General features: G+C 45.5%; 2 protein-coding genes across 10 annotated transcripts; both read right to left on the bottom strand.

Annotated features, from left to right (window-relative positions):
* Positions 1–411: 411 nt before the first annotated feature.
* st8sia5 (ST8 alpha-N-acetyl-neuraminide alpha-2,8-sialyltransferase 5) lies at positions 412–157,751 on the bottom strand. 2 transcript variants are annotated; one of them, XM_073064038.1, is made up of 7 exons: positions 157,009–157,751; positions 94,664–94,756; positions 78,227–78,313; positions 73,433–73,577; positions 33,736–33,848; positions 21,948–22,040; positions 412–4,700 (listed from the first exon to the last, which is right to left on the bottom strand). In XM_073064038.1, exons 1-7 carry the CDS (start codon positions 157,131–157,133, stop codon positions 4,238–4,240), a joined length of 1,119 nt encoding a protein of 372 aa, XP_072920139.1. In that variant the 5' UTR covers positions 157,134–157,751; the 3' UTR covers positions 412–4,237. The 2 variants fall into 2 exon arrangements, with proteins under 2 accessions (XP_072920139.1, XP_072920140.1); XM_073064039.1 differs by lacking the exon at positions 21,948–22,040.
* A 33,104-nt stretch (positions 157,752–190,855) lies between these two features.
* pias2 (protein inhibitor of activated STAT, 2) lies at positions 190,856–284,774 on the bottom strand. 8 transcript variants are annotated; one of them, XM_073064027.1, is made up of 15 exons: positions 284,666–284,707; positions 280,638–280,719; positions 257,803–258,274; positions 249,029–249,113; positions 244,529–244,579; positions 239,489–239,579; positions 230,812–230,946; positions 227,736–227,841; positions 225,040–225,113; positions 222,866–223,026; positions 217,193–217,332; positions 210,045–210,225; positions 206,330–206,466; positions 201,325–201,362; positions 194,603–198,891 (listed from the first exon to the last, which is right to left on the bottom strand). In XM_073064027.1, exons 3-15 carry the CDS (start codon positions 258,269–258,271, stop codon positions 198,694–198,696), a joined length of 1,866 nt encoding a protein of 621 aa, XP_072920128.1. In that variant the 5' UTR covers positions 258,272–258,274; positions 280,638–280,719; positions 284,666–284,707; the 3' UTR covers positions 194,603–198,693. The 8 variants fall into 8 exon arrangements, with proteins under 8 accessions (XP_072920129.1, XP_072920133.1, XP_072920130.1 ...); XM_073064028.1 differs by lacking the exons at positions 194,603–198,891; positions 280,638–280,719 and adding an exon at positions 190,856–191,008 and having other exon boundaries at positions 284,666–284,774; XM_073064026.1 differs by lacking the exon at positions 280,638–280,719 and having other exon boundaries at positions 210,045–210,222; positions 284,666–284,774.
* Positions 284,775–288,358: the final 3,584 nt, after the last annotated feature.

Consider the following 288,358-nt stretch of genomic DNA (forward strand, 5'->3'; position numbering starts at 1 on the left):
TGTGTGCTGGGGCAGCAGGCTGAGGGTAGCAGACACCAACAGAATCAACAAACTCATTCGTAAGGCCAGTGATGTAGTGGGGGTGGAACTGGACTCTTTGACGGTGGTGTCTGAAAGGAGGATGCTGTCCAAGTTGCATGCCATCTTGGACAATGACTCCCATCCACTCCATAATGTACTGGTTAGACACAGGAGTACATTCAGCCAGAGACTCATTCCACCGAGATGTAACACTTATATGAAGTCATTCCTGCCTGTGGCCATCAAACTTTACAACTCCTCCCTAGGAGTGTCAGACACCCTGAGTCAATAGGCTTGTCCTGGACTTATTTTCACTTGGCATGATTAACTTATTATTATTTAATTATTTATGGTTTTATATTGCTATATTTCTTCACTATTCTTGGTTGGTGTGGCTGTAATGAAACCCAATTTCCCTCGGGATCAATAAAGTATGTCTGTCTGTCTTCATACATTGACTGTTTGTTCATTTCCACAGATGCTGCCTGATTTGCTGAGTTCCTCCAGCATTTTGTATGTGCTGCTCTGGATATCCAGCATCTGGAGAATCTCTTGTCCTTACACACAGTGGAGGGAATTGAACCTCAGTCAGTGAATATTAGCTCTGTAAGGCAATGCACTAAACACAACACTGTTAGCCCATGCTCATGAAACAGCAGAGAGGACCTGGAACTTTAAATATGCTGGAGGCAGAATGGAAGCAGATTTAATATCTGTATAAACGTATGAATTGCTGTAAATCCATGGTTATGTCTAAAGAGCTGATTAACCAAAATACAGTAGATTCTGGTTAATTGGGCCATTGGTTAATTGGGGCAGCCACTTATTTGGGACAAATCTTAAAGAATAAAAACTAATGGAGAAAAGAGCCAGGATTCCTCTTAATTGGGACAGGAGACTGTTCCTGAACAATGGGAACTTGTGTGGCCGTTAGACATTACACCATGCTTAGAGCAAACTGTTTTTGAATAGCAGCCATTGTATGTGCTAAAAGCAGTGATTTATATCACTGATATTTTGCGAGAACTAAGCAGCAAGACAATTCAGAACTGTTTTGCTCACTGTGGTTTCAAGCACTCCAAGATCTGGGCCTCGACACCCCCTCGTGCGTGATCCTGGAATTCCTCACTTACAGACCCGTCAGTTCGTATTGGCAAAAACATCTCCTCCACAATCTCCATCAGTACAAGAGCACAGCAGGGTTGTGTACTTACTCCCTGCTCTACTGGCTTTACACCTAAGTGGCTAAGTACAGCTCCAAGGCCCTATACAAGTTTGCTGATGACACCACTGTTGTGGACTGTATCAAAGGGGGTGATGAATCAGCGTACAGGAGGGAAATGGAAAACTTGGCTGAGTGGTATAATAACAACAACCTCTCCCTCAATGTCAATAAGACAAAGGAACTGACAGACTTCAGGAGAGGGAAACCAGAGGTCAATGAGCCAGTAATCATCGCAGGATCAGAAATGGAGAGGGTGGGTAACTTTAAATTTCTGGGTATCATTGTCTCAGAAGACCTGTTTTGGACCCATCATATAAATATTATTGTGAAGAAAGCACAACAGTGCCTCTTCCTCCTCAGGAGTCTGCAGAGGTTTGGCGTGTCATTGAAAACTTTGGCAAATTTCTATAGATCTGTGCTGGAAAGTGTGCTGACTGGCTGCATTACAGCCTGCTATAGGAGCACCAATGCCTTTGAGCGGAAAATCCTACAGAATGTAGTGGATTCAGCTCAGTACTCATGGGTAAAAACCCTCTCAACCATTGAGCACATCTATATGAAACATTACTGTAGAAGAGCAGCATCCATCATCAAAGATCCTCACTACACAGTCCATGCTCTTTTCTCACTGCTGCCATCAAGTAGAAGGCATTGGTATCTCAGGACTCGCAACATCAGGTTCAAGAACAGTTACTACCCCTCAACCATCAGGCTGTTGAACAAAAGGAAATACTACATTCACTTAAGGACTCTGTTACATTGTTATTTCATGCTCATTATTTATTGCTATTTATGTATATCTGCATTTGAATCAGAATCAGGTTTATTATAACCGGGATGTGTCGTGAAATTTGTTAACTTAGCAGCAGCAGTTCAATGTAATACATAATATAGAAGAAAAAAGTAAAAGTTAATCAATTAGAGTGTACGTATATTGAATAGATTAAAAATCATGCAAAAACAGAAGTAATATATATTAAAAAAGTGAGGTAGTATTCATGGGTTCAATGTCCATTTAGGAATCAGATGGTAGAGGGGAAGAAGCTGTTCCTGAATCGCTGAGTGTGTGCCTTTAGGCTTCTGTACCTCCTACCTGATGGTAACAGTGAGAAAAGGGCATGCCCTGGGTGCTGGAGGTCCTTAATAATGGACGCTGCCTTTTTGAGACACTGCTCCCTGGAGATGTCCTGGGTACTTTGTAGGCTAGTACCCAAGATGGAGCTGACTAGATTTACAACCCTCTGCAGCTTCTTTCCGTCCTGTGGAGTAGCCCCTCCATACCAGACAGTGATGCAGCCTGTCAGAATGCTCTCCATGGTACATCTATAGAAGTTTTTGAGTGTATTTGTTGACGTACCAAACCTCTTCAAGTCCTAATGAAGTATAGTTGCTGTCTTGCCTTCTTTATAACTATATCGATATGTTGGGACCAGGTTAGATCCTCATAGATCTTGACATCCAGGAACTTGAAACTGCTCACTCTCTCCACTTCTGATCCCTCTATCAGGATTGGTATGTGTTCCTTCGTCTTACCCTTCCTGAAGTCCACAGCCAGTTCTTTCATCTTATTGATGTGAGTGCAAGGTTGTTGCTGTAACACCACTCAACTAGTTGATATATCTCACTCCTGTCCTCTCATCTCCATCTGAGATTCTACCAACAATGGTTGTATCATCAGCAAATTTATAGATGGTATTTGAGCTATGCCTAGCCACACAATTTGCTTACAGTTTACAGTTACTGTTCTATAGATTTGCTATATATACCTGCAGAAAAATAGTCGCAGGATTGTATGTGATGACATGTATGTACTCTGATTATAAATTTTACTTTGAACTCTGTAACTTTTTAACTAGTTCCATGAAACTTTGGCTAATTGAGGCAGCTGCTTAATCAAAATGTACTGGTCACAATGTGTCCCCCATTACCCAGAATGCCTTTCCAGCCAGCGTGGACAGACTGAGCTGATTGGTCCTCTTCTGAAAAGTAAATTTGATTCAATGATTCACTTTGGCTTTGGGGATTGAGAGTTGGTGCCTGGCATAAGGGTTAGTGTTACTCTCTACACTTGGGTAGAAACTGATCTCAGTGTTTAATAAACATGGGCGGCATAATAGTGTAGTCGTGGTTAGTGTAACACTTCAGCCAGCTGTAAGTTTAAGGTTCAATTCCTGACACTGTCTGAAAGAAGTTTGTACATCCTCTCTGTGACCACGTGGGTTTCCTCCAGGTGCTCCAGTTTCCTACCACAGTCTGAAGACATACGGGTTACATTTGTAGATACAGCACTGGACAGGTTCTTCAGGCCCATGAGCCACGCTGTCCAACAACCCTTAGCCTAATCTAACTGTGTGAGGAAATGGGACAGCTGGAGGAAACCCATGCATTCCACAGGGACAGCGTACAAACTCCTTACAGAGGATGCCGGAATTGAACTCTGAACTCTAGAACGCCCTGAGCTGTAACAGCAGTGGGCTAACTGCTACACTACCATGGCGCGGTTTAGGGGTAGTAAATCGTGGGCATGTTACGTTGGTGCCAGAAGAGTGGCACCTTTGCGGGCTGCCCCCAGCACAATCCTCACTGATTTGATTTGAAAAAAAATGGTGTTTCACTGTTTGTTTTGATGTACATCTTACAAATAAAGCTAATCTTTAAACAAAAATCATCATAACCAGAAAATCAACAGCTTAGAAGGTTCCACATTGAACTGGTTAAAGAATCAAACAGCTGGAAATACCACTGACAAGGACAACAACTTTCCATAAAACCTCGTGTTAACCCTTTGACCAACGATTATTAAAAGGTCAAAGTTTTATTGAAGACATCTTTGTATTTCTTATCACAGTGATAGCATTACTAGGCTAATTATTGCATACTTATCTACCCATTGAGATGAAAGGGTGGCCCTTTCAATGAATATTTCAATGAGTATTGCATTTATCTATCTAATCAGAATTTCTAGGTGTGTCTGTTTCCATAGTACAAACATCAGCTACAAATCCCTGTGTGGACCTGTAGAATCCCCTTACTGTGCATGTGCAGAAAGTTGAAGATTTCAGAAGTCATCTTATGGAAGCCTGGCCGAGGTTTGACATTGTCGTAGTAATGGTGGGTGATGTAAAACCCAGAGGGGTCCATGGGAAATGCCCAGAAGCCATACAGGTGGACCTCCTCACACAACTCCATCGCAGCAGTGACCAGCATAAGACCACTGCTGAGGCGCTTGGCTCTCAGCCCATATCTCATCCAGAAACGGGAAACATTCTCAAGATAGCGGGGATGGAAATAGAACATGGACTGCTGGGACTCAAAGTCATCCAGAACATACTTGACTCTGAATGAAACGTCCGTGTTACGGGTGTTGTAGAAAGCTGGCATGACTACAGATGCATTTTCATAGGCTTGTAGGACTTCATAAAATGGCCGCCTCCACTTTTCCAGCTTTTGAAATCTAAAAGCAAAAACATTTTCACAACAAAGCTCAACAAGGGAAATTTCTCTTTCAATTTTTGTCCCCATTATTACTTTTCCATTTCCCAAAGTCATTAATCTGTAAATTGGTTCATTAGTGTCACATGTACAGTGAAAAAGTACCACGGAAGCGAAACAGTTAGCGTGACGCTATAGCAGCTCAGACTGTCAGAGTTCAGCGCTCAATTCCAATGTCACCTGTAAGGAGTCTGTATGTCCTCCGTGTGGAATACGGTGTAACAGCTACAGAGAAAGTGCAGTGCAAGTAGACCATAAGACACAGGAGCAGAATTAGGCCATTTGGCCCTTTGACAAGGTTCCATACAATAGGCTTATTCAGAAAGTCAGAAGGCATGGGATCCAGGGAAGTTTGGCCAAGTGGATTCAGAATTGGTTTGCCTGCAGATAGCAGAGGGTCGTGGTGGAGGGAGTACATTCGGATTGGAGGGTTGTGACTCGTGGTGTCCCATAAGGATCGGTTCTGGGACCTCTACTTTTCATGATTTTTATTAACGACCTGGATGAGGGGGTAGAAGGGTGGGTTGGCAAGTTTGCATTCGACACAAAGTTTGGAGGTGCTGTGGATAGTGTAGAGGATTGTCGAAGATTGCAGAGAGACATTGATAGGATGCAGAAGTGGGCTGAGAAGTGGCAGATGGAGTTCAACCCAGAGAAATGTGAGGTGGTACACTTTGGAAGAACAAACTCCAAGGTAGAGTACAAAGTAAATGGCAGGATACTTGGTAATGTGGAGGAGCAGAGGGATCTGGGGGTACATGTTCACAGATCCCTGAAAGTTGCCTTACAGGTAGATAGGGCAGTTAAGAAAACTTATGGGGTGTTAGCTTTCATAAGTCGAGGGATAGAGTTTAAGAATCGTGAGGTAATGATGCAGCTCTATAAAACTCTGGTTTGGCCACACTTGGAGTACTGTGTCCAGTTCTGGTTGCCTCACTATTAGGAAGGATGTGGAAGCATTAGAAAGGGTACAGAGGAGATTTACCAGGATGCTGCCTGGTTTAGAGAGTATAGATTATGATCAGAGATTAAGGGAGCTAGGGCTTTGCTCTTTGGAGAGAAGGAAGATGAGAGGAGACAAGATAGAGGTATACAAGATATTAAGAGGAATACATAGAGTGGACAGCCAGCGCCTCTTTCCCAGGGCACCACTGCTCAATACAAGAGGACATGGCTTTAAGGTAAGGGGTGGGAAATTCAAGAGGGATATTAGAGGAAGGTTTTTTACTCAGAGAGTGGTTGGTGCGTGGAATGCACTGCCTGAGTCAGTGGTGGAGGCAGATACACTAGTGAAGTTTAAGAGACTACTAGACAGGTATATGGAGGAATTTAAGGTGGGGGGTTATATGGGAGGCAGGTTTTAAGGGTTGGCACAACATTGTGGGCCGAAGGACCTGTACTGTGCTGTACTAGTCTATGTTCTATATGTTCTATGAGTCTGCTCTACATTCCATAGAACCATGGAACACTACAGCACAGTACAGGCCCTTCAGCCCTCCATGTTGTGCCAACCCATATAATCCTTAAAAAAAGGTACTAAACCCACAATCATGGATAATCCTTTTTCCCCTCCTCAGCCCCACTCCCCAGCCTTCTCTCTATAACCTTTGATGCCATGTCCCATCAAGAACCTATCAATCTCTGCCTTAAATATACCCAATCTCTACCTTAAATATGCCTCCTCAGCTGCCTGTGGTAATGAATTCCACCAATTCACCAGCCTTTGGCTAAAGAAATTTCTCCGCATTTCTGTTTTTAAATGGATGGCCCTCTATCCTGAAGCTGCCCCTCTTGTCCTAGACTCTCCCACCATGGGAGACATCCTTTCCGCATCTACTCTGTCTAGGCCTTACAACATTTGAAAGGTTTCAATGAGATCACCCCTCACCCTTCTGAATTCCAGTGAGTACAGACTAAGAGCAATCAAGCATTCCTCGTACAACAACCCTTTCATCCCAGAATCATCCTTGTGACCTTCCTCTGCACCCTCTGCAATGCCAGCACATCTTTTCTTAGATGAGGCGCACAAAACTTTTACAATACTCAAGGTGAGGCCTCACCAGTGCCTTAACAGCCTTAGCATTACATCCCTGCTCTTGTATTTTAAACCTCTTGAAATAAATGCTAACATTGCATTTGCCTTCCTCATCACCGACTCAACCTGCAAATTAACTTTTACGGTGTTCTGCACAAGGACTCCCAAGTCCCTTTACATCTCAGATTTTTGGATCTTCTCCCCATTTAGAAAATAGTCTGCACATTTATTTCTACCACCAAAGTGAATAACCATGCCATTTTCCAACATTGTATTTCATTTGCCACTTTCTTGCCCATTCTCCTAATCTGTCTGAGTCCTTCTGCATCCTATCTGTTTCATCAACACTACCTACCTCTCCACCAATCTTCATATCATCTGCAAACTTGGCAACAAAGCCATCTATTCCATCATCTAAATCATTGATATACAGCAGAAAAAGAAGTGGTCCCAACACCAACCATTGCAGAGCATCACTCGTCACTGGCAGCCAACCAGAAAAGGATCCTTTTATTCCCACTCGCTGCCTCAACTAATCAGTCAAAGCTCTAACCATGTTAGTAACTTTTCTGTAATACCATGGGCTCTTAACTTGGTAAGCAGCCTCCTGTGTGGCACCTTGACAAAGGCCTTCTGAAAGTCCAAATTTACAACATCCACTGCATCCCCTTTATCTGTCCTACTTGTAATCTCCTCAAAGAATTCCAACAGGTTCGTCAGACAGGATTTTCCCTTATGGAAACCATTCTGACTTTGTACTACCTTGTCCTGTGTCACCAAGTACTCCATCACCTCATCATTAACAGTTGAGTCTAACATCTTCCCAACCACTGAGGTCAGGCTAACTGGTCTATAATTTACTTCCTACTGCCTTCCTCCTTTCTTAAAGAATAGAGTGACATTTGCAATTTTCCAGTCCTCTGGCACCATCCCAGAATCTAATGATTTTTGAAAGATAATCACTAATGCCCCCACAATCTCTACTAATTACCTCTTTCAGAACCCTAGGGTGCAGTTCATCTGATCCAGGTGACTTATGTACCTTTAGGTCTTTCAGCTTTTTGAGCACCTTCTCCCTTGTAATAGTAACTGTACTCACATCTCTCCCCTCACACACTACAACACCTGGCACACTGCTAGTGTCTTCCACAGTGAAGACTGATGCCAAATGCTCATTTAGTTCATCAACCATTTCCTTGTCCCCTGTTATTTCTCCTGCCTCATTTTCTCCTGGTCCTATATCTACTCTCATCTCTCTTTAATTTTTGCATACTTGGTAAAGTTTTTACTGTCTACTTTGATATTGTTTGCTAGATTGCTTTCATATTTCATCCTTTCACTCCTAATGATTCTTTTAGTTGCTCTCTGAAGGTTTTTAAAAGCTTCCCAATCCTCTATTTTCCTGCTAATTTTTGCTTTGTTGTATGCTCTCTCTTTTGCTTTTACAATAGCTTTGACTTCCGTTGTCAGCCACTGTTGTACTATTTTACCATTTGAGTATTTCTTTGTTTTTGGAGTACATCTATCCTGCACCTTCCTCATTTTTCCCAGAAATGCACACCACTGCTGCTCTGCTGACATCCCTGCCAGCAGCTTCTTCCAACTTACTTTGGCTAAATCCTCTCTCATACCACTGTAATTTCCTTTACTCCACTGAAATACCGTTATATCACACTACTTTCTCCCTATCAAACTTCAAGTTGAACTCAATCATATTGTGTTTACTGGCTCCTAAGGGCTCTTTTACCTTTAGCTCCCTAATCACCTCTGGTTCATTACATAACACCCAATCCAGTATAGCTGATCCCCAAATAGGCTCAACGACAAACTGCTCTAAAAAGCCATCTTGTAGGCATTCAACAAACTCACTCTCTTGGGATCCATTTCCAACCGGATCTTCCCAATCAACCTGCATGTTAAAATCTCCCATGACTACCATAACATTGCCCATTTAACACACCTTTCCATTTCCTGTTGCAATCTGTAGTCCACCTCCCAGCTACTGTTGGGAGGCCTGTATATAACTGTCGTCAACGTTCTTTTACCCTTGCAGTTTCTTAACTCAACCCACAAGGATTCAACATCTTCCAAGCCTATGTCACATCTTTCCACTGATTTGATGTCATTCTGTACCAGCAGAGCCACGCCTCCCCCCGGCTACCTTCCTATCCCTCCGATACAACGTGTAACCTTGGACATTCAGCTCCCAACTACAACCATCCTTCAGCCACGATTCAGTGATGGTCACAACATCATACCTGATGATCTGTAATAATGCAACAAGATCATCCACCTTATTTCTTATACTCCATTGTTACAAACCCATAGGTTTTGTTTGCTGTGGACTGTCACTTTAAGAGAGTGCCCGATTGAGGCGAGACTAACAGTGACATCAGCCGGCAGCTTTCTCAGCTCACTTCTGGTTTTTACAGACAGACAGAGTCAGAGAGACAGAGACAGAGAGAGACAGAGACAGAGAGAGAGAGAGAGAGAGAGAGAGAGAGAGAGAGACAGAGTCAGAGAGAGACAGAAACAGTCAGAGAGAGAGACAGACAGAGACAGAGTCAGAGAGAGAGACAGAAACAGAGACAGAGAGAGACAGAGAGAGAGAGAGAGAGAGAGAGAGAGAGAGAGAGAGAGAGAGAGAGAGAGAGAGAGAGACAGAGTCAGAGAGAGAGACAGAAACAGTCAGTTGGAACGAGAGAAACCTCAAGCAGAGCGGCCTGTGGAAAGAGGCCAGTGAGTGAGTGGGCCAGTGAAGGAGTGGAGATTTGAGGCTTTGACTCGAGAGATTCTGGCAGTTTTGGCAGTTGGACTGTGCGATCAAGTCAATCAAGATTTGAATAGCTCAGCAGAAAGCCGTTGATTAGACAATCAAGATTTGAATAGCTCAGACTCAGCAGAAAGCAGCTGATTGGGCAATCGAGGTCAGGTGACCAAACAGTTTGAAAAGATCAAACAAATAAATAGAGGGTTACCTCAAGCGGAGCGGCCTGTGGAAAGCGGCCAGTAAGTGAGTGCGCCAGTGAAGAAGTGGAGATTTGAGGCTTTGACTCAAGAGGCTTCGACGAGAAGAGGCGGCAGACGAGCTTCACTCCAAGTGAGGTAAGGCCGGGTAAGTTCCTTTCAAAGGAGAAAGTTTCAAAAGTTGAGGCAAGTATTGGGTAGGTCATGGCAGATGAGATCGGCCCCGTGGTTTGTTCATCCTGCAGTATGTGGGAAATCAGGGATACTTCCAGTGTCCCTGACGACTACGTGTGCAGGAAGTGTGTCCAGCTGCAGCTTCTGGCAAACCACATTGAGCGTCTGGAGCTGCGATTGGATTCAGTCTGGAGCATCCGCAATACTGAGAAAGTTGTGAATAGCACGTTCAGTGAGTTGGCCACACAGCAGGTAAAGGCTACACAGGCAGAAAGGGAAGGGGTGGCCACTAGACAGTGTAACAGTAGGCAGGTAGTGCAGGGGTCCCCTGAGGTCATCTCCCTCCTAAACAGATATACTGTTTTGGATACTGTTGGGGGAGATGTCTCATCGGGGAAGGCAGCAGCAGCTGAGTTCATGGCACCATGGGTGGCTCTGTGGCACAGGAGGGAAGGAAAAGGAGTGGGAGAGCTACAGTGATAGGGGATTCGATTGTAAGGGGAATAGATAGGTGGTTCTGCGGCCGCAAACGAGACTCCAGGATGATATGTTGCCTCCCTGGTGCAAGGGTCAAGGATGTCTCTGAGCGGCTGCAGGACATTCTGGAATGGGAGGGTGAACAGCTAGTGGTCGTGGTGCACATAGGTACCAACGATATAGGTAAAAAACGGGATGAGGTCCTACAAGGTGAATTTAGGGAGTTAAGAGATATACTAAAAAGTAGGACCACAAAGGTAATAATCTCTGGATTACTACCAGTGCCATGTGCTAGTCAGAGTAAAAATAGGAGGCTATTTCAGATGAATGCGTGGCTTGAAAAATGGTGCAAGGGGGAGGGATTCAAATTTCTGGGGCATTGGAACCAGTTCTGGGGGAGGTGGGACTGGTATAAACAGAACGGTCTGCACCTGGGCTGGACTGGAACCAATGTCCTAGGGGGAGCGTTTGCTACTGCTGTTCAGGAGGCTTTAAACTAATGTGGCAGGGGGATGGGAACAAGTGCAGAGAGACAGAGGGGTGTAAAATGAGGGTAGAAGCAAAAAGTAGTAAAGTGAAAAGTAAGTGGCAGGCAGGCAAATCCAGGGCAAAAAACAAAAAGAGCCACTTTTCAACATAATTGTATAAGGGCTAAGAGTGTTGTAAAAACAAGCCTGAAGGCTTTGTGTATCAATGCGAGGAGCATTCATAACAAGGTGGATGAATTGAATGTGCAGATAGTTACTAATGAATATGATATAGTTTGGATCACAGAGACATGGCTCCAGGGTGACCAAGGATGGGAGCTCAACATCCAGGGATATTCAATATTCAGGAGGGATAGACAGGAAAGAAAAGAAGGTGGGGTAGCATTGCTGGTTAGAGAGGAGATTAATGCAATAGAAAGGAAGGACATTAGCCTGGAGGATGTGGAATCAATATGGGTAGAGCTGCATAACACTAAGGAGCAGAAAACACTGGTGGGAGGGTGAAGACATGGCAGACCAATTGAATAACTACTTTGGTTCTGTCTTCACTAAGGAGGACGTAAATAATCTTCCGGAAATGGTAAGGGACTGAGGGTCTAGTAAGATGGAGGAACTGAGGGAAATACATGTTAGTAGGGAAGTGGTGTTAGGTAAATTGAAGGGATTAACGGCAGATTAATTCCCAGGGCCAGATGGTCTGCATCCCAGAGTGCTTAAGGAAGTAGCCCAAGAAATATTGGATGCATTAGTGATAATTTTTCAAAACTCCTTAGATTCTGGATCAGTTCCTGAGGATTGGAGGGTGGCGAATGTAACCCCACTTTTTAAAAAAGGAGGGAGAGAGAAACCGGGGAATTATAGACCGGTTAGTCTGACATCAGTGGTGGGGAAAATGCTAGAGTCGGTTATCAAAGATGTGATAACAGCACATTTGGAAAGAGGTGAAATCATTGGACAAAGTCAGCATGGATTTGTGAAAGGAAAATCATGTCTGACGAATCTTATAGAATTTTTTTGAAGATGTAACTAGTAGAGTGGATAGGGGAGAGCCAGTGGATGTGGTATATTTAGATTTTCAAAAGGCTTTTGACAAGGTCCCACACAGGAGATTAGTGTGCAAACTTAAAGCACACGGTATTGGGGGTATGGTATTGATGTGGATGGAGAATTGGTTGGCAGACAGGAAGCAAAGAGTGGGAGTAAGCAGGACCTTTTCAGAATGGCAGGCAGTGACTAGTGGGGTACCGCAAGGCTCAGTGCTGGGACCCCAGTTGTTTACAATATATATTAATGATTTAGATGAGGGAATTAAATGCAGCATCTCCAAGTTTGCGGATGACACGAAGCTGGGCGGCGGTGTTAGCTGTGAGGAGGATGCTAAGAGGATGCAGGGTGACTTGGATAGGTTAGGTGAGTGGGCAAATTCATGGCAGATGCAATTTAATGTGGATAAATGTGAGGTTATCCACTTTGGTTGCAAGAACAGGAAAGCAGATTATTATCTGAACGGTGGCCGATTAGGAAAAGGGGAGATGCAACGAGACCTGGGTGTCATTGTACACCAGTCATTGAAGGTGGGCATGTAGGTACAGCAGGCAGTGAAAAAGGCAAATGGTATGTTGGCATTCATAGCAAAAGGATTTGAGTACAGGAGCAGGGAGGTTCTACTGCAGTTATGCAAGGCCTTGGTGAGACCGCACCTAGAATATTGTGTGCAGTTTTGGTCCCCTAATCTGAGGAAAGACATTCTTGCCATAGAGGGAGTACAGAGAAGGTTCACCAGATTGATTCCTGGGATGGCAGGACTTTCATATGAAGAAAGACTGGATCGATTAGGCTTATACTCACTGGAATTTAGAAGATTGAGGGGGGATCTTATTGAAACGTATAAAATTCTAAAGGGATTGGACAGGCTCGATGCAGGAAGATTGTTTCCGATGTTGGGGAAGTCCAGAACGAGGGGTCACAGTTTAAGGATAAAGGGGAAGCCTTTTAGGACCGAGATGAGGAAAAACTTCACACAGAGAGTGGTGAATCTGTGGAATTCTCTGCCACAGGAAACAGTTGAGGCCGGTTCATTGGCTATATTTAAGAGGAAGTTAGATATGCCCCTTGTGGCAAAATGGATCAGGGGGTATGGAGAGAAAGCAAGTACAGGGTTCTGAGTTGGATGATCAGCCATGATCATACTGAATGGCGGTGCAGGCTCGAAGGGCCGAATGGCCAACTCCTGCACCTATTTTCTATGTTTCTATGAGAGACAGAACAGCTACTCTTGTAGTCTGAGTAAGACTTGGATTTAAGAACTGCCAGGGCAAAGTTTGCTCCAGAATGTGTGTCCGTCACTTCACATAATCCAAAGGAGGGGATTTAGGAATGTCCTGTGGGGCCACTCGAAGTTAACCCTTGCCTGGGTATGTTATGTGGTAATCACTGGAAGACGACATTCCTTTGACAGGTCACTTTGGTGATATATCTGAGTGACTTTGGATTGATTCAACGGACAAGATCTTCGATGACGGTTTTCGTTTACCTGTGGAATTCAACATAATTGCCATCTCTCTACATTTACCTTGGATTACAAATATCTCTCTCCCATCATTTATTCCGTGGATGACTGAACTTTCCTACTTTACCATCTCAAGACTCTAAGCTTTGTTTGCCCAGGCTCGATAGTTTGGGAGTTATATATGCATACATTTATACACATTACACCGTTATCTTTTGTTTATCTTGGTTGTTACTATATTATAAGTAGATACTAATAAAGACAGTGGTTTTAACATCAAAACCAGACTCCAGTGTGAAATCTATTGTTGCTGGTTTGTTTCTAAAAGGTTACAGATTCGTAACACCATGCATTGAGATATAACACTTTGAGTTCTGTATTTGCTACCCTTTTTGATTCTGAAACCCTAATGCACTGATACTCACCCTGCTGGCTGCAATTTTGTCCTAATACCTGCCTGCCCTTCCTGACAGTCTGACTGCACGCTATCTTTACCTTTTTACCATCTGCCCTATCCTGGGTCTCTTCATTCTGCTTTCCAGCCTCCCCACCAAATTAGTTTAACCACTGCCCAACAGCTCGAACAAACCTGCCCACCAGAATATTGGGCCCCCTCGGGTTCAGGTGCAGCCTGACCCTTTTGAAGAAAGGGTCATCCCAGTGATCCAAGAACCTGAAGCCTTGCCCCCTACACAAGCTTGTCAGCCACACCTTAATTTGCCAAATCATCCTGTTTCTACCCTCACTAGCGCCCAGGGATCAATAAGGTGCAAAATCATAATGAGGTTAATTGTGAAGTTAAGAGTCCACCTTATCATAATAGGGAACCACTTAGTTACTCAGCCATGCACAGTCCCAAGCCGAGCTGTGAAAGGAGGAGGATTGGGCATCGGGCTAGCAACCTCATCCGGTAAAAACCCAGACTACAGAAACTCCAAAGTCCTCCTCCCTGGGAGAGAGGGGTACATCGAGAAGACAGGTTGCACCTGGTGACAACTTGAAAGGCTGGCCCAGGACTGTGGCCTCTGGTGAGAGATGTCAGTGGCCAATGGTCCGGTATGTGAGATGGCCTTGAGTACAGAAGAGAATACCATTCAATAGTCTTAAATTAGCGGGATAGAAACTCCTTCAGCTGGATGACACACACTTTCAGCCTTTTGTAGTTTCTGCCTGTTGGGAAAGGGGAGAAGAGAAAACGTTTGGGAGGGGGGTGTTTATGACAATACTGCCCGATGGGAGAGGGGAGAATGTCTGGGGTGGGTGGGGGTGTTTATGACTATACTGCCCGATGGGAGAGGGTAGAATGTCTGGGTTGGGGGTGTTTATGACAATACTGCCCGATGGGAGAGGGGAGAATGTCTGGGTTGGGGGTGTTTATGACAATACTGCCCGATGGGAGAGGGGAGAATGTGTGGGGTGGGTGGGGGTGTTTATGACTATACTGCCCGATGGGAGAGGGGAGAATGTGTGGGGTGGGTGGGGGTGTTTATGACTATACTGCCCGATGGGAGAGGGGAGAATGTCTGGGTTGGGGGTGTTTATGATTATACTGCCCGATGGGAGAGGGGAGAATGTCTGGGGTGGGGGTGTTTATGACTATACTGCCCGATGAGAAGGGGGAGAATGTCTGGGGTGGGGGTGTTTATGACTATACTGCCCGATGAGAAGGGGGAGAATGTCTGGGTTGGGGGTGTTTATGACTATACTGCCCGATGGGAGAGGGGAGAATGTGTGGGGTGGGTGGGGGTGTTTATGACTATACTGCCCGATGGGAGAGGGGAGAATGTGTGGGGTGGGTGGGGGTGTTTATGACTATACTGCCCGATGGGAGAGGGGAGAATGTGTGGGGTGGGGGTGTTTATGACTATACTGCCCGATGAGAAGGGGGAGAATGTCTGGGTTGGGGGTGTTTATGACTATACTGCCCGATGGGAGAGGGGAGAATGTGTGGGGTGGGTGGGGGTGTTTATGACTATACTGCCCGATGGGAGAGGGGAGAATGTCTGGGTTGGGGGTGTTTATGATTATACTGCCCGATGGGAGAGGGGAGAATGTCTGGGGTGGGGGTGTTTATGACTATACTGCCCGATGAGAAGGGGGAGAATGTCTGGGGTGGGGGTGTTTATGACTATACTGCCCGATGAGAAGGGGGAGAATGTCTGGGTTGGGGGTGTTTATGACAATACTGCCCGATGGGAGGGGGGAGAATGTCTGGGGTGGGTGGGGGTGTTTATGACTATACTGCCCGATGGGAGAGGGGAGAATGTGTGGGGTGGGGGTGTTTATGACTATACTGCCCGATGAGAAGGGGGAGAATGTCTGGGTTGGGGGTGTTTATGACTATACTGCCCGATGGGAGAGGGGAGAATGTGTGGGGTGGGTGGGGGTGTTTATGACTATACTGCCCGATGGGAGAGGGGGAGAATGTCTGGGTTGGGGGTGTTTATGATTATACTGCCCGATGGGAGAGGGGAGAATGTCTGGGGTGGGTGGGGGTGTTTATGACTATACTGCCCGATGAGAAGGGGGAGAATGTCTGGGGTGGGGGTGTTTATGACTATACTGCCCGATGAGAAGGGGGAGAATGTCTGGGGTGGGGGTGTTTATGACTATACTGCCCGATGAGAAGGGGGAGAATGTCTGGGTTGGGGGTGTTTATGACAATACTGCCCGATGGGAGAGGGGAGAATGTGTGGGGTGGGTGGGGGTGTTTATGACTATACTGCCCGATGGGAGGGGGGAGAATGTCTGGGTTGGGGGTGTTTATGACTATACTGCCCGATGTGAGAGGGGTGAATGTGTGGGGTGGGTGGGGGTGTTTATGACTATACTGCCCGATGTGAGAGGGGTGAATGTGTGGGGTGGGTGGGGGTGTTTATGACTATACTGCCCGATGTGAGAGGGGTGAATGTGTGGGGTGGGTGGGGGTGTTTATGACTATACTGCCCGATGTGAGAGGGGTGAATGTGTGGGGTGGGTGGGGGTGTTTATGACTATACTGCCCGATGTGAGAGGGGTGAATGTGTGGGGTGGGTGGGGGTGTTTATGACTATACTGCCCGATGTGAGAGGGGTGAATGTGTGGGGTGGGTGGGGGTGTTTATGACTATACTGCCCGATGTGAGAGGGGTGAATGTGTGGGGTGGGTGGGGGTGTTTATGACTATACTGCCCGATGTGAGAGGGGTGAATGTGTGGGGTGGGTGGGGGTGTTTATGACTATACTGCCCGATGTGAGAGGGGTGAATGTGTGGGGTGGGTGGGGGTGTTTATGACTATACTGCCCGATGTGAGAGGGGTGAATGTGTGGGGTGGGTGGGGGTGTTTATGACTATACTGCCCGATGAGAAGGGGGAGAATGTCTGGGTTGGGGGTGTTTATGACAATACTGCCCGATGGGAGAGGGGAGAATGTGTGGGGTGGGTGGGGGTGTTTATGACTATACTGCCCGATGGGAGAGGGGAGAATGTGTGGGGTGGGTGGGGGTGTTTATGACTATACTGCCCGATGGGAGAGGGGAGAATGTCTGGGTTGGGGGTGTTTATGATTATACTGCCCGATGGGAGAGGGGAGAATGTCTGGGGTGGGGGTGTTTATGACTATACTGCCCGATGGGAGAGGGGATAATGTCTGGGGTGGGGGTGTTTATGACTATACTGCCCGATGGGAGAGGGGAGAATGTCTGGGTTGGGGGTGTTTATGACTATACTGCCCGTTGGGAGGGGGGAGAATGTCTGGGGTGGGTGGGGGTGTTTATGATTATACTGCCCGATGGGAGAGGGTAGAATGTCTGGGGTGGGGGTGTTTATGACTATACTGCCCGATGGGAGAGGGGATAATGTCTGGGGTGGGGGTGTTTATGACTATACTGCCCGATGGGAGAGGGGAGAATGTCTGGGTTGGGGGTGTTTATGACTATACTGCCCGATGGGAGAGGGGAGAATGTCTGGGTTGGGGGTGTTTATGACTATACTGCCCATTGGGAGAGGGGATAATGTCTGGGTTGGGGGTGTTTATGACTATACTGCCCGATGGGAGAGGGGAGAATGTGTGGGGTGGGTGGGGGTGTTTATGACTATACTGCCCGATGGGAGAGGGGAGAATGTCTGGGTTGGGGGTGTTTATGACTATACTGCCTGATGGGAGAGGGGAGAATGTGTGGGGTGGGTGGGGGTGTTTATGATTATACTGCCCGATGGGAGAGGGGAGAATGTCTGGGTTGGGGGTGTTTATGACTATACTGCCCATTGGGAGAGGGGAGAATGTCTGGGTGGGGGTGTTTATGACTATACTGCCCGATGGGAGAGGGGAGAATGTCTGGGGTGGGTGGGGGTGTTTATGACTATACTGCCCGATGGGAGAGGGGAGAATGTGTGGGGTGGGTGGGGGTGTTTATGACTATACTCCCCGATGGGAGAGGGGATAATGTCTGGGGTGGGTGGGGGGTGTTTATGACTATACTGCCCGTTGGGAGGGGGGAGAATGTCTGGGGTGGGTGGGGGTGTTTATGACTATACTGCCCGATGGGAGAGGGGAGAATGTCTGGGGTGGGTGGGGGTGTTTATGACTATACTGCCCAATGAGAGAGGGGAGAATGTGTGGGGTGGGGGTGTTTATGACTATACTGCCCGATGGGAGGGGGGAGAATGTCTGGGGTGGGTGGGGGTGTTTATGACTATACTGCCCGATGGGAGAGGGGAGAATGTCTGGGGTGGGTGGGGGTGTTTATGACTATACTGCCCGATGAGAAGGGGGAGAATGTCTGGGTTGGGGGTGTTTATGACTATACTGCCCGATGGGAGAGGGGAGAATGTGTGGGGTGGGGGTGTTTATGACTATACTGCCCGATGGGAGGGGGGAGAATGTCTGGGGTGGGTGGGGGTGTTTATGACTATACTGCCCGATGGGAGGGGGGAGAATGTCTGGGGTGGGGGTGTTTATGACTATACTGCCCGATGGGAGAGGGGAGAATGTCTGGGTTGGGGGTGTTTATGACTATACTGCCCGATGGGAGAGGGGAGAATGTCTGGGTTGGGGGTGTTTATGACTATACTGCCCGATGGGAGAGGGGAGAATGTGTGGGGTGGGTGGGGGTGTTTATGACTATACTGCCCGATGGGAGAGGGGAGAATGTCTGGGGTGGGTGGGGGTGTTTATGACTATACTGCCCGATGAGAAGGGGGAGAATGTCTGGGTTGGGGGTGTTTATGACTATACTCCCCGATGGGAGAGGGGAGAATGTCTGGGGTGGGTGGGGGTGTTTATGACTATACTGCCCGATGAGAAGGGGGAGAATGTCTGGGGTGGGGGTGTTTATGACTATACTCCCCGATGGGAGAGGGGAGAATGTCTGGGGTGGGTGGGGGTGTTTATGACTATACTGCCCGATGAGAAGGGGGAGAATGTCTGGGTTGGGGGTGTTTATGACTATACTGCCCGATGGGAGAGGGGGAGAATGTCTGGGGTGGGGGTGTTTATGACTATACTGCCCGATGGGAGAAGGGAGAATGTCTGCGGTGGGGGTGTTTATGACTATACTGCCCGATGTGAGAGGGGAGAATGTCTGGGGTGGGGGTGTTTATGACTATACTGCCCATTGGGAGAGGGGATAATGTCTGGGGTGGGTGGGGGTGTTTATGACTATACTGCCCATTGGGAGAGGGGATAATGTCTGGGGTGGGTGGGGGTGTTTATGACTATACTGCCCGATGAGAAGGGGGAGAATGTCTGGGTGGGGGTGTTTATGACTATACTGCCCGATGAGAAGGGGGAGAATGTCTGGGTTGGGGGTGTTTATGACTATACTGCCCATTGGGAGAGGGGATAATGTCTGGGGTGGGGGTGTTTATGACTATACTGCCCATTGGGAGAGGGGATAATGTCTGGGGTGGGGGTGTTTATGACTATACTGCCCATTGGGAGAGGGGATAATGTCTGGGGTGGGTGGGGGTGTTTATGACTATACTGCCCGATGAGAAGGGGGAGAATGTCTGGGTGGGGGTGTTTATGACTATACTGCCCGATGAGAAGGGGGAGAATGTCTGGGTTGGGGGTGTTTATGACTATACTGCCCGATGTGAGAGGGGTGAATGTGTGGGGTGGTTGGGGGTGTTTATGACTATACTGCCCAATGAGAGAGGGGAGAATGTGTGGGGTGGGGGTGTTTATGACTATACTGCCCGATGGGAGGGGGGAGAATGTCTGGGGTGGGTGGGGGTGTTTATGACTATACTGCCCGATGGGAGAGGGGAGAATGTCTGGGGTGGGTGGGGGTGTTTATGACTATACTGCCCGATGAGAAGGGGGAGAATGTCTGGGTTGGGGGTGTTTATGACTATACTGCCCGATGGGAGAGGGGAGAATGTGTGGGGTGGGTGGGGGTGTTTATGACTATACTGCCCGATGGGAGAGGGGAGAATGTGTGGGGTGGGGGTGTTTATGACTATACTGCCCGATGGGAGAGGGGAGAATGTCTGGGGTGGGTGGGGGTGTTTATGACTATACTGCCCGATGGGAGGGGGGAGAATGTCTGGGGTGGGGGTGTTTATGACTATACTGCCCGATGGGAGAGGGGAGAATGTCTGGGTTGGGGGTGTTTATGACTATACTGCCCGATGGGAGAGGGGAGAATGTCTGGGTTGGGGGTGTTTATGACTATACTGCCCGATGGGAGAGGGGAGAATGTGTGGGGTGGGGGTGTTTATGACTATACTGCCCGATGGGAGAGGGGAGAATGTGTGGGGTGGGTGGGGGTGTTTATGACTATACTGCCCGATGAGAAGGGGGAGAATGTCTGGGTTGGGGGTGTTTATGACTATACTCCCCGATGGGAGAGGGGAGAATGTCTGGGGTGGGTGGGGGTGTTTATGACTATACTGCCCGATGAGAAGGGGGAGAATGTCTGGGTTGGGGGTGTTTATGACTATACTCCCCGATGGGAGAGGGGAGAATGTCTGGGGTGGGTGGGGGTGTTTATGACTATACTGCCCGATGAGAAGGGGGAGAATGTCTGGGTTGGGGGTGTTTATGACTATACTGCCCGATGGGAGAGGGGAGAATGTCTGGGGTGGGTGGGGGTGTTTATGACTATACTGCCCATTGGGAGAGGGGATAATGTCTGGGTTGGGGGTGTTTATGACTATACTGCCCGATGTGAGAGGGGAGAATGTGTGGGGTGGGTGGGGGTGTTTATGACTATACTGCCCGATGGGAGAAGGGAGAATGTCTGGGGTGGGGGTGTTTATGACTATACTGCCCGATGTGAGAGGGGTGAATGTGTGGGGTGGGTGGGGGTGTTTATGACTATACTGCCCGATGGGAGAGGGGAGAATGTCTGGGGTGGGGGTGTTTATGACTATACTGCCCGATGGGAGAGGGGAGAATGTCTGGGGTGGGGGTGTTTATGACTATACTGCCCATTGGGAGAGGGGATAATGTCTGGGGTGGGTGGGGGTGTTTATGACTATACTGCCCGATGAGAAGGGGGAGAATGTCTGGGTTGGGGGTGTTTATGACTATACTGCCCGATGTGAGAGGGGTGAATGTGTGGGGTGGGTGGGGGTGTTTATGACTATACTGCCCGATGGGAGAAGGGAGAATGTCTGGGTTGGGGGTGTTTATGACTATACTGCCCGATGTGAGAGGGGTGAATGTGTGGGGTGGGTGGGGGTGTTTATGACTATACTGCCCGATGGGAGAGGGGAGAATGTCTGGGGTGGGGGTGTTTATGACTATACTGCCCGATGGGAGAGGGGAGAATGTCTGGGGTGGGTGGGGGTGTTTATGACTATACTGCCCGATGGGAGAGGGGAGAATGTCTGGGTTGTGGGTGTTTATGACTATACTGCCCGATGGGAGAGGGGAGAATGTGTGGGGTGGGGGTGTTTATGACTATACTGCCCATTGGGAGAGGGGAGAATGTGTGGGGTGGGTGGGGGTGTTTATGACTATACTGCCCGATGGGAGAGGGGAGAATGTCTGGGTTGGGGGTGTTTATGACTATACTGCCCATTGGGAGAGGGGATAATGTCTGGGGTGGGGGTGTTTATGACTATACTGCCTGATGGGAGAGGGGAGAAGGGAGAATGTCTGGGGTATCTGAGGTTTCAGGGTGGGTGGGATTTGGTTACACTGGCTGTTTTACTGAGTCAGTGATACAGCCAGAACATACATTCAACATCAGTAACCCACATCCAGCATGCCTACATCCTGCAACAACAGCAACAGTTAAGAGAACTGGAACGGATCCAGCAACAACCTGTGTTGCCAGAGTGGATCAGTGAGTCATACTCCCGGAACCATTGTTCCTCATCTCCGATGTTATCAGATCCTCTCTCCATTAAGACTAATGGTGAAAGTTCCCGGATAACGTCTCCATCATCCTCGGCTTCCACAGGCTACACCAGTACGGGAGCAGTGTGGGACAGTACCCCCAGTCCATTCTCGCTCCAGTACACTTTCCCAGGATACTGCAGGTGAAACAGGCTTGTACAATCATGTGACCCTGAATGAATGTGATCACGAAGCACTCAAGCTGGGATAGAGTGAGTGAACCTACTCACCTCTCAGTCACAATGCTTGGATTTATTGTCACAATATCTGTCTTCAGTCCAACGTCCGTGCTGTACTTCTCCGAGATCGGTGGCAAGTTACACCTGACACAGAATCCAACAATGAGACAGACCACAAGACACAGGAGAAGAGTTCGGCCATTCAGCTTATCGAGTCATGGCTGATTTATTATCGCTCTCAACCCCATTTTCCTGCCTTCTCCACATAATCTTTGATGCCCTAACTGATCCAGAGCCTTAAATATACCAGAGATTCACTACCCTCTGGATAAGGAAATTCCTCATCATCCTTGTTCTAGAGGAACATCCTTGAATTCTGATACTGTGTCCTCTGGTCCCAGACTCACCCACGGCAGGAAACATCTTCTCCACATCCACTCTATCAAGACTTTTCCATATTTGATAGGTTTCAATGAGATCCTCCCTCCCCCTCATTCTTCTCAACTCCAGTACAAATCTAGTTAGACCAGAAGACATGGGAACACGTAGGCCATTCAGCCCATCGAGTCTGCTCCACCATTCATCATGACTAACCCCAATCCCACTCACCCCCATACACCTGTCTTCTCACCATATCCTTTGATGCCCTGACTGATTAGGAAATGATCAACTTCCACTTTAAATATACCCATGGATGGTCTCCACTGCAGTCAGTGGCAGAGAATTCCACAGAATCACCACTCTCTGGCTAAAAAAATTTCCTCCTTACCTCTCACTGCTACGGGCAGAAGTTCCCACTTGCTTCAAAAAGGCAGCAATTATACCAGCGCCTTAATGACTATCATTAGGTAGCACTCACATCGACAGTGATGAAATGCTTTGTGAGGTTGGTCATGACTAGACTGAACTCCTGCCTCAGAAAGGACCTGGACCGATTGCAATTTGCCTATTGTCACAATAGGTCAACGGCAGACGCAATCTCAATGGCTCTTCACATGGCTTTAGACCACCTGGACAAAACAAACACCTACGTCAGGATGCTGTTCATCAACTATAGCTTAGCATTTAATACCATCATTCCCACAATCCTGATTGATAAGTTACAGAACCTGGGCCTCTGTACCTCCCTCTGCAATTGGATCCTTGACTTCCTAACCGGAAGACCACAGTCTGTGCAGATTGGAGATAACATATCCTCCTCGCTGGCGATCTACACTGGCAAATCTCAGGGGTGTGTGCTTAGCCCACTACTCTACCCTCTATATACACGACTGTGTGGCTAGGCATAGCTCAAATGCCATCTATAAATTTGCTGATGATAAAACCATTGTTGGTAGAATCTCAGGTGGTGATGAGAAGGCGAACGGGAGTGAAATATACCAACTAGTGGAGTGGTGTCACAGCAACAACCTAGCACTCAACATCAGTAAGATGAAAGAGCTGATTGTGGACTTCAGGAAGGGTAAGACAAAGGAGCACATACCAATCCTCATAGAGGGATCAGAAGTGGAGAGAGTGAGCAGTTTCAAGTTCCTGGGTGTCAAGATCTCTGAGGACCTAACTTGGTCCCAACATATCGATGCAGTTATAAAGGCAAGACATTGACTATACTTCATTAGGAGTTTGAAGAGATTTGGTATGTCAACAAATACACTCAAAAACTTCTAAAGATGTACCGTGGAGGGCATTCTGACAGGCTGCATCACTGTCTGATATGGAGGGGCTACTGCATGGGACCAAAAGAAGCTGCAGAAGGTTGTAAATCTAGTCAGCTCCAGCTTGGGTACTAGCCTACAAAGTACCCAGGACGTCTTCAGCGAGCAGTGTCTCAGAAAGGCAGCGTCCATTATTAAGGACCTCCAGCACCCAGGACATGCCCTTTTCTCACTGTTACCATCAGGTAGGAGGTACAGAAGCCTGAAGGCACACACTCAGCAATTCAGGAACAGCTTCTTCCTCTCCGCCATCCGATTCCTAAATGGACATTGAAACCTTGGACACTATCTCACTTTTTAAATCTATATTATTTCTGTTTTTTGTACAATTTTTAGATAATTTAATATACATATACTGTAATTGATTTACTTATATACTTACTATTATTTTATTTTTTTCTTTCTTCTATATTATGCATTGCATTGAACTGCAGCTGCTAAGTTAACAAATTTTATGACACATGTCGGTGATAATAAACCTGATTCTGATTCTGTTTTAAAAGGTCACCCCTCAATTTTGAGGCTGTGCCCCCTAGTTAGGATAACCTCAGCATAGGAAACATCCTCTCCCCCTCCTACCTTATGTAGTCCTTTCAACATTCGGTATGTTTCAATGAGATCCCCAGGCATTCTTCTAAATTCGAGTGAGTACAGGCCCAAAGCTGCTAAACACTCCTCATATGTTAACCCCATCATTCCTGGAATCATCCTTGTGAACCTGTTCTGGACTCTCTCCATTGACAACACATCCTTTCTGAGATATGGGGCCCAAAACTGTCGACAGTACTCCAAGTCAGGCCTGACTAGTATCTTAGCAAGATTCCGCATTACCTCCCCTTGAAAGAAATGCCAACATTGCATTTGCCTTCTTTACCATAGACTCAACCTGAAAATTAACCTTCTGGGAGTCTTGCACAAGGATTCCAAAGTCCCTCTGCACCTCTGATGTTCTAACCTTCTCCCCATTTAGATAACAATCCACACTATTGTTCCTTTCAGCAAAATGCATTATCATACATTTTCCAACATTATATTCCATCTGCCACGTTTTGACCAATCTTCCAATTTGTCTAAGTCCTGCTACAATCGCACTACCCACCCCTGCACCTATCATTGTATCATCCAAAGACTTTGCCATAAAGCCATCAATTCCATTATCCAAATCACTGACAAACAATCTGAAAAGTAGCGATCCCAATACTGACCCCTGAGGAATGACTCATGACCAATGCATCTGTTATCTTGTCAGCAACCTCTCTCAGGACTCTGGGATGTAGTCCATCTGGCCCAGTGACATATCCACCTTAACGCCCTTCAGTTTGCCTCGCACGTTTTCCTTTGTAATAACAATGGTACTCACTCCAGCTCCCTGACACTCACACACCAGTGGCACACAGTGAAGTACCCATTAGGTTCATCTGCCATTTCATTGTTCCCCATTACTAACTCACCTGCATCATTTTCCAGTGGTCCAATATGAACTCTCACCTCTCTTGTACTCTTTATACAACTGAAAAAAACTTTTAGTGTTTTGCTTTGTATTATTGGCTACTTTGTCCTCATATTTAATCTTTTCTCTTCTTATAACTTTTTAAGTTGCCTTTGGTTGGATTTTAAAAGCTTCCCAATCATCCAACTTCCCACTCACTTTTGTTACCTTATATGCTCGTTCCTTGACTTTGATACAGTCCTCAACTTCCCTTGTCAGTCACTGTTACCCACCCCTGTCATTTGAGAACCTCTTCCTCTGTGGGACATATCTATCCTGCACCTTGTGAAATATTCCCTGAAAACTTCAGCCACCTCTGCTCTGCCATCATCCCCACCAGTATCCCCCTCCAATCCACCTGGACAGGCTCCTCCCTCATGCCTCTGTAATTCCCTTTATTCCATTGTGATACTGATACATGTGAGTTATGCTTCTCCCTCTCAAACTGCAGTATGAATTCAATCACATTATGATCACTGCCTCCTAAGGGTTCCTTTACGTTAAGCTCCCTAACAAGATCTGAGTCTTTACACCACACCCAATCTATGATAGCCTTTTCTCTGGTAGGCTTGAGCACAAACTGTTCTAACCTGAGAAGTCTTGAAAGTGTGAATGGGAAGTAGAATCATAATCTAAACCTCAGCATGCTGATGATGTGAGAATGTCTTTCATCTCGACTGAAATAAGCAGATCATAAGAACATAAGACATAGCAGCAGACTCCAGTGATTCGGCCCATTGTGTCTGCTCCACCATTTCATCATGGCTGATTTATTTCCCCTCCCAACCCCATTCTCCTGCCTTCTCCCTGTTGACAGCCTGACTGATCACCAACCTATCAAACTCCGCTTTGGAGTGCTGAGTAAAGAGGTGTGTAAAGTACTAGAGCAGTATCCATGTCAGGACCACAGGATCAAAAAACGGTCACATTCCCCACGTTCAAGTTTAATTATCATTCAGCCATACATGAATGAGTACCCACGAATACAGCCGAATGAAAGAGTGTTTCATAGAACATAGAATAGTACAGCACATTACAGGCCCTTCAGCCCACAATGTTGTGCCGACCCTCAAACCCTGCCTCCCATATAACCCCCCACCTTAAATTCCTCCGTATTTCTCCAGGACTAAGGTGCAAAACACAAGGCATATACAGTGCCTATAAAAAGTATTCACCCCCCCCCCCCCCGGGAAGTTTTCATGTTTTATTGTTCTACAACATTGAATCACAGTGGATTTAGTTTGGCTTTATTTTTACACTGATAAACAGAAAATGCTCCCTCTCCAAGGACAGACAGGCATGAACATATCATATAACCATATAACCGTATAACAATTACAGCACGGAAACAGGCCATCTCGGCCCTTCTAGTCCGTGCCGAACGCTTACTCTCACCTAGTCTCACCTACCTGCACTCAGCCCATAACCCTCCATTCCTTTCCTGTCCATATACCTATCTAATTTTTTTTTTAATGACAAAATCGAACTTGCCTCTACCACTTCTACTGGAAGCTCGTTCCACACAGCTACCACTCTCTGAGTAAAGAAGTTCCCCCTCGTGTTACCCCTAAACATTTGCCTCTTAACTCTCAACTCATGTCCTCTTGTTTGAATCTCCCCTACCCTCAATGGAAAAAGTCTATCCACGTCAACTCTATCTATCCCCTCATAATTTTAAATACCTCGATCAAGTCCCCCCTCAACCTTCTATGCTCCAAAGAATAAAGGCCTAACTTGTTCAACCTTTCTCTGTAACTTAGGTGCTGAAACCCAGGTAACATACTAGTAAATCTTCTCTGTACTCTCTCTATTTTGTTGACATCTTTCCTATAATTCAGTGACCAGAACTGTACACAATACTCCAAATTTGGCCTCACCAATGCCTTGTACAATTTTAACATTACATCCCAACTCCTATACTCAATGCTCTGATTTATAAAGGCCAGCATACCAAAAGCTTTCTTCACCACCCCATCCACATGAGATTCCACCTTCAGGGAACTATATACCATTATCCCTAGATCACTCTACTGCATTCTTCAATGCCCTACCATTTACCATGTATGTCCTATTTTGATTATTCCTACCAAAATGTAGCACCTCACACTTATCAGCATTAAACTCCATCTGCCATCTTTCAGCCCACTCTTCTAACTGGCCTAAATCTCTCCGCAAGCTTTGAAAACCTGCTTCATTATCCACAACACCACCTATCTTAGTATTATTTGTATCATTACTTAGTATCATTACTAATTTACCACCCCATTTCTCCTCAGAAGAGGGGCAGGCAGTCGGCCCTGGCACAGCCCTCGACTTTCCGCCACCCAGACCTGTGAATGGCCATCTGGTCCAGGCCTAGGAGCAAGCCCAACAGTAAAATCCTGCACTTTGGTGGAAGAAATAAACAGGCAGACTATTACTTAGATGGGGAGAGAATCAAAATGCAGAGATGCGAAGGGACTTGGGAGTCCTTGTGCAGGATACCCTAAAGGTTAACCTCCAGATTGAGTCAGTGGTGAAGAAGGTGAATGCAATGTTGGCATTCATTTCTAGAGGTATAGAATATAAGAGCAGGGATGTGATGTTGAGGCTCTATAAGGCACTCGTGAGATCACATTTGGAGTATTGTGTGCAGTTTTGGACTCTTTATTTTAGAAAGGATACACTGACATTGGAGAAGGTTCAGAGAAGATTCACAAGAATGATTCCAGGGATGAACGGGTTACTGTATCAGGAATGTCTGGCAGCTCTTGGGCTGTATTCCCTGGAGTTCAGAAGAATGAGGGGGGATCTCATAGAAACATTCTGAATGTTAAAAGGCCTGAACAGATTAGATATGGCAAAGTTAATTCCCATTGTAGGGGATTCTAGGACAAGAGGGCACAACTTCACGATTGAAGGACGTCCATTTGGAACAGAGATGCAGAGAAATTACTTTAGTCAGAGGGTGGTAAATCTGTGGAATTTGTTGCCACAAGCGGCTGTGGAGGCCAAGTCGTTGGGTGATTTAAGGCAGAGATAGATAGGTTCCTGATTAGCCAGGAAATCAAAGGGTATGGGGTGAAGGCAGGGGAGTGTGGATGACTGGAAGAATTGGCTCAGCCCATGACTGAATGGCAGAACAGACTTGATGGGCCGAATGGCCTATTTCTGCTCCTATATCTGATGGTCTTAGGCTGACCCGCCCCTTTCCGTACTGGGGGCCCGTATACGAGGATCAAGGGGTTGAACCTGAACGACAGCCCCTTCAGACACTCTGACAGGGGCCGCGACCTCTCACTCCTCCCGTTCACAGGATGAACAGGTGGACGGGGTATCAGTGAACCTGCCGATGCAACACCTTCCACCCCAGGTCCCTGATGTACGGGGAAAGGGCACTGCCCTCCTCGGCTGCCAGCTGGTAAACCAGGCCGCCATGGCGAGTGAGAGACGTGCGGGAGCAGACCGTACAGGAAACACTTGGGAGCGTCACAAAAGGGTACGATGAACATCCCCACGAGACAGCTCCAGTTGAGTGGGACCCTCTCCCGCGTGGTATCCTGAGGCCTGGTCCGACAAGCACTTCCCGCCCAGCAGTCGGTGGTGCAGGCAGAACCCCTTGACACCCACCATGATAGGGTGGGGACCAGTCCCCCGGCAGCCAGAGTGTCTTCCCCCACCTGCGTGGGAGCACCTGTCTGGATGAAAGCAGAGCTCGTTCCTTCAACAGCTCTCGGTAACAGCGAGGCAGTCCCTCAGATGGCACAGCTCAGGCTGTCTACTGGAAGCCACGTGCCCTCCTGCAGGCAGTGCCCGTGGTGGAGAAAGTGAGTCAGCAGTGCATTGGTTGCTGTACAGGTGTCTCTGCAGGGTCTGAGGCAGAGAGCCACCAGCTGGGTGCCCACACACCAGTGACTGACCACCCTCTGTGATTGGAAGACTCGGAACCACAGAAGAGACCCAATGCTTCCCATTGCCCCAGTGGAAGTCCACCAGGCTCTTCTGGGCCCTGATGACAAAAGAACTGGGTGGGACTAACGTAATCAGCCGGTACAAGATCATCGAGGCGACCAGCCCTTCCCTGGGATGAGATCGCATGAAGGAGGCCTGACCAGCATCCTAGTCGAGCAGAGATCTTTGTCTCCAATTCCTGCCTGTTTGCCATCCAGGCCTGCTCTGTCAAGCACGGGTAGATCCCCAAGTAGAGAAGGTGGGTGGCGCTCCACACCAAGGGTCTCAGTCCCTCCGGTAGGAAGTCCTCCTGCCACTGACCCACCAAGAGACCCACACACTTTTCCCAGTTGACCCTTGCAGAGGACACAGCCGAGAAGATCTGCTGGGAGTCTTGCATTCTTTGCAAGTCAACTGGGTTGGTGACCATGATGAGGACGTCACATCATCTGTGTAAGCCAAAAGGATGACCTCCATGTTTGGTTCGTGTAGAACCAAGCCTGTTAACCTCTTATGGAGAAGGCACAGGAATGGCTCCAGTCAGAGTCTAAACCTCACTCCAATTGAGAATTTGTGGCTCTCAAACGCTTGACATTTAAAAGTTACTTGTGAAAAATTACGAATTAGAAGTGAAGTGAGTAGACACCAAGAAGATGTGGACAGGCCGGTGAACGGGCAGTTAGGCTGCCGAAATTTTACAGAGGAAGGCAATGTCTTCAATATCAGTAAAAATGAGATATCAGTGATTACAGATTCGCTTTATTTATCACATGTACATTGAAATGGACAGTGAATAATTCATTTCTGTCAAACAAAATCAGCGAGGATTGTGCTGGGCAGCCCACAAGTGTTGTCACATTTCTGGCACCAACGTAGCATGGTCACAACTCTCTAACCCTAACCCTACGTCTTTGAAATGTGTCGGAAACCGGAGCACCCGAAGGAAACCCACACGGTCACAGGAAGAGCGTACAAACTCCTTACAGGGAGTGGCAGGAATTGAACCCCCAACTAGAGATTGCTGATGCTGTGAAGTATTATACTAACCGTGATGGCAATATGTTCTGTTTGTCTCACCCATTCTGCTCATGGACTCCTATCAGGGAGGAGACACATAATATCCACACAGAGGCCACCAGGCTCAAAAATAGTTACTTCCCCCAAGCAGAAAAACTCCTCCACCCATTAACCCACCCATCCAGTACTTCATCATTTCTTGTCAGAGTTATTTTATGTACAGACACTCCTGTGCCTAGTGTCACTTTATGGACATACAATCAATGTAAGTAAGCTATCTTATGTATTTATATTTATTCTACTTTTTTAGGAGCAGAATTAGGCCATTTGGCCCATTGAATCTGCTCCACCATTCAATCATGGATGATCCTTTTTTACCCCTCCTCAGCCCCACTCCCCAGCCTTCTCTCCGTAACCTTTGATGCTATGTTCCATCAAGAACTTATCAATCTCTGCCTTAAATACACCCAACAACTTGGCCTCCACAGCTGCCTGTAGTAACAAATTCCACAAATTGACAGCCCTCTGGCTAAAGAAATTCTTCTGCATCTCTGTTTTGAAAGGACACCTTCCATTCTGAGGCTGTGCCCTCTTGTCTTGCACTCCCCAACCATAGGAAACAACCTTTCCACATCTACTCTGTCTACGTCTTTCAGCATTCGAAAGGTTTCAATGAGATCCCCCACATCCTTCTAAATTCCAGTGAGTACAGACCCAGAGCCATCAAACGTTCCTCGTATGATAACCCTTTCATTCCCAGAATCATCCTTGTGACCCTCCTCTGCACTCTCTGCAATGCCATCACATCTTTTCTAAGATGAGGAGCACAAAACTTTCACAATACTCAAGGTGAGGCCTCAATGTGCTTTTTTTTGTGCTGCATCAGATCCAGAGGAACAATTTCTCCTTTATACTGAAAATCTTGAACCTTGAGTAATCTAATGGAGACACTTGTAAATGGGAAACATCCAGAGAACTTCAATTCAGTGGAAAGAACACTGCTGTGTATTCTGTTTCAGAGACCTGGCTCTCCCTGCCACCCCCGACTGTGCCATCCGACCAGAGGGATTTTCGATCCATCGGATGGACCGCACGGCGTCTTCGGGCAAGACGAAGGGAGGTGGTGTCTGCCTACTGATCAACACTGCGTGGTGCTCAGACACAGTGTCACTGACAAGCTCCTGCAGTCCAGACCTCGAACATCTGTCGGTGAAGTGTCGTCCTTATTATCTGCCATGGGAATTCACCTCAGTCATACTGACAGCGGTCTACATTCCCCCCACAGGCGGATGTGGAGTGTGCTGTGAATACACTGTATGCCAGCATCAGTGAACTTGAGACCAGGTATCTGGAGGCTTTGCTCATTACAGCCAGGGACTATAACCAGGCCAACCTCAGAAAAGCGCTGCCAAAGTTATACCAACATGTCTCCTGCTCCACTAGAGGCCCGAATATACTTGACCACTGCTACACAGCAGTCAAGGATGCCTACCGTTCCGTCCAACGACCTCACTTGGGGAAATCGGACCAACAGGCCGTACTCCTCCTCCTGGCTTACAAACAGAAACTGAAGTGGAAGGTCACGGTGTCAAAAGTGTCAAAAGTGGAAATGGATGAGGTCCTCCGTGACTGCTTTGAATCGGTGGACTGGTTAGTATTCAAAGACTCGGCAGCTAACCTCGATGAGTATGCCTCAGCTGTCATGGACTTCATCTGGAAATGCAGAGGACTGTGTGTCTCGCAAGACGATCCGGGTATTCCCTAACCAGAAACCTTGGATGAATTATGAGGTCCAGTCCCTTTTGAAGGCTAGAGCTGCACCTTTTAGGTCCGGGGATACCAGTCACTACATGGAATCCAGGCGTGAACTCCGGAAAGCCATTAAGGATGCCAAAAGGCAATATCGAGCCAAGTTGGAAGCCCAGGCTAATCAGAGGGATGCCAGTAGACAATGGCAGGGTCTAAGTGAGATCACTGGGTGCAAAGAAAAGGCTGGGAATATCAAGACGTACAAAAATGCTGGATGAACTCAGCAGGTTGGGCAGCATCCGTCGACTGCTTCTTTCAACGGATGCTGCCCGACCTGCTGAGTTCATCCAGCTTTTTTGTACGTCTTGATTTGACCACAGCATCTGTAGTGCACTTTGTGTTTGGGAATATCAATAACTGTAGCACTTCTCTTCCTGACGAACTTAACGTATTCTACGCAAGATTCAAACAGAAGAGGAGCATCCCGCCCCCTCTGGATGAACCGGACCTAGTGGCATCAAGATTCATCGTCACAGAGAAAGACGTTAGAAGAGCCTTCCTGAAGATAAATCCAAGGAAGGCGACGGGCCCAGATGGCATTCTGGGACGGGTTCTCCACACCTGTGCAAGCGAGCTAGCTGGAGTGTTTGCTGACATCTTCAACTGCTCCCTGCTTCAGTCTAAGATCCCCTTCTGTTTTAAGAAGGCAACGATAATCCCGGTGCCGAAGAAAAGCAAGCTGGCATGCCTGAATGACTACCGACCTGTGGCTCTAACATCAATTGCTATGAAGTGCTTTGAGCAATTGGTTATGGCACACATCAACCATAACCTACCGGTCAACCTCGATGCTTTGCAATTCGCCTAACCGGAGCAACAGGTCAACGGCAGATGCCATCTCTCTGGCACTACATTCCTCCTTAGAACACCTGGAGAATAAAGACACATATGTAAGGCTCCTTTTCATCAACTACAGCTCTGCCTTTAATACCATCATTCCCAATAAACTGATTCCTAAGCTCCGGAACCTGGGTCTTAGCACTCAGATCTGCAGCTGGATCTTCAACTTCCTCACAGACAGGACCCAGGCTGTAAAAATAGGGGACAAGCTCTCCTCTACAATCATTCTGATCACCGGTGCCCCACAAGGCTGTGTACTCAGCCCCCTGCTGTACTCACTGTACACCCATGATTGTGTAGCCAAGTGTCCATTGAATTCAATATATAAGTTTGCTGATGACACCACAATTGTAGGTCGTATCTTGGGTAATGATGAGTCTGAGGACAGAGAGGAAATTAAGAACCTGGTGGCATGGTGCAAAGACAATAACCTATCCCTCAACGTACGCAAGACGAAGGAATTGGTTGTTGACTTCAGAAGGAGTAGCAGACCGCACAACCCCATCTACATCGGCGCTGTGCAGGCGGAACAGGTCAAAAGTTCCTCGGGGTGAATATCACAAATGACCTGACTTGGTCTAACCAAGCAGAGTCCATTGCCAAGAAGGCCCACCAACGCCTTTACTTCCAGAGAAAGCTGAAGAAATTTGGCCTGTCCCCTAAAACCCTCACTAATTTTTTATAGGTACACCATAGAAAGCATTCTTCTAGGGTGCATCACAACCTGGTATGGAAGTTGTCCTGTCCAAGACTGGAAGAAGCTGCAGAAGATCGTGAACATATCCCAGCACATCACACAAACCAATCTTCCATCTTTGGACTCACTTTACAAGACAAGACCCACCCAGCCAACACACCTTTTGTCCCACTTCCCTCTGGGAGAAGGTTCAGGAGCATGAAACAAATATCACTGTGATGATAGTATGCTCTAGTATCAATTGTTTGGTGACAATAAAGTATAAGTATAAGAACAAGCACTAAAATACTCCTACTATGTATTGTGTAAGCATTTGCCAGTGAAGGCTCTGCTCCATCATACCTGAACACAAAATCCGTAGAATCGATCTCGTTGCCACACCTGCTGTTCTTCAGAATTCCTCCGTTCCCAACCACTGCACATTTCTTAAACTGGGAGCGTGAGTATGGCATTTCCTGTGAAGAGGGAGCTGTTGGATTAGACTGTTCAAGTATTATTTTCTTTGTAGTTTAACAATTATTTGCTTGTATTTTATATACATGTAATTGTCTATCTACAGATAACGATTTAGTATGCATCCTAGTGGTTACAGTGTGTATATGCAGTTTTTCAGTGTTCCCCGTTGTGGTTACAGTGTGTATATGCAGTTTTTCAGTGTTCCTTGTTGTGGTCACCGTGTGTATATGCAGTTTTTCAGTGCTCCCCGTTGTGGTTACAGTGTGTATATGCAGTTTTTCAGTGTTCCTTGTTGTGGTCACCGTGTGTATATGCAGTTTTTCAGTGTTCCTTGTTGTGGTTACAGTGTGTATATGCAGTTTTTCAGTGCTCCCCGTTGTGGTTACAGTGTGTATATGCAGTTTTTCAGTGTTCCCCGTTGTGGTTACAGTGTGTATATGCAGTTTTTCAGTGTTCCCCGTTGTGGTTACAGTGTGTATATGCAGTTTTTCAGTGTTCCCCGTTGTGGTTACAGTGTGTATATGCAGTTTTTCAGTGTTCCCCGTTGTGGTTACAGTGTGTATATGCAGTTTTTCAGTGTTCCCCGTTGTGGTTACAGTGTGTATATGCAGTTTTTCAGTGTTCCCCGTTGTGGTTACAGTGTGTATATGCAGTTTTTCAGTGTTCCTTGTTGTGGTCACAGTGTGTATATGCAGTTTTTCAGTGTTCCCCGTTGTGGTTACAGTGTGTATATGCAGTTTTTCAGTGTTCCCCGTTGTGGTTACAGTGTGTATATGCAGTTTTTCAGTGTTCCCCGTTGTGGTTACAGTGTGTATATGCAGTTTTTCAGTGTTCCCCGTTGTGGTTACAGTGTGTATATGCAGTTTTTCAGTGTTCCCCGTTGTGGTTACAGTGTGTATATGCAGTTTTTCAGTGTTCCCCGTTGTGGTTACAGTGTGTATATGCAGTTTTTCAGTGTTCCCCGTTGTGGTTACAGTGTGTATATGCAGTTTTTCAGTGTTCCCCGTTGTGGTTACAGTGTGTATATGCAGTTTTTCAGTGTTCCTTGTTGTGGTCACAGTGTGTATATGCAGTTTTTCAGTGTTCCCCGTTGTGGTTACAGTGTGTATATGCAGTTTTTCAGTGTTCCTTGTTGTGGTCACAGTGTGTATATGCAGTTTTTCAGTGTTCCCCGTTGTGGTTACAGTGTGTATATGCAGTTTTTCAGTGTTCCCCGTTGTGGTCACCGTGTGTATATGCAGTTTTTCAGTGTTCCCCGTTGTGGTTACAGTGTGTATATGCAGTTTTTCAGTGTTCCCCGTTGTGGTCACCGTGTGTATATGCAGTTTTTCAGTGTTCCCCGTTGTGGTTACAGTGTGTATATGCAGTTTTTCAGTGTTCCCCGTTGTGGTTACAGTGTGTATATGCAGTTTTTCAGTGTTCCCCGTTGTGGTTACAGTGTGTATATGCAGATTTTCAGTGTTCCTTGTTGTGGTTACAGTGTGTATATGCAGTTTTTCAGTGTTCCCCATTGTGGTTACAGTGTGTATATGCAGTTTTTCAGTGTTCCTTGTTGTGGTTACAGTGTGTATATGCAGTTTTTCAGTGTTCCCCGTTGTGGTTACAGTGTGTATATGCAGTTTTTCAGTGTTCCCCGTTGTGGTTACAGTGTGTATATGCAGTTTTTCAGTGTTCCCCGTTGTGGTTACAGTGTGTATATGCAGTTTTTCAGTGTTCCCCGTTGTGGTTACAGTGTGTATATGCAGTTTTTCAGTGTTCCCCGTTGTGGTTACAGTGTGTATATGCAGTTTTTCAGTGTTCCCCGTTGTGGTTACAGTGTGTATATGCAGTTTTTCAGTGTTCCTTGTTGTGGTTACAGTGTGTATATGCAGTTTTTCAGTGTTCCCCGTTGTGGTTACAGTGTGTATATGCAGTTTTTCAGTGTTCCCCGTTGTGGTCACCGTGTGTATATGCAGTTTTTCAGTGTTCCCCGTTGTGGTCACCGTGTGTATATGCAGTTTTTCAGTGTTCCCCGTTGTGGTTACAGTGTGTATATGCAGTTTTTCAGTGTTCCCCGTTGTGGTCACCGTGTGTATATGCAGTTTTTCAGTGTTCCTTGTTGTGGTTACAGTGTGTATATGCAGTTTTTCAGTGTTCCCCGTTGTGGTTACAGTGTGCATATGCAGTTTTTCAGTGTTCCCCGTTGTGGTTACAGTGTGTATATGCAGTTTTTCAGTATTCCCCGTTGTGGTCACCGTGTGTATATGCAGTTTTTCAGTGTTCCCCGTTGTGGTTACAGTGTGTATATGCAGTTTTTCAGTGTTCCCCGTTGTGGTTACAGTGTGTATATGCAGTTTTTCAGTGTTCCTTGTTGTGGTCACAGTGTGTATATGCAGTTTTTCAGTGTTCCCCGTTGTGGTTACAGTGTGTATATGCAGTTTTTCAGTATTCCCCGTTGTGGTTACAGTGTGTATATGCAGTTTTTCAGTGTTCCCCGTTGTGGTTACAGTGTGTATATGCAGTTTTTCAGTGTTCCCCGTTGTGGTCACCGTGTGTATATGCAGTTTTTCAGTGTTCCTTGTTGTGGTTACAGTGTGTATATGCAGTTTTTCAGTGTTCCTTGTTGTGGTTACAGTGTGTATATGCAGTTTTTCAGTGTTCCCCGTTGTGGTTACAGTGTGTATATGCAGTTTTTCAGTGTTCCCCGTTGTGGTTACAGTGTGTATATGCAGTTTTTCAGTGTTCCCCGTTGTGGTTACAGTGTGTATATGCAGTTTTTCAGTGTTCCCCGTAGTGGTTACAGTGTGTATATGCAGTTTTTCAGTGTTCCTTGTTGTGGTTACAGTGTGTATATGCAGTTTTTCAGTGTTCCCCGTTGTGGTTACAGTGTGTATATGCAGTTTTTCAGTGTTCCCCGTTGTGGTCAATGTGTGTATATGCAGTTTTTCAGTGTTCCTTGTTGTGGTTACAGTGTGTATATGCAGTTTTTCAGTGTTCCCCGTTGTGGTTACAGTGTGTATATGCAGTTTTTCAGTGTTCCCCGTTGTGGTTACAGTGTGTATATGCAGTTTTTCAGTGTTCCCCGTTGTGGTTACAGTGTGTATATGCTGTTTTTCAGTGTTCCCCGTTGTGGTTACAGTGTGTATATGCAGTTTTTCAGTGTTCCCCGTTGTGGTTACAGTGTGTATATGCAGTTTTTCAGTGTTCCTTGTTGTGGTTACAGTGTGTATATGCAGTTTTTCAGTGTTCCCCGTTGTGGTTACAGTGTGTATATGCAGTTTTTCAGTGTTCCCCGTTGTGGTTACAGTGTGTATATGCAGTTTTTCAGTGTTCCTTGTTGTGGTTACAGTGTGTATATGCAGTTTTTCAGTGTTCCCCGTTGTGGTTACAGTGTGTATATGCAGTTTTTCAGTGTTCCTTGTTGTGGTTACAGTGTGTATATGCAGTTTTTCAGTGTTCCCCGTTGTGGTTACAGTGTGTATATGCAGTTTTTCAGTGTTCCTTGTTGTGGTTACAGTGTGTATATGCAGTTTTTCAGTGTTCCCCATTGTGGTTACAGTGTGTATATGCAGTTTTTCAGTATTCCCCGTTGTGGTTACAGTGTGTATATGCAGTTTTTCAGTGTTCCCCGTTGTGGTTACAGTGTGTATATGCAGTTTTTCAGTGTTCCCCGTTGTGGTTACAGTGTGTATATGCAGTTTTACAGTGTGTATATGCAGTTTTTCAGTGTTCCCCGTTGTGGTCACCGTGTGTATATGCAGTTTTTCAGTGTTCCCCGTTGTGGTTACAGTGTGTATATGCAGTTTTTCAGTGTTCCCCGTTGTGGTTACAGTGTGTATATGCAGTTTTACAGTGTGTATATGCAGTTTTTCAGTGTTCCCCGTTGTGGTCACCGTGTGTATATGCAGTTTTTCAGTGTTCCCCGTTGTGGTCACAGTGTGTATATGCAGTTTTTCAGTATTCCCCGTTGTGGTTACAGTGTGTATATGCAGTTTTTCAGTATTCCCCGTTGTGGTTACAGTGTGTATATGCAGTTTTTCAGTATTCCCCGTTGTGGTTACAGTGTGTATATGCAGTTTTTCAGTGTTCTCCGTTGTGGTTACAGTGTGTATATGCAGTTTTTCAGTGTTCCCCGTTGTCGTTACAGTGTGTATATGCAGTTTTTCAGTGTTCCCCTTTGTGGTTACAGTGTGTATATGCAGTTTTTCAGTGTTCCCCGTTGTGGTTACAGTGTGTATATGCAGTTTTTCAGTGTTCCTTCTTGTGGTCACAGTGTGTATATGCAGTTTTTCAGTGTTCCCCGTTGTGGTTACAGTGTGTATATGCAGTTTTTCAGTGTTCCCCATTGTGGTTACAGTGTGTATATGCTGTTTTTCAGTGTTCCCCGTTGTGGTTACAGTGTGTATATGCAGTTTTTCAGTGTTCCCCGTTGTGGTTACAGTGTGTATATGCAGTTTTTCAGTGTTCCTTGTTGTGGTTACAGTGTGTATATGCAGTTTTTCAGTGTTCCCCGTTGTGGTTACAGTGTGTATATGCAGTTTTTCAGTGTTCCTTGTCGTGGTTACAGTGTGTATATGCAGTTTTTCAGTGTTCCCCGTTGTGGTTACAGTGTGTATATGCAGTTTTTCAGTGTTCCCCGTTGTGGTTACAGTGTGTATATGCAGTTTTTCAGTGTTCCCCGTTGTGGTTACAGTGTGTATATGCAGTTTTTCAGTGTTCCCCGTTGTGGTTACAGTGTGTATATGCAGTTTTTCAGTGTTCCCCGTTGTGGTCACCGTGTGTATATGCAGTTTTTCAGTGTTCCTTGTTGTGGTCACAGTGTGTATATGCAGTTTTTCAGTGTTCCTTGTTGTGGTCACAGTGTGTATATGCAGTTTTTCAGTATTCCCCGTTGTGGTCAATGTGTGTATAGGCAGTTTTTCAGTATTCCCAGTTGTGGTTACAGTGTGTATATGCAGTTTTTCAGTGTTCCCCGTTGTGGTCACCGTGTGTATATGCAGTTTTTCAGTGTTCCCCGTTGTGGTTACAGTGTGTATATGCAGTTTTTCAGTGTTCCCCGTTGTGGTTACAGTGTGTATATGCAGTTTTTCAGTGTTCCTTGTTGTGGTTACAGTGTGTATATGCAGTTTTTCAGTGTTCCCCGTTGTGGTTACAGTGTGTATATGCAGTTTTTCAGTGTTCCCCGTTGTGGTCACAGTGTGTATATGCAGTTTTTCAGTGTTCCCCATTGTGGTCACCGTGTGTATATGCAGTTTTTCAGTGTTCCCCGTTGTGGTTACAGTGTGTATATGCAGTTTTTCAGTGTTCCTTGTTGTGGTTACAGTGTGTATATGCAGTTTTTCAGTGTTCCTTGTTGTGGTCACAGTGTGTATATGCAGTTTTTCAGTGTTCCCCGTTGTGGTTACAGTGTGTATATGCAGTTTTTCAGTGTTCCCCGTTGTGGTCACCGTGTGTATATGCAGTTTTTCAGTGTTCCTTGTTGTGGTTACAGTGTGTATATGCAGTTTTTCAGTGTTCCCCGTTGTGGTTACAGTGTGTATATGCAGTTTTTCAGTGTTCCTTGTTGTGGTTACAGTGTGTATATGCAGTTTTTCAGTGTTCCTTGTTGTGGTTACAGTGTGTATATGCAGTTTTTCAGTGTTCCCCGTTGTGGTTACAGTGTGTATATGCAGTTTTTCAGTGTTCCCCGTTGTGGTTACAGTGTGTATATGCAGTTTTTCAGTGTTCCTTGTTGTGGTTACAGTGTGTATATGCAGTTTTTCAGTGTTCCCCGTTGTGGTTACAGTGTGTATATGCAGTTTTTCAGTGTTCCTTGTTGTGGTTACAGTGTGTATATGCAGTTTTTCAGTATTCCCCGTTGTGGTTACAGTGTGTATATGCAGTTTTTCAGTGTTCCCCGTTGTGGTTACAGTGTGTATATGCAGATTTTCAGTGTTCCCCGTTGTGGTTACAGTGTGTATATGCAGTTTTTCAGTGTTCCTTGTTGTGGTTACAGTGTGTATATGCAGTTTTTCAGTGTTCCTTGTTGTGGTTACAGTGTGTATATGCAGTTTGTCAGTGTTCCCCGTTGTGGTTACAGTGTGTATATGCAGTTTTTCAGTGTTCCTTGTTGTGGTTACAGTGTGTATATGCAGTTTTTCAGTGTTCCCCGTTGTGGTTACAGTGTGTATATGCAGTTTTTCAGTGTACCCAATTTTGGTTACAGTGTGTATATGCAGTTTTTCAGTGTTCCCCGTTGTGGTTACAGTGTGTATATGCAGTTTTTCAGTGTTCCCCGTTGTGGTTACAGTGTGTATATGCAGTTTTTCAGTGTTCCCCGTAGTGGTTACAGTGTGTATATGCAGTTTTTCAGTGTTCCTTGTTGTGGTTACAGTGTGTATATGCAGTTTTTCAGTGTTCCCCGTTGTGGTTACAGTGTGTATATGCAGTTTTTCAGTGTTCCTTGTTGTGGTTACAGTGTGTATATGCAGTTTTTCAGTGTTCCTTGTTGTGGTTACAGTGTGTATATGCAGTTTTTCAGTGTTCCCCGTTGTGGTTACAGTGTGTATATGCAGTTTTTCAGTGTTCCCCGTTGTGGTTACAGTGTGTATATGCAGTTTTTCAGTGTTCCCCGTTGTGGTTACAGTGTGTATATGCAGTTTTTCAGTGTTCCTTGTTGTGGTTACAGTGTGTATATGCAGTTTTTCAGTGTTCCCCGTTGTGGTTACAGTGTGTATATGCAGTTTTTCAGTGTTCCTTGTTGTGGTTACAGTGTGTATATGCAGTTTTTCAGTATTCCCCGTTGTGGTTACAGTGTGTATATGCAGTTTTTCAGTGTTCCCCGTTGTGGTTACAGTGTGTATATGCAGTTTTTCAGTGTTCCCCGTTGTGGTTACAGTGTGTATATGCAGTTTTTCAGTGTTCCTTGTTGTGGTTACAGTGTGTATATGCAGTTTTTCAGTGTTCCTTGTTGTGGTTACAGTGTGTATATGCAGTTTTTCAGTGTTCCCCGTTGTGGTTACAGTGTGTATATGCAGTTTTTCAGTGTTCCTTGTTGTGGTTACAGTGTGTATATGCAGTTTTTCAGTGTTCCCCGTTGTGGTTACAGTGTGTATATGCAGTTTTTCAGTGTTCCTTGTTGTGGTTACAGTGTGTATATGCAGTTTTTCAGTGTTCCTTGTTGTGGTTACAGTGTGTATATGCAGTTTTTCAGTGTTCCCCGTTGTGGTTACAGTGTGTATATGCAGTTTTTCAGTGTTCCCCGTTGTGGTTACAGTGTGTATATGCAGTTTTTCAGTGTTCCCCGTTGTGGTTACAGTGTGTATATGCAGTTTTTCAGTGTTCCTTGTTGTGGTTACAGTGTGTATATGCAGTTTTTCAGTGTTCCCCGTTGTGGTTACAGTGTGTATATGCAGTTTTTCAGTGTTCCTTGTTGTGGTTACAGTGTGTATATGCAGTTTTTCAGTATTCCCCGTTGTGGTTACAGTGTGTATATGCAGTTTTTCAGTGTTCCCCGTTGTGGTTACAGTGTGTATATGCAGTTTTTCAGTGTTCCCCGTTGTGGTTACAGTGTGTATATGCAGTTTTTCAGTGTTCCTTGTTGTGGTTACAGTGTGTATATGCAGTTTTTCAGTGTTCCTTGTTGTGGTTACAGTGTGTATATGCAGTTTTTCAGTGTTCCCCGTTGTGGTTACAGTGTGTATATGCAGTTTTTCAGTGTTCCTTGTTGTGGTTACAGTGTGTATATGCAGTTTTTCAGTGTTCCCCGTTGTGGTTACAGTGTGTATATGCAGTTTTTCAGTGTTCCTTGTTGTGGTTACAGTGTGTATATGCAGTTTTTCAGTGTTCCCCGTTGTGGTTACAGTGTGTATATGCAGTTTTTCAGTGTTCCTTGTTGTGGTTACAGTGTGTATATGCAGTTTTTCAGTGTTCCCCGTTGTGGTCACCGTGTGTATATGCAGTTTTTCAGTGTTCCCCGTTGTGGTTACAGTGTGTATATGCAGTTTTTCAGTGTTCCCCGTTGTGGTTACAGTGTGTATATGCAGTTTTTCAGTGTTCCTTGTTGTGGTCACAGTGTGTATATGCAGTTTTTCAGTGTTCCCCGTTGTGGTTACAGTGTGTATATGCAGTTTTTCAGTGTTCCCCGTTGTGGTTACAGTGTGTATATGCAGTTTTTCAGTGTTCCCCGTTGTGGTTACAGTGTGTATATGCAGTTTTTCAGTATTCCCCGTTGTGGTCACCGTGTGTATATGCAGTTTTTCAGTGTTCCCCGTTGTGGTTACAGTGTGTATATGCAGTTTTTCAGTGTTCCCCGTTGTGGTTACAGTGTGTATATGCAGTTTTTCAGTGTTCCCCGTTGTGGTTACAGTGTGTATATGCAGTTTTTCAGTGTTCCTTGTTGTGGTCACAGTGTGTATATGCAGTTTTTCAGTGTTCCCCGTTGTGGTTACAGTGTGTATATGCAGTTTTTCAGTATTCCCCGTTGTGGTTACAGTGTGTATATGCAGTTTTTCAGTGTTCCCCGTTGTGGTTACAGTGTGTATATGCAGTTTTTCAGTGTTCCCCGTTGTGGTTACAGTGTGTATATGCAGTTTTTCAGTGTTCCTTGTTGTGGTTACAGTGTGTATATGCAGTTTTTCAGTGTTCCCCGTTGTGGTCACCGTGTGTATATGCAGTTTTTCAGTGTTCCTTGTTGTGGTTACAGTGTGTATATGCAGTTTTTCAGTGTTCCCCGTTGTGGTCACCGTGTGTATATGCAGTTTTTCAGTGTTCCTTGTTGTGGTCACAGTGTGTATATGCAGTTTTTCAGTGTTCCCCGTTGTGGTCACCGTGTGTATATGCAGTTTTTCAGTGTTCCTTGTTGTGGTTACAGTGTGTATATGCAGTTTTTCAGTGTTCCCCGTTGTGGTCACCGTGTGTATATGCAGTTTTTCAGTGTTCCCCATTGTGGTTACAGTGTGTATATGCAGTTTTTCAGTGTTCCCCGTTGTGGTTACAGTGTGTATATGCAGTTTTTCAGTGTTCCTTGTTGTGGTTACAGTGTGTATATGCAGTTTTTCAGTGTTCCTTGTTGTGGTTACAGTGTGTATATGCAGTTTTTCAGTGTTCCTTGTTGTGGTTACAGTGTGTATATGCAGTTTTTCAGTGTTCCTTGTTGTGGTTACAGTGTGTATATGCAGTTTTTCAGTGTTCCCCGTTGTGGTTACAGTGTGTATATGCAGTTTTTCAGTGTTCCCCGTTGTGGTTACAGTGTGTATATGCAGTTTTTCAGTGTTCCCCGTTGTGGTTACAGTGTGTATATGCAGTTTTTCAGTGTTCCCCGTTGTGGTCACCGTGTGTATATGCAGTTTTTCAGTGTTCCTTGTTGTGGTTACAGTGTGTATATGCAGTTTTTCAGTGTTCCCCGTTGTGGTTACAGTGTGTATATGCAGTTTTTCAGTGTTCCCCGTTGTGGTTACAGTGTGCATATGCAGTTTTTCAGTGTTCCCCGTTGTGGTTACAGTGTGTATATGCAGTTTTTCAGTGTTCCCCGTTGTGGTTACAGTGTGTATATGCAGTTTTTCAGTGTTCCCCGTTGTGGTTACAGTGTGTATATGCAGTTTTTCAGTGTTCCCCGTTGTGGTTACAGTGTGTATATGCAGTTTTTCAGTGTTCCCCATTGTGGTTACAGTGTGTATATGCAGTTTTTCAGTGTTCCCCGTTGTGGTCACCGTGTGTATATGCAGTTTTTCAGTGTTCCCCGTTGTGGTTACAGTGTGTATATGCAGTTTTTCAGTGTTCCCCGTTGTGGTTACAGTGTGTATATGCAGTTTTTCAGTGTTCCCCGTTGTGGTTACAGTGTGTATATGCAGTTTTTCAGTGTTCCCCGTTGTGGTTACAGTGTGTATATGCAGTTTTTCAGTGTTCCCCGTTGTGGTTACAGTGTGTATATGCAGTTTTTCAGTGTTCCTTGTTGTGGTTACAGTGTGTATATGCAGTTTTTCAGTGTTCCCCGTTGTGGTTACAGTGTGTATATGCAGTTTTTCAGTGTTCCCCGTTGTGGTTACAGTGTGTATATGCAGTTTTTCAGTGTTCCCCGTTGTGGTTACAGTGTGTATATGCAGTTTTTCAGTGTTCCTTGTTGTGGTTACAGTGTGTATATGCAGTTTTTCAGTGTTCCCCGTTGTGGTTACAGTGTGTATATGCAGTTTTTCAGTGTTCCCCGTTGTGGTTACAGTGTGTATATGCAGTTTTTCAGTGTTCCCCGTTGTGGTTACAGTGTGTATATGCAGTTTTTCAGTGTTCCCCGTTGTGGTCACAGTGTGTATATGCAGTTTTTCAGTGTTCCCCGTTGTGGTTACAGTGTGTATATGCAGTTTTTCAGTGTTCCTTGTTGTGGTTACAGTGTGTATATGCAGTTTTTCAGTGTTCCTTGTTGTGGTTACAGTGTGTATATGCAGTTTTTCAGTGTTCCTTGTTGTGGTTACAGTGTGTATATGCAGTTTTTCAGTGTTCCCCGTTGTGGTTACAGTGTGTATATGCAGTTTTTCAGTGTTCCCCGTTGTGGTCACCGTGTGTATATGCAGTTTTTCAGTGTTCCCCGTTGTGGTTACAGTGTGTATATGCAGTTTTTCAGTGTTCCTTGTTGTGGTTACAGTGTGTATATGCAGTTTTTCAGTGTTCCCCGTTGTGGTTACAGTGTGTATATGCAGTTTTTCAGTGTTCCCCGTTGTGGTTACAGTGTGTATATGCAGTTTTTCAGTGTTCCTTGTTGTGGTTACAGTGTGTATATGCAGTTTTTCAGTGTTCCTTGTTGTGGTTACAGTGTGTATATGCAGTTTTTCAGTGTTCCCCGTTGTGGTCACCGTGTGTATATGCAGTTTTTCAGTGTTCCCCGTTGTGGTCACCGTGTGTATATGCAGTTTTTCAGTGTTCCCCGTTGTGGTCACCGTGTGTATATGCAGTTTTTCAGTGTTCCTTGTTGTGGTTACAGTGTGTATATGCAGTTTTTCAGTGTTCCTTGTTGTGGTCACAGTGTGTATATGCAGTTTTTCAGTGTTCCCCGTTGTGGTCACCGTGTGTATATGCAGTTTTTCAGTGTTCCTTGTTGTGGTTACAGTGTGTATATGCAGTTTTTCAGTGTTCCCCGTTGTGGTCACCGTGTGTATATGCAGTTTTTCAGTGTTCCCCATTGTGGTTACAGTGTGTATATGCAGTTTTTCAGTGTTCCCCGTTGTGGTTACAGTGTGTATATGCAGTTTTTCAGTGTTCCTTGTTGTGGTTACAGTGTGTATATGCAGTTTTTCAGTGTTCCTTGTTGTGGTTACAGTGTGTATATGCAGTTTTTCAGTGTTCCTTGTTGTGGTTACAGTGTGTATATGCAGTTTTTCAGTGTTCCTTGTTGTGGTTACAGTGTGTATATGCAGTTTTTCAGTGTTCCCCGTTGTGGTTACAGTGTGTATATGCAGTTTTTCAGTGTTCCCCGTTGTGGTTACAGTGTGTATATGCAGTTTTTCAGTGTTCCCCGTTGTGGTTACAGTGTGTATATGCAGTTTTTCAGTGTTCCCCGTTGTGGTCACCGTGTGTATATGCAGTTTTTCAGTGTTCCTTGTTGTGGTTACAGTGTGTATATGCAGTTTTTCAGTGTTCCCCGTTGTGGTTACAGTGTGTATATGCAGTTTTTCAGTGTTCCCCGTTGTGGTTACAGTGTGCATATGCAGTTTTTCAGTGTTCCCCGTTGTGGTTACAGTGTGTATATGCAGTTTTTCAGTGTTCCCCGTTGTGGTTACAGTGTGTATATGCAGTTTTTCAGTGTTCCCCGTTGTGGTTACAGTGTGTATATGCAGTTTTTCAGTGTTCCCCGTTGTGGTTACAGTGTGTATATGCAGTTTTTCAGTGTTCCCCATTGTGGTTACAGTGTGTATATGCAGTTTTTCAGTGTTCCCCGTTGTGGTCACCGTGTGTATATGCAGTTTTTCAGTGTTCCCCGTTGTGGTTACAGTGTGTATATGCAGTTTTTCAGTGTTCCCCGTTGTGGTTACAGTGTGTATATGCAGTTTTTCAGTGTTCCCCGTTGTGGTTACAGTGTGTATATGCAGTTTTTCAGTGTTCCCCGTTGTGGTTACAGTGTGTATATGCAGTTTTTCAGTGTTCCCCGTTGTGGTTACAGTGTGTATATGCAGTTTTTCAGTGTTCCTTGTTGTGGTTACAGTGTGTATATGCAGTTTTTCAGTGTTCCCCGTTGTGGTTACAGTGTGTATATGCAGTTTTTCAGTGTTCCCCGTTGTGGTTACAGTGTGTATATGCAGTTTTTCAGTGTTCCCCGTTGTGGTTACAGTGTGTATATGCAGTTTTTCAGTGTTCCTTGTTGTGGTTACAGTGTGTATATGCAGTTTTTCAGTGTTCCCCGTTGTGGTTACAGTGTGTATATGCAGTTTTTCAGTGTTCCCCGTTGTGGTTACAGTGTGTATATGCAGTTTTTCAGTGTTCCCCGTTGTGGTTACAGTGTGTATATGCAGTTTTTCAGTGTTCCCCGTTGTGGTCACAGTGTGTATATGCAGTTTTTCAGTGTTCCCCGTTGTGGTTACAGTGTGTATATGCAGTTTTTCAGTGTTCCTTGTTGTGGTTACAGTGTGTATATGCAGTTTTTCAGTGTTCCTTGTTGTGGTTACAGTGTGTATATGCAGTTTTTCAGTGTTCCTTGTTGTGGTTACAGTGTGTATATGCAGTTTTTCAGTGTTCCCCGTTGTGGTTACAGTGTGTATATGCAGTTTTTCAGTGTTCCCCGTTGTGGTCACCGTGTGTATATGCAGTTTTTCAGTGTTCCCCGTTGTGGTTACAGTGTGTATATGCAGTTTTTCAGTGTTCCTTGTTGTGGTTACAGTGTGTATATGCAGTTTTTCAGTGTTCCCCGTTGTGGTTACAGTGTGTATATGCAGTTTTTCAGTGTTCCCCGTTGTGGTTACAGTGTGTATATGCAGTTTTTCAGTGTTCCTTGTTGTGGTTACAGTGTGTATATGCAGTTTTTCAGTGTTCCTTGTTGTGGTTACAGTGTGTATATGCAGTTTTTCAGTGTTCCCCGTTGTGGTCACCGTGTGTATATGCAGTTTTTCAGTGTTCCCCGTTGTGGTCACCGTGTGTATATGCAGTTTTTCAGTGTTCCCCGTTGTGGTCACCGTGTGTATATGCAGTTTTTCAGTGTTCCTTGTTGTGGTTACAGTGTGTATATGCAGTTTTTCAGTGTTCCCCGTTGTGGTTACAGTGTGTATATGCAGTTTTTCAGTGTTCCTTGTTGTGGTTACAGTGTGTATATGCAGTTTTTCAGTGTTCCCCGTTGTGGTTACAGTGTGTATATGCAGTTTTTCAGTGTTCCCCGTTGTGGTTACAGTGTGTATATGCAGTTTTTCAGTGTTCCTTGTTGTGGTTACAGTGTGTATATGCAGTTTTTCAGTGTTCCCCGTTGTGGTTACAGTGTGTATATGCAGTTTTTCAGTGTTCCCCGTTGTGGTCACCGTGTGTATATGCAGTTTTTCAGTGTTCCCCGTTGTGGTTACAGTGTGTATATGCAGTTTTTCAGTGTTCCCCGTTGTGGTTACAGTGTGTATATGCAGTTTTTCAGTGTTCCTTGTTGTGGTCACAGTGTGTATATGCAGTTTTTCAGTGTTCCTTGTTGTGGTTACAGTGTGTATATGCAGTTTTTCAGTGTTCCCCGTTGTGGTCACCGTGTGTATATGCAGTTTTTCAGTGTTCCCCGTTGTGGTTACAGTGTGTATATGCAGTTTTTCAGTGTTCCTTGTTGTGGTTACAGTGTGTATATGCAGTTTTTCAGTGTTCCCCGTTGTGGTCACCGTGTGTATATGCAGTTTTTCAGTGTTCCTTGTTGTGGTTACAGTGTGTATATGCAGTTTTTCAGTGTTCCTTGTTGTGGTCACAGTGTGTATATGCAGTTTTTCAGTGTTCCTTGTTGTGGTTACAGTGTGTATATGCAGTTTTTCAGTGTTCCCCGTTGTGGTCACCGTGTGTATATGCAGTTTTTCAGTGTTCCCCGTTGTGGTTACAGTGTGTATATGCAGTTTTTCAGTGTTCCCCGTTGTGGTTACAGTGTGTATATGCAGTTTTTCAGTGTTCCCCGTTGTGGTTACAGTGTGTATATGCAGTTTTTCAGTGTTCCCCGTTGTGGTTACAGTGTGTATATGCAGTTTTTCAGTGTTCCCCGTTGTGGTTACCGTGTGTATATGCAGTTTTTCAGTGTTCCCCATTGTGGTTACAGTGTGTATATGCAGTTTTTCAGTGTTCCCCGTTGTGGTCACAGTGTGTATATGCAGTTTTTCAGTGTTCCCCGTTGTCGTCACCGTGTGTATATGCAGTTTTTCAGTGTTCCTTGTTGTGGTCACAGTGTGTATATGCAGTTTTTCAGTGTTCCCCGTTGTGGTCACCGTGTGTATATGCAGTTTTTCAGTGTTCCCCGTTGTGGTTACAGTGTGTATATGCAGTTTTTCAGTGTTCCCCGTTGTGGTTACAGTGTGTATATGCAGTTTTTCAGTGTTCCTTGTTGTGGTTACAGTGTGTATATGCAGTTTTTCAGTGTTCCCCGTTGTGGTCACCGTGTGTATATGCAGTTTTTCAGTGTTCCCCGTTGTGGTTACAGTGTGTATATGCAGTTTTTCAGTGTTCCCCGTTGTGGTTACAGTGTGTATATGCAGTTTTTCAGTGTTCCCCGTTGTGGTTACAGTGTGTATATGCAGTTTTTCAGTGTTCCCCGTTGTGGTCACCGTGTGTATATGCAGTTTTTCAGTGTTCCCCATTGTGGTTACAGTGTGTATATGCAGTTTTTCAGTGTTCCCCGTTGTGGTTACAGTGTGTATATGCAGTTTTTCAGTGTTCCCCGTTGTGGTTACAGTGTGTATATGCAGTTTTTCAGTGTTCCTTGTTGTGGTTACAGTGTGTATATGCAGTTTTTCAGTGTTCCTTGTTGTGGTTACAGTGTGTATATGCAGTTTTTCAGTGTTCCCCGTTGTGGTTACAGTGTGTATATGCAGTTTTTCAGTGTTCCCCGTTGTGGTCACCGTGTGTATATGCAGTTTTTCAGTGTTCCTTGTTGTGGTTACAGTGTGTATATGCAGTTTTTCAGTGTTCCCCGTTGTGGTTACAGTGTGTATATGCAGTTTTTCAGTGTTCCCCGTTGTGGTTACAGTGTGTATATGCAGTTTTTCAGTGTTCCCCGTTGTGGTTACAGTGTGTATATGCAGTTTTTCAGTGTTCCCCGTTGTGGTCACCGTGTGTATATGCAGTTTTTCAGTGTTCCCCGTTGTGGTTACAGTGTGTATATGCAGTTTTTCAGTGTTCCTTGTTGTGGTTACAGTGTGTATATGCAGTTTTTCAGTGTTCCTTGTTGTGGTTACAGTGTGTATATGCAGTTTTTCAGTGTTCCCCGTTGTGGTTACAGTGTGTATATGCAGTTTTTCAGTGTTCCCCGTTGTGGTTACAGTGTGTATATGCAGTTTTTCAGTGTTCCCCGTTGTGGTTACAGTGTGTATATGCAGTTTTTCAGTGTTCCCCGTTGTGGTTACAGTGTGTATATGCAGTTTTTCAGTGTTCCCCGTTGTGGTTACAGTGTGTATATGCAGTTTTACAGTGTGTATATGCAGTTTTTCAGTGTTCCCCGTTGTGGTTACTGTGTGTATATGCAGTTTTTCAGTGTTCCCCGTTGTGGTTACAGTGTGTATATGCAGTTTTTCAGTGTTCCCCGTTGTGGTTACAATGTGTATATGCAGTTTTTCAGTGTTCCCCGTTGTGGTTACAGTGTGTATATGCAGTTTTTCAGTGTTCCCCGTTGTGGTTACAGTGTGTATATGCAGTTTTTCAGTGTTCCTTGTTGTGGTTACAGTGTGTATATGCAGTTTTTCAGTGTTCCTTGTTGTGGTTACAGTGTGTATATGCAGTTTTTCAGTGTTCCTTGTTGTGGTTACAGTGTGTATATGCAGTTTTTCAGTGTTCCCCGTTGTGGTTACAGTGTGTATATGCAGTTTTTCAGTGTTCCCCGTTGTGGTCACCGTGTGTATATGCAGTTTTTCAGTGTTCCCCGTTGTGGTTACAGTGTGTATATGCAGTTTTTCAGTGTTCCCCGTTGTGGTTACAGTGTGTATATGCAGTTTTTCAGTGTTCCCCGTTGTGGTCACCGTGTGTATATGCAGTTTTTCAGTGTTCCCCGTTGTGGTCACCGTGTGTATATGCAGTTTTTCAGTGTTCCCCGTTGTGGTTACAGTGTGTATATGCAGTTTTTCAGTGTTCCTTGTTGTGGTTACAGTGTGTATATGCAGTTTTTCAGTGTTCCTTGTTGTGGTTACAGTGTGTATATGCAGTTTTTCAGTGTTCCCCGTTGTGGTTACAGTGTGTATATGCAGTTTTTCAGTGTTCCCCGTTGTGGTCACCGTGTGTATATGCAGTTTTTCAGTGTTCCCCGTTGTGGTTACAGTGTGTATATGCAGTTTTTCAGTGTTCCCCGTTGTGGTCACCGTGTGTATATGCAGTTTTTCAGTGTTCCCCGTTGTGGTTACAGTGTGTATATGCAGTTTTTCAGTGTTCCTTGTTGTGGTTACAGTGTGTATATGCAGTTTTTCAGTGTTCCCCGTTGTGGTCACCGTGTGTATATGCAGTTTTTCAGTGTTCCTTGTTGTGGTTACAGTGTGCATATGCAGTTTTTCAGTGTTCCTTGTTGTGGTTACAGTGTGTATATGCAGTTTTTCAGTGTTCCTTGTTGTGGTTACAGTGTGTATATGCAGTTTTTCAGTGTTCCTTGTTGTGGTTACAGTGTGTATATGCAGTTTTTCAGTGTTCCCTGTTGTGGTTACAGTGTGTATATGCAGTTTTTCAGTGTTCCCCGTTGTGGTTACAGTGTGTATATGCAGTTTTTCAGTGTTCCCCGTTGTGGTTACAGTGTGTATATGCAGTTTTTCAGTGTTCCTTGTTGTGGTTACAGTGTGTATATGCAGTTTTTCAGTGTTCCTTGTTGTGGTTACAGTGTGTATATGCAGTTTTTCAGTGTTCCTTGTTGTGGTTACAGTGTGTATATGCAGTTTCTCAGTGTTCCCCGTTGTGGTTACAGTGTGTATATGCAGTTTTTCAGTGTTCCTTGTTGTGGTTACAGTGTGTATATGCAGTTTTTCAGTGTTCCCCGTTGTGGTTACAGTGTGTATATGCAGTTTTTCAGTGTTCCTTGTTGTGGTTACAGTGTGTATATGCAGTTTTTCAGTGTTCCCCGTTGTGGTTGCAGTGTGTATATGCAGTTTTTCAGTGTTCCCCGTTGTGGTTACAGTGTGTATATGCAGTTTTTCAGTGTTCCCCGTTGTGGTTACAGTGTGTATATGCAGTTTTTCAGTGTTCCTTGTTGTGGTTACAGTGTGTATATGCAGTTTTTCAGTGTTCCTTGTTGTGGTTACAGTGTGTATATGCAGTTTTTCAGTGTTCCTTGTTGTGGTTACAGTGTGTATATGCAGTTTTTCAGTGTTCCCCGTTGTGGTTACAGTGTGTATATGCAGTTTTTCAGTGTTCCTTGTTGTGGTTACAGTGTGTATATGCAGTTTTTCAGTGTTCCTTGTTGTGGTTACAGTGTGTATATGCAGTTTTTCAGTGTTCCCCGTTGTGGTTACAGTGTGTATATGCAGTTTTTCAGTGTTCCTTGTTGTGGTTACAGTGTGTATATGCAGTTTTTCAGTGTTCCCCGTTGTGGTCACCGTGTGTATATGCAGTTTTTCAGTGTTCCCCGTTGTGGTTACAGTGTGTATATGCAGTTTTTCAGTGTTCCTTGTTGTGGTCACCGTGTGTATATGCAGTTTTTCAGTGTTCCCCGTTGTGGTTACAGTGTGTATATGCAGTTTTTCAGTGTTCCCCGTTGTGGTCACCGTGTGTATATGCAGTTTTTCAGTGTTCCCCGTTGTGGTTACAGTGTGTATATGCAGTTTTTCAGTGTTCCCCGTTGTGGTTACAGTGTGTATATGCAGTTTTTCAGTGTTCCCCGTTGTGGTCACCGTGTGTATATGCAGTTTTTCAGTGTTCCCCGTTGTGGTTACAGTGTGTATATGCAGTTTTTCAGTGTTCCCCGTTGTGGTTACAGTTTGTATATGCAGTTTTTCAGTGTTCCCCGTTGTGGTCACCGTGTGTATATGCAGTTTTTCAGTGTTCCCCGTTGTGGTTACAGTGTGTATATGCAGTTTTTCAGTGTTCCTTGTTGTGGTCACCGTGTGTATATGCAGTTTTTCAGTGTTCCTTGTTGTGGTTACAGTGTGTATATGCAGTTTTTCAGTGTTCCTTGTTGTGGTTACAGTGTGTATATGCAGTTTTTCAGTGTTCCCCATTGTGGTTACAGTGTGTATATGCAGTTTTTCAGTGTTCCCCGTTGTGGTCACCGTGTGTATATGCAGTTTTTCAGTGTTCCCCGTTGTGGTTACAGTGTGTATATGCAGTTTTTCAGTGTTCCCCATTGTGGTCACCGTGTGTATATGCAGTTTTTCAGTGTTCCCCGTTGTGGTTACAGTGTGTATATGCAGTTTTTCAGTGTTCCTTGTTGTGGTTACAGTGTGTATATGCAGTTTTTCAGTGCTCCCCGTTGTGGTTACAGTGTGTATATGCAGTTTTTCAGTGTTCCTTGTTGTGGTTACAGTGTGTATATGCAGTTTTTCAGTGTTCCCCGTTGTGGTTACAGTGTGTATATGCAGTTTTTCAGTGTTCCTTGTTGTGGTTACAGTGTGTATATGCAGTTTTTCAGTGTTCCCCGTTGTGGTTACAGTGTGTATATGCAGTTTTTCAGTGTTCCCCGTTGTGGTCACCGTGTGTATATGCAGTTTTTCAGTGTTCCTTGTTGTGGTTACAGTGTGTATATGCAGTTTTTCAGTGGTCCCCGTTGTGGTCACCGTGTGTATATGCAGTTTTTCAGTGTTCCCCGTTGTGGTCACCGTGTGTATATGCAGTTTTTCAGTGTTCCCCTTTGTGGTTACAGTGTGTATATGCAGTTTTTCAGTATTCCCCGTTGTGGTTACAGTGTGTATATGCAGTTTTTCAGTGTTCCCCGTTGTGGTTACAGTGTGTATATGCAGTTTTTCAGTGTTCCTTGTTGTGGTTACAGTGTGTATATGCAGTTTTTCAGTGTTCCTTGTTGTGGTTACAGTGTGTATATGCAGTTTTTCAGTGTTCCCCGTTGTGGTTACAGTGTGTATATGCAGTTTTTCAGTGTTCCCCGTTGTGGTTACAGTGTGTATATGCAGTTTTTCAGTGTTCCTTGTTGTGGTTACAGTGTGTATATGCAGTTTTTCAGTGTTCCCCGTTGTGGTTACAGTGTGTATATGCAGTTTTTCAGTGTTCCCCGTTGTGGTCAACGTGTGTATATGCAGTTTTTCAGTGTTCCTTGTTGTGGTTACAGTGTGTATATGCAGTTTTTCAGTGGTCCCCGTTGTGGTCACCGTGTGTATATGCAGTTTTTCAGTGTTCCCCGTTGTGGTCACCGTGTGTATATGCAGTTTTTCAGTGTTCCCCGTTGTGGTTACAGTGTGTATATGCAGTTTTTCAGTATTCCCCGTTGTGGTTACAGTGTGTATATGCAGTTTTTCAGTGTTCCCCATTGTGGTTACAGTGTGTATATGCAGTTTTTCAGTGTTCCCCGTTGTGGTTACAGTGTGTATATGCAGTTTTTCAGTGTTCCCTGTTGTGGTTACAGTGTGTATATGCAGTTTTTCAGTGTTCCTTGTTGTGGTTACAGTGTGTATATGCAGTTTTTCAGTGTTCCCCGTTGTGGTTACAGTGTGTATATGCAGTTTTTCAGTGTTCCCCGTTGTGGTTACAGTGTGTATATGCAGTTTTTCAGTGTTCCTTGTTGTGGTTACAGTGTGTATATGCAGTTTTTCAGTGTTCCCCGTTGTGGTTACAGTGTGTATATGCAGTTTTTCAGTGTTCCTTGTTGTGGTTACAGTGTGTATATGCAGTTTTTCAGTGTTCCCCGTTGTGGTTACAGTGTGTATATGCAGTTTTTCAGTGTTCCTTGTTGTGGTTACAGTGTGTATATGCAGTTTTTCAGTGTTCCCCGTTGTGGTTACAGTGTGTATATGCAGTTTTTCAGTGTTCCTTGTTGTGGTCACAGTGTGTATATGCAGTTTTTCAGTGTTCCCCGTTGTGGTTACAGTGTGTATATGCAGTTTTTCAGTGTTCCCCGTTGTGGTTACAGTGTGTATATGCAGTTTTTCAGTGTTCCTTGTTGTGGTTACAGTGTGTATATGCAGTTTTTCAGTGTTCCCCGTTGTGGTCACCGTGTGTATATGCAGTTTTTCAGTGTTCCTTGTTGTGGTTACAGTGTGTATATGCAGTTTTTCAGTGTTCCTTGTTGTGGTTACAGTGTGTATATGCAGTTTTTCAGTGTTCCCCGTTGTGGTTACAGTGTGTATATGCAGTTTTTCAGTGTTCCCCGTTGTGGTTACAGTGTGTATATGCAGTTTTTCAGTGTTCCCCGTTGTGGTTACAGTGTGTAAATGCAGTTTTTCAGTGTTCCCCTTTGTGGTTACAGTGTGTATATGCAGTTTTTCAGTGTTCCCCTTTGTGGTTACAGTGTGTATATGCAGTTTTTCAGTGTTCCCCGTTGTGGTTACAGTGTGTATATGCAGTTTTTCAGTGTTCCTTGTTGTGGTTACAGTGTGTATATGCAGTTTTTCAGTGTTCCCCGTTGTGGTCACCGTGTGTATATGCAGTTTTTCAGTGTTCCTTGTTGTGGTTACAGTGTGTATAGGCAGTTTTTCAGTGTTCCTTGTTGTGGTTACAGTGTGTATATGCAGTTTTTCAGTGTTCCTTGTTGTGGTCACAGTGTGTATATGCAGTTTTTCAGTATTCCCCGTTGTGGTTACAGTGTGTATATGCAGTTTTTCAGTGTTCCCCGTTGTGGTTACAGTGTGTATATGCAGTTTTTCAGTGTTCCCCGTTGTGGTTACAGTGTGTATATGCAGTTTTTCAGTGTTCCCCGTTGTGGTTACAGTGTGTATATGCAGTTTTTCAGTGTTCCTTGTTGTGGTTACAGTGTGTATATGCAGTTTTTCAGTGTTCCCCGTTGTGGTCACCGTGTGTATATGCAGTTTTTCAGTGTTCCCCGTTGTGGTTACAGTGTGTATATGCAGTTTTTCAGTGTTCCCCGTTGTGGTTACAGTGTGTATATGCAGTTTTTCAGTGTTCCCCGTTGTGGTTACAGTGTGTATATGCAGTTTTTCAGTGTTCCCCGTTGTGGTTACAGTGTGTATATGCAGTTTTTCAGTGTTCCCCGTTGTGGTTACAGTGTGTATATGCAGTTTTTCAGTGTTCCCCGTTGTGGTTACAGTGTGTATATGCAGTTTTTCAGTATTCCCCGTTGTGGTTACAGTGTGTATATGCAGTTTTTCAGTGTTCCCCGTTGTGGTTACAGTGTGTATATGCAGTTTTTCAGTGTTCCCCGTTGTGGTTACAGTGTGTATATGCAGTTTTTCAGTGTTCCTTGTTGTGGTTACAGTGTGTATATGCAGTTTTTCAGTGTTCCTTGTTGTGGTTACAGTGTGTATATGCAGTTTTTCAGTGTTCCCCGTTGTGGTCACCGTGTGTATATGCAGTTTTTCTGTGTTCCCCGTTGTGGTCACCGTGTGTATATGCAGTTTTTCAGTGTTCCCCGTTGTGGTCACCGTGTGTATATGCAGTTTTTCAGTGTTCCCCGTTGTGGTTACAGTGTGTATATGCAGTTTTTCAGTGTTCCTTGTTGTGGTTACAGTGTGTATATGCAGTTTTTCAGTGTTCCCCGTTGTGGTCACCGTGTGTATATGCAGTTTTTCAGTGTTCCTTGTTGTGGTTACAGTGTGTATATGCAGTTTTTCAGTGTTCCCCGTTGTGGTTACAGTGTGTATATGCAGTTTTTCAGTATTCCCCGTTGTGGTTACAGTGTGTATATGCAGTTTTTCAGTGTTCCCCGTTGTGGTTACAGTGTGTATATGCAGTTTTTCAGTGTTCCCCGTTGTGGTTACAGTGTGTATATGCAGTTTTTCAGTGTTCCCCGTTGTGGTTACAGTGTGTATATGCAGTTTTTCAGTGTTCCTTGTTGTGGTTACAGTGTGTATATGCAGTTTTTCAGTGTTCCCCGTTGTGGTTACAGTGTGTATATGCAGTTTTTCAGTGTTCCCCGTTGTGGTTACAGTGTGTATATGCAGTTTTTCAGTGTTCCTTGTTGTGGTTACAGTGTGTATATGCAGTTTTTCAGTGTTCCTTGTTGTGGTTACAGTGTGTATATGCAGTTTTTCAGTGTTCCCCGTTGTGGTTACAGTGTGTATATGCAGTTTTTCAGTGTTCCTTGTTGTGGTTACAGTGTGTATATGCAGTTTTTCAGTGTTCCCCGTTGTGGTCACAGTGTGTATATGCAGTTTTTCAGTGTTCCCCGTTGTGGTTACAGTGTGTATATGCAGTTTTTCAGTGTTCCCCGTTGTGGTTACAGTGTGTATATGCAGTTTTTCAGTGTTCCTTGTTGTGGTTACAGTGTGTATATGCAGTTTTTCAGTGTTCCCCGTTGTGGTCACCGTGTGTATATGCAGTTTTTCAGTGTTCCCCGTTGTGGTTACAGTGTGTATATGCAGTTTTTCAGTGTTCCCCGTTGTGGTTACAGTGTGTATATGCAGTTTTTCAGTGTTCCCCGTTGTGGTTACAGTGTGTATATGCAGTTTTTCAGTGTTCCCCGTTGTGGTTACAGTGTGTATATGCAGTTTTTCAGTGTTCCCCGTTGTGGTCACCGTGTGTATATGCAGTTTTTCAGTGTTCCTTGTTGTGGTTACAGTGTGTATATGCAGTTTTTCAGTGTTCCCCGTTGTGGTCACCGTGTGTATATGCAGTTTTTCAGTGTTCCCCGTTGTGGTTACAGTGTGTATATGCAGTTTTTCAGTGTTCCCCGTTGTGGTTACAGTGTGTATATGCAGTTTTTCAGTGTTCCTTGTTGTGGTTACAGTGTGTATATGCAGTTTTTCAGTGTTCCCCATTGTGGTCACCGTGTGTATATGCAGTTTTTCAGTGTTCCTTGTTGTGGTTACAGTGTGTATATGCAGTTTTTCAGTGTTCCCCGTTGTGGTTACAGTGTGTATATGCAGTTTTTCAGTGTTCCCCGTTGTGGTCACCGTGTGTATATGCAGTTTTTCAGTGTTCCCCGTTGTGGTTACAGTGTGTATATGCAGTTTTTCAGTGTTCCTTGTTGTGGTTACAGTGTGTATATGCAGTTTTTCAGTGTTCCCCGTTGTGGTCACCGTGTGTATATGCAGTTTTTCAGTGTTCCTTGTTGTGGTTACAGTGTGTATATGCAGTTTTTCAGTGTTCCTTGTTGTGGTCACCGTGTGTATATGCAGTTTTTCAGTGTTCCTTGTTGTGGTTACAGTGTGTATATGCAGTTTTTCAGTGTTCCCCGTTGTGGTTACAGTGTGTATATGCAGTTTTTCAGTGTTCCCCGTTGTGGTTACAGTGTGTATATGCAGTTTTTCAGTGTTCCTTGTTGTGGTTACAGTGTGTATATGCAGTTTTTCAGTGTTCCTTGTTGTGGTTACAGTGTGTATATGCAGTTTTTCAGTGTTCCCCGTTGTGGTCACCGTGTGTATATGCAGTTTTTCAGTGTTCCTTGTTGTGGTTACAGTGTGTATATGCAGTTTTTCAGTGTTCCTTGTTGTGGTTACAGTGTGTATATGCAGTTTTTCAGTGTTCCTTGTTGTGGTTACAGTGTGTATATGCAGTTTTTCAGTGTTCCCCGTTGTGGTTACAGTGTGTATATGCAGTTTTTCAGTGTTCCTTGTTGTGGTTACAGTGTGTATATGCAGTTTTTCAGTGTTCCCCCTAGTATGTATATGCAAACACGAGGAAATCTGCAGATGCTGGAAATTCAAGCAACACACACAAAATGCTGGTGGAACCCTCCTGATGAAGGGTCTCGGCCTGAAATGTCGACAGTGCTTCTCCTCTAGATGCTGCCTGGCCTGCTGTGTTCCACCAGCATTTTGTGTGTGTGTTGTATGTATATGCAGTTGTTCAGTGTTCCCCCTAGTGGCCACAGTGTGTATATGCAGTTTTTCCATTGTTCCACTTGTGGTCACAGTATGTACTGTACATCGTCAAGTCAAGTCACTTTTATTGTCATTTCGACCATACACATAGTAAAAATGAGACAACGTTTCAGGACCATGGTGTTACATGACACAGTACAAAAACTAGACTGAACTACGTAAAAAAACAACACGGAGAATACTACACTAGACTACAGACCTACACAGGACTGCATAAAGTGCACAAAAACAGTGCAGGCATTACAATAAATAATAAACAGGACAATAGGGCAGTAAGGTGTCAGTCCAGGCTTCGGGTACTGAGGAGTCTGATAGCTTGAGGAAAGAAACTGTTACATAGTCTGGCCGAGAGAGCCCGAATGCTTCGGAGCCTTTTCCCAGATGGCAGGAGGGAGAAGAGATTGTATGAGGGGTGCATGGGAATTACAGTACATATACTGTAATTCCAAACAAGAGAAAATCTGCAGATACTGCAAATTCAAGCAACACACACAAAATGCTGGAGGAACTAAGCAGGCCAGGCAGCATCTATAGAAAGGAATACAGTCAACATTTCAGGCTGAGATCTTTCATCAGGACTGGAGAACAAAGATGACTTGTACTAGAGACCCATTCAAGAGTCTGATGACAGTGGGGTATAAGCTATCCTCGAGCCTGGTGGTTTGTGCTTTCAGGATTTTGCATCCTCTGTCCAGTGAGAAAGAGGAGAAAGGAGAATGTGTGAGGTCTTTGATTATACGTTCTGCTTTGTATTGCAGTCGGAAGTGTAGACAGAGTCTAGAGAGGAGAGGCTGGTTTTTCTGATGTTGTGGAGGAAAAATTAAGCTTGAGGACTGGGGTTGGCAGAATCGTCCAGAGACCATGATTAAAAAACAGGAATAGGTTTGTCTTCTTTGTACTAACAAACAATAGATCATGTCATCAATGAGGAACCGATTGTATAGGTGTTAATGTGTAAATTGCGGAAGCAGTACCGGCTGGCTGAGTGTGTTTGGACTTACTGTATAGATTGGAATTGTAACGTTGAATTGGTGGAGATGTTGTGCAGAAGAGCTCTCCCGATTCACAAAATTAAGGCGGCAAGTAGCCTCGAGGTCTTTGCCTACTTTGTGTTTGATTGGTACTAAATTCTCTAACAGAACCTGGTGACAAGCATCCCAATGATACAGGATCCCAACGAACCCATCCGAGAAACCTGCTTATCATTAAGATCGGACCAGGATACCCACGCGTGAGACTTAGAAACATAGAAAACCTACAGCACAATACAGGCCCTTTGGCCCACAATGCTGTGCCGAACATGTCCTTGCCTTAGAACTACCTAGGGTTACCCACAGCCCTAATGACAGCACCCACAGACAACAACACCCGAAAAAGACAAAAGACTGAAAGATATACGAGGAATAACATTACGAGGAATGTTGACGAGGGTAAGGCAGTGGATGTAGTCTATATGGACTTCAGCAAGGCCTTTGACAAAGTTCCACATGGAAGGTTAGTTAAGAAGGTTCAGTCATTAGGTATTAATGCTGGAGTAATAAAATGGATTCAACAGTGGCTAGATGGGAGATGCCAGAGAGTAGTGGTGGATAATTGTTTATCGGGATGGAGGCCGGTGACTAGCGGGGTGCCTCAGGGATCTGTTTTGGGCCCAATGTTGTTTGTAATATACATAAATGATCTGGATGATGGGGTGGTAAATTGGATTAGTAAGTATGCCGATGATACTAAGGTAGGAGGTGTTGTGGATAATGAGGTGGGTTTTCAAAGTTTGCAGGGAGATTTATGCCGGTTAGAAGAATGGGCTGAACGTTGGCAGATGGAGTTTAATGCTGAGAAGTGTGAGGTTCTACATTTTGGCAGGAATAATCCAAATAGAACATACAGGGTAAATGGTAGGGCATTGAGGAATGCAGTGGAACAGAGAGATCTAGGAATAACAGTGCATAGTTCCCTGAAGGTGGAGTCTCATGTAGATAGGGTGGTGAAGAAGGCTTTTGGAACGCTGGCCTTTATAAATCAGAGCATTGAGTACAGAAGTTGGGATGTAATGTTAAAATTGTACAAGGCATTGGTAAGGCCAAATTTGGAATATGGTGTACAGTTCTGGTCACCGAATTATAGGAAAGATATCAATAAATTAGAGAGAGTGCAGAGACGATTTACTAGGATGTTACCTGGGTTTCAGCACTTAAGTTACAGAGAAAGGTTGAACAAGTTAGGTCTCTATTCATTGGAGCATAGAAGGTTGAGGGGGGATTTGATCGAGGTATTTAAAATTTTGAGAGGGATAGATAGAGTTGACGTGAATAGGCTGTTTCCATTGAGAGTAGGGGAGATTCAAACGAGAGGACATGATTTGAGAGTTAGGGGGCAAAAGTTTAAGGGAAACACGAGGGGGTATTTCTTTACTCAGAGAGTGACAGCTGTGTGGAATGAGCTTCCTGTAGAAGTAGTAGAGGCCAGTTCAGTTGTGTCATTTAAGGTAAAATTGGATAGGTATATGGACAGGAAAGGAGTGGAGGGTTATGGGCTGAGTGCGGGTAGGTGGGACTAGGTGAGATTAAGAGTTCGGCATGGACTAGGAGGGCCGAGATGGCCTGTTTCCGTGCTGTGATTGTTATATGTTATATGGTTAATATAGTTAGGACGAAACAGCTCTTAGGCAACCCGATGGTTCCCCCGGGTTTGCCAGCAGATGAGCTTTGGCTGGAAACAGGCGACAGCAGGTACTCTGTGACTTTCTTGAGATCACTATGGGTTTCTGGTGGGGATTGGCCACTTGGCAAATTCTTTGGTCTAAAAAAGATTCAGTAATGGTGAAATGAAACGAAAGCTGGGGACAGAGATCACATTTGGGATTTAGAGGATATGATGTGGAGTTTTAACAAATGGGACGAGCTGGCGAAATGGCACCAGCCTCCAAAGGTTAAACATAAAAAAGAGGAAAAACAAATTATGCAAAATTATGCAAATTATGCCGATCAGGATCTTCAGCTCCGATGGCCTCAGGCACCAGACTATCCTCGAATAGCTCCCCTCCCATCCTTTTCTGGAACTTCCAGATGACATGGAAGTCATAGACATGGCTGTTGGAGTGCCCCAGCATCATGACCACCCACAGCAGTGGCAACCGAGGGGACCGGTGGTTCCAGTGGGGGAGCGAGGATGGGGACAGCCCAGCCCAGGGACTGAGGGTAGAACCATTCACAGACCAAGTCAAGAGACGGACCTGCGATAAGATCACAAACATACAGGGCATGTGGGGGCCAAGCTGAGGAGGGGCCGGTGAATAGCTCAGACTCTCTGCTCCAGGCTCCTCGCAAATACTAGGGAATGTTCCATAAACCCTGGACCCCGGCTGAGGTACGCAACATGATTAGCAGAGCCCCCAGTCCACTACGCAGACCTAGTAGCCTTCCATAATTGGTTGGAGCAGACTTGCCGAATTTTTTATCCATTACCTGGAGATGTCCAGGCATGGCTTCACGTAGGCTATGGAACTTCCTGACCAGGTGTGAAAATAGGATTTCCCTAATGCACCCCAATGACTACAGGGGACTGGGCCCCTCCACTGGGGGACGAGGGGAATGGTGATGGGAGTCCTACTGACAATGAGTGATTGGCCAAACACAGCAAAAGATGCCATTCTTGCAGGAGCCAGGCAACACAGTGAATTTGGAGAAGTAACTCGATGTCAGCAAAAGAAGGGAGGGACTATTACTGATTTTATTGGCCAGTTTAAAAGACACTTGGGAATCTAGTGCAGGATTTCATTCCCCCCCCACCCCCGTCCCCCAGCAGCAAACAACCCCTTGACAGTGCAAACATTTATAAATTGTCTCCAACCAGAGGTAGCACCTTTTTTTAAATTGACCGATCTGAAATGGCAAAACAAAAATTGGGAGGATGTCAGAACATCCCTCATTGACATGGATAGGAATTGGTTGTTTACAAATCAGAGAGAAAGGGGACAGCGTATGCAACAAAAAAGGGAAGGACTGAAGCACAGGGTTAAGTCGGGATGTACGCAGGCGGTGCGGGAAGATAGGACGTTGGGCTAAGGAGTACCGAACCGGATGGAGTGAAAAGGGAAGAGACCCTGATAACAACAAGAGTGGGGAAGCCTCCTTTAACCAACAATCGAGGGCCACAAAGGGAGCAATGATACAGGCTTTCAAGAAACGCCCTAGAGGACCCCATGTTAGACATAGAGATAGATGAAAGGAGAATGCAAGTTCTGGTGCTACAGTATTGTCTGTACACCCTCCTGGGCTGTTAGTTAAAGGCAGTAGAAGTATTAAAGTCTGTAGGAACATCTGGAGTTCCTGTGATAGAACCCCTGTCTGAGCCAGTTGAAATAAAGATAGAGAACAATTTGAATGATGAAACATTCGTTATAGCCGAGAACTCACCTGTTAATTTGCTTGGACACCAAGCAGTCTACAGATTAAATGTCGTTATTCACCGTACTGTCAAAGGATTATATCCGGAAATCCCTGAGCGGACTGCCGAGGCTCTGCTACAAGAAACTGAACAATGAGGGGACCCCACTGGCGCATTGAGGGAAATCCCTGGGGAAACTGGCGCATTGAGGGAAATCCCTGGGGAGACTGGCGCATTGAGGGAAATCCCTGGGGAGACTGGCTATGGCAGCAAACTGAAGCTGATACTAAGCAGGGGAGTTTCTGGACAATTTAAGTGGGGGTCCGATATGTTATGGCAGGGGGATGGGAACCTGTCTGATAGAGCTGAGGATGAGCCAGCAGGGTTACAAGTAGATGATGGATGTAACATGAATGTAAGGAAGGACAAGCCAATGATTGGGTACAAATGCAGACAAAACAAACAGTTAACTTGTACCACAGAGGCAAAATTCAAAAGGGCGCAGAATCTAGGACTGAAGGTGCTGTATTTAAATCCGCGTAGTATCGGAATAAGGTGGATGAATTTGTGGCATGATTAGAGAATGGTTGGTATGAAATTGTGTGCATCACTGAGTCATGGCTGAATGAAGGCCACAGTTAGGAGCTTAAAATCAAAGGATATACTTTGTATTGAAAGGACAGGCAGGAAGGCAGAGGCATTAGTGGCATTTAATAAGGTGTTACACAAGAGGCTGCGTAAAAGATAATGGCATTACAGAAAAGATACTGGCATGGACAGAGGAATGGCTGACAGGCAGCCAGTGGCAATAAAGGGGACCTTTTCTGGTTGTCTGCTAGTGACTAACAGTGTTCCTCAGGGGACCACAATTTTTCACATTGTTTGTCAATGATTTGGACGATGGCTTTGTGGCAAACTGCGGATGATACAAAGATAGTTGGAGGGGTAGGTAGTGCTGGGGAAACAATGCGATTCCAGCAGGACTTACACAGATCGGAAGAACGGGGCAAAAAAGTGGCAGATAGAATACAGTGTTGGGAAATGTATGATAATGTATTTTGGTAAAAGGCAGAATAGTGCAGACTGTTATCTAAATGGAGAAAAGGCTCAAATGTCAGGGGTGCAGAGGGACTTAGGACTACATGATTCTGGGTCACTTTGGCAAAATCGAGGGTTCATCTTATCCGCAGGTAAACTCGTCCAGCATGCATATCTCATTAAAAATCTGCTACAAGCAGTGCAATTGCCCGAACAAATTGCTGTCATTACGTGCAAAGCCTCAGACCCCATAACGAAAGGAGATGCTGCTGATGCGGCTGTTAGGAAACCGCTGGTGCAGGAGCAGCTACGCTGGTACGTATGTAGATGCAATTATTTAATTATTGTTATTTATGGTTTTATATTGCTATATTTCTTCACTATTCTTGGTTGGTGCGGCTATAACGAAACCCAGTTTCCCTCGGGATCAATAAAGTATGTCTGTCTGACAATGTAACCCTTCCCTAAACCTGCAAGATTTAACTTCCACCCAAGCAGGGAACCCGGAAAAGGAGAAGGGAATATGGGAGGAAAAAACAATGTTTTATGGACTCTGAGGGGGTCTGGAGACATCTGGATAAATGTCCAGTGTGTCCCAGGACTCTCCTACATGCCCTTGTTTGTGTAGTACATGGGAAAGGATATGTAGGTAAGGGTGGAAAGTACACATCAAACACAACAATGGTTTGCACCGCGGTTAACAGCCATTGTGGGGCAGGTTGTGCAAAGCTGTCAGATTTGCCAGAGAAACACCAGGGGTAAGTCACCTGCTAAATTTAACCATTTCCCACCTTGTGGAGGCACGATTTACCAAACTACAAATACACTTTGTGCATGTGCCAGCCAGGTAGGGGTTATAAATGCCTATTAGTAACAGTGGACATGTTCTCCAAATGGGTGGAGGCATTTCCCACTAGAATACATAGAAATACAGTCTGAAATACTGTATCAGCATGAGTTAATCAGTCTGACGGCCTGGTGGAAGAAGCTATCCCAGAGCCTGTTGGTCCTGGCTTTTATGCTGTGATACCATTTCCTGGACGGTAGCAGCTGGAACAGTTTATGGTTGGGGTGACTCAGGTCCCCAATGATCCTTCGGGTCCTTTTTATACAACTGTCTTTGTAAATGTCCTGAATGGTGAGAAGTTCACACCTACAGATGTGCTGGGCTGTCCGCAATTTCCTGCCTGATAGCCTTATAATTCCCCTTACTCCAGTTAAACGCTTTTCTAACTTGTCTGTTCCTATCTCTCTCCAATGCTATTGTAAAGGAGGTAGAATTATGATCACTATCTCCAAAATGCTCTCCCACTGAGAGATCTGACACCTGACCAGGTAAATTTCCCAATACTAAATCAAGTACAGTCTTTCCTCTTGTAGGCTTATCTACATATTGTGTCAAGAAACATCTCATTGTAGATTATCTTTGAGGCACAAATAATTTCACTGCATAATAAAGTTCATTGGAGAATAAAGTGCATGAGGCCCAAAGCCTGAATCCTGTTGTTACTCAACTGACTTGTGAACTATTGGACCTGTACTCACTGGAGTTCAGAAGAATGAAGAGGAGATCTCATTGAGATATTGAACATCTATTGAACATTGGAAGGCCTATATAGGGCGGATGTGGAGAGGATGTTTCCTGTAATGGGGGACTCTAGGACCGGGGGGGGGGGGGGTACGGCCTCAGAACTGAGGGGCATCCCTTTAGAACAGAGATGAGGAGGAATTTCTTTAGCCAGAGGTGGTGAATCTGTGGTATTCATTGCCACAGAGAGCTGTGGAGGCCAAGTCATTGGGTATATTTAAAGCACAGGTTGACAGATTTTTGATTAGTCAGGGTGTTAAAGGTGAGAGGGAGAAGCCAGGAGAATTGGGTTAAGCATTTGGAGGAAACCACACGTTGTCACAGGGAGGATGTACAAACTCCTTAGATTCAGCTTCGGGATTTGAACCCTGATCACTGGCACTGTAATAGTGTTCTACCAACTGCTACAACACATGTAAAATAGACAATAGACAATAGGTGCAGAAGTAGACCATTTGGCCCTTCGAGCCTGCACCGCCATTCTGAGATCATGGCTGATCAACTACTATCAATACCCGGTTCCTGCCTTGTCCCCATATCCCTTGATTCCCCTATCCATAAGATACCTATCTAGCTCCTTCTTGAAAGCATCCAGAGAATTGGCCTCCACTGCCTTCCGAGGCAGTGCATTCCACACCCCCACAACTCTCTGGGAGAAGAAGTTTTTCCTTAACTCTGTCCTAAATGACCTACCCCTTATTCTCAAACCATGCCCTCCGGTACTGGACTCTCCCAGCATCTGGAACATATTTCCTGCCTCTATCTTGTCCAATCCCTTAATAATCTTATAAGTTGCAATCAGATCCCCTCTCAATCTCCTTAATTCCAGCGTGTACAAGCCCAGTCTCTCTAACCTCTCTGTGTAAGACAGTCCGGACATCCCAGGAATTAACCTTGTGAATCTACGCTGCACTTCCTCTACAGCCAGGATGTCCTTCCTTAACCCTGGAGACCAAAACTGTACACAATACTCCGGGTGTGGTCTCACCAGGGCCCTGTACAAATGCAAGAGGATTTCCTTGCTCTTGTACTCAATTCCCTTTGTAATAAAGGCCAACATTCCATTAGCCTTCTTCACTGCCTGCTGCACTTGCTCATTCACCTTCAGTGACTGATGAACAAGGACTCCTAGATCTCTTTGTATTTCTCCCTTACCTAACTCTACACCATTCAGATAATAATCTGCCTTCCTGTTCTTACTCCCAAAGTGGATAACCTCACACTTATTCACATTAAACGTCATCTGCCAAGTATCTGCCCACTCACTCAGCCTATCCAAGTCACCCTGAATTCTCCTAACATCCTCATCACATGTCACACTGCCACCCAGCTTAATATCATCAGCAAACTTGCTGATGTTATTCTCAATGCCTTCATCTAAATCATTGACGTAAATGGTAAACAGCTGTGGTCCCAATACCGAGCCCTGTGGCACCCCACTAGTCACCACCTGCCATTCCGAGAAACACTCATTCACCGCTACCCTTTGCTTTCTATCTGCCAACCAGTTTTCTACCCATGTCAATATCTTCCCCCCAATGCCATGAGCTCTGGTTTTACCCACCAATCTCCTATGTGGGACCTTATCAAATGCCTTCTGAAAATGCTGGAGGGTCTTGCAACTTCAATGGAAATGAATAAACAGTTGACTTTCAGGTTGAGACCCTTCATCTTGGCCCCAAATGGCAACTGTTTATCATTTCCGTAGATACGGCCTGACCTGCTAGGTTCCTCTAGCAGTCTCTGTGTTGCTCTGGATTTCCAGCATCTGTGAATCTCTTGAGTAACTGCTATGCTACCTTGCAGATTGGTCTGATCTTTATCTCATTCATCATGAGAGAGGAGCCAGATTAGTACTGTAAAATACAGCTGTGAATCAGCTCCCTCACCCACCCTATTCAGTGAGGTGGGGAGGGGTGGTGGTGGTAGGAATGAGCCTCTGTCTTTCCAGTTGGATCCAGGTGGAGTTAGTGCACAATACATAAGGTGGAGGGAGTACGTCCTTCATGGAAATGGGCAGGATAGCTGTTTGACAGCTGCCAACTGTGCTGGATTTGGAGTGCGAGCAACATTGGGTTGATTCTGTATTTAGTGATAGATGTGCAGGAAAATGCCAAAATGATTGAAGAACACAGGGAGTTGAGGCCTGTTTCTAGGCTACAGCGTTCTATGACTGAACACCTTACTGGATCCCGAACACAAACTGCACAATCAGGAAAGTTCACCAATGCTTCTACTTTTTGAATTGAATTCAATTGACTTTATTTCTTACATCCTTCACTTACATGAGTAAAAATCTCTACGTTACATCTCCGTCTAAATGTGCAATGTGCAATCATAGTAATTTATAGTTTATAATAAATAGAACATTCATGTAACATAAAATACACTGAAATCAGCATGAGTTGACCAGTCTAATGGCCTGGTGGAAGAAGCTGTCCCGGAGACTATTGGTCCTGGTGTTCATGCTGTGGTACCGTTTCCCAGTTGGTAGCAGCTAGAATAGATTGTGGCTGGGGCGGCTTGGGTCCCCAATGATCCTTCGGGCCTTTTTTACACACCCGTCTTTGTAAACGTCCTGAATCATGGGAAGGTAACAGTGCTGGGCTGTCCTGTGATTAAGGGAGGTACAGTTCTCATACCAGGCAGTGATACAGCCAGTCAAGATGCTCTCAATTGTGCCCCTATAGAATGTCCTTAGGATTTGGATCTCATACCAAACCTACTCAACCGTCTGAGGTAAAAGAGGCACTGTTGTGCCTTTTTCACCACACAGTCGGTATGTACAGACCACATGATGTGTACACTGAGGAACTTAAAGCTGTTCACCTTCTTACCCCAGATCCGCTGATGTCAATAGGGGTTAGCCCGTCTCCATTCCTCCTGTAGTCCACAACCAGCTCCTCTGTTTTTGCAACATTGAGAGAGAGGTTGTTTCCTCGACACCACTGTGTCAGGGTGATAACTTCTTCTCTATAGGCTGCCTCATTATTATTTGAGATTCGGCCAATCGGTGTAGTATTGTCAGCAAATTTAATTAGCAGATTAGAGCTGTGGGTGGCAACACAGTCATGGGTATACAGAGTAAAGGAGGGGGCTTAGGACACAGACCTGAGGGGCTCCTGTGTTGAGGGCCAGAGAGGCAGAGGTGAGGGAGCCCACTCTTACCACCTGCCGGCGATCTGACAGGAAGTCCAGGATCCAGCTGCACAAGACAGAGTGAAGGCTGTGGTCTCTGAGCTTCTTGACAAGCCTGGAGGGAATTATGGTATTGAATGCTGAACTGTCGTCCAAGAACAGCATTCTCACATAAGCATCCTTCTCCAAGTGTGTAAGGACGGTATGTAGAGCTGTGGCTATTGCGTCGTCGGTAGATCGGTTGATAGATAGATAGATAGATAGATACTTTATTCATCCCCATGGGGAAATTCAACTTTTTTCCAATGTCCCATACACTTGTTGTAGCAAAACTAATTACATACAATACTTAACTCAGTAAAAAAATATGATATGCATCTAAATCACTATCTCAAAAAGCATTAATAATAGCTTTTAAAAAGTTCTTAAGTCCTGGCGGTAGAATTGTAAAGCCTAATGGCATTGGGGAGTATTGACCTCTTCATCCTGTCTGAGGAGCATTGCATCGATAGTAACCTGTCGCTGAAACTGCTTCTCTGTGTCTGGATGGTGCTATGTAGAGGATGTTCAGAGTTATCCATAATTGACCGTAGCCTACTCAGCACCCTTCGCTCAGCTACCGATGTTAAACTCTCCAGTACTTTGCCCACGACAGAGCCCGCCTTCCTTACCAGCTTATTAAGACGTTAAGCTTATTAAGAGGTTGTGTCGGTAGGCAAATTGTAGGGGGTCCAGTTTGGGTGGTAGCATGCTGCTGATGTAGTCCTTGACCAGCCTCTCAAAGCATTTGCTTATTATTGAGGTGAGTGTGACAGGACGCCAGTCGTTCAGGCATGTTACCTTGGTCTTTTTAGATACAGGGACAATGGTGGATGTTTTGAAGCAGGAGGGCACTCTACACTGGGAGAGGGAGAGATTAAAAATGTCTGTAAACATTGTGCCACGCACACTACGAGTACCCGCCCTGGGATGCCGTCCGGTCCCGCAGCCTTGCGAATGTCCACTCATTGGAAACACCTGCGTACTTCAGCCTCAGAGATGCCCAATGTCCAAGCAAAGCCAGGACAGGTAGCTGCTGCGATACCTCAGCCAGGGGAAGAAACACTCATCCCTTTAAACCTGGAGACTATGTATACGTAAAGACGCTCAGGAAAGGCCCTCTTTCTCCTAGGTGGAAAGGGTACCGAGTGATCCTGGTGACAAGGACTGCAGTGAAAGTCCAGGGGAAATCTGCCTGGGCACACAGAACCAAGTGCAAGTTATCGTCTCCTGAAGAAGGGAAGATGGGAAATTGAATTATGAAGAAATTACTTTAGTTGTGTGGACTGCTGGGGTTTATTATGCTGGGGAGAATCTATAATACTTACTTGGGCTTAGTTTATCAATATGCCACACGGACTAATGTCGTCAGTTGTTGGGTGTGTATGGAGATCCCTATCGAGCAGGAGCTGTACCCTTATGGTCAATTCCCTTCAATGAGAAGGAGAGAGAGTACTTCAATTTAATAACCAGCAGCTATTACTGGCCAGACAAAGGAGGGAACAGATCATCAACAGAAGAACAGGCTATATGGATGGCAATTGGACCGGTATTCTTTAAGGAAAATTGCTTTGAGGGGTGGCCTCGGCCTAACTATAATTCAACAAATCGTAATGTGCATGCAGCTACTCAAACAGCTGAGAGGTGCTGGGGCCCGGAAAACAAGATAGGTCAGTTAATGGGAAGGAGTAGGAGCAAAGAAAAGACTGATTAATGGTTGGGTAAACATACTGGATATGCGGGTGTTGAGCTAACTCCCGGTTACCTCTTCACTGGACCGGATGTTATTACCCCGGATCTGTAGTACCAGTGGGATGTCACTCTCATGACTCATACCCCGTTGCCCATCCCCAAGGAAGAGGGCGATTACTGATACAGGAACATTCTGGATAATTGTACTTCCTATGTATGAGGCAGGCAGGGCAGCTCAAGAATTGACACAGATGGATTCAGCCCTCGGACAGTTAGCTAATGACACTATCTTAGCTCCGGAGGGTACGCAATTGCAGATAAAATAATTAATTACTGAAATAGTAGCAACTAGAACTGTGGGTTTGCAGAATCCTATGGCCCTAGATTTAGTATTAGCTGAGAGAGGAGGCTCTTGTGCCATCATAGGACAGGACTGCTGTACTTATATTCCTGACGAGACAGAATCACTAATCTGGCAGAAATATTAAGGAGAAAGTGGAAAAGATAAAGAAGGCAGGAGAAGAGTTTCATGATGGTAATTCCCCAGGTTCTTGGTGGTCACTAAGGAATATTTTTGGAGAATGGTGGGGTCCCATCATATGTATGGGCTGACAGTGGCACTGGTAATCTGATGTACATGTACCCTGACACTCAGGTCCCAACCCAGACCTGTGGCGATGTTTCCTAAAATGAAACCAGAGACATTTGATCCCGAGTATGATGAAGTCGCTTGCTTAAACATGCGCCCCTGCCCCCAGATTATGCAGGCCCGGATCCGAACGATGAGGATCACAGATTATGAAGGCCCAGGTCCGAACGATGAGGATCACAGATTATGAAGGCCTGGATCTGAACGATGAGGATCACAGATTATGAAAGCCCAGATCTGAACGATGAGGATCACAGATTATGAAGGCCCAGATCTGAACAATGAGGATCAGAGATTATGAAGGCCCAGATCTGAACAATGAGGATCACAGATTGTGAAGGCCTGGATCCGAACGATGAGGATCACAGATTATGAATGCCCAGATCTGAACAATGAGGATCACAGATTATGAAGGCCCAGATCTGAACAATGAGGATCACAGATTGTGAAGGCCTGGATCCGAACAATGAGGATCACAGGTTATGAAGGCCCGGATCCGAACGATGAGGATCACAGATTATGAAGGCCAAGGTCCGAACGATGAGGATCACAGATTATGAAGGCCCGGATCCGAACGATGAGGATCACAGATTATGAAGGCCCAGATCTGAACGATGAGGATCAGAGATTATGAATGCCCAGATCTGAACAATGAGGATCACAGGTTATGAAGGCCCAGATCTGAACGATGAGGATCACAGATTGTGAAGGCCTGGATCCGAACAATGAGGATCACAGGTTATGAAGGCCCGGATCCGAACGATGAGGATCACAGATTATGAAGGCCCGGATCTGAACAATGAGGATCACAGATTATGAAGGCCCGGATCTGAACAATGAGGATCACAGATTATGAAGGCCTGGATCCGAACGATGAGGATCACAGATTATGAAGGCCTGGATCTGAATGATGAGGATCACAGATTATGAAGGCCCAGATCTGAACGATGAGGATCACAGATTGTGAAGGCCTGGATCCGAACAATGAGGATCACAGGTCATGAAGGCCCGGATCCGAACGATGAGGATCACAGATTATGAAGGCCCGGATCTGAACAAAGAGGATCACAGATTATGAAGGCCCAGATCTGAACAATGAGGATCACAGATTATGAAGGCCTGGATCCGAACGATGAGGATCACAGATTATGAAGGCCTGGATCTGAATGATGAGGATCACAGATTATGAAGGCCCAGATCTGAACAATGAGGATCACAGATTATGAAGGCCCAAATCTGAACAATGAGGATCACAGATTATGAAGGCTCAGATCTGAACAATGAAGAGGAGTAGGGTTGTTCTAGCATCAAAAAGGAGGGGACTGTGGAGGGAAAATTAAGCTTGAGGACTGAGTATGATTTTTTAAAAAGTCTATCTTCTTTGTCCCAACTAACAATCACAAACAAAAGAAAATCTGCAGATGCTGGAAATCTGAACCACACACAAAAAATGCTGGAAGAACTCAGCAGACCAGGCATCATCTATGGAAAAAAAATGTACAGTCAACATTTTGGGCTGAAACCCTTCGGCAGGACTAGGTAGGACTTTGCAGATTGTATAGGTGCTTATCGTCTGAGAGGCAATGTGATTAACCGATCATCTGGTACTCTGATCAATGAGAAACCGATTGTACAGGCGCTAATGTTGTGTAAATTGCGAAAAAAGTGTCTGGAGACCGGCTGACCTAGTGTGATTAGATTAACTGTATAAATTGGAATTGTAACCTTGTGTTGACGGAGACATGCGGAAAGGCTCCCCGTGAATTAAGGTGGTAACTAGTTTCAAGGTCTTTGCCTACTTTGTGTTTGATCGGCATCAGCTTCTCTCACACAGATGTACAGAGCTTTGTTCACAACTCTCTATTGGTTCTTGTGGTCTTGGCAGGATAGTTGTCATTCTAAGCCATTATGAATCCAATTAGAATGTTTTCTATGGTACAGAGAAAGAGAAGTGCACATAGACAATAAGGTGCAAAGAGGTAGATTGTGATGTCTACCTGGGAACTGTTCAATAGTCTGATAACAGCGGGGTAGAAGCTGTCCTTGAGCCCGGTGGTAGGCGCTATCAGGCTTTATGTCTTCTGGCCAATGGAAGAAAGAAGAAGAGAAAATGTCCAGACATTCTCAATCCTCTCCTCTTCCATCTGACAGGCATGTGGATGAAGATACAGATACATTTGTTTTCCTGAGGATCCCCTTTCCTGGTGTCCAAATGTTTTTCAAAGTCAGATTGACTGTACCTTTGGAGTTCTTGGAGACAGAATGAATCCATCTGCCTGGCTTCCTGCAAGCCCTTCACTAACCCTGTCCAAAATCACACCCAGTTCATACCTTCAATGACCTTTGAAATAACTCATAACAGATTTCATAACTTTATGATAAAGTTCCTGATGACTGACATTCTTCCTTCCAGCTTCTCAGTGAATAAGCAGATTCACAGGGATGCATTTTAAAAGTGAACAGCCGTTTTCTGCCTTGAACTATTAAAACCCATTACTCATAGAGCTCGATAATCGTAAACAGCTAAACAAAACAACGTTCCTCTGCAAACAAGGTGAAAAGCACAGTACACACATTATCTCACATACAACACATAAATAACACAGACAAATTTAAAAAAAAAACATTCTGTAGATGTATAAGTTGACATAAAAGATATAGTTAAATATTGAACTGTACTATTCAGGAACAGCTTCTTCCCCTCTGCCATCCAATTTCTAAATGGACTTTGAACCCATGAACACTATCTCACTACTACTTCTTCTGTTTTTGCACTACTTACTTGAATTTAACAATAACTGTAATTCAGGTTTTTTTTCAATAGTTATCATGATTGCCTTGTACTGCAGCTGCAAAGTTAACAAATATCATGACATATGCCGGTGATGTTAAAACTGATACAGACTCTGCTACTGGTGCTGTCATGTGTACTGGGTGGTAACATGGTGTTCAGAAGTCTCACAGCCTGGGGGAAGAAGCTGTTACCCATCCCAACAGCCCTTGTTCTCAACACATCACACTGTCTGGTGAATTTACCTTTGGAAATAATTCAAAAACCTCTGCGTCAATGAAGAGGAAGCCACTGCTGTCCACCTCATACTTCAGCTTGACCCCCTGGGGTGTGTTCTTCTGTGTTGTAAATAGAAACGCTGGCGCATTGCAGCATCGACTCAGGTGGGATCTGAGGAAGCAAAAGATGGAGACACAAGCTGAGAGATTTTGGGACAACGACCGTGTGCAGAGCTGGGCTGAGAAGTGGCAGATGAGGTCCAATGCAGAATACCGAGAAGTGATTCACTTTGGAAGGCCAAACTTGAAGGCAGAGTACAGGATACTGGCAGTGTGGGAGGAACAGGTCCCTCAAGGTTGCAGTACAAGTTGATAGGGTGGCTAAGAAGGTGTTTTGTGTGTTGGTCTTCATTAGTCAGGGGTTGGGGATTGAGTTCTAGTGCCATGAGATAATCTTGCAGCTCTATAAAACCCTGCTTAGACCATACTTGGAATATTGTGTTCAGTTCTGGTTGCATCATTATAGGAAGGATGTTGAAGCTTTAGAGAGGGACAGAGAAGATTTACCATGATGCTGCCTGGATTAGAGAACATGTCTTATGAGGATAGCGGAGTGGTGGCCATCATTGGATTGGGGGCTAGAGTCAGAGTGGGAACTTAGAGGCTTTGACTCAAGAAGCTGAGGGCAAAGAAACGGGTAAGAAGGGATGGTTTTTCCTCGTGCTATTGCTGATTTGGTCTTGCTTGCCCATTGTTCAGTGCAGGCAGGATGGCAGATATGGCAGTGGAATGCTCCTCCTCTAGGATGGGGGAATTCACGGAACTGGATGGATGGTCTCTCTGATGACTACACCTGTGGGGAGTGCAGCCACCTACAGTTCATGAAAGACAGCATTAAGGAGCTGGAACTGGAGTTGGATGAACTTAGGGGAAGCAGAGGAATTGATAGGTACGACTTTTGAGCAGGTGGTTACACCCAAGCTGCAGAATGTGGGGAGTAGATGGGCAAACACCGAGAGAGGTAAAGGGAGAAGGAAGTCAGCGCAGGGTCCCCCTGTGACCATTCCCCTCAGCAACAGGTGAACCCTTTAGATACTGCTGAGAGGGATGACCTATCCGGGCAAGGCAGCAGCAGCGAGATCAATAGCACTGTTGTCGGCTCTGAGCCTCAGCAGGGTAGGGTGAAGTCAGGTGGAGCAATAGTCAATAGACAATAGGTGCAGAAATAGACCATTTGGCCCTTCGAGCCTGCACCGCCATTTTGAGATCATGGCTGATCAACTACTATCAATACCCGGTTCCTGCCTTGTCCCCATATCCCTTGATTCCCCTAACCATAAGATACCTATATAGCTCCTTCTTGAAAGCATCCAGAGAATTGGCCTCCACTGCCTTCCGAGGCAGTCATAGGGGACTCGATCGTTATCGGGACAGATAGGAGATTCTGCAGCAGCAAAAGAGACACCAGGATAGTGTGTTGCCTCCTGGGTGCTGGGGTCCCAGGGTGTCTCTGAGCATTGCAGAATATTCTTGAAGGGGAGGGTGAACAGCCAGAGGTCATGGTAAATGTTGGTACAGATGACATAGGCAGAAGAGGGGTAGAGGTCCTGCACAGTAAGTTTAGAAGGAGGCTGAAGAGCAGGATTCCCAATGCCAAGAGCTGGGGAAGGTCAGAATATTCACCAGTGAACAGGACCTTGGAAATTGTGGGGATGATTTACAGCACACTGAAATGCTTGAGCATATAGACATCAAGAAAAAGGATTTACTGAAGCCTTTGAAAGGTATTAAATTAGATAAATAGCCAGGACCAAAAGAGATATACCCCAGGTTACTGTGGGAAGCAAGGGGGGAGATTGCTGAGACTCTGGTGATGATCTTTCTATCATCAATACGGATGGGAGAAGTACTGGAAGATTGGAGGGTTGCAAATGTTGTTCCTTTGTTCAAGAAAGGGAGTAGAGATAACCCAGGAAATTATAGACCAGTGAGTCTTACTTCAGTAGTGGGCAAGTTGTTGGGGAAGATCCTGAGAGGCAGGATTTATATTTGGAGAAACACAATCTGATTAGGGATAGGTCAAGGGAAGGTTGTGCCTTACGAGCCTGATTGAATTCTTTGAGGATGTGACAAAACACATTGATGAAGGTAGATCAGTGGATGTAGTGTATATGGATTTCAGTAAGGCATTTGGTAAGGTTCACCATGCAAGGCTCATTCGGAAAGTAATGAAGCACGGGATGCAAGGCGACCTTGCTTTGTGGATTCAGAATTGGCTTGCCAACAAAAGGTACAGCATGGATGTAGATGGTTCGTATTCTGCATGGAGGTCAGTGACCAGTGGTGTTCCGCAGGGATCTGTTCTGGGACCCCTCCTCTTTGTGATTTTTATAAATGACCTGAATGAGGAAGTAGAAGGGATGGGTTAGTAAGTTTTCTGATAACACAAAGTTTGGAGGTGTTGTGGATAGTGTGGAGGATTGTCAGAGGTTACAGCAGGGCATTGATAGGATGCAGAACTGGGCTGAGAAGTGGCAGATGGAGTTCAACCCAGAAAATTGTGAAGTGGTTCATTTTGGTAGGTCAAATTTGAAGACAAAATATAATAGGTACAGAGGAGATATCAGGGGTAAGTTTTTTTACACAGAGAGTGGTGAGTGTGTGGAGTGGGCTGCCAGTGACGGTGGTGGAGGTGGATATGATAAGGTCTTTTAAGAGACTCCTGGACAGGTACATGGAGCTCAGTAAAATAGAGGGCTATGGGTAACCGCAGGTAATTTCTAAGGTAAGGGCATGTTCGTCACAGCTCACAGCTTTGTGGGCTGAAGGGCCTATATTGTGCTGTAGGTTTTCTATGTTTCTAATACTCATTGCAGGGTGGAGGATCTGAGGGATCTTGCAGTCCATGTCCATAGGACACACAAAACTGCTGCGTGGGTTGACAGTGTTGTTAAGAAGGCGTATGGTGTGTTAGCATTCATCAACCGTGGGATTGAATTCAAGAGCCATGAGGTAGTATTACAGCTATATAAGACCTTAGTTAGATCCCATTTGGAGTACTGTGCTCAGTTCTGGTCACCTCACAACAGGAAAGATGTGGATACTATAGAGTGTGCAGAGGAGATTTACAAGGATGTTGCCTGGATTGGGGAGCATGCCTTATGAGAATAGGTTGAGTGAACTCGGCCTTTTCTCCTTGGAACGACGGAGGATGAGAGGTGACCCGATAGAGGTGTATAAGATGATGAGAGGCATTGATCACGTGAATAGTCAGATGGGTAGGAAAGGTAAAGACTGGAGAGGAAATATATATAAAATTATATATAACAAGAAATTTATAAATAAAATTAAAGAAGTAGTGTGAAAAGAGAGAAAAAATAGTTAGGTTCTTCTGTTGGATTCTGATGTTTTTAATCCAGGGTTTTTTCTCAAGTCAGGAAAGAGGCACAAAACTTCAGAATCAGAATCAGGTTTAATATCATCGGCATATGTTGTGAAATTTGTTAACTTAGAGGCAGCAGTTCAATACAGTACATGAAAATATAGAAAATAAATAAATAGACCCCACTTGGAGTACTGCGCTCAATTCTGGTCACCTCACTACAGGAAGGATGTGGAAGCCATAGAGAGAGTGCAGAGGAGATTTACAAGGATGTTGCCTGGATTGGGGAGCATGCCTTATGAGAATAAGTTGAGTGAACTCAGCCTTTTCACCTTGGTGGGACAGAGGATGAGAGGTGACCTGATAGAGGTGTATAAGATGATGAGAGGCATTGATTGTGTGGATAGTCAGAGGCTTTTTCCCAGGGCTTAAGTGCCTGACGTGAGGGGGTATAATTTCATGGTGCTTGGAAGTAGGTGCAGAGGGGATGTCAGAGTTAAGTTTTTCACACAGAGTGGCGGGCTTATGGAATGCCCTGCCTGTGATGGTAGAGACAGATACAATAGGGTCTTTTAAGAGACTCTTAGAAAGGTACATGGAGCTTAGAAAAATAGAGGGCAATGAGGAGGGTAATTCTAGGCAGTTTCTAGAATAGGTTACAACATTATGGGCCGAAGGGCCTGTAACGTGCTGTAAATTTCTATGTTCTATGTTTCTATGATAGGTTGCGCAGAGTGATGAAAGATGAGAGGAACCTTGATACAGATGTTAAAGATGATAAGAGGCACAGAATGAGTGGACAGTCTGAGACTTTTCCCAGGGAAGAAATGGCTTATATGAGAGGGCATAATTGTAAGGTGATTGGAGGAAAGTAAAGGGTTAGGTTTTTACAGAGAGTGGTGGGTGTGTGGAATGCACCGCTGGGGTGGTGTTAGAGGCAGATACATTAGGCATATTTAAGAGACTACACCTCTTGGGTGAAGAAGTTCCCCCTCAAGTTCTCCTTAAATATTTCACCTATGACCTCTGGCTCGAGTCACATCCCACCTCCGTGGGAAAAGCCTGCTTGCATCTGTACTCCTGATAATTTTGAATACTTCTATCAAATCTCCTCTCACTCTTCAGGGGATAAAGTACCAACATATTCAACCTTTTTGTGTAACTCGGATCCTCAAGTTCCAGCAACATCCTTGTAAATTTTCTCTGCACTCTTTCAATCTTATTGACACCTGCCCTGTAGGGAGATGACCAAAACTGCACACAATACTCCAAATTAGGCCTCATCAACTCTTCCAAAGACGCTCTTCTCTCATCCCTCAGCCTCCTGATTGCTCCATTTCTTTCTCTTCTCAGGAGTGTTTCTCACATTGTCTCTACATTTACCTGCTATTGTACATTCACCTCCCTTCCTTCAACTCCCTGCTTGCTCATCCACTTACTTAAAGATGTTCGCTGCTGTCTGGTTTCTTTCCCACTTGCACAGCTGAAGAGTTTTCCATCGGTCGAATAGCTCAGACTGCTTCACCCTGCCAAACAAGAGATCAGGGAACCAGGTGAAATTCACAGCAGAAATCATCCTTTCACTGTCACAACTATTCATGTAAACGTAACGCCTGGGGAAAGGTTTCACTGCTAATGTAATGGCTTCTCTGTAGCTGCAGTGTGTGGGTTATGGCTAGAGATAACGGGGGCTTTGGAATGCCTGTGTACCCACTTATGGGGAAGGTTTCGGGAATAAATCCCGAGGAAAACTCTGGAGCTGGAGTCCCTAAGGCAGTCCTATGTTGAGTTTAACACTGACTGGCAACTACTGCAATGCTGCTGGTGCCAGACTCTATCGGTCTCTGCTGATCCTTTGGATATATCAACTGCATGGACAGGGGAGCCGGCTGCATAGGCAATAGCTTGCTCTCCATATCATACTGACCTGGGTATCATGTAGACAGCTGGAATACAACACCCATGATCTACCTGCACCTCTTGTCCCAGGGGCAGCAGGTGGTTCCAATGGAGAATCTTGACAGGCCCTTTCCCATCCTCTGGTTTCACTCGGAAAACTGGCAGGTTTGGCATCTGACTCTCCATTACATAGGGCGCAGCCGCCCAGCAGTCAGCCAAGTTGTGCTTTCCAGGTAGCCCTAAATTCCTTATGAGGACCCGGTCTCCTGGCATGAGTTGGGAGAACCTCCTCTTTTGATCATACCTCTTCTTATTTCCTTGATTCTGCTTGGCAGCTAATTCATAAGCCCTTTTCAGATCTCTTCTTATGTCAGACACATACTTCAGATCAGTCTTCGGTGGTAAATCACCCCCATCAGTCCCAAAACAAAGGTCAATGGGCAACCTCGCCTCGCGTCCAAACATCAGATAATATGGCGAGTACCCAGTAGTTTAATTTGGTGTGCAGTTGTAACAGTGAACCAGATGCCCAATATGTTGACCCCTCCTGCTTCACTTGCTGATCTCCAAGGTCCCGAGCATGTCTAGCAAGGTCCGACTAACCCTCTCGGGCTGGGGATCACCCTGTGGATGTTAGAGAATAGTCCTCGACTTCTCAACTCCAAGCATGCTCAGTAACTCATATATGAGCCTACTCTCGAAATCCCTTCCGTGATCACTATGTATCCCCCTGGGGAGGCCATAGTAAATTAAATACATCTCCCATAATACTTTGGCCACCATAGACACACTCTGGTGCTTGGTAGGGAAAGCCTGTGCATATCTGGTGTAGTGATCTGTGATGACTTAAGACATTCGCCGTGTTGCTGACATCAGGTTCTGTTGACAGGAAATCCATACACGCCAGGTCCCACACTCTGCATGTGGGACAAGGGAGCTGCCTGCGTAGGCAGCGTCTTTCTCCATATGCATCGAATGCACGACTTGCAGTATTCCTCAACCTCTGGTTTCATTCGGGGCCAGTAGATCCCGTCTCTGAGCAATCCATAGTCTTTTCAACCCCCAAATGCCCAGTATCATCATGATGTGACGTCAACACAATCCTCCAATACTTCTCAGGCAGAACCAGCTGGGAACGCCGAGGTTGGTCCGGGGGTGACGTGACCCGATATAGGATCTGTTTCCTCAACTCCAACGTGGGCCATTCTGTCAGTAATGGAGGCACCACAGTATATTTCGTCTTCTCCGCCTGAGCCATGTCTCTCTTTTCAACCACTGACCAAACGGTACTGATGCTCGGGTCATCTCACTGAGCAGCTGCCACTTCCTCCAGAACTCAATTCCGGTAACTGGTTTGTCTTCAGAGCAGTCAGGTTACAGGAAACTTGTGGAATGGTGTCATCAGAAACTCCCAATTGATCTACTGCTCAATCCTGCCCGTGCCTTCACTGTGATGGAAAACTGGTACATGGGTTTCACTCCCAGGGCAGGAATGCTCTCCCACTCCTCATCCCTATCCAGCCCTTCATGCATCAGCCTCAATGTTCCTGCTTCCCGGCCGGTACTTCAGGCTGAAATCAGAGGCAGACAACACCGCCAACCACCGATGGCCTGTGGCATCCAATTTTGCTGAGGTCAGGATACAAGTTAGGGGATTGTTGTCCATCCTCACCTCAAACTTGGCCCCACAGAGGAAGTCACTCAGCTTATCCACCACAGCCCACTGGTTCAATGCCAGGATCTCCAATTTGTGCCTGGGATAGTTTTTCTAGGAGGGCAACAGAGTCTGGCTGACAAACGCAACAGGTCTCAACCCTGTGCCCTGATCCTGATACAGGACACCCCCTAAGCCCTCTGTGCTGGCATCCATATGCAGTACATATGGCAATCGGGGGTCTGCAAAAGCCAGCACAGGCACTTGTGTCAGTATCTTCTTCAGCAACTGAAAGGCCTCTTCACATTTCACATCCCACCTTGGTCCAAAAGGCTCCAAAGGGCTAAGATACTCTTTACCCTCCCCTCTCCTTTTCTCCTCCTTCCTTTCTTCCCCAAGGAGGGTAACCACACAGAAGCTGATTCACCAGGTGACTCACTTTTGCGTCACCCTTCACAAGCCTCTGATAGTAACCACAGAACCCAAGGAACAAGCACAAAGCGCTCAGTCTGGGGCCTTGGCCTCTATCTTAGACGGATCTGTAGCTACTCCAACAGAGCTAACAGACGTGCCCAATGTGCCCAACGTAGTTAACAAACATCTTGCAGAACTGGCACTTGTCCAGGGAATGTTTCAACCCTTCAGTTTTCAGGTGGCACAGCACCCTCAGCAGCCTCAATTCATGTTCCTCCAAGGTGGACCCAAACACTATGAGGTCATCCAGGTGCACCAATACCTCAAGCAAGGTCTCATCCCCCACCGTCTTCTCCATGACCTGCTGGAAGGTTGCAGGGGCTCCCAAGATGCCCTGGGGCATCCTTTCGAACTGGAAAAATCCCAGAGGGCCTATAAAGGACGTTTTCTCTTTGTCAGCCTCACTCATGGGGGATCTGGTCATATCCACTCCTCAAATCCAGCACACTGAACCACTTCGCACCACTCAGACAGGCCAACGCATCTTCGACCCTCGGGACTGTATACTGGTCGGGGACGGTACACCTATTCAGAGTCCTGTAGTCCACACACATCCGTATCTTCCCATTCTTCTGGGCCACTACTACTGGAGACACATAGTGACTCCGGGACTCGGTGACGATCCCAGCTTCCTTCAACTTACACAAATGCTGCCGAATGTCTTCCACCTCCGCAGGGGCCAATCACTGCAACGTCTCTCTGAATGGGGTATCCTCGGTCACCCGGATAGTGTGACGAGTGGTCTTGGAACAACTCACATCAAACTTGTCAGTGTAAAAGGCACCTTCCAGTTTCAACATCTTCTCTACCAGCCTCCTTTTCCAACCTGCAGGAACCAGGGAGTCCCCGAAATTGAATGACTCATTGGTCAACTTTCCCCCAGTTTCTAATAGTTTCTCCCTGGCTTGTGTCACAGGGACACTAGACATTACCGTCACCGGGACACTAGACGTTACCGTCACCGGGACACTAGACATTACCGTCACCGGGACACTAGACGTTACCGTCACAGGGACACTAGACATTACCGTCACCGGGATACTAGACGTTACCGTCACAGGGACACTAGACATTACCGTCACAGGGACACTAGACGTTACCGTCATCGGGACACTAGACGTTACCGTCACCGGGACACTAGACATTACCGTCACCGGGACACTAGACGTTACCGTCACAGGGACACTAGACATTACCGTCACCGGGACACTAGACATTACCGTCACAGGGACACTAGACATTACCGTCACCGGGATACTAGACGTTACCGTCACAGGGACACTAGACATTACCGTCACCGGGATACTAGACGTTACCGTCACCGGGACACTAGACGTTACCGTCACAGGGACACTAGACGTTACCGTCACCGGGACACTAGACGTTACCGTCACAGGGACGCTAGACATTACCGTCACCGGGACACTAGACATTACCGTCACCGGGACACTAGACGTTACCGTCACAGGGACACTAGACATTACCGTCACCGGGACACTAGACATTACCGTCACCGGGAACAGGTGCACCAATGGCATCCCCCACTTGAAGGTGACCTCTCTCTTCCTAGTGTTCTTGACAATCAGTGCCATCCTGCTTGCCTGTACAACCGAGGGCTTCTGCATTTCAGGCCTCACCAGTACCCCAGCAGGAACTCCCGACCCCTCTTCGTGGTCTTCCGGAGCATCCACCAAGAAGGCCTTGCTCTTAGGCATTCTGGGAACTGTGGGGTTTCCCATTACTTTTGCTACTTCCCCAGGCCATAACATGATTGGCTTGGACTGGGTGAACTACACAGTCCCTCATCTAAACTCATGATCCAGCCCAATGTAGTCATGCGCTTCCACAAAAGCAGCTCGAAACACCGGGTGAACGGATAATGTTCAAAGGAAGGTCTCTCCAGCTTTTTCCTTGCAGGCTCCCATGAGCCTCCTCACAATAGGAGTGTTGGTCCCCACAAGAATTGAAACGCTGCCCTTCTCAATGGGGTCTGGTCAGACTAGCGCTAATGTATCAAGGACCTCAGCCACTCCCACATCGGCCTCCGAAAACTCCAGCTTCACTGACAAATAACCATCATTTGGATAATCACCCGCACTATGTCCCCAGATCTCTGGTGCACTGAGTGGTGTCAAAGGTAAATGCATCAGATACCGGTTGTAAAGTGAACGGTACAGCAAAAGTGACTGGCGACCTTGTGTCAAGTATGGCCCGAGCATAAATACTCTCTATCTGTTGCGATACACTGGAGCTTGGCCCCACTAAGTCTTCAGGAATATGGTTCTTTGCTTTAGAGTGTTCCTTGATATATTGCTGGGAATGTGTTGCCCCCGATACGCCAGGCCATCCCCTCACTGGGTGTCTTTTAAGTTTTCCCAACGCATCTCTCTGTTTAGGTACCCGGGGGCTCACTCTCTGAGGGGTTTCCCATCGTTCACACTCCCACCTGAAGTGTCCCTCTTCACCATAGTTAGTACAGACAATACGACTGCTCCCCTACTCGCATGACACCGGCTGCCAGCAGCCCTCTGCATAGTCCGTTCCCTTAGAGGATCTGTCTCCCTGTCAGCTCCATCATACGGAGGGGTCACACCCGCTGATAACAACTGGGACATCTCAGTTCTCAGCTCTGCCACGATCTCCTCTGCCACTCCCCAGGGCAGGCCAGCCGTGGTCATTTCATTGCAGGGGACCACTACTGAGGACTGTATCCTGCTGACGGAGGCCTCCCGTGCCTCCAACGCATCTTCCTCCTCTTGTACTTCCCTGAACAACAAACGGGGAAGGGGGGGGGGCGCGTCTTACGAGACAGTCAGAGACTCCAAGCGATCAGGTTCTGGGACTGGGCACCTTTCACTATTTAGTCCATTCTTCACTGATCCACCTCAGCCCTCTGAATGGCTCCTCTGCACCACAAGCTATTTAGCCGCCTCTCTAGCCAAAAACTGTAGGCAGAAAGCTTCTCCCCCTTCTCCTGACACATTCTGAAACCCTGCCATGAGCTCCACTGGGCTTCCTGTCGTGCCAAAGGCATTTTCCAGTATTCCCATGTAAGCGGCAGCATTGGCTGGGATACCGGGACTTCATTGTTCTCACAATGTCACTCAAACTCTCTTCGTCTTCCTTGAGTTTTTACGGAGTTGGCATCCACACTGTTGCATTACTGCCATCTTCAGGATTTACTGTCTCTCATCGTCCATTCACTTGACTGCCTGAAGTCGTCTTTCCAGTCCCGTCGCCCTTAAAAAACTAAACAACCATTTCCTCCCCGATCATTCTCCCCACATTCCAATAAACCATTAACACTGTTCTCTACCAGTCCTATTTTGCCTAATTGTTGTAGCATTTGTTGTCTTTCCTGTGCAAATTTCCTGCATGAAATAAGGATATGCTCTACTGTTTCAGTCTCCTGACATAGATCGCAAAGACCTGTCAGATGTTTATTTATGATGGCCAGAGTACCATTAAGGTTGCTGTGCCCAATTCTCAGTCTACTTATAATTACTTGCTCCTTCCACTTTACTCCCCTACTCCTTCCCATATCTACTCTGTTCTGAATTGAATGTAAATGTCTTCCTTTTATTGCTCTATCCCAATGCTGCTGCCACTGTTGATTTATCCTTCTCCACACTATGCTCTTCCCCTCTGACTTTGATAGTTTAATATTGACCTCTACAGATCCCTTTTTGACTGCTGCTTTTGCCAGCTTATCTGCTGTCTCATTTCCCATAATACCCGAATGTGCTGGAACCCACATGAATGCGATATCTTTGCCTTGTCTAGCCAGTCTTGAATTTGCAAACAAGATTTCATAAAGCAAATCCTGGTGTCCTCTAGCTGTACCCGACTCAAACTCTCCACCAATCGCTGTCGTTTTACGTCATCAGAGCATTGCCACTCATCTAACAACTGAGAGGTCTGCTCCACCCAAGTCTCATACCCCTCTTCCCCCTCAGGGGTAAGCTTCATTCCTGAGAATAGGCAGAGCCTACGATAGCTGGGACTTTGAACCTGGGCGTTTTTCCATTTGTTCACCAGAGAGGTAAGGGCTGATAGCAACTCAGAACTCTCACTCTTCCCTGGGGGACGGGGACTAATTCCAAATCTGACCACTCCTTCCCCCCACTCTTCAGAAATGATAGAGCCCTGTCTTTGAAGGCTCTGCCCCCAGCTACAGGAAACTTGACTTGTGATTCGGCCCACTCCACTATACTCTCCTCCTCCCTGAGAGTATGGACAGTCCACGCCTCCCCCCCGCCCCCATTTGGGCCCCTGATATTACGGGGCAGCTCCACTGCCGTTAAGTCAGCGCTAGTCTGCAGTAAAATGAAGTCTGTGCCTACCATTTTATCAAACCTCCGTCTCGCAAACGTAACTTTGCCGACAACTTTAACAGTACTTAACAGGCGAATTAACAATTCATCTGGAGTACAAATATCTAGGCCACTCAACATTAGTTACCAGTAACCCCGTGGATGAACACCATCATTCCACCCCGGCAGCATCAATACTAGCACAGACTTAAACACACAACCCACCGATTCAATGCTCAGGGCAATCACACAGCATCCAACAAAATCAATCCCGAATGATTGGAGCCCTCAGGTTCGGCCAGCGGCATTAGTCTAGGGAAGACAATCTCTGGCCCCATCAAATGTGTGAAATCTGAGGTGCAAAACCTCTTGTTTGTGTGGATGCTGTGTGATGTGTTTCCCCTGTTGCAAATCAGTACCACAAAATAACAAACAGTACACCATGTGCAATTAAACGATTTAGCTTTAGAATTCTTAATTTGACTATAGGGTTAGTAAAGGACACAAAAAGGGCCTATTTTAATGAAACAGTCTAATGGCACGTTGAAGCTCACGATTTTCCCATCCATTTCCCCTGGGAGGTGTCGACTCCTGGCCCCATTCCACCCACTCCGTCCGTCAGTCTATGATCCCTCTGTTCCAGCATCTTCTCTGTCCATCTTCCACTGAACAAAAGCCGCGAATCCTTCACTCTCGGGCACACAAGAAAGAAAAATAAACTCCCTTCGTTGGATAGCACACATTCCAAAGCCCCATAATTGGGTACACAGGCATAAATGGGATACAAGGCAGTGGAGGTTTGAGATCAGAGTTTTCCTTCTCCTAAATGAGCTGCCAACCACGACTGATGAGCCCCATCTGCAGAAAGCGACTGGTTTCAATGTGGCAGCAATCTGCCTTTGCCCCTTCACCTATCAGTAGAAATTGTACAGCAGGGCTGAGCAGGTGTGAAGACCAGGAACTTGACTTGGTTGTCAGAGGCTACTTGACACGCACCTCACTGGAAGCATTTAATAGGCAGTGGGAGTTTATCCCCACTCCCCCACCCAGCCCGGCTATGATACCCTTAGTGAACCTTATGCAGTTGAGATAAGGGACATGAATCTAACCACCTCAGTATGTGAGATCAACCTCCTGCTGTGTGAATCTTTTCCACATCATCAGCAGGAAGGGGCTTATGGGAACCTCAACCCAACATTTCTGAGAGAGTTCATTTAGATTGCCTGTAGGTTGTAAGAAGCGACCACCTCGCTGGTCAGGATGATACTTCCAGCCACTCAAATAAATACCCAAACTGATGAAGGTCTGTGAACGAGGGATAGTTGTTCTGCCATGTGGACCACCAGCACCCAGGTCATACTCTTCTCACGGCTGCCATCAGGGAGAAAGGTACAGGAGCCTCAGGACCCACACCACCAGGTTCAGGAACAGTTATCATCCCACAACCATCAGGAAGGAGGTACAGGAGCCTCAGGACCCACACCACCAGGTTCAGGAACAGGTATTACCCCTCAACCATCAGGAAGGAGATACAGGAGCCTCAGGACCCACACCACCAGGTTCAGGAACAGTTATTACCCCTCACCCATCAGGAAGGAGGTACAGGAGCCTCAGGACCCACACCACCAGGTTCAGGAACAGTTATTACCTCTCAGCCATCAGGGAGGAGGTACAGGAGCCTCAGGACCCACACCACCAGGTTCAGGAACAGTTATCATCCCACAACCATCAGGAAGGAGGTACAGGAGCCTCAGGACCCACACCACCAGGTTCAGGAACAGTTATTACCCCTCAAACACCAGGCTCCTGAACCAGAGGGGAGAACTTCACTCAACTTCACTTGCCCCATTATTGAACTATTCCCTCAACCTATGGACTCACTTTCAAGGACTCTTCATCTCATGTTCCCAATATTTATTACTTATTAATTATTATTATGATTTTGTTTTTCTTATATTTGCACTTTGTTGTGTTTTTCACATTGGTCAGTAGTCTGTGTTAGTGAGCAGTTTTTCATTGATTCTATTGTGTTTCTTTGTATCTACTGTGAATCCTCACAAGATGAATCTCTGGGTTGTATATGGTGACACACAGTAATTGAACTTTGATTATAAATTTATTTTGAACTTTGAATTTGGGGATTGGAGGTGAGTCTGGAGTTCGAGGTCCCGTCATCAGCAAGTCCTGGGGTCGAAACTGAAGATCGGAGCCCAAATTCGGTGAGTCTGGTCAGGAAGCCAGCGGCCCGGTGCCTCTGAGTTCCCGAGTCCCGTGGAGGCTGGAGGCCCAGACGCAGCCTGTCCGAGGGTTGGAGGACTGTATGAGTGGGTGCTGGGAGGAAAGGGGCTTGTTTTGCTGAACAATATGTTGGTACTGCAATGTTGTGATGGGTGCTAACTAATGCAAATGATCACTTTGCTGTACATGCGAAAAACAAAGCTGAACCTGAATCTGGCTGGGGAGTCCAGGGCTGGTGGCAGTAGTTGTAGGATTAGAGACAGGCATCTCAGATCCACGGTGTTGGAATTTGAAGCAACAACTGTCTGCTGGAGGAACTCAGCAGGTGAGAGCATCTGAGGCATGGATAACAGTCACTGCCTGACCCACTGCATTCCTCTAGCACCTCGGCTTGTTATTATTTACTATTACGAGATGTTGTGCAGAACAGGCTCTTCCGGCCGACCGAGCTACACCACCCAGCACCCACCGATTTAACCCCAGCCTAGTCACAGGACCAATAACCTACCGACCAGTACGTCTTTGGACAGTGGGAGGAACCCAGAGCACCTGGAGGAAACTGTCACAGGGACAATGTACAAATTCCTTATAGATTGAAGTCCAGCTGTGAAAGCGTCACACATCCAGGCATTTCAGGAGTAAGCTGAGGAGGTTCCTCCATACACAGAGGCTGCTGGGCAGTTAGACCTCACCAACACCAACAGTGTTCTCTGTAAATCTGAGAGTGGTATGATCTCTGTAATCTAAGGTACAAAATGATGTGTGACAAAGACCGGTACTTCAAGAGTTACAGACCAGCCTTATCTAACTGAATGACAGAGCAGGTTCAGGCAGGAGTGCATTACCGGGCTGGTAGGAGATGTAGATACTAAAGCAAGGTCTGAGGCAATTAGATAGGCACATACTTGACAGGATCCTGTGCTACCGGTGGGATTAGTTGATCAGAAGTGGAAAAGGTGAGCAGTTACTAGTTCTGGTCCCAACATAGTGATGCAATTATAAAGAAGGTATGACGGTGGCTGGCTATATATTTTGTGGTTGGAGTTATGAAACTGCAAGGGTAAAATAAAAACCATTACGGAAGTCATATAAAGGCCTCCAAATTGTAGCGAAGATGTAGGGTTGAGATTGCAAGGGAAGCTGGAAAGGGCATGTAATAGGGGGTAATGTCATAATTGTAATGGGGGGGGGGGATTCAATATGCAAAGGTATTGGGAAATACAGATTGGTGTCAGATTGCAAGAGAGGGAAGTTGTTGAATACCTACAAGATGGCTTTTTAGAGCAGCTCGTGCTTGAGCCTACTCAGGAAAAATCTTAGATTGGGTGATTTATAATAATCCAGATCTTATTAGGGAGCTTAAGGTAAAGGAACCCTGAGGAAGCAGTGATAATAATATGACTGAATTCATACTGCAATTTGAGAGCGAGAAGCACAAGTTAGATGTATCAGCATCACAATGGGATAAAGGGAATTACAGAGGCACGAGAGATGAGCTTGCCTGGGTGGATTAGAGAGGGATACTATCAGAGATGATGACAGAGCAGAGGTGGCTGAAGTTTCTGGGAAAGTTGACAAGGTGCAAGATGGATATGTCCCACAGAATAAGTTCTCCAATGGCAGTGGTAGGCAACCGTGGCTGACAAGGGGAGCTAAGGACTGCATAAAAGCCAAGGAAAGGGCATATAAGGTAGCAAAAGTGAGAGGGAAGTTGTATGATTGGGAATTTTTTGAAATCCAACAAAATCCAATAGGCTTATTGAGAAAGTAAGGAGGCATGGGATCCAAGGGGACATTGCTTTGTGGATCCAGAACTGGCTTGCCCACAGAAGGCAAGGAGTGGTTCTAGATGGGTCATATTCTGCATGGAGGCCGGTGATGACCAGTGGTGTGCCTCAAGGAACTGTTCTGGGACCTCTACTCTTCGTGGTTTTTATAAGTGATCTGGATGAAGAATTGGAGGGATGGGTTAGTAAATTTGCTGATGACACAAAGGTTGAGGGTGTTGTGAATAGTGTGGAGGGCTGTCAGAGGTTACAGTGGGACATTGATAGGATGCAAAACTAGGCTGAGAAGTGGCAGATGGAGTTCAACCTAGATAAGTGTGAGGAGGTTCATTTAGGTAGTTCAAATATGATAGCAGAATATATTATTAATGGTAAGACACTTGGCAGTGTGGAGGATCAGAGGGTCCAAGTCCACAGGACACTCAAAGCTGCTGTGCAGGTTGACTCTGTGGTTAAGAAAGCATACGGTGCATTGGCCTTCATCAATCGTGGGATTGAGTTTAGGAGCCGAGAGGTAATGTTGCAGCTATATAGGACCCTGGTCAGACCCCACTTGGAGTACTGTGCTCACTTCTGGTTGCCTCACTACAGGAAGGATGTGGAAACCATAGCAAGGGTGCAGAGAAGATTTACCAGGATGTTGCCTGGATTGGGCAGCATGCCTTATGAGAATAGGTTGAGTGTCAATTTCCTCTTTAAGAAGGAAGGAAGATAAGGGAAAGAAAACTATAGGCCAGTGAGCCTAACCTCAGTGGATGGGAAAATGTTGGGTCTATTATTAAGGATGAGGATTTGGGGTACTTAGAAATTATTGATAAAATAAGTCAAAGCAAGCATGGTTTCTGTAAAGGGAAATCTATTAGCATTATTCAAGGAAGTAACAAGCAGGGTGGACAAAGGAGAGGCAGTGGATGTAATTTACTTAGATTTTCAGAAGGCATTTGATAAAGTGCCATACATGAGGTTGCTTGACAAGATAAAACCCTATGGCATTACAGGAAAGATACTAGCATAGATAGAGAAATGGCTGATAGGCAGGAGGCAGCGAGTGGGAGTAAAAAGAGCCTTTTCTGGTTGGCTGCCGGTGACTAGTGGTGTTCCTCAGGGGTCAGTATTGGGACCGCTGCTTTTCACATTGTTTGTCAGTGAATTATATCATGGCAAAGTTTGCAGACAGCTTGGAAGAATGGGCAGAAAAGTGGCAGATGGAATACAGTGTTGGGAAATATATGATAATGCATTTTGGTAAAAGGAACAATAGTGTGGACTATTATCTAAATGGGGAGAAGGTTCAAACATCAGAGGTGCAGAGGGATTCAGGAGTCCTCATGCAAGACTTAGAAGGTTAATTCAAATGCAATGTTGGTATTCAATTTAAGGGGAATAGAATATGAAAAAAGAGATAATTTTGAGGCTTTATAAGTCGCTGGTCAGGCTGCACTTTGGGCCCCATATCTCAGAAAGGATGTATTGTCATTGGAGAGTCCAGAGGAGGTCCATGAGGATGTTCTGGGAATTAAGGGGTTAACATATGAAGAGCATTTGGCAGCTTTGGGCCTGTACTCACTGGAATTTAGAAGAATGCGAGGGGATCTTATTGAAACCTATCGCATGTTGAAAGTACTTGATAAGGTGGATGTGCAGAGGATGCTTCCTATGATGGGAGTGTCTGAAACTAGAGGGCACAGCCTCAAAATTGAGGGGTGACCCTTTAGAACAGAGGTGAGGAGGAATTCTTTTAGCCAGTGAGTAGTAAATCTGTGGTATGTTCTGCCACAGACAGCTATGGAGTCCAAGACCATGGGTGTATTTAAAGCAAAAATGGATAGTTTCCTGATTGGTCAGGCCATCAAAGGTTATGGTGAGAAGGCAGATGTATGGGGTTGAATGGGATTCGGGATCAGCCATGATGGAATGTTGGAGCAGACTTGATGGGCTGAATGACCTAATTCTGCTCCGATGTCTTATAGTCTCATATAACATTAGGACAATTGGTATGTTACAAATGTGCCGTGGAGAGCATTCTAACTGGTTGCATCACAGTCTGGTATGGAGGTCCATTTCATGGAAATGAAATAAGCTGCAGAAAGTTGTAAACTCAGCCAGCTCCATCAGGGGCAGCAGCTTCCTGATCGAGGACACCTTCAAAAAGTGGTGCTTCAAAAAAGTGGCATCCATCATTACGGTCGCCCATCACCCAGGGCATGCCCTCTTCTCATCAAGGAAGAGGTACATGAACCTGAAGACACACATTCAACTTCTCAGGAGCAGCCTCTTCCCCTCCACCATCAGATTTCTGAATGGACAATGAACCCATGAAGACTACTTCAGTATTTTTTTCCCTGTGATTTTGAACTACTTAATTAATTAATTAATTAATTATAGTGATTTATAGATTTTATAATTATATACTACTGCCACAAAACAACAAATTTCACAGTGATATTAAGTCTGATTCTGAGGTCAGACAAAGGGCCTGTTATTGCTCTGGTCTCTAAGGGTAGCATAGTATCGCAGTTGTTAATTAAATGCTTTACAACACCCGCAATCAGAAGATCAGAGTTCACTTCCCACTGTTGTCTGTAAGGAGTCTGTACTTTCTCCCTGTAACCATGTGGATTTCCTGTGGGTGCTCCGGTTTCCTCCCACAGTCCAAAGACATATGGATTACTGAACTGTGGGCATGCTATGTTGACACCAGAAGAATGGTGACACTTGTAGGCTGACCCCAGCACATCCTCAGACTGTGTTAGTCATTGATGCATCTCACTCTACGTTTTGATATATTTGTGGTAAATAAAACTAACCTTTATCATTAGTTAGTGTAGGTGCTGTTAATTCACCATTTGGAGTGTACTAGATGTTTGCATCTTGCACTCAGTAGATTTCCACCTTTAACTGGGCAGCATTTCAATGTCTGCTTTGCTCCGCTCCCCCTCCCATTCTGTATTCTCATGGCACTCTGTTTGCTTGTTCCCTCTCAACTTCATTCCATCATGGCTGATTTAATATCTCTCTCAACCCCATTCCGCTGCCTTCTCCCCGTAACCTTTCATGCCATGACTAATCAAGAACCTACCAACATCTGATTTAAATATACCCAATGACCTGGCTCCACAGCCATCTGTGGCAATAAATTCCACAGATTCACCACCCTCTGGCTAAATAAATTATTTCCACTAAATGATGCCATGTTGCTATCACCCATCCACTTTAAAGTATCTGTTTACTCCTTGTCAGCTTATATCACCCAACTCTTTAAGAAAGGAGGAAGACAGAAGAAATTATAGACCAGTTAGTCTGACCTCAGTGGTTGGGAAGATGTTGGAATCACTTGTTAAGGATAAAGTTACAGTGGATTTGGTGACATAGGACAAGGTAGGACAAATCTTGCCTGATGAACCTTGGAATTCTTTGAGAAGATTACAAGTAGGATCGATAAAGAGGATGCAGTGGATGTTGTGCATTTAGGCTTTCAGAAGACCTTCGACAGGGTGCCACACATGAGGCTGCTTGCAAAGTTAAGAGCCCATGGTATTACAGGAAAGTTACTGGCATTGGCTGATTGGTAGGGGGCAGTGAGTGGGAATAAAAGGATCATCTTCTGGTTGGCTGCCAGTGACTAGTGGTGTTCCGCAGGGGTCGGTGTTGGGACTGCTTCTTTTTATGCTGTATATCAATGATATTAGATGATGGAATAGATGGCTTTGTTGTCAAGTTTGCAGATGATACAAGAAGAAGTAAATGTACAGACTATTTTCTAAATGGGGAGTAAATCCAAAAATCTGAGATGCAAAGGGTCTTGGGAGTCCTTGTGCAGAACACTCTAAAGGTAGAGTTGGTAGTGAGGAAGGCAAATGCAATGTTAGCATTCATTTCAAGAGGTCTAGAATACAAGAGCAGGGATGTGATGCTGTGGCGTTATAAGGCATCGGTGAAGCCTCACCTTGAGTACTGTGAACAGTTTTGGGCCCCTCATCTAAGAAAAGATGTGCTGGCATTGGAGAGGGTTCAGAGGATTTTCACAACGATGATTTCAGAAATGAATGGGTTATCATACGAGAACATTCAATGGCTCTGGGTCTGTACTCACTGGAATTTAGAAGGATGAGGAGGGAATCTCATTCAAACCTTTTGAATGTTGAAAGGCCTGGATGTGGAAAAGATGTATATTTGGCTTTTTGTAAGGCCTTTAACAAGATGCTATACAGGAGGCTGCTTACCAAGTTAAGAGCCCGTGGCATTACAGGAGTCTCAGACAACAGGGCACACCCTCAGAGTAGAGGGGCGTCCATTTAAAACAGAGATGCAGAAAAATTTCTTTAGCCAGAAGGTGGTGAACTTGTGGAATTTACTACCACAGGCAGATGTGGAGGCAAGGTCGTTGGGTGTACGTATTTAAGACAGAGCTTAATAGGTTCTTGATTGGATACGCATCAAAGGTTATGGGGAGAAAGCTGGGGAGTGGGGCTGAGGAGGAGGATAAAAAAGAATCAGCCATGATTAAATGGAAGAGCAGACTTGATGGACCTAACAGCCTGATTCTGCTCCTGTGACTTATGATCTTCTATTGATACCCATTCTGATGTGCTAGTCACAGGCTTCTAAACAGAGGGGCAACCATCTAGTACCACTCTCTGGTAACCTTTAGATTATAGAACATATTAGCGGAATTAGGCATAATTCCTTGAAATTGTCATCCCAGGTAGATAAGGTCATAAAGAATGCTTTTGGCACATTGGCCTTCATAAATCAAAGTACTGAGTACAGGAGTTGGGATGTTATGTTGAAGTTTTATAAGACGTTGGTGAGGCCATATTTGGATAATTGAGTGCAGTTATGGTTACCTACCTGCAGGGAAGATGTAAATAAGATTGAAAGAGTGCAGAAAAAATCTACAAGGATATTGTAGACCTGAGTTATAGGAAAGATTGAATAGATTAAGACTTTATTCCCTGGAGCATATGAGAATGAGGGAAGATTTGAAAGAGGTAAACGCAAGCAGGATTTTTCCACTGAAGTTGGGTGAGACTACAACTAGAGGTCATGGGTTAAGAGTGAAAGGCGAAATGTTTAAGTGGAACGCGAGAGGAACTTCTTCACTCAGAGGGTGGTGAGAGTGTGGAACGAGCTGTCAGTGCAAGTTCAATTCGAACATTTAAGAGAAATTTGGATAGGTACATGGATGAGAGGGGTATGGTCCGGGTGCAGGTCAATGGTACTAGGCAGATCAATAGTTCAGCATGAACTAGATAGGTCGATTGGCCCTTTTCTGTGCTGTAGTGTTCTGTGACTCTATGACTCCTCTGGACCCTCTCCAATGCCAGCACAGCATTTCTTCATTAGCTTTCTTTCAGCTTCTCTAATCTCTTACTTTTCATCCATTCCTGAGACATCTTCCTGCATTTGGTCACTTTTGCCATAGTTCTCACACAGCTTTTTAAATCATAGTTTAACTTTTACTGACTGCATGGATCCATGGGTCCCTGGCCTGAATTCACAATGACTCACATGGAGAGTACCTTCACCTCCATGATGTCGTTCCGCAGCTTCCTGCACGTAGAGGAGTTGTATTCAAAATGGCCTTCCTGCAGCTCAAAGTACCTGCGGCAAAGAAGAAGATTTGTTTCAATAAATCAACACCAGCAGCATTACCCGCTTCCTCAGAGATACAGAACATCGAACCATACAGCACAGGAACAGGGCCTGCAGCCCACAATGTTGTTCCAAGCCAGTTAAATTCATAAATTAATCCCTATTGCCTGCACAATACCCACATCCCTCCATTTTCCTCACATCCCTGTGCCTATCTAAATGTCTCTAATGTATCTGCCTCCACCATCCCCCCCCCCCCCCCCCCAGGCAGCACATTCCAGGCCCCCACCATTTGCTGTGTAAAAAACTCGCCCCTCACACTTCCTTTGAAATTTCCCCTTCTGGTTTAAGATGGTGCTGCCGAAGATGAGGGACTACTTACTGGGAGTTAACAAAACAAGGAATTCAACTGAATACTTTATTAATAACACTTTTTCTGTTGAAAATTGTGGTAAATGATCATTGCAAACAATGAAGAGGCAAGCAAAGGAGAAGCAGAGTTGAACATTCAGACCACAATCAAGCTGAACCAGCTACAGAGCAAATCATAAACACCCAAACACTAATTGTGTGAGGTCGAAGCGTGCAAGTGCGAGGTAAAGTTGGGCAAAGAAGGAGGAAGGAGAGGGAGGAAAGGGGAGGGAGAGGGAGGAAAGGGGAGGGGGAGGGTGGAGGGAAAGGAAGAGTGGGGGGAAGGGGAAGGGAGGGAGTGAGAGGAAGGGAAGGATGAGGTAGAATGGGAAGGGGAGGTGAAGAGAAAAAGAAGAGGGGGTGGTAGGTGAAAGGGGAGGGAGGATGGGGAGGGGAGGAGGAGGAAGGGGAAAGGTGGAAGGGAATGGGGAGGGGAAAAAAAGGGGAGGGGAGGGGAGGGAGGAAGATTGTGGGAAAGGGAAGGTGAAGGGGGAGTTAGGGAGGGGGAAGGGGAAGGGAGAGGTGGGTGGAAGGGGAACAGGGAGGGAGGGAAGGATGAGGGGGTAGGAGGAAGAGGAGGAGGGTAAAGGGGAGGGGCAGGAGGAGGATGGAAATGGAGAGAGAGAAGGTGAAGGGGAGGGTGGAAGAAGAGGAGGGAGGGAGATGGAAAGGGAAGTAGGAAGGGAGAGGGAGAGGAGGAGGGGAGGGTGGAAGCAGAGGGGTGTGTGGAAAATGGATGGAGGGAAGAGTTTGATTGGTTATAAGATCAACACAACATTGTGGGCCAAAGGGATGTTCAATCTGAATGCAACGTGCAATGGTTTGACCTGATTGAACAGGGTGCAAGACAAGATTCTCAATGCTTGGACTAAGTAAGGAGTTGAGAGGGTTAATAAATCATCGATGTTGGAATTTTATTTATTGAGATACGGTGCAGAATATTGGCCCTTCCGGCCTTTTGAGCCACATCTTCTCAGAATCCCCCAATTTAATCTTAGCCTAATCACAGGACAATTTACAATGAACAATTAACCTACCAACTGGCATGACTTTGGACTGTGGGAGGAAACTGGATCACCCGGAGGAAATGCACACAGTCATGGAGAGAATGCACAAATTCTTTACAGGCAGTGACAGGAATTGAACCCTGGCTACCTGTACTGTAAAACATTGTGTTAACCACTATGCTACCGTGCTGCCCAATTGTAGAGCTGACTCGATGGGCCAAATAGCCGAATTCTGCTCCTGTGTCTTATAGCTTAATTGTCCCGGTGATGTAGTAAGTGAAGCTGAGTACCTACTCTGGGGAGCACAGAGCACTGCGGTAGAGGGAATGGTTGTTTAGGGTGTTCATTGACAACCTGTCAGTTGGGCTGCCATCTTCTGTATGGCAGAGATATCTTGAGTAACACACAGACAAAATGCAGGAGGAACTCAGCAGGTCAGGCAACATCTATGAAAAGGAATAACGACTATAAGCCATATAAGCAGAATTAAGCCGTTAGGCTCACTGAGTCCGCTCTGCCATTCCATCATGCCATTTATTATCCCTCTCAGCTGCATTCTCCTGCCTCTACCCACTACCTTTGACTAATATCAACCTCCAGTTTCAATATACTGAATGATTTGGCCTCCACAGCTGTCTGCGGCAATGAATTCCACAGATTCACCAAACTCTGGCTAAAGAAATTCCTCCTCATCTCCATCCTAAATGGACGTTTCTCTTTTCTGAGGCTGTGTCCTCTGGTCCTAGACTCCCCCACTGCATGAAACATCCTATCTACATACACTCTACTGAGGAATTTCAATATTCAATAGGCTTCAATGTGAACCCCACCCCCCCGCCCCCCACTCTTCTTCTAAATTCCACCATGTACAGGCCCAGAACCATCAAACGTACCTCATACGTTAACCCTTTATCAGGACCATTCTCGTCAGCCTCCTCTGAACCCTCTCCAACACAAACTGTTCAAAATACTCTAAAAACAGTGTATGTGACAGTAATATCTCAATTGGTTTTGCATCTGCACTTGTTCGTGGTAGGAGGATTATATTCCATTGAGTCTATTAAATTCTCCTCAACAAGCGGTCCAGTTGGATGTTATTTAAAGCTTGGTCCGGAAGGATAGGATCACCAGAGTAACTGGACCCTGTTTATACAATCGCACCCCAAGGCCATGCGAAGTGTAGAGCCTGCCAATGAACTACACGTCTATAGATGCAGTAATCTCCCTCTGCGTCAGCTAGATCCAAACACAATGGCAAGTCTGTTCTGTGCGCTCAAATGCACTGCCAGCTGCAATTCCCAGAAAGGACAGGTGAATGTCATGGAGGGGCTGTTGGATCCAACTATTTAAATTGAAGTTCAAAGCAAATATATTATCAAAATACATATATGTCACCATATACAACCTTGAGATTCATTTTCTTGCAGGCATGCTCAATAAATCCCAAAATAGAAAAATAACCATAAAAGAATCAATGAAAGACTGCACCAACTTGGGCATTCCACCAGCGTGCAAAAGACAACTGTGCAAAAACAAAAAGAAAGAAATAATAATATTATTAAATAAATAAGCAATTAGTATTGAGAACATGAGAGTCCAATTTTTTTAGCCAGCGAGTAGTAAATATGTGGAACGCTCTGCCACAGACCGCGGCGGAGGCCAAATCATGTGGATTCATTTAAGGTGGAAGTTGATCGTTTCCTGACTGGACAGGGCATCAAAGGAGATGGTGAGAAGGCAGATGTATGGTGTTGAGTGGGATATAGGATCAGCCATGATGGAATGGGGGATCAGACTCGATGGGCTGAATGTCCTAATTCTGCACACATGTCTTATGGTCTTCTCCAGAAGATGTGAACCACGTAGCTGTGATGTGAGATTGGATCACTGACCTGTTTCTGTGCTGTGGGACTGAATCACTGACCTGTTTCTGTGCTGTGGGACTGGATCACAGGCCTGTTTGTGTGTTGTGGGACTGGATCACTGACCTGTTTCTGTGTTGTGGGATTGGATCACAGGCCTGTTGTGTGTTGTGGGTTTGGATCAGTGGCCCGGTTGTGTGTTCTGGGACTGGATCAGTGGCCTGTTTGTGTGTTGTGGGATTGGATCACTGGGCTGTTTGTGTGTTGTGGGATTGGATCAGTGTGCTGTTTGTGTGTTGTGGGACTGGATCACTGACCTGTTTCTGTGCGGTGGGATTGGATCAGTGGGCTGTTTGTGTGTTGTGGGACTGGATCACTGGCCTGTTTTTGTGTTGTGGGATAGAATCACTGGGCTGTTTGTGTGCTGTGGGACTGGATCACTGACCTGTTTCTGTGCTGTGGAACTGGATCACTGGCCTGTTTATGTCCTGTGGGACTGGATCACTGACCTGTTTCTGTGTTGTGGAACTGGATCACTGGCCTGTTTCTGTGCTGTGGGACTGGATCACTGGCCTGTTTCTGTGCTGTGGGACTGGATCACTGACCTGTTTCTGTGTTGTGGAACTGGATCACTGGCCTGTTTCTGTGCTGTGGGACTGGATCACTGACCTGTTTCTGTGCTGTGGGATTGGATCAGTGGGCTGTTTGTGTGTTGTGGGATTGGATCACAGGCCTGTTTGTGTGTTGTGGGACTGGATCACTGGCCTGTTACTGTGCTGTGGGATTGGATCACTGGCCTGTTTGTGTGTTGTGGGACTGGATCACTGACCTGTTTGTGTGTTGTGGAACTTAATCACTGGCCTGTTTCTGTGCTGTGTGACTGGATCACTGGCCTGTTTCTGTGCTGTGGGACTGGATCACTGGCCTGTTTGTGTGTTGTGGGATAGAATCACGGGGCTGTTTGTATGCTGTGTGACTGGATCACTGACCTGTTTCTCTGCTGTGGGATTGGATCACTGGCCTGTTTGTGTGTTGTGGGACTGGATCACAGGCCTGTTTGTGTGTTGTGGGTCTGGATCACTGGCCTGTTTCTGTGTTGTGGGACTGGATCACTGGACTGTTTGCGTGTTGTGCGACTGGATCAGTGGCCTGTTTCTGTGTTGTGGGACTGGATCACTGGCCTGTTTGTGTGTTGTGCGACTGGATCAGTGGGCTGTTTGTGTGTTGTGGGATTGGATCACTGGTCTGTTTCTGTGTTGTGGGACTGGATCACAGGCCTGTTTGAGTGTTGTGGGACTGGATCACAGGCCTGTTTGTGTGCTGTGGGATTGGATCACTGGCCTGTTTGTGTGTTGTGGAACTGGATCACTGGCCTGTTTCTGTGCTGTGGGATTGGATCAGTGGCCAGTTTCTGTGTTGTGGAACTGGATCAGTGGCCTGTTTGTGTGTTGTGGGTCTGGATCACTGGGCTGTTTGTGTGTTGTGGGACTGGATCACTGGCCTGTTTGTGTGTTGTGCGACTGGATCAGTGGGCTGTTTGTGTGTTGTGGGACTGGATCAGTGGGCTGCTTGTGTGTTGTGGGATTGGATCACTGGCCTGTTTCTGTGTTGTGGAACTGGATCACTGGCCTGTTTGTGTGGTGTGGGACTGGATCACTGACCTGTTTGTGTGTTCTGGGACTGGATCACTGACCTGTTTCTGTGCTGTGGGATTGGATCAGTGGGCTGTTTGTGTGTTATGGGACTGGATCATTGGCCTGTTTCTGTGCTGTGGGATTGGATCACTGGCCTGTTTGAGTGTTGTGGGACTAGATCACTGACCTGTTTCTGTGCTGTGGGACTGGATCACAGGCCTGTTAGTGTGTTATGGGACTGGATCACTGACCTGTTTCTGTGCTGTGGGACTGGATCACAGGCCTGTTTCTGTGCTGTGGGACTGGATCACAGGCCTGTTTGTGTGTTGTGGGACTGGATCTCTGACCTGTTTCTGTGCTGTGGGATTGGATCAGTGGGCTGTTTGTGTGTTGTGGGACTGGATCACTGGCCCGTTTCTGTGCTGTGGGACTGGATCACTGGGCTGTTTCTGTGTTGTGGGACTGGATCACTGACCTGTTTCTGTGCTGTGGGATTGGATCAGTGGGCTGTTTGTGTGTTGTGTGATTGGATCACAGGCCTGTTTGTGTGTTGTGGGACTGGATCACTGGCCTGTTTGTGTGTTGTGGGACTGGATCAGTGGGCTGTTTGTGTGTTGTGGGACTGGATCACAGGCCTGTTTCTGTGCTGTGGGATTGGATCACTGACCTGTTTCTGCGTTGTGGGACTGGATCACTGGCCTGTTTCTGTGCTGTGGGACTGGATCACAGGCCTGTTTGTGTGTTGTGGGACTGGATCACTGACCTGTTTCTGCGTTGTGGTACTGGATCACTGACATGTTTCTGTGCTGTGGGACTGGATCACAGGCCTGTTTGTGTGTTGTGGGACTGGATCACTAGGCTGTTTGTGTGTTGTGGGATTGAATCACTGGGCTGTTTGTGTGTTGTGGGACTGGATCACTGACCTGTTTGTGTGTTGTGGAACTTAATCACTGGCCTGTTTCTGTGCTGTGTGACTGGATCACTGACCTGTTTCTCTGCTGTGGGATTGGATCACTGGCCTGTTTGTGTGTTGTGGGACTGGATCACAGGCCTGTTTGTGTGTTGTGGGTCTGGATCACTGGCCTGTTTCTGTGTTGTGGGACTGGATCACTGGACTGTTTGCGTGTTGTGCGACTGGATCAGTGGCCTGTTTCTGTGTTGTGGGACTGGATCACTGGCCTGTTTGTGTGTTGTGTGACTGGATCAGTGGGCTGTTTGTGTGTTGTGGGATTGGATCACTGGTCTGTTTCTGTGTTGTGGGACTGGATCACAGGCCTGTTTGAGTGTTGTGGGACTGGATCACAGGCCTGTTTGTGTGTTTTGGGTCTGGATCACTGGCCTGTTTCTGTGTTGTGGGACTGGATCACTGGCCTGTTTGTGTGTTGTGCGACTGGATCAGTGGCCTGTTTCTGTGTTGTGGGACTGGATCACTGGCCTGTTTGTGTGTTGTGCGACTGGATCAGTGGGCTGTTTGTGTGTTGTGGGATTGGATCACTGGTCTGTTTCTGTGTTGTGGGACTGGATCACAGGCCTGTTTGTGTGTTGTGGGACTGGATCACTGGCCTGTTTCTGTGTTGTGGGACTGGATCACTGGCCTGTTTGTGTGTTGTGCGACTGGATCAGTGGGCTGTTTGTGTGTTGTGGGACTGGATCAGTGGGCTGTTTGTGTGTTGTGGGATTGGATCACTGGCCTGTTTCTGTGTTGTGGGACTGGATCACTGACCTGTTTGTGTGTTGTGGGACTGGATCACTGACCTGTTTGTGTGTTGTGGGACTGGATCACTGACCTGTTTCTGTGCTGTGGGACTGGATCACAGGCCTGTTTGTGTGTTGTGGGACTGGATCACTGACCTGTTTCTGTGCTGTGGGATTGGATCAGTGGGCTGTTTGTGTGTTATGGGACTGGATCATTGGCCTGTTTCTGTGCTGTGGGACTGGATCACTGACCTGTTTCTGTGCTGTGGGACTGGATCACAGGCCTGTTAGTGTGTTGTGGGATTGGATCACTGACCTGTTTCTGTGCTGTGGGACTGGATCACAGGCCTGTTTCTGTGCTGTGGGACTGGATCACAGGCCTGTTTGTGTGTTGTGGGACTTGATCACTGACATGTTTCTGTGTTGTGGGACTGGATCACAGGCCTGTTTCTGTGCTGTGGGACTGGATCACAGGCCTGTTTGTGTGTTGTGGGACTGGATCTCTGACCTGTTTCTGTGCTGTGGGATTGGATCAGTGGGCTGTTTGTGTGCTGTGGGACTGGATCACAGGCCTGTTTGTGTGTTGTGGGACTTGATCACTGACATGTTTCTGTGTTGTGGGACTGGATCACAGGCCTGTTTCTGTGCTGTGGGACTGGATCACAGGCCTGTTTGTGTGTTGTGGCACTGGATCTCTGACCTGTTTCTGTGCTGTGGGATTGGATCAGTGGGCTGTTTGTGTGTTGTGGGACTGGATCACTGGCCTGTTTCTGTGCTGTGGGACTGGATCACTGGGCTGTTTCTGTGTTGTGGGACTGGATCACTGACCTGTTTCTGTGCTGTGGGATTGGATCAGTGGGCTGTTTGTGTGTTGTGTGATTGGATCACAGGCCTGTTTCTGCGTTGTGGGACTGGATCAGTGGGCTGTTTGTGTGTTGTGGGACTGGATCACTGGCCTGTTTCTGTGTTGTGGGACTGCATCACTGGCCTGTTTCTGCGTTGTGGGACTGGATCACTGGCCTGTTTCTGTGTTGTGGGACTGGATCAGTGGGCTGTTTGTGTGTTGTGGGACTGTATCACTGGCCTGTTTCTGTGTTGTGGGACTGCATCACTGGCCTGTTTCTGCGTTGTGGGACTGGATCACTGGCCTGTTTCTGTGTTGTGCGAATGGATCAGTGGCCTGTTTCTGTGTTGTGGGATTGGATCAGTGGGCTGTTTGTGTGTTGTGGGTTTGGATCAGTGGCCCGGTTGTGTGTTGTGGAACTGGATCAGTGGCCTGTTTGTGTGTTGTGGGACTGGATCACTGGCCTGTTTGTGTGTTGTGAAACTGGATCACTGATCTGTTTGTGTGTTGTGGGACTGGATCAATGGGCTGTTTGTGTGTTGTGGGATAGAATCACTGGGCTGTTTGTGTGCTGTGGGACTGGATCACTGGCCTGTTTCTGTGTTGTGGGACTGGATCTCTGGCCTGTTTGTGTGTTGTGGGACTGGATCTCTGGCCTGTTTTTGTGTTGTGGGACTGGATCTCTGGCCTGTTTCTGTGCTGTGGGACTGGATCACTGGCCTGTTTGTGTGTTCTGGGACTGGATCACTGGACTGTTTCTGTGCTGTGGGACTGGATCACTGGCCTGTTTTTGTGTTCTGGGACTGGATCACTGGACTGTTTCTGTGCTGTGGGACTGGATCACAGGCCTGTTTGTGTGTTGTGGGACTGGATCACTGACCTGTTTCTGTATTGTGGGACTGGATCAGTGGCCTGTTTGTGTGTTATGGGACTGGATCACTGGCCTGTTTGTGTGTTGTGGGACTGGATCACTGGCCTGTTTGTGTGTTGTGGGACTGGATCAATGGGCTGTTTGTGTGTTGTGGGATAGAATCACTGGGCTGTTTGTGTGCTGTGGGACTGGATCACTGGCCTGTTTCTGTGTTGTGGGACTGGATCTCTGGCCTGTTTTTGTGTCGTGGGACTGGATCTCTGGCCTGTTTGTGTATTGTGGGATTGGATCAGTGGGCTGTTTGTGTGTTGTGTGATTGGATCACAGGCCTGTTTCTGCGTTGTGGGACTGGATCAGTGGGCTGTTTCTGTGTTGTGCGACTGCATCACTGGCCTGTTTCTGCGTTGTGGGACTGGATCACTGGCCTGTTTCTGTGTTGTGGGACTGCATCACTGGCCTGTTTCTGCGTTGTGGGACTGGATCACTGGCCTGTTTCTGTGTTGTGGGACTGGATCAGTGGGCTGTTTGTGTGTTGTGGGACTGGATCACTGGCCTGTTTCTGTGTTGTGGGACTGGATCAGTGGGCTGTTTCTGCGTTGTGGGACTGGATCGCTGGCCTGTTTCTGTGTTGTGCGACTGGATCAGTGGCCTGTTTCTGTGTTGTGGGATTGGATCAGTGGGCTGTTTGTGTGTTGTGGGTTTGGATCAGTGGCCCGGTTGTGTGTTGTGGAACTGGATCAGTGGCCTGTTTGTGTGTTGTGGGACTGGATCACTGGCCTGTTTGTGTGTTGTGGGACTGGATCACTGACCTGTTTGTGTGTTGTGGGACTGGATCAATGGGCTGTTTGTGTGTTGTGGGATAGAATCACTGGGCTGTTTGTGTGTTCTGGGACTGGATCACTGGACTGTTTCTGTGCTGTGGGACTGGATCACTGGCCTGTTTGTGTGTTCTGGGACTGGATCACTGGACTGTTTCTGTGTTGTGGGACTGGATCACAGGCCTGTTTGTGTGTTGTGGGACTGGATCACTGACCTGTTTCTGTATTGTGGGACTGGATCAGTGGCCTGTTTGTGTGTTGTGGGACTGGATCACTGGCCTGTTTGTGTGTTGTGGGACTGGATCACTGGCCTGTTTGTGTGTTGTGGGACTGGATCAATGGGCTGTTTGTGTGTTGTGGGATAGAATCACTGGGCTGTTTGTGTGCTGTTGGACTGGATCACTGGCCTGTTTCTGTGTTGTGGGACTTGATCTCTGGCCTGTTTTTGTGTTGTGGGGCTGGATCTCTGGCCTGTTTGTGTATTGTGGGACTGGATCTCTGGCCTGTTTCTGTGCTGTGGGACTGGATCACTGGCCTGTTTGTGTGTTCTGGGACTGGATCACTGGACTGTTTCTGTGCTGTGGGACTGGATCACAGGCCTGTTTGTGTGTTGTGGGACTGGATCACTGACCTGTTTCTGTGCTGTGGGACTGGATCACTGGCCTGTTTCTGTGCTGTGGGATTGGATCAGTGGCCTGTTTCTGTGTTGTGTAACTGGATCAGTGGCCTGTTTGTGTGCTGTGGGACTGGATCACTGACCTGTTTCTGTGTTGTGGAACTGGATCACTGGGCTGTTTCTGTGTTGTGGGACTGCATCACAGGCCTGTTTGTGTGTTGTGGGACTGGATCACTGACCCGTTTCTGTGTTGTGGAACTGGATCACTGGCCTGGTTCTGTGCTGTGGGACTGGATCACTGAGCTGCTTCTGTGCTGTGGGTCTGGATCACAGGCCTGTTTGTGTGTTGTGGGACTGGATCACAGGCCTGTTTCTGTGCTGTGGGACTGGATCACTGAGCTGCTTCTGTGCTGTGGGTCTGGATCACAGGCCTGTTTGTGTGTTGTGGGACTGGATCACAGGCCTGTTTCTGTGCTGTGGGACTGGATCACTGAGCTGCTTCTGTGCTGTTGGTCTGGATCACAGGCCTGTTTGTTTGTTGTGGGACTGGATCACAGGCCTGTTTCTGTGCTGTGGGACTGGATCACTGAGCTGCTTCTGTGCTGTGGGTCTGGATCAGTGGCCTGTTTGTGTGTTGTGGGACTGGATCAGTGGCCTGTTTGTGTGTTGTGGGACTGGATCACTGGCCTGTTTGTCTGTTGTGGGACTGGATCACTGACCCGTTTCTGTGTTGCGGAACTGGATCACTGGCCTGTTTCTGTGCTGTGGGACTGGATCACTGAGCTGTTTCTGTGCTGTGGGTCTGGATCACAGGCCTGTTTGTGTGTTGTGGGACTGGATCACTGACCTGTTTCTGTGCTGTGGGATTGGATCAGTGGGCTGTTTGTGTGTTATGGGACTGGATCATTGGCCTGTTTCTGTGCTGTGGGACTGGATCACAGGCCTGTTTCTGTGCTGTGGGACTGGATCACAGGCCTGTTTGTGTGTTGTGGGACTTGATCACTGACCTGTTTCTGTGTTGTGGGACTGGATCACAGGCCTGTTTCTGTGCTGTGGGACTGGATCACAGGCCTGTTTGTGTGTTGTGGGACTGGATCTCTGACCTGTTTCTGTGCTGTGGGATTGGATCAGTGGGCTGTTTGTGTGTTGTGGGACTGGATCACTGGCCTGTTTCTGTGCTGTGGGACTGGATCACTGGGCTGTTTCTGTGTTGTGGGACTGGATCACTGACCTGTTTCTGTGCTGTGGGATTGGATCAGTGGGCTGTTTGTGTGTTGTGTGATTGGATCACAGGCCTGTTTCTGCGTTGTGGGACTGGATCAGTGGGCTGTTTGTGTGTTGTGGGACTGGATCACTGGCCTGTTTCTGTGTTGTGGGACTGCATCACTGGCCTGTTTCTGCATTGTGGGACTGGATCACTGGCCTGTTTCTGTGTTGTGGGACTGGATCAGTGGGCTGTTTGTGTGTTGTGGGATTGGATCAGTGGTCTGTTTGTGTGTTGTGGGTTTGGATCAGTGGCCCGGTTGTGTGTTGTGGGACTGGATCAGTGGCCTGTTTGTGTGTTGTGGGACTGGATCACTGGCCTGTTTGTGTGTTGTGGGACTGGATCACTGGCCTGTTTGTGTGTTGTGGGACTGGATCAATGGGCTGTTTGTGTGTTGTGGGATAGAATCACTGGGCTGTTTGTGTGCTGTGGGACTGGATCACTGGCCTGTTTCTGTGTTGTGGGACTGGATCTCTGGCCTGTTTGTGTGTTGTGGGACTGGATCTCTGGCCTGTTTGTCTGTTGTGGGACTGGATCACTGACCCGTTTCTGTGTTGCGGAACTGGATCACAGGCCTGTTTGTGTGTTGTGGGACTGGATCACAGGCCTGTTTCTGTGCTGTGGGACTGGATCACTGAGCTGCTTCTGTGCTGTGGGTCTGGATCACAGGCCTGTTTGTGTGTTGTGGGACTGGATCACAGGCCTGTTTCTGTGCTGTGGGACTGGATCACTGAGCTGCTTCTGTGCTGTGGGTCTGGATCACTGACCCGTTTCTGTGTTGTGGAACTGGATCACTGGCCTGTTTCTGTGCTGTGGGACTGGATCACTGAGCTGCTTCTGTGCTGTTGGTCTGGATCACAGGCCTGTTTGTTTGTTGTGGGACTGGATCACAGGCCTGTTTCTGTGCTGTGGGACTGGATCACTGAGCTGCTTCTGTGCTGTGGGTCTGGATCAGTGGCCTGTTTGTGTGTTGTGGGACTGGATCAGTGGCCTGTTTGTGTGTTGTGGGACTGGATCACTGGCCTGTTTGTCTGTTGTGGGACTGGATCACTGACCCGTTTCTGTGTTGCGGAACTGGATCACTGGCCTGTTTCTGTGCTGTGGGACTGGATCACTGAGCTGTTTCTGTGCTGTGGGTCTGGATCACAGGCCTGTTTGTGTGTTGTGGGACTGGATCACTGACCTGTTTCTGTGCTGTGGGATTGGATCAGTGGGCTGTTTGTGTGTTATGGGACTGGATCATTGGCCTGTTTCTGTGCTGTGAGACTGGATCACAGGCCTGTTTCTGTGCTGTGGGACTGGATCACAGGCCTGTTTGTGTGTTGTGGGACTTGATCACTGACCTGTTTCTGTGTTGTGGGACTGGATCACAGGCCTGTTTCTGTGCTGTGGGACTGGATCACAGGCCTGTTTGTGTGTTGTGGGACTGGATCTCTGACCTGTTTCTGTGCTGTGGGATTGGATCAGTGGGCTGTTTGTGTGTTGTGGGACTGGATCACTGGCCTGTTTCTGTGCTGTGGGACTGGATCACTGGGCTGTTTCTGTGTTGTGGGACTGGATCACTGACCTGTTTCTGTGCTGTGGGATTGGATCAGTGGGCTGTTTGTGTGTTGTGTGATTGGATCACAGGCCTGTTTCTGCGTTGTGGGACTGGATCAGTGGGCTGTTTGTGTGTTGTGGGACTGGATCACTGGCCTGTTTCTGTGTTGTGGGACTGCATCACTGGCCTGTTTCTGCATTGTGGGACTGGATCACTGGCCTGTTTCTGTGTTGTGGGACTGGATCAGTGGGCTGTTTGTGTGTTGTGGGATTGGATCAGTGGTCTGTTTGTGTGTTGTGGGTTTGGATCAGTGGCCCGGTTGTGTGTTGTGGGACAGGATCAGTGGCCTGTTTGTGTGTTGTGGGACTGGATCACTGGCCTGTTTGTGTGTTGTGGGACTGGATCACTGGCCTGTTTGTGTGTTGTGGGACTGGATCAATGGGCTGTTTGTGTGTTGTGGGATAGAATCACTGGGCTGTTTGTGTGCTGTGGGACTGGATCACTGGCCTGTTTCTGTGTTGTGGGACTGGATCTCTGGCCTGTTTGTGTGTTGCGGGACTGGATCTCTGGCCTGTTTGTCTGTTGTGGGACTGGATCACTGACCCGTTTCTGTGTTGCGGAACTGGATCACTGGCCTGTTTCTGTGCTGTGGGACTGGATCACTGAGCTGTTTCTGTGCTGTGGGTCTGGATCACAGGCCTGTTTGTGTGTTGTGGGACTGGATCACTGACCTGTTTCTGTGCTGTGGGATTGGATCAGTGGGCTGTTTGTGTGTTATGGGACTGGATCATTGGCCTGTTTCTGTGCTGTGGGACTGGATCACTGACCTGTTTCTGTGCTGTGGGACTGGATCACAGGCCTGTTAGTGTGTTGTGGGATTGGATCACTGACCTGTTTCTGTGCTGCGGGACTGGATCACAGGCCTGTTTCTGTGCTGTGGGACTGGATCACAGGCCTGTTTGTGTGTTGAGGGACTTGATCACTGACCTGTTTCTGTGTTGTGGGACTGGATCACAGGCCTGTTTCTGTGCTGTGGGACTGGATCACAGGCCTGTTTGTGTGTTGTGGGACTGGATCTCTGACCTGTTTCTGTGCTGTGGGATTGGATCAGTGGGCTGTTTGTGTGTTGTGGGACTGGATCACTGGCCTGTTTCTGTGCTGTGGGACTGGATCACTGGGCTGTTTCTGTGTTGTGGGACTGGATCACTGACCTGTTTCTGTGCTGTGGGATTGGATCAGTGGGCTGTTTGTGTGTTGTGTGATTGGATCACAGGCCTGTTTCTGCGTTGTGGGACTGGATCAGTGGGCTGTTTGTGTGTTGTGGGACTGGATCACTGGCCTGTTTCTGTGTTGTGGGACTGCATCACTGGCCTGTTTCTGCATTGTGGGACTGGATCACTGGCCTGTTTCTGTGTTGTGGGACTGGATCAGTGGGCTGTTTGTGTGTTGTGGGACTGGATCACTGGCCTGTTTCTGTGTTGTGGGACTGCATCACTGGCCTGTTTCTGCGTTGTGGGACTGGATCACTGGTCTGTTTCTGTGTTGTGCGACTGGATCAGTGGCCTGTTTCTGTGTTGTGGGATTGGATCAGTGGTCTGTTTGTGTGTTGTGGGTTTGGATCAGTGGCCCGGTTGTGTGTTGTGGGACTGGATCAGTGGCCTGTTTGTGTGTTGTGGGACTGGATCACTGGCCTGTTTGTGTGTTGTGGGACTGGATCACTGGCCTGTTTGTGTGTTGTGGGACTGGATCAATGGGCTGTTTGTGTGTTGTGGGATAGAATCACTGGGCTGTTTGTGTGCTGTGGGACTGGATCACTGGCCTGTTTCTGTGCTGTGGGACTGGATCTCTGGCCTGTTTGTGTGTTGTGGGACTGGATCTCTGGCCTGTTTGTGTGTTGTGGGACTGGATCTCTGGCCTGTTTCTGTGCTGTGGGACTGGATCACTGGCCTGTTTGTGTGTTCTGGGACTGGATCACTGGACTGTTTCTGTGCTGTGGGACTGGATCACTGGCCTGTTTGTGTGTTCTGGGACTGGATCACTGGACTGTTTCTGTGCTGTGGGAATGGATCACAGGCCTGTTTGTGTGTTGTGGGACTGGATCACTGACCTGTTTGTGTGTTGTGGGACTGGATCACTGGCCTGTTTGTGTGTTGTGGGACTGGATCAATGGGCTGTTTATGTGTTGTGGGATAGAATCACGGGGCTGTTTGTGTGCTGTGGGACTGGATCACTGGCCTGTTTCTGTGTTGTGGGACTGGATCTCTGGCCTGTTTTTGTGTTGTGGGACTGGATATCTGGCCTGTTTGTGTGTTGTGGGACTGGATCTCTGGCCTGTTTCTGTGTTCTGGGACTGGATCACTGGACTGTTTCTGTGCTGTGGGACTGGATCACAGGCCTGTTTGTGTGTTGTGGGACTGGATCACTGACCTGTTTCTGTGCTGTGGGACTGGATCACTGGCCTGTTTCTGTGCTGTGGGATTGGATCAGTGGCCTGTTTCTGTGTTGTGTAACTGGATCAGTGGCCTGTTTGTGTGCTGTGGGACTGGATCACTGACCTGTTTCTGTGTTGTGGAACTGGATCACTGGGCTGTTTCTGTGTTGTGGGACTGGATCACAGGCCTGTTTGTGTGTTGTGGAACTGGATCACTGGCCTGTTTCTGTGCTGTGGGACTGAATCACTGGGCTGTTTGTGTGTTGTGGGATAGAATCACTGGGCTGTTTGTGTGCTGTGGGACTGGATCACTGGCCTGTTTCTCTGTTGTGGGACTGGATCTCTGGCCTGTTTGTGTGTTGTGGGACTGGATCAATGGGCTGTTTCTGTGTTGTGGGACTGCATCACTGGCCAGTTTCTGCATTGTGGGACTGGATCACTGGCCTGTTTGTGTGTTGTGGGACTGGATCACTGAGCTGTTTCTGTGCTGTGGGTCTGGATCACAGGCCTGTTTGTGTGTTGTGGGACTGGATCACTGACCTGTTTCTGTGCTGTGGGATTGGATCAGTGGGCTGTTTGTGTGTTATGGGACTGGATCATTGGCCTGTTTCTGTGCTGTGGGACTGGATCACTGACCTGTTTCTGTGCTGTGGGACTGGATCACAGGCCTGTTAGTGTGTTGTGGGATTGGATCACTGACCTGTTTCTGTGCTGCGGGACTGGATCACAGGCCTGTTTCTGTGCTGTGGGACTGGATCACAGGCCTGTTTGTGTGTTGTGGGACTTGATCACTGACCTGTTTCTGTGTTGTGGGACTGGATCACAGGCCTGTTTCTGTGCTGTGGGACTGGATCACAGGCCTGTTTGTGTGTTGTGGGACTGGATCTCTGACCTGTTTCTGTGCTGTGGGATTGGATCAGTGGGCTGTTTGTGTGTTGTGGGACTGGATCACTGGCCTGTTTCTGTGCTGTGGGACTGGATCACTGGGCTGTTTCTGTGTTGTGGGACTGGATCACTGACCTGTTTCTGTGCTGTGGGATTGGATCAGTGGGCTGTTTGTGTGTTGTGTGATTGGATCACAGGCCTGTTTCTGCGTTGTGGGACTGGATCAGTGGGCTGTTTGTGTGTTGTGGGACTGGATCACTGGCCTGTTTCTGTGTTGTGGGACTGCATCACTGGCCTGTTTCTGCATTGTGGGACTGGATCACTGGCCTGTTTCTGTGTTGTGGGACTGGATCAGTGGGCTGTTTGTGTGTTGTGGGACTGGATCACTGGCCTGTTTCTGTGTTGTGGGACTGCATCACTGGCCTGTTTCTGCGTTGTGGGACTGGATCACTGGTCTGTTTCTGTGTTGTGCGACTGGATCAGTGGCCTGTTTCTGTGTTGTGGGATTGGATCAGTGGTCTGTTTGTGTGTTGTGGGTTTGGATCAGTGGCCCGGTTGTGTGTTGTGGGACTGGATCAGTGGCCTGTTTGTGTGTTGTGGGACTGGATCACTGGCCTGTTTGTGTGTTGTGGGACTGGATCACTGGCCTGTTTGTGTGTTGTGGGACTGGATCAATGGGCTGTTTGTGTGTTGTGGGATAGAATCACTGGGCTGTTTGTGTGCTGTGGGACTGGATCACTGGCCTGTTTCTGTGCTGTGGGACTGGATCTCTGGCCTGTTTGTGTGTTGTGGGACTGGATCTCTGGCCTGTTTGTGTGTTGTGGGACTGGATCTCTGGCCTGTTTCTGTGCTGTGGGACTGGATCACTGGCCTGTTTGTGTGTTCTGGGACTGGATCACTGGACTGTTTCTGTGCTGTGGGACTGGATCACTGGCCTGTTTGTGTGTTCTGGGACTGGATCACTGGACTGTTTCTGTGCTGTGGGAATGGATCACAGGCCTGTTTGTGTGTTGTGGGACTGGATCACTGACCTGTTTGTGTGTTGTGGGACTGGATCACTGGCCTGTTTGTGTGTTGTGGGACTGGATCAATGGGCTGTTTATGTGTTGTGGGATAGAATCACGGGGCTGTTTGTGTGCTGTGGGACTGGATCACTGGCCTGTTTCTGTGTTGTGGGACTGGATCTCTGGCCTGTTTCTGCGTTGTGGGACTGGATCACTGGTCTGTTTCTGTGTTGTGCGACTGGATCAGTGGCCTGTTTCTGTGTTGTGGGATTGGATCAGTGGTCTGTTTGTGTGTTGTGGGTTTGGATCAGTGGCCCGGTTGTGTGTTGTGGGACTGGATCAGTGGCCTGTTTGTGTGTTGTGGGACTGGATCACTGGCCTGTTTGTGTGTTGTGGGACTGGATCACTGGCCTGTTTGTGTGTTGTGGGACTGGATCAATGGGCTGTTTGTGTGTTGTGGGATAGAATCACTGGGCTGTTTGTGTGCTGTGGGACTGGATCACTGGCCTGTTTCTGTGCTGTGGGACTGGATCTCTGGCCTGTTTGTGTGTTGTGGGACTGGATCTCTGGCCTGTTTGTGTGTTGTGGGACTGGATCTCTGGCCTGTTTCTGTGCTGTGGGACTGGATCACTGGCCTGTTTGTGTGTTCTGGGACTGGATCACTGGACTGTTTCTGTGCTGTGGGACTGGATCACTGGCCTGTTTGTGTGTTCTGGGACTGGATCACTGGACTGTTTCTGTGCTGTGGGAATGGATCACAGGCCTGTTTGTGTGTTGTGGGACTGGATCACTGACCTGTTTGTGTGTTGTGGGACTGGATCACTGGCCTGTTTGTGTGTTGTGGGACTGGATCAATGGGCTGTTTATGTGTTGTGGGATAGAATCACGGGGCTGTTTGTGTGCTGTGGGACTGGATCACTGGCCTGTTTCTGTGTTGTGGGACTGGATCTCTGGCCTGTTTTTGTGTTGTGGGACTGGATATCTGGCCTGTTTGTGTGTTGTGGGACTGGATCTCTGGCCTGTTTCTGTGTTCTGGGACTGGATCACTGGACTGTTTCTGTGCTGTGGGACTGGATCACAGGCCTGTTTGTGTGTTGTGGGACTGGATCACTGACCTGTTTCTGTGCTGTGGGACTGGATCACTGGCCTGTTTCTGTGCTGTGGGATTGGATCAGTGGCCTGTTTCTGTGTTGTGTAACTGGATCAGTGGCCTGTTTGTGTGCTGTGGGACTGGATCACTGACCTGTTTCTGTGTTGTGGAACTGGATCACTGGGCTGTTTCTGTGTTGTGGGACTGGATCACAGGCCTGTTTGTGTGTTGTGGAACTGGATCACTGGCCTGTTTCTGTGCTGTGGGACTGGATCACTGGGCTGTTTGTGTGTTGTGGGATAGAATCACTGGGCTGTTTGTGTGCTGTGGGACTGGATCACTGGCCTGTTTCTCTGTTGTGGGACTGGATCTCTGGCCTGTTTGTGTGTTGTGGGACTGGATCAATGGGCTGTTTCTGTGTTGTGGGACTGCATCACTGGCCAGTTTCTGCATTGTGGGACTGGATCACTGGCCTGTTTGTGTGTTGTGGGACTGGATCACTGAGCTGTTTCTGTGCTGTGGGTCTGGATCACAGGCCTGTTTGTGTGTTGTGGGACTGGATCACTGACCTGTTTCTGTGCTGTGGGATTGGATCAGTGGGCTGTTTGTGTGTTATGGGACTGGATCATTGGCCTGTTTCTGTGCTGTGGGACTGGATCACTGACCTGTTTCTGTGCTGTGGGACTGGATCACAGGCCTGTTAGTGTGTTGTGGGATTGGATCACTGACCTGTTTCTGTGCTGCGGGACTGGATCACAGGCCTGTTTCTGTGCTGTGGGACTGGATCACAGGCCTGTTTGTGTGTTGTGGGACTTGATCACTGACCTGTTTCTGTGTTGTGGGACTGGATCACAGGCCTGTTTCTGTGCTGTGGGACTGGATCACAGGCCTGTTTGTGTGTTGTGGGACTGGATCTCTGACCTGTTTCTGTGCTGTGGGATTGGATCAGTGGGCTGTTTGTGTGTTGTGGGACTGGATCACTGGCCTGTTTCTGTGCTGTGGGACTGGATCACTGGGCTGTTTCTGTGTTGTGGGACTGGATCACTGACCTGTTTCTGTGCTGTGGGATTGGATCAGTGGGCTGTTTGTGTGTTGTGTGATTGGATCACAGGCCTGTTTCTGCGTTGTGGGACTGGATCAGTGGGCTGTTTGTGTGTTGTGGGACTGGATCACTGGCCTGTTTCTGTGTTGTGGGACTGCATCACTGGCCTGTTTCTGCATTGTGGGACTGGATCACTGGCCTGTTTCTGTGTTGTGGGACTGGATCAGTGGGCTGTTTGTGTGTTGTGGGACTGGATCACTGGCCTGTTTCTGTGTTGTGGGACTGCATCACTGGCCTGTTTCTGCGTTGTGGGACTGGATCACTGGTCTGTTTCTGTGTTGTGCGACTGGATCAGTGGCCTGTTTCTGTGTTGTGGGATTGGATCAGTGGTCTGTTTGTGTGTTGTGGGTTTGGATCAGTGGCCCGGTTGTGTGTTGTGGGACTGGATCAGTGGCCTGTTTGTGTGTTGTGGGACTGGATCACTGGCCTGTTTGTGTGTTGTGGGACTGGATCACTGGCCTGTTTGTGTGTTGTGGGACTGGATCAATGGGCTGTTTGTGTGTTGTGGGATAGAATCACTGGGCTGTTTGTGTGCTGTGGGACTGGATCACTGGCCTGTTTCTGTGCTGTGGGACTGGATCTCTGGCCTGTTTGTGTGTTGTGGGACTGGATCTCTGGCCTGTTTGTGTGTTGTGGGACTGGATCTCTGGCCTGTTTCTGTGCTGTGGGACTGGATCACTGGCCTGTTTGTGTGTTCTGGGACTGGATCACTGGACTGTTTCTGTGCTGTGGGACTGGATCACTGGCCTGTTTGTGTGTTCTGGGACTGGATCACTGGACTGTTTCTGTGCTGTGGGAATGGATCACAGGCCTGTTTGTGTGTTGTGGGACTGGATCACTGACCTGTTTGTGTGTTGTGGGACTGGATCACTGGCCTGTTTGTGTGTTGTGGGACTGGATCAATGGGCTGTTTATGTGTTGTGGGATAGAATCACGGGGCTGTTTGTGTGCTGTGGGACTGGATCACTGGCCTGTTTCTGTGTTGTGGGACTGGATCTCTGGCCTGTTTTTGTGTTGTGGGACTGGATATCTGGCCTGTTTGTGTGTTGTGGGACTGGATCTCTGGCCTGTTTCTGTGCTGTGGGACTGGATCACTGGCCTGTTTGTGTGTTCTGGGACTGGATCACTGGACTGTTTCTGTGCTGTGGGACTGGATCACAGGCCTGTTTGTGTGTTGTGGGACTGGATCACTGACCTGTTTCTGTGCTGTGGGACTGGATCACTGGCCTGTTTCTGTGCTGTGGGATTGGATCAGTGGCCTGTTTCTGTGTTGTGTAACTGGATCAGTGGCCTGTTTGTGTGCTGTGGGACTGGATCACTGACCTGTTTCTGTGTTGTGGAACTGGATCACTGGGCTGTTTCTGTGTTGTGGGACTGGATCACAGGCCTGTTTGTGTGTTGTGGAACTGGATCACTGGCCTGTTTCTGTGCTGTGGGACTGGATCACTGGGCTGTTTGTGTGTTGTGGGATAGAATCACTGGGCTGTTTGTGTGCTGTGGGACTGGATCACTGGCCTGTTTCTCTGTTGTGGGACTGGATCTCTGGCCTGTTTGTGTGTTGTGGGACTGGATCAATGGGCTGTTTCTGTGTTGTGGGACTGCATCACTGGCCAGTTTCTGCATTGTGGGACTGGATCACTGGCCTGTTTGTGTGTTGTGGGACTGGATCAATGGGCTGTTTGTGTGTTGTGGGATAGAATCACTGGGCTGTTTGTGTGCTGTGGGACTGGATCACTGGCCTGTTTCTGTGTTGTGGGACTGGATCTCTGGCCTGTTTGTGTGTTGTGGGACTGGATCACTGACCCGTTTTTGTGTTGTGGAACTGTATCACTGGCCTGTTTCTGTGCTGTGGGACTGGATCACTGAGCTGCTTCTGTGCTGTGGGTCTGGATCACAGGCCTGTTCGTGTGTTGTGGGACTGGATCACAGGCCTGTTTCAGTGCTGTGGGATTGGATCAGTGGGCTGTTTGTGTGTTGTGGGTTTGGATCAGTGGCCTGTTTGTGTGTTGTGGGACTGGATCAGTGGCCTGTTTGTGTGTTGTGGGACTGGATCACTGGCCTGTTTGTCTGTTGTGGGACTGGATCACTGGCCTGTTTGTGTGTTGTGGGACTGGATCAATGGGCTGTTTGTGTGTTGTGGGACTGGATCACTGACCTGTTTCTGTGCTGTGGGATTGGATCACTGGCCTGTTTGTGTGTTGTGGGACTGGATCACTGACCTGTTTCTGTGTTGTGGGATTGGATCAGTGGGCTGTTTGTGTGTTGTGGGACTAGATCACTGGCCTGTTTTTGTGTTGTGGGATAGAATCACTGGGCGGTTTGTGTGTTGTGGGACTGGATCACTGACCCGTTTCTGTGTTGTGGAACTGGATCACTGGCCTGTTTCTGTGCTGTGGGACTGGATCACTGAGCTGTTTCTGTGCTGTGGGTCTGGATCACAGGCCTGTTTGTGTGTTGTGGGACTGGATCACTGACCTGTTTCTGTGCTGTGGGATTGGATCAGTGGCCTGTTTCTGTGTTGTGGATCTGGATCAGTGGCCTGTTTCTGTGTTGTGGGACTGGATCACTGGGCTGTTTGTGTGTTGTGGGACTGAATCACTGGCCTGTTTGTGTGTTGTGGAACTGGATCACTGGCCTGTTTCTGTGTTGTGGGACTGGATCAGTGGGCTGTTGTGTGTTGTGGGACTGGATCACTGGCCTGTTTCTGTGTTGTGGGACTGCATCACTGGCCTGTTTCTGCGTTGTGGGACTGGATCACTGGCCTGTTTCTGCGTTGTGGGACTGGATCACTGGCCTGTTTCTGTGTTGTGCGACTGGATCAGTGGCCTGTTTCTGTGTTGTTGGATTGGATCAGTGGGCTGTTTGTGTGTTGTGGGTTTGGATCAGTGGCCCGGTTGTGTGTTGTGGGACTGGATCACTGGCCTGTTTGTGTGTTGTGGGACTGGATCACTGGCCTGTTTGTGTGTTGTGGGACTGGATCAATGGGCTGTTTGTGTGTTGTGGGATAGAATCACTGGGCTGTTTGTGTGCTGTGGGACTGGATCACTGGCCTGTTTCTCTGTTGTGGGACTGGATCTCTGGCCTGTTTGTGTGTTGTGGGACTGGATCTCTGGCCTGTTTGTGTGTTGTGGGACTGGATATCTGGCCTGTTTCTGTGCTGTGGGACTGGATCACTGGCCTGTTTGTGAGTTCTGGGACTGGATCACTGGACTGTTTCTGTGCTGTGGGACTGGATCACTGGCCTGTTTGTGTGTTCTGGGACTGGATCACTGGACTGTTTCTGTGCTGTGGGACTGGATCACAGGCCTGTTTGTGTGTTGTGGGACTGGATCACTGACCTGTTTCTGTATTGTGGGACTGGATCAGTGGCCTGTTTGTGTGTTGTGGGACTGGATCACTGGCCTGTTTGTGTGTTGTGGGACTGGATCACTGGCCTGTTTGTGTGTTGTGGGACTGGATCAATGGGCTGTTTGTGTGTTGAGGGATAGAATCACTGGGCTGTTTGTGTGCTGTGGGACTGGATCACTGGCCTGTTTCTCTGTTGTGGGACTGGATCTCTGGCCTGTTTGTGTGTTGTGGGACTGGATCAATGGGCTGTTTCTGTGTTGTGGGACTGCATCACTGGCCAGTTTCTGCATTGTGGGACTGGATCACTGGCCTGTTTGTGTGTTGTGGGACTGGATCACTGAGCTGTTTCTGTGCTGTGGGTCTGGATCACAGGCCTGTTTGTGTGTTGTGGGACTGGATCACTGACCTGTTTCTGTGCTGTGGGATTGGATCAGTGGGCTGTTTGTGTGTTATGGGACTGGATCATTGGCCTGTTTCTGTGCTGTGGGACTGGATCACTGACCTGTTTCTGTGCTGTGGGACTGGATCACAGGCCTGTTAGTGTGTTGTGGGATTGGATCACTGACCTGTTTCTGTGCTGCGGGACTGGATCACAGGCCTGTTTCTGTGCTGTGGGACTGGATCACAGGCCTGTTTGTGTGTTGTGGGACTTGATCACTGACCTGTTTCTGTGTTGTGGGACTGGATCACAGGCCTGTTTCTGTGCTGTGGGACTGGATCACAGGCCTGTTTGTGTGTTGTGGGACTGGATCTCTGACCTGTTTCTGTGCTGTGGGATTGGATCAGTGGGCTGTTTGTGTGTTGTGGGACTGGATCACTGGCCTGTTTCTGTGCTGTGGGACTGGATCACTGGGCTGTTTCTGTGTTGTGGGACTGGATCACTGACCTGTTTCTGTGCTGTGGGATTGGATCAGTGGGCTGTTTGTGTGTTGTGTGATTGGATCACAGGCCTGTTTCTGCGTTGTGGGACTGGATCAGTGGGCTGTTTGTGTGTTGTGGGACTGGATCACTGGCCTGTTTCTGTGTTGTGGGACTGCATCACTGGCCTGTTTCTGCATTGTGGGACTGGATCACTGGCCTGTTTCTGTGTTGTGGGACTGGATCAGTGGGCTGTTTGTGTGTTGTGGGACTGGATCACTGGCCTGTTTCTGTGTTGTGGGACTGCATCACTGGCCTGTTTCTGCGTTGTGGGACTGGATCACTGGTCTGTTTCTGTGTTGTGCGACTGGATCAGTGGCCTGTTTCTGTGTTGTGGGATTGGATCAGTGGTCTGTTTGTGTGTTGTGGGTTTGGATCAGTGGCCCGGTTGTGTGTTGTGGGACTGGATCAGTGGCCTGTTTGTGTGTTGTGGGACTGGATCACTGGCCTGTTTGTGTGTTGTGGGACTGGATCACTGGCCTGTTTGTGTGTTGTGGGACTGGATCAATGGGCTGTTTGTGTGTTGTGGGATAGAATCACTGGGCTGTTTGTGTGCTGTGGGACTGGATCACTGGCCTGTTTCTGTGCTGTGGGACTGGATCTCTGGCCTGTTTGTGTGTTGTGGGACTGGATCTCTGGCCTGTTTGTGTGTTGTGGGACTGGATCTCTGGCCTGTTTCTGTGCTGTGGGACTGGATCACTGGCCTGTTTGTGTGTTCTGGGACTGGATCACTGGACTGTTTCTGTGCTGTGGGACTGGATCACTGGCCTGTTTGTGTGTTCTGGGACTGGATCACTGGACTGTTTCTGTGCTGTGGGAATGGATCACAGGCCTGTTTGTGTGTTGTGGGACTGGATCACTGACCTGTTTGTGTGTTGTGGGACTGGATCACTGGCCTGTTTGTGTGTTGTGGGACTGGATCAATGGGCTGTTTATGTGTTGTGGGATAGAATCACGGGGCTGTTTGTGTGCTGTGGGACTGGATCACTGGCCTGTTTCTGTGTTGTGGGACTGGATCTCTGGCCTGTTTCTGCGTTGTGGGACTGGATCACTGGTCTGTTTCTGTGTTGTGCGACTGGATCAGTGGCCTGTTTCTGTGTTGTGGGATTGGATCAGTGGTCTGTTTGTGTGTTGTGGGTTTGGATCAGTGGCCCGGTTGTGTGTTGTGGGACTGGATCAGTGGCCTGTTTGTGTGTTGTGGGGACTGGATCACTGGCCTGTTTGTGTGTTGTGGGACTGGATCACTGGCCTGTTTGTGTGTTGTGGGACTGGATCAATGGGCTGTTTGTGTGTTGTGGGATAGAATCACTGGGCTGTTTGTGTGCTGTGGGACTGGATCACTGGCCTGTTTCTGTGCTGTGGGACTGGATCTCTGGCCTGTTTGTGTGTTGTGGGACTGGATCTCTGGCCTGTTTGTGTGTTGTGGGACTGGATCTCTGGCCTGTTTCTGTGCTGTGGGACTGGATCACTGGCCTGTTTGTGTGTTCTGGGACTGGATCACTGGACTGTTTCTGTGCTGTGGGACTGGATCACTGGCCTGTTTGTGTGTTCTGGGACTGGATCACTGGACTGTTTCTGTGCTGTGGGAATGGATCACAGGCCTGTTTGTGTGTTGTGGGACTGGATCACTGACCTGTTTGTGTGTTGTGGGACTGGATCACTGGCCTGTTTGTGTGTTGTGGGACTGGATCAATGGGCTGTTTATGTGTTGTGGGATAGAATCACGGGGCTGTTTGTGTGCTGTGGGACTGGATCACTGGCCTGTTTCTGTGTTGTGGGACTGGATCTCTGGCCTGTTTTTGTGTTGTGGGACTGGATATCTGGCCTGTTTGTGTGTTGTGGGACTGGATCTCTGGCCTGTTTCTGTGTTCTGGGACTGGATCACTGGACTGTTTCTGTGCTGTGGGACTGGATCACAGGCCTGTTTGTGTGTTGTGGGACTGGATCACTGACCTGTTTCTGTGCTGTGGGACTGGATCACTGGCCTGTTTCTGTGCTGTGGGATTGGATCAGTGGCCTGTTTCTGTGTTGTGTAACTGGATCAGTGGCCTGTTTGTGTGCTGTGGGACTGGATCACTGACCTGTTTCTGTGTTGTGGAACTGGATCACTGGGCTGTTTCTGTGTTGTGGGACTGGATCACAGGCCTGTTTGTGTGTTGTGGAACTGGATCACTGGCCTGTTTCTGTGCTGTGGGACTGGATCACTGGGCTGTTTGTGTGTTGTGGGATAGAATCACTGGGCTGTTTGTGTGCTGTGGGACTGGATCACTGGCCTGTTTCTCTGTTGTGGGACTGGATCTCTGGCCTGTTTGTGTGTTGTGGGACTGGATCAATGGGCTGTTTCTGTGTTGTGGGACTGCATCACTGGCCAGTTTCTGCATTGTGGGACTGGATCACTGGCCTGTTTGTGTGTTGTGGGACTGGATCACTGAGCTGTTTCTGTGCTGTGGGTCTGGATCACAGGCCTGTTTGTGTGTTGTGGGACTGGATCACTGACCTGTTTCTGTGCTGTGGGATTGGATCAGTGGGCTGTTTGTGTGTTATGGGACTGGATCATTGGCCTGTTTCTGTGCTGTGGGACTGGATCACTGACCTGTTTCTGTGCTGTGGGACTGGATCACAGGCCTGTTAGTGTGTTGTGGGATTGGATCACTGACCTGTTTCTGTGCTGCGGGACTGGATCACAGGCCTGTTTCTGTGCTGTGGGACTGGATCACAGGCCTGTTTGTGTGTTGTGGGACTTGATCACTGACCTGTTTCTGTGTTGTGGGACTGGATCACAGGCCTGTTTCTGTGCTGTGGGACTGGATCACAGGCCTGTTTGTGTGTTGTGGGACTGGATCTCTGACCTGTTTCTGTGCTGTGGGATTGGATCAGTGGGCTGTTTGTGTGTTGTGGGACTGGATCACTGGCCTGTTTCTGTGCTGTGGGACTGGATCACTGGGCTGTTTCTGTGTTGTGGGACTGGATCACTGACCTGTTTCTGTGCTGTGGGATTGGATCAGTGGGCTGTTTGTGTGTTGTGTGATTGGATCACAGGCCTGTTTCTGCGTTGTGGGACTGGATCAGTGGGCTGTTTGTGTGTTGTGGGACTGGATCACTGGCCTGTTTCTGTGTTGTGGGACTGCATCACTGGCCTGTTTCTGCATTGTGGGACTGGATCACTGGCCTGTTTCTGTGTTGTGGGACTGGATCAGTGGGCTGTTTGTGTGTTGTGGGACTGGATCACTGGCCTGTTTCTGTGTTGTGGGACTGCATCACTGGCCTGTTTCTGCGTTGTGGGACTGGATCACTGGTCTGTTTCTGTGTTGTGCGACTGGATCAGTGGCCTGTTTCTGTGTTGTGGGATTGGATCAGTGGTCTGTTTGTGTGTTGTGGGTTTGGATCAGTGGCCCGGTTGTGTGTTGTGGGACTGGATCAGTGGCCTGTTTGTGTGTTGTGGGACTGGATCACTGGCCTGTTTGTGTGTTGTGGGACTGGATCACTGGCCTGTTTGTGTGTTGTGGGACTGGATCAATGGGCTGTTTGTGTGTTGTGGGATAGAATCACTGGGCTGTTTGTGTGCTGTGGGACTGGATCACTGGCCTGTTTCTGTGCTGTGGGACTGGATCTCTGGCCTGTTTGTGTGTTGTGGGACTGGATCTCTGGCCTGTTTGTGTGTTGTGGGACTGGATCTCTGGCCTGTTTCTGTGCTGTGGGACTGGATCACTGGCCTGTTTGTGTGTTCTGGGACTGGATCACTGGACTGTTTCTGTGCTGTGGGACTGGATCACTGGCCTGTTTGTGTGTTCTGGGACTGGATCACTGGACTGTTTCTGTGCTGTGGGAATGGATCACAGGCCTGTTTGTGTGTTGTGGGACTGGATCACTGACCTGTTTGTGTGTTGTGGGACTGGATCACTGGCCTGTTTGTGTGTTGTGGGACTGGATCAATGGGCTGTTTATGTGTTGTGGGATAGAATCACGGGGCTGTTTGTGTGCTGTGGGACTGGATCACTGGCCTGTTTCTGTGTTGTGGGACTGGATCTCTGGCCTGTTTTTGTGTTGTGGGACTGGATATCTGGCCTGTTTGTGTGTTGTGGGACTGGATCTCTGGCCTGTTTCTGTGCTGTGGGACTGGATCACTGGCCTGTTTGTGTGTTCTGGGACTGGATCACTGGACTGTTTCTGTGCTGTGGGACTGGATCACAGGCCTGTTTGTGTGTTGTGGGACTGGATCACTGACCTGTTTCTGTGCTGTGGGACTGGATCACTGGCCTGTTTCTGTGCTGTGGGATTGGATCAGTGGCCTGTTTCTGTGTTGTGTAACTGGATCAGTGGCCTGTTTGTGTGCTGTGGGACTGGATCACTGACCTGTTTCTGTGTTGTGGAACTGGATCACTGGGCTGTTTCTGTGTTGTGGGACTGGATCACAGGCCTGTTTGTGTGTTGTGGAACTGGATCACTGGCCTGTTTCTGTGCTGTGGGACTGGATCACTGGGCTGTTTGTGTGTTGTGGGATAGAATCACTGGGCTGTTTGTGTGCTGTGGGACTGGATCACTGGCCTGTTTCTCTGTTGTGGGACTGGATCTCTGGCCTGTTTGTGTGTTGTGGGACTGGATCAATGGGCTGTTTCTGTGTTGTGGGACTGCATCACTGGCCAGTTTCTGCATTGTGGGACTGGATCACTGGCCTGTTTGTGTGTTGTGGGACTGGATCAATGGGCTGTTTGTGTGTTGTGGGATAGAATCACTGGGCTGTTTGTGTGCTGTGGGACTGGATCACTGGCCTGTTTCTGTGTTGTGGGACTGGATCTCTGGCCTGTTTGTGTGTTGTGGGACTGGATCACTGACCCGTTTTTGTGTTGTGGAACTGTATCACTGGCCTGTTTCTGTGCTGTGGGACTGGATCACTGAGCTGCTTCTGTGCTGTGGGTCTGGATCACAGGCCTGTTCGTGTGTTGTGGGACTGGATCACAGGCCTGTTTCAGTGCTGTGGGATTGGATCAGTGGGCTGTTTGTGTGTTGTGGGTTTGGATCAGTGGCCTGTTTGTGTGTTGTGGGACTGGATCAGTGGCCTGTTTGTGTGTTGTGGGACTGGATCACTGGCCTGTTTGTCTGTTGTGGGACTGGATCACTGGCCTGTTTGTGTGTTGTGGGACTGGATCAATGGGCTGTTTGTGTGTTGTGGGACTGGATCACTGACCTGTTTCTGTGCTGTGGGATTGGATCACTGGCCTGTTTGTGTGTTGTGGGACTGGATCACTGACCTGTTTCTGTGTTGTGGGATTGGATCAGTGGGCTGTTTGTGTGTTGTGGGACTAGATCACTGGCCTGTTTTTGTGTTGTGGGATAGAATCACTGGGCGGTTTGTGTGTTGTGGGACTGGATCACTGACCCGTTTCTGTGTTGTGGAACTGGATCACTGGCCTGTTTCTGTGCTGTGGGACTGGATCACTGAGCTGTTTCTGTGCTGTGGGTCTGGATCACAGGCCTGTTTGTGTGTTGTGGGACTGGATCACTGACCTGTTTCTGTGCTGTGGGATTGGATCAGTGGCCTGTTTCTGTGTTGTGGATCTGGATCAGTGGCCTGTTTCTGTGTTGTGGGACTGGATCACTGGGCTGTTTGTGTGTTGTGGGACTGAATCACTGGCCTGTTTGTGTGTTGTGGAACTGGATCACTGGCCTGTTTCTGTGTTGTGGGACTGGATCAGTGGGCTGTTGTGTGTTGTGGGACTGGATCACTGGCCTGTTTCTGTGTTGTGGGACTGCATCACTGGCCTGTTTCTGCGTTGTGGGACTGGATCACTGGCCTGTTTCTGCGTTGTGGGACTGGATCACTGGCCTGTTTCTGTGTTGTGCGACTGGATCAGTGGCCTGTTTCTGTGTTGTTGGATTGGATCAGTGGGCTGTTTGTGTGTTGTGGGTTTGGATCAGTGGCCCGGTTGTGTGTTGTGGGACTGGATCACTGGCCTGTTTGTGTGTTGTGGGACTGGATCACTGGCCTGTTTGTGTGTTGTGGGACTGGATCAATGGGCTGTTTGTGTGTTGTGGGATAGAATCACTGGGCTGTTTGTGTGCTGTGGGACTGGATCACTGGCCTGTTTCTCTGTTGTGGGACTGGATCTCTGGCCTGTTTGTGTGTTGTGGGACTGGATCTCTGGCCTGTTTGTGTGTTGTGGGACTGGATATCTGGCCTGTTTCTGTGCTGTGGGACTGGATCACTGGCCTGTTTGTGAGTTCTGGGACTGGATCACTGGACTGTTTCTGTGCTGTGGGACTGGATCACTGGCCTGTTTGTGTGTTCTGGGACTGGATCACTGGACTGTTTCTGTGCTGTGGGACTGGATCACAGGCCTGTTTGTGTGTTGTGGGACTGGATCACTGACCTGTTTCTGTATTGTGGGACTGGATCAGTGGCCTGTTTGTGTGTTGTGGGACTGGATCACTGGCCTGTTTGTGTGTTGTGGGACTGGATCACTGGCCTGTTTGTGTGTTGTGGGACTGGATCAATGGGCTGTTTGTGTGTTGAGGGATAGAATCACTGGGCTGTTTGTGTGCTGTGGGACTGGATCACTGGCCTGTTTTTGTGTTGTGGGACTGGATCTCTGGCCTGTTTTTGTGTTGTGGGACTGGATCTCTGGCCTGTTTGTGTGTTGTGGGACTGGATCTCTGGCCTGTTTCTGTGCTGTGGGACTGGATCACTGGCCTGTTTGTGTGTTCTGGGACTGGATCACAGGCCTGTTTGTGTGTTGTGGGACTGGATCACTGGCCTGTTTCTGTGCTGTGGGATTGGATCAGTGGCCTGTTTCTGTGTTGTGTAACTGGATCAGTGGCCTGTTTGTGTGCTGTGGGACTGGATCACAGGCCTGTTTGTGTGTTGTGGGACTGGATCACAGGCCTGTTTCAGTGCTGTGGGATTGGATCAGTGGGCTGTTTGTGTGTTGTGGGTTTGGATCAGTGGCCTGTTTGTGTGTTGTGGGACTGGATCACTGGCCTGTTTGTCTGTTGTGGGACTGGATCACTGGCCTGTTTGTGTGTTGTGGGACTGGATCAATGGGCTGTTTGTGTGTTGTGGGACTGGATCACTGACCTGTTTCTGTGCTGTGGGATTGGATCACTGGCCTGTTTGTGTGTTGTGGGACTGGATCACTGACCTGTTTCTGTGTTGTGGGATTGGATCAGTGGGCTGTTTGTGTGTTGTGGGACTAGATCACTGGCCTGTTTTTGTGTTGTGGGATAGAATCACTGGGCGGTTTGTGTGTTGTGGGACTGGATCACTGACCCGTTTCTGTGTTGTGGAACTGGATCACTGGCCTGTTTCTGTGCTGTGGGACTGGATCACTGGCCTGTTTCTGTGCTGTGGGTCTGGATCACAGGCCTGTTTGTGTCTTGTGGGATAGAATCACTGGGCTGTTTGTGTGCTGTGGGACTGGATCACTGGCCTGTTTCTGTGTTGTGGGACTGGATCACTGGACTGTTTGTGTGTTGTGGGACTGGATCTCTGGCCTGTTTGTGAGTTGTGAGACTGGATCTCTGGCCTGTTTCTGTGCTGTGGGACTGGATCACTGGCCTGTTTGTGTGTTCTGGGACTGGATCACTGGACTGTTTCTGTGCTGTGGGACTGGATCACTGGCCTGTTTGTGTGTTCTGGGACTGGATCACTGGACTGTTTCTGTGCTGTGGGACTGGATCATAGGCCTGTTTGTGTGTTGTGGGACTGGATCACTGACCTGTTTCTGTATTGTGGGACTGGATCAGTGGCCTGTTTGTGTGTTGTGGGACTGGATCACTGGCCTGTTTGTGTGCTGTGGTACTGGATCACTGGCCTGTTTCTGTGCTGTGGGATTGGATCAGTGGCCTGTTTCTGTGTTGTGTAACTGGATCAGTGGCCTGTTTGTGTGCTGTGGGACTGGATCACAGGCCTGTTTGTGTGTTGTGGGACTGGATCACAGGCCTGTTTCAGTGCTGTGGGATTGGATCAGTGGGCTGTTTGTGTGTTGTCGGACTGGATCACTGGCCTGTTTGTCTGTTGTGGGACTGGATCACTGGCCTGTTTCTGTGTTGTGGGACTGGATCAATGGGCTGTTTGTGTGTTGTGGGACTGGATCACTGACCTGTTTCTGTGCTGTGGGATTGGATCACTGGCCTGTTTGTGTGTTGTGGGACTGGATCACTGACCTGTTTCTGTGTTGTGGGATTGGATCAGTGGGCTGTTTGTGTGTTGTGGGACTAGATCACTGGCCTGTTTTTGTGTTGTGGGATAGAATCACTGGGCGGTTTGTGTGTTGTGGGACTGGATCACTGACCCGTTTCTGTGTTGTGGAACTGGATCTCTGGCCTGTTTCTGTGCTGTGGGACTGGATCACTGAGCTGTTTCTGTGCTGTGGGTCTGGATCACAGGCCTGTTTGTGTCTTGTGGGATAGAATCACTGGGCTGTTTGTGTGCTGTGGGACTGGATCACTGGCCTGTTTCTGTGTTGTGGGACTGGATCTCTGGCCTGTTTGTGTGTTGTGGGACCGGATCTCTGGCCTGTTTGTGTGTTGTGGGACTGGATCTCTGGCCTGTTTCTGTGCTGTGGGACTGGATCACTGGCCTGTTTGTGTGTTCTGGGACTGGATCACTGGACTGTTTCTGTGCTGTGGGACTGGATCACTGGCCTGTTTGTGTGTTCTGGGACTGGATCACTGGACTGTTTCTGTGCTGTGGGACTGTATCACAGGCCTGTTTGTGTGTTGTGGGACTGGATCATTGACCTGTTTCTGTATTGTGGGACTGGATCAGTGGCCTGTTTGTGTGCTGTGGGACTGGATCACAGGCCTGTTTGTGTGTTGTGGGACTGGATCACAGGCCTGTTTCAGTGCTGTGGGATTGGACCAGTGGGCTGTTTGTGTGTTGTGGGACTGGATCACTGGCCTGTTTGTCTGTTGTGGGACTGGATCACTGGCCTGTTTCTGTGTTGTGGGACTGGATCAATGGGCTGTTTGTGTGTTGTGGGACTGGATCACTGACCTGTTTCTGTGCTGTGGGATTGGATCACTGGCCTGTTTGTGTGTTGTGGGACTGGATCACTGACCTGTTTCTGTGTTGTGGGATTGGATCAGTGGGCTGTTTGTGTGTTGTGGGACTAGATCACTGGCCTGTTTTTGTGTTGTGGGATAGAATCACTGGGCGGTTTGTGTGTTGTGGGACTGGATCACTGACCCGTTTCTGTGTTGTGGAACTGGATCTCTGGCCTGTTTCTGTGCTGTGGGACTGGATCACTGAGCTGTTTCTGTGCTGTGGGTCTGGATCACAGGCCTGTTTGTGTCTTGTGGGATAGAATCACTGGGCTGTTTGTGTGCTGTGGGACTGGATCACTGGCCTGTTTCTGTGTTGTGGGACTGGATCTCTGGCCTGTTTGTGTGTTGTGGGACTGGATCTCTGGCCTGTTTGTGTGTTGTGGGACTGGATCTCTGGCCTGTTTCTGTGCTGTGGGACTGGATCACTGGCCTGTTTGTCTGTTGTGGGACTGGATCACTGACCTGTTTCTGTGTTGTGGGATTGGATCAGTGGGCTGTTTGTGTGTTGTGGGACTAGATCACTGGCCTGTTTTTGTGTTGTGGGATAGAATCACTGGGCGGTTTGTGTGTTGTGGGACTGGATCACTGACCCGTTTCTGTGTTGTGGAACTGGATCTCTGGCCTGTTTCTGTGCTGTGGGACTGGATCACTGAGCTGTTTCTGTGCTGTGGGTCTGGATCACAGGCCTGTTTGTGTCTTGTGGGATAGAATCACTGGGCTGTTTGTGTGCTGTGGGACTGGATCACTGGCCTGTTTCTGTGTTGTGGGACTGGATCTCTGGCCTGTTTGTGTGTTGTGGGACTGGATCTCTGGCCTGTTTGTGTGTTGTGGGACTGGATCTCTGGCCTGTTTCTGTGCTGTGGGACTGGATCACTGGCCTGTTTGTGTGTTCTGGGACTGGATCACTGGACTGTTTCTGTGCTGTGGGACTGGATCACTGCCCTGTTTGTGTGTTCTGGGACTGGATCACTGGACTGTTTCTGTGCTGTGGGACTGGATCACAGTCCTGTTTGTGTGTTGTGGGACTGGATCATTGACCTGTTTCTGTATTGTGGGACTGGATCAGTGGCCTGTTTGTGTGTTGTGGGACTGGATCACTGGCCTGTTTGTGTGTTGTGGGACTGGATCACTGGCCTGTTTGTGTGTTGTGGGACTGGATCAATGGGCTGTTTGTGTGTTGTGGGATAGAATCACTGGGCTGTTTGTGTGCTGTGGGACTGGATCACTGGCCTGTTTCTGTGTTGTGGGACTGGATCTCTGGCCTGTTTTTGTGTTGTGGGACTGGATCTCTGGCCTGTTTGTGTGTTGTGGGACTGGATCTCTGGCCTGTTTCTGTGCTGTGGGACTGGATCACTGGCCTGTTTGTGTGTTCTGGGACTGGATCACAGGCCTGTTTGTGTGTTGTGGGACTGGATCACTGACCTGTTTCTGTGCTGTGGGACTGGATCACTGACCTGTTTCTGTGCTGTGGGATTGGATCACTGGCCTGTTTGTGTGTTGTGGGACTGGATCACTGACCTGTTTGTGTGTTGTGGGATTGGATCACTGGCCTGTTTGTGCATTGTGGGACTGGATCACTGACCTGTTTCTGTGTTGTGGGATTGGATCAGTGGGCTGTTTGTGTGTTGTGGGACTAGATCACTGGCCTGTTTTTGTGTTGTGGGATAGAATCACTGGGCGGTTTGTGTGTTGTGGGACTGGATCACTGACCCGTTTCTGTGTTGTGGAACTGGATCACTGGCCTGTTTGTGTGTTGTGGGACTGGATCACTGGCCTGTTTGTGTGTTGTGGAACTGCATCACTGGCCTGTTTCTGTGCTGTGGGACTGGATCAGTGGGCTGTTTGTGTGTTGTGGGATTGGATCAGTGACCTGTTTCTGTGTTGTTGGACTGGATCACTGGCCTGTTTCTGTGTTGTGGGACTGCATCACATGCCTGTTTCTGCGTTGTGGGACTGGATCACTGGCCTGTTTCTGTGTTGTGGGATTCGATCATTGGGCTGTTTCTGTGTTGTGGGACTGGATCACTGGCCTGTTTGTGTGTTGTGGAACTGGATCACTGGCCTGTTTCTGTGCTGTGGGACTGGATCAGTGGGCTGTTTGTGTGTTGTGGGATTGGATCAGTGACCTGTTTCTGTGTTGTTGGACTGGTTGACTGGCCTGTTTCTGTGTTGTGGGACTGCATCACTGGCCTGTTTCTGCGTTGTGGGACTGGATCACTGGCCTGTTTCTGTGTTGTGCGACTGGATCAGTGGCCTGTTTCTGTGTTGTGGGATTGGATCAGTGGGCTGTTTGTGTGTTGTGGGACTGGATCAGTGGCCCGGTTGTGTGTTGTGGGACTGGATCAGTGGCCCGGTTGTGTGTTGTGGGATTGGATCAGTGGGCTGTTTGTGTGTTGTGGGACTGGATCAGTGGGCTGTTTGTGTGTTGTGGGACTGGATCAGTGGGCTGTTTGTGTGTTGTGGGACTGGATCTCTGGCCTGTTTGTGTGTTGTGGGACTGGATCTCTGGCCTGTTTCTGTGCTGTGGGACTGGATCACTGGACTGTTTCTGTGCTGTGGGACTGGATCACAGGCCTGTTTGTGTGTTGTGGGACTGGATCACTGACCTGTTTCTGTGCTGTGGGACTGGATCACTGACCTGTTTCTGCGTTGTGGGACTGGATCACTGGCCTGTTTGTGTGCTGTGGGATTGGATCACTGGCCTGTTTGTGTGTTGTGGGACTGGATCACTGACCTGTTTCTGTGTTGTGGGATTGGATCAGTGGGCTGTTTGTGTGTTGTGGGACTAGATCACTGGCCTGTTTTTGTGTTGTGGGATAGAATCACTGGGCGGTTTGTGTGTTGTGGGACTGGATCACTGACCCGTTTCTGTGTTGTGGAACTGGATCTCTGGCCTGTTTCTGTGCTGTGGGACTGGATCACTGAGCTGTTTCTGTGCTGTGGGTCTGGATCACAGGCCTGTTTGTGTCTTGTGGGATAGAATCACTGGGCTGTTTGTGTGCTGTGGGACTGGATCACTGGCCTGTTTCTGTGTTGTGGGACTGGATCTCTGGCCTGTTTGTGTGTTGTGGGACTGGATCTCTGGCCTGTTTGTGTGTTGTGGGACTGGATCTCTGGCCTGTTTCTGTGCTGTGGGACTGGATCACTGGCCTGTTTGTGTGTTCTGGGACTGGATCACTGGACTGTTTCTGTGCTGTGGGACTGGATCACTGGCCTGTTTGTGTGTTCTGGGACTGGATCACTGGACTGTTTCTGTGCTGTGGGACTGGATCACAGGCCTGTTTGTGTGTTGTGGGACTGGATCATTGACCTGTTTCTGTATTGTGGGACTGGATCAGTGGCCTGTTTGTGTGCTGTGGGACTGGATCACAGGCCTGTTTGTGTGTTGTGGGACTGGATCACAGGCCTGTTTCAGTGCTGTGGGATTGGACCAGTGGGCTGTTTGTGTGTTGTGGGACTGGATCACTGGCCTGTTTGTCTGTTGTGGGACTGGATCACTGGCCTGTTTCTGTGTTGTGGGACTGGATCAATGGGCTGTTTGTGTGTTGTGGGACTGGATCACTGACCTGTTTCTGTGCTGTGGGATTGGATCACTGGCCTGTTTGTGTGTTGTGGGACTGGATCACTGACCTGTTTCTGTGTTGTGGGATTGGATCAGTGGGCTGTTTGTGTGTTGTGGGACTAGATCACTGGCCTGTTTTTGTGTTGTGGGATAGAATCACTGGGCGGTTTGTGTGTTGTGGGACTGGATCACTGACCCGTTTCTGTGTTGTGGAACTGGATCTCTGGCCTGTTTCTGTGCTGTGGGACTGGATCACTGAGCTGTTTCTGTGCTGTGGGTCTGGATCACAGGCCTGTTTGTGTCTTGTGGGATAGAATCACTGGGCTGTTTGTGTGCTGTGGGACTGGATCACTGGCCTGTTTCTGTGTTGTGGGACTGGATCTCTGGCCTGTTTGTGTGTTGTGGGACTGGATCTCTGGCCTGTTTGTGTGTTGTGGGACTGGATCTCTGGCCTGTTTCTGTGCTGTGGGACTGGATCACTGGCCTGTTTGTGTGTTCTGGGACTGGATCACTGGACTGTTTCTGTGCTGTGGGACTGGATCACAGTCCTGTTTGTGTGTTGTGGGACTGGATCATTGACCTGTTTCTGTATTGTGGGACTGGATCAGTGGCCTGTTTGTGTGTTGTGGGCCTGGATCACTGGCCTGTTTGTGTGTTGTGGGACTGGATCACTGGCCTGTTTGTGTGTTGTGGGACTGGATCAATGGGCTGTTTGTGTGTTGTGGGATAGAATCACTGGGCTGTTTGTGTGCTGTGGGACTGGATCACTGGCCTGTTTCTGTGTTGTGGGACTGGATCTCTGGCCTGTTTTTGTGTTGTGGGACTGGATCTCTGGCCTGTTTGTGTGTTGTGGGACTGGATCTCTGGCCTGTTTCTGTGCTGTGGGACTGGATCACTGGCCTGTTTGTGTGTTCTGGGACTGGATCACAGGCCTGTTTGTGTGTTGTGGGACTGGATCACTGACCTGTTTCTGTGCTGTGGGACTGGATCACTGACCTGTTTCTGTGCTGTGGGATTGGATCACTGGCCTGTTTGTGTGTTGTGGGACTGGATCTCTGGCCTGTTTGTGTGTTGTGGGACTGGATCTCTGGCCTGTTTCTGTGCTGTGGGACTGGATCACTGGCCTGTTTGTGTGTTCTGGGACTGGATCACAGGCCTGTTTGTGTGTTGTGGGACTGGATCACTGGCCTGTTTCTGTGCTGTGGGATTGGATCAGTGGCCTGTTTCTGTGTTGTGTAACTGGATCAGTGGCCTGTTTGTGTGCTGTGGGACTGGATCACAGGCCTGTTTGTGTGTTGTGGGACTGGATCACAGGCCTGTTTCAGTGCTGTGGGATTGGATCAGTGGGCTGTTTGTGTGTTGTGGGTTTGGATCAGTGGCCTGTTTGTGTGTTGTGGGACTGGATCACTGGCCTGTTTGTCTGTTGTGGGACTGGATCACTGGCCTGTTTGTGTGTTGTGGGACTGGATCAATGGGCTGTTTGTGTGTTGTGGGACTGGATCACTGACCTGTTTCTGTGCTGTGGGATTGGATCACTGGCCTGTTTGTGTGTTGTGGGACTGGATCACTGACCTGTTTCTGTGTTGTGGGATTGGATCAGTGGGCTGTTTGTGTGTTGTGGGACTAGATCACTGGCCTGTTTTTGTGTTGTGGGATAGAATCACTGGGCGGTTTGTGTGTTGTGGGACTGGATCACTGACCCGTTTCTGTGTTGTGGAACTGGATCACTGGCCTGTTTCTGTGCTGTGGGACTGGATCACAGGCCTGTTTGTGTCTTGTGGGATAGAATCACTGGGCTGTTTGTGTGCTGTGGGACTGGATCACTGGCCTGTTTCTGTGTTGTGGGACTGGATCACTGGACTGTTTGTGTGTTGTGGGACTGGATCTCTGGCCTGTTTGTGAGTTGTGAGACTGGATCTCTGGCCTGTTTCTGTGCTGTGGGACTGGATCACTGGCCTGTTTGTGTGTTCTGGGACTGGATCACTGGACTGTTTCTGTGCCGTGGGACTGGATCACTGGCCTGTTTGTGTGTTCTGGGACTGGATCACTGGACTGTTTCTGTGCTGTGGGACTGGATCATAGGCCTGTTTGTGTGTTGTGGGACTGGATCACTGACCTGTTTCTGTATTGTGGGACTGGATCAGTGGCCTGTTTGTGTGTTGTGGGACTGGATCACTGGCCTGTTTGTGTGCTGTGGTACTGGATCACTGGCCTGTTTCTGTGCTGTGGGATTGGATCAGTGGCCTGTTTCTGTGTTGTGTAACTGGATCAGTGGCCTGTTTGTGTGCTGTGGGACTGGATCACAGGCCTGTTTGTGTGTTGTGGGACTGGATCACAGGCCTGTTTCAGTGCTGTGGGATTGGATCAGTGGGCTGTTTGTGTGTTGTCGGACTGGATCACTGGCCTGTTTGTCTGTTGTGGGACTGGATCACTGGCCTGTTTCTGTGTTGTGGGACTGGATCAATGGGCTGTTTGTGTGTTGTGGGACTGGATCACTGACCTGTTTCTGTGCTGTGGGATTGGATCACTGGCCTGTTTGTGTGTTGTGGGACTGGATCACTGACCTGTTTCTGTGTTGTGGGATTGGATCAGTGGGCTGTTTGTGTGTTGTGGGACTAGATCACTGGCCTGTTTTTGTGTTGTGGGATAGAATCACTGGGCGGTTTGTGTGTTGTGGGACTGGATCACTGACCCGTTTCTGTGTTGTGGAACTGGATCTCTGGCCTGTTTCTGTGCTGTGGGACTGGATCACTGAGCTGTTTCTGTGCTGTGGGTCTGGATCACAGGCCTGTTTGTGTCTTGTGGGATAGAATCACTGGGCTGTTTGTGTGCTGTGGGACTGGATCACTGGCCTGTTTCTGTGTTGTGGGACTGGATCTCTGGCCTGTTTGTGTGTTGTGGGACTGGATCTCTGGCCTGTTTGTGTGTTGTGGGACTGGATCTCTGGCCTGTTTCTGTGCTGTGGGACTGGATCACTGGCCTGTTTGTGTGTTCTGGGACTGGATCACTGGACTGTTTCTGTGCTGTGGGACTGGATCACTGGCCTGTTTGTGTGTTCTGGGACTGGATCACTGGACTGTTTCTGTGCTGTGGGACTGGATCACAGGCCTGTTTGTGTGTTGTGGGACTGGATCATTGACCTGTTTCTGTATTGTGGGACTGGATCAGTGGCCTGTTTGTGTGCTGTGGGACTGGATCACAGGCCTGTTTGTGTGTTGTGGGACTGGATCACAGGCCTGTTTCAGTGCTGTGGGATTGGACCAGTGGGCTGTTTGTGTGTTGTGGGACTGGATCACTGGCCTGTTTGTCTGTTGTGGGACTGGATCACTGGCCTGTTTCTGTGTTGTGGGACTGGATCAATGGGCTGTTTGTGTGTTGTGGGACTGGATCACTGACCTGTTTCTGTGCTGTGGGATTGGATCACTGGCCTGTTTGTCTGTTGTGGGACTGGATCACTGACCTGTTTCTGTGTTGTGGGATTGGATCAGTGGGCTGTTTGTGTGTTGTGGGACTAGATCACTGGCCTGTTTTTGTGTTGTGGGATAGAATCACTGGGCGGTTTGTGTGTTGTGGGACTGGATCACTGACCCGTTTCTGTGTTGTGGAACTGGATCTCTGGCCTGTTTCTGTGCTGTGGGACTGGATCACTGAGCTGTTTCTGTGCTGTGGGTCTGGATCACAGGCCTGTTTGTGTCTTGTGGGATAGAATCACTGGGCTGTTTGTGTGCTGTGGGACTGGATCACTGGCCTGTTTCTGTGTTGTGGGACTGGATCTCTGGCCTGTTTGTGTGTTGTGGGACTGGATCTCTGGCCTGTTTGTGTGTTGTGGGACTGGATCTCTGGCCTGTTTCTGTGCTGTGGGACTGGATCACTGGCCTGTTTGTGTGTTCTGGGACTGGATCACTGGACTGTTTCTGTGCTGTGGGACTGGATCACTGCCCTGTTTGTGTGTTCTGGGACTGGATCACTGGACTGTTTCTGTGCTGTGGGACTGGATCACAGTCCTGTTTGTGTGTTGTGGGACTGGATCATTGACCTGTTTCTGTATTGTGGGACTGGATCAGTGGCCTGTTTGTGTGTTGTGGGACTGGATCACTGGCCTGTTTGTGTGTTGTGGGACTGGATCACTGGCCTGTTTGTGTGTTGTGGGACTGGATCAATGGGCTGTTTGTGTGTTGTGGGATAGAATCACTGGGCTGTTTGTGTGCTGTGGGACTGGATCACTGGCCTGTTTCTGTGTTGTGGGACTGGATCTCTGGCCTGTTTTTGTGTTGTGGGACTGGATCTCTGGCCTGTTTGTGTGTTGTGGGACTGGATCTCTGGCCTGTTTCTGTGCTGTGGGACTGGATCACTGGCCTGTTTGTGTGTTCTGGGACTGGATCACAGGCCTGTTTGTGTGTTGTGGGACTGGATCACTGACCTGTTTCTGTGCTGTGGGACTGGATCACTGACCTGTTTCTGTGCTGTGGGATTGGATCACTGGCCTGTTTGTGTGTTGTGGGACTGGATCACTGACCTGTTTGTGTGTTGTGGGATTGGATCACTGGCCTGTTTGTGCATTGTGGGACTGGATCACTGACCTGTTTCTGTGTTGTGGGATTGGATCAGTGGGCTGTTTGTGTGTTGTGGGACTAGATCACTGGCCTGTTTTTGTGTTGTGGGATAGAATCACTGGGCGGTTTGTGTGTTGTGGGACTGGATCACTGACCCGTTTCTGTGTTGTGGAACTGGATCACTGGCCTGTTTGTGTGTTGTGGGACTGGATCACTGGCCTGTTTGTGTGTTGTGGAACTGCATCACTGGCCTGTTTCTGTGCTGTGGGACTGGATCAGTGGGCTGTTTGTGTGTTGTGGGATTGGATCAGTGACCTGTTTCTGTGTTGTTGGACTGGATCACTGGCCTGTTTCTGTGTTGTGGGACTGCATCACATGCCTGTTTCTGCGTTGTGGGACTGGATCACTGGCCTGTTTCTGTGTTGTGGGATTCGATCATTGGGCTGTTTCTGTGTTGTGGGACTGGATCACTGGCCTGTTTGTGTGTTGTGGAACTGGATCACTGGCCTGTTTCTGTGCTGTGGGACTGGATCAGTGGGCTGTTTGTGTGTTGTGGGATTGGATCAGTGACCTGTTTCTGTGTTGTTGGACTGGTTGACTGGCCTGTTTCTGTGTTGTGGGACTGCATCACTGGCCTGTTTCTGCGTTGTGGGACTGGATCACTGGCCTGTTTCTGTGTTGTGCGACTGGATCAGTGGCCTGTTTCTGTGTTGTGGGATTGGATCAGTGGGCTGTTTGTGTGTTGTGGGACTGGATCAGTGGCCCGGTTGTGTGTTGTGGGACTGGATCAGTGGCCCGGTTGTGTGTTGTGGGATTGGATCAGTGGGCTGTTTGTGTGTTGTGGGACTGGATCAGTGGGCTGTTTGTGTGTTGTGGGACTGGATCAGTGGGCTGTTTGTGTGTTGTGGGACTGGATCTCTGGCCTGTTTGTGTGTTGTGGGACTGGATCTCTGGCCTGTTTCTGTGCTGTGGGACTGGATCACTGGACTGTTTCTGTGCTGTGGGACTGGATCACAGGCCTGTTTGTGTGTTGTGGGACTGGATCACTGACCTGTTTCTGTGCTGTGGGACTGGATCACTGACCTGTTTCTGCGTTGTGGGACTGGATCACTGGCCTGTTTGTGTGCTGTGGGATTGGATCACTGTCCTGTTTGTGTGTTGTGGGACTGGATCACTGACCTGTTTCTGTGTTGTGGGATTGGATCAGTGGGCTGTTTGTGTGTTGTGGGACTAGATCACTGGCCTGTTTTTGTGTTGTGGGATAGAATCACTGGGCGGTTTGTGTGTTGTGGGACTGGATCACTGACCCGTTTCTGTGTTGTGGAACTGGATCTCTGGCCTGTTTCTGTGCTGTGGGACTGGATCACTGAGCTGTTTCTGTGCTGTGGGTCTGGATCACAGGCCTGTTTGTGTCTTGTGGGATAGAATCACTGGGCTGTTTGTGTGCTGTGGGACTGGATCACTGGCCTGTTTCTGTGTTGTGGGACTGGATCTCTGGCCTGTTTGTGTGTTGTGGGACTGGATCTCTGGCCTGTTTGTGTGTTGTGGGACTGGATCTCTGGCCTGTTTCTGTGCTGTGGGACTGGATCACTGGCCTGTTTGTGTGTTCTGGGACTGGATCACTGGACTGTTTCTGTGCTGTGGGACTGGATCACTGGCCTGTTTGTGTGTTCTGGGACTGGATCACTGGACTGTTTCTGTGCTGTGGGACTGGATCACAGGCCTGTTTGTGTGTTGTGGGACTGGATCATTGACCTGTTTCTGTATTGTGGGACTGGATCAGTGGCCTGTTTGTGTGCTGTGGGACTGGATCACAGGCCTGTTTGTGTGTTGTGGGACTGGATCACAGGCCTGTTTCAGTGCTGTGGGATTGGACCAGTGGGCTGTTTGTGTGTTGTGGGACTGGATCACTGGCCTGTTTGTCTGTTGTGGGACTGGATCACTGGCCTGTTTCTGTGTTGTGGGACTGGATCAATGGGCTGTTTGTGTGTTGTGGGACTGGATCACTGACCTGTTTCTGTGCTGTGGGATTGGATCACTGGCCTGTTTGTGTGTTGTGGGACTGGATCACTGACCTGTTTCTGTGTTGTGGGATTGGATCAGTGGGCTGTTTGTGTGTTGTGGGACTAGATCACTGGCCTGTTTTTGTGTTGTGGGATAGAATCACTGGGCGGTTTGTGTGTTGTGGGACTGGATCACTGACCCGTTTCTGTGTTGTGGAACTGGATCTCTGGCCTGTTTCTGTGCTGTGGGACTGGATCACTGAGCTGTTTCTGTGCTGTGGGTCTGGATCACATGCCTGTTTGTGTCTTGTGGGATAGAATCACTGGGCTGTTTGTGTGCTGTGGGACTGGATCACTGGCCTGTTTCTGTGTTGTGGGACTGGATCTCTGGCCTGTTTGTGTGTTGTGGGACTGGATCTCTGGCCTGTTTGTGTGTTGTGGGACTGGATCTCTGGCCTGTTTCTGTGCTGTGGGACTGGATCACTGGCCTGTTTGTGTGTTCTGGGACTGGATCACTGGACTGTTTCTGTGCTGTGGGACTGGATCACTGCCCTGTTTGTGTGTTCTGGGACTGGATCACTGGACTGTTTCTGTGCTGTGGGACTGGATCACAGTCCTGTTTGTGTGTTGTGGGACTGGATCATTGACCTGTTTCTGTATTGTGGGACTGGATCAGTGGCCTGTTTGTGTGTTGTGGGACTGGATCACTGGCCTGTTTGTGTGTTGTGGGACTGGATCACTGGCCTGTTTGTGTGTTGTGGGACTGGATCAATGGGCTGTTTGTGTGTTGTGGGATAGAATCACTGGGCTGTTTGTGTGCTGTGGGACTGGATCACTGGCCTGTTTCTGTGTTGTGGGACTGGATCTCTGGCCTGTTTTTGTGTTGTGGGACTGGATCTCTGGCCTGTTTGTGTGTTGTGGGACTGGATCTCTGGCCTGTTTCTGTGCTGTGGGACTGGATCACTGGCCTGTTTGTGTGTTCTGGGACTGGATCACAGGCCTGTTTGTGTGTTGTGGGACTGGATCACTGACCTGTTTCTGTGCTGTGGGACTGGATCACTGACCTGTTTCTGTGCTGTGGGATTGGATCACTGGCCTGTTTGTGTGTTGTGGGACTGGATCACTGACCTGTTTGTGTGTTGTGGGATTGGATCACTGGCCTGTTTGTGCATTGTGGGACTGGATCACTGACCTGTTTCTGTGTTGTGGGATTGGATCAGTGGGCTGTTTGTGTGTTGTGGGACTAGATCACTGGCCTGTTTTTGTGTTGTGGGATAGAATCACTGGGCGGTTTGTGTGTTGTGGGACTGGATCACTGACCCGTTTCTGTGTTGTGGAACTGGATCACTGGCCTGTTTGTGTGTTGTGGGACTGGATCACTGGCCTGTTTGTGTGTTGTGGAACTGCATCACTGGCCTGTTTCTGTGCTGTGGGACTGGATCAGTGGGCTGTTTGTGTGTTGTGGGATTGGATCAGTGACCTGTTTCTGTGTTGTTGGACTGGATCACTGGCCTGTTTCTGTGTTGTGGGACTGCATCACATGCCTGTTTCTGCGTTGTGGGACTGGATCACTGGCCTGTTTCTGTGTTGTGGGATTCGATCATTGGGCTGTTTCTGTGTTGTGGGACTGGATCACTGGCCTGTTTGTGTGTTGTGGAACTGGATCACTGGCCTGTTTCTGTGCTGTGGGACTGGATCAGTGGGCTGTTTGTGTGTTGTGGGATTGGATCAGTGACCTGTTTCTGTGTTGTTGGACTGGTTGACTGGCCTGTTTCTGTGTTGTGGGACTGCATCACTGGCCTGTTTCTGCGTTGTGGGACTGGATCACTGGCCTGTTTCTGTGTTGTGCAACTGGATCAGTGGCCTGTTTCTGTGTTGTGGGATTGGATCAGTGGGCTGTTTGTGTGTTGTGGGACTGGATCAGTGGCCCGGTTGTGTGTTGTGGGACTGGATCAGTGGCCCGGTTGTGTGTTGTGGGATTGGATCAGTGGGCTGTTTGTGTGTTGTGGGACTGGATCAGTGGGCTGTTTGTGTGTTGTGGGACTGGATCAGTGGGCTGTTTGTGTGTTGTGGGACTGGATCTCTGGCCTGTTTGTGTGTTGTGGGACTGGATCTCTGGCCTGTTTCTGTGCTGTGGGACTGGATCACTGGACTGTTTCTGTGCTGTGGGACTGGATCACAGGCCTGTTTGTGTGTTGTGGGACTGGATCACTGACCTGTTTCTGTGCTGTGGGACTGGATCACTGACCTGTTTCTGTGCTGTGGGATTGGATCACTGGTCTGTTTGTGTGTTGTGGGACTGGATCACTGACCTGTTTGTGTGTTGTGGGATTGGATCACTGGCCTGTTTGTGCATTGTGGGACTGGATCACTGACCTGTTTCTGTGTTGTGGGATTGGATCAGTGGGCTGTTTGTGTGTTGTGGGACTAGATCACTGGCCTGTTTTTGTGTTGTGGGATAGAATCACTGGGCGGTTTGTGTGTTGTGGGACTGGATCACTGACCCGTTTCTGTGTTGTGGAACTGGATCACTGGCCTGTTTGTGTGTTGTGGGACTGGATCACTGGCCTGTTTGTGTGTTGTGGAACTGCATCACTGGCCTGTTTCTGTGCTGTGGGACTGGATCAGTGGGCTGTTTGTGTGTTGTGGGATTGGATCAGTGACCTGTTTCTGTGTTGTTGGACTGGATCACTGGCCTGTTTGTGTGCTGTGGGACTGGATCACTGGCCTGTTTCTGTGTTGTGGGACTGCATCACATGCCTGTTTCTGCGTTGTGGGACTGGATCACTGGCCTGTTTCTGTGTTGTGGGATTCGATCATTGGGCTGTTTCTGTGTTGTGGGACTGGATCACTGGCCTGTTTGTGTGTTGTGGAACTGGATCACTGGCCTGTTTCTGTGCTGTGGGACTGGATCAGTGGGCTGTTTGTGTGTTGTGGGATTGGATCAGTGACCTGTTTCTGTGTTGTTGGACTGGTTGACTGGCCTGTTTCTGTGTTGTGGGACTGCATCACTGGCCTGTTTCTGCGTTGTGGGACTGGATCACAGGCCTGTTTCTGTGTTGTGGGATTGGATCAGTGGGCTGTTTGTGTGTTGTGGGACTGGATCAGTGGCCCGGTTGTGTGTTGTGGGACTGGATCAGTGGCCCGGTTGTGTGTTGTGGGATTGGATCAGTGGGCTGTTTGTGTGTTGTGGGACTGGATCAGTGGGCTGTTTGTGTGTTGTGGGACTGGATCAGTGGGCTGTTTGTGTGTTGTGGGACTGGATCTCTGGCCTGTTTGTGTGTTGTGGGACTGGATCTCTGGCCTGTTTCTGTGCTGTGGGACTGGATCACTGGACTGTTTCTGTGCTGTGGGACTGGATCAGAGGCCTGTTTGTGTGTTGTGGGACTGGATCACTGACCTGTTTCTGTGCTGTGGGACTGGATCACTGGCCTGATTCTGTGCTGTGGGATTGGATCAGTGGCCTGTTTCTGTGTTGTGTAACTGGATCAGTGGCCTGTTTGTGTGCTGTGGGACTGGATCACTGGCCTGTTTCTGTGTTGTGGGACTGGATCACTGACCTGTTTCTGTGTTGTGGAACTGGATCACTGGGCTGTTGCTGTGTTGTGGGACTGGATCACAGGCCTGTTTGTGTGTTGTGGAACTGGATCACTGGCCTGTTTCTGTGCTGTGGGACTGGATCACTGACCTGTTTCTGTGCTGTGGGACTGGATCACTGGCCTGTTTGTGTGTTGTGGAACTGGATCACTGGCCTGTTTGTGTGTTGTGGGACTGGATCACTGACCTGTTTCTGTGCTGTGGGACTGGATCACAGGCCTGTTTCTGTGTTGTGGGATTGGATCAGTGGGCTGTTTGTGTGTTGTGGGTTTGTATCAGTGGCCTGTTTGTGTATTGTGGGACTGGATCAGTGGCCTGTTTCTGTGTTGTGGGATTGGATCAGTGGCCTGTTTGTGTGTTGTGGGACTGGATCACTGGCCTGTTTGTGTGTTGTGGGTCTGGATCAGTGGCCTGTTTCTGTGTTGTGGAACTGGATCAGTGGCCTGTTTGTGTGTTGTGGGACTGGATCACTGGCCTGTTTGTGTGCTGTGGGACTGGATCACTGGCCTGTTTGTGTGTTGTGGGACTGTATCACTGGCCTGTTTGTGTGCTGTGGGACTGGATCACTGGCCTGTTTCTGTGTTGTGGGACTGGATCACTGACCTGTTTCTGTGTTGTGGAACTGGATCACTGGGCTGTTTCTGTGTTGTGGGTCTGAATCACTGGCCTGTTTCTGTGCTGTGGGATTGGATCACTGGCCTGTTTGTGTGTTGTGGGACTGAATCACTGGCCTGTTTGTGTGCTGTGGGACTGGATCACTGGGCTGTTTGTGTGTTGTGGGACTGGATCACTGGGCTGTTTGTGTGTTGTGGGACTGGATCACTGGGCTGTTTGTGTGTTGTGGGACTGGATCACTGGGCTGTTTGTGTGTTGTGGGACTGGATCACTGGGCTGTTTGTGTGTTGTGGGACTGGATCACTGGGCTGTTTGTGTGTTGTGGGACTGAATCACTGGCCTGTTTGTGTGCTGTGGGACTGGATCACTGGCCTGTTTGTGTGCTGTGGGACTGGATCACTGGGCTGTTTGTGTGTTGTGGGACTGGATCACTGGGCTGTTTGTGTGCTGTGGGACTGGATCACTGGCCTGTTTGTGTGCTGTGGGACTGGATCACTGGGCTGTTTGTGTGTTGTGGGACTGGATCACTGGGCTGTTTCTGTGTTGTTGAACTGGATCACTGACCTGTTTCTGTGCTGTGGGACTGGATCACTGGCCTGTTTCTGTGCTGTGTGTGTCTATGATACTTCTGTACACCTCTTGATATCCTGGTGAAGGATCTTCTCCCAAAACGTCAACCATTTATTCCTCTGCATAGATGCTGAATGACCTACCTTTTGTGTGTGCACATCCCCAAATGTTTGAGCAAACCTTCAGCCCTGTTTCACCAAGGGTCAAAAAACATTTACAATCTGTGCTCTTGTCTTCTCAGTGGCCATTTTATTGGGTACACCTGTCATTATTGCAATGATCTAATCAGCCAATCATGTGGCAGCAATTCAGTGCTTAGAAGCATGCACACATGGTCAAGAGGTTTTGGTGTTGTTCAGGCCAAACTTCCAACTGGGGAAGAAATGTGATCTCAGCGACTTTGACTGTGTAATGATTGTTGGTGCCAGACAGCGTGATTTGAGTATCTCAGAAACTGCTGATCTCCGGGGATTTTCACCCACAACAGTCTGGGAGTTTACAGAGAATGGTGTGAAAAGCATTAAACATCCAGAAAGTGCCAGTTCTGTGGGTGTAAAATGCCTTGTTAATGAAAGAAATTAGAGGAGAATGGCCAGACCTGTTCAAGTTGACAGTAACTCAAATAATCATGTGTTACTGCTGATTAGCAGAAGGCAAAGAGTGCGAATAAATTAAGCTTTTTCTGGTTGGCTGCCAGTGACTGGTGATGCTCAACCGAGGTCCGTGTTGGGACCAATTCTTTTTAAGTTATATGTCAATGATTTGGATAATGTAATTGATGGCTTTGTTACAAAGTTTGCAAATGATGGGAAGAGTGGTGGAGGGGCAGCACACAGAAAATGCTGGAGGAACCCAGCAGGCCAGGCAGCATCTAGGAAGAGAGGATAGTCACGTTTCAGGCCAAAACTCTTCAGCTGAACTGGAGAAAAAAGGCTGAGGTAGAACACAGAACATAGAAACACAGAAAACCTACAGCACAATACAGGCCTGTCGGCCCACAGAGTTGGCCGACCATAGAAATCACTAGGCTTACCCAAAGCCCTCAATTTTTCTAAGCTGCATGTACTTATCCAAAAGTCTCTTAAAAGACCCTATCATATCTGCCTCCACCACCATTGCCAGCAGCCCATTCCACGCACTCACCACTCTGAGTAAAAGATCTTACCCCTGACATCTCCTCTGTACCTAATCCCCAGCACCATAAACCTGTGTCCTTTTGTGGCTACTGTGGGAGGCTAGGGAGGAGATTGCTGAGCCTCTGGCGATGATGTTTGAATCTTCAGTGGGGATGGGAGAGGTTCCGGAGGATGGTGGATGTTGTTCCCTTATTCAAGAAAGGGAGTAGAGATAGCCCAGGAAATTATAGACCAGTGAGTCTTACCTTAGTGGTTAGTAAGTTGATGGAGAAGATCCTGAGAGGCAGGATTTATGAACATTCGGAGAGGTAAAATATGATTAGGAATAGTCAGCATGGAAGAGCAGTAGATGTTGTATGTGGATTTCAGCAAAGCATTTGATAAGGTACCCCCATGCAAGGCTTATTGAGAAAGTAAGGAGGCATGGGATCCAAGGGGACATTGCTTTCTGGCTCCAGAAATGGCTTGCCTACAGAAGGCAAAGAGTGGTTGTAGATGGGTCATATTCTGCATGGAGGCCGGTGACCAGTGGTGTGCTTCAGATATCTGTTCTGGGACCCTTGCTCTTTGTGATTTTTATAAATGATCTGAATGAGGAAGTGGAGGGATGGGTTAGTAAGCTTGCTGATGACACAAAGGTTGGAAGTGTTATGGATAATGTGGAGGGCTGTCAGAGGTTACAGCAGGACAGCCAGACACAGACAGACATACTTTACTGATCCCGAGGGAAATTGAGTTTTGTTACAGTAACACCAACCAAGAATAGTGTAGAAATATAGCAATATAAAACCATAAATAATTAAATAATAATAAGTAAATTATTCCAAGTGGAAATGAGTCCAGGACTAGCCTATTTGCTCAAGGTGTCTGACACTCCAAGGGAAGAGTTGTAAAGTTTGATGGCCACAGGTAGGAATGACTTCCTATGACACTCAGTGTTACATCTTGGTGGAATGAGTCTCTGGCTGAATGTACTCCTGTGCCTAACCAGTACATTATGGAGTGGATGGGAGTCATTGTCCAAGATGGCATGCAACCTGGACAGCATCCTCTTTTCAGACACCACCGTCAGAGAGTCCAGTTCCATCCCCACAACATCACTGGCCTTACGAATGAGTTTGTTGATTCTTTTGGTGTCTGCTACCCTCAGCATGCTGCCCCAGCACACAACAGCAAACATGATAGCACTGGCCACCACAGACTCGTAGAACATCCTCGGCATCGTCCGGCAGATGTTAAAGGACCTCAGTCTCCTCAGGAAATAGAGATGGTTCTGACCCTTCTTGTAGACAGCCTCAGTGTTCTTTGACCAGTCCAGTTTATTGTCAATTCGTATCCCCCGGTATCTGTAATCCTCCACCATGTCCACACTGACCTCTTGGATGGAAACAGGGGTCACCAGTGCCTTAGCCCTCCTCAGGTCCACCACCAGCTCCTTAGTCTTTTTCACATTAAGTTGCAGATGATTCTTCCCACACCATGTGACAAAGTTTCCCACTGTAGCCTTGTACTCCACCTCATCTCCCTTGCTGATGCATCCAACTATGGCAGAGTCATCAGAAAACTTCTGAAGATGGCAAGACACTGTGCAGTAGTTGAAGTCCGAGGTGTAGATGGTGAAGAGAAAGGGAGACAGGACAGTCCCCTGTGGAGCCCCAGTGCTGCTGACCACTCTGTCTGACACACAGTGTTGAAAGCGCACGTACTGTGGTCTGCCAGTCAGGTAATCAATAATCCGTGACACCAGGGAAGCATCCACCTGCATCACTGTCAGCTTCTCACCCAGCAGTGCAGGGCAGATGGTGTTGAATGCACTGGAGAAGTCAAAAAACATGACCCTCACAGTGCTCGCCGGCTTGTCCAGGTGGGCGTAGACACGGTTCAGCAGGTAGACGATGGCATCCTCAACTCCTAGTCAGGCTGGTAGGCGAACTGGAGGGGGTCTAAGTGTGGCCTAACCATAGGCTGGAGTTGCTCTAGAACAAGTCTCTCCAGGGTCTTCATGATGTGGGAGGACATTGATAGGATGCAAAACTGGGCTGAGAAGTGGCAGATGGAGTTTAACCCAGATAAGTGTGAAGTGGTTCATTTTGGTAGGTCAAATATGATGGCAAAATATAGTATTAATGGTAAGACTCTTGGCATTAATACTATCCCCAGAGGGATCTTGGGGTCTGAATCCATAGGATGCTCAAAGCAGCTATGCAGGTTGACTCTGTGGTTAAGAAGGCACACGGTGCATTGGCCTTCATCAATCGTGGGATTGAGTTTAGGAGCTGAAAGGTAATGTTGCAGCTATATAGGACCCTGATCAAACCCCACTTGGAGTACTGTGCTCAGTTCTGGTCTCTACTGGGCTCTACTCCTGTACCTAATAACGCGGCCATTGAGAGTACATTCAGCACCCCAGTAACCCTGAGATTGCTCTTGGAATATATTTTGTTAATCTATACATTTACAGAATTTCTGAAGAAGCAGAAATAGTGATGTGTCACTATTTATTCTGTTCAGCCATAGAATCTTCAAACAGCTGAGCCCTCTGACTGCAGCAGTGTCCGGCTCAGATATCAGTGTGTCTGCGGCGTCAGCACTGGCTATCTGGTTCGCGCTGCCCTTTGTCACACAGAATCGGCTTGCAGTGCCACAACAAATGCTCACTCAATGTCAGCAAGGCCAAAGAGCTGATTATTGACTTCAGGGTGAGGAAATTGGAGGTCCATGAGCCAGTTCTCCTCAGGGAGTTCAGACGTGGAGAGAGTCTGCAACTTTAAATTCCTTGGCATTATCATGTCCTGGATCTAGAATGTAAGTGCAATTACAAAGAAAGCACAGCAGCGTATCTATCAGAAGTTTGCGCAGATTTGGCATGCCATCTAAAACTTCTATAGATGTGTGGTAGAAAGTACACTGACTGGCTGCGTTACAACCTGGTATGGAAACACCAATGCCTTTGAATGAAAAAGACTACAAAAAGTCGTGGATATAACCCAGTCCATTATGATTAAAGCCCTCCCCACCATTGAGCACATCTACACAATGCATTGTTGCAGGAAAGCAGCATCCATCATCAGGGACCCCCACCACCCAGGTCATGCTCTCTTCTCCCTGCTGCCAACAGGAAGAACATACAGGAGCCTCAGGACTCACACCATCAGGTTCAGGAACAGTTATTACTTCACTCAATTTCACTTGCCCCATCACTGAACTGTTCCCACAACCTATGGACTCACTTTCAAGGACTCTTCATCTCATGTTCTCGATATTTATTGGGTTTTTTTTTTCTTTCTTTTTTTCCTTTTGTGTTTGCACAGTTTGTTATCTTTTGCACATTGGTTGTTTGTCTGTCCTGTTGGGTGCAACCTTTCATTGATTCTATTGTGTTTCTTTGTATTTACCGTGAATGCCCGCAAAAGCATGTATCACAGGATTATATATGGTGATATATTTGTATTTTAATAATAAATTTACTTCAAACTTTTTGAACTTTGAAAAGGGTATGTTTCAGAACAAATGCCAAACTTGTGACAAAAGAAGTGAATTAATATTACAGGAAGATGGGAGGTCTCTCTTTGCAACAGGCACAGTAGAGATACAGAAAAGGAGGTTTACACAAAAGCAGGCCATATTATACAGGAACCTTTCTTACAAACCACACAGGAGAAACAGGGCCAATATCTATAAACCCAGTGCACCATCCCACCTCAGTGAGCAAACACAGAATTGGACAAACCATACAGCCCACAATCTTGTGCGGTTCTAACAACTTGCTACAGAAGCACCATCAGGAGTGTATTGTCTGGCTCCTTCATTGTGAGGTATGGAAGCTGCAAGACCCTACAGAGAACGGTATAAGCCATCGAGAGGATCACTGGGCTCCTCTCCCCCTCTATTTGTGACATTTACTGGAAGCGTCATAGACAAAAGACCTGAAGCATCCCTACCACCCACCCCACAATCTCTGACCCACCACTGTCAGTAGGGAGGTACAGGAGCATCAGGACTAGGACAGTCAGTCTGGGTAACAGGCTGTGAGACTAATGAATACCCTGTCACGCATCAAGCTCTCATCACCAGGACAGTGAGCTGTTTCCTGTTTACCCGTGCTGCACACTTTGAATTACATGTTATTAACTGATTTAGGTAATATTTTGTTTAGCGTGCTGTGAAATGCTTTGTGCATGCAAGATCTGCAGGAACATTGATTGGTTTGGTCGTATATATGTGCAGCCAGATGACAATAAACTTGAACATGATCTTGATGCCAATTCAAACTATATATCCTCCTCTTGTGTATCACCCATATCTCTACATTCTTTTCAGATTCATGTGTCTGTCTAAAAGACTCTTAAACTGCACTGAAGTGTCAGTTTTCACTGGTACCCCAGTAGCCCATTCTCAGCACCCACCACTCCCTACATAAAAACCTTGCCACTCACATCACCTTTAAACACTTCCTAACTTTAAAAGCATACCCACTGTTTGCCAATTTCTAAGATTCTGACTATCTACCCTATCTATGCATCTCATAATCTTATAAACCTCTATCAGATCTCCCCTCAGCCTCAGCCACTCCACAGAAGACAACCCAAATCTGTCCAACGTCTTATTATAGCATGTGTTCTCTAAACTAGGCAGCATTCTGGTAAAGCTCTTCTTCACCCTCCCCAAAGCCTCACCAGCCTTCCTGTAATGGGGTGGAACACTCCAAGTGTGGTCTTACTAAAGTTTTATTTCCCCCCCCCCCAACTTTTCTCCAAAAACTTTAAATTTATACCCCTTCATAATAGCCATTTTCACTCTGGAAAATCTCTGGCTATCCACTCGACCTATTCTCTCATCACCTTGTACATCTCGATCAAGTCACCGCTCATCCTCCTTCACCCCAAAGAGAAAAGCCCTAGCTCGCTCAGCCTGTCATTCCACACTCTCACGACCCTTTGAGTGAAGAAGTTGCCTCTCATACTCCACTTAAACTTTTCACCTTTCAGCCTTAACTATGACCTCAGGTTGTAGAACCACCCAATTTCAGTGGAAAAAGCCTGTTTGTATTTACCCTATCTATACCCCTCAGTATTTTGTATACCTCTGTCAAATCTCCTCAATCTTCTACATTCTAAGGAATAAAGTCCTAACCTATTCAATCTTTTCATAAAATTCAGGTCCTCCAGACCCGGCCACATGCTTGAAAATACTCTATCTACATCTTTCCTGTAGGTAGATGACCAAAACTGCACACAATATTCCAATTAGGGCTCAGCAACATCTTATACAACTTCAACATAACAGCCCATCTCCTGTACTCAAAACTTTGACTTAGAAGACCATAATACCATAAGACATGGGAGCACAAATAGGCCATTTGGCCCAGTGAGTCTGCTCCGCCATTTCATTATGGCTGATCCAATTTTCCTCTCAGTCCCAATTTACTGTCTTCTCACTGTATCCCTTCATGCCCTGACCAATCAAAAATCTATCAATCTCTGCTTCAAGAATTCACCTCCACAACTTCAGGTAGCAACAAATTCCAAAGATTCACCACTTTGGCTACAAAAATTACTCCTCATCTCCATTCTAACGGGACCCCCCCCCCCCCATTTAATCTGAGGCTGTTCCTTCTGGTCTTAGACCTTCCCATCAGAGGAAACACCCTCTCCACATCCACTCTATCAAGGCCTTTCTCCATTAGACAGGGTTCAATGAGGTCACCCCTCATTCTTCTGAATTCTAGTGAATACAGGAACAGAGCCATCATATGACAAGCCATTCAATCCTGCAATCATTTTTGTGAGCCTCCTTTGAATCCTCTCCAGTTTCACTACATCCTTTCTAGGATAAGGAGCCCAAGCCTGCTCACAACAGGCCTCATCAGTGCTTTATAAAGTTTCAACATTATATCCTTGCTTTTATATTCTAGTCCTCTTGAAATGAATGCCAAATTTGCATTTGCCTTCCTCGCCGCAGACTCAACCTGTAAATTAAACTTTAAGGAACCCTGCACAATCCCTTTGCACCTCAGTTTTTTGTATTTTCTCTCTGTTTAGAAAATAGTCGATCTTTTCATTTCTTCTACCAAAGTGCATGACCATACACTTCCTGACAGAGTATTCCATCTGCTGTTTCTTTGCTCATTCTCCTAATCTGTCTAAGTCCTTCTGTAGCCTCCCTACTTCCTCAAAACTACCTGCCCCTCCACCTATCTTCATATTGTCTGCAAACTTTGCAACAAAGCCATCAATTCCATCATCCAAATCATTGACATGTAACGTAAAAAGAATTAGTCCCAACACAGACCCCTGTGGAACACCACGGGTCATTGGTAGCCAGGCAGAAAAGGCTCCCTTTATTCCCCCTCTTTGCCTCCTGCCAATCAGTCACTGCAATATCCATGCTAGAATCTTTCCTGTAATACGGTGGGCTCATAGCTTGTTAAACAGCCTCAGGTGTAGCACCTTGTCAAAGGCCTTCGGAAAATCCAATACACAACATCAACCAATTCTTTGTCTATACTGCTTGATATTTCTTCAAAGAATTCCAACATATTTGTCAGGTACGACTTTCCCTTAAGGAAACCATGCAGACAACGGCCCATTTTATCATGTGCCTCCAACTACCCTGAGAACTCATCCTTAACAATTGACTCCAACATTTTCTCAACCATGAGCTCAGACTAACTGGCCTATAGTTTCCTTTCTTCTGCCTCTCTCCCTTCTTGAAGAGAAGAGTGACATTTCCATTTTTCCATAACTATCCCAGAATCTAGTGATACTTGACAAATTGTTTCTAATACCTCCACAAACTCTTCAGTCACCTCTTTCAGAAGCCTGAAGTGTACACCATCTGGTCTAGGTGACTTACCTACCTTCAGACCTTTCAGTTTCCCAATAATCTTCTCTCTAGTAATGGTAGCTTCACACACTTCATGCCCTTGACACCTGGAACTTCTACAATACTGCTTCCACAGTGAAGACTGTGCAAAGTGCTTATTCAGTTCATCTGCTATTTCACTGCCCCCATTATTAGCTCTCCAGCATCATTTTCCAGTAATCTGATATCCACCTTGCTTCTCTTTTAACTTTATGTAACTGAAGAAACTTTTGGGATCCTCTTTAGAGGTAACAAGATAAATTGATGAGGGTAGGGCAGTGGATGTGGTCTACATGGACTTCAGCAAAGCATTTGACAAGGTCCCTCATGAGAGACTCATCCAGAAAGTCATGAGGCATGGGATAAGTGGAACTTTGGCAGTTTGGATAAAAATTTGGCTTAAAGGAAGAAAGCAGAGGGTAGTTGTGGAAGGAAAGTATTCTGCCTGGAGGTCGGTGACTAGTGGAGTGCCGCAGGGATCTGTCCTGGGACCCCTGCTATTTGTGATTTTTATAAATGACCTGGATGTAGAGGTGGAAGGATGGGTGAGTAAGTTTGCGGATGACACGAAGATTGGAGGAGTTGTGGATGGAGCTGTAGGTTGTCGAAGGTTACAAGAGGATATAGACAGGCTGCAGAGTTGGGCAGAAAATTGGCAGATGGAGTTCAATCCGGACTAGTGTGAGGTGATGCATTTTGGAAGGACAAACCAGAAGACTGAGTACAGGATTAATGGTCAGTTACTTAAGAGTGTGGATGAACAAAGGGACCTTGGGGTTCAAATCCATACATCCCTCAAGGTCGCTGCACAGGTTGATAGGGTAGTTAAGAAGGCCTATGGGATGTTATTAGGCTTCATTAACAGGGCGATTGAGTTCAAGAATAGAGAGGTCATGTTGCAACTCTACAAATCTCTGGTGAGACCGCACTTAGAGTATTGTGTTCAATTCTGGTCACCTCATTATAGGAAGGATGTGGAAGCTATGGAGAGGGTGCAGAGGAGATTTACCAGGATGTTGCCTAGTTTGGAGAACAAGTCATATGAAGCAAGATTAGCAGAGCTGGGACTTTTCTCTTTGGAGCATAGAATGAGAGGGGACTTGATAGAGGTCTACAAGATTATGAGAGGCATAGATAGGGTGGATAGTCAGTACCTGTTTCCCAGGGCACCAATAGCAAACACCAGAGGGCATATGTACAAAATTAAGGGAGGGAAGTTTAGGGGAGACATCAGGGGTAAGTTTTTTTACACAGAGGGTTGTGAGTGCCTGAAATGACTTGCCAGGGATGGTGGTGGAGGCTAAAACATTAGGGGTATTTAAGAGCCTCTTGGACAGGCACATGGATGAAAAAAAATGGAGGGTTATGGGGTAGTGTGGGTTTAATACTTTTTTTTAAGGATTATATGGGTCGGCACAACATGGAGGGCTGAAGGGCCTGTACTGTGCTGTAGTGTTCTATGGTTCTATGGTTAATATTATTGGCTAGCTCACTTCTGAAAGCCAATGTGCCAAAAGCTTTCTTTATGACCCTATCTATCTGTGCCGCCACTTTCAATGAATTATGGGCCTGTATTCCCAGATCCCTTTGTTCTACCACAATCCTCAGTGTCCTACTGTTCACTGTGTAAGACCTAACCTGGTTGGCCCCACTGAAGTGCAAAACTTCACACTTGTCTGCATTAAATTCCATCTGACATTTTTCAGCCCATTTTCCCAGCTGCTGCAGATTCCTCTGCACGCCATGATAGCCTTCATTACTGTCCGCTACATCTCCAGTCTTGGTGTTAGCTGCAAATTTGCTGATCCAGTTGATCGACCTTATCATCCAGATATACAATAGATATATAGGTGACAAACACAACAGACCAAACACCGGTCAGAGAAGCTACCCTCTACTACCCCTCTCTGGCTTCTCCCACAAAGCCAATGTCTAACCCAATTAACTACCTCATCTTGAATGAAACATAGAAAACCAACAGTACAATCAGCCCACAATGCTGTGCTGAACATGTACTTACTTTAGAAATTACCTAGGGTTACCCATAGCCCACTATTTTTCTAAACTCCATGTAACTGTCTAAAAGCCTCTTAAAAGACCTTATCGTATCCACATCCACCATTGTTGCCTGCAGCCCATTCCATGCACTCACCACTCTCTGAGTAAAAAACTTGCCCCTGACATCTCCTCTGTACCTACTTCCAAGCAACTTAAAACCATGCCCTCTCATGTTAGATATTTCAGCCTTGGGAAAAAACCTCTGATTATTCACATGATCAATGTCTCAAATGAACACTCTTGACCAGCCTCCCACCCGGGACCTTGTCAAATGCCTTACTAAAGCCCATGTAGACAACATCCACTGCCTTGCTTTCATCCACTTTCCCAGTAACTTCCTCAAAAAACTCTATAAGTTTGGTTGGATATGACCGACCACACACAAGCCATGCTGACTATCCTTAACACAAAGTACACTGCAGATGCTGGGGTCAAAGCAACACGTACAACAAGCTGGAGGAACTCAGCAGGTCGGGCAGCATCTGTGGAAACGAACAGTCAACGTTTCGGGCTGAGACCCTTCATCAGTCCGGTCCCTTGGAATAATTTTCCAACAACTGATGTCAGACTCACTGATGTATAGTTTCCTCATTTATGTTTAGAGCCTTTCATAAGCAGCGGAACAACAATGGCTATCCTCCAATCCTCTGGCATCTCTCCTGTCACTAAAGATGATTTAAATAGCTCTGCTTTTGGGCTCCAGCAATGTCTGCACTTGCCTCCCATAGGGTCCGAGGGAAAACCTTGTCAGGCCTTGAAGATTTATCCACCCTGATTTGCCTCAGGACTGCAAACACCCCCTCCTCGGCCATCTGTACAGGGTCCATAATCTCGCTGCCACTTTGCCTCAGTTCCATAGACTCTGTGTCCATCTCCTGAGTAAGTTCAGATGCAAAAGAATTGTTTCGGATCTCCACCATCTCTTCTGGCTCCACACATGGATTACCATTCTGATCTTCCACGGACCAGTTTTGTCCCTTGCAGTCCTTTTATTTGTAACATAACTGCAGAAACCCTTAGGATTCTCCTTCACATTGTCAGTTAGGACAACTTCATACCTAATTTCATCCTTCCTGATTTATTTCTTAAGTGTCCTCTTGCATTTCTTGTACTCCATAAGCATCTCATTGGTTCCTACCTGCCTATATCTGCTATCCACCTCCTTTTTCTCTTAACCAGGGCCTCAACATCGCTTGAAAAATAAGGCTCTTTACATCTGTTATCTTTGTCTTTTATTCTGACAGGTATATACACGCTTTATACTCTCAAAACTTTAGGTCTGCCACTTACCAAGTTCGCCTTTGCCAGAAAACAGCCTGTCCCAATCCACACTTGCCAAATCAATTCTGATACCAGCAAAATTATCCTTTCTCTAATTTAAAATCTCAACCCATGGACCAGACCTATCTCTCTGCATACTCACTTTGAAAGTAATGGTATTGTGCTCAATAGATGCAAAGTGTTTTCCTACACAAACTTCTGTCACCTACCTTGTCACATTCCCTATCAGCAGATCCAGTATTGCATGCTCTCTCATTGGGACTTCTATGTACTGATGAAGGAAATTTTCCTGAACACATTTGATAAAACTCAATCCCATCTAGTCCTTTTACAGTACGGGAGTCCCAGTATATGTGTACAGTTAAAATCACCTCTATAACAACCTTATGTTTCTTGTAAGAGTCTGCAATCTCTCTACAAGTTTGTTCCTCTAAATTCCTCGGACTGTTGGGTGGTCTGTAATATAGCTCCATTAACATGGTCATACTTTTCTTATTCCTCAGTTCCACCCATGACACCTCATCAGACGAGGTCTCCGGTCTGTCGTGACTGAGCACTGACTAGCAATGCCACCCTTCCTCCTGCTCTGTCACACCTATAACAATGGAACCCCAGAATAGTTCTGCCCCTCCTCACTAATGGCTACAACATCATAATTCCAGATGTTGATCTATACCTCAAGCTCATCTGCCTTTCGTACGATAATTCTTGCATTGAAATATAAGGAGCTCAGGACTCCAGTCACACCATGCTCAACTTTTTGATTCCTGGTTTTGTCTGAGATCTTACCAACATCTGTCTCAACAAACTCTCCACTAATTGTTCTGGCACTCTGGTTCCTATCTCCCTGCAACTCTAGTTTAAACCCCACCATGCAGCATTAGCAAACCTTCCTGCTAGGATATTAGTCCTCTTCCAGTTCAGGTGGAAACCGTTCCTTCTGTACAGGTTCCACCTTCCCTGGGAGAGAGCCCAATTATCCTAAAATCTTATGCCCTCCCTCCTACAACTCCTTAGCCATGTGTTAAAACATTTGATCTTCCCAGTTCTGGCCTCACCAGCATGAGGCATTGGTAGCAGTCCTGAGATCCCAACCCTGGAGGTTCCGCCTTTTAATGTCACACCTAACTCCCTGTACTCTTTGTGCAGAACCTCATCACACATCCTGCCCATGTCATTGGTACCTACATGGACCATGATCTCTGCTGTTTACCTTCACACTGAAGAATGATGAGGACTCAATCCAAGATATCTCAGACCCTGGCACCCAGGAGCAATGTACCATCTGGAAATCTCGTTTTTATCACAGAACCTCCTATCTGTTCCCCTAATTTATGAATCCCCTATCACCACAGCTCACCTCTACTCCTCCCTTCTCTTCAGAGTCACAGAGCCAGACTCAGTGCCAGAAACTCGATGCTGTGACTTTTGTCTGCTTGGTCATCCCTCCCAATAGTATCCAAGGTGATATACTTGTTGTTGAGGGGATGGCCATGGGTACTCTGCACTATTTTCTGTGTTCTGCTCCCTGGGTGTAATAACCTCTCTATATGTCCGATCTATCACCCCCTCAGTCTCCCAAATGTTTTGGAGTTCATCCAGTTTCATTCATATCCCCCCCTCATCCTTCTGAATTCCAACAAGTACAGACCCAGAGCCATCAAACCTTCTTCATATAATAACCCTTTCATTCCTGGAATCATCCTTGTGAACCTCCTCTGGACCCTCTCTAATGACAACACATCTTTTCTAAGATCAGGGGCCCAAATGTTTACAATGTGCATGTGGATCTGAGTACGTGTGACAGTGTGCACGTGGGTAGTATGTGTGACAGTGTGCAGGTGGATGGTATGTGTCAGTGTGCGTGTGGACGGTACACGTGACTGTGTGCGCGTGGACGGTACGCGTGACAGTGTGTATGTGGATCTCAGTGCATGTGACAATGTTTTACAAATTGGGTTAGCATGTCTGAAAGACAGAGAACCAATGTCTGATAGTCTATAATTGCATGTCCTGGCCCAGTGTCAGCAAATCTGAGAGCTTGAGGCAAGGACTGGTGACCCAGAGGTGGCCTGTGTTGGCTGGGGTTGGAAGCCTATCTCTGTGTGTTTGAAGGGCTTGTTTGCTGCTGTTCTAGTTGTTTGTGTTGTTCTGTTGAACATTGTGGGCATGCTACATTAGCACCAGTCTGTATGGCAATACTTGCAGGCTGCCCCCAGCACATCATTAAGTCATGTTGGTTGTTACCACACACAACATCCTCAGAATAGAGGAATGTTCATATAGAAATGAGAAAAAATTTCTTTAGCCAGAGGGTGGTGAATCTGTGGAGTTCATTGCCACTGATGGCTATGGAGGCCAAGTCATTAAGTATGTTTAAAGCAAAGGTTGATACGTTTTTGATTCGTCAAGGTGTCAAAGGTCAGAGGGAAAAGGCAGGAGATGGGGGCTGAGAAGGATAATATATCAGCCACATTGAAATGGTGGAGTAGACTTGATGAGCCAGATGGCCTAATTCTGTTCCTATGTCTCATGGTCTTACAACAATGGTCGGAGCCTGGAAGAGTGATGCTTGGGATAGGGGACAACCCTATCCTATCTCTGCGGCATCCACGTTCCAGGAACCTGGGGCTTTAATTACGAGCTGATGTCTCTTCTGACTTCCACACACTTAAAGTACTGCTAATTATAAACACACAATATTCTCCAGTTGCTCGAAATCCAAAGTTACATACACAAAATGCTAGAGGATCTCAGCAGGCCAGGAAGCACCTATGGAGAGGAGTAAAGAATCCACATTTCAAATGGAGGCTTTTCATGATGAAGGGTCTCAGCCCGCATCAGTCCACTGTTTATTCCTCTCCATAGATGCCACCTGACCTACTAATTTAGACCATATAGATGCAGAATTCGGGCATTCAACTCATTGAGTCTGCTCCACCATTCCATCATGGCTGATGTATTATTCCTCTCAACCCCAGGCTCCTGCCATCGCCCTGTAATCTTTTATACCCTGACTAATCAAGAACCTATCAACCTCCAGTTTAAATATATCAAATGACTTGGCCTCCACAGCCATCTGTGGAAATGAATTCCACAGATTCACCACACTCTTATTAATGAAATTTCTCCTTATCTCTGTTCTAAGGGATGTCTTTCTATTCTGAGTCTGTGCCCTCTGGTCCTAACTCCCTCCTATATAGGTGTGGTAAACTATGTATACCTGTCTGGACATGTCCCTCTGCTGACTGCTCCTGTGGCTCCTCCCACAGACCCCTGTATAAAGGCAATTGGGGCACTGTTCCTCCCTCAGTCTTCGACATGTCGTGCTCCCTTTTTGCTGTTAATAAAAACCTATAGTTAACTTCCAGTCTCCTAGAGTTATTGATGGTGCATCAATAGGAAACAGCCTCTCCATTTCCACTCTATTTAAGCCTTTCAATATTTTTGGTTTCAATGAGATTTCCCCACCACCCCTCCATTCTTCTAAATGCCAGTGAGTTCAGGCCCAGAGCCCTCAAACGCATCTGATACATTAACCCTTTCATTGCCGGAATCATTCTCGTGAACTTCCTCTGAGTTCCTCCTCCATCTGTATGTGTTATTCTCAAGAGCTGTTAATTGCCTCTGCCTTTCTTACCTTTTAATGTAATTCTTGCCGTAGAGGATCTGCTGCAGGAGGGTAACCAGAGCGAAGGAACAAATAAATATGAAAAACAGGGTTCTATTTCCCAACAGATCTCTTCCCGAAGGATCCGAATACATAACGCCGGCTTCTCCTGGGGCCCTGGACTGACTGTCGCGGCTGATTTGCAAACTGAAGGTCGATCTCCGACCCGCGGGGGCACATTTACTACCACCGCCCGCGTCAACACCGGCCACCGGATCCGAGACGCCCACAAACTCCTTCCCCCTCTGTGTCCGCTAGTCCGCCGCAGTCTTCCCCCGACCTTCCCGCCTCTGCATAGGAATGCGCCGCTTTTCTGAAGATACGTTGGGATGCACGAAGGGATTTAATGATTGGGAAAGGTAAACGGTCGCAAGATGAGGTGTTTGAGATGGCTTTAAATGTTAAGCACGTTGATCAGGGAGTTTGCGGGTTGACTGCTCAGGAAACGTTTTTTCCTTAACCGTACGCACCCAGAGGCGACAGACGGTCGGTCCCGAAGAGAATCTGTTTCACCGGAGATCAGCAGGAGGCGTTTTCAGTTACCCGCGTCCGCAATGCAATGACAGCCGGGCGGATTTAATTCCTGCACTAGCCTTAATCCGCAGTAACAAGCGCGCCAATAAACGCACAGGGGCGCATTTGCTTTTTTACTTGATAGCTCCGTTTCATCACACCAAGACGTGACATTTGTCGTACCTTTCTTCCTCCCTGGCTTCGACCGCCGCGATTCCTGTCTCCCTACCCTCCCTCCCTCCCTCCCTCTCCGAATCACAAACAAGGTCAGTAACCTCGTCAAGGACAGACCGGGTCACACTCGCCATCCGTGTGTCTCTCTCTCTCCCTCTCCCTCTCCCTCTCCCTCTCCCTCTCCCTCTCCCTCTCCCTCTCCCTCTCCCTCTCCCTCTCCCTCTCTCTCTCTCTCTCTCCTCCACACACGTGCGTTCCACCGAAAACGATTACAATTCATACACAAATTTATCTTTTGCACGTATTGCACATAACACGTACCAAAACGTGAAGGGTTATAATTAGAAATAATAATACTAAATGCTAAATACGAAATATATCTGCCGTGCAAAATCATATATTTGAAAGTTAGAACATAGAACACCTTAAGACTTGGGAGTAGAATCAGGTCATTCGCCCCATCGAGTCTGCTCTGCCATTCCATCATGTCTGATTTACTATCCCTCTCAATTCCATTCTCCTTCCTTCTCCCTGTAACCTTTTGACGCCCTGACTAATCAAGAACCTATCAACCTCCTACCGGTGACTTGGCTTTTATACATGGTATTCCAATACCAGTCAATGATGGTTGCACATGTACCCCCCCCCCCCCCCATTAGTCCATTTACCAGTCCCCTGCTCTTGCAGTTCATGCTATGCAAGTTCCGATGGAGCCAATGTTATCTGTAGCCGCACACCTTAGGGTGTGAAAGACACTGGTGAATATGGGAAAGAAACCCCCAGAGAGGTCAAGATGGAGCCTGGGTTGTTTAAGCTGTGAAGATTCAGCACTGCTACAATTGAGAGCTTACTGTGACAGGACATGGAATCAGTATGAATGGTCTGCATGGACTACCTGCTACGAGAGGTTGACCAGGACCGATGAGAGTTTCAAGGTAGCTAGAAAGGAGCCTAAGAATGGTCATTCATTCTGATCCACAGATCGAGGTCAGCAAACATTTTCACAGGGTGGAGATGGCTAATACCAGGAGGTTTAATTTTAAAGTGATTGGAGGAAAGTATAGTGGGGTGTCGGGTAAGTTCTACACATGGAGAGTGGTGGGTGCGTGGAACCTCCTGCCAGGGGTGGTGGTAGAGGAAGATACATTATGGGATCTTAAGAAACTCTTAGATAGACATGGATGACAGAAAAATGAAGAGTTATGTGGGAGGGAAGGGTTAGATTGATTTTTAAATAGATTAAAATGTTGACACAATGTCATGGGCTGAATGGGCTGTTCAAATGCACTTGGGAGATCTGGAAGGGGGCAGGTGAAGGCCATGGTGGGTAGGATTAAGAATAACTTCACTGTTCTACAGGTACGTAAAGAATAACCACAGTGAGGTAGGACTGACTCTCCGTGACTTGTATATAGATTGTAATGTGGTGCATGGACTGTCATGAGGTGGACAATATGAGAAGGAATGGAGTTAACGGTTGTCTGGAGAATTTTACAGAACTGTATGTATGGCATCCGTTAGTCTCACGAGACCATGGATCTGCACCTGGAAAGTCTTCTCCAGAACTGCTGAAAGCTGAATTGTAATAAATTTTGTTGCCAATGATGTCATATCACTCCTATTTTAATAAAACAGAGGGAATGATAAAAAAGGTCTGATCTGGGAGAGCAGAGAATGTGCCTGGAGTCGGAGGCAGTGTGTGTGTGGTGGGGGGTGGGGGAAGAGGAGATTCGTAATGAACACCCTGTTTCAGTATTCGCCAGTGGGAGAGACCTTGCCGCTTGTGAGGAGGCTGATATTCTAGAACATGTTCATGTTAAGAATGAGGATGTGCTGGAACTTTTGAAAAATATTAGGATAGTTAAGTTCCCAGGGCTGCATCAGATATATCCCAAGTTACCATAGGGAGGGAGGGAAGAGATTGCTGCGCCTTTGGCGATGATCTCTGCATACCCACCAGCCACAAAAGTAGTACCAGATGATTGGCAAGTGGCAAATGATAATCCTTTGTTCAAGAAAGGGAATAGAGATAATCCTGGGAATTATAGAGGTCTATAATCAGTGGACTCTAGAATATAGAACATTACAGGACATTTTAAGCAAGATTAGTGTATTATTTTTGTTTTGTACAATTTTAGAGTGAAACAAAGGAAAGGAGCACAATGCAAAAGTTTGGGCATCCCAAGAGATTTGAGCTCTCAGATCACTTTTACCAAGGTCTCAGACCTTAATTAGCTTGTTAGGGCTATGGCCTCTAATCCAGGCAACATCCTGATAAACCTCTTCAGCATGCTCTCCAAGGCCTCGACATCGTTCCTATAATGGGGCAACCAGAACTGTATTCAATACTGCAGATGTAGCCTAACTAGAGTTTTAAAAAGTTGCAACATAACTTTCTCACTTGTGAACTCAATACCTCAACAAATAAAGGGAAACATTCTTAACCATGCATTAGGCATTGATCAGACCACACTTGGAATACTTTGGCTCGGTCCGCCAGAGAAAGCAGGATCTCCCAGTGGCCACACATTTTAATTCCACGTCCCATTCCCATTCTGATATGTCTATCCATGGTCTCCTCTACTGTCAAAATGAATCCAAACTCAGGTTGGAGGAACAACACCTTATATACCGGCTGGGTAGCCTCCAACCTGATGGCGTGAACATTGACTTCTCTAACTTCCGTTAATGCCCCTCCTCCCCTTCTTACCCCATCCCTGACATATTTAGTTCTTTACGTACACAACGCTAGAAGAACTCAGCAGGTCAGGCAGCATCTGTGAGAAAAGAGTAGCCAACGTTTTGGGCCGAGACCCTTCATCAGGAATGCGGGGGGAGAGAGGGCCGAAGCCCAGTAATAGAGATAGGGGAGGGGGTAGGGCCTAGAGGCGCCAGGTGGAAAACCAATCAGAGGCAAGACCTTCTACAAACCCACTGACTCCCATAACTATCTTGACTATACCTCTTCCTACCCTGCCCAATGCAAAAATGCCATTCCCTATTCCCAGTTTCTCCGTCTCTGCCGCATCTGCTCCCAGGATGAGGCTTTCCGTTCCAGGACTTCTCAAATGTCCTCTTTCTTTCAGGATCGTGGTTTCCCTTCTGGCGTCATCAAAGATGCCCTCACCCGCATCTCCTCCACCTCCTGCACTTCAGCCCTTAACCCATCCTCCCATCACCACAACAGGGACAGGGTTCCCCTTGTCGTCACCTATCACCCCACCAGCCTCCGGATCCAACACATTATCCTCTGCAACTTCCGCCACCTTCAACAGGACCCCACCACCCAGCACATCTTTCCCTCCCTACCCCTCTCAGCTTTTCGCAGGGATCGTTCCCTCCGCAACTACCTGGTCCACACGTCCCTCCCCACAGAACTCCCACCTGGCACTTATCCCTGCAAGCGCAAATGCTACACCTGTCCCCACACCTCCCCCCTTACCACCATTCCGGGCCCCAGACTGTACTTCCAGGTGAGGCAACACTTCACCTGCGAGTCTGTTGGAGTCATCTATTGCATCCGGTGCTCCCGGCGCGGCCTCCTCTACATCGGCGAGACCCGACACAGATGGGGGGACCGCTTCATCAAGTACCTACGCTCCGTCCGTCACAATAGACAGGACCTCCTGGGTGCCACCCACTTCAACTCTGCCTCTCATTCCCATCTAGATATGTCCATACATGGCCTCCTCTACTGCCATGATGAGGCCAAACTCAGGTTAGAGGAGCAACACCTCATCTACCGTCTGGATAGCCTCCAGCCTGGTGGTATGAACATTGAATTCTCCAATTTCCAGTAATTCCCTCCCCCTCCCCCTATCCCAGGTCCCTCTCTGTCTCTCTCCCCTTTCAACTTTCTGCTTCTTTATCTCTACAGTTCTTTCATGCTTATCCCCTCCCCCCTTTATCTTGCCTCTGATTGGTTTTCCACCCGGCGCCTCTAGGCCCTACCCCCTCCCCTACCTCTATTACTGGGCTTCGGCTCTCTCTTCCCCCCCATTCCTGATGAAGGGTCTCGGCCCGAAATGTTGGCTACTCTTTTCTCACGGATGCTGCCTGACCTGCTGAGTTCTTCCAGCGTTGTGTACATATTCTTTGATCCACAGCATCTGCAGTTGTATTTTTATATTTAGTTGTTTGTCTGTTCTCCATCCCCCCCCTTCTTTCTCCCGAGGCCTCCTGTCCCATGATCCTTTCCCTTCTCCAGCTCTTGTATTACTTTTGCCAATCACCTTTCCAGCTCTTAGCTTCATCCCACCCCCTCCGGTCTTCTCCTATCATTTCGCATTTCCCCCTCCCCCCTCTACTTTCAAATCTCTTAATATCTTTCCTTTCGGTTAGTCCTGATGAAGGGTCTCGGCCTGAAACGTCGACAGTGCTTCTCCCTATAGATGCTGCCTCACCTGCTGTGTTCCACCAGCATTTTGTGTGTGTTGTTTGAATTTCCAGCATGTGCAGATTTCCTCGTGTTTGCTCTTGGAATATTTTGAGTCATTTTGGGCCCCTTATATAAGAAAAAATGTGCTGCCATTGGAAAGGGTTCAGTGAAGGTTCATGAGAATGATTTCAAGAATAAAAGGGTTAACATAGAAAGATTTTTTGATGCTTCTAGACCTGTATTCGCTGGGGTTTAAAAGAATGGTGGAGGGTCTTATTACTGTGTTACCAATGTGGAGCAACTCTGATGGGCCGAAGGGTGCAAAGTCGCCCCCCCCCCCCCCTTTTTGAGAATCACAAGATCGCTATTATTTCGGGTCTGATACCCAGGAAATGAGAGAGATACACATCATGTCAGTAATGAGAGAGAGACGCAGGATAACAGAAAAGGCAGTTGTTATTGACAATGCAGAATACACAAGGTAGTGGAATGTCTCCTAACAAAAGCGGAACGGAACCACTGATTACTGTTATTGTCTCTTGGAGAAGGAATTGTGTATTGAGTACTGTACTATTCACTGAAACCCCTCAGGGGGCAGCCAGAGTGGTCTGGTTGAGGGATTGCATCATCCCAACCTGATTGACATCTGAGACCCCGTGAGTGAGGATAAAAGAAGGGTCTGGGGAACACCCCTCAGACGCACCAGGAGAAACGCTAGAAATCCAGTGACAGCGTTTTATAGTGAAAGCCGGTGAGAGCTCGTGTGTGTCCTCCCTTGCCTGGGTGGCGGGCTCATCATGGAAGAACGGTTTAGCTAAAGGAGAGGTCATACTTGAACAGCCACAACAACGAGACACCGATGGATCAAAATCATAAAGGAAGGTTGGCAAAAACAATAGCGGTAACTGTTCCCATTCTTCTATCTCTCCCTCTCTCCAACAATTGCAACACAGTGACAAACAAACACCGCAGCCTGTGTGAACTGAAACGAACTTTATATTTCCATCGGACAATTCATTATCCCCTAGACAACGATAGAGCTTATTTCTTATTGATTATTATTATACCCGCACTTTTAGGTTTAGTATTGACGACGTATATTATCTGTATATTTGCATTGATATTATTTTTGTGTATTTTTACTAATACTGTTAAAAATAGTATCATCAGACTCCAACGGACGTCTCTATCTTTGCTGGTAAGTAACCCAGTTACGGGGTTTTTAACAACTTGGGGCCTCATCTTGAGATTTGATACCAAATTGGAGGGCCAGTAAATCGGGCTTTTAAGTCGAAACTTGGATCTGGTTGCGCGGGTAACCAGACGGGAAACCAGCAAAGATGGACGTAGACGAATTTATAAAAAACCTGACTCCAGAGGCGCTAGAGGCTGCCACAAAGTCGGACTTGATAAATATTGCGAAAGAACTAAATCTCGCAGAGGTGAGGTTGTCAATGAAAAAGTGGGAGATGCGGAGAGCCATAACTCAGTATTATATTGAGAAGAATGTGTTTTCAGCTGAGGTGGTGGAACAGATCCCTGAAAAGGTACCAGCTAGTGGGATGGCTCAGTTAGAGTTGGAGAAATTGAGGCTGGACGTGGAACAGAGGAAAAGGGAGTATGAGCTCCAGCTAAAGGAGTTAGAGGCGAAGAGGGAGCATGAACGAGAAGCCGAATAAGTCCATATCCGAATTTGCAAGGTTCGCAGATGAATATGCCCTAACCCACAAGACAAAGTTTTCCTCGAATAAGAGTTACCAGAAAGACCGTAGGAATGGTAGAGAAAGCCCGCCGGCTGAGACAGAGATTCAGCCGGGAGCTACTGGTAAAAATAAGGAGGAAGAAAGGCAAGATGGCAGGAGGGGTCCTGGCTTGACCTGTTTTAATTGTGGAAAGGTGGGTCATATTGCATCTAAGTGCTTTGCTCCGAGGAAGGAGACAGGAAAAGGGAAAGCAGCAGTCCCTACAGGGTGTATTGTGTCGATCAGCAAATCGACGAGAAAGCCCCAGGTAGATAGAATATGAGAGGGGTATGAGAAATTTATTTCAGAAGGGACCGTGTCTGTGAAAGAGGGAGAAACACCAGTTCCAGTGCGGATCTGGAGAGACACTGGAGCTGAGCAGTCATTGATTCTCAGTAAGGTACTAGATTTTGGTCCCGAGACTGGAGAGGTAGCTTTGAGAGGCATAGGAAAAGGGACAGAAGCTGTGCCTTTGCATAGGATCATTATAAATTGTGAGCTGGTATCTGGACCAGTTGAAATAGGGGTGCGATCAGAATTTCCGAGAGCTGACGTGGACGTCCTTCTTGGTAACGATTTAGCTGGTGGTGAGGTTTGGTCAGCAATGAAGCTGACGAGCCAGCCTGTAAGTGTTGAGGACCCGCCCCTAGATTCCAAGATCTATCCCGCATGCACGATCACTCACAGCATGTCAAGAAAGGCAGCTGAGAAAGACACCAATTTAAATCAGTCCAGTGTTGATTTGGCTGAGACGTTTTTACCGACCCTGTACCAAGAGGGGTTAGAGGGTGGTAAAACGGAGAATAGGGAGGTGAAAGAGAGTAAAGGAGAGGAGGTAGACCTACCCTTAGCCAGGAGGAAATTTATAGAGGCACGGAGTAAAAATGAGAAACAGATAAGGCAGTTAGAAGGTCCAGGATTGGACATGGATGATCTGTCTGGCTTGACAGAACTGTTTGAAGAAGTTGAAAATTTTAAATGTGTTCCTGATAATAAAATAAGGGCAGTCCTAGATGAAAAGGATGCTGTTACGTTGAAGGAGTCTGCTGGGTTAGCAGATGAGGTTGTTTCAGCCCGCAGGGTTGTGTTTACTCCGGAAGGGAGTTGCCCAGAGAGTAACTGGGAGGATCAGGGGAACTTAGAATTTGAAAAGGGGATGGGTATTGAAAGCCTGGAAGAGGCAAAGGTCCCGTTTGAGTGTGTTCAAGATGTGGATGCACATGGTACTGAACCTAGTAATGAAACTCAGGAAAAGTCTGAGGTATCTGATTCAGTTAAAAAGGAATGCAGTCCTTGTGGGTCAGATGGACTTGGTTCAGTGAAGAAAGGGTTAACCTTGGTAATAGTGGGAAGTGAGAATTCCCAGTTGTTTGTACTCGAAGGTGTGTTAAAAGTTAGTGAGGAGATAAAAGATGGTGATGTGAATATTATTATTGAAGGAGAAGGGAAAAGTGTAGTTCCTAAATTGAATGAAGAAAATTTAAAGTCTGGATTGGTGTCAGAAGCAGTAACCAGGCTGAAGGAACAATGGCTTGTTACCAAGGTGCCTACGAATCAATTACAGTTTGATTTGGAATGTAAAGGTACCCCACTCGCTAATGTTATTCAAGGGTGTGCTGTGAAGAGGCAGAATTTGAAATGTTGTTTGGACAAAGAGGGATCGCTTGCAGATATTAAACTGAAAACTAATAGAATGAAGGGTCCTGAAGATAAAACTAACGACTTGCTTAAAAATAAAGAATTGTGTGGAAGTTCAGAAAATGGGCTAAGTTTGGAAAACCTTGTTGATAAAATAACTCCTATGAAAGGAGCATGCAAAAGCCTATTCCACCCTGGTAAGCAAGCTAACCACGTGAGAGTTAACTGGAAAAGGGGCGAGGGTTGACGGGATGCCACTTTAAATAACAGGATCTGGTTTTAAGGGATTTCAACAAAGCATGTAAATAATAAAGACAACACCATGGAAGATTGACTGTTAAGTTTGAAAGTAAAATAAAGATTAGTATTTGCATAAACTTTTGTAATATACACGTAAGCTAAGATCACAACTCTCTAGTTTTGTTTTGCTGAAGAAAAGGAATAAAAAAATAAGTGGTTATTAAATTGGAGTCTGATGCTACAGGAATTTATTAAGGTACAAGATATTAAGATATTAAAGGAAGTGACAATGTAATCGCTAACTGTTTAGATGCTGAATTGAATGTATAACTGTATTACTCTGTAGTGAAAAAAAACTCTTTTGTATTGTGTTAAATTTTGAAATTCTGTAAGACTCTGTATTAGTTAATTTTTCCCTGTGGTAAAAATCCTTAGAAGGATGGGGGTGTTACGAATGTGGAGCAACTCTGATGGGCCGAAGGGTGCAAAGTCACCCCCCCCCCCCCTTTTTGAGAATCACAAGATCGCTATTATTTCGGGTCTGATACCCAGGAAATGAGAGAGATACACATCATGTCAGTAATGAGAGAGAGACGCAGGATAACAGAAAAGGCAGTTGTTATTGACAACGCAGAATACACAAGGTAGTGGAATGTCTCCTAACAAAAGCGGAACGGAACCACTGATTACTGCTATTGTCTCTTGGAGAAGGAATTGTGTATTGAGTACTGTACTATTCATTGAAACCCCTCAGGGGGCAGCCAGAGTGGTCTGGTTGAGGGATTCCCAATCCCAACCTGATTGACATCTGAGACCCCATGAGTGAGGATAAAAGTCGGGTCTGGGGAACACCCCTCAGACGCACCAGGAGAAATGCTAGAAATCCAGTGACAGCGTTTTATAGCGAAAGCCGGTGAGAGCTCGTGTGTATCCTCCCTTGCCTGGGTGGCGGGCTCATCATGGAAGAATGGTTTAGCTAAAGGAGAGGTCATACTTGAAAGGCCACAACAACGAGACACCGACGGATCGAAATCATAAAGGAAGGTTGGCAAAAACAATAGCGGTAACTGTTCCCATTCTTCTATCTCTCTCTCTCCAACAATTGCAACACAGCGACAAACAAACACCGCAGCCTGTGTGAACTGAAATGAACTTTATATTTCCATCGGACAATTCATTATCCCCTAGACAACGATAGAGCTTATTTCTTATTGATTATTATTATACCCGCACTTTTAGGTTTAGTATTGACGACGTATATTATCTGTATATTTGCATTGATATTATTTTTGTGTATTTTTACTAATACTGTTAAAAATAGTATCATCAGACTCCAACGGACGTCTCTATCTTTGCTGGTAAGTAACCCAGTTACGGGGTTCGTAACAACTGAATATTGAAAGATCTGGATAGAGTGGATATGGAGGGAGTCGTTTTCTATAGCGGGGGAGTCTAGGACAGAGGACACAGCCTCAGAATAGAATACCATCCCTTTAGAACAAAGATAAAGAGGAATTTATTTAGCCAGAGGGTGGTGAATCTGTGGAATTCATTACCACTGATGGCTGTGGAGGCCAAGTCAATGGGTATATTTAAAGCGAAAGTTGATAGGTTCTTGATTAGTCAGGGTGTCAAATGTTACGTGGAGAAGGCAGGAGAATGGAGTTGAGAGGAATAATAAGACCATAAGACATAGGAGCAGTATTAGACATTTGGCCCGTCAAGTCTGCTCCAACATTCAATCATGGATGATCCTTTTCTCCCCTCCTCAGCCCCACTCCCCGGCCTTCTCCCCATAACCTTGATGCCATGTCTCCATTTTCCTATCGTCTACTCTATGTGCCTATCTAAGAATGTCTTAAATGTCTTTAATGTATCTGCCTCAAACACCACCCATCTATCTCAGACATCCCCCCTATACTTTCCCCTAATCACTTTAAGGTGATTAAAGTGTTATGCCCCCTCATATTAACCATTTCTGCCCTGGGAAAAAGTCCACTCAATCTATGCCTCTTATCATCTTGTACACCTCTATCAAGTCACCTCTCACCCCCCTTTGCTCCACAGAGAAAAGTCCTAGCCCACTCAACTGACCCTCATAATATATTATATAAGTGAACTAAATTAAAGTGTGGTAAGATGAGATCTGATTCATTAAGCTATTTATTTTATTTCACGGAATGTAACACAGACCAAGAATTACAATCATACTTATTTAAATCAATTTCCATCCTAATAATATTCCATGATCTGCTATTTTCCCCAAGTTATTACCTTGCTCTGTTTAAACAAAATCACCAAAGCCAGGGTGCTTTATATCCTTTTTAAAGAGGTGACCAATTTTACCAATCCATTAGCTATCTGGATGATAATGTGGTTAACTGGATCAGCAAATTTGCACCAAGACTGGGGGTGTAGTGGACGGCAAGGAAGACTAACAAGGCTTGCAGTGGGATTTGGACCAACTGTAAAATGGCAGATAGAATTTAATGAAGACAAGTATGAGGTGTTGTTCTTTGGTAGGACAAACAGGAGAGGACTTGCATGGTGAATGGTAGGGCACTTAGGAGTATGGCAGATACTGTATTCTTGGAATACAGATGTATAATTCCTTGAAAGTGTTGTCAGATGTAGATAGAGTTGTAAGGAAAGCTTTTGGCACTTTGGTCTTTATAAATCAAAATACTGAGTACAGGAGATGGGATGTTATGTTGAAATTCTGTAAGATGCTGGTGAGGTCTAATTTGGAGTATTGTGCGTAGTCTGGTCACCTACCTACAGGAAAGATGTCAATAAGACTGAAAGTGGAGAGAAAATTTACAAGGGTGTTTCCAAGACTTAAGGACCTGGGTTATAAGGAAACATTGAATAGGTTAGAACTTCATTCTCTGGAATGTGGAGGAATGAGGGGAGATTTGATAGAGATATACAAAATGATGAGGGGTTTAGATAGGGTAAATGCAAGCATTCTTTTTCCACTGAGGTTGGGTGAGACTAGAATTAGAGGTTATGTGTTAAGGGTAAAGGTGAAATATGTAAGGGGAACCTCTTCACTCTGAGATTAATGAGAGTGTAGAATAAGCAGCCAACACATGGTGGATTTGATTTCATTTGTGACAATTAAGAGAAGATTGGATAAGTACATGGATGGGAGGGGTATAGAGGGCTATGGTCCAGCTGCAGGTTAATGGGACTAGGCCGAAAACCAGGCTGGCAAGGATTAGATGGGCTGACTGTTTCTGTCCTATAGGGCTCTATGACTCTATGAGTGGGTGCACCTTTTCCTGGCATTAAGAAGCTCTGCTCCAATGGTATTTCTATCTTATGCCCTTCACCTTGTTCAGCAGAAAGAATACTAGCTCCCTGCTGGTGACTGAGTCCACTCGGTCTACACTAGTTCCTAGCTGAGAAATTCCATCATCTCATTCCCACAGCACTACCTGCCCCTCCACCCATCTTTATATCATCCGCAAACTTTGCAACAAATCATTGGCAAACAATGTGAAAAGCAGCGGTCCCAATACTGACCCCTGAGGAACACCACTAGTCGCCGGCAGCCAACCAGAAAAGGCCTCTTTTATTCCAACTTGCTGCCTCCTGCCTGTCAGCCATTCCTCTATCCATGCCAGTATTTTTCCTGTAACATTGTAGGATTTTATCTTGTTAAGCAGCCTCAGGTGCAGCACCTTATCAAATGCCTTCTGTAAATCCAGGTAACTGGCATCCAATGCCACTCCTTTGTCCACCCTGCTTGTTACTTCCTCGAAGAATTCCAACCGATTTGTCAGGCAAGATTTCCCTTTACAGAACCCATGCTGACTTTGACTTATTTTATCATTAGGCTCCAAGTACCTTGAAATCTCATCATTAATAATAGACTCCAACACTTTCCCAAGGACTGAGGTTAGGCTAACTGGCCTATAATTTCCTTTCTTTTGCCTTCCTCCCTTCTTAAAGAGTGGAGTGACATTTCCAATCTTCCAGTCCTCCAGGACCATGCCAGAATCAAGTGATTTTTGAAAGATCATGACCAATGCATCTGTTATCTCTTCAGCAACCTCTCTCAGGACTCTGGGATGTAGTCCATCTGGTCCAGGTGACTTATCCAACTTCAGACCTTTGAGCCAAACACTTTTTCCTTACCTATAGTAATGGCACTCACACCTGCTCCCTGACACTCATGGACCTCTGGTACACTGCTAGTGTCTTCCACAGTGAAGACAGATGCAAAGTACCCATTAAGTTCATCTGCCATTTCTTTGTTCCCATTACTACTTCACCAGCATTATTTTCCAGTGACCAAATATCAACTCTCACCTCCCTTTTACCTCTTTCATAACTAAAAAAAACCTTTTGGTTTCCTGTTTTATATTATTGCTAGTTTGCCCTCACATTTCATCTTTTCCCTTCTTATAGCTTTTTTAGTTGCCTTTAGTTGGATTTTAAAAGCTTCCAATCATCTAACTTCCCACTCACTTTTGCTACCTTATATGCCCTTTCCTTTGCTTTTATACAGTCCTTAACTTCCATTGTCAGCCACAGTTGCCTACCCCTGCCATTTGAAGACAACTTCTGTGGGACATATCTATCCTTGCCTTGTGAATTATTCCCAGAAACTTCAGTCGCCCATCTCTGTTCTGCCGTCATCCCTGCCAGTATCCGCCTTTGATCCACCTGGCCAAGTTCCTCTCTCATGCCTCTGTAATTTCCTTTATTCCACTACGATACTGATACATGTGAGTTATGCTTCTCCCTCTCGTTGGAGTATGAATTCAATCATATTATGATCACCGCCTCCTATGTGTTTAGAAACATAGAACATAGAAACATAGGAAACCTACAGCATAATACAGGCCCTTCGGCCCACAAAGCTGTGCTGAACATGTCATTACCTTAGAAATTACCTAGGGTTACCCATAGCTCTCTATTTTTCTAAGCTCCATTTACCTATCCAGGAATCTCTTAAAAGACCCTATCGTATCCACCTTCACCACTGTCGCCGGCAGCCCATTCCACACAATTACCACTCTCTGTGTAAAAAAATTACTCCTGACGTCTCCTCTCTACCTACTTCCAAGCACCTTAAAACTGTGGCCTCTCATCCTAGCAATTTCAGCCCTGGGAAAAAGCCTCTGACTATCCACATGGTCAATGCCTCTCATCATTTTATACACCTCTATCAGATCACCTCTCATCCGCCGTCGCTCAAGGAGAAAAGGCCGAGTTCACTCAACCATTACTTTACATTAAGCTCCCCAATATGATCTGGATCATTACACAACACCCAATCTATGAAAGCCTTTCCCTGAGTAGGATCAAACACAAGCTGCTCTAAGAAGCCATCTCGTCGGCATTCAACAAATTCCCTCTCTTGCGATCCGGCACCACCCTGATTTTCCCAATCCCCTTGCATATTGAAGTGCCCCATTACAATTGTGTTATTACCCTTATTACATGCCTTTTCCAGCTCCCTTTGCAATCTCAATCCTTCATCTTGGCTACTATTTGGAGGCCACTAAATGATTTCCGTAATGGTTCCTTTATTCTTGTAGTTTCTTAACTCCACCCACAAAGATTCAACATTCTCCAACTCTAGTGTCACCTCTTTCTGAAGATGTGATTCCATGTCTTAGGATGAAAACAGAATGATTCCTTGTGGCGATACAGTACTGGGTAGTTAAATTTTAAAAAATCAAATATACATAATAAAAGAGCAACAAATCCAAGACAATAAATGTAGAAAATTCCAAGAAAAGCAATATTAATGTAAATCTCCAGAAAGCCACAATACTGAAAATACTGAATATACACCACTGAAATAGTCAAAGTTCCTAGCAAATGTGAAATGAGTGTGCTTGGCTATGCCCATACCTCAGGTTTTACCAGCTCGAGCTAAGAATATTAAAATGAAGGAAGGAAGGGAAGGAAGGAGGGAGGGAAGGAAGGAAGGAGGGAAGGAGGGAGGAAAGGAAGGAAGGAAAAAAGAAAAAAAGAAAGATCAAGAGCATGGATGAAAGTAAATCCACAGATTGTGGGAAGAATTCAGTGTTCCCTCTGGTTCAAGAGCCTAAGGGTTGATGGGTAATAACTGTTCCTGAACCTGGTGGTGGGAGCTCTGAGGCTCCTGTACTTACTTTCTTCCTCATGGCAACAATGAGATGAGAAATGGCCTGGATGGTGCGAGTCTTTGATGATTGATGCTGCTTTCTTATGACAGCACTCCGTGTAGATGTGCTCAGTGGTGGGGAGGGCCTTACCCGTGTTGGATCACGTGCACTACTTTTTGTTGGATTTACTGTACATGAACTTTGGTGTTTCCATACCAGGCCGTGATGCAAGCAGACCCTTTGAAATGTTTAAGGGGAACTTGAGGGTGGTGAGAATATGGAATGAGCTGCCAGTGCAAGTGGTGGATACCATTTCAATTTCAATGTTTAAGAGAAGTTTGGATAAGTACATGGATGGAAGGGCTATGAGGGCTATGGTCCAGGTGCCAGTCAATGGAACTAGGCAATTTAAATGGTTCTGCACCAACTAGATAGGCCAAAGGGCCTGTTTCTGTGCTGTAGTTTTTTATGACTCTATGACTTCCCCATTGATGGATTTGAGGGGAACCATGTGGTTCTGAGAGGGGTCTTGATGCTATCATACATAAAGCAAATATTGCCTGTCATTGCTGTGGTCTGGATGTCTTCACTGAGCTGCATCTAGTACTCATTGCTGCAGTGCCTGGCAGTCTGCTAAACTTTGTTTCTCACAGCCCTGAGGATCTGTAGGTTCCTTTCAGTTGGCAAATGCTTGTACTCAACTAGGACACAAAGTTTGGTTTCAATGATGGGGGTCACCATGTTGGATTTGACTTTGAACAAGTCATGCTTTCGAGGTCTTCTTCCCAAAGTTAGCTAAGGCTGTGCTAGAGATGGTACTCCGCAGAAGTTCCTATTTCTCTGTGACAGAATTTCCAGACGGCTGACACTCAGTTCTTTCTTGAAGGACCAAACACACTACTCCAGCAGGTCTGGGTGAGACACCTTGCTGACTGCAATGCAAGGGTTCCCTGCTTGTTCAGCATGATGGAATTTGTCTACAATCTGATCTTGCAACACACCAGCAAATGGTCTGTGTCGCAGTCTGCACTATGGTAGGAGTGATTGAAAGGCATGCTGCTGAGGAAGGAGCATCTCACCAGGATCAAGTCCAGCGGTGCCAGTGTGTAGAGCCAGGGTATCTCCAGGACTCCAGGAAACCTTGTGTTGAAACTAGGTCTGGAAGTACGAGTTGGTGTTACATAGATTAATTTAGGTGCAGAACTCCAACAATTACCCATTCATCTTGCCCATGCCAATGTGACCTAGGTAGAAGTGCCATGAGTCATGAGCTGCACCCACCCGGGCATTGAAGTCACCCAACCAGGAGAACAGGATGTTCCTTGCTGGGGTTATTCCTGTTGGTGGCTGCAAGTTTCATAAAACTCATCCTTTACCTCAAATGTGGAGTACAGCATGGGAGCATACACACTGACAAGAGTAACTGGAACTTTGGTGGTGTTGAAGCAAAGAGTAAGAAATCGCTCAGATCCATTGCTGCCTGGTTCCACCATCTTCAACAATGTGTTCCTCACTGCAAAGCCCACTCTGTGCTCTCTGGGCTTGTCAAGGCCCTTCACTTGCTTGAAGCAACTTGTTTTATGGTGCCAATAACCCACCTTTGCCCCTTCTCCTGTCAGTAGAAACAGTTCTGCTGGGTTTAATAGCTAAGCCATACATAAAGGCCAAGTAAACACAAAGTACACTGCAGATGCTATGGTCAAATCAACATGTACAAACAAGCTGGAGGAACTCAGCAGGTCTGGCAGCATCTGTTGAAATGAGCAGTCAACGTTTCAGGACGAGACCATTCGTCAGGACTGAAGAAGGAGGGGGCAGTGGTCCTATAAAGGAGGTGGGGGGAGAGTGGGAAGGAGAAGGTGGAAAACCAATCAGAGGAAAGATCAAGGGGTAGGAGAGGAGAAGTAGGGAGAGGATAGGCAGGAAAGGTGAAGAAGGAATGTAAGGGGAAAGCACTATGGGTAGTAGAAGAAGGCAGAATCATGAGAGAAGTGATATGCAGCTGGAAGAGGAGGCAGAGTGAAAGTGGGATGGGGGAAGGGAGAGGGAGGGAATTACCGGAAGTTGGAGAATTTGATGTTCATACCAAGGGGCTGGAGACTACCCAGACGGTGTATGAGGTGTTGCTCCTCTAACCTGAGTTTGGCCTCATCATGGCAGTAGAGGAGGCCATGTACAGACATATCCAAATGGGAATGTGAAGCAGAGTTGAAGTGGTTGGCAACTGGGAGATCCAGTCTGTTGTGGCGGACAGAGCAGAGGTGCTCGACGAAGCGGTCCCCCAATCTGTGTCAGGTCTCGCCGACGTAGAGGAGGCCGCACTGGGAGCACCAGATGCTTTTCGCAGGGATCATTCCCTCCGCGACTGCCTGGTCCACATGTCCCTCCCCACAGATCTCCCACCTGGTACTTATCCCTGCAAGCGGAAGTGCTACACCTGTCCCTACACCTCCCCTCTTACCACCATTCAGGGCCCCAAACAGTCCTTCCAGGTGAGGCAACACTTCACCTGTGAGTCTGTTGGGGTCATCTATTGCATCCGGTGCTCCCAGTGCGGCCTCCTCTACATCGGCAAGACCCAACGCAGGTTGGGGGACCGCTTCATCGAGCACCTCCGCTCTGTCTGCCATAACAGACAGGATCTCCTGGTTGCCACCCACTTTAACTCTGCTTCACATTCCCATTCGGATATGCCCATACATGGCCTCCTCTACTGCCACGATGAGGCCAAACTCAGGTTGGAGGAGCAACACCTCATATACCATCTGGTTAGTTTCCAGCCCCTTGGTATGAACATCAAATTCTCGAACTTCTGGTAATTCCCTCCCTCTCCCTTCCCCCATCCCACTTTCACTCTGCCTCCTCTTCCAGCTGCCTATCACCTCTCTCATGATTCTGCCTTCTTCTACTACCCATAGTGCTTTCCCCTTACATTCCTTCTTCACCTTTCCTGCCTATCCCCTCCCTGCCTCCCCTCCCCCACCCCTTGATCTTTCCCCTTACTGGTTTTTCACCTGGCACCTACCAGTCTTCTCCTTCCCACCCTCCCTCCACTTTCTTTATGGGGCCCCTGCCCCCTCCTTCTTCAGTCCTGATGAAGGGTCTCGGCCCGAAACGTTGACTGCTCATTTCAATGGATGGTGCCCGACCTGCTGAGTTCCTCCAGCTTGTTTGTACAAAGGCCAAAAGCTGGTCTTGGTTGTCAGAGGCTATTTGAGACGCATGCTACTGGGAGCATTTAATAGGTAGTGGGAGCTTGTCCCCATTACCACCCCCAGCCATAATAACTTTTAGCAACCATTAAGATATCACTGCCTTGTTGCTTAAGTGGAAGGATGCCACTCTGCCTACTCATACTCATTGGTTACATGATGTTATGTCTTGCCTAAATTTAGAGAAGATTCGCTGTTCAATTTCTGAACCTAGACAAGATTTTTTTAACATTGTGGGGGCCGTTTTTGAATTACTTTCAAAATCTTTGATTTGCTATTAATCACAGATGTTGGCTAATAATGTTTTACTATATGTTAAGGATTTTTTCCTTTTCTTTTTTTTAAACCAGACAGCTGTTCTTTTTTCTGGTAGTGGGTTTAGATTTTTTGTAAAATAAAATTATTTCTTTTCAATTTTATGTTTAAATTTAATATATATGGATATGGGGTAATTACACTTCATCTGTGATTTCAATATATTGTAATCGATATATAATATATATATTACTATACCCTGTATTCTTTTATGTAAGAAATTAATAAAAATAATGAAAAAGAAAAGGATATCACTGCCATGGTGATATTTATAAATGCCATTTTTGACTTTCTGAAAAACATTAGATGTTTGATGTTTTTTGGGGGGAAATTTAGTTGGCATGCTTCCTGTCTCTTTGCTCTACACTGACCTCTGTAGGTGGCGGTAATGCATCTGCTAACCACCATTAAACTTTACACACAACCTGACCACTTGGCTGTTGATCTTATACCTGGGGTGGGCAGCTTGGTTCACAAGAATGATCTGTGAATGGAAGGGCTAACCAATAAGGGGTGTTGGAATGAAAGACAAGAAAATCTGCAGATGCTGGAAATTCAAGCACAACACACAAAATGCTGGTGGAACCCAATAGGCCAGTCAGCATACATGGAAAAGAGTACACAGTCAACAATTTGGGCTTGGACCCTTCATCAGGACTGGAAAAAACATTTTTTAAATACTGAATGTGGATCTAGCAGGTCAATCTGCTAAATGGTAAGGAGAATGCTCTGCATTTTGTTCTAGTGACATATGGAGTATATTGTTTAGTGTAACTGTAATGGAGCAGTTAGTGTGATGCTATTACAGCACCAGCAACCCGAGGTTCAATTCCTGCCACTGTCTGTAAGGAGTTTGTATGTTTTCCCCGTGACCGTGTGGGTTTCCTCCCACACTCCAAAGATGTACTAGGTTAGTAGGATAATTGGTCATATGGGTGTAATTAGAGTCATAGAACACTACCACACAAAACAGGCCCTTCAGCCAGACCATTAATCTGCCTAGTGACATTAATCTACACCTGGACCATAGCCTTCCATATCCCTCCTATCCATGTACCTATCTAAATTTCTGTTAAATGTTGAAATCAAACTTGCATACACAACTTGCGCTGGCTACTCATTCCAAACTCTCACCACCCTCTGAGAGAAGTTCTCCCTCATGTTTCCCTTAAGTATTTCACCTTTCATTCTTAACCCACCACCCTAATTTATTCCCATCCAACCTCAGTGGAAAAAGCCTGCTTGCATTTACTTTATCTGTTTCAGTTCTGGTCACCTCACTACAGGAAGGATGTGAAAACTATAGAAAGGGTGTACAGGAGATTTACAAGGATGTTGCCTAGATTGGGGAGCATACCTTGTGAGACTAGGTTGAGAGAACTTGGCCTTATCTCCTTGGAGTGACTGAGGATGAGAGGTGACCTGATAAAGGTGTATAAGATGATGTAAGGCATTGATCGTGTGGATAGTCAGAGGCTTTTTCCCAGGGCTGAAATGGCTAACAGAAGAGGGCACAGTTTTAAGGTGCTTGGAAGTAGGTACAGGGGAGATGTCAGGGGTAAATTTTTTACTCAGAGAGTGGTGAGTGCATGGAATGGGCTGCCGGCAACGATGGTGGATATGGATACGATAGGGTCTTTTATGAGGCTTTTGGACAGGTACATGGAGCTTAAAAAATAGAGGGCTATGGGTAACCCTAGGTAATTTCTAAAGTAAGTACATGTTCAGCACAGCATTGTGGGCTGAAGGGCATGTATTGTGCTGTAGGTTTTCTATTTTTGTATACCACGCATAATTTTATATGCCTCTCATATTTACCCTTAATCTTCTATGTTTCAAGGAATAAAGTCTTAAGCTCTTCAGTCTTTCAATAGAATTAGTCTATAACATAGAAACATAGAAAATCTACAGAACAATACAGGCCCTTGGCCAACGAAGTTGTGCCGAACATGTCCCTACCTTAGAAATTACTTCCCCATAGCCATTTTTCTAAGCTCCATGTACCTATCTAAAAGTCTCTTAAAAGATCCTATTGTATTCGCCTCCACCACCGTTGCCAGCAGCCCATTCCACGCACTCACCACTCTCTGATTAAAATACTTACCCCTGACATCTCCTCTGTACCTACTCCCCAACATCTTAAACCTGTGTCCTCTTGTGGCAACCATTTCAGCCCTGGGAAAAAGCCTCTGACTATCCACATGATCAATGCCTCATCATCTTATACACCTCTATCAGGTCACCTCTCATCCTCTGTTGCTCCAAGGAGAAAAGGCTGAGTTCACGTAAAAGGCTGAGTTCACGTAGAAGGCTCAACTCAATGCCTTCTCATAAGGCATGCTCCCCAATCCAGGCAGCATCCTTCTAAATCTCCTCTGCACCCTTTCTACGGCTTACACATCCTTCCTGTAGTGAGGCAACCAGAACTGAGCACAGTATTCCAAGTGGGGTCTGACCAGGGTCCCATATAGCTGCAACATTACCTCTCGGCTCCTAAATTCAATTCCTAAATTGATGAAGGCCAATACACCGTATGGCTTCCTAACCACAGAGTCAACCTGCGTAGCAGCTTTGAGTGTCCTATGGACTTGGACCCCAAGGTCCCTCTGATCCTCCACACTGCCAAGAGTCTTACCATTAATACTATATTCTGCTATCATATTTGACCTACCAAAATGAACCACTTCACACTTATTTGGGTTGAACTCCACCTGCCACTTCTCAGCCCAGTTTTGCATTCTATCAATGTCCTGCTGTAACCTCTGACAGCCCTCTACACTATCCACAACATCTCCAACCTTTGTGGCATCAGCAAACTTACTAACCCATCCCTCCACTTCCTCATCCAGGTCATTTATAAAAATCACAAAGAGAAGGGGTCCCAAAACAGATCACTGAGGCACACCACTGGTCACCAACCTCCATGCAGAATATGACCACTCTTTGCCTTCTGTGGGTAAGCCAGTTCTGGATCCACAAAGCAATGTCCCCTTGGATCCCATGCCTCCTTACTTTCTCAATAAGCCTTGCATGGGGTACCTTGTCAAATGCCTTGCTGAAATCCATATACACTACATCTACTGCCCTTCCTTCAACAATGTGTTTAGACACATCCTCAAAAAATTCAATCGGGCTTGTAAGGCCCGACCTGCCCTTGACAAAGCTATGCTGACTATTCCTAATCATATTATACCTCTCTGAATGGTCATAAATCCTGCCTCTCAGGATCTTTTCCATCAGCTTACCAACCACTGAGGTAAGACTCACTGGTCTATAATTTCCTGGGCTATCTCTACTCCCGTTCTTAAGTAAAGGAACAACATCCGCAATCCTCCAATCCTCTGGAACCTCTCCCTTCCCCATTGGTGATTCAAATATCATCATCAGAGGCTCAGCAATCTTCTCCCTCACCTCTTACAGTAGCCTGGGTGCATTTTGTCTGGTCCCGGCAACTTATCCAACTTGATGCTTTCCAAAAACTCCAGCACATCCTCTTTCTTAATATCCACAAGCTCAAGCTTTTCAGTCTGTTGCAAGTCAGCACTACAATCACCAAGATCCTCTTCCATAGTGAACACTGAAGTATTCATTAAGTACCTCTGCTATTTCCTCTGGTTCCATACACACTTTCCCACTGTCACACTTGATAGGTCCTACTCTTTCACGTCTTATCCTCTTGCTCTTCACATACTTGTAGAATGCCTTGGGGTTTTCCTTAATCCTGCCCACCAAGGCCTTCTCAAGGCCCCTTCTGGATCTCCTAATTTCCTTTTTAAGCTCCTTCCTTATAATCTTCTAGATCGCTAACATTACCTAGCTCTCCGAAACTTTTCTAAGCTTTTCTTTTCTTCTTGACTAGATTTATTACAGGCTTTGTACACCACGGTTCCTGTACCCTATCATAACTTCCTGTCTCATTGGAACGTACCTATGCAGAACTCCACACAAATATCCCCTGAACATTTGGCACATTTCCTCAGTACTTTTCCCTGAGAACTTCTGTTCCCAATTTAAGCTTCCAATTTCCTGCCTGATAGCCTCATAATTCCCCTTACTCCAGTTAAATGCTTTTCTAACTTGTCTGTTCCTATCTCTCTCCAATGCTATTGTAAAGGAGGTAGAATTATGATCACTATCTCCAAAATGCTCTCCCACTGTGAGATCTGACACCTGACCAGGTAAATTTCCCAATACTAAATCAAGTACAGTCTTTCCTCTTGTAGGCTTGTCTACATATTGTGTCAAGAAACATCTCATTGTAGATGATCTTTGAGGCACAAATAATTTCACTGCATAATAAAGTTCATTGGAGAATAAAGTGCATGAGGCCCAAAGCCTGAATCCTGTTGTTACTCAACTGACTTGTGAACTATTGGACCTGTACTCACTGGAGTTCAGAAGAATGAAGAGGAGATCTCATTGAGATATTGAACATTGGAAGGCCTATATAGGGTGGATGTGGAGAGGATGTTTCCTGTAATGGGGGACTCTAGGACCGGGGGGGGGGGGGGGGGGTACGGCCTCAGAACTGAGGGGCATCCCTTTAGAACAGAGATGAGGAGGAATTTCTTTAGCCAGAGGTGGTGAATCTGTGGTATTCATTGCCACAGAGAGCTGTGGAGGCCAAGTCATTGGGTATATTTAAAGCACAGATTGACAGATTTTTGATTAGTCAGGGTGTTAAAGGTGAGAGGGAGAAGCCAGGAGAATTGGGTTAAGCATTTGGAGGAAACCACACATTGTCACAGGGAGGATTTACAAGCTCCTTAGATTCAGCTTTGGGTTTTTGAACCCTGATCACTGGCACTGTAATAGTGTTCTGCCAACTGCTACAACACATGTAAAATGCTGGAGGGTCTTGCAACTTCAATGGAAATGAATAAACAGTTGACTTTCAGGTTGAGACCCTTCATCTTGGCCCCAAATGGCAACTGTTTATCATTTCCATAGATACGGCCTGACCTGCTAGGTTCCTCCAGCAGTCTCTGTGTTGCTCTGGATTTCCAGCATCTGTGGAATCTCTTGAGTAACTGCTATGCTACCTTGCAGATTGGTCTGATCTTTATCTCATTCATCATGAGAAAGGAGCCAGATTAGTACTGTAAAATACAGCTGTGAATCAGCTCCCCCACCCACCCTGTTCAGTGAGGTGGGGAGTGGTGGTGGTGGTAGGAATGAGCCTCTGTCTTTCCAGTTGGATCCAGGTGGAGTTAGTGCACAATACATAAGGTGGAGGGAGTACGTCCTTCATGGAAATGGGCAGGATAGCTGTTTGACAGCTGTCAACTGTGCTGGATTTGGAGTGCGAGCAACATTGGGTTGATTCTGTATTTAGTGATAGATGTGCAGATGTGCAGGAAAATGCCAAAATGATTGAAGAACACAGGGAGTTGAGGCCTGTTTCTAGGCTACAGTGTTCTATGACTGAACACCTTACTGGACCCCAAACACATTCTGCACAATCAGGAAAGCTCACCGATGCTTCTACTTTTTGAATTGAATTCAATTGCCTTTATTTCTTACATCCTTCACATACATAAGTAAAAATCTCTACGTTACATCTCCGTCTAAATGTGCAATGTGCAATCATAGTAATTTATAGTTTATAATAAATATAACATTCATGTAACATAAAATACACTGAAATCAGCATGAGTTGACCAGTCTAATGGCCTGGTGGAAGAAGCTGTCCCGGAGACTATTGGTCCTGGTGTTCATGCTGTGGTACCGTTTCCCAGTTGGTAGCAGCTAGAATAGATTGTGGCTGGGGCGGCTTGGGTCCCCAATGATCCTTCGGGCCTTTTTTACACACCCGTCTTTGTAAACGTCCTGAATCATGGGAAGGTAACAGTGCTGGGCTGTCCTGTGATTAAGGGAGGTACAGTTATCATACCAGGCAGTGATACAGCCAGTCAAGATGCTCTCAATTGTGCCCCTGTCGAAAGTTCTTAAGATTTGGGGGCCCATACCAAACTTCCTTAACCGTCTGAAGTGAAAAAGGTGCTATTGTGCCTTTTTCACCACACAGCTGGTGTGTACAGACCATGTGAGGTTCTCGGTGATGGGGATGCTGAGGAACTTGAAGCTGTTTACCCTCTCAACCCCAGATCCATTGATGTCAATAGGGGTTAGCCCGTCTCCATTCCTCCTGTAGTCCACAAACAGCTCCTTGGTTTTTGCGACTATGAGGGAGAGGTTGTTTTCTTAACACCACTGTGTCAGAGAGATGACTTCTTTCCTGTAGGCCACCTCATTATTGTTTGAGTAAAGGCCAATCAATGTAGTGTGGTTGGCAAATGTAATTAGCAGATTAGAGCTGTGGGTGGCCACACAGTCATGGGTATACAGGGAGTAAAGGAGGGGACTTAATACACAGCTATTAGGTACTCCTGTAATGAGAGTCAAAGGGTGGAGGTGAGGGAGCTCACTCTTACCACCTGCCACCAATCTGACAGCAAGTCCAGGATCGAGCTGCACAAGGCAGGGTCAAGGCTGAGGTCTCTGACCTTCTTGTTGAGCCTGGATGGAACTATGATGTTGAATGCTGAACTGTAGTCCAAGAACAGCATTCTCACATCAGCATCATTGTTCATCAAATGTGTAAGGACGGTAAGTAGAGCAGTGGCTATTGCATCATCTGTCAATCAGTTGTGTTGGTAGGCAAATTGTAAGGGTCCAATTTGGGTGGTAGCAAGCTGCAGGTGTAATCCTTGACCAGCCTCTCAAAGCATTTGCTTATTATTGAGGTGAGTGTGACAGGACACCAGTCATTCAGGCATGTTACCTTGGTCTTTTTTGGTACAGAGACAATAGTGTATGTTTTGAAGCATGAGGGCACTGTACACTGGGAGAGGGAGAGATTAAAAATGTCAGTAAACACACCTGCCAGTTGTGCTATGCACTCTGAGTACCCGCCCTGGGATATTGCCTGGTCCCGCAGCCTTGTTGGAAACATCTGCGTACCTCAGTCTCAGAGATGATCAGGTTGCAAGTTGTAGCAGTGACTTTCCTCGGAGGCTCAGAGTCAGCAAGTTTGGAGAGGCTGAAGAGAGCTGGACTTTGCAAATCCATACTTAGGTCATTCTACATTTACACGGTAGAGAGCGTCCTAACAAGCTTCACCTCTGCACGTTAAGGAAACTGTACTGCAGCAGACAGGAAGGCTCTACAGTGGGTAGTCTAAATTGCCCAGTGCATCACCGGCAACAGCCTACTCGCCATCAAGCACATATATACAGAAAGGTGCCAGAAAAGGGCCAGTAACATCATGAAGGATCCCACCCACCCTGCTCATGGATTGTTTGTCACACTCCCATCAGAGAAGAGGCTACGTAGCATCCATTCTAGGACCAACAGACTGATCAACACTTCCACCCACTAACTCACCCCTCCACATCGCCAACCACCACTATTTTATCATTTCCTGTCAATCATCTTAGGTACAGAAACATCTGTGCCCAACAACACTTTATGGACAATCAATCTATGAGTACAAACATATGTAGACGTACATGCACTACTGTGGGGGATGTGGGGTGACACAGCAGAGTAGTGGTTAGTGTGACACTATAACAGGTCGGGGCATTGGATTTTGAAGTTCAATTCCAGTCTCCTCTATAAGAAAGTTTGTATGTTCTTCCTGTGAGTGAGGGGGTTTCCTCTGGGTTCTCCAGTTTCCTCCCACAATCCACAGACATTCTGGTTAGTACATTAATTGGTCATTGTAATTTGTCCTGTGATTAGGCTAGGGTTAAATTGGTGGGTTGCTGGGAGGTGCAGCTTGTTCGGCCAGAAGGGCCTGTTCAGCAAGGCATCTATAAATAAATAAACAAACTAATCACAGTTATCACATTTGCACAGTTTCTTGTCTCTTGCATTGATCCTGTTTAGTTACTATTCTATAGATTTGCTGAGAATGCCTGTAGGAAAAAGAATCTCAGGGTTTTATGTGGTGACATAAATGTAGTCTAATAATACATTATACTTTGAACTTTAATCATATGTATTTATATTTATTGTGCTTGTTATGTTTATTATATTATTTTATTATGCTGTATTGGATCTGGAGTAACAATCATTTTGTTTTCCTTTAAACTTGTGCACTGAAGAATGACAATAAACTATCTTGAATCTTGAAAATGACTTCACAGCTCTTCACTAGATCTACTTGATGTTTATTTTACCTTACTTTTCAAAAGTTAAGAGAATTTGGATAGAATGTTGGCTGAGGAAAAGATTGGCTATGTTTGACTGGCATTTAACTAGGTGTCTGAGAAGCTAGTGCAGCAGCCAGGGCTTCAGGTTCTTGGCTTATTGGGATCTCTTCTGAGGGAGGTGTGACCTGTACAGAAGAGAAGGGTTGCACTTGAACCCAAGAGGGACCAATATTCTCATGGGCACATTTGTTAGAGCTGTTGGGGGGGGGGGGGGGGGGAGGCGTTTAAACTAATTAGGCACTGGGATGGGAACTGGAGTGAAGGGACTCAGGATGGGACAGATGGTAAAAAAGAATCAAAGATAGCATGCAGTCAGACTGTCAGGAAGGGCAGGCAGATGATAGGATAAAATTGCAGCCAGTAGGGTGAGTATCAGTGCATTATGGAAGCAAAATCAAAAAGTGTAGCAAATACAACATTCAAAGTGTTATATGTCAATGCATGAAGTGTAAGAAATAACATGGATGATCTTGTTGCACTATTGCAGATTGTCAGGTATGATGTTGTGACCATCACTGAATTGTGGCTGAAGGATGGTTGTAGTTGGGAGCTGAATGTCCAAGGTTACACAGTGTATCAGAGGGATAGGAAGGTAGGCAGAGAGGGTGGTGATGCCATTCTAGTAAAGAATGGCATCAAATCTGTAGAAAGATGTGACATAGGATCAGAAGATGTTGAATCCTTGTGGGTTGAGTTAAGAAACTGCAAGAGTAGAAGGACCCTGATGGCAGTTATATAAAGGCCTCCCAATAGTAGATGGAATGTGAACCACAGATTACAATGGGAAATAGAAAAGGCGTGTCAAAAGAGCAATGTTATGATAGTCATGGAGATTTCAGCATGCAGGTCGACTGGGAAAATCAAGTTGGAAATTGATCTCAAGAGAGTGAGTTTGTTGAATGACTACAACATGGCTTTTTAGATTGTTGTTGAGCCTACTGGGGGATCAGCTATATGAACTGAGGAGCTTAAGGTAAAAGAACCCATAGGAAGCAGTGATCACAATATCGTTGAGTTCAATTTGAAATTTGATAGGAAGAAAGTAAAGTCTGATGTAGCAGTATTTCAGTGGAGTAAAAGAATCTACAGTAGTATGAGAGAGGTGTTGGCCAAAGTAAATTGGAAGGAGATGCTGTTAGGGATGACAGCATAGCAGCAGTGGCTTGAATTTCTGGGGGAAATGAGGAAGGTGCAGGATAGAAGTATTCCAAAAATAAAGAATTACTCAAATGGAAAAAACAGTACAACTGTGGTTGACAAGGGGAGTCAAAGCTATTGTAAAAGCATAAGAAAGGACATACAACAATGCAAAAATTAGCAGGAAGTTAAGAGGAATGGAGGCTTTTAAAAGACTGCAGAAAGCAACTAAAAGAATCATTATGTGGGAAAAGATGAAATATGAAAGCAAGCCAGCAAACAATACCAAGGAGGATAGAAAAAGCTTTTTCAAGTATATAAAAAAAAGAGAAATGAAAGTAGATAGAACATACAAGGTAAATGGTAGGGCACTGAGGAGTGCAGTAGAACAGAGGGATTTGGGAATACAGATACAAAATTCCCTAAAAGTGGCATCACAGGTAGATAGGGTAGTAAAGAGAGCTTTTGGTACATTGGCCTTTATAAATCAAAGTATTGAGTATAAGAGTTGAAATGTTATGGAGAGGTTGTATAAGGCATTGGTGAGGCTGAATTTGGAGTATTGTGTGCAGCTTTGGTCACCGAATTACAGGAAGGATATTAATGAGGATGAGAGTTCAGAGAAGGTTTACAAGGATGTTGCTGGGACTTGAGAAACTGAGTTACAGAGAAAGGTTGAATAGGTTAGGACTTTATTCCCTGGAGCGTAGAAGAATGAGGGGAGACTTGATAGAGGTATATAAAATTATGATGGGTATAGACAGAGTGAATGCAAGCAGGCTTTTTCCACTGAGGCTAGGGGAGAAAAAAACCAGAGGACATGGGTTAAGGGTGAAGGGGAAAAAGTTTAAAGGGAACACTGGGGTGGGGGGGCTTCTTCACGCAGAGAGTGTTGGGAGTGTGGAATGAGCTGCCAGATGAAGTGGTAAATGCGGGCTCACTTTTAATATTTAAGAAAAAATTGGACAGGTACATGGGTGAGAGGTGTATGGAGGATATGGTCCAGGTGCAGGTCAGTGGGACTAGGCAGAAAAATGGTTCGGCACAGCCAAGAAGGGCCAAAAGGTCTGTTTCTGTGCTGTAATGTTCTATAGTTCTAGATATAGAGCAGCTAGAAAATGAGGCTGGAGAAATAATAACGGGGGACAAAGAGATGGTAGATGAACTAAATGAGTATTTTGCATCAGTCTTCACTGTGGAGAACACTAGCAGTGTGCCAGGTGTTAGAGGAAAGAGAAGTGTGTGCAGTTACTATTATAAGGTGCGCAAAAATCCGAAAGACCTTAAGGTACATACCGGTAAGTCACCTGGACCAGATGAAATGCACCCTAGTGTTCTGAAAGAGGTAGCAGTAGAGATTGTGGCAACATTTGTAATGATCTTTCAAGAATCATTGAATTCTGGCATGGTGCCAGAGGACTCAAAAGTTGTAAATGTCACTCCATTCTTTAAGAAAGGAGGGAAGCAGCAGAAAAGAAATTACAGACCTCAGGAAGATTTTGGAGTCAATTGTTAAGGACGAGGCGCTGGAGTACTTGGTGGCACAAGACAAGACAAAGTCAGCATGGCTTCCTTAAGAGAAAATCTTGCCCGGAAACCTGTTGGAATTTTTGAGGAGGTTACAAGTAGGACAGATAAAGGGGATGCAGTGGATGTTGTATATCTGGATTTTCAGAAGGCCTTTGACAAGGTACCACACATGAGGCTGCTTACCAAGTTAAGTGTCCATGGTATTACAGGAAAGTTACTTGCATGATTAGAGCACTGGCTGATTGGTAGGAGGCAGAGAATTGGAATAAAAGGATCCTTTCCTGGTTGGCTGCCAGTGACTAGTGGTGTTCCGCAGAGGTCGGTGTTGGGGCGGCTTCTTTTTATGCTGTATATAAATAATTTAGATGATGGAATAGATCACTTTGTTGTCAAGTTTGCAGATGATATGAAAATTAGTGGAGGGCCAGGTAGTGTTGAGGAAACAGGAAGGCAACAGGTCTGAGACAGACTAGGAGAATGGGCAAGAAAGTGGCAAATGAAATATAATGTTGGAAAATGCACTTTGGTCGAGAAAATAAATGTGCAGACTATTTTCTAAATGGGGAGAAGATCCAAAAATCTAAGCTGTAAAGGGTCATGTGCTGAATATCCTAAAGGTTAACTTGCAGGTAGAGTCGGTAGTGAAGAAGGCAAATGCAACGTTAGCATACATTTCAAGAGTTCTAGAATATAAGAGCAGGAATATAATGCTGAGGCTTTATAAGGCACTGGTGAGGCCTCCCTTTGAGTTTTGTGGGTTCCTTATCTAAGAAAAGATATACTGGCATTGGAGAGGGTTCAGAGGAAGATCACAAGAATGATTCTGGGAATGAAAGGAAGGATTCTGGGAGGATCGTTCGATGGCTCTGGGTCTGTACTCACTGGAATTTAGAAGGGTGAGATCTCATTGAAACCTTTTGAATGTTGAAAGGCCTAGACACACCCTAGATGTGAAAAGGATGTTTCCCATTGAGGGGTAGTCTGGGACAAGAGGGCACACTTAAGGTGGAGCTTGATAGGTTCTTGATTGGACACGGTATCAAAGATTATGGAGAGGACAGGGAGTGGACCTGAGAAGGGAAAAAAGGATCAACCACAAATGAATGGCAGAACAGACTTGATGGGCCAAATGGCCTAATTCTGCTCCTACATCTTATGGTCTTTTGGTGTTATGTTATTCAGAGCAGGACAAGAGACTGAATGCCCTGCTCCTATGCCTGTATTTGATGTTCATGTGCATACTGCTCTTTCATGGCTGAGATGAATGCAAATGATAATTATGATCCTTGTTGCATTCACAGGATACAATACAATCAGAGTTGTTACTGAACACTTGGTGACAGTTTCAAAATAGAACAAGATATATTTCCATAAGATAGTAGAGCAGAATTTAGTCATTGAGCCCATCGAGTCTGCTCTGCCATTTTTCATGGCTGATTCATTATGCTTCTCAATCCCATTCTCCACTCCCCCCCCCCCCCCTTTAACCTTTGGCATTCTGACTAATCAAGAACCTATCAGCCTCCACTTTAAATATACCCAATGTCTTGGTCTGACAACAAATTCTATAGATTTACCACCTTCAGGCCAAGGAAATTCCTCCTTATTGCTATTACTATGACAACCTTCTATTCTTAGGCTGTTCTCTCCAGTCCTAGACTCCCTCATTATTGGAAACATCCTCTCTGTATCCATTCTCTCCAGATCTTTCAGTATCCAGTTAGTGGTCCCATCTCCTGTTCTTTCCTCAAAGCTATGGAAATTATTTTCCTTAAGTTCTAATTGATTGATTATCTCAACAAGAGATGAATTCTATACTACACCTGCCTTTCAGTTCTTCCTTGTCCTATCTTTTGCTTAAAGCTTGAATCTGTGCTGAAAACTCTGTAAGGGATCAGGAGTTTGGGCAGCAGACAGGAATGGAATTGATGTTTTGTGTCAGGCAACCATCACAACTTGGTGAGAAGAGAACCACCTTGTTAATCTGCAGAGAAGAGTCAAGGTAATAGGCTGCAGAGCACAGTCAACAAGGTCACAGTCTGTAAATATGAAATTGGAACAAAAACAGTCCAGAAACAATTTGAAATGTAATTGCAAACAGTTAGTGCAACACTTTACAGTGCCTGCTGTAACATTAGGGTTCAAACCCCACTGCTGTCCATAAGGAGTTTGTATGTTCTCTCTAGGACTATGTGGGTTTCCTCCCTCACTCCAAAGACACAACTAACATAGGGTTAGTAAGTTGTAGGCATCCTATATGGCATTGGAAGCATGGCGACATTTATAGGTGGCCCCAGCAGATTCTCGGATTGTGCTGGTCATTGACACAAGTGACACATTTGACTATGTCTTGATGTACATGTGACAAATAAAGTGGTCTTTAAATGTTCAGAAAGGTTCAACCATTCCTGTTCTAAAATAAGAGGTAGAGGTTTGAAATTGTTATGCCTGAAGATGTTTGTGCTGGCACTGGATTCATTGGAGGATTATAGGAGGCTGAAAACAAAAGACTGGGATGAGGTGAAGGAATTGATAGTCAATTGAAAGCTTAAGGCTATCCCTATGTATTGAACAAAGGTGCTTTTAGTTTCTCCAGTGCAGAAGAGAGGAGATTGTGAAAACCAAATGAAAAGGATATTCAGGAGTCTCCAGAATGCCACAAACCCACCAATCATTCAATGTGATTGTGGCTGATCAAACCTACACACCAAATCCCATCGCCCTCAATCTGCCATAGAATTTTCCAGTGCTGAATCATTTCAATTCCTATCCCAATTCCAACATGTCACACCACGGTGTTAGAACAATGAGACCACTCTCAGGGTGGAGGAGCATATTCCATCAATGTAGCCTCTAATCTGATGGCATTAATTTCTCTAACTTCTGGTAATTTTCTCCCCCTCCCCTTTTTATTTCCCCATTCTAGCCTTTTACCTCTTATCACCTGCTTAACATCTCCCCATGTGCCCCTCCTCCTTCCCTGTCTTCCATGGGCCACTCTCCTATCCTATCAGGTTCCTTCTTCTCCATACCCTTGCCTCCCCCCCATTCCCCATCCACCTTCTTATTCTGGCTTCTAACCTCTTCCTTTCCAGTCCTGATGACGGGTCTCTGCCCAAAACATTGAAAGTTTATTCATTTCCATTGATGCTGCCTGACCTGCTGAGTTTTCCCAGCATTTCGTGAGTGTTGCTCGGGACTTCCATCATCTGCAGAATCTCTTGTGTCTTTAATTCCTTGTGCTGGGCAGCTTGCACAACTCTTTGAGGCAGAGAATTCTAGAGGCACACTGCCAGAAGAAATTTCTTTGTAGCATGGTTTAAAATTCTCTTGAGTAGTGAAAATAATTTTGGTATCTACTCTATTGTGTCTCCTCATGTTTCACCTAGATCACCCATCATTCTTCGAAAAAGAATACAGAGCCAGCTTCGCTGGACACTGGATACTATTTTAATTAATACTTTAAGACTCTATGAATTCACATTGTTTAAAATGTTGGTACACAGAAGCGCAATCAATTTTGCAGTGAGTTGGTAAGTTTTAAGGCAAGGTAGAAACCAGGCTTCTGGGCTGCTGCGGGGAGAGTGCGAAACTGTGGACTCCATCAGTCAGATGCCAAACCATCAGATTACTGAACCACTAAATGCAAATTGAAAAAGTTTTGCGCTGGGGGGGGGGGGAGGGCTTGGGAGTAGTGGGGGCAAGGTCCCATTACCGATTAAATGCTCCTAAAGGTATGCGTCTCAAATAGCCTCTGACAACCAAGTCCAGCTCCCAACCTTCACTTGTGGCTTCATCGGTAGAACTTTCTACTGACAGAAGGGGCAAACGCAGGTTACAGGTGCCTTATAAACAATCACTTTGGGCAGATGGGGCTTGTCAGCCATGGGTGACAGCTCATCTAGGAGAAGGAAAACTCTGATCTCAAACCTCTGCTGCTTTGCAGCTATACCTACTCATGGAGAAGTCTTTGAGGGTAACCCTGAGGAAATTTCTGGAGCTGGAATCCCTAAGGTAGTCCTATATTGAGTTGCACACTGACTGACAACTTCTGCAATGCCAGTGGTGCAAGCCTGTATCAGTCTTTTCCATTTTCTTTGGATTCATTAGCTGCATGGATGACAGCTGGCTTTCCATATTGTACTGCCCTGGCTAGGATGCATCATCCATGGTTGACCCCAAGCAAAAGAGGGCCTCAATGGAACACTCTGCCAATGGTGGTGGTAGAGGCAGATTCAGTAGGGGCATTTGAGAAACTCTTAGATAGACACATGGATGATATAAAAATGGAGGGATATGTGGGAGGGAAAGTTCAGATTGATCTTAGATTAATCTACACTGATTAAAAGATCAGCACAGCATTGTGGGCCAAAGGGCCTGTACTGTGTTGTACTGTTCTCTGTTCAAAATGCTGGAGGAACTCAGCAAAACAGGTCGCATCTATGGGGAGGGGCTGGGGCAATAAATGGTGGACGTTTCAGGCCGAGACTCTTCATCAGACAAATGGGATTAACATAGATGAGCATCATCAACAGCATGGACAAGAGTCTTAGCCACCTCATTTCTGAGTTGTATATTTCCATATTTAATGAACAATCAATCATATGAACAAATGTTAAAGTTGTTTTGTAAATTTATTTGTAGTACTAAATATAAAGACCTGGTTCAAGACCATCTTCGCTTTGGCTGGTGCTTTTGTCGCTCCTCACTAGTTATCTGGGTTACCTAGCTTCTTTGCCAACTGTGACAGCAGATCACTGCAGGATTTCTGTTGAAGAACACATTGTTTAAATTATCCCATTTTCTACAGCATAAACAACAAAATTATTTCTGTTTTCTTGGAGACTGCCTACAAAAAGTACTGGATACAGCCCAGTCCATCATGGGTAAAACCCTCCCCACCATTGAACACATCTACACAGAACATTGTCATAGGAAAGTAGCATTCATTATCGGGCACCCCACTGCCAAGGTCATGCTCTCTTCTTGCAGGTGCCATCAGGAAGGTGGTACACGAGCTTCAGGACTCACACAGGCAGATTCAGAAACAGTTATTATCCCTCAACTATCAAGCTCTTGAACCAGAGGGGATAACTTCACTTATTTCATCACTGAAATATTCCCACAACCTACAGTCTCCTTTTCAAGGACTCGTCATCTAATGATCTCAATATTTATTTTATTTATTTATTATTTAATTTTTTTTTGTTTCTTAGTATTTACTGTGAATGTCCACAAAAAGAAACTTAGGATTGTATATGGTGACATATATGTACTTTGTTAATAAATTTACTTTGAACATTGAAGGAGACAGGTTCTGTTAAGAATTTTGTCCTATTTGGCTGTTAATTATATAAGTTAGTTCAGACCAATTGTTTGCTGGGAGTTATTCCTTGTTTATTTGGAGTGCCTTTCATCAGTGGATGCAGAAACGGTGTGTGAATGGAGGCTTTTTGGCCTCTTGTACAGGTACATACCTCTAAGGGGAGGAAAAAGGCAATTAAAATTTTAAAAATGCTACTATAAATCTCATTGTCTTTTATATGCTTTGATATCTCATCTAGAATTTTTAGTGTCAATAAGGAGGCATTTGGGTGAAAAAAGCACAATGGGGCATCACGGTAGTCTCGCGACATTGGCTTTCAGGGTTCAATTCCAGTGCTTTCCGTTTGTACTTTCCTCCTCTGGCATGTGAGCTTCCTCTGGGTGCTCTGGCTTCTTCGCACAGTCAAAAGACGTACCAGGGCTAGCAGGTTAAGGTGGCTCATTGTGCCAGAATGCCAGTTCGGAACTGTATGCCCAAATAAATAACTAAAGATGGTTCTTTTTATTTTGCCTCCCTGTTCCAATTGAAAGTATTTGTACATAGTTTAAGCTCTTTGGTGAGGAGCTATCTGACATGAAGATCATTGAGGCTTTTTACACAACTAAGAGTTAACCACAGTACCAAGAGACCTGGAGCTTCTTTTGCCATGATGAGGCCACTGTCAGGGTAGAACAGCAACACCTCGTATTCTGTCGAGGTACCTGATGGCATGAATATCGATTACTCCTTTCTGTAATTCCCCCACCCTCTCTCTTCTTCTATTCCCCACTCCGGTCTCTTACCTCTTCTCCTCACCTGCTGGTCACTTCCCACTGATGACCCTCCTCCTTTGCTTTTGCCTATGATCCACTCTCCTCTCCTATCAGATTCTCCTTTACCTTCCCCACCCACCTGACTTCACCTGTCACCTTGGAGCAATTCTCCTTCCCCTCCCCCACCTTTTTCTGGTGTCTACCCCCTTTTAGTTTTTAACATCCTAGAATTAATCAACACAAGATTTCCACGTTATGGGTTGTGAAACCTTCATCAGGACTGGAAAGAAAAAGTGAAGATGCCAGAATAAGGTGGGGGGGAGGGAAGAGGGGGAAGGAGGACAAACTAGGTGGTGATAACTGAAGCCAGGTGGGTGGGGAGGAATCAGAACCAGATTTAATACTGGCAAATGCCATGAAATATGTTGTTTTGCAGCAGCAGTACAGAGTAATAAAAACAATAAATTACATTATATAGATAAATAAGTAGTGTAAAAAGAGAGGGAAAATATTGAGGTAATGTTCATGGTCCATTCAGAAATGAAGGAGAAGAAGCTTAAAAGTTGAGTGTGTGTCTTCAGGATCCTGTATCTCCTCCTTGATGGTAGTAATGAGACGAGGGCATGTCCTAGGTGATGGGAGTCCTTAATGATGGATGTCATCTTTTGAAAGTGCCCATGTGAAGCTAGCTGCATTTGCAACTTTATTCAGCTTTTTCTGATCTCAAGTTGTGTCCCTTCCGTACCATTAAGTAAGGAAGCTGGGAGGTGACGGGTTAAAAAGGCAAAGAGCTGGAGAAGAAGATTAATTTATTATCAAAGTTCGTGAATCTGATAGGAGAGGAGAGTGAATCATGGGAGAAAGGGAAGGAGAGGTACCAGGAGGTGGCAATAGGCAGGTGAGAAGAAGTAGGAGGCCAGAGTGAGGAATGGAAAAAGAGGGAAGGGTTAGAGGACTTCGACTATTTATTCATTTCCATAGATGCTGAGCTCCTCTAACATTCTTATTGTGTTATCCTAGAATTAACGTCTTGATTCCCCAGGGTTGGGGAATCAAAAACATGAGAATTAGTTTAGAGTGAGAAGGGAGAGATATAATTTTCAACCCAAACAAACAAATTGCCAGAGGGAGTGGTTGAAATAGGTACATTAACGTTTAGAAGGTACATAGGCAGTTGACATTTAAAAGGATATGGCAAATGGGACAAGCTGAGGTTGGACACTTGGTCAGCATGTGTGCACTTAATGTGAGAGGCAATGATTTCGAAGGGTATGGGGACCAAGTTTTTTTTAAATATGGAGAGTGATGGGTGCCTGGAATTCGTTTCCTGAAGTGGTGATGGAACCAGATACATTAGGGACTTTTAAAAGACGTTTAGATAGGAACATAAATGTGAGGAAAATGGAGGGATATGGACATTGAGGCAGAAGAGATTAGTTTAGTTGGCCATTTGATTATTAATTTATTTAGTTTGGCACAACACTGAGAGTCAACGGGCCTGTTCTCGTGCTCCACTATTCTAAGTGACAGGATTCTTGTTTGGCATAGACTCATTAGGCCAAAGGACCCGTTTCTGTGCCGTGACTCATGTGAACTTTTCTGAATACTCAGCACTTGAATCTGGCAACTGCCATAGTATTATTTGACACAGTAACCATCACCATGCAATCACATCCTTTAGGCAATCCTCTAATTGATTTAATTGCAGAAACCGTGGGCACTAGCCAGCATCCATCATTAAGGACCCCCGACTCCCAGGATGCCCTCTTCTCATTGCTACCATCAAGGTGGCGGTACAGGAGCCTAAACTCAACATTTCAGAAAACCAAATTCTTCCCCACTGCCATCAGATTTCTGAATGGAGAATGAAACCATAAAATACAACCACTGAAATTCTCTCTCTTTTTGCATTATTTATCAAATTTTCTTTTTTTAAATATATCCTTTCTATTGTAATTTAGTTTTTAATTGCGATGTACTGCTGCCGCAAAACAAATTCCACAATGTGCCAGAGATATTAAACTTGATTCTCATTCTAATTGATTACAAAGCAATTAATAGAGAAGCAAAATAGTCTGATTCAATGCATGTGTTAAAGAATTGATCACAAATAGCCAAGTGAGCAAAAATAATCATTCTTTTCCTGGAATTCTGCATACTTGCCTGAGTCTTCCCTGAAGGATGGGTTCTGAACTACATTGAATAAAATTGTTACATCTTCTAGCACTAAGCAGTGAGATGTGATCCTCTTAAGCCTGAGTTGAATACAGTACTTACACCAAGATTCATAACCCAGATCATTTATTACATTTTCAAATGCAATGCATTCAGTTTCTGAAGGGCCAGATGGAATTTCCTACTGTAGCATTTTCCCACAAATTATGGACTCCCTTTCAAAGACTCTTCATCTCATTTTGGATTTTGAATTCACATATGCACAGTGTGATACAATACCGCAGAGTTTTTTTGTATAGAGGGGAAAAAAAGGTCACTGCTCTTTTATTTAAGTCAGGATAGGCACCGTGGTAGTACAGTGGCTAGCACGATGCTATTACAGTTCAGTGTGTCAGTCTTCAGAGTTAAACTCCAACACCCTTTGTAAGGAGTTTGTACATTCTCCCCGTGACCATGGGGGCTTCCTCTGGGTGCTCTAGTTTCCTCCCACAGTCCAAAACATGTACCAGTTAGTATGTTAATTGGTTATTGTAATTTGTCCTGTGATTGGGACCATTTCTTTTTAAGCTGTATATCAATGATTTAGGTGATGGAATAGATGGCTTTGTTGTCAACTTTACAGATGATACGAAGATTGGAGGAGGGGGCAGGTAGTGTTGAGGAAACAGGAAAGCAATAGAAGGACTTAGACAGATTAGGAGAATGGGCAAGAAAGTGGCAAATGAAATACAATGTTGGAAAATGCATGGTCATGCAATTTGGTAGTAGAAATAAATGAAAATTATTTACTCAGCAGGGAGAAAATCCAAAAATTTGAGATGCAAAGGGACTTGCGAATCCTTCTGCAGAACACCCTAAAGGTTAACTTGCAGGTAGAGTCGATAGTGAGGAAGACAAATGTAATGTTAACATTCATTCCAAGAGGTCATGAATACAAGAGCAGGGATTTGATGTCGAGGCTTTATAAGGCACTGGTGAAGGCTCCTCTCGAGTATCATGAACAGTTTTGGGCTCCTCATCTAAGAAGAGATGTGCTGGCATTGGAGAGGGTGCAGAGGAGGCTCACAAGGATAAATCCAGGAATGAAAGGGTTATCATACAAGGAATGTTTGATGGCTCCAGGTCTGTACCCATTTGAATTTAGAAGGATGAGGGGGGAATCTCATTGAAACCTTTTGAATACTGAAAAGTCTAGACACAGTAGATGTGGAAAGGATTTTTCCCATGGAGGGGGAGTCCAGGACAAGAGGCCACAGCCCTAGGATAGAGGGGCGTCCACTTAAAACAGAGATGCAAAGGATATTTCTTTAACCAGAGGGTGGTGAATTTGTGGAATATGTTGCCACATGCAGCTGTTACCACGTTACCTGACGTTACCACATCAGGAAACAATAAGTAGGGATTAACTGGTCCTTTTCAGAATGGCAGGCAGTGACTAGTGGGGTACCGCAAGGCTCGGTGCTGGGACCGCAGCTATTTACAATATATATTAATGATTTAGATGAAGGGATTAAAAGTAACATTAGCAAATTTGCAGATGACACAAAGCTGGGTGGCAGTGTGAAATATGAATTGGATTTTTAGGAGAATGCAGGGTGACTTGGATAGGTTGGGTGAGTGGGCAGATGCAGTTTAATGTGGATAAATGTGAGGTCATCCACTTTGGTGGCAAGAACAGGAAGGCAGATTACTATCTGAATGGTGTCAAGTTAGGAAAAGGGGAAGTACAACGAGATCTAGGTGTTCTTGTACATCAGTCACTGAAAGTAAGCATGTAGGTACAGCAGGCAGTGAAGAAAGCTAATGTGTTGGCCTTCATAACAAGGGGAGTTGAATATAGGAGCAAAGAGGTCCTTCTGCAGTTGTACAAGGCCCTGGTGAGACCACACCTTAAGTATTGTGTTCAGTTTTGGTCTCCAAATTTGAGGAAGGACACTCTTGCTATTGAGGGAGTGCAGCGTAGGCTCACAAGGTTAATTCCCGGAATGGTGGGACTGTCATATGTTGAAAGATTGGAGCAACTGGGCTTGTATACACTGGAATTTAGAAGGATGAGAGGGGATCTGGTTGAAACATATAAGATTATTAAGGGATTGGACACACTAGAGGCAGGAAACATGTTCCCGATGTTGGGGAATCCAGAACCAGAGACCACAGTTTAAGAATAAGGGGTAGGCCATTTAGAACAGAGTTGAGGAAAAACTTTTTCACCCAGAGAGTTGTGGATCTGTGGAATGCTCTGCCTCAGAAGGAAGTGGAGGCCAATTCTCTGGATGCTTTCAAGAAAGAGTTAGATAGAGCTCTTAAAGATAGCGGAGTCAGGGGATATGGGGAGAAGGCAGGAACGGGGTACTGATTGTGGATGATCAACCGTGATCACATTGAATGGCGGTGCTGGCTCGAAGGGCCAAATGGCCTACTCCTGCACCTATTGTCTATGCAGCTGTAGAGGCCATGTCGTTAGATGTATTTAAATCAGAGCTTGATAGGTTCTTGATCAGACATGGCATCAATGGGTTACAGGGAGAAGGAGGGGGAAAAAGGATCAGCCATGATTGAATGGTGCAGCAGACTCTATGGGCCAAATGGCTCAATTCTGCTCCTATGTCTTATAATGTCCCTTATTGTCAAGAAGCAAACAATAATCACTAACACTAAAAATGATTATACCTGCAAAAATAAGTCAAAGGTAAGATCGGGCTCCTTTTCTAAAAAAGGACATCCTGGCATTGAAGTGGGTCTAGAGGAGATCTAGAGAACGATCCCAGGAATGAAAGGCTTAAAGCATGAGAAGGGCTTGATGGCTCTGGGCCTGGACTTGCTAGAATTTAGAAGAATGAGGGAGCAATCTCACTGGAAACTATCGAATATTGAAAGGCCTAGATAGAGTAGACGTGAAGAATATGTTTCCTATAATGAAGGAGTCTAGGAACAGAGAGCAGAGCCTCAAAATAGAGAAAGATGAGGAGGAATTTCTAGCTGGAGGGTGATGAAATTATGGAATTCATTGCCACAAACAGCTGTGGAGGCCAAGTCATTGAGTGTATTTAAAGCAAAGGTTGATTAAACAAGGTGTCAAAGGTTAAGGAGAGAAGGCAGGAGAATGTGGTTGAGAGGGATAATGAGTCAGTCATAATGGAATGGTGGAGCAGTTCTGCTCCTGTTTTAAGGTCTTAATCAAAGGTTGATAGGAAAGCTGAATATCAGCTTATAGCACAACCAACTCTACAAAATGTGCCTTTTTGTCAAGTAGCAAACAATAATAATCATTAATATTAAAAATGATTATTTATTCCTGCACAAATAAGTCAAAGATAAAGATGAAATTAAAGTATCAGCTGTCCTACAGGTTATATTGGCATTACATTATCTGTGCAAAACAATGACTGGTGGAAGGGATGTTTGAAATTTATTTGTTAACCAGCCTTAAGTAATTGTGCACCATTTTAAGATTAGAAAACTGTTCAGACTGAAAGAAGAATGGATACCATATAAAGAATTTTTTTTTGCCATCCTGGAAACATGATACAAGTTTATAAGAAATTTAATCATTAAAGAATTAAATTTCAGAACTGATTAATACAATGCCTTATTCAAAGATGTTAACTTCTGGCTCAGTTATTGCATTTGAGTCAGGATTTACAGTATTTATCCTCAACGACAGGATATGGTTGAGGAGTGGCCAAGGCTATAATGCTTTTCACAATTCAGCACCAATAATTCAAAGTTTTATGGAGATAATGTATATTTAAAGGAGAGTTGTGGATAGCCAGGCACCTGGCCGAAGAAAAACTAATCACTGCTAATTTCACTTGTGGTCATTAATAAAACATTACATTAATTGCAACAGAACAAATGTCAGGTTTTTCTGGTCTTCTGCTTTCATTGTACCGCAAGTTCACTTTGGTCAGGTACTTCCGGCAAGATTTCAGACTTAAATTCTCAGTTCTTGTCGTCCTTTCTTGTTTCCATACCCATATAAGGGAGTGTTGTACAGGGCAAGTCTCACTGAATGCTGATAGTCAACAAGGCTCTTGGTATTTAAAAACAAAAATAAAGAGGCAGCCTTGTGAAGAATGCACAGTAACTCTTAGTCCAGGTCCTTGGCTGCAGTATGATTGCCATTTCCCCATTCCTCCTCCAATCCCACCTTTCCTGTTGCAGCAAGTGAATAAAAAAAGATAAAGTCCATGAGGCCAGTCAGTCTAAAGAGATGATGTCCGGGATGCTGCTGGCTGGTGTCCCGCCTCCTGCTACCACCCCGGTTTCTGTGCGGCTGCTGCTGTTGCCTTCATGGTGCTGAGTGGTCGAGATGATGCTTCCGCCAACGGTGGTGGGTGTCATTGTCGGTGCTCCCACAGCAGAAGAGAGATTGTCCAGGAATATAGACTGACAGTACTGCATTCGAGGAAATAAAATAGTGAACACCTCCCCACAGCTGAAAGCTCTCAAATAACTTGGCAACAGAACTTGTCACTGAAAGGACAGCCCTACAGTTTCTAATAAAGTTCCCTATCATAAAACTAGTGTTTGGCCCAGCACATGGACCCAAGTGTAGATGTGAAATCAGGGCTCATCAGTCACACCATAATTTCCAAAACCCTAAACATCCTATTTGCATTACTATTAATGTTGCTTACTTTAAAGTGTTATTTAGTCCTTAAAATAAAACACCTGCTGACCTATCATCTTACTCATTACCAAATGGTGAGCACTGCAAAATTATGCACAACTTGGGATGGGTACAAGAAGAAAAAAAATGCATCACTTTGGATATTAAATTGACCAGAACTTTCAAAATTAGCTTTACAATTTACAAAACAGATAGCAATTTTGTTAAGTCTCAAATTATAAAGCAATTGTTAGAACAAAATATCTATAAGATGGAAATTTACTTATTGTCTAGTTTTAACCTAGAACTAATTAACTGATCACTGGAAGGAAAGTCAAAGGAATATTAAGTAGGTGTACTAAAACCAAGAGGCAACTATACTGAGTAAAAAGCATACAATCATGTTCTAGAAATGCGGGAGAATTCTGAATTCCACTTTCCCTTTCACTATGCATAAATATTATTTAAGTTAAAAATCTTTCATCCGAGCCTTCATAACTCTGGCCTTGCATTTGGTAGTTCCATAATTTGTGAACAAGAATGCATTAGGTATCTCTGCCATACCAGAATTTGCAGAGAGGTGCATAATTAGAAAACGTATCAAGTAAATACAGGGAGCTGGAAATGCTCTGTAATTCAGGCAACGTGTGCAGAAAAGAATAGAACCAATCAGAAACAAGAACCTGGTTTCTCTCCCCAGAGATGCTGCTTATCAGCAGAATATTGTTTTTAATCTTAAGATTTCTAGAAACGACAGTATGATTTATGGAACTAAAAAATGAAGCTGTCTGAAAAAAACTTAAATACATGGATTGTTTGGAACAAAAGATTGCAGATAAACACAGCAAAAACAAGTGGGTTCAACATTAACTTTTCATCTCCAAAGTACAATTTCAAATCCAATCCAATTCATGTAAATATCCTAATATAAACCAAGTTCCTACAACACCAAGTTATCCCTGAATTCCACTTTTATTTGGGAGGGGGGCAGAAAGGGTTTCTGTAGGACACAAAACATTCTAGCAGTGACATCAAGTTGCTGTTCCGAATTTACAACTAAAACATCTGGTCACAGAACATTATTGGGAGCTTTGTTCTGCTGGAGACTGACAATAAATACTTAAAATGACAAACTTCCATTCCTCTATATTCATAAAGTGGAAGAAATGAGTGAATTTATATTCCAAAACTGTCCCACGATGTCTTCTTGCTCCAGATGTTGGTTTGGATTCAGTGCCCATCCTTGAAGTAGATTTATGGGTTAGGGCAAGGGGTTCCCAATCTGGGATCCATGGACCCTTTGCTTAATGGTACTGGTCCATGGTATAAAAAAGGTTGGGAACCCTTGTTAGGGAAAAGGAAATACCAGCACATTTCTAAAAAACCAAGATAAAGCTTTTCTCCAAATCAGCACCAGTTCCCTCTTACTCCTCCCGCCCCCACTCCATAGAAGATTGGACAAGCTTGGATTTTTTTTCTCTGGAGTGATGGAGGGTAGGGGAAGATCTGACAGAGGTTTTAATTATAAGAGGCCTAGATAGAGTAGACAAAACTTTTTCTCAGGATTAAAATGTTTAATACCAGAGGGCATGCGATTAAGGTGAGGGGAGGTAATTTCAAAGTAGATGTGGGCAGGTATTTTTACACAGAGTGGTGGGTGCCTGGAATGCACTGCTTCAAGTGGTGGTAGAAGCAGATACATTAGAGACTTTTAAGAGATGTTCAGGTTGGCACATGAATGTGAGTGAAATGAAAGAATACGGACATTGTGTAGGCAGAGGGGATTAGTTTAGTTGGCAATTTGAATACTAATTAATTGGTTCAGCACAACATTGTGTCCCGACGGGCCTGTTCCATGTTCTAGATGACTGAACAGGGCCATAATATTTGCAGCAGCAATCATCACTGATGGATCTGCTTAATGTTTCATGAATAGTTATGTCAAACTGCACAAAAAGGTGTAGGGGTTGGGGGGTCCAGTCAGTGGCCGAGAGGGAACATGGAGAAGCACCAGGTAAGCACAATGGAAAGGCATTAAGAGTGTCATGAGAATTGCCCTCTCAAAATTTCAAAATAAAAAATACTTCTTGTAATGTCACACTCCAGCTGAGAAATAACTCAGTTACTGCAGAAACCTTCAATGGGGAGAGCAAACTTTTTAAAGACCTTTTCCAAGATCTCTACCAGAAGTTCTACAAAAAGCTACATTCTATACAAACCTGAGGATCACTCTGAAACAATGAGAAGAAGTCCAAATCTGAAAAAAAAATTGCATTTCCAAATCAGAAAAAGCACTGTAAGACTTGAAATACAGAATAAAATCAATATCAAGTTCATAGCTCCCAGAAAGTGGCTAGGGTTCACAGGGTGATTAAGAGGGCATATGGCATGCTTGCCTTTATTAGTTGAGGCATTTAGTTGACAATCAGGAAATTATGTTGCCACTGTATAAGACTCTAGTTGGGCTGCATTTGGAGTATTGCATATAGCTCTGGTCACCCCATTACAGGAAGGATATGGGGACTCTGTAGACCGTGCAGACGAGGTTTACCAGGATGTTGTCTTGACTAGAGAGTATGTGCTATAATGAGGTTGTACAAACTTGAGTTGGTTCATCTGCAACGGCAGAGACTCAAGAGAAATCTGATAGAGGTTTATAAGATTATGACTTTAATTTAGACCATAAGACATAGGAGCAGAATTAGATCATTCAGCCCATCAAAACTGTCTGCCATTCCATCATAGCTGACATTGTCCCTCTCAACCACTCATGCAGTCTCCCTGTAACCTTAACTAATCAAGAACTAATCAACCTCTGCTTTAAATATACTCATTGATTTGGCCTGCATAGTCATCTGTGGTAATGAATTCCATAGATTCACCACCCTCTGGCTAAAGAAATTCCTCATCTCTGTTTTAAATGGATTTCTATTCTGAGGCTGTGCCATCTGGTCCTAGACTCTCTCACTATAGGAAACATCCACTCTGTCAAGGTCTCTCAATATTTGATAGGTTTCAATGAGATCCACTCTCATTCTTGTAAACTTCAGCGAGAAAAAGACACAGATTAGGAAAAGCCTTTGTGATCTTGAGTATTGGAAAACCTCTACCTGACAAATGTGATTGAGCTTTTTGAAGTGATGACCAAGAGCAATGATGAGGGCAGGAGGGGTAGATGTGGTTTACACGGATTCTAGCAAAGCTTTTGACAAAGTTCCTTATGGAATCCAGGTTAAACTAACCAAATGGATATAACACTGGCTTGGCAGAAGAAAGCAGAGGTGGTTGTGGAAGGTTGTATTTCAGATGGGGGTGGTGGTGCTGTGGACAATGGTGCACCACAGGGATCAGTGCGCACTGGTCATTGGACAACAAAGTAATTAACAAGAGAAAATCTGCAAATGCTGGAAATCCAAGCAACACACACAAAATGCTGGAGGAACTCAGCAGGTCAGGCAGCATCTATGGAAAAGAACATAGTCAACGTTTCAAGACAAGCCTTCGGCAGGACTGAAGAAAAAAAAGCTGAAGAATAGATTTGAAAGGTGAGGGAGGGGAGAGAGAAACACAAGGTGATAGGTGTTACCTGGAGTGGGAGGGATGAAGTAAAGAGCTGGAAAGTTGATTGGTGAAAGAGCCAGAAGACCATGGAAGAGAGAAAAGAGGGCTGGGGTAGGGAGGAACACCAGAGGGAGGTGATGGTGGGCAAGGAGGTAAGGTGAGAGGAGGAAAAGGGGATGAGAAATGGTGGGGGGGAGGGGGAGGGTTGGGGGCCCTACCAGAAACTCGAGAAATCGATGTTCATGCCATCAGGTTGGAGGTTATCCAAAAGGAATATAAAGTGTTGTTCCTCCAACCAACCTAAGTGTGGCCTCATCACTACAGTGGACGCCAGGGATAGACATATCGGAATGGGAATGGGAAATGGAATTAAAATTGGTGACCACTGTAAGATCTTGCTTTTTTTGGTGGATGGAACGTAGGTGCTTGGCGAAGCAGTTGCCCAATCTACTTCGGGTCTCACTGATGTACAAGAGGCCACACTGGGAGCACCGAACGCAGTATATGACCCAATCAGACTCAAAGGTGTTTCTAGCAACTTGTTTTTCTCTCACCCCTCCCCCCACCTTTTAAATCTACTCCTCAGCGTTTTTTCCTCCAGTCCTGCCAAAGGGTTCAGCCCAATACGTCGACTGTACTCTTTTCCATAGATGCTGCCTGACCTGCTGAGTTCCTCTAGCATTTGTGTGTGTAACAAAGTCATTAACACGGCACTGGGTATCAATAATCAGTTATTAATAACAGGGCTATCAATAATCTTTGATGAATATATGCTACAAGAGGATCTAGACCAGCTTGGGAAGTGAGCCAAAGAAGAGCAAATGGAATTTAACTGACAGTACAGATATGTCACTGAGGCCACACAGGGTCCCAATGGCTCACTCCTATTTCTGGTGTTAACTAAAACCACAAATTTCATAGTAATTGTTACTGCAACTAGAATTACAGAAATGAAATTCCACATTTCATGTAGTTTTTATTTTTAAATTTTTATTTAGAGATACTGCATGGAACAGGCCCTTCCAGCCCAACAATTTAACCCAAGCCTAATCACAGGGCAATTTACAATGACCAATTAACCAACTAACCAGTACATCTTTGGAATGTGGGAGGAAACCGAAGCATCTGGAAGAAACGCACACGTTCACAGGGAGGAATGTACGAACTCCTTACAGAAGAAGTCGGAATTGAACTTTGAACTCCAACATCCTGAGCATTGCGCAAACCGCTAAGTCATGGCACCCACGATACTTGAATCAAAATCCCAAAGTTACCTGATAAGATTCAAGTCTGTCAGTGAGCCAGAACTAACTGCTAGAGCAGTAATTGAATCACTACCGTAATACTTCACATACTGTTGTGAAGCTCATCAAATTCAACCAGAACTACAGCAATTCAAAGCTCAAAATTTCTCCATCAGTGTTTGAGAGATATTAAAACTACAGGTACATAGAGAAAACAAGTAAAATCGTGTTAGGATTCATGGAGTTCATAGGCTGTTTGTCCCACTCCCATCAGGGAAGAGACTTTGTAGCATCCACGCCAAGCCCACCAACCAGACTCAAAAACAGTTACTTACTCAAACAGCTTCACCCACTAACTCACCCCTCCACACCCCCAACCACCACTACTTTATCATTTCCAGTCAGACAGCTTATGTACAGACACTCCTATAGTGTCACTTTATGGACATACAATCAATCTATATATTTAAGACGATAAGACACAAGTAGAATTAGGCCACTTCATCATGGCTGATCCCAGAACACACTCAACCCCATATACCTGCCTTCTTCCCATATCCTTTGATGCCCTAACCAATCAGGAAATGATCAACTTACACCTTAAATATACACATGGACTTGGCCTCCACCGCAGCCTGTGGCAGAGCATTCCACAGATTCACTACTCTCTGGCTAAAAAAAAATTCCTCCGTACCTCAGTTCAAAAGAGCCGCCTCTCACTGGTGAGGCCATGCCCTCTAGTTCTGGATACCTCCACCATTGAAAATATCTCCTCCAATTCCACCCAATCTATTCCTTTCAACATTAGGTAGGTTTCAATGAGATCCCTATGCATTCTTCTAAATTCCAATGAGTGAGTACAGGCTCAAAGCTGCCAAACACTCCTCATATGTTAACCCCTTCAATCACAGAATCATCCTCGTGAAGGAGCTTAGGAGGGATAATGGCACCTAACCGCGACTCCTTTGCTTGCATCTTCGGAAACAGCTCTATTTCCACCTTTAATATGTTTATTTTTCCCTTTCAGGGTTCTTTTGAAGACCCTGACCTGGAGTTACACATAGGCTTCGGTTCTTTGCAGGAATGGGACTCGTTTTCGGGGTTCCACAACCAGCCGTTATTCGACATGCCAAGGGTTCGGCCTGAGAGTCTTGCTCGTGTTTGGAAGTGTAAGATCTTGGGACTCGGAGATGGGTGGATCAAGGGTCGGCATCATGGCAGGAGACTCATGTGTTGTCAGAGAGGCTGGAAAATCTTTCGCTGTGGGCCTGTGATCTTTGGACACAGAGCTCGAAAAAAGTGATGAAATGGACTTTTAACATCATAAACAAGCAGGCTGTTGTTACGTCTCCCGCTCGCTGTGAAAATGGGGGACACCTCCTTCTCCCTTACTAGGGAGAGAGAGAACCCGTGGTTTGTTGAATGTCTGATGAAATGCGGAGCCTTTGGGGTAACTTTGGTCTGTGTCTCTGCTATTACTTAGTACACGTTTGGGCTTGGTGATGGTACCAATGAGTTTTTTTTGGCTGGTAGGTGGAGGGGATCATTGCTTGCTGCCGTTTATGCGCCGAAGGGGGGAATTGGGGAGGGACTTTGGGGTTCTCACGTTTAACTGTTGTTCATTCTTTGGGGCACTTTGTTTTCGTGGATGTTTGCGAAGAAAAAGTATTTCAGGATGTATATTGTATACATTAAATAGGACCTTTGAACCTCCTTTGGACTCTCTCCAATAACAATGCATCCTTTCTGAGATATGGGGCTCAAACCTGCAGACAATACTCCCAAGTACGGCATGACTAGTGTCTTATAAAGGCTCAACATTATCCCTTTGCTTTTATATTCTATTCCCCTTGAAATAAATGCCAACATTGCATTTGCCTTCTTTACCACCAGCTCAACCTGTAAATTAACCTTCTGGAGTCTTGCACAAAGACTTCTGAGTCCCTCTGCACCTCTGATGTTTGAACCTTGTCCCCATTTAGATAACAGTCAATACTATTGTTCCTTTCACCAAAATGCATTATTATACATTTCCCAACAGTCACCTTATGTACAAACATTCCTGTGCCTCGCATCACTTTATGATATACAATCTATGTACATAAGGTATCTGAAGTATTTACTTTTTTTTGTGCTGCATCAGATCCGGAGTAACAATTTTTTGTTCTCTTTTACACTTGTGCACTGGAAATGAAGTTAAACAACACTGAATGGAGCAGCTTAATACAAGACATGACTGGTTAAGGCCAAGTCCAGCATGTTTACTTTTGAACCTACATGTGAGTCCTATAAACTTCCCCAACACCATAAACAAATGCAGAAATACTCCCCGTATGACAATTCTTCAATAAGAAGAAAGCTATGAGTAGGCAAGAGAAACAGGAGAAATTGACAAAATGGCATTCTATGTAGTGCTTACTTTGAATCTCAGGGGGAAGAGCTGCCATTGTTGAGTGATGGAATGTGGCTGGATAATCTGCTAACTGAGGCAGGAAACTTGTATCGACACTGGTAACATTTGGCAACCGAACGGAAGATGGCTGATAAGCCAGAACACTGCAATAAGGAAACATTTTTAAAAAATCAGTTTTTCCATAAATATTGATAATTTATTAACAAGTTTTGTCATCAGCTGGCCCAGTGGGTAAATACAGTAGAGAGAAATTTTCAGTTCAATCCTTACAGGGTCCAATGCCATTTAATGTCCAATAGTCCCTCTTACAACATGTACAATATTACATGTTGAACAATGTGAGTACATCAAACACTGAGAATTGTGACACTAAATAAAAGTAAGTGTCCTGAATAGTCTCAAGCTCGGCTGCAAAAGAAGGAGCGTTGGGAATGGGGTTAGCAACCCCATCCCATTAAAACCCAGAGCTACAGAAATGCCAATAGAAGCTCCAAAGACCTCATCCCTGGGCAAGGAAGGATACAACAAGATGGGCTGCACTGAGGAAAACATGAAAGACTGGCCCAGGACTGACGGCTCTACCAAGCTTTGCTACAGTAGGGGTGATGGATTTAAGTACACAAGTAAAACAAGGCAAAGTTAAGATGGCGCTAAACAGCTACTACTTTGCTTGCTTCTTTGGAAACAGCTCCATTTTCATCTTTAATATCTTTATTTTTCCCTTTCAGGATTCTTTGGAAGACCCTGACCTGGATTTACATGCTGACCGGTTCTTTGCGGGAATGGGACTTGTTCTCGGGGTTTCAGGACTGGCTGTTGTTCGGCACGCCAAGGGTTCGGCCTGAGAGTCCGGCTCGGATTTGGAAGCCCAAGATCTCAGGGCTCTGGAAATGGGCGGATTGAGGGTGGGTGTAACGGCAGGAGACCTATACGTTGTCAGGGGAGTCGGAAAATCTACTGCTGTGTTCCCAAAGACCTGGGATCTTCAAGATATTTGAGAACAGAGCTCAGAAAAAGCGATGCAACAGACTTTTAACATCATAAACCAGTGAGTTGTTTGTTATGTCTCCCCACTCACTGGGAAAAATGAAGACACCTCCTTCCTCCTTATTGGGGGGGGCGAAGGGGGGGGAGAGAAGGGTGAGATAGAGAGAGAGAGAGAGAGAGAGGGAGGGTGAGAGAGAGGGAGGGTGAGAGAGAGGGAGGGTGAGAGAGAGAAAGGGAGAGAGAGAGAGGGTGAGAGAGAGAGAGGGTGAGAGAGAGAGAGGGTGAGAGAGAGAGAGGGTGAGAGAGAGAGGGTGAGAGAGAGAGGGTGAGAGAGAGAGGGTGAGAGAGAGAGGGTGAGAGAGAGGGTGAGAGAGAGGGTGAGAGAGAGGGTGAGAGAGAGGGTGAGAGAGAGGGAGGGTGAGAGAGAGGGAGGGTGAGAGAGAGGGAGAGGGTGTGAGAGAGAGGGTGTGAGAGAGAGGGGGTGAGAGAGAGAGGGTGAGAGAGAGAGGGTGAGAGAAGGAGAGAGGGAGAGTGAGAGAGAGAGAGGGTGAGAGAGAGGGAGGGTGAGAGAGAGGGAGGGTGAGAGAGAGGGAGGGTGAGAGAGAGGGAGGGTGAGAGAGAGGGAGGGTGAGAGAGAGGGAGGGTGAGAGGGGGAGGGTGAGAGAGGGAGGGTGAGAGAGGGAGGGTGAGAGAGGGAGGGTGAGAGGGTGTGAGAGAGAGGGTGAGAGGGTGTGAGAGAGAGGGTGAGAGGGTGTGAGAGAGAGAGGGTGAGAGAGAGAGAGGGTGAGAGAGAGGGAGGGTGAGAGAGAGGGAGGGTGAGAGAGAGGGAGGGTGAGAGAGAGGGAGGGTGAGAGAGAGGGAGGGTGTGAGAGAGGGTGAGAGAGAGGGAGGGTGAGAGAGGGAGGGTGAGAGAGAGGGAGGGTGAGAGAGAGGGAGGGTGAGAGAGGGAGGGTGAGAGAGAGAGGGTGAGAGAGGGAGGGTGAGAGAGGGAGGGTGAGAGAGGGAGGGTGAGAGAGGGAGGGTGAGAGGGTGTGAGAGAGAGTGAGACACAGAGAGAGAGGGTGAGACAGAGAGAGAGAGGGTGAGAGGGGGTGAGAGGGGTGAGAGAGAGGGTGAGAGAGAGGGTGAGAGAGAATGCACACCTGTGGTATGTCGAATGCCAGGTGAAACGCAAAGTCTTTGGAGTAAATGCAAATCTGTGTCTTTGCTATTGCTTTACTTGTGCTTGAGTGCTCGGTGATGGGTGCTGATGCTTTTTTTTTGCTGGTGGGGGGAAATGGTGGATGTTCACATCTATTATTTTACACTGGTATTCACATTAGGGAAGTTGATAGCAATCCAACTATCCTAAGGAAATCATGGCCTCAGCCAAGTTAACTAAAACAAAATAATAACAATGAATGAAAGAATGACACTAATCATCACAGACTTTTAGCATTAGAGAGCTTCCAGAACACAGCTTTAAACAGAGGAAGGGGACTATGAGAATATCTGGAGTTCTCAGTTTACAAACTGTGCCATTGCATAAGAAAACTGAGTGTATCACTTGATACTAAAGTGAAGGGGAAAACTCGTAAATTATAAACTGAAACAGCATACACAAATTGCTGGAGGAACTCAGAAAGTCAGGCAGCATGTATGAAAAGGAATAAATAATTGATGTTTTGGGCTGAAACCTTTCATCAGGACTGAAGAAGGGTCTCAGCCCAAACCATCGCCTATTTACTCTTCCCCATAGTGTTGCTTGGCCTGCTGGGATCCTCTAGCATTTTGTGTGTGTTGTTTTGGATTTCCAGCATCCGCAGATTTTCTCCTGTTTGTGAATTATAAACTCGTTACCTGCACGTCACATCCGTAAATTACATTTCTTAATATTTGTCAGGAAATTACGTTTGATATTTCCAACTAATCAAAGAACAAGTCCAAAGTCTACAGGTCTCTGGAGGGCCGTTCTGGGGTTAAAGGACTCTGTATGGTGGGTAGGAGGGAAGAACAGGGCTTGTTTTGCTGCTGTTGTTTCCTTTCTTGTTGTGTTCTGTGTTGTTCTGCCGAGCATTATGTGCATGCTATACTGGCGCTGGAAGTGTGGCGACACTTGCGGGCTGCCCTTGGCACACCTTTGCATATATTTATTCATTGAGATACAGCGCGAAGCAGGCCCGCCTGGCCTCTTGAGCTGCACTACCCAGCAACCCGATTAACCCCTGCTTAACCATGGGACAATTTACAACCTCCTAACTGGTACGTCTTTGGATTGTGGGAAGAAACTGGAGCACCTGAAGGAAACCCACAGGTTCTACCGGGAGGATTACAGACTCCTGACAGATAACATCGGAATTGAACTCCAAACTCAACAACCCCATCTGTAATAGCGTCACACTAATCTTTGCACTACCATGTTGATTGTTACTGCACACATTTCACTGTATGTTTCGTATACACGTGACAAATAAACCTGAATCCTGAATGGACTTGCAATGTAGAACTTAGCTGTAGTGTTAATCTTTACAAGGATAGACACAGGATCAGCTGTAGTGCTCTCTCCCCACTACTGAATAACAATTCTACTCATTAGCTCCACAGAACATTTGTACAGCACATGTAGTTATCATATTCAGTAGCAGTGATGACAGGGACAAAGGCAGGCCCAGGAGAAACAAGTTCAGTAACTGGGAACAAAGAACAGACAGCTGTTTAGAATAAAAGCAACAAGTACAATAGAAATCCCACTAACCTTTTATTGGTGGTTTCTTCAGTGTCAGAAGGATATATGCATCTTTTTTTCAGCGGAGGTTCTTCCTCCCCTTCCGAGGAGGAACTATCAAGTGTCAGATCTATGACCTCAACTTTTTTATTGCTACTTGGTTCACTGGTTGGTACAGCAGAACCAGTCTTGTTGGAGACTGTTGAACCTGCTGGAAGTTAAACAACTCGATTGCTACAAGGCCAATAAAAACAAACCTAAATTATTACAGATCTAAAATTGAAACTTTAATTTTAGATTTCTATGAAATCATCGTTGTAAATGATGCTTTTTGTTATGTTTGTACTGACCAAAATAAATTAATTTCATTCATTCATTAAATTCAACCCCCAGTCAGTACATTAGACACACTGTTTGCCTGATCTGTAAGTGGCATTAAGCAGCACACACCAGTCATCAAACTTTACAACTCCTCCCTCGGAGTGTCAGACACCCTGAGTCAATTTCCCTCGGGATCAATAAAGTATGTCTGTCTGTCTGTCTTGCACCAGTTTGTCCTTTAGGTGCTGCAGGACAACTCCTGCAGAATACAGTCAAAACTAACACAGCACTGGTTGGGTGATACACACAAAATGCTGGAGGAATTCAGCAAGTCAGGCAGCATTTATAGAGGAATAAACAGTTGATGTTTCAGGCCAAGACCTTTCATCAACTCAGGAAAGGAAGGGGGAAGATGTCAGAATAAGAAAAGGTGCAGTGGGGAAGAAGCACAAGCTAGAAGGTGTTAGGTGAGATTAGGATGGGAAGAAAAGGTGGTGCGGGGAGATGAATTAAGAAACTGGGATAAGTAGAAAAGGTAAAGGGCTGAAAGAAGGAGGAATTTGATAGGAGACCAGAGTGGACCATGGGAGAAAGGGAAGGAGGAGGGACATGGGGGAGATGATAAGCAGATGAGAAGAAGAGGTAAGAGGCCAGAATGGGGAACAGGAGAATAGTGGGGAATGGTTAGGTGATGGCAAGAAACTATTAGCATAGTTGAATCCAGAGTTGAAAACGAGTTGAAGGGTTTCAGCCGATGGGCTGAAGTATTATATTGGATGTGAAACATCATGATCTTTGTGACGAAAAACAAATAGAACCCAAAGTTCAAAGTAAATTTATTATCAAAATATGTACATAATCAGCACATACCACCCTAAGATTCACTTTCTTGTAGGCATTTACAAAAGAACAAAGCAATTCAATAGAATTTATGAAGAACTAACTTTGCTATGGATAGTCGCAAGCCCGGCTGTGAAAGGAAGGGGATCAGGCATGAGGCAAGCAACCCTATCCCGTAAAAACCCAGTGCTATAGAAATGCCAAAAGAAACTCCAAAGACCTCATCCCTGGAAGAGGAAGGTACACCAAGATGGGCTACACCTGGGGACAACTTGAAAGACTGGTCCAGGACAGAGGACTCTGGTGAGCTGCTGTCGGCAGCCTACGTCCTACGATGGAGCTTAAGAAGAAGATGATAAATAACAAAGACTGACAATCTATTTGCAAAAGATGACAAATCATCCAAATAACAAAAAAAGTTTGTAGAGTCCTTGAAAATGAGTCTGCAGGTTGTAGAGTCAGTTCAGAGTTGAGGTGAGTGAAGTTATCCACGCTGGTTCAGTAGTCTGGTAGCTGGACCTGAGCTTGGTATCAAAACAAAAACAAAAGCTGTAAAACAATCAGCAAGAAGAGTGCATAGTCCTTGAGGATGAAAGGACAGCAAGAGTTATCAAATATGTGGCAACAGAAAGGATAATGAATTTGAAGCTGGAAACACAAAATAGATTTTTCAATTCTTCCCTATTCGCCTTCACACTTGCTAGTCTACCAAAATTGGGTGGCAGGGTGGAGATATGTCTCTACCAAAGGAGGTGTAAGGGACTCCTTCCCTCTGCTAGCTTGCAGGGCAACCTTGGACAAGGTGTTCCACCTGCTTAGACCACCCCCCCAAAAATCAGGATCACATGAAGCCATGAGAGCAGGTACAATAGAATTTCACATCCTGCTCATGCAATCACTGACACAACCAGGTAAACAATCTCTGAAGAGTATTAATAATGGCTAGGGTCACCTGTCTTGTAAAGACACCGTACAGAAGATGACAATGGCAAACCTGTAGAAAGTTGTGCCAAGAATAATCATAGTCAAAGACCATGACCAGCCGCGCCATAATGATAATGATGATGATGATGAAGAGTTTACTAAGGGATAAAAATTTAAAACTCTTCTGTTTAATATTCTATATTCTATTTGGAAAATGGAGGACTATGTAGGAGGGAATGGTTAGATTGATTTTGGAATAGGTTAAAAGACTGTCACCACATGGGCCAAAAGGCCTTTACTGTGGTGTAATGTGCTATGTTCTATATACTGTTAAATTTCGCCTGACTAGGCCCACAAGTTGTTCCTCCAACACTGGCCATTTCTGTGAATTCCTCCTCCTACAAGTGCCCGTGCATTGATCCACATGGCCGGTTTCCTTTCAATTTATTGAAGGGCTTAGTAACTTTCTACCACTGGAAAAAGCCTAACCAAAGAGGAGGTTGAACATTTGACTTAGAGGTCATGTTAATTTGGAGAAGTAACTTGTAGAAATAATTGATAGAAAATAGTCCTGTTCCAGCATACCCAATCACACATATTATGAAAAAACTTTTAGATTATACTTGAAAAATTACAGCTTCCACCATATTGCAAATAAGCATATTAATGATAACTGCTCATCAGAACATGATCTTTAGCTTCAGACAGAATCCCAGATGACACCAATGGATAGATGGAAGAGAGAAAACTACCAAGGGAGAAAAATGGATGAAGCCCACCCCCAATTCAGTGGTGCTAGAATGCTTGTGAACCCTGTAGAATTTTCTCAGTTTCTGCATAAATATGACTTAAAATGTGATCAGATCTTCATGTGTCCTAGACCTACATAGAGAACCCAATTAAATAGATAACACAAAAAAATTATATTTTAACAAAGCTATAAAAATTTATTTACATCACAAATACACAAGGTACAAACATTCAGTGCTGCCTCTGCCAACAATGTTCTGTGGACAGGTGAAAAAAAAGTGGAACTTTTTGGTAGAACTGCACATTGCTATGACTGGAAGAAAAAGGGCACTGCACACCAACACCAAAACCTCATCCTAACTGTGAAGCATGGTGGGAGGAGAATCATGGTTTGGGGCTGCTTTGCTGCCTCAGGGCCTGAACAGCTTGGAATCGATGAGGGAACAATGAATTCAAAATTATATCAAGACATTTTACAGGAGAATGTCTGGATAGCAGTCCATCATCTGAAGCTTAATAGAAGTTGGATGATGCAACAAGACAATGACAGATAAGAGTAAATCAACAATAGAATGACTTTAAAAGAAAATTTGTGTTTTAGAATGGCCAAGTCAAAGTCCTGACCATAATCTGAAAGAAATGTTGTGGAAGGGCCTGAAGCAAATTGTTCATGCAAGGAAGCCCACCAACATTCCAGAGATGAAGCAGTTTTGTACAGAGGAATGACCTAAAATTCCTCCAAGCCGATGAACAGGACTGATCAACAGTTGCTGGAAATGTTTGGTTGAAGTACAAGGGGGTCACACCAGTTACTGAAAACAAAGGTTCACATACATTTTCCAACAAATACATGTACTATTCGATAATTTTGCTCAATAAATAATCAAACAAGTATAATGTTTTCTGTGTTATTTATTTAGTTTTAGGATCTATGTGAAGATCTGCTCATATTTTAGGTCATATTTATGAAGAAATAGAGAAAATCCCACAGGGTTCACAAACTTGCTAGCACCACTGTACATTGCCTCAGCCCATAACTAGTGCTTACCAAAGTAATATAGACACGACTGAAACCATCAGCTCAGAATAGGGCTCAAATAGAGACACGACTGAAACCATCAACTCAGAACTAGTGCTCAAAGTAATATATACCCTACTGAAACCATCAGCTCAGAATAGGGCTCAAGTACAGACACTACTGAAACTATCAGCTCAGAACTAGTACTCAAATATAGACACTACTGAAACCATCAGCTTAGAACTAGTGCTCAGCAAATTTAAATAGATACTAAAACGTACAGAAAGAGAATTAGGCTACTCAGGCAATCAAATCTGCTCAATATTCCATCATGGCTGATATATTATCCCTCTCAACTCCATTCTCCTCCCTTCTTCCCTGTAATCTTTGATCTCCTTACAAATCAAGAACTGATCAACCTCCGTCTTAAGTACACACAATAACTTGTCTCCACAGACGTCTGTGGCAATGAATTCTATCGATTCACCATCCTCTGCTAAAGAAATTTCTCACTGTTTTTCCCTAAAGGGATGTTCCCCTTTTCTGAGGCTGTACCCTCTGGTCCTAGACTCCCCCACTACAGGAAACATCAACTCCACAACCACTCAATAGGTTTTAATAGGTACATTTAATGTCAGAGAAATGTATACAATAAACATCCTAAAATTCTTTTTCTTCACAAACATCCACGAAAACAGAGGAGTGCCGCAAAGAACCCTATCTAAGCCTCTCTATATTTGATTTGTTTCAGCGAGAATCCCCCCCCTCAAACTGGTGAACTCCAGTGAGTACAAACCGACAGCCATCAAACCCTCCTCATACATTAACCCTTATACTGTATTCCCAGGTTCACTCTCATGAACACGAGAAAATCTGCAGTTGCTAGAAATCCAAAGCTATACACACAAAATGCTGGAGAACCCAGCAGGCCAGGCAGTATGCTAGCTAGTATGGGATAGGGGGAATTATACTATTAGGCAGGAACTTGGGAGCAGATGTTCTCAGGGAATTGCATGGCAGAAGTGTGGCAAATGTTCAGAGAACATTTGCATGGATTTCTGCGTACGAATGCTGCATTGAGGCAGGGAAAGGACCACGGTAACAAAGGATATAGAAAATCTAGTTAAGAAGAAAAGCTTACGAAAGGTTCAAGCTTAGAGGTTAGAGCTCTAGAAAATTACAAGGTTTCCAGGAAGGAGTTTAAGAATGGAATTAGGAGAGACAGAAGGAGCCATGAGAAGGCCTTAGTGAGCAGGATTAACGAAAACCCCAGGGAATTCTACATATATGTGAAGAGCAGAAAGATGAGCCATGTGAAAATAGGACCAAGCAGGTGCAATAGTGTAAACACGTGCATGGAGTCAGAGGAGGTAACAGAGGTACTTAATGAATACTTTGCTTCAATATTCAGCAGGGAAAAAGACCTTGGCAATTGTGGGGACGATTTACAATTGACTGAAATGCCTGAACATATAGACATCAAGAAAGAGGATGTGCTGGAACTTTTGAAAAGCATCAAGTTAGATAAGTCTCTGAGACCAGATGAGCTATACCTCCAGGCTACTGTGAGAAGTGAGGGAGGACATTGCTGAACCTCTTGCGACGATCTTTGCATCATCAATCAGGATGGGAGAAGTATTGGAGGATTGGAGCGCTGCAAATGTTGTTCCCTTGTTCAAGAAAGGGTGTGGAGATAACCCAGGAAATTATAGACCAGTGAGTCTGACTTCAGTTGTGGGCAAGTTATTGGAGAAGATCCTGAGAGGCAGGATTCATGAGCATTTGAAGAGACATAATCTGATTGGGAATACTCAGCAAAGCTTTGTCAAGGGCAGGTCGTGCCTTACTAGTTTGATTGAATTCTTTTGAAGATCTTACAAAATATATTGATGAAGGTAGAGCAATTATTGTAGTGTATATGGATTTCAGTAAGGCATTTGATAAGGTTCCCCATGCAAGACTCCTTCAGAAAGAAAGAAGGTATGGGATCCAGAATTGGCTTGCCCACAGAAGGCAAAGGGTGGCTGTAGATGATTTGTATTCTACATGGAGGTTGATGACCAGTGGTGTTCCACAGGGATCTGTTCTGGGATCTCTCCTCTTTGTGATTTTTATAAGTGACCTGGATGAGGAAGTGGAAGGGTGGGTTAGTAAATATGCTGATGACACAAAGGTTGGGGGTGTGGTAGATAGTCTGGATGGTTGTCAGAGGTTACAGCGGGACACTGACAGGATGCAGAACTGGGCTGAGAAGTGGCAGATGGAGTTCAACCCAGATAAGTGTGAGGTGGTTCATTTTGGGAGGTGAAATTTGAAAGCAGAATATAATATTAATGGTAAGACTCTTGGCAGTGTGGAGGATCTGAGAGATTTTGGGGTCTGTCCATAAGACACTCAAAGCTGCTGCGCAGGTTGACAGTGTTGTTAAGGCAGTGTATGGTGTGTTCACATTCATCAACTGCGGGATTGAGTTCAAGAGCTGTGAGGTAATGTTACAGCTATATAAGAAATTGGTCAGACCCCACTTGGAATACTTTGTTCAGTTCTGGTCACCTCACTACAGGAAGGATGTGGATACTATAGAGAGTGCAGAGGAGATTTACAAGGATGTTGCCTGGATTAGAGGGCACACCTTATGAGAATACATTGAGTGAACTTAGCCTTTTTGCCTTGGAGCGACAGAGGATGAGAGGTGACCTGATAGAGCTGTATAAAATGATGAGGGACATTGATCGTGTGGATAACTTTTACCCAGGGCTGAAATGGCTAACACAAGGGGGCACAGTTTTAAGGTGCTTGAAAATACGTACTGAGGAGATTTCAGGGGTAAGTTTATCACACAGAGAGTGGTGGGTGTGTGGAATGCACTGCTGGTGGTGGTGATGGAAGTGGATACAATAGGGTCTTTTAAGAGCCTCTTAGATAGGTACATGGAGCTTAGAAAAGTAGGGGGCTATGCACTAGGGAAATTCTAGGCAATTTTTAGAGTAGGTCTCATGGTCAGCACAACATTGTGGGCCGAAGGGCTTGTAATATGCTGTAGATTTCCATGTTCTATGTTCTACGTGTTCTATCCTGGTGCTGCCTGGCTTGCTGAGTTCCTCCAGCATTTTGCGTGTGTTGTTTATTCTCATGAACCTCATCTGGATTCTCTGCAATGCCCGCAGATCCTTTCTTAGTTAAGGGGCCACATACACAAATACTCATGAACAGCCTGATAAAAAACCTTACATCTTTTCATCTGTATTATAATCTATCAAATTACAGAAAAATTGCATTTTTTTAAACAAGGAAAGCATCTTTAAGTCCAAGAATTTATACCTACATGCAAGTTCAACTTTTGTACATTGTGAGTTGGATAGTTTCAAAGATTCCTTCTTGGGCCTCATTGGATACCAAGAGCCATCTTCTTGAAACTTAATCTCATCTACATCAGTACAAGAATTCAGGATTTCCATAAACAATCTGAAAGAAAATACAAAGTTATCTTAATGTCAAAAGTAATACAAGTATTATCAACCAAAACTCCTATATATAAAGTTGTCTTACAGAATCTGTAGCTAGTTGCACCATCGTCTGGTATGGAAGGCCAAGTACACAGGATTAGAGAAAGCTGCAGAAAGTTGTAAACTAAGCCTACGTCCACACTAGACCGAATAAATCCGTAACCGAATCTTTTTCTCTTCATTTTGACCCTCCGTCCACACAGAAACAGCGTTTTCCTCCCCCGAAAATGAAGCTTTTCTAAAATGCCCTCCAGAGTGTGTAAATTTGAAAACGCCAATTGTGCAGACTAGTGTGGACGGGGTAACTGGGAATTTTTAGAAACGCTGTCATGATGTGCCGGAACAGACGGTGGCGGCAGCACGGCATTTCATTGTTTTCTTGAATGCAACCTAATAATTTCAGAACAGACGGCAACGGGACTGAAGCCAGAAGAGTTAGAAATGTACTCACCAAATACTTTGACCCATAACTTACTGAATAAATAAGTATACTCACTTTGCCCTGTTTTCTGTCCTTGCTTGTATGAAGGTGGTTTACCTATTTATGCAAGAACTTCTCTGACAATAGATGTGCAACATCCTAATGTAACATTGTATGGAAATACAAGGTAGCACTGATGCAGACATGTTTTATACATTTATACATTTTAACACTGTGTATCAGACAGAGTGGTCAGCAGCACTGGGAATCCACAGGGACTGTCCTGTCTCCCTTCCTCTTCACCATCTACACCTCAGACTTCAACTACAACACAGAGTCTTGCCATCTTCAGAAGTTTTCTAATGACTCTGCCATAGTTGGATGCATCAGCAAGGGCGATGAGGCTGAGTACAGGGCTTACGGTGGGAAACTTTGTCACATGGTGCGAGCAGAATCATCTGCAGCTTAATGTGAAAAAGACTAAGGAGCTGGTGGTGGACCTGAGGAGGGCTAAGGTACCGGTGACCCCTGTTTCCATCCAAGGGGTCAGTGTGGACATAGTGGAGGATTACAGATACCTGGGGATACAAATGGACAATAAATTGGACTGGTCAAAGAACACTGAGGCTGTCTACAAGAAGGGTCAAAGCCATCTCTATTTCCTGAGGAGACTGAGGTCCTTTAACATCTGCCGGACGATGCCGAGGATGTTCTACGAGGCTGTGGTGGCCAGTGCTATCAGGTTTGCTGTTGTGTGCTGGGGCAGCAGGCTGAGGGTAGCAGACACCAACAGAATCAACAAACTCATTCGTAAGGCCAGTGATGTTGTGGGTGTGGAACTGGACTCTCTGACGGTGGTGTCTGTAAGGAGGATGCTGTCCAAGTTGCATGCCATCTTGGACAATGACTCCCATCCACTCCATAATGTACTGGTTAGGCACAGGAGTACATTCAGCCAGAGACTCATTCCACCGAGATGTAACACTGAGCGTCATAGGAAGTCATTCCTACCTGTGGCCATCAAACTTTACAACTCCTCCCTCGGAGTGTCAGACACCCTGAGCCAATAGGCTGGTCCTGGACTATTTCCACTTGGCATGATTAACTTATTTTTATTTAATTATTTATGGTTTTATATTGCTATATTTCTTCACTATTCTTGGTTAGTGCGGCTGTAACGAAACCCAATTTCCCTCGGGATCAATAAAGTATGTCTGTCTGTCTGTTAACAAGGTGCTTTATTAATGCAACAGAGTTAGTCAGTTTTTCAATGTTCATCGTCAGCCAGGTCATACTGTCCGTGAACTCTCTGTCAGTTGCCTCCATACACTCCAGTACTTGTTTTTTTTTAAGTTTTAAGTCCTCCTGTGCGAGTGCCAACAGCTGTCCATCATTTGGCAATTTCATTTTAAGTTTTTCTAGTCTGGAACTGCAAAAACACGCACTTTCACAGCGAGATTCAACACCAAACATGTCGCTTGTTTTCTGTAGATGTGTCCTGCGCATGCCCAGTAGGAGGAGATTCGCCCAAATACCCGTTTTAATGTGGACAAAGTTATTTTCAAAAACGCTTGGTGGGGACGCCTATTGTTTTTACTCGAAACCGGCGTTTTCAAAATTATCCGGTCTAGTATGGACGTATCCTCAGCCAGCACCATCACTGGCACTAGCTCCAAAGATTTATTTGTGCATGAACTATTTTATTAAAAGTGGCGCCTTTTTCTTTTCATTTTATATTCTGTTTCTCTGTTAACCCTTTAGCCAAAGTCAGAGTTATAAAGTGTAATCATTTAATCGCATATGTGTACTGTCTGATATTTTACGTTGTGGGTTTGTACTGGAGTGTATTACACAGCATCCATACAAATGTGATTATGCCGTTTGGAGGGGCAGACAGCAGCTTTCCCTAGACGAACGTGAGTTAATCAAGCATGAGTGTTACATTTGTGGGGCCCTCATCCGGGTTTGAATTCTGTAGATGCTGTGTTATCACTCTGTTTAAAGTACAGTTGTGATGGCAACAGCCACTTTCAGCGATGGTGTGCAGCTGCAGGGGTGCCAGTGAGCAATGCGTGCCTGTTGAGGGGGGCAGAGACTAATGCATCGGATGAAGTGATACTCCAAGGTTTGAGTACAGTTAAAGCTGTTGGCAAAGTGGAAATTGGATTGCGAAACTTTGATTTTGAGACGGGCACAGGCCTAATGTTGGTGAAGACAAACAAAGACTTGTGAGGAGTTGCTGGAGAGGATCGGCATCCTAGGGGAGGCGGGACCATGATGTCTGTAAACTGTCGGGGAGGGAGTGGCTGGAGCTTAGCGAGCTGGGTTGCCAGCAGAGGAGGGAGAAGATCTTAGGGAACGAATTCCTTCGGTACTGAAGGATGAAGTGGTCAGATTTGGAAAATTTGGTTAGTTCCCGCCCCTTAGCAAAAGGCGAGAGTTCCGAGTTGGCATCTGCCATTACCTCCCTGGCGAGAAAGGAAGAGGGACCCCGCAAGAGAATAAGAATTTTCTCTGGGATAACACCCACCCTCGAAGGTGAAGAGGATTATGAAACCTGGATAGAGCAAATGACGCAGTTGTTAAGTGAGTGGCAGTGCTCGGATGACGAAAAGCGACAGTGATTGGTTGAAAGTCTGCGAAGAGTGGCGGCTGGGGTAGTGCACAGTGTGAAGGATAACCAGCCCGCTGTCACTCTGAATGACTATCTGGAAGCCTTGGAAAGTGCTTTTGGGTTGACCAGGAGCTAACTGAGAGCTCCTCGGGGAGTTTCAAAACATGCGCCAAGAGCAGGGAGAGAAGCTCTCCGTGTACTTTTTTCGGCTAGAGATGGCATGGGGGGGGGGTCATTCAGGCAGAGGAGGTGGATCAGTTAAAATGGATCAAGGTGACTAGAGGTGCCCAGGCTGAGAACAAAATTGCTTGGAGTCTCTGGTAGTCCTATAAAACGCGCCCTCTTCCGACGTTCTTTCAGATGATCAGAGATGTGAGGGGGGAAGAAAATGCGTTGAGGTCGCGGGAGGACTCTGTCAGTAGGGTGATATTGATAAAGGAGGCAGTGGCTGAGCTGAGAACTGAGGGGTCGGTAGGCAGGAACCCCCCCCCAGGGGACAGACAGTGCAGAGGGCTGCGAGCGGCGGGGTCCACGAGAAGAGGGGTGGCCGGTAGCGTGTGATATAACTGTGGGAAAGAGGAACACTTTCCGAGAGAATGTGAGCGGCAAGGGGGTGTGCTATAACTGTGGGGAAGAGGGCCATTTCCGGTGGGAATGTGAGCGGCAGGGAGCCCCTCGGAGGGTGAGTCCCCGGGTATCCAAGCAGGGAGAGGTGTCGGGAAACTTAGAGGAGACCCAGTGAGGGAACGGCCTGGTGTCTCTGGGGGAACACGTTCCCAGCAATGTACCAAGGGACCCTCAAAAGCAAAAGACCTGAATCCTGAAGGATTAGTGGGACACCACTCCAGTGTGTCACTACAGATAGAGGGGATCTATGCTAAAGCCATACTTGACACCAGGTCACAGGTCAAGTTACTATACCGTTCGTTTTACAACCAGTACTTAAAGCATTTGTCCTCAACCCCATTCAGTACGCTAGAGATTTGGGGCGTCAGTGCTGGTGATTATCTATATGATGGGTATTTGTCAGTGAGACTGGAGTTTTCAGAAGCCAATTTAGGAGTGTCCGAAGTTCTGGAGATGTTAGTGCTGGTTTGTCCGGACCCGGTTGAGACAGAGGATGCTTCAATTCTGGTGGGGACCAACACCCCTGTGGTGCGGAGGCTTATGGGGGCCTGCCAGGAGAGGGCGGGTGAGAACTTCTTGGAGACCCGGGCCGTGCACCCAGCGTTTCATGCTGCTTTTGAGGAAGTGCGGCACCACACTGGGCCAGGTACCAAATTTAAACAAGGGACTGTGTGGTGCACCCAGTCGAAACCTAAGGTAATAAGGCCAGGGAAGTAGCGAGAGTGATGGGAAACCCCAGATTTCCCGGAGTGCCTGATGGCAAGGCCTTTTTAGTGGACGGCCCAGAAGACCTTGAGGGGGAGACACAATTTCTGGCTGGGGCGTTGTGAGGCCCGGGATGCAGAGGCCCTCAGTGGTACAGGCGAGCAGGATTGCTGTGACTGTCAGGAACACTTCGAAGAGAGAAATCACCTTTAAGAGAGGGATGCTGCTGGTGCATTTGTTCCCGGTGACTGTAATGTCCAGCACCCCAATGAGGCCTGCTGGGGGGAGACGGTTAGAAAAGAGAGGAAAGCTGACTGCTGAGGCCTTTAACTTTGGGGACTCTCCTGTGCCACCAGGTTGGAAGCAAAGGCTAGTGGAGAAGATGTTGAAGCTGGAAAATGTTTTTTGCCTTGGCGAGTTTGATGTGGGTTGTTTCAGGAGCACTCGCCATACCATCCGAGTGACTGAGGACACCCCGTTTAGAGAGAGGTCGCAGCAACTGGCCCGTGGATGCGGAAGATGTGCGCCAGCACCTGCGTAAGTTGAAGGAAGCTGGGATCACCGCTGAATCCCGGAGCCCTTATGCGTCCCTAATAGTAGTGGCCTGGAAGAAGAGCGGATAAATACATGGATGGGAGGGGTAATGGAGGGCTATGGTGCAGGTTGATGAGACTAGACAGATAAATAGTTCTGCAAAGACTAGAAGGGCCAAAGGGCCTGTTTCTGTGCTGTAGTGTTCTATGACTCTACAACTCTATAATCACAAGATTCTTCAGGGGCTAAAAAGCTTAAGCACACGCACCAAATGCTGAAGGTACTCAAAATCAAGCAGCATCCATGGAGGGGAATAAACAATTGATATTTCGGGCCAAGTCCTGATGAAGATTCTCAGCCAAAATACCGACTGTTTATTCACCTCCCTAGAGGAGAATAAACAGATTATTTTGCAGAGTGCAATTACTGTTGTGTCTCAGAAACTATTGGATTAAGTGATCTCTTTAAAATTCTCATGTTTCATTTTTCTGATCTATGTTTACTCAAAGAAAAACAAAAACTAGAAGATACCATTTGTTAAACACAAAATGTAACAGTAAAACTAAATTGTTGCCAATGTTTACAACATACCCATCTATTATTAAACTCTCATAGGATGCCTTCTTATCACAGACTGGACAAATCCATGTGGGCTTCTTTTCATTCATTTGAAGGTAGAGTGCAGCATCAAAGCACTGTAGATGTGTACAAGTGACAGCACGGCAAGGGACCGTCAGACGCATCTTCCCCAACTATAAAAATCAAAAGCCAAACATTAAACTTCATAAAACTAACTCAAATCAATATGCACACTAATTTTGTGAAATTAAAAAATCACAAGTTCAGTTTAACGGTAAAATGTGTACATTCTCATTTTGACAACTAGTTGATGCAGAATATTGGAGTAAATAAAAATAAAGAGATCAGCATTATTTGTTGCATGTACATTGAGACACCAAAGCAAACAGTGAAATGCGTCATTTGTGTCAACGACCAACAGTCTGAGGAATATCTTGGGCTGGGCAGCCCACAGGCATCTCCAAGCTTCCAATGCCAACATAGCATGTCCACAACTTACTAACCCTAACCTATACATCTGTGCAATGTTCAAGGGGGTATCTAATCAAGCGGCCACCAAGTGTATTTCTGCATGTTCAGTGTCTTATGCCGCTGTAGCCCTCCACTTCAAAGTTCAACGTGTTGTGCATTCAGAGATACTCCTCTGCACACCACTGTTGTAACACGTGGTTATTGAGATACTGTCATCTTCCTGTCAGCATGAACTGGTCTGGCTGTTCTCCTCTGACCTCTCTCATTAACAAGGTGCCAACAAAACTGCCACTCACTGGATGTTTTTTGTTTATTGCACCATTCTCTGTAAACTCTAGAAACTGCTGGTGTGAAAATTCCAGGAGATCAGTTTCTGAGATGGTCACACTAACCCATCTGGCACCAACAGTCATTCTGCAGTCAAAGTCACTTAGATCACAGTTCTTCCCAATTCTGAAGTTTAGCGTCTTGACCATGTCTGCCTGCTTTCATGCACTGAGTTGCTTCCACATGATTGGCTGATTAGGTATTTGTATAATGAGCAGGTATACAGATGTACTTAATGAAGTCGCTACTGGGTGTAAATTTAGACAGATTGATGATGCTCAGTAGTTCAGGCAGCAACTTTAGAGAGAAAAGGGTAGTTAACATTTCAGATTGAGCCCTTTCATCTGGACTCAAAGAATAGAGGGGAAATGGCCGGCTCTTATACCTGTTATCTCCCCTCTACTCTCAGTCTAGTTGAAAAATCCTGACCCAAAACTGACTGTCAATTTCCCTCTAGGACCTGCTGAGTTCTCTCTGCAGCCTGATTTCTCCTTGTCACACTTTGATGTTATGTTCTATTACTGGTACCTAAAACAGGATCTTCAGAAGGCTGCTGCCCATTCAGACATAACATCTCTTTAATATCTGTCCAGTTTATTCCCACTGATATTGCCAATTCAGAGCTTTATAAAGAAAGCTTCACTTTAAAGATCTCAAGAGAATCTTTTTTCAAAAAACTTGAAACTCATTAACTTTCAAGATATTTTTGGTAGTCTAGTTTTTTTTTGCTGGACTTTGCTGTGTCTGCCAGTGTGATGCTCTGAAATATTCTTTAACATCCTTTTACCGAAGGCAGCTAGCATGACATAATTACAGCACCAGCGATTTATGCTCAATTTTCACTGCTTTCTGTAAGGAGTTTGTACATTCTCCCTGTGACTGCGTGGGTTTCCTCCAGATGACCTGGTTCTCTCCCACATTCCAATAGCATGTGTGTTAGGGTTAGTAAGTTGTGGACAAGGTGATTTTGTGCTGGAAGCATGGCTACATTTGCAGGTTACCACCAGCTCATCCTCTGACAGTGTTGATCGTTGATGCAGACGACACATTTCAGACTCTGATTCACATTTATTTATTGCATGTACATAGAACATGCTTCTGCATCTACCACATGAGACAATAAAGCAATTAGGGTTATGCACCACCTAGCAACCCACATATTTAATCCTGTGGCTAATAAAGTGGCCAATGAGTATACATTTCACATGTTGCAGAAGGATAGTTCAGAATTTAAAACAAATATTGGATTAGTTTCAACTATCATTTCAATTGCATGTTACAAAGAAGAATACATGATTTATTCCACAGGAATACTTACCCGAGGGCATCTAGAGAAAAAGTACAGTAATTCCCACACCCTGATGAATGCTGATAAACCAGCAACTTACTGGACACATCAATGAGACTCTGAGACTTGTGGTTGCAATTTCACTATCAGGATCTGCAGTCAGCTTTTCTTTAACTGAAGAAAAATAAACAGTAACAATTATAACTGAGTTATTAATACCACTGGACAACAAAGATTTTGCTTCCTGAATACTTTTGGGTGTATCTTATTGATTTTGGGCTGCTGATCATGAAAATCACCTTGACATATCCCTACCACACACCCTTTTTTAAAAATAGTGTGTATTTGTTATTTTGGTCCATTATTTAAGTTAATTAAAATGTTGCCCAAAATGGAAGCTGCAAAGTTTTCCATCTTGTCCAGGCATGCCTGGGCAGGGCAGATGTTGCATGGCAGGACAGGGTTTAGAAAGGCTATAAAAGAACCATGCAGAGACATTGAGGTGTACATGTATATCGGCTTGTCATCATGTTGATGCATATGCTCTATGCGCATATTATGCGTACTCATTATAATAATTATATTTTCAGGAGTACTTGTGACAAGAAAATGTCTCAGCAATGTTGCAACAGCCTTGATACATTGCTATATTTGAGGCGAATATATGCTTAAATCTCAGAGACGGAGCATGACTCCTCTTATTAAGAAACCCTATGAGCTCTACTTTGGGTGTAAAATTGGCGACCAAGACAAAGCCTGTCCTCCTCACTTCTGTTGTGCAACATGTGCTGTCAACCTTAGAGCTTGAATCAGAGGTACTTGGAAGTCAATGCCGTTTGCTGTCTTGATGATATGGTGAGAGCAGAAGGATCATGTGATAGACTGATACATCAATCTGACCAGTGAGCCTGGTTTCTCTGCTAAAAGCAAGAAATCGAGTGACTACGCCAATCTCTTTTCAGCCATGAAACCTGTGCCGCATGACGACATTGTTCCAGCACTGAAGGTACCAGAGACATGGAATCTAGCTAGAGGAGGCAGATGAAGATGCCATGACGCACGAGTCAAGAATGGAAAACTTCACTGATACAGATTAAGAACCCTTTATGAGAGGTATTGTTTGAGCAGATAGCCAGAGACTCTTTCTCAGGAGTGAAATGGCTCACACGAGGGGGTATAGTTTTAAGGTAGAAGTAGGTACAAGGGAGATGTCAGAGGTAAAATTTTCACACAGAGAGTGGTTGGTGCGTGGATTGCACTGCCAGCAAAGATGGTAGAGGGGGATACAATAGGGTCTTTTAAGAGACTCTTTGATAGGTACATGGAGCTTAGAAAAATAGAGGGCTATGCGGTAGGGTAATTCTAGGCTGTTTCTAGGGTAGGTTAGATGGTTGGCACAACATTGTGGGCCAAAGGGCCTGTAATGTGCTGTAGATTTTCTATGTTTCTATTTTGAGTGAGCCTCATCTGATAACTCAATTTGAGTTAAATGACCTAGTCAGAGACCTGAGTTTGTCAAGGGCAAAAACAGAATTACTGGGATCAAGACTGCAAGGATCAAACCTTCTGTCATCAGGCACAGGAGTTTCCACGAAGGATTTCAGTACTTGAGACAGATGTTTCCCAGAATTATTGATGCCAAGATTAAGGAAGGAGGCATTTTTGGTGGTCCATAAATCAAACAGGTCATCGATGACAGGCAATTTAAATAACTTCTAGTGGGACTGGAGAAAATTGCATGGAAGATATTCAAGGATATTGTTGAAAAATTTCTGGCAACTACAGAGCACCAATTTACGTGCAGCTGGTTGACAACATATTTCAAGCATACAAAACCATGAAGTGTAACACATCACTAAAGATTCATTTTCTGCATTCCCATTTAGACTTCTTCCCTGCAAATCTTGGTGCATCAATGACAAGCATAATGGAAGGTTTGACCAGGACATTGTGGTCAGGAAGAAACAGTATCAGAATCCATCACTGCTGGCTGATTAATGTTGAACACTTAAGCAAGAAGCCTCAGACATTGAGTACAATCGAAAATCATCAATAAATCATTTTTAGCATTGTTGAATTATTGCAAAGTGTCAGTACCGTTATGCAATTAAACGTATTATATTCAATAAGAGTTTCTTGTTTCCCCAAATTCCTGTGATACATGTAGTCTAAAATTATATTTTTGTTCAGCTTCAAGCAGTCTATTAGAACCACAAAAAAATTTCTGAGGAAGAAACACTTTTGAAAAAATTTGCTGTCCAGTGTAGTTTGCAGAAGACTTTGTCAGATCCAATAGTTTAGTTCTTAGATTAGACTGCTTAATTGATATTTTATTTGCACTTTAACAATTACTTACCTGCTTATATTTTATGCAATTACTTATGTACAAGTAACTGTCTAGTATGCTTCCTAGTGGTAATCGCATAAACAAGTTCAATTTGTTCCCTTAGTGGTTACACTGGTATGATTCTGGAAGTTTCTCTCGGTAATGCATTATTTGAATAAGAGCTATCTCATTGGTTGACTCTTATCTATAAATCTGAATGAAATTTTCCTTATCCATGTTGTATAAAACAGCTGTTTCATGCTGGGCAGCACTTTCTGTTGATTCTCCCTCTCCAACTAGCAGACTTGTATCACTGTCCATTTTCTACATTCCTTTGTTCTATCAGCACTTAAAACCATCATGAAGCAACAAATTTTGTGCCTCTTTGCTGACTTCCAAAAGAACCTTGGATTTAAACATCAGAATACAACAACCTGCTCAAACCAGCACAGTATTAGCATCCAACTTACTGAGTGCTCTGGAGTGGTCAGAATTCCTGATGCCTTTGTTTCTCAGCCTCTGCAGTAACACAGCTGACGTTAGTTGCTTCACCAGAAATACAGACACAGAATAATTCTGAAAAACAGCAGAGATTTTAGTTGTTCTTTGTAATATCAGAATTTTTTAAGATCTACCATATTCTGAGAACATAGAGGCAATGGAGTCTTCTAATTTATTGCTATTTTTTCTATGGCTAGGAACCATAGGAAATATTGCTAGGAAATGAAATATTTCATAGATTATTGAAACAGAACTATGGACAAGAGAGAGATTACAATTAAAGTGTTATTCATAATCATCCTGTTGCATTTCCAGAAATATGTTATATTGCTACTTTCCTGTACACAATGAAATACATAATGCAGCTGCAGCAGTGATTTGACTAGATGTATAACTCTCAGATACATACTACAACATAATATTAAAAACAGCTACTTGAGCTTGTTCTGCTATTCTATAAGATCCAATTTTGGCCTCAACACCACTTTTTCTCCACACTCTTTCTCCCCATATCACTTGGCTTCTCAATATCTGACCACTTCTTCTGGCAATATATTCATTGGCACTGATTCATAGCTCTCTAGGCCAGAGAACTCCAAAGATTCACAATGCTCAAATTCCTCACCTGCTGGAAAATGGGCAGCCCCTTATAGTGAAATTTTGTCCTTGTTAGCAAAAACACCTCCTCAGCAGCCACTTCCTCAAAATCTTTATGCTTCAATAAGATCACATCTCAATTATTTAAATTCCCATCAGATCCAACCTGCTCAGCCTCATCCTATGTCAACCACAATATCCCAACAATCAACTTGATGAATCTCCTCTGCACTAAGCATGATGCAAAAAAAGTAATTCCTTAAATATGAAAAACAAAACTTTAGGTTCTGGGTCACTAAAGTTTTATTTTTATAATCCACACTCCTTGCAATAAAGGCCTATTAGATTTCCTGATTACTTGCAGCACCTGTCTTACCCCTAACCTGCCGAAGAGGCTTGACCAGAAACGTCAATTGTACTCTTTCATAGATGCTACCTAGCCAGCATTTTGTTTGTGTTGCTTGGATATCCAGCATCTCCATATTTTCTCTTGTTTGTCACCTCTATCCTTTCTCTTTAGAAATGCTAACCTGCTTGCATCGTAGTTTTAATCCCTTTCTCCATTTGGACATCAGCATGGTAATTCCATATTCCATTTATTATTCATACATACATTTCAGACTCTCAGATCACCAGCATCGGAGGGCATGCCTTTGGCTCAAAACTCTCTCAAAAACCTGCTCACCTTGAAACCACTCAGACACTCTTTAAAACCTCTCTCATTGATCACACTTTTATTCATTTAATATGTTGTTTCCTATATTCATTAAAGTTAATTGTGGCTGTCTGCTAAACTTCAGTAGAACAATTGTATTTTACAGGAGTTACACAAATCCAGGCTGCTGTTCTATTATTTATCAATATCCCCAGAAAACCAATGAACATTCTGATCACAAGAACAGCGTGTGATTTTTTTTCCATTTACTTAGCTTAAACAGGTAAACCTCAATTAAATGAAAGCAACATCAAAATTCAGGAGGGAAGATTCAAACTGCAACTTGGTTACAAGAAAGAGTACTGTGCTAACATAGGCAAACACAAGAGATTCTGCAGATGCAGTAAATCCAGAGCAACACACACAAAATGATGGAGGAAATCAGTAGGTCAGGCAACATCTATGGAAATGAACAAACAGTCCTGCTGAAGGGTCTCTGCTTGAAATGACAACTGTTATTTATTTCCATATATGTTGCCTGACCTGCTGAGTTTCTTCAGCATTTACTGTGTGTAACAAGGGGACACACTGCAACTATGTGGTCATTATAAAATGTTCCATATAAACTGTATCAATTTTAAGGCATATAAACACTGATGAGTCTTGATGAAGAGTTTCGGACCAAATCACCACCTTTTATTCTCCTCCATGGATGCTGCCTGACTTGCTCAGTTCCTCCAGCACTCTGTGTTGCTCAACCTTAAGGCATACTGATAATGCTTGAAGATATGTGATGAGACATAGTGCACATGCTCACAAAACACATAAATGTGATATAGTCAGCAAACAAATATGATGGGTGACAAGAATGGTGCTATTCAGCAAAGTATTTTTAAATAACTAATGTCAAAGGATGGCTGCATTATATTTAGAAATAAGAATAGATCACCCTTTCCATATAGAAGTTGACATGCATTTTTTTTATTATTGGGAGATGAACTCACCAAGATCTGAGTGAGATGGAAATTTACTCTTAATATCTGGTTCAATAAAACTGCAGTAGTTTTCATGCAGTAGAGGGTTCCCAGGTAATTCACAATGAAGTTACCCAATTAAAATTTGACAGAAGACCATTAGGGAAGGTTTGGTCAAAGAAGCAGGATTAAATGAATAATTTCAAAGGACAAGCAGCATAGTTCAGGTTTGGAACACCAGAGATAAAGCTCAGGGCTTCTCGGTGAGGAGGAGCACCATGGTTGGGAAGGAACAACAGGAAGCTGGAGATTTTATTCAACATGCTTTGTCATTTCAAGACAAAATTCTGCACTGAAGCAATCTGGTTAAAGTCATATTGGAAAGGTTGAAGGACTTCACCAGACCTTATTTACAATTATCAAGATATAGCTTCAAAACTCAAAATTAATCCCTGCAAACCTGGTTACATACAGGCCATTGCACACTACAAATGGGCTCTGCCTTTACAGATATTTTTAAGTTGATTTTGTCCATAAGTGAGAAAACACACACAGTAAAATAACTCGATGTGACAACCATACCTCCACAGTATTGTAAAGAATGGCATTGATAAGGGCCAATTAACATAAACATTATTTAATGTCTTTGCCTGTCTAGTAACAATAGTACAGAATCAAGATATCCCACACTTGATAGGATGGCAGCACAAGCACAACAATTAATTCCTCCCAGTATATTTTCATGAAACTATTGCATAAAACTCCTAAAAACAGAACAAAAGATCATCCACTTTCTCTTTTGAATTCTTAAGCACTTACTCTTCCCATTTCCGGTGCCCAAGAAACCGAAATCTGATTGGGTACAGCTGATGAGAGTCTAACTTGTGAAGTGATGTTTAAAGGCCGACCCGGTCGTTTCTGTTCAACACCATTTTTAACTGGTGGCGTAAACCCCTGGAAGAAAAGTGTAATGATCTGAATTACTGATAATAAGAATGAAAAGAATGAAAACTAGTAAAAGTTCAGTTTTATAATCCACTCCCTCCTACCCTGTGCAGCAAATCCAAGAACTGACAAAGCAGATTTTGTAAACATAGCATTCAAGCTCCTCATTGTGAAAACAAACAGGATCCCTACCACCCATCCCACAACCTCTTTGACCCACTACTGTCAGAAAGGAGGTCAGGAGCATCAGGACTAGGACTGCCAGACTGGTTCTTCTCTCAGGCTATTAGACTAGTGAATACAGGCGATTCTGTGGACGCAGGAAAGAAACGCGGATGGCAGTTTGCCTCCCAGGTGCCAGGGTCCAGGATGTTTCAGATCGTGTCCAAGATATCCTGCAGTGGGAGGGAGAACAGCCAGAGGTCATCGTACATATTGGTACCAATTACGTAGGTAGGAAAAGGGAAGAGGTCCTGAAATTAAAGACTACAGGGAGTTAGGAAGGAAGTTGAGAAGAAGGACTGCAAAGGTAGCAATCTCGGGATTACTGCCTGTGCCACGCGACTCTGAGGACTAGAATGAGGTGGAGGATAAATGCGTGGCTGAGGGATTGGAGCAGGGGGCAGGGATTCAGATTTCTGGATCATTGGGACCTCTTTTGGGGCAGGTGTGACCTGTACAAAAAGGACGGATTGCACTTAAATCCCAGGGAAACCAATATTCTGGCGGGGAGGTTTGCTAAGGCTACTGGGGAGAGTTTAAACTAGAATTGTTGGGGGAGGGGTGGGAACTGAACTGAAGAGACTAGGGAAGAGGAGGTTGGCTCACAAATAGAAAAAGCTTGGAGATGGTATGTGAGGGAGGATAGGCAGGTGATAGAGAAGAGCTGCACTCAGACTGATGGTTTGAGCTGTGTCTATTTTAATGCAAGGAGTATCATGAACAAAGCGGATGAGCTTAGAGCTTGGATCAGTACTTGAGGCTATGATGTTGTGGCCATTACAGAGACTTGGATGGCTCAGGGCAGGGATGGCTGCTTAAGAGTGCCAGGCTTCAGATGTTTCAGAAAGGACAGGGAGGGAGGCAAAAGAGGTGCTGGCATGGCACTGCTGATCAGAGATAGTGTCACGACTGCAGAAAAGGAGGAAGTCATGGAGGCATTTTCTAAGGAGTCTCTGTGGATGGAAGTTAGAAATAAGAAGGGGTACTCTACCGGGTGATTTTTTATAGACCACCCAATAGTAAAAGAGACATCGAGGAGGAGCCAGGGAGACAGATTCTGTAACGGTGCAGTAATAACAAGGTTGTCGTGATGGGGGATTTAAATTTTCCCAATATTGATTGGCATCTCCCTAGAGGAAGGGGTTTAGATGGGGTGGAGTTTGTTAGGTATGTTCAGGAAAGGAGAGGCTTAACAGATCTGGTATTGAGAAATGAACCTGGTCAAGTGTCAGATCTCTCAATGGGAGAACATTTTGAAGATCTTGATCACAATTCTATCTCCTTTACAATAGCATTGGAGAGGGATAGGAACAGACAAATTAGGAAAGTGTTTAATTGGAGTAAGGGGAAATATGAAGCTATCAGGCAGAAACTTGGAAGCATAAATTGGGAACAGATGTTCTCAGGGAAATGTACAGCAGAAATGTGGCAAAAGTTCAGGGGATACTTGCATGGCATTCTGCACAGGTACATTCCAATGAGACAGAGAAAGGATGGTAGGGTACAAGAACTGTGGTGTACAAAGGCAGTTGAAAATCTAGTCAAGAAGAAAAGCTTACAAAAGGTTAAAAAAAAAACTAAGTAATGATAGAGATCTACAAAATAAGGCTAGCAGGAAGGAGCTTTAGAGTAAAATTAGGAGAGCCAGAAGGGGCCATGAGAAGGCCTTGATGGACAGAATCAAGGGAAAACCCCAAGGCATTCTACAAGTATGTGAAGAGCAAGAGGATAAGGCGTAAGAAAATAGGACCTATCAAGTGTGACAAAGGGAAGTGTGTATGGAACCGGAGGAGATAGCAGAGGTACTTATTGAATACTTTGCTTCAGTATTCACTACGGAAAAGGACCTTGGCGATTGTAGGATGACTTAGTGAATTGAAAAGCTTGAGCATATAGACATAAAGAAAAAGGATGTGCTGGAGCTTTTGGAAAGCATCAAGTTAGATAAGTCACTGGGACCAAACAAGATATACCCAAGGCTACTGTGGGAAGCAAGGGAGGAGATTGCTGATCCTCTGGCGATGATCTTTGCATCATCAATGGGGATGGGAGAGGTTCCGGAGAACTGGAGGGCTGCAGATGTTGTTCCCTTATTCAAGAAATGGAGCAGAGATAACCCAGGAAATTATAGACCAGTGAGTCTTACTTCAGTGGTTAAGTTGATGAAGTTCCTGAGAGGCATGAACATTTGGAGAGGCATAATATGATTAGAAATAGTCAGCATGGCTTTGTCAACGGCAGGTCGTGCCTTACGAGCCTGATTGAATTTTTTGAGGATGTAACAAAACGCATTGATGAAGGTAGAGCAGTAGACGTAGTGTACAGTTGGCCCTTCTTATCCGTGGGTTCCGCATGCTCAGATTCAACCAACCACGGATCAGGAAAACCCGGAAGTACGCTCTCCAGCACTCATCTGAGCATGTACAGACTTTTCTTTCGTTATTATTCCCTAAACAATACAGTACAACAACTATTTACATGGTATTTACATTGTATTAGGTACTATAATTATTCTAGAGATGATTTAAAGTACAGACAGTCTTCAAGTCGGATTTGTACACAAGTCGGAACAGGTACATCCAGTATTATTTAGCATCAGTTAGTCAAACGTTTGTCTTAGTATATAGTATATATTTTACCTTTCTATGCACATAAAACACTTAAGAAACATTTGTGTTTCAATAATTAAACCACTACATTGCTCAGTAATAATTGTTGTTTTCATCAGGGCAGGGCCTTTCACACGCTCCATTATTCTCACTTTATCCTTTAAAATTGTTCTGATCGTTGACCAACTGTAGCCTAACGCTTTTCCAATGACTGATGGCATTTCACCTCTTTCCAATCACTTTGTTATTTCCACTTTATTTTCAATCGTTATCGTTTTCTGTCAACGGAACAGAAACACTGCGGATTCAGCAGCAGCCGCAAGCAGCAGGTCTGAGCTCCCCTGGGTCCTAAAGTCCACCAGCACTGAGACAGGTTAAATAAGGGACTTCAGCATCTGCGTTATTTGGTATCTGCAGTGGGGGTGGGGGGGGGGGTCCTGGAACCAATCCCCCACGGATAAGGAGGGCTAACTGTATATGTATTTCAGCAAGGCATTTGATAAGGTAACCCATGCAAAGCTCATTGAGAAAGTAAGGAGGCATAGGATCCATCGGGACCTTCCTTTGTGGATCCAGAACTGGCTTGTACACAGAAGATAAAGAGTGGCTGTAGACAGGTCACATTCCACATGGAGGTTGGAGACCAGTGGTATGCCTCAGGGATCTGTTCTGGGACCTCTTCTCTTTGTGATTTTTATAAATGAGCTGGATGAGGAAGTGGCGGGATGGGTTAGTAAATTTGCTGATGACACAAAGGTTGGGGGTGTTGTGGATAGTGTGGAGGGCTGTCAAAAAGTTACAATGGGACATCGATAGGATGCAAAACTGGGCTGAGAAGTGGCAGATAGAGTTCAACCCAGATAAGTGTTGAGCTGCCAGATGAAGTGGTAAATGCGGGCTCACTTTTAACATTTAAGAAAAACAGGTACATGGATGAGAGGGGTTTGGAGGGATATAGTCCAGGTGCAGTCAGTGGGACTAGGCAGAAAAATGGTTCGGCACAGCCAAGAAGGGCCAAAAGGGCTGTTCCTGTGTTGTAATGTTCTATGGTTCATTTTGGTAGGTCAAATATGATGGCAGAATATAGTATTAATGGTAAGACTCTTGACAGTGTGGAGGATCAGAGTCCATAGGACACTCAAAGCTGCTGCGCAGGTTGACTGGGTGGTTAAGAAGGCATATAGTACATTGGCATTCATCAACTGTGGGATTGAGTTCAAGAGCCAAGAGGCAATCTTACAGCTATATTGGACCCTGGCCAGACCCCACTTGGAGTACGTGTTCAGTTCTGGTCACCTCACTATAGGAAGGATGTGGAAGCTATAGAAATGTTTCAGAAGAGATTACAAGGATGTTGCCTGGATTGGCGAGCATGCCTTATGCCTTATAGGTTAAGTGAACTTGGCCTTTTCTCCTTGGAGCAAAGGAGGATGAGAGGTGACCTGAAAGAGGTGTATAAGAGGCCTTGATCATGTGGATAGTCAGAAGCTTGTTCCCAGAGCTGAAACGACTAACATGAGAGGACACAGTTTTAAGGTGCTTGGAAGTAGGTACAGAGGAGAGGTCAGGGGTAAGTTGGTATTTTTTGTATAGACATAGAGTGATGAGTGCGTGGCGATGGTGGTGGAGGTGGATAGAATAGGGTCTTTTAAGGGACCCTTGGATAGGTACTGCAGCTTAGAAAAACAGAGGATTCTGGGTAACCTGAGGTAATTTCTAAAGTACACTTTCTGCAGAACATTGTGGGCCGTAGGGCCTGTATTGTGTTGTAGGTTTTTCTATGTTTCTAATGTAACTCCATTATTCATGAGCAAGAGAAAGCAGGAAACTACAGAACAGTCAACTTAATCTCAGTCATATGAAAAATTGGACAAGTATTATGATGATTTTTGTAGAAGGAGATCAGAAATGGATATTATGCATGTGTTTATTCAGGGGACAGACACAAAGTCTAAAGAATTGAGGCAAAACTGCAGTGACCTCATAGACTGTATATAGATTACAGAGGAGCTGCTTGCTGTCTTGAGGCAAATTAGAATGAAAAAATCCCCAGGCCCTGACAAGGCATTCCCTTGGACCAAGTGGAAAGCTTAGTGCAGAAATTGCAGGGATCCTAGCTGAGGAATTTGATATTGTCCTTAGCCACAGATGAGGTGCCAGAGTACTGGTAGACAGCCAATGTTGTTCCATAGTTTAAGTATGGCTCTAAAACTCAGCCAGGAAATTATCAGCCAATAAACTTCAGGTCAACATTTGGATAGGCAGGGCCTGATTAGGGATAGCCAAAATGGCTTTGTGTATGATAAGTTGAATCTAACCAATCTTCGAGTTTTTCTTGGTTACCAGGGAAGTTGAAGGAGAGCAGTGGATGTTGTCCATGTGAACTTCAGCAAGGCTTTTGGCAAGGACCTGCAAGAAGGTTCACTCACTTGGCATTTAAGAAGTGGTTGTAAATGGATTCAGCAATGGCTTCATGGGAGAAACCAGAGAGTGTTAGCAGATGGTTGCCTCTCTGACTGGAGGCCTATGACTTATGGTGTGCTGCAGGGAGCAGTGCATGGTCTGTTGTTGTTTGTCACCTATATCATGATCAGAAAATCTCATTTTGTTTGTAGTGGACAGCAAGGAAGGCTATCAAAGCTTTCAGCTGCATCTTGTCTGGCTTGAAAAATGGGCTGGAAAATGGCAGATGGAATTTAATGCAACAAGTGTGAGGTGTTGCACTTTGAGGGAACCAATTAGGGTAGGTTTTACACGGGTGAGCAGTAAGTCACTGAGACGTGCGGTAGAAAAGGGATCTTGGAATACAGTTGCTTAATTCCTTGAAAGTGGCGTCACAGGTAGATAGTGCAGTAAAGAGAGCTTTTGATACATTGGCCTACATAAATTAAAGTACTGAATACAGGAGTTGGGATGTTATGTTGAAGTTGTTTTAGATGTTGGAGGAGGCTGATTTTTTGTATTGTGTGCAGTTCTAGGTAGCTACCTACAGAAAAAATGTCAATAAGATTGAAGGGGTACATAGAAAATTTACAAGGATGTTGCCGGCACCGGAGAAGCTGAGTTATAGGGAAATATTGAATAGGTTAGGTCTTTATTCCTTAGACTGTAGGAGAATGAGGGAGATTTGATAGAGGAATACAAATTTATGATCAGTATAGATAGGGCAAGTGCAAGCAGGCGCCTTCCATGGAGATCGGGTGAGACAGAAACTAGAGGTCATAGGTTACAGGTGAAAGGTGAAATGTTTAAGGAGAACCTGAGGGGAAACAACTTCATACAGAGGGTGGTGAGTGTGGAACAAGCTGCCAGCAGAAGAGCTGGACGTGGGTTCAGTTTCAACATTTAAGAGAGGTTGCATAAGAACATAGGAAGGATATGGAGGGTACGGATTGCATGCAGGTTGATGGGACAAGGCAGTTTAATAGCTTGGCATAGTCTAGAAACATAGAAAACCTATAGTACAATATAGGCGCTTCAGCCCACAAAGTTGTGCCGAACATGTCCCTACCTTAAAAATTACTAGGCTTACCTATAGCCCTCTATTTTACTAAGCTCCATGTACCTATCTAAAAGCCTCTTAAAAGATCCTATCGTATCCACCTCCAACACCGTTGCCAGTAGCCCATTCCACACACTCACCACTCTGAGTAAAAAACTTACTCCTGACATCTCCTCTGTACCTACTCCCTAGCACTTTAAACCTGTGTCCTCTTGTGGCAACCATTTCAGCCCTGGGAAAAAGCCTCTGACTATCCACACGATCAATGCCTCTCATCATCTTGTACACCTCTCATCCTCCTTCACTCCAAGGAGAAAAGGCCGAGTTCACTCAACCTAGTCTCATAAGGCATGCTTCTCAGTCCAGGCAACATCCTTGTAAATCTCTTCTGCACCCTTTTTATGGCTTCCACCTCCTTCCTGTAGTGAGGCGACCAGAACTGAGCAGTGCTGCAAGTGGGGTCTGACCAGGGTCCTATATAGCTGCAACATTACCTCTCGGCTCCTAAATTCAATTCCATGATTGATGAAGGCCAATACACCGTACGCCTTCACCACAGAGTCAACCTGCTCAGCTGCTTTGAGCGTCCTATGGACTCGGACCCCAAGATCCCTCTGATCCTCCACACTGCCAAGAGTCTTACCATTAATACTATATTCTGCCTTCATATTTGACCTACCAAAATGAACCACTTCACACTTATTTGGGTTGAACTCCATCTGCCACTTCTCAGCCCAGTTTTGCATCCTATCAATGTCCCGCTGTAACCTCTGACAGCCTTCCACACTATCCACACCACCTCCAACCTTTGTGTCATCAGCAAACTTACTAGCCCATCCCTCCAATTCCTCATCCAGGTCATTTATAAAAATCACGAAGAGGAAGAGACCCAGAACAGATCCCTGAGGCACTCCACTGGTGACCAACCTCGATGCAGAATAAGACCCGTCTACAACCACTCTTTGCCTTCTGTGGGCATGCCAGTTCTGGATTCACAAAGCAATGTCCCCTTGGATCCCATCATATCTGGATGAAGCGAAGGGCCTGCTTCTGTGCTGTAGTTCTCTAGAATTCTATGATTGACTACAGAGAAGTTGCCGTGGGTCATAAATGTAGTTTGCACCATCTTGGGTGCCAGCCTATAAAGTACCCAGGACATCTTCAAGGAGTGGTGTCTCAGAAAGGCAGCCTCCATTATTAAGGACCCCCAGCACCCAGGACATACCCTGTTCTCATTGTTACCACCAGGTAGAAGGTACAGAAGCCTAAAGACAGACACAGACACACACACACACTCACTCACTCAATGATTCAGGAACAGCTTCTTCCCCTCTGCCATCAGATTCCTAAATGGACTTCGAACCCGTGAACACTACCTCACTTTTTTTTAAATTGTATATTATTTCTGTATTTGCATGATTTTTGAGGAACAAGACCACTCTGATGCAGCAAGCAGAGGAAAAGAGAGCCTGCCGAAAGCTCTGTGCCCAAATGTCAGAGCTGCCTAAGCATTCTGCTGTACACAGTGTGGTAAGGACAGTCACCCCTGCATTGGACTCCACAATCACTGCAGACACTAATTAACCCAGTCCACCAGAGATGCAAACCCATGATCCCCTGGAATCAACGGCTGTCTATTCCTTCACATGATTTTTAATCTATTCAACATAAATATTTTGTGATTGATTTACTTATTTTTAAATAACATATATATATTCCTCTTATAGATTATGAATTGCATTGAACTGCTGCTGCTAACTTAACAAATTTCACAACACATGCCGGTGATAATAAACCTGATTCTGACACAGACTCTTGATAAGCTAGAAGCTACTAAGTTACCAGACAGGCATGAATGTTGAATTGAGGTCACCATCAATACAGCAATCATATTCTTGAATGATGGAGCTGGCTTGAAAAGCTAAGAGCTCTACTGCATGTTCATTTGTTTGAAACATCAAACTGAAGATTTATTGTAATATTTAAAAGTACAGCATTAGATCTGAAAATAATCAATAGGGTGCTATTTTAAACACTCTAGGAGTATTTTTGATGTATTTCATTCATTACCTTGCATGAGAGTGCACAACAATAGCTTGTAGGTGCCTATGTAAATAAAAAAATTTCATTCTTCCAGCACCAATAGCACAGCATTCACTTATCCCTTCTACCCAAATAATGCTTTTGTGTTTTCTCAGTAATATTTTAATGAACTTACTGGCAATGGATATAGTTTTCCATTTACTTTTATGCATAAATTATTAGGATAATTGTCTTCCTGGGGACAGCTCGTCTCTGCAAGGCAAAACCTAAAAACGATCGAACAGTAGATACAGATTAATAATAGATATACAAAAGACACTGCAAGAAGCATCAGTCCTCTTAATGGGAATTTATCTAGTTATTGCACTATTGGCTTTATTCTCAACATTACTTCAACATTGATAATAAATCACCCATGATGGAATATTAGAGCAGACCCAATGGACCAGATGGCCTAATACTGTTCCTATGTCTTATGGTCTTTAAATTTACAACATATTGTAACTTCATTGGAAAAAATGCTTCTGAAATGCACGAACTAGCATTTAAGAAAATAATCAAACCAACATATTTCCTTTATATAAAGTAACTGCCTTAAAAGCCCATTACAATGGTGCTGTAAACATAAGAGTAGGCTGCAAATTATATATTATTAAGTAGTCTAAATACTCAACTATTCTACCAGCCTACCCACCATCAAGGACACAGAAACAGAAAGGTGCTGGAAATGGGCAACCCACCTACTCATGGATTGCTGGTCGCACTCCCATCAAAGAGAAGGCTACGTAGTATCTGCGGCAGTAACACAGACTCAAAAACAGTTACCTTCCCCATCAGATCCAGAATAATTATTCTGTTCTCCTTTATACTTATGTGCTGGAAATGACATTACCCCATCTTCAATCTTGAAATCACAGTTTCTCACAATGATGGACTTTAATACTCAAAGTCAGACTGTGAACGAATTGGAGGGACATCAGAAGATGGTATTGTACCCATGCCGCTGCAGCCTCTCATTTTTCTTGTGAGTTTAAATTGCAGAGTTGGGACTTGCCTGGATAAGCAACTGCACTACGTATCAAAAATGGCACACACTCTAGCCATGAGAGTGTGCAAGGAATGAATGTCTAGGATGGTGCATGGGCTGTTATGAGGAGCATTTGATGGCTCTGGGCTGCTGGCTGGAGTTTAGAAAGAATGAGGAGGGATTTCACTGAAATGTATAGTATGGTGAAAGACTTACCGATGGAATTGATGTGGACAGGATGTTTCCCTGGGGGAGTCTAGGACCAGAGGGCACAGTCTCAAGAATATAGGGATGTCCATTTAGAACAGAGATGAAGAGAAACTTCTTTAGCCAGAGGGTGGTGAATCTGTGGAATTCATTGCCACAGACAATTTTGGAAGCCAAGTTATTGAGTATATTTAAACCGGAGGTTGTTAAGTTTTTGATGAGTCGGAGTGTCAAAGGTTACAGAGAGAAAGAAGGAGAATAGGGTTGAGAGGGTTAATAAATCATCCATGATGGGATGGCAGAGCAGATTCAGGAAACATCCTTTCCATGTCCACTCCATTTAAGCCTTTCAATACTCAATAGGTTTCAATAAGGTCCACTCTCATCCTTATAAATGCCAGTGAATGCAGGTCCAGAGCCATCAAACACTACTCATAAATTAACCCTTTCATTCCCTGAATCATTCTCGTGAACCTCCTCTGGACCAACTCCAATGCAAGCACATATTTTCTTAGATAAGGAGCCCAAAACTGTGCACAATACTCTAAGTGTGGTAGTGATCCCTTCCAATGGAATTTGGCCATCTTAGTAATTCCTTTTACTCCCCTGTAATACTGATACTTCTGACTGTATGTTAAAGTACAAGTGACAAAGCTAATCTTTTATATTGTTAAAAAGATACACATATATTTAAAAAAGATGGCCGTTTTGGCTCTTTTCGAGAATTTTGTTCAATGAAATTTATGTACTTTATTGTGCTTACTAGCCCATGCCAGCATGTTATCCAGTCTCACTGCACATATGCAAAGATCAGTTCAGTATGCAAGGAGCCATACACAGAAATAAAACTGTGGCAAATGAATACTCCAACTCTGCCATGGATGGCCCCAAGCCCAGCTTCAAAAGGACAAGGAGTTTTGCATTGGACTAGCAACCCCATCCTGTAAAAACTCAGCTACAGAAATGCCAACGACTTCATCCCTGACATAGGAAAAATGTTGCCTCAAAGAAGAATGAAGTAGTGTGGTGAAAGTGGAAGCCACTTGGCTAATCAACCTTCTGTCAGCTCTGGACAGAAACTGGCAAGCTGCTGTCGCTGGCCTATGCCCCATCGGGGTAATGGGCTTGAGAAATGAATGTATCAAATATGCTGGAGATTAGCATTGTTGATATGCTAACAATTCTATTTAGAGATACAGTAAGAAATAGGTCCTTCCAGCCGCAATGCCCAGACCCAATTTAACCCTAACCTAATCACAGGACAATTTACTATGACCAATTAACCAATCACGTACCTGGACTGTGGAAGGAAACCAGAGCACCCGGAAAAACCCACATATTTCATGAGGAGGATGTATAGAGACTTCTTATAGAGAACACAGGGATTTGACACTGAACTCCAACACCCCAAGCTGTAATAGCGTTGCACTAACTGTTACACTACCATGGTGCCTTTTTCATGATTCAAACATATTATTGCTCAGCCAAGAGTAATTAACTTCTTCTGAACTGTTCTAATGCTCACGAAAAACAAAAGAGATTCTGCAGATGCTGCAAATCCAGACTATCATACACAAAATGCTGGTGGTACTCAGTAGGTCAGTTATCTTTGGAAAGAAATGAAGAGCTGACGTTTTGGGCCGAGTCCTGATGAAGGGTCTCCACCCAAAATGTCAGCTCTTTAGTCCTCTCCATAGATGTTGCTTGAGCTGCTTAGCTCCTCAGCAGTTTGTGTGTGTTGCTCAGAGGCCCAATTTCTTTACCTGGAGTTGGGGAAGTGTACCTACCTTTCCCTTCAGAACACAGTTACTGGAAACATCTAGTTGAGTTATTTCAGTACAAGAGGGTCACACCAGTTGCAGTTAATGAAATGTTAATGCACGAATGGAACAAAAGGTGCAAGACCCTACAGAGGATAGCAAAAACCAAGGAGAGGATCAACAGCGTCTAAGTGTGAAGTGATTCACTTTGGAAAGATGAATTTGAAGGCAAAGGTACAGAAGTATCAGACCAAACTACCAGACTGGGTAACAGCTTCTTCCCACAGGCAGAGTATGAGTACCCTGTCACAAAGTCTCGTCACTTGGACAGTGATCTGTTTATAGTTTATCTGTGCTGTGCACTATATGCATTTTGAATTATTTTATTAACTTATTTATGGCAAATTTTGATGTGTGACATAGTGGTGCTAGAAAGTTTGTGAACCCTGTAGAACTTTCTCTATTTTTGCATAAACGTGGTCTAAAATGTGATCAGATCTTCACACGTTCTAAAACTAGATAAACAGAACCCAATTAAACAAATAACACAAGAAAACATTATACTTGTTCATTTATTTATTGAGAAAAATGATCCAATATTACATGTATTTCTTGGAAAAAATATATGAACCCTTGCTTTCAGTAACTGGTGTGACTCCCTTGTACAGAAATAACTCAGCTAGACGTTCCTGGTAACAGTTGATCAGTCCTGCCCATCGGCGTGAAGGAACTTTAGGCTATTCCTCCTGACAAAACTGCTTCAACCCTGCAAAGCTGGTGGGCTTCCTCGCATGAACTTCAGGTTCTTCCACAACATTTCTATATGATTAAGGTCAGGACTTTGACTCAGCCATTCCAAAACGTGAAATTTCTTCTGCTTTAGTCATTGTTTGGTAGATTAACTTGTGTGTTTAGGGTTGTTGTCTTGCTGCAAGGCCCACTTTCTCTCGAGCTTCCATTCACAGACAGATACCCTGACATTTTCTTGTAGAATTTGCTGTTACAATTCAGAATTCATAGTTCCATCAATGATGGCAAGCCAGCCTGGTCCCGAGACAACAAAGCACGACACTGCCACCACGCTTCTCAGATGGGATGAGGTTCTTATGTGGTATGCAGTGTTTGCTTTTTGCCAAATATAACACTTCTCATTTAAGCCAAGAAAGTTCTATTTTGAACTCATCCATCCACAGAACATTTTTCCAATAGCCTTCTAGCTTATTCACGTGGTCTTTACCAACTTTAGACAGGCAGCAATGTTCTTGGAGAGTAGTGGCTTGCTCCTTGCAATCTTGCCATGCACACCATTGTTGTTCAGTGCTTGCCTGATAGACTCATGAACACTGACATTAGCCGATGAAAGAGATGCTCCTTAGATGTTACCCTAGGGTTCTTTGTGACCTCCTGGAATATTACACGTTTTACTTGCAGTGATCTTTGATGATTGATCACTCCTGGGGAGAGCAACAGTGGTTTTGAATTTCCTCCTTTTGTACACCATCTGCCTGACTGCGGTTGGTGGAGCTCAAGCTCTTTAGAAATGTTTTTTCATCTTTTTCCAGCCTGAAGAGCATCAACATTTTTTCTGAGGTCCCCAGAAATCTCCTTTGATTGAGGCATGGCACACTTCCAAAAACCTGTGTGGTGAAGATCAGACTGTGATAGTGACAACACCGGTATATGTTCTTTAAAAAGGGCAGGACCTCCCACACACACCTGATCATCATCCCATTGATTGAAACAGCTGACTCTAATTTCCCCTCTAAATATTACCCTGGGGTTAAACCTAGAGTTCACATACTTTACCCAACAAATACATGTAATATTGGTTGATTTTTCTTAATAAACAAACATGCAAAATGTTTTTGTGTTATTTATTTAATTGGGTTCTCTTTATCTAGTTTAGAACTTGCATGAAGATCTGATCATATTTTAGGTCGTATTTATGCAAAAATAGAGAAAATTCTGAAGGGTTCTCAAACTTTCTAGTATCACTGTATGTTTTGTAGGTACTCCACATCCAGAGAAATGCTGTTTCATTTGGTTGTATATGTATGTATACACACAGACACACAGATGGCAATAAACTTGAACTTCAAAGAACATACATTTCCAACAGAATTATCAAAATGTATCAGATTCCCTAAGATGGACCAAAATACACCAGAGGTCTCTGTCAAATTGCCTTTACCTGACCAATCAGTGCACTGGTTGAACTCACCTCAATTGCACCTGCACAATGTAGTCTCTTCTTCCACCCGGGAGAAAATCCCTATAAAGAATGCAACAGATCAACTTCCTTACAACTAATTTTGTTTTATTTTCAGACATTGAATTCTTCTCTAAAAGAAGAAAACTGATATTACACCAAAGATAAAGTACTAAAAACATTAAAAAGCATAGGCATGAATCCCTGATCAGCCAGTTATATCATGGGAAGTAGACTCCCCTTCATTGAGGGCATCTTGTTTCAGAAGCATCTTCTTCCCTTCTGCCATTAGATTTCTGAATGGATAATGAATCCATGTACACTACCTTTTTTCTTTTTTTTTTGCTCAATATATATATCTTATTGTAATTCATACATCTTTTTAAGCTATGCATTGCATTGCTGACACAAAACAAACAAATTTCACAACATATGCCAGTGATATTAAACCTGATTGAGATCCTGCAAACTCTGGAAATTTTTTTTTGTTCCTGTACTCGTTCTTGAAGGTACCAACTTATTTATTCCAGAGTAAGATTTCATAAATTCAGCATTTTTTTCCCCTCGCTCCAACTATTCTACTTGGAAGTGGAACACAGTTATTAGTGGAAACAGTGAAGTTCCTTCGAGCATAGAAGAATGAAAGGAGGTTTGATACAGGTATATTGATAGAGTCAGTCATAGAAAAATATAGCACAGAAACAGGCGCTTTGACCCATCTAGTCCTTGCCAAACTATTTAAGCCACCTACTCCCATCAACCTGTCTATAGAATTATGAAGGGTACAGACAGAGTAAACACAAGCAGCTTTTTCCACCCACTGAGGTTGGGTGAGACTAGAACTAGAGGTCATGGGTTAAGAGTGAAAGGGGAAATGTTTCAGGGGACCATGAGGAGGAACTTCTTCACTCTAGTTCTCTCCACACTTCTGGTGAGAGTGTGGAATGAGCTGCCAGAAGTGGTGGATACAGCTTTGATTTCAACATTTAAGAGAAATTTGAATAGGTACATGGATGGGAAGGGTATAGAGGCTGTCGTCCGGGTGCAGGTCAATGGGACTAGGCAGATTTAATAGTTCGGCACAGACTAGATAGACCAAAGGACCTGTTTTTGTATTGTAGTGTTTCATGACTCTATGATTAAGTTTATAGAAAAATTGAATGTAGAAAATTTGTAGTACATTTTGTGCTGACTATGTAACTACTCTAGAAGCTGCCTAGAATTTCCCTACCGGATAGCCCTCTATTTTGCTAAGCTCCGTGTACTTATCTAAGAGTCTCTTAAAAGACCCTATTGTATTCCCCTCTACCATCTTCACTAGCAGTGCATTCCACACACCCACCACTGCGTGAAAAGCTTACTTCTGACATCCCCCTTCTACCTATTTCCAAGCACCTTAAAACTATGGCCCCTCGTGTTAGCCATTTCAGCCCTGGGGAAAAAGCCTCTCATTATCCACACAATCAATGCCTTTCATCATCTTATACTCCTCTATCAGGTCATCTCTCATCCTCCGTTGCTCCAAGGAGAAAGGCCAAGTTCACTCAACCTATTCTTATAAGGTATGCCCTCTCATCCAGGCAACATCCTTGTAAATCTCCTCTGTACCCTATCTATAGCATCCACATCCTTCCTGTAATGAGGTGACTAGAACTGAACACAGTACTCCAAGAGGGTCTAATCAAGGTCTTAAATAGCTGTAACATTACTTCATGGCTCTTGAACTCAATCCCCTGGTTGATGAAGGCCAACATACCATATACCTTCTTAACAACACTGTCAACCTGCGCAGCAGCTTTGGGTGTCCGATGGACATGAACCCCAAGATCTCGCTGATCCTCCACACTGTCAAGAGTCTTACCATTAATACTATATTCTGCCATCATATTTGACCTACCAAAATGAACCACTTCACACTTATCTGGGTTGAATTCCATCTGCCACTTCTCAGCCCAGTTCTGCAGCCTATCGATGTCCCGCTGTAACCTCTGAAAACACTCCAGACTATCCACAACAACTCCAAATTTTGTATCATCAGCAAACTTACTAACCCACCATTCTACCCCCTCATCTAGATCATTTATAAAAACCACAAAGAGGAGGGGTCACTGAACAGATTCCTCAGAACAACACTAGTACTCCATGCAGAATACAAACCATCCAAAACCACCCTTTGCTTTCTGAGGTCAGGCCAACTCTGGACCCACAAAGCAAGGTCTCCTTGGATCCCATGCCTCATTACTTTCTGAATGAACCTCGCATGGGGAACCTTATTAAATGCCTTACTGAAATCCATATACACTACATCCACTGCTCTACCTTCATCAATGTGTTTTGTTACATCAATCTTCAATCTTGTAGTCAGTCAATAGCAAACATGTTTGTTCTAATAGCAGTCATCACATGGCAAATCAGAACCCAGGGAAGTGTGAAGTGATTCACTTTGGAAAGTTGAATTTGAAGACAGGGTTAACGGTTGTGAGGAACATGCTGCCAAATGTAGATGCAGAACATTGGGGGGGGGGGGGCGCATTTAAAAGACTTGTAGAAAGGCACATGGATGATAGAAAAATGGAGGGTTATGTGGGAAGAGTTAGAGTAATTTTAGAGTAGGTAAAAGCATCAGCACAATATCGTGGACTGAAGAGCTTGTATTGTGCTATAACGTTTTATGCTCAAGAGTAGTGTTCTCTCCTCTCCAAGGGGCATTGATGCCAAATAAAATGTTCCAACTAAAGCTTAAGCTGAATCACCTAATCTGACCAAATCAGGATCAATTCTGCAACTATCTGAACTCCTCAGTAGCCACACTAATTTCAATGCTTAGTCATCCAAGTTTCTTTTAATAACTACTTAAAGGCAACTAGCAAGATATTTAAATCAACCTTTAGCAATAGGTGAACCAGTAAATACTCCAAAAAAAAAAACCAGAACCACCATAAGGCTTTGTTGTGTCTCCTTTCTCTATACCCCCACACATCAGAGACAGAAACAGAACTCCGAAGTTTTCTGACAGACCGTGAAAGAGAAGTCTAAAGATGGACACATTTTCTTGTGGTCTATCACAGGGGTCACCAACCTTTTTTTGCACCGCAGACCAGTTTAACATTGACGATATTCTTGCGGACTGGCCGACGGGGAGGGGGGGGGGGGGGATGGGAGGAATCACGACCGGAATATTGGTGGTAAGTCAACTATAAGTCACTTATAAGTGGCTAATACACTCAATTTCATTTCTAAAAGGGTTTTTCTAATGAATTTAATATTAAACACACAGCGCATATTTCCCTCACATGAATATAGTGATAAGTCAATTATAACTCACTTGTAAGTCAATAGCATCATAACATTTTAAGTAACGTTTGGATATTAAACACACAGTGCATATTTTCCTCGTATGAACATGTAAAATCATTGCAACACACCAATATCGCTGAATCAGTGGGAGCCCTGGGCTTGTTTCCCTGCAACAAGATCATGGGATGATGGGAGACAGCGATACTCGAAGGGGGTTTCTTATGTCCAGTCTATTTCACAATTTAGTTTTTGTGGCTCTCAGCACTTGCTTCTGTCCCACTTGGTCTCGTTTTTTTTCGCTCAAAAAGCTCAACGGGTTTGTCTTTAAATGCAGGGTGCTAGGACTCAAGGTGCCAAAGCAGTTTTGAGGGCTTCATTGTCTCATTAGACAGCCTCCAGGCCCGAACTTCAGCTTGCCCACCACCAGATGCCTTGGCCAGGTGTGGCTGGTCGTAGGTGGGGTGAGAGGACAAGGTAAGGGCTGGAGGGCCTCGTGTTGGGGCCACGGCAGTCGCAGTCCAGAGAGCGCGACCGACCGAGGAATGCGACAGGGCGCATGCCCACCCTCCTTGTAGGTAGGTAGGATCTATCGGCTGACGAAAGTTTGGCTCGAGGGATGACTTTCAGTAGATCACAGCGAGGTAGTTGCTCTGCTACTTACGAAACCCTGAGCCCGAATTAGGTCGTCTGCAAATATTTCAGCACCAGGTTCCCCACGAACATTCGGTGTGCTAAACAGGTTTAGAGGCGGCGCCCATCTGTTCACGCTCCAGGCCAGCAGCAACAGCACTCCTCGCCAGCTGCGCGAGGCGGCCGGTTACCTGATGCCAACCAGTGATCCCTGGCGCTAGGGTATCACTGTGTTTAGGCGACTGATGACCTTGCGTGGGTAATGAACTTGCATGCATTCAAGTTCAACAGTGGGCGTGACAGGGAATGAGAAAAGGTGCAGCTGACTCATATCATTTCATATTGCCAAATCTTATCGTTTCGTCGCGGCTCGGTACTGGTCCATGGCCTGCACTGTTTGTAGATTACTCATGTACATGTGAATGCAGCTGTTTCTACAATGAGTACTCGAAACTGACTAGTTCAGTTTTAAAATAATCCAAAACGAGTCCAGAAAATAAAGACAAATTTCTTTCATCTCGAAATTCACTTACTGAGATAATTACTAGTAAATCATTAACGTGAAAACCGATTTATCAATCTTACCTAGAAATGCATATTTCTTTTACTTGCTGAGGCGTCAATGCAAAGATAAAGTATTTTTCCTGGAATCGTTGAATATTTGATGGCACTAAATAAAAAGAAAAGGTGACAAGTTCATCAAAACGAAATTGGTAACATTTCACTACAGGTTATCAACTTCACACCTACTTATCACTTTTATTTTAAGTAGAGATACAGCATGGAGTAGGCCCTTCTGGCCCTTCGAGCTGCACCACCCCAGCAACCCCCAACAACCCCAATTTAACCCTAAACTAATCACGGGACAATTTACAATGACCAATTAACCGACCCAGTAGGTCTTTGGACTGTGGGAGGAAACCTGAGCACCCGGAGAAACCCAAACATTTCACCAGGAGGACGTACAGACACTTTACAGAGGATGCTGGGATTCAAAGTCCAAAGTAAAATTTATTATCAGAGTACACAGACATCACCACATACAACCCTGAGATGCTTTTTCTGTGGGCATACTTAGCAAATCTATAGAACAGTACCTGTAAACATCAGGAACTAGAAACTGTAAACAAACTATGCAAATGAAGCTCTAAATAAATAACTATAAATAACAAGGATGAAGTAACAATATAACAGAGTCCTTAAATGTATTCCCTTTTGTTCAACAGCCTGACGATTGAGGGGTAGTAACTGATGTTGTGAGTCCTGAGATACTGATACCTTCTACTTGATGGCAGCAATGAGAAAAGAGCATGGACTGTGTAGTGAGGATCTTTGATGATGTTTGCTGCTCTTCTACAGTAATGTTTCATGCATATGTGCTCAATGGTTGAGAGGATAGAAATTTGCCAAAGTTTTCAATGACACGCCAAACCTCTGCAGACTCCTGAGGAGGAAGAGGCACTGTTGTGCTTTCTTCACAATAATATTTATATGATGGGTCCAAAACAGGTCTTCTGAGACAATGATACCCAGTAATTTAAAGTTACCCACCCTCTCCATTTCTGATCCTCTGATTATTACTGGCTCAATGACCTCTGGTTTCCCTCTCCTGAAGTCTGTCAGTTCCTTTGTCTTATTGACATTGAGGGAGAGGTTGTTGTTATTATACCACTCAGCCAAGTTTTCCATTTCCCTCCTGTACGCTGATTCATCACCCCCTTTGATACAGTCCACAACAGTGTGCCAACAGCAAACTTGTATAGGGCCTTGGAGCTGTACTTAGCCACTTAGGTGTAAAGCAGTAGAGCAACAGACAACAGGTGCAGAAGTAGGCCATTCGGCCCTTTGAGCCAGCACCGCCATTCACTGTGATCATGGCTGATCATCCACAATCAGTACCCTGTTCCTGCCTTCTCCCCATATCCCTTGACTCCGCTATCTTTAAGAGCTCTATCTAACTCTTTCTTGAAAGCATCCAGAGAATTGGCCTCCACTGCCTTCTGAGGCAGAGCATTCCATAGATCCATAACTCTCTGGGTGGAAAAGTTTTTCCTCAACTCCATTTTTAAATGGCCTACCACTTATTCTTAACCTCGTGAACCTACGCTGCTCTCCCTCAATAGCAAGAATGTCCTTCCTCAAATTTAGCGACCAAACTGCACACAATACTCACCAGGGCCCTGTACAACTGCAGAAGGACCTCTTTGTTCCTATAGTCAACTCCCCTTGTTATGAAGGCCAACATGCCATTAGCTTTCTTCACTGCCTGCTGTACCTGCATGCTTACTTTCAGTGACTGATGAACAAGAACACCTAGATCTCATTGTACTTCCCCTTTTCCTAACTTGACACCATTCAGTTAGTAATCTGCCTTCCTGTTCTTACCACCAAAGTGGATAACCACACATTTATCCACATTAAACTGCATCTGTCCACTCACCCAACCAATCAGCTTTGTGTCATCGGCAAATTTGCTAATGCTACTTTTAACCCCTTCATCTAAATCATTAATGTATATTGTAAACAGCTGCGGTCCAGCACCGAGCCTTGCAGTACTCCACTAGTCACTGCCTGCCGTTCCAAAAGGGACCCGTTAAACCTTACTCTTTGTTTCCTGTCTCCCAACCAATTTTCTATCCATGTCGGTACCCTACCCCCAATACCATGTGCTCTAATTTTGCTCACTAATCTCCTATGTGGGACCTTATCAAAGGCTTTCTGAAAGTCCAGGTACACTACATCCACCGGCTCTCCTTTGTCCATTTTCATAGTTACATCCTCAAAAAATTCCTGAAGATTAGTCAAGCATGATTTCCCCTTCGTAAATCCATGCTGACTCGGACCTATCCTGTTACTGCTATCCAATTGTGCCACTATTTCATCTTTTATAATTGACTCCAGCATCTTCCCCACCACTGATGTCAGGCTAACTGGTCTATAATTCCGTTTTCTCTCTCCTTCCTTTCTTAAAAAGTGGGATTGTGGCGACCCACTTCCTAGCGCACTTGAACTGGCTCACAAATGGCCAGTGCGCAGGCACAAAGGCCAGGTCCGCAACAAAGGAAAAAAGCCTGCGGGGTTTGTGAGTCCATGTCCCTTAGAGCATCCGCGCCCGGGGAGGGCGGGATGAGGGAGGCTTTAAAGCAAGGCTGTGAAGTTCGAATAAAATTCATCTTTAATTGCAGTTTACCGACACCGTGTCGTTATTTTAGCGCTGCGTGTAGCACACCGCTACAATTGGTGACCCTGACGGTCCAAACGATTTTTGGACCGGAGATGACCGACGCCGCATCTGTTCATGCGGTTTCGTTGAAACTGCCAAGCTTCTGGACGCTACGACCTCACCTATGGTTCCAGCGAGCAAAAGCCCAATTCCACGTTCGGCAGATAACCTCAGAGGACACACGTTACTACTACGTGGTGAGCTCCCTCAACCAGGACACAGCGGCCCAGGTTGCGGAGTTCATACAGTCTCCCCCGGAGGATGGCAAGTACACAGAATTCAAAGCCCTGCTCCTAAGGACTTTCGGACTCTCACGGTGCGAGCAGGCTGCCCGCTTACTGCACCTGGATGGCTTGGGAGACAAACCTCCATCGGCTTTAATGAATGAGATGTTGTCTTTGGCCGGTGGACACACACCCTGCCTCATGTTTGAGCAGGCATTCCTGGAGCAGCTGCCCGAGGACATACGCCTGCTGCTGTCCGACGCGGATTTCAGCGACCCCCGGAAGGTGGCAACCCGGGCGGACTTGCTGTGGAACGCCAAGAAGGTGAGTGGGGCGTCCATCGCACAGATCAACAGGCCACACTCCCAGCAGCAAACCAGTCCAGGCCCAGCCGCAGAGCCCGCTAGCCCCAGAGGCAGGGGTGGGGAGCCCAACAAACACTGGTGTTTCTACCACCAGCGGTGGGGCGCAGAAGCCCGCCGTTGTCGCCCGCCCTGCCAGTTCCCGGGAAACGCCAGGGCCAGCCGCCGCTGATGGCTACGGTGGCTGGCCGTCGGGATAGCCTCCTGTATGTGTGGGACAAGAGGTCGGGATGCCGTTTTTTGGTCGACACCGGTGCCGAGATCAGCGTCTTACCTCTGACGAGTTACGACACCCGCAACAGGGCACCGGGTTCCCCCCTGATGGCCGTGAACGGCAGCACGGTAAGGACCTACGGCACCCGTACGGTGCAGCTACAGTTCGGCTCAGCCGGTTCACGTGGGACTTCACACTGGCCGCCGTAGCCCAACCGCTTCTGGGCGTAGATTTTTTGCGGGCTCACAGCCTGCTGGTCAACCTGCCGAGGCAGAGGCTGGTCCACGCCGAGACCTTTCAGACATTCTCCCTGGGAGAAGCCCAGTTGCCAGCCCCACACCTCGGCTCCATCATGCTGTCCAACAACGACTTCACCATAGTCCTGGCGGATTTCCCATCGGTTCTGCAACCGCAGTTCACGGCAGCCATGCCCTAACATGGCGTACAGCACCACATCCCGACCCAGGGACCACCCCTCCATGCCCGTGCTCAAAGGCTTCCCCCGGACAAGCTCCGACTGGCGAAGGAGGAGTTCAAGAGGATGGAGGAATTGGGGATCATCCGGCGGTCCGACAGCCCATGGGCCTCCCCCCTGCACATGGTGCCCAAAGCAACAGGGGGCTGGAGACCGTGCGGCGACTACCGCAAGCTGAACGAGGCTACCACACCGGACCACTACCCTGTGCCGCACATTCAGGACTTTGCAGCAAACCTGCACAGCACACGGATCTTCTCCAAGGTAGACCTCGTCCGAGGATACCATCAAATCCTGATGCATCCGGACGACGTCCCCAAAACGGCTCTCATCACCCCGTTCGGCCTTTTCGAGTTCCTCCACATGCCATTCGGCCTGAAGAATGCCGCACAGACGTTCCAGCGGTTAATGGACGTGGTGGGACGCGACCTGGACTTCGCATTCATCTATTTGGACGACATCCTCATAGCCAGCAGCAGTTGTCAGGAGCATCTGTCCCACCTCCGTCAACTCTACGCCCGACTGAATGAATACGGTCTAACAATCAACCCGGCCAAATGCCAGTTCGGGCTCGACACCATTGACTTCCTGGGCCACAGGATTACTAAAGACAGGGCAACCCCTCTGCCCGCTAAGGTAGATGCGGTCCGCCATTTCCCCCGACCCACCACGATCAAAGGCCTTCAGGAGTTCGTAGGTATGGTCAATTTCTACCACCGCTTCCTCCCTTCAGCTGCCCGAATCATGCGCCCCCTGTTCGCCCTGCTGTCGGGTCCAGGCAAGGACATTGCCTGGGACGAGGAGTCCGCCGCCGCTTTCATTCAAACGAAAGAAGCCTTGGCAAACGCCGCGATGCTAGTGCACCCCAGAATGGACGTCCCTACCGCCCTCACAGTGGACGCATCTAACACGGCAGTCAGTGGGGTGCTGGAACAACTCATCGAGGGGCGCTGGCAACCCCTGGCGTTTTTCAGCAAACACCTGCGGCCATCCGAGCTCAAATACAGTGCTTTCGACCGGGAACTGTTGGCGCTATACCTGGCAATCCAGCATTTCAGGTACTTCTTAGAAGATAGGCCCTTCACCGCGTTCACGGACCACAAGCCGCTTACCTTTACGTTCACGAAGGTGTCCGATCCCTGGTCGTCCCGCCAGCAGCACCATCTGTCCTACATCTCTGAATACACGATGGATGTCCGGCACGTCTCGGGTAAGGACAATGTCGTGGCGGACGCGCTCTCTCGCCCTAACATTCATGCCCTTTCCCAAGGGGTAGAGATTTTGAGGCACTGGCAGAGGCGCAGCAGGCAGACGAGGAGATCCCGAGTTATAGAACCGCAGTCTCCGGCTTGCAGCTCCAGGACCTCCCCGTAGGCCCAGGTGAGAGGACCCTACTCTGTGACGTCGCCACCGGCCAGCCCCGTCCCGTTGTCCTGGCAAACTGGCGGCGCCGTGTTTTCGACTCCATTCATAACTTAGCGCACCCCTCCATCAGGATAACTGTCCGGCTGGTAGCCAACCAGTTCGCTTGGCACGGACTCCGCAAGCAGGTCAGTGAATGGGCCAGAACGTGCATGCACTGCCAGATGGCCAAGGTGCAGCGGCACACCAAAGCTCTGCCACAGCAGTTCCACCCCACCCACCGGCATTTCGACCACATTCACGTGGATATCGTGGGCCCCCTGCCAGTGTCGCGCAGAGCGCGGCACCTCCTGACTATCGTGGACCGGTTCACAAGTTGGCCAGAGGCGATCCCGCTCACGGACACCACCTCCGAATCTTGCGCCCGGGCACTGATCGCCACCTGGGTGTCCCGCTTTGGTGTACCGGCCCACATTACCTCCGACAGAGGCGCCCAGTTCACCTCCAGCCTGTGGTCAGCTATGGCCAGCCTTTTGGGGACACAGCTGCACCACACCACTGCCTACCACCCACAGTCGAACGGACTAGTGGAGCGTTTCCACCGTCACCTAGTCAGCTCTCATGGCCCGCCTGCGAGGAGCTAACTGGGTGGACGAGCTTCCCTGGGTCCTACTCGGCATCCGCACGGCGCCCAAAGACGATCTGCATGCCTCGTCGGCCGAGTTAGTGTACGGTACACCCCTGGTCGTCCCCGGGGAGTTCATACCAGCCCCAAGGGGGCAAGAGGAAGAACCCGCAGCAGCCCTGGGCAGACTACGCGAGAGGCTCGGTGACCTGGCCCCCATACCCACTTCACAGCATGGGCAGAACCTGACCTGCGTACCCAAAGACCTGCAGAACTGTAAGTTTGTGTTTGTACGACGGGGCGGGCATCGGCCACCACTGCAACGGCCCTACGAGGGGCCATTCACGGTGCTCAGGAACAACGGGTCCACGTTCGTGCTGGACGTTGGGGGGAGAGAGGAGGTTTTCATGGTGGACCGACTCAAACTGGCCCATGTGGACCTGGCACAACCGGTCGAGTTTCCGGCACCGCAGCGCAGAGGCCGACCTCCCAAACAGGGTCCGGCCCAGACTGTGGACATTGGGGGGTGTATCGCCGGTTCTGGGGGGGGGGGGGGGTTATGTGGCGACCCACTTCCTAGCGCACTCGAACTGGCTCACAAATAGCCAGCGCGCAGGCACAAAGGCCAGGTCCGCAACAAAGGGAAAAAGCCTGCGGGGGTTTGTGAGTACGTGTCCCTTAGAGCATCCGCGCCAGGGGAGGGCGGGATGAGGGAGGCTTTAAAGCAAGGCTGTGAAGTTCGAATAAAATTCATCTTTAATTGCAGTTTACCGACTCCGTGTCGTTATTTTAGCGCTGCGTGTAGCACACCGCTACAGGATAACATTAGCTACCTGCCAATCCACAAAAACTGATCCTGAATCTATAGAACATTGGAAAATGATTACCAATGCGTCCACGATTTCTAGAGCCACCTCCTTAAGTACCCTGGGATGCAGACCATCACAACCCTGAGTAAGTACACAACCCTGCAGTGCTCTTGTACTGATGGAAATTGTGAAGATGTTTTGCCAATACGAACTGACTGGGGTCTGCAAGTGAGGAATTCCAGGATCCAATTGCACAAGGGGGTTATCGAGGCCTCCTTCAGAGATTAAACTCTGAACTCTAATGGTCCAAACTGTAACAGCTAACTGCTGTTACATCCTCCATCACGGAGGATGCTATGGTGCTATTTAGCATTCAGCTCAGGACCACCAGATTCAAAACAATTTACTTACCCCCAGCAGTGAGGCTGATCAACACCTCCACCCACTAATTCCACCAATACTTTATTATTTCTTCTCAGTTATCTTTAAATATAGCCTAGCATCACTTTTTGGACATACAATCAATTTTTCCTGTTTTGGAACACCTGGATTGTCCTCTTTCGTATGCAGTTCTCAACACCCTTGCTGATAAGGTCCATGTTGGTGGTGACATACTCATCTAGACTGATAGCCAAGTCTTTGTACAATGGCCAGTCTACAACTCAAAGCAGTCATGACTTCCTACTTCCTGGACCAATACAACTTTTTCTCCTGGATCCTCTTGTTTCAGCTTGTGTTTGTGTGCAGGAAAAAGGAGCACAGCCTGGTGCTCTTGATTTACCAAAATATGGATGGATAGCTGCTCGGTAGCATCTTTGATGACTGTATAGCTTTATAGAACATAGAACAGTACAGCACAGAAACAAGCCCTTTGGCCCACATTGTTGTGCCAAAGTAATTAAATTAGTCATCAAATAGCCAACTAAACTAATTTCTTTTGCCTACACAATATCCATAACCTTCCATTTTCCTCACATTCATGTGCCTTTATAAACATCTGCCTCTGCCACCACCCCAGATAGAGCATTTCAGGCACCCACCACTCTGTGTGTAAAAAAATGACAAATTTGTCCCTTGCATTTCCTTTGAAATTACCCCTCTCACCTTAAATGCATGTCCTCTATTTATAATTTTTTTAACTTGTGAAACACTTAGTGTACCATGAAAAGCATTAAATGAATTGAATTATGAATTGAAAGTCTTTTAAATGAAATAAGTCAACTGTTAAGTTCATCTTTATTCCAATTTCTGTTTTACTGTCTTTATCGTGTCACACCCAACAATGCTCTTTCACACCGGTACTTCTGACATGTCTTCTTTTAACATCACAGTTGATAGTACATTTAACTGCACCAATTCCACTTCCCACACCTCTCCTCCAAACCAGAAAAGGACAAGCCAGGTTCTTGTCTTCTACCATACCAATTATCATATTCAAGGAAGCAGCCTCCATAAACTGACGTATCCAAAGTGATGTCACAAGGTCAACATGGGTCTTCCCATTTAAGGAGCTACTACTCCTGATGCACTGCTTCACTCTTCCATACTGCAGCATACCACTTATCTTCTTACAAGCACTTTCTCATGCAACACCTGCTGCTTTTTAAACTTCCTCCCTTGCTGACCAACATCCAAGAATTTCAAGTTAACTAGCACGTTTTTCAATATAATGTACATTTTTATTTATTTAGATGCAGCATGTGATAGGCCCTTTCAGCAGTGCCGCCCAGTAAACCTCCGTTTTAACCCTAGCTTAGCCTTATCGCAAGGCAATCTGCAATGACCAATTAAGCTACTAACTGGTATGTCCTGGGACTGTGGGAGGGCATTCCACAGGGAGAATGTACAAACTTCTTACAGATGACACCAGGATTGAACTCTGATGTCAAGCTATAATAGCATCGCACTAACCGCTACACTACCATTGCATTCATATGAGCTAGGTGTTCGAAGTCTCAGCCACTGAATTGTTGGAAACAAGCACAAAATACAAAAGACTGATCTGAATTTTCTTTTAGATTAACTAAAATGTTTATTACTGTAATGTTTGAATATTGGAACTCACCTAAGCTTGTAGGTTTAATAAGCACATCCAGGACATCATAAAAGGGTATGCTTTTCAACTGGACATCTGGATGGACAGGATGAATGGAAGGAGAAGCCTCTTGCATTTCTATATTGGGCTTAGTCTCATGTAGTAACACTGGGCTAACAAGTGGAGAAGAGGGCTGAGCAGGGGCTGACGTGGATGACGAAGACTGTGCAATACCTGACCCCAGCTCAGAGTCAGTTGAGAGGTTATTGTCCAAAGAGAAAACAGAAGACTTTATGGCGGTCAAGTCAGCAAGGCTTTCAATTGTTCTAGGAAAGCGTCGCCTGTACAGTTCCTTAATCTTGATCTGAACGGCAGGACTACAGCCACTCTTTAATAAGTGTAGTGCTCTTACAAGGAGTTCATGTTTACGACCACTTTTGTTACGTCCAGCAAAACCTAACAGCACTTGAAGTTCTGAGACTCGGAAACTGGAAACCATATTCTGAAAGATAAAAGATGGTCATGGTGTTTACTATTAGCATTAATGTTAATACTGAAAAATATAATGGCTTACTTATCAAGTACTATATTCTTTAATACTTGGTGTCTATACAGAAACCATTACCTTGATCTAGGAAAATGATGTGGGAGCTAGAATCTTAGTATCATAATAATGTCATACAAGTAACTATTTACATTCTTTGTCACATATGCAAACTAGCTGTGTTCCATCAGGAACCAGAAGACACACACACGTTTTAGGAACAGCTTCTTCCCCTCTGCCATCATTGAATGGACATCAACACTATCTCACTATTCCTTATTTGGTGGACTCTTTTGCAAAATATAACAATTTTATGTCTGCAAAGGACTGCCTCCACAAAACAGATTTCTAGCCATATAACAATAAACTCGATCGTGAATAATAATAATGCCAATAGTGAATAAATGACATAGAAATTGCTGGATGAGAAAATATCACCAACAGTCTCAGTCACCTTTTGGTTTTCTGGCAGTTACATGATTACTGTAGTCAACAATTGGGGCTTCAAAGTAGAGTAGTGGTTAGCACAATGTTTTACAGTACCAGCGATCCTGATTCAAGTACATTTATTATCAAAGAATGTATAAATTATACAGCCTTGGGATTTGTTTGCTCACAGGTAGCCATAAAGCAAGAAACCAGGAAGAACCCAATATAAAGAAAAAAAAAGACCAACACTCGATGCGCAAGAGAAAGAAAAAAATGCAAGTCATGCAAACAATTGATGAGAACAACAGCATTTCAAACCAAAAATGAGTCTTCAGATCAAAACCCCAGAGCAGTCCAAAGTAGGCCCAAAGTCTTGCTTATAAATTCATATTAGCAAGCATGGAGCACAGCAGCCAGAGCAGTCTTCATAGCCTCAGCAACATGGAAATCACCATCACGGAGAGCAAGCAAAATCAGCTCTTGTCCTGAATGACACCATGTCTTTTCAGTCAATCTGGACGGGTGTTTAAATTGATCCAACAACGAAACAGTAAAGCTCTCCGGTGCCCTGGAAAAAGAAGTGAGTGAACATTGCAGAGAATGAGCGAAATCAGCTCTCATCTCCAATCTGCGTCGATGTTTAAATTGCCTAAACTGCACATCGTACCTCACACTAAGACCCAGGCACAGCTCCTCCAAAAGGCCCCAGGCCTAGACCACGCTGCCTAGCGACTCACTCTGCATCCAGAATTTGTCATCCAGCCCAAAGCCACTCTCAAGATCTTCAAATCAGCTGGGCACCCAGAGTAATCCAACCTTAAACCCGAGGCCAGCTGAAATCAAAATCAAATCTCCTTTCCCCAGGCTCCAATTTCTCCTCACAGAAGCCAGAGCAATGAAGGCCTGCTCCCAAGCCAGTTGTATGAGCATCAAAATCGAATCTCCGCTGCCTGGGCCACGACTTCTCCTTCCAACGTCCAGAATGATCCAACCTGGCTACTGGGCCAGATGTACGGGCATTGGAACTCCATCTGCATTGATTCATCCTCTGAACTCACCATCACTTGTCCCTTCATGGTTTGCAGTAATAACACAACTTACCTTAGAAGAGGTATTTTTAGTGATGTTTTTAAATCTGATTTCTTAGCTTTTTGTCTACCAGGAAGCTGTTGCACAAGTTTGGTAGCACCATCTTAACTGGAAGTGGGTTCAAATCCGTCAATGCCTATAAAGAGCTTGTATGCTCTCTACGTAACTGTGTTGTTTCCTCTGGCAGCACAACGATGTACTGGTTGGTAGGTAGATTAATTGGTGCTTGTAAATTGTCCTGTGATTAAGCTACGGTTATATCGGGGGTTTGCTGGACGACACAGCTCAAAGGGCTGGAAGGGCATAATCGGAGCTGTAGTTCAATCAACAAACAAATAAACAGACCCAAAATCAAGCCCTGTCAATACATCTGGGGTACAGGGTGCCAGGGAGGGATAACACCTCTGGTGAAGGGGCTCACTGGGTGTATTCTGGGTCATTTCATTCACCTTTGGTTCCCACTGGACACTCAGCTCTCACCCATGACTCCAAGTCACTGAGTAGCTATTTGCATGTGATAGCAACCACACCCCAGTGAGGGTAGCTGGTGGGTTTTATACCCTAGTGAGATGGGGACATGCCTGTCCTAGCATGTGAAGTCAGCTCCGGCCAATGAAATCTACAGTGAGATCCAACGGCCAGGCCAGGAAGGGGGTTTGCATTGCTGCATGGAGAGCAAAGGGCATGACAAGGCACAATGTAGTCACGGTCATCCACTGCAACCAAGTCCTCAGTTTGTGATGACTATTTGTACCAAAACTTTCAACATCAAAAGAGTAGAAATGCCCCAGTGCAATGGCTTTTCCACTTTAAAAACTCTCTCGCACAGCTTTCACTGTCATCATTGGATACAACAACCAACCAACACCCTGGTCCAAAACACTTTTTGTTTTGCTCATAAGCATCTTAAACTTACCATGCCTTGTTGCAAATTTGTCCTACACTGCATTCCAAAAAGTTCTATTTTCTGAAAAGGACACTTGTCTTTGAATGCATACAAAATTGTTTCTGTAGAGAGGCTGCTGCATATGACTTATTTCACACTTAAAGGGTGGAACCAAGCTCAAGTAAACAAAACTTGCTTTGTCATTGCCTATTGGTAAACAGTTCAAGTCTAACTATCATTCAACTACACACATGAATATAGCCAAACGAAACAGCATTCCTCCAGGGACAAGTTGCAAAACACAGTACCAACAGTCAGAAACAACACAAAGCACATGCACTACATATAATTATGATCAAGTAAACATTCAGTCATACAAAAGGAGAAAAAGCAATATTATAGCCCAAGTCCTTGAGAGACATGTTCAGTAGACAGATGGTGCAGGGGATGTTGTCAGCAAGAACAAGCCCACAGTAGTCAAGTCATCATGCACTTGTTTTGCTAAGATGGCAGCACACATGGTCACAGTGCCCTCTCCAAATCCAACCAAAGGTGTAAATGGTTGTCATTTATGTCTCTTTTTCAACAATTACAAGACAGTGCTGGAATTATTAACTAAAGCAATTCAACAATGCCTCTCCGGAAACAAAATGTGATTGATACTGGAAATGAAAATGCTGAGAATATTCAGCGGGTCAGGGAGTATCTGTGGAGAGTGAAACAGGTTCTCAATCTTTCAGAAGTAGGAAGGAAGGCATCCGGCCCATCGAGTCTGCTCCGCCATTCAATCATGGGCTGATCTAATTCTTCCAGTCATCTCCACTCACTTGCCTTCTCCCCATACCCTTTGATGCCCTGGCTAATCAAGAACCTGTCCATCTATGCCTTAAATACACCCAAAGACTTGGCCTCCAGAGCCACTGGTGGCAACAAATTCCACAGATTTACCACCTTCGACTAAAGTAATTTCTCTGCATCTCAGATCTAAAGGATGTCCTTTAATCCTCTAGTCGTGTCCTCTTGTCCTAGAATCCCTTACAGTGGAAAATAACTGCCATATCAAATCTGTTCAGGTCTTTTAACATTTGGAATGATTCTGTGAGAACCCCCCTCATTCTCCTGAACTCCACGGAATACAGCCCGAGAGCTACCAGACATTCCTCATACGGTAACCCTTTCACTCCTGGAATCATTCTCGTGAATCTTCTCTGAACCCTCTCCAATGTCAGTATATCCTTTCTAAAATAAGGAGCCCAAAACTGCACAAAATACTCCAAGTACGGTCTCATGAATGCCTTTATAGAGCCTAAACATCACATCTCTGCATTTTGAATTCTCTCCCCATCTAAATAATAGTCTGCCTGTTTATTTCTTCCACCAAAGTGCATGACCATACATTTTCCAACATTGTATTTCATTTGCCACTTCTTTGCCCATTCCCTTAAACTATCTAAGTCTCTCTACAGGCTCTCCATTTCTTCAACATACCTGCTCCTCCACCTATCTTTGCATCATCTGCAAATTTAGCCACAAATCCATCAATCCCATAGTCCAAATCACTGACATACATCGTAAAAAGCAGCAGTCCCAACACCAACCACTGTGGAACTCCACTGGTAACGGGCAGCCAGCCAGAATAGGATCCCTTTATTCCCACTCTGTTTTCTGCCAACCAGCCAATGCTCCATCCATGCTAGTAACTCCCCTGTAATTCCATGGGCTCTTATTTTGCTAAGCAGCCTCATGTGCGGCACCTTGTCAAAGGCCTTCTGAAAATCCAACTTCTGCATCTTCTTTGTCTACCCTGCTTGCAATTTCCTCAAAAAATTGCAGTAGGTTAGTCAGACAGGATTTTCCTTTCAGGAAACCATGCTGACTTTGGTCTATCTGGTCTTGTGCCTCCAGGTACTCCATAATCTCAACCCTAACAATCGATTCCAACAACTTCCCAACCACTGATGTAAGGCTAACTGGTCTATAGTCTCCTTTCTGCTGCCTCTCACCTTTCTTAAATAGTGGAGTAATGTCTGCAATTTTCCAGTCATCTGGTACAATGCCAGAATCTATTGATTCTTGAAAGATCATTTGTAATGTCTCCACAATCTCTCCAACTACTTCCTTTAGAACCCGAGGCTGCATTCCATCAGGTCCAGGAGATTTATCCACCCTCAGACCATTAAGCTTCCTGAGCACCTTCTCAGTCGTAATTTTCACTGCACATACTTTACTTCCCTGAACACTCCTGACATTGCAGACGTCTTCCACTGTGAAGACAGGTGCAAAATACGCATTCAGTTCCTCTGCCATCTTTGCGTCTCTCATTACAATATCTCCAGTGTCATTTTGTATTGGTCCTATATCTACCCTCGACTCTCTTTCACCCTTTATATACTTTAAAAAGCTTTTAGTATCTTCTTTGATATTAGTCTCCAGCTTCCTTTCATAATTCATCTTTTCCTTCCTAAAGACCTTCTTAGTTTCCTTCTGCAAGTTTTTAAAAGCTTCCCAGTCCTCTATCTTCCCACTAGCTTTGGCTTCCTTGTCTGCTCTTTCTTTTGCTTTTACTTTGGCTCCACCTTCACTTGTCAGCCACGGTAAAACAGCTGGAAATGAAACAAGTTATAAGTTACAAAGGAAGGAGGGGCTTGCAGTTGGGGAAGAACAAGATAAGGCTTTACAAGAAAAGATACCAGAGAGATTATTAAAAAGACAGAGGTGACACTGCTATAATAAAAACATCTGGAGGAAGTACAAATAACTGTGAGGCTGTAAAGAAGACTGGAATGATGCCATTACAACATATGGCAGAGTTATATTCTGGTATTCACTGTAAGAAAGTTTGTACGTTCCTTCTCGTGTACGCATAGGTTTCCTCCACATGTTCCGGTCTCCTCTCATACTCTGAAGACATTCTGGTTAGTAGGTTAATTGGTCATTGTAAATTGTCCTGTGATTCAGTGGGTTACTGGGCAGAGTGGTTCGATGAGCCTGTTCTGTATGATATCTCTAAACAACAATAAACAAACTAAAATTGCTGAATTTGATGCCAAGTACTGAAGGCCAAAATGTACCAGTCAGAAACTGAGGATTTCAGCTAAGTTTACAATGGGCTTCTGAGATCAGTGTAACTGGACATGTAGAAAAAGGAGAATCAAGTGATAGGTAACAGAAAAGCTCAGGATCACACTTGCTACAGAAAGTAAATTTTCTACTAAACAGCTACCCAGCAGTCATTTGAACATCAAATGCAGTATACTAAATTGTTGTTCACAGCAGTCAAACATTTCAGTTTCACCTGGAAGGAGTACTTGGGTCCCTGCTTGATGGCAAGAGGAAAAACAAACGGCAGGTATGGCATGTCCTGCAGTTGTACGCGAAGGAGCAACATGGTGTGTGGATTTTGCTTGGGACTCCTATCTGGATTTAGCTTACACTGCCCTCCAATTTCCTTGGAAAAGTGAATGTCAATAGCAAAGATATGACATCATGTTGAAATCATAAAGGGCCTTTGTTACATAAAACTACCGATTGCATGAATAGAGTACAATAATACAAAACTGTGTAGTAGTTTCTAATTGTTATCGATGGAGGAATTCATCTAGTGTGCCTGTACACTGCCGTGTTCTTTTGATTGTAAATGAACAAAATCAATGCAGATACAGTGCAGAAAATGAACTATCTTCATACAATGCTATCAATGATTACATCCTCCAAATCTTCATTTTAGATGACAGAACATCTCTGAGAATCCACCCTCGGCCCAATATATCAACGGAGCTACAAAGAAAGCACAATAGCGGCCAGATTTCATTCCGAATTTGAGGAGATTTGTGATGTCACCGAAGCCACTGGCAAATTTTGACAGATGTACAGTGGAGAGCATTCTATCTGGCTACAGTACCGTCTGGCAAGGGTGGGGGGGGGGGGGGTACTACTGCACAGGATTGAAAGAAACTGCAGAAAGTTGTGAACTCAGTCATCTCCATCATGGGCATGAGCCTCCCCAGCATCCAGGACATCTTCAAAGTGCAGTGCCTCAAAAAGATAGCACCCATCATTAAGGACCTCCATTACCCAGGACCAGTCCTCTTCTCATTGCTATCATCAGGAAGGAGGTACAGAAGCCGGAAGACACACACTCAATGGTTCAGGAACAGTTTCTTCCCCTCTGCCATCCGATTTCTGACTGACTGGACAATGAACTTATGAAGACTATCTCACTACTTATTTAACAGTGATTCCCAAAAGGGGCGATTAGAAGAAACAAGTCATCAGAGGGGTTCAAGATTCTTTGGGGGTGGGGGGGGTGATAAGCAGCATCAAAACTGAGACACAACCATCAGTACAGCAGACACTTCCTAAAAAAGGAGGCAGCACTGGAACAGGAAGCGAACCTGCCAAACCTGAGGATTCCTCTTGAGGTATTCAAAATGACCTTGGCTCCATATGTGCAGTCAAGAACCATCTTTGGGAGTTATGAAATCTTACTTGATTGGTCAATCGCGTGAACTGTAATAGCATAAAGGTAGCCTGCTGAACACTAGCTCTATCCCGACCAACATTCAGATTTCAATCTGAATCCTTGTCAGCGTAATTTTCTCTGTTGTGATCATCTTCATCTTGCCATTGCTGTTCCTTTGTGTGCTGCTACCATCATTCCATCTGATAGGTATTCCCAGTTTGTGTTAATTTTTAATGTATTTACTCCCAAATACATATGGCATGATCTCTAGGAGTCTGAAGGTGGTGAAGTCTTGAATTCGAATCCTGCTAAGAAACAAACTATAGAAAGTGCATCAATATAATGTTACATACCTGGAATATGGTTTTATTCTGTTCCTGTCAGATCAGCGACACCCCAAGTGTCTTATTTGTAGTACTGTCTAATGAAGCCACGAAACCATCAAGATTGCAGGAAAGCTTCCATAAAAGATGAACGAAGCATTTGAAAAACATTGCACACTCAAGTCATTTGGATGAATTTTTGCTTTAAGTCGACGACAGCTTAGGAAACAAGACTGAACTTCTACATGGAGACGTGGCATACCTCGCTGATCTGTATGACAAAACGACCATTCCAAATATGAAACTGTAGGGTGAAAATTTCAATTTAATCCAGGCAAAAAATGCAGTGTTCATTTGAGTGAAAATTGGAAATATAAAAGCAAAACATTGGGAAAAGAATGTTCCCAGTTTTCCTGAATAAACCATTTGACATGAGAACAGAATTAGGCCATTTGGCCTATCGAGTCTGCTCCATCATTCAATCATGGCTGACCATTTTTATCCCCCATCCTCAGCACCACTTCACACACTTTTTCCTGAACCATTAATGCTATGTCCAATCAAGAACAATTCAAGCTCTGCCTTAAATACATTCAACAGCCTGACCTCCACAGTTGCTTGTGGTAACAATTCCACAAATACACCACCCTGTGGCTAAAGAAATTTCTCCACATCTCTATTTTACTGTAGATTCCGGACTACAGAGCGCACCTGATTAAAAGCCGCTGGCTCTAATTTTAGAAATAAAATCAATTTTTTAATTGTAAAGGCCGCACCGGATTTTCGGCCGCAGGTGTCCCACGTTGTAATATGAGATATTTACACAGAAAGATATTACACGTGAGGATTTTTTAACTTTTAATTAAATCCATATGGTAACAAACAAATATATATTGCAAATGCTTTTTTTCGAACCGTGCCTGTAATACGGCTACTTTTAAATATACATACGTATCGGTAACACAAATTACGTTGCATATACTTTTTTACTGAACAGCACGAACAACATTCCAATATCTCCTAGCGACTGGTAAAAATATATATACTGCAGCCTACCAGGAAAAGTTATTGATCGCCTTTAACTTAAAAGCAGCGTTTTCGCTCGGGTCTGATGAGCTCGCGTAACGCGATCGGGTCTAATCGGGTCTGATGTGCTCGGGTCTGACGCGCTCGCGTAATGCCCCCACCTTCCTGTATATCGCAAACCGGTATCCCACAAGTCGTGGCGAAACCGGGTGTGACGTCATAGCATCCCGCGATGTAGTACAGAAAACAAATATAGTTAAAACACTTCTAACTTTAACTAACAAATGAATTACTAAGCGAAAATATTATAAACTAAGTAACTGCCATAAAGGCAGCACAATGCTTTTCTTCGAGTGTTTTCCATGTTGATGAGGGTGAGTACAAATGACTGATTTACAATAATTTAATTGTGAAAGTGCGCTTGATTTATCGTTCAATTTCATTGGACCTCTGTGAACTACTCATCAATTTTATTGGTCTACTGTTACGAGGCAAAATGTTTACGAGGCGGCATGAAAAAAAACCATGTATTAGCCGCTCTGGATTAAAGGCCGCAGAGTTCAAAGCTGTTCAAAATGTGGGGGAAAAGTAGCGGCTTATAATCCAGAATCTACGGTAATTGCACACCCCCTATACTGAGGCCGTGCCTACTTGACCTAGACTCCCCTACCACGGGAAACATCCTTTCCGCATCTCCCATGTCTAGGCCTTTCAACATTTGAAAGGTTTCAGTGAGATACCCCCTTCGGCCTTCTAAATTCCAGCGAGTACAGACCCAGAGCCATCAAATGTTCCTCATCTAACCCTTTCATTTCCGGAATCATCCTCGTGAAACTCCTCTGAACCCTCACCAATGCCAGCACATCTCTTCACAGATGAGGAGTCCACAATTCTCAAGGTGAGGCCTCACCAGTGCCTTATAAAGCCTCAGCATCACATCTTTGCTCTTGTATTCTAGACCTCTTGAAATGAATGCTAACACTGCATTTGCCTTCCTCACCACCGACTTAACCTGCAAGTTAACCTTTAGGGTGTTCTGCACAAGGACTCCCAAGTCCCTCTGCATCTCAGGTTTTTGGATTTTCTCCCCATTTAGAAAATAGTCTGCACATTTATTTCTACTACCAAAGTGCTTGACCCTGCATTTTCCTACATTGTATTTAATTTGCCACTTTCTTGCCCATTCTCCTGATCTGTCAATGTCCTTCTGTTTGCTCAACGCTACCTACTCCCCCACCAATCTTCATAACACTTGCAAACTTAGCAACAAAGCCAACTATTCCATCATCTAAATTATTGATCTATGGCATAAAGTAAGTGGCCCCAACACCGACACTGCAGAACACCACTAGTCACTAGCAGCCAATCAGAAAAGGATCCTTATATTCCCACTCACTGCCTCCTACCAATCAGCTAATGCTCCAACCATGCCAGTAACTTTCTTGTAATAGCATGGTAAGCAGCCTCATGTGTGGCACTTCTGAAAATCCAAATATACAACATCCCTGCATCCCGTTTATCTATCTTATTAGTAATCTCCTCAAAGAATTCCATCATGTTTGTCGGGCAAAATTTTCCCTTAAGGAAACCATGTTGACTTTGCCTTATCTTATCCTGTGTCACCACCTACTCTATAACTTTATCCTCAACAATTGACTCCAACATCTTCCCAGATACTGAGGTCAGGCTAACTGGTATGTGATTTCCTTTCTTAGAATGGAGTGACATTTGCAATTTTTCAGTCCTCTGGCACCATCCCACAGTCTAATGATTTTTGAAAGATTACAAATGCTGCCACAATCTCTACCACTACCTCTTTCAGAACCCAAGGGTGCAGCTCACCTGGTTCGGATGACAAATGTAACCTTAAGGCTTTCAGCTTTTTGAGCATCTTCTCCCTTGTAATAGTAACTTCACTCACTTCTCTTTCCTCACACCTTTCAAATCTGGCACACTGCTAGTGTCTTCCACAGTGAAGAGTGAGGCAAAATATCATTTAGTTCATCTGCCATCTCCTTGCCCCCTATTAATATTTCTCCAGCCTTATCCTATATCTACCGTAGATTCCGGACTACAAAGCGCACCTGATTAAAAGCCGCTGGCTCTAATTTTAGAAAGAAAATCAATTTTTTACTTGTACAGGCCGCACCGGATTTTCGGCCGCAGGTGTCCCACGTTGTAATATGAGATATTTACACAGAAAGATATTACACGTGAGGATTTTTTAACTTTTAATTAAATCCATATGGTAACATAAACAAATACATATTGCAAATGCTTTTTTTTGAACCGTGCCTGTAACGCGGCTACTTTTAAATATACGTTGCGTATACTTTTTTACTGAACAACATTCCAATATCTCCTAACGACTGGTAAAAAATATATATACTGCAGCCTACCAGGAAAAGTTATTGATCGCCTTTAACTTAAAAGCAGCGTTAGCTCAGATCAAAAGCCGCTCGCGTAATGCCGCTCCCCCCCGCCGTCCCGTTTATCGCAAACGGCATTTTTCCCACAAGACGCGGCGAAACCGGGTGTGACGTCATAGCATCCCGCGATGTAGTACAGAAAAAAAAATAGTTAAAACTCTTCTAACTTTAACTAGAAAATGAATTACTAAGCGAAAATATTATAAACTAAATAACTGCCATAAAGGCAGCACAATGCTTTTCTTCGAGTGTTTTCCATGTTGATGAGGGTGAGTACAAATGACTGTTTACAATAATTTAATTGTGAAAGTGCGCTTGATTTATCGTACAATTTCATTGGACCTCTGTGAACTACTCATCAATTTTATTGGTCTACTGTTACGAGGCAAAATGTTTTTGGCGGCATGAAAAAAATCATGTATTAGCCGCTCCGTATTAAAGGCCGCAGAGTTCAAAGCTGTTCAAAATGTGGGAAAAAAGTAGCGGCTTAAAATCCGGAATCTACGGTACTCTCATCTCGCTTTTATATTTTTTTACATACTTGAAAAAGTTTTGACTATCCACTTCAATATTGTTTGCTCGCTTGCCTTCATATTTCATCTTTTCCCTCCTAATGATTCTTTAGTTGCTCTCTGTATGGTTTCAAAAACTTCCCAATACTCTATCTTCCTGCTAATTTTTGCTTTGTTGTATGCTCTCTCTTTAGATTTGACTTCAGCTTTGACACTTCCCTTGTGAGCCACGGTTGTACTATTTTGCCATTTGAGTATTTCTTCAATTCTCGAATGCATTTATCCTGCACCTTCTTCATTTTTCCCAGAAACGCACACCACTGCTGCCAATTTACTTTGGCCAACTCCTCTCTAAAACCACTGCAAATTCCTTTACTCCACTGAAACACTGCTACATCAAACTTTATGTTCTCCTTATCAAATTTCAAGTTGAACTCAATTATATTGTGATCATTGTCTTTTTGGGGTTCTTCTTCCTTAAACTCCCTGATCGCCTCCAGTTCATTACATTACACCAAATCCAGTAAAGCTGATACCCTAGTAGGCTCAATGACAAACTACTCCAAAAAGCCATCTCATAGGCACTCAACATACTCACTCTTCAGATCCATTACCAGCCTGATTTTCCCAATTGACCTGCATGTTAAAATCTCCGATGACCATCATAACATTGCCCTTTTGACAAACCGTTTCTATTTCTCGTTGTAACCTGTGGTCGGGTCCACATCCCAGCTACTGTTGGGAGGCCTGTTTAAAACTGCCATCAGGATCCTTTTACCCTTGCAGTTTCTCAACTCAACCCACAAGGATTCAACATCTTCCAATCCTATGTCACATCTTTTTACTGATTTGATGACGTTCTTTACCAGTAGAGCCACACCACTCCTTTGTTTACCTTTCTATCCCTCCAATACAACGTGTAACCTTGGACATTCAGCTCCCAACTACAACCATTCTTCAGCCACGATTCAGTGATGGTCACAACATCATACTTGACCATCTGTAATAGTGCAACAAGATCATCCACCTAACAACACACACAAAATACTGGTGGAACACAGCAGGCCAGGCAGCATCTATAAGGAGAAGCACTGTCGATGTTTCGGGCTGAGACCCTTCGTCAGGACTAACTGAAAGGAAAGATAGTAAGAGATTTGAAAGTAGTGGGGGGAGGGGAAAATGCGAAATGATAGGAGAAGACTGGAGGGGGTGGGATGAAGCTAAGAGCTGGAAAGGTGATTGGTGAAAGTGAACAGAGCTGGAGAAGGGAAAGGATCATGGGACGGGAGGCCTCGGGAGAAGGGGGGGGGGGGGGGGAAGCACCAGAAGGAGATGGAGATCAGGCAAACAACTAAATATGTCAGGGATGGGGTAAGAAGGTGTGGAGGGGCATTAACGGAAGTTAGAGAAGTCAATGTTCATGCCATCAGGTTGGAGGCTACCCAGCCGGTATATAAGGTGTTGTTCCTCCACCCTGAGTTTGGATTCATTTTGACAGTGGAGGAGGCCATGGATAGACATATCAGAATGGGACGTGGAATTAAAATGTGTGGCCACTGGGAGATCCTGATTTCTCTGGCGGACCGAGCGTAGGTGTTCAGCGAAACGGTCTCCCAGTCTGCATCGGGTCTCAACAATGTATAAAAGGCCACACCGGGAGCACCAGACACAGTATACCACACCAGCCGACTCACAGGTGAAGTGTCACCTCACCTGGAAGGGCTGACTGGGGCCCTGAATGGTGGTGAGGGAGGAAGTGTAAGGGCAGGTGTAGCACTTGATCCACGTACAAGGGTAAGTGCCAGGAGGGAGATCGGTGGGAAGGGTTTGGGGGGGGGGGGGGAAACGAGTGGACAAGGGAGTCGCGTAGGGTGCAATCCCTGCGGAAAGCAGAAAGGGGGGGAGGGGAAGATGTGCTTGGTAGTGTGATCCCATTGGAGGTGGAGGAAGTTATGGAGAATTATACGTTGGACCTGGAGGCTGGTGGGGAGGTAGGTGAGGACAAGGTGAACCCTATCCAAGTGGGGTGGCGGGCGGATGGGGTGAGGGCAAATGTGCAGGAAATGGGAGAGATGCGTTTGCGAGCAGAGCTGATGGTGGAAGAAGGGAAGCCCCTTTGTTTATAAAAGGAAGACATCTCCTTCGTCCTGGAATGAAAAGCCTCATCCTGAGAGCAGATGCGGTGGAGACGGAGGAATTGTAAGAAGGGGATAGCATTTTTGCAAGAGACAGGGTGGGAAGAGGAATAGTCCAGGTAGCTGTGAGAGTCTGTAGGCTTATAGTAGATATCAGTAGATAAGCCATCTCCAGAGATGGAGACAGAAAGATCAAGAAAGGGGAGGGAGGTGTCGGAAATGGACCAGGGAAATTTGAGGGCAGGGCGAAAGTTGGAGGCAAAGTTAATGAAGTCAACGAGCTCAGCATGCGTGCAGGAGGCAGCGTCAATGCAGTCGTCGATGTAGCAAAGGAAAAGAGGGGGACGGATACCCGTATAGACTTGGAAATGGACTGTTGCACAAAGCCAACAAAAAGGCAGGCATAGCTGGGACCCATACGGGTGCCCATGGCTTACACCCTTGGTTTGTAGGAAGCGGGAGGAGCCAAAGGAGAAATTATTGAGAGTAAGAACTAATTCCGCTAGACGGAGGAGAGTGGTGGTAGAGGGGGATTGGTTAGGTCTGGAATCCAAAAATAAGTGAAGAGCTTCGAGACCGTCCAGGTGGGGGATGGAGGTATATAGGGACTGGATGTCCATGGTGAAAATAAGGTGGTGGGGGCCAGGGAACTTAAAATCATTGAAAAAATTCAAAGCGTGGGAAGAAATTGAACAAGGGGGGATAAGACAGTGTCAAGGTATGCAGAAATGAGTTCGGTGGGGCAGGAGCAAGCTGAGACAATAGGTCTACCTGGACAGGCAGGTTTGTGGATCTTGGGTAGGATCATCCACCTTATTTCTTATAGACCATTAAACCATAAGACATAGGAGCAGAATTAGGTCATCTGGCCCATTGAGTCTGCTCCACCATTCAACCATGGCTGATCTTTTTTTCTATCTCCTCAACCCCAGTTCCCGGCCTTCTCCCCATAACCTCTGATATTACGTCCCATCAAGAACCTATGAATCCCTGCCTTAAATACACCCAACAACCTGGCCTCCATAGCTGCATGTTGCAACAAATTCCACAAATTCAGTGCCCTCTGGCTAGAGAAATTTCTCCACATCTCTGTTTTGAAAGGGCACCTCTCTATTCTGAGGCTGTGCTCTCTTGTCCTGGACTCTCCTACCATGGGAAACATCATTTCCACATCTACTCTGTCAAGGCCTTTCAACATTCAAAAGGTTTCAATGAGATCCCCCCCTCATCCTTCTGAATTCCAGCAAGTATGGACCAACAGCCATCAAATGTTCCTTGTATGATAACCCTTTCATTCCTGGAATCATCCTTGTGAACCTCCTCTGGACCCTCTCCAATGCCAGCACATCTTCTCATACTCCATGCATCGAGATATAACACTGAGTACTATATTTGCTACCTTTTTTGAATCTGCATCCCTAATGCACTGATAATGCACCCTGCTGGCTGCAATTTTGTCCTATCATCTGCCTGCTCTTCCAGCTTTTTTACCATCCGTCTGATCCTGAGTCCTTTCACTTTGGTTTCTGCCCCCTGTCAAATCAGTTCAAACCTGCCTGTGAGAATATTGGTCACCGTCGGTTCAGTGCAACCCATCACTTTGGTGCAGGTCATACCTCCCCCAGGAGAGATCCCAATGATCCAAGAACTGAAGCCCCGCTCCCTGCACTAGTTTCTCAGCCACGCATTTATCTGCCAAATCATCCTGTTTCTACCTCACTGGCATGGTTAGCAATCCAAAAATTACTACTACGGAGGTCCTGCTGCTCATCTTTCTGCTGAGCTCTCGAACTCCTCCATTCAGGACCTCCTTGCTTTTCCTTCCTATGTCATTAGTACCAATATGTACCAAGACATCTAGCTGCTCTCCGCCCCTCCAAAATGCTGTGAATGTGATCCGTGACGTCCCTGACCCTGGCACCTGGAAGGCAACATTCTTTTTGAGTGATGCATTCACATCCAAAAAATTTCCTGTCTGTTCCTCTGACTACAGATGAACTTAGAGTGTGTGTGGAACTATGACATTGTGGCCATTACAAAGACTTGGATGTCTCAGGAGCAGGAATGCCTGCTGAGTGTGCTAGGCTTTAGACGTTTCAAAAAGAACAGCGAGGGAGACAAAAGAGATGGGAGCGTAGCATTGATGAAAGTCATGGAGTGATGGTCTCCCGAGTCAGTGTGGGTGGAAGTCAGCAACAAGAAAGAAGCAATAACTCTACGGGATGTTTTTTTAATATATAGACCCCCCCCCCCCCCCAACAGTAACAGGGATATCGAGGAGCAGTCAGGGAGGCAGATTCTGAAACAGAGCAATAATAATCAGTTTGTTGTGATGGGAGATTTTAAACTTTCCTAATACTGATTGGCATCTCCTTAGCGCAAGGGGTTTAGATGGGATGGACTTTGTTAGGGGTGTTCAGGAAGGGTTTCTGACACAATATGTAGATATGCCGACTAGAGGAGAGGCTGTACTTTATCTGGTATTGGGAAATGAACCTGGTCAGGTGCCAGATCTCTCAGTGGAAGGTCATGACCACAACTTTATCTTCTTCACTGTGGCACTGGAGAGGGATAGGAGCAATTTGGGAAAACATTTAATTGGGGTAGGGGGAAATGTGATGAGATTAGGCAGGAACTTGGGAGCAGATGTTCAGGAAAATGCACATCAGAAATGTGGCAAATGTTTAGAGAACATTTGCATGGAGTTCTGCATAGGTATGTTCCTTTGAGGCAGGGAGAGGATAGTAGGGTTAAAGAACCATGGTGTGCAAAGAATGTAGAAAATCTAGTAAGAAGAAAAAAAGCTTACGAAAGGTTCAAGAAACTAGGTACTGTTAGAGGTCTAGAAAATTACAAGGTTGCCAGGAAGGAGCTTAAGAATGAAATTAGGAGAGCCAGAAGGTGCCACAAGAAGGCCTTGGTGAGCAGGATTAAGGAAAGCCCTAAGGGATTCTACATGTATGTGAAGTGCAAGAGAATGAGCCGTGTGAGAATAGGACCAATCAGGTGTGATTGTGGAAATGTGTGCATGGAGTCGGAGGTGGTAGCAGAGGTACTTAATGAATGTCTTGTTTCAGTGTTCACCAGGGGAAAAGACCTTGGTAATTGTGGGGATGACTTACAGTGGACTGAAACACTTGAGCATATAGACATTAAGAAAGAGGATGTGCTGGAGTTTTTGAAAACCACTGTTAGATATGTCACTAGGACCAGATGAGATATCCCAGGCTACTATGGGAAGCGAGAGAGGAGATTGCTGAGCCTCTTGCAATGAAGATTGCATCTCAATATCACCAAGACCAAGGAGATGGTGGTGGACTTTAGGAGATCTAGGCCTCATATGGAGCCAGTGATCATTAATGGAGAATGTGTGGAGCAGGTTAAGACCTACAAGTATCTGGGAGTACAGTTAGACGAGAAGCTAGACTGGACTGCCAACACAGATGCCTTGTGCAGGAAGGCACAGAGTCGACTGTACTTCCTAAGAAGGTCGGCGTCATTCAATGTCTGTAGTGAGATGCTGAAGATGTTCTATAGGTCAGTTGTGGAGAGCGCCCTCTTCTTTGTGGTGGCGTGTTGGGGAGGAAGCATTAAGAAGAGGGACGCCTCACGTCTTAATAAGCTGGTAAGGAAGGCGGGCTCTGTCGTGGACAAAGTACTGGAGAGTTTAACATCGGTAGCTGAGCGAAGGGCGCTGAGTAGGCTATGGTCAATTATGGATAACTCTGAACATCCTCTACATAGCACCATCCAGAGACAGAGAAGCAGTTTCAGCGACAGGTTACTATCGATGCAATGCTCCTCAGACAGGATGAAGAGGTCAATACTCCCCAATGCCATTAGGCTTTACAATTCTACCGCCAGGACTTAAGAACTTTTTAAAAGCTATTATTAATGCTTTTTGAGATAGTGATTTAGATGCATATCATATTTTTTTTACTGAGTTAAGTATTGTATGTAAGTAGTTTTGCTACAACAAGTGTATGGGACATTGGAAAAAAAAGTTGAATTTCCCCATGGGGATGAATAAAGTATCTATCTATCTATCTATCTATCATCATCAATAGGTATGGAAGAAGTGCCGGAGGATTGGAGGGTTGCAAATGTTGTTCCCTTGTTGAAGGAAGGGAGTAGAGATAACCCAGGAAATTATAGACCAGTGAGTCTGACTGCAGTGGTGGGCAAGTTGTTGGATAAAATTCTGAAAGGCAGGATTTAGGAACATTAGGAGAGAAATAATCTGACTAGGAATAATCAGCATGGCTTTGTCAAGGGCAGGTCATGTTTTACAAGCCAGATTGAGTTATTTGAGGACGTAACAAAATGTAAGGCATATGATAAGGTTCCCCATGCAAGGCTCCTTCAGGAAGTAAGGAAATATGGGATCCAAGGAGACCTTGCTATGTGGATCCAGAATTGGTTCATCCACAGAAGGCAAAGGGTGGTTGTAGATGGTTTGTATTCTTCATGGAGGTCGGTGAGCATTGGTATTCCGCAGGGATCTGTTCTGGGAACCCCTCCTCTTTGTGATTTTTTTATAAATGACCTGGATGAAGAAGTAGAAGGGTGGGTTAGTAAGTTTGCTGAAGACACAAAGGTTGGGGGTGTTAGGAATAGTCTGAAGGGTTGCCAGAGGTTACAGCGGGATATCAATAGGATGCAGAACTGGGCTGAGAAATGGCAGATGGACTTCAGCCCAGATGAGTGTGAAACGGTTCATTTTGGTAGGTCAAATTTGAGGACAGAATATAATATTAATGGTAAGACTTGGAAGTATGGAGGGTCTGAGAGATCCTGGGGTCCATGTCCACAGGACACTCAAAGCTGCTGCGCAGGTTGACAGTGTTGTTAGGAAGACATATGGTGTGCTGGCATTCATCAACCGTGGGATTAAGTTCAAGAGCCGTGAGGTAATGTGTTACGTACCCGTGACACGTGATAGTGGTGTACTTGTCACGTGACAGGGGTTGAAGCTATACTGGACTTGAGGTAATGATCTTGTGATGGTGGAGTGACGTCATTTTCCCGCCAGTAGAGGTCATGTGACAGGTGTTTTTTTTGTGTGTGTTTTTTTTTACACAGGGCATAAAAGGAGGACCCCTCCCTGTGAGGAGGGGCAGTTCATGGCTGGATTTGCCATGTTGACTTCATGCCACTGCGTGATTTAATGGTATGACGCAGTTTAGTTGAAAGATGAAGTTTTATCTAATGCCTAAAGTTTAAAAGGTCATTGCCAGCAGTTTCTTTATAATACTGCTAGTTGAGAATCAGTGGAGAGTGAAGATTGGAGTTCGGGAGTTAAAAGATCGAGGAATGTCGATCTCGATGGTGAAACAGGTTCTACCTTGTCTGATCCTCATTCGGAAGGAATTCGTTGACTGTCCCCGTGTTAATCCCTGTGAATAGCAGAAAGGATTGGGAACAGTTTTGTAAAGGAAAGGTCAGTGCCTTTAAGCCGTTTCATTCTTCCTAAATTCTTCGTGGGAAAAGTTCGATTTGGAACTGAAGCAAGACGACGTGAAAGAGAATTTAAATCGTTTAAAAAGTCTCTCCCTTAAATGGACTGTAAGCATTTTGAACTTTTGCATTACTACTTTTAAGAACTGTTTAAGCTTCCTTGCTTTAAGAACTGTTTAAGCTGCCACACAGCAGCTGATTTCCGGTTACGTGAGTGGTTTGTTTACTTTTGGGGGTTTGTTTTTCAGTGTTTAATAAACTTGTTAATTGTTATAAAAACCCCTGTCTCACTCATATATTTATTGTTGCTTGAATCCGTAACAAATGTCACAGCTATATAAGACCTTGGTCAGACCCCCTTGGAGTACTGTCTTCAGTTTGGTCACCTCACGACAGGAAGGATGTGGATACTATAGAGAGAGTGCAGAGAAGATTTACAAAGACATTGCCTGGATTGGAGGGCACAACTTATGATAATAGGTTGAGTGAACTTGGCCTTTTTTCCTTGGTGCGACAGAGGATGAGAGGTGACCTGATAGAGGTGTATAAAACGATGAGAAGCGTTGATCATGTGGATAGCCAGAGGCTTTTTCCCAGGGCAGAAATGGCTAACACGAGGGGGCATAGCTTTAAGATGCTTGGAAGTAGGTTCAAGGGGGATGTCAGAGGTAAGCTTTACACACAGAGTGGTGGGTGTATGGAATGCACTGCCAGTGAAGGTGGTAGAGGCTGACACAAGAGGGTCTTTTAAGAGAATCCTATATAGGAACACAGAGTTTAGAAAAACAGTGGACATTCCAGTAAGAAATTCTAGGCAGCTTCTAGAGTAGGTTGCATGGTCACCACAACATTGTGGGCCAAATAGCCTATAATATGCTGTAGATTTCTATGTTTTACTGAGCCCCCTATCACTACTGCACCACTCTTCTTGCTTCCCTTCTGCACCACGGACCCATGCTCAGTGCCAGTAACCCAGTCTCTGTGGCATTCCTCTGGGAGGGCATCGCTTACAACAGTATCCAAAATGGTATATTTATATTGAGGAAAATGGACACAAGCGTGCTCTGTGCTGCCTATTCACCTTTCCATTCCTCCTGACAGTCACCCAGCTACTCACCTCCTGCAACTTCGGGGTGACTACTGCCCTGTGACTCTGATCGATGATCTTCTCACTCTCCCGTACAAGCCGAAGGTCATCCAGCTGCTGCTCCAGATCCCCAACATGGTCTTCAAGGAGCTGCAGCTGAATGCACTTCATGCAGCTGTAATTCTCAGTGAGATTCTGGGTCTCCCAGTACGCCAACATCCGGCATGAAGAACACACAACGGCCATTTACTACACTAGGTACAGCAAGAGAAAAAAAGGAAACCTAACAGAAACTTACCCAAAGCCAACACTGGAGCCAAAGCCTCCTCTGAGCCAAAGCATGACACTCCTACTCTCAACAATGACCGCCCCACTTACCCCTTCTGTACTTTTATTTAATTCACTGTGCTCTGCACCCACCGGAATGAGCCTGAACACCCACGAAGCTCTCCTTTTAAACAAGCTTCATCGACCTGTGAGAAACCTCCTCACCGTGCTCTGCTTCTGCCACTGATTGGGCCGCCAGAATGAACCAGAATGCTCATGAAGCTCTCCTTCTAAACAAGCATCATCGACCTGTGAGAAACTTTGTCGCTGTGCTCTGCTACCACTGCTGATTGGGCTGTCGGAATGAACCCAAATGACCACGAAGCTCTCCTTTTAAACAAGCATCGTCCTGTGAGAAACCTCCTCATTGTGCTCTGCTATCACCGTTGACTGGGCCACCATAATGAGCCTGAACGCCCGCAAAGCCTTCCTTTTAAACAAGCGTCACCAACCATGGCACTCTTTCACAGACGATTATCTGCAAGAGTACTGCTACACCAGCAGTCACTGAAGGATTTTCAGAATCAATTCAAGGATTCAAATAATCTGGAAATTCCATACTGGGTAATTAACCCATTGCTTTGCAAGGTGGAAGAGTGGGAAGAGAGCTTGTAAGAAGAAATTATTGAAATTCAGAATGATGAAGCAGCAAAAAATGCCAGCTTTTGTGGTACATGGCTACACTTTCATACAAAATTTCCTGGTCTTTGGAGAAGAGCCAAACTGTTCTTCATTGCACTTCCACCCTCCTACCTTGTTGAAAGAGCCTTCAGTGCAGTGAACCACATACTCACAAAAAAAACAGAAACCACTTGGACATTGGGACTTCAGGCTTTTGCTGTCACAACTTGAACCAGACATTCCAACTCTTGCGAAAAACCATCAAGCTCAATGATCACTTTGATATCAAAGCTGCTGTACAGCGCACAGGTACTGTGTAAGCTAGGCTTAAAGACAAATAAAAATTTAAAGCAGAACCATTTTCCTCATGTTAGCAGATGGCAGACATGGTTTTACACTATGGGGGAGGGAAGGAGGTGGAAAATACAGTCGGCCCTCCTTATTCACGAATTCCGCATGCGCGAATCGCAAAAACCCGGAAGTGCTCTTCCAGCACTTGTTGTTCAAGCACGTACAGACTTTTTTTTGTCATTATTCCCTAAACAATGCAGTATAACAACCATTTTACATAGCATTTACATTGTATTAGGTATTATAAGTAATCTAGAGATGATTTAAAGTATACAGGAGGATGTGCATGGGTTATCGTGGATTGGGATCGAAAAAAAACAGAAGATCTCTTACTAAGTAAGTCGGAACAGGTACATCCAGTAATATTTAGCGTCAGTTAGTCAAACGTTTGTCTTAGTATATAGTATATATTTTACCTTTCTATGCATATAAAACACTTAAGAACGTATATTTCAGCACCGGGCTCGGGAACAGAAGTTCTCAGGACTCGGGACAGACCACTCCCGAGTGCGCTCTCCACTGTGCCAGGGTGATGTGGAGGATCAAAAACCCCAAACCCCAATAATTAAACCACTGCGTTGCTTAGTAATAATTGTAGCTTTCATCAGGGCAGAGCCTTTCTCACTTTATCCTTTAAAATTGTTCTGATCGTTGACCGACGTAGCCTAACACTTTTCCAATGACCGATGGCGTTTCACCCCTTTCTGATCGCTTTATTATTTCCACTTTATTTTCAATTGTGATCGTAGTTATTTTCACGAACAGGAACACTGCGGATTCAGATCTCTATCGCCAGGTCCTAATGTCCACTGCGCTGAGACAGGTTAAATAAGGTCTGGGGTTCCGCTGGGTCCTAAGGTCCACCACATTGAGACAGGTTGAATAAGGGACTTGAGCATCCGCAAGGGGTCCCGGAACCAATCCCCCACGGATAAGGAGGGCCAACTGTATATTGTGCCTAAGAGGGGCATTGGCAAGTATGAAGGTGCTTTTGAGGGGACATTGCCAAGTAGGTGGTGCTTGGGGGGGGGGGGGGGGGGGTTAGGCTAAGAAAGGTTGGGAAACTGATTTAACATATACATTCACAGATTTTTTTATTATTATGTATTGCATTATATGCTGCCTCAAAAACAACAAATTTCACAAAACATGCTGATGATATTAAACCCAATTCTGATTGTCAATACCTTCAAATTCTTCAAAAGTTCCTAACTTGTAGTAGTGAAATCATTTCATTTTCACTCTCAGATGTTTCTGGCATCTTTAAACCTGAATGTTGGAAACCACAATGAGCAAAGCAGTTCTGAATTGTCTTACTACTCCTTTCTTTCAACAATCAGTGACAAAAATCACTGCTTTTTGAACACAAACATACAAAAGTAATACTATATAAAAACTTCGTTTTAAGCACTGTGTAGATCCTAATGACCACACATGTGCACGTGACTGATGCTGGTTAGAAACTTCTGGCACAGGCTCCTGTCCCAATTGAGCAGCAATGTCCCAAATAATCAACTGCCCCGATTAACCCATGACCCAATCCATTGTAATCTAGGTAGCAGTCTTTGTGAAGAGGATATAGAAGATGGAACTGTAAGGAGGTCACCAAGGTTGTTAGTTCCTAAATGAAGTGTTGTCTGTGGAGGAAGATAGAATTGGTCAAGAGGGCTGAAGAAAACATTTGGTCACCCTAAAGTTTAAATGAGGAAAGTGCACCTCATTTAGTCAAAGTCTCAGCAAATTTATTATCAAATTACATACATATCACCATATACTTCCTTGAGATTAATTTTCTTACAGGCATTTATAGGAAAATAAAGAAATACAGTAAAATCTACAAAAAACTATACATAAATAAAGACTGGCAAACAACCAAACTGCAAATTTAAAAACATACTGAGAACACGAGATGCAGAGCCCTTGAAAGGTTATAGAATCAGTTCAGAGTAGTGGTGACTGAAGATTTTCATGCCAGTTAAGGAGCTTGGTGGTTGCAAGGTAGTAACTGTTCCTGATGTGTGAACCTAGGGAATTTAAGTCTGAATATCAAAAAAGTAAACTGTAGGATAGTAGGATGTGGATACTAGACAGAGAGTGCAGAGGAGATTTACAAGGATGTTGCCTGGATTGGAGAGCATGCCTTATGAGAATAGGTTGAGTGAACTTGGTCTTTTCTCCTTGGAGCGATGGAGGATGAGAGGTGACCTGATAGAGGTGTATATGATGATGAGAGGCATTGATCGTGTGGATAGCCAGAGGCTTTTTCCCAGGGCTGAAATGGCTAACACAAGGGAGCACAGTTTTAAGGTGCTTGGAAGCAGGTACAAGAGGGAAGCCAGAGGCAAATTGTTCACACAAAGCATGATGGGTGTGTGGAATGCACTGCCAGTGAAGGTGGTAGAGGGGGATACAATAGAGTCTTTTAAGAGATTTTTAGATAGGTACATGGAGCTTAGAAAAAGAGGGCTATGCGGTAGGGTAATTCTAGGCAGCTTCTAGAGTAGTGTAGCGATGTACTACATACAGAGCTAGAGACGACACGCAGTCAGTAAGTCATTTCGAGACTAGTTTATTCAAACTTCGCGGCACTGGCATTTAATCCCTAGCGCCCGCCCTCTCCGGGCGGAAATGATGTCAGAGGTGCATTACCAAAGTCTCCCCCCGTGCGCTGGCTATTTGTGAGCCGGTTCGCCCGCGCAGAAAGTGGGTCGCCACAGTAGGTTACATGGTCAGCACAACTTTGTGGGCCGAAGGGCCTGTAATGTGCCGTAGATTTTCTACATTTCTAACTCTAAAAACAAAAGTTCAGAAACAGAGAGGTAAAGTTAGACATATTCAGTGTTGATGAACAACCTTGGGTCCTAATGAGGTTCAAAGGCATCATGGGAATGAGAACCAGTAAAGAGCCAAGGATTAAAAAAAATTAAAAAACAGCATGGGGGCAAGAAATTAAGGACATTTTTGAGTATAAATGGATCATTAAGAGTAGGAAAGCTGTTTCTACACCATAAAAATGATTTCCCTTTGAGCATTGACAAAAACTTAGTGTAACATCATGAAAGATCCCACTCATAGACTGTTCTTCCAATCAGGGAGGAGGTTACATAATATCCACACCAGGACCACCAGATTTCATAAAGTTACTTTCCACAAACAGTACAGCTGATCAACATCTCCACACATCTCCAACACCCACACTACTTTATCATTTCCTGTTAGAGTCATCTTAAGTACAGACACTCCTGTGCTTAATGTCACTTTATGGACATATAATCAATGTATAATAGCTGTCTTTTGTATTTATATTTATTATGCTTTTTTCCATTACTATTGTGTTCCTTATCTTACTGTGTTTTATTTTTGTGCTTCATCAGATCTAAAGTAACAATTATTTCATTCTCCTTTACATTTGTGTGCAGGAAATGACATTAAACAATCTTGAATTTTGAACCTTGAACTCCTCACCAACTGTTAAAAACATTTACTTGCAAACCAATTTAAAAGCTTAATGATTCAAATACTTGTAGGTATCAAATCTACTGTGGTAGAAATGCACCTTTAATCATCGTCATGCAAAAATCACTTTGTGACAAGTCAAGTAACTTCATGCTCCCAGACCTAATTAGCATAGTAAATTAGGCTCCAGCATAAAATACCTCTCCAATCCAACACAAATTCAGAACAATATGTTCCTGCTTATTGCAGTGAGCAGATTCCCAACCAATACTTCTCATTAGCTGACGATACAAATACTATAAATTCCAGTTAGTAGGGACACATCGGGATGCATAGATTTTGGCCAATACTGAGTCAGGCCTCCCAGCTCCACTGCCCAGCAATCCCTCCAATTTAATCCTATCCTAATCATGAAACGATTTACCTACCAATTGAACCTGGGTCACCTGTACCGTAAGGCATTGTACCATGCTGCTATGCTACCTTGTTGCCTTCCTGGACGGCACGCGTTTCCTCCCACAGTCCCTAGATGGACCAATTGGTAGATTAATTGGCCATTGTAAATTGTTCCGTGATTAGGCTTGGTTAAATTGGGGATTACTGGGCAGCATGACTTGAAGGGCCTGAAAGACTTAATGTGCACTGTATCTTAATAAATAAAATATTCTTAGGTACTTTTAAATTTCCTGGTATTCTTATCTTTCAAGGAAAAAATGCCCTTATTGTGGCCATATTTATGTTACACAATGCTCTTTCAAATATTTTTCAATGAAAAAACAGTTAACTTGATCTATTTGGCTTCAAAATAACCTTTGAGGTATGACATTTGAAACACATTTAGAAATGGGGCAAAAATCCTTCCAGCCTTCAACTTTAAGGCAATTGTACATTCTTATCCTGTTTTGTTTAAAAAGGTTTTGACTGTAAAACACTTCTAGCGCTAGATTTTTTTTTAATAACAAGCTACCAGATCAGATTATTTAGCAAAAGGTCTGCAGGAAGATTGTTCTGTGTAAGAAAAGCAACTTACAGTTTTTACATATCCAAAAAGTAACTGTTCATTACTCACAACTAAGCAATAACAACTTTTTGATACAAACAGTAAGAAAAAGACACAGCAGGTGGACATCTTTTAAACATATTACACATTAATGACTTTTTGTCAGAACCAAGAACTGTTTAAATGTTCTAATTTTGCTAGTTTGATGGAAGGTCATTTTCCTATACTGCCTGCTTTGCTGAAATTTTCCTTTTCTGTTTTTACTTCAAATTTACAACTGCAGCTTTTGCTTTACCATTAACATCTGTCCTAGTAGGGAGGGTGAAAGAGGAAGCAAAATCCTTCACTGAAATACGTCCTAGAAAACATGTTTGCAGGAAAAAAAGAGTGAAGCGTCAAAGTCACTGGCAACAACGAGATCTCTCCCACAGCGCGCAAATGCGCGGCTCTCCCCGAGAGAAAAACCTCCACTAAAATTTACGTTGTCCGCACATAAAAAATATTCGAAATTGAGATTTTTTTGAAGATATAGTCTGGAGTTAGCATTAATAAAATTCCGACGGCGATGAACCCCACAAATCAAGCGGCCCGAAAAACCCTAACTCACAGAGACATTTCAATCAGTGAATACACCGCGTGAAAAACCTGCGGATAAAGGTCGACAACTGACGGGAGACACGGGATATCTAATGTGATCCGCCCGTCAACATTTACGCGCCCTCCCGCGCCGCCGGCGTTTCCCCCACCTCATCCACTCACCCTTAACTCGTCAAAATCCGCCATCTTTCGGCTCCTCCCATTATGCACTGCGCGCGGCGGGAAGTCACGTTCCTTCGACGGGTGGCGGGCATACGCACGCGGGGGCGCGACTGTGACGGAACGCGTGTGCGCGGCGGGAAGTCACGTTCCTTCGACGGGTGGCGGACATACGCGCGCGGGGGCGCGACTGCGACGGAACCGCGTGCGCGCGCGGGGGAAAGGGAGGGATTTAGAGGAGGAAAGGATAGAGAGAATTGAATCCGTTTTGCCACCCACCCCCTCCGGTCTCCTATCATTCGGTATTTCCCATCCCCCTCCTACTTTCATAGAAACATAGAAAATAGTAGGCCATTCGGCCCGTCGAGCCTGCACCGCCATTCAGTATGATCATGGCTGATCATCCAACTCAGAACCCTGTACCTGCTTTCTCTCCATACCCCCTGATCCCTTTAGCAACAAGGGCCATATCTAACTTCCTCTTAAATATAGCCAATGAACCGGCCTCAACTGTTTCCTGTGGCAGAGAATTCCACAGATTCTCCACTCTCTGTGTGAAGAAGTTTTTCCTCATCTCGGTCCTAAAAGGCTTCCCCTTTATCCTTAAACTGTGATCCCTTGTTCTGGACTTCCCCAACATCGGAAACAATCTTCCTGCATCTAGCCTGTCCAATCCCTTTAGAATTTTATACGTTTCAATAAGATCCCCCCTCAATCTTCTAAATTCCAGTGAGTATAAGCCTAGTCGATCCAGTCTTTCTTCATATGAAAGTCCTGCCATCCCAGGAATCAATCTGGTGAACCTTCTTTGTACTCCCTCTATGGCAAGAATGTCTTTCCTCAGATTAGGGGACCAAAACAGCACACAATATTCTAGGTGCGGTCTCACCAAGGCCTTGTACAACTGCAGTAGAACCTCCCTGCTCCTGTACTCAAATCCTTTTGCTATGAATGCCAACATACCATTTGCCTTTTTCACTGCCTGCTGTACCTGCATGCCCACCTTCAATGACTGGTGTACAATGACACCCAGGTCTCGCTGCATCTCCCCTTTTCCTAATCGGCCACCGTTCAGATAATAATCTGTTTTCCTGTTCTTGCAACCAAAGTGGATAACCTCATATTTATCCACATTAAATTGCATCTGCCATGAATTTGCCCACTCACCTAACCTATCCAAGTCACCCTGCATCCTCTTTGCATCCTCCTCACAGCTAACACCGCCGCCCAGCTTCGTGTCATCCGCAAACTTGGAGACACTGCATTTAATTCCCTCATCTAAATCATTTATATATATTGTAAACAACTGGGGTCCCAGCACTGAGCCTTGCGGTACCCCGCTAATCACTGCCTGCCATTCTGAAAAGGTCCCGTTTACTCCCACTCTTTGCTTCCTGTCTGCCAACCAATTCTCTATCCACATCAATACCATACCCCCAATACCGTGTGCTTTAAGTTTGCACACTAATCTCCTGTGTGGGACCTTGTCAAAAGCCTTTTGAAAATCTAAATATACCACATCCACTGGCTCTTCCCTATCCACTCTACTAGTTACATCTTCAAAAAATTCTATAAGATTCGTCAGACATGATTTTCCTTTCACAAATCCATGCTGACTTTGTCCAACGGTTTCACCTCTTTCCAAATGTGCTGTTATCACATCTTTGATAACCGACTCTAGCATTTTCCCCACCACCGATGTCAGACTAACCGGTCTATAAATCCCCAGTTTCTCTCTCCCTCCTTTTTTAAAAAGTGGAGTTACATTAGCCACCCTCCAATCCTCAGGAACTAATCCAGAATCTAAGGAGTTTTGAAAAATTATCACTAATGCATCCACTATTTCTTGGGCTACTTCCTTAAATACTCTGGGATGCAGACCATCTGGCCCTGGGGATTTATCTGCCTTTAATCCCTTCAATTTACCTAACACCACTTCCCTACTAACATGTATTTCCCTCAGTTCCTCCATCTCACTAGACCCTCGGTCCCTTACTATTTCCGGAAGATTATTTATGTCCTCCTTAGTGAAGACAGAACCAAAGTATTTATTCAATTGGTCTGCCATGTCTTTGTTCCCTATGATCAATTCACCTGTATCTGACTGTAAAGGACCTACATTTGTCTTGACCAATCTTTTTCTTTTCACGTATCTATAAAAGCTTTTGCAGTCAGTTTTTATGTTCCCTGCCAGCTTTCTCTCAATCTTTCTTCCCTTTCCTAATTAAGCCCTTTGTCCTCCTTTGCTGGTCTCTGAATTTCTCCCAGTCCTCAGGTGTGCTGCTTTTTTTTGCTAATTTATATGTTTCTTCTTTGGACTTGATACTATCCCTAATTTCCCTTGTCAGCCACGGGTGCACTACCTTCCCTGGTTTATTCTTTTGCCAAACTGGGATGAACAATTGTTGTAGTTCATCCATGTGATCTTTAAATGCTTGCCATTGCATATCCACCGTCAACCCTTTAAGTATCGTTTGCCAGTCTATCTTAGCTAATTCACGTCTCATACCTTCAAAGTTACCCTTCTTTAAGTTCAGAACCTTTGTTTCTGAATTAACTATGTCACTCTCCATCTTAATGAAGAATTCCACCATATTATGGTCACTCTTACCCATTGGGCCTCACACGACAAGATTGCTAACTAACCCTTCCTCATTGCTTAATACCCAATCTAGAATGGCCTGCTCTCTAGTTGGTTCCTCGACATGTTGGTTCAGAAAACCATCCCGCATACATTCCAAGAAATCCTCTTCCTCAGCACCCTTACCAATTTGGTTCACCCAATCTATATGTAGATTGAAGTCACCCATTATAACTACTGTTCCCTTATTGCACGCATTTCTAATTTCCTGTTTAATGCCATCCCCAACCTCACTACTACTGTTAGGTGGCCTGTACACAACTCCCACCAGCGTCTTCTGCCCCTTAGTGTTATGCAGCTCTACCCATATTGATTCCACATCCTCCAGGCTAATGTCCTTCCTTTCTATTACGTTAATCTCCTCTCTAACCAGCAATGCTACCCCACCTCCTTTTCTTTCCTGTCTATCCCTCCTGAATATTGAATATCCCTGGATGTTGAGCTCCCATCCTTGGTCACCCTGGAGCCATGTCTCTGTGATCCCAACTATATCATATTCATTAGTAACTATCTGCACATTCAATTCATCCACCTTGTTACGAATGCTCCTCGCATTGACACACAAAGCCTTCAGGCTTGTTTTTACAACACCCTTAGCCCTTATACAATTATGTTGAAAAGTGGCTCTTTTTGCTTTTTGCCCTGGATTTGCCTGCCTGCCACTTTTACTTTTCACCTTACTACTTTTTGCTTCTACCCTCATTTTACACCCCTCTGTCTCTCTGCACTTGTTCCCATCCCCCTGCCACATTAGTTCAAAGCCTCCTGAACAGCAGTAGCAAACGCTCCCCCGAGGACATTGGTTCCAGTCCAGCCCAGGTGCAGACTGTCCTGTTTATACCAGTCCCACCTCCCCCAGAACTGGTTCCAATGCCCCAGAAATTTGAATCCCTCCCCCTTGCACCATTTTTTTTCAAGCCTCTTACTATCTTTTCTTTCAGTTAGTCCTGACGAAGGGTCTTGGCACAAAACGTCGACAGTGCTTCTCCTTATAGATGCTGCCTGGCCTGCTGCGATCCACCAGCATTTTGTGTGTGTTGAGAGAATTGAAATGG

The sequence above is a fragment of the Hemitrygon akajei genome, chromosome 13, assembly GCF_048418815.1.
Source record: "Hemitrygon akajei chromosome 13, sHemAka1.3, whole genome shotgun sequence".
Lineage (NCBI taxonomy): Eukaryota > Metazoa > Chordata > Chondrichthyes > Myliobatiformes > Dasyatidae > Hemitrygon > Hemitrygon akajei.

Bases quoted from the DNA above. Each gene is read 5' to 3' on its own strand.
- st8sia5 (XM_073064038.1), bottom strand. From the start codon at position 157,133: ATGTATTCGGATCCTTCGGGAAGAGATCTGTTGGGAAATAGAACCCTG. The intron at 22,041-33,735 runs GTATGATGGAGC...ATTCTGTGTCAG, and splicing joins TCTACGGATTTTGTGTTCAG to GTGTAACTTGCCACCGATCT. The intron at 4,701-21,947 runs GTGAGTAGGTTC...TTTTGCTTTTAG, and splicing joins CCAAGCATTGTGACTGAGAG to ATTTCAAAAGCTGGAAAAGT.
- pias2 (XM_073064025.1), bottom strand. From the start codon at position 284,689: ATGGCGGATTTTGACGAGTTAAGG. The intron at 206,467-210,044 runs GTTAGTGGGATT...TCCTTATTGCAG, and splicing joins GAAGAAACCACCAATAAAAG to TGTTCTGGCTTATCAGCCAT. The intron at 201,363-206,329 runs GTAAGCACTACA...TTTTTTTTTCAG, and splicing joins TCTTCCCCCTGAGATTCAAA to ATTTGGACTTCTTCTCATTG.